Here is a 243793-nt window from a genome sequence, read left to right as displayed (position 1 = left end):
ACTATTCCTATTCTGCCCTTGTACAAGGTAGTATTTCCTGGGACAGGGTTTTAGGTAAAAAATGAAACCAAGACCCTTTACTACTTCTTCTGTTTAAGTTGTTATGAGGGCTCCCTATGTCTTGATTAGAGGCCTGTAACACCTAAGGCCTTACTGTAACAATGCCCATCCATGCTCCAGGCCATTCATGCACGCATCTGGTGGTGTTTAGTTGGGAGCCAACAAGATGAGGCTGGGTCAGTCTCTTGCTCAGCCTTCAAAGAGGCTGTGGCACTTTCCTGCCAGCCTCATTGATAACTTCTGACTCACCCCTTTTGGGGTTGAGACACCAGGCTCAGGAGCACAGAGTTCTGAAAAACCTTGAGAATTTCAGCTACCCTGGTGGTCCTGTGTTTTATGAACCTACTCTAACCCACTCAAGTCTAGTTCCCCCATACATTGCAGGTGTGTGATTGAGGTGGGACTCTCGGTATGGAGCTTGAGAAGTGGTGCTGGGGATGTACCAGCTGAGAGCGTTCAGGCCTCGAGTCTGTGGAGCAGGATGCTGTGCTGCCAACTCTTTCTTTTTTTCTTGAGATGGAACCTCACTGTTGCCCAGGCTGGAGTGCAGTGGCACGATCTCGGCTCACTGCAATCTCTGCCTCCCAGGTTTAAGTGATTCTCCTGCCTCAGCTTAACGAGTAGCTGGGATTACAGGTGCCCGCCACCATGCCCAGTTAATTTTTGTATTTTCAGTAGAGACGGGGTTTCACCATGTTGGCCAGGCTGGTCTCAAACTCCTGATCTTAAGTGATCCGCCTACCTTGGCCTCCCAAAGTGCTGGGATTATAGGCGTGAGCCACCTCGCCCACCCCCGACTCCCTTCTAGGGCATGTTTTAACCAGGTGTTCTGGTCAGTTGGTCGAGAGACAGGCCAAGTCAACCCTCATGATGAATATTCAACAAGTCCTCCATGGGGTGCCCAGCACGGATCGGACACCTGGGAAAGACAGCGGGCATACCATGCACTCACAAATGCCCCAGGCAGCAAGAGACACCCAAGTGCCACTGAATTCCTCAAATACAAATGTGACTTTTAAACTTTTTTTTTGTTTTTAAATCCAGGATCAAGACCACAATTTATTATGTAAGACATGGGGGTGAAGAATGATCAAGAAAAGTTATGGCTGTGAGTGACATGGAATTAGATGAAAAGGCTCAAGTTTGCTGAAGAGTTTAAATTTGGCTTTTGCTCTTGGAAACGTCAAAATAATCATAAGAAGCACTTGTGCCTTACAGAGCAAATAATCCACAGAGTGTCATTTTCATTTTGCAAACAGGGTCACAACAGCAGTCAAATAGAAGCCTAAACACCCAGAGAGTTAACATACAGATTCGATAAGGTATAACAAGGGATTGAGCATGCTGGTGGGTTTTTAAGTCAGATCCACATTGAACCCTGTGACCTACTGGAGGTTATAAGTGGAACCCGGGGAAAGCAGCTTTTCCATACAAAACAACAACAACACAACGACAACAAAGAAAACCAGACTCTGCTGGATGTCTATAATACTCATTTGCAGTAAGGCTTTCAAGATACAGGAATTTTTATAGCATTTGTATTTTAAGGATTTAGGGCAAATACATTTTTTTTCTACTTGATAAAAAGAAAATTAGTACTTAAAAGGTTCAAAAATATATTGATTGAGTTATTTTTTTTTACATAAATAAATTATATTGATTTTTAGGATTTAACAGCTGAAAAAACCCTTTCTGCTTCCACTGGAGGCAAAACTGAACAAAATGTTAGTTAAATAGAGAGAGCAGCATTTCTAAGAAATCTGTGGTCAGCATTATAGACCATCTATGCTACAAGGATGTCATTAAATAGGATTTGTTCAATTACTGGATTCTTCTGTGATTGGTTATAGAATTTCTGGTTTATATCAGATTCATAAAACTGGGACTCCACTTTTTGAAGATACATCTGATTGACATTTTCAATCATGATTTAACAGACTTCTTTGAGATGCTCATTTTAACATTTACATAATTTATAATCCCAAATGTATAAAAGACAATGACAAAAGCATCATAAATAAATAATGCAAAATGAAATAGTTATGTCAAACTTTTGGACCTTCTGATAAATTAGCAAAACTGTAACAGAAAAAGTAAAAAATACAGTAAATTGTGACAACGAAAAGTGAAACTGGTACTAGTAACACTTGCAACATTTCCAAGGGTCCTGCGCAGCCCTGCGCCCCCAGAGTACTGAACCATGAGCTTACTTCAAGTCTTAGAGTGTGAACTACCTGTGAAGAGTGAGACCATTAGAAGGGACGTTAACACGAAGGCGAAAGGACATGGGGAAGTGCTGCTTAGGCAGGTTCTTTCTCAGTTCCTAAACAAGGAGAAGCTGAGGAAGAGAAAATAATGTTGACTTGCAACATAGTTTCGATTAACTGATAATTTGGGATTTGGGTCCAACTGTAAGATATAAACAGAATGGAGAAATTAATGGAGAAGTAACTTTTCACAGCTGTATTATAAAGGATGGCACACATCTGACAGCTTCAGACATTCCTGATCAAAGGACCTACTAGCAAGTGTCAAAGTGTTGGGCAACTGTCTTGCAGGCTCCAGAAAGAGCCTTATTGGTGAAGGAAAGCCTCAAGTGAAAATCCATTCGGTCCTGGTGCTCTTTAAACACAGAGAGGCAAATTAATGGCTAAGAAATCTGTAAGCGAACCAGGTGGGAGCAGAGCGCCAGCTGTGTGTGTGTGAAGCAACGTGGAGCTCTACGGACCGCGGGTCCTGGCCCCACCCCCGTCGCCAGCAATAACTCATGGTGGGTAAAGCTTTTTTGCAGCGAGAGGCATCTTTTCACTGGGGAGAGGGATGTATAGAAAATAATGCCTAGTCAGTCAGTATTTCTTCTCGCTGCAGGTGTCTGAAAAACCATGAAGGGGGAAATTATATTACTACCAGTAAGGTTTTTGTTTTTTATAAAGAAATGAATATATGTATTTTCAACCATTAGTTATATGCTTCTGTCTATACTACTCACTTAAGAATCATGATAAAATAGGGAATTATTTTAACTAAAAAATATGCACCAGCACTTCCTTTTTCTGTGCTTTTTGGTTCCCTGTGACATTCCTCCTGTGCAACCCAGCTCATAGAAAAAGAGCTCCTCTTTGTCTCTGTTCTTCAGCCCTTCAATGGTAAATCCCTAGACAGCTTTCTTTTGCCATTTTTCCTCCTCGAGTGAGTGGGAAACTTGGAAGAGAAGGGGGTGGGCGCGTCACCAAGTACTGTATTAGCTACGATTGCTGGAATGAACGGGATGAACAGAATGCGAATTCTGTGCCTCCTAGACTAGGTAGACAACACTTATCTAATGGAGTGGTGAGACCCTGCAACTATTAACATCTGTTACCATAGTTCTCAGACAGGAAATCAGGTAGGTCATCTTACTTATGGAAACACAGGTTCTTATGGAGGTGAAGTGAGGGAAGTAACAAACCTTTATGGGATAAGAAACTTACAAGTCACAATAATTTCTTAAATGAAAAAAGTTCTAATTGGTGTCGTCGTTGGAGTCTTTGGGTGCCCCCTCCCCAGCCTGTGCCACATGTTCTCTCTCTGCAGGCAAAAGGGCACTGGGTTCGGCACAGTTCTCATCACTGCTGGGCTCCCTTTCGCAGCTGGGAGCAGGCTCTGGGTGGGAGTTGGGGTTGTCCCCCTTTGTCTTCTTCTTCTTCCTCTTTTGGCTCTCCAGGCCTACTATTTCCGAGTGTCTGGCCTGCTGCATGGCTGGCAGAGCCATGCCCATACCAGGGGAGAGGAACATGGACGGGTAAATGAGTCCAGGAGATACTCCGGGGATGAGAAATGGGTTAAAAGCCACAGGACTACTAGTAGTTATTGCAGGTTCAGACTGATCAGAAAATGCACCTGGACCAGGCTTATCCTCAGCTAAAGTGTCTGTTTTCACATCATGGCTACTCGGCTTGTCTCCCGCAGTCTTTTCAGTCACTGCCGTACCACTTTTCGTTGTGCTTGACAGAGACGCTGGAGCAGTGGAAGTGCAGGTGGTTGCCATGGGTGGACTGAGGAGTCCCCCAACACCAAACATCTGGGGCACAGCAGCCATGCCCGGCAGCATCATGGGCAGCATGCTCAGGGTACTTTTGACCTCTTCACCCGTTGGCATCGTGGCAAAGCCAGCTGGAAACCCCACCAGCCCGGTGAGGGGGATGCCTGGCATATTTCTCATGTTCTGAAGTCCTACCAGGTCCATCCCAGCAATCAGTCCATTCATGAACAGCGGCCCCATTCCAGAGGGAGAGTCTGCCACAATGGAAGGAGCCTTCAGGAGCTCGCTCCGAGGCCGCCTCCCCCTCCTGCGGGGGCCCGTATCTCGAAGAACAGGCTCACCCAGGGTGTGATTGAACTTGTTTTCTGGAAGAAACCCCTGGAAAAACAAAGAAACACAAAATGCTGAGGCAACAGGATGGCAGGTGGTCAGCTGAGGGTGACGACCAGGGCTCTGCACTGGCCTGGCCTGTCTCCAGCTGCACGAAGGGTTCCCAGGAAAAGGAGCACCTCTCGCCTACTTGTGCAGCTCTCCGGCCTGACTGTACCTGACAGGCTTCTCCCTCAGCAGCTGACAGCATTTTGTGGCATGGGCACAAGTAGGGCACCTGTCACTGCCCAGTGGTAATTCCAACATGCTGACTGGCAAAAGTGGCATCCAGCCTGTGAGAAGCTGGCAGAAGAGAGTGGGGAGCTGGAGAAAGCACTAAAAGTGCCCTGGTTCTCAGTGAGACTATTGTGGCTGAGACCCCTTCACCAGATCCCAACGCTTGCCTTCCTCCTGACACAGGTTTTCACTGAAGCAACAAAGAATATGTAAGACAGGGTTTTGAAGCCAGACAGACCCGAGTTTAAATCCTGACGGCAACCTCCTAGCTGTGGGACTCAAGACATGTCAGTTAGCCTCTGAGTTTAAGTAAAAAAGGACAATGGCAGCTATCTTTAGAGTTGCTGAAAGTGACGGGTTTAACACATTACCTGATCCATAGGAAGCAGTGCTTGCTAATGGCACATCATTTATTTATTGTGTGTATGCCCCACCCCTCTCTGAATACAATGGGATGTGTATATGCTTGTTGAAGAAATGAAGGACTTCTTGAACATTGTTGGGGAAACTGCCACTAAAATAAGTCATGTTCTCCCTAAGGGAGACCATCTATTTTTTCTCTATTTGGAGGTTCGCTCTCCAATTTTCTTAATTAGCAGAGAGCTCTGCAGTAAAGCACTTCTGCTCCATGTGGACCACACTGTGACAGGACCAGGGCCCTCAACACGGGTAATCTGGCACCTGCACTGGACATTCCCATAACCCATCAGGACGGCTGAGCTGCACAGAATCACAGGGGAGGCAGCACGTGGAGAGGGAGGCGCAGGCTGCGGCCCCACACCCTTCTTCTTGAGAGTGGAGCTCAGGAGCTCTGCAGGGCAGAGAGGATGCAGACAGGAACCTGGTCCCTGGAGCGTAAACAAACCACTGCAATTACAATGGATCTTTCTCTGAATTTATAATCCCTAGAGAGAGAGAGAATTTCTTCCCCACAGATGGGGAGCGATTTCTTTCAGGACTTAGTGCCGCAGGCCCTGCGCCCCTGGAGAACTGCATGCCTTTCTCTCTTTTGATTGCCCTCCACACCTCACTGCTATCAGCTAGTTTATCAAGTAGTACATGCCCATGGTATGAAAAAAGGTGAACTGTACTTGTGCAGTTGAGCAGTCTCAGAGTTTCCTCACACAGAGGAGGTGTACAGTGTGAGGACAAAGCCCTCCCCTGCTGGCACCTCCCTGACTGCCTGGGCATCTTCTTCTTACGGTTCCTGCTACAAAGGCAGTGCTGTTTTACCCCCTTCCCTTTGATTACAGCAATGGTGAAGCAACATGTTCACAGTGGCCTCAATGGATCTTGTCACACTGGATTCCACTGAGGTCAATGATCACCATCAAGGCTGGAATGTGGAGCCTACGGAGCAGCATGAGGCAGGAGAGCTCAACAGTGAGGGGTGAGGCCTCTGGGCTGCTGAGGCAACTCCTTGGGCTGCGCCTGCGGCCTTTCCAGGATTCTCCTTTGGAATACCTTCCCTTCCACTAGAGTCTGCAGAGTCGGGGGTGGTGATGTGACAAGCAGCAGCTGAGGCTCCATCAGCCCACAGCCTCCTTGTCTGTGGGAATCAGAGGCAGGGATCTGGCTGTACCTCTCAATGGGGCACACTCTTGGGGCGAGAAAGGAGGTGCAGGTCTCACCAAGAGACACCAGAATGACCGAAAAAACCCCACAGAACATAGAGAAAGAAGCCAGGGAAGCTGAGGATATCTCTGGGCTGAGACTTGCCACCAGGCCTGAGGGCAGTTAAGAAATCTATTTACAATCTGCCTAAGGGCACCTACTTTTAACTTTAATTCGGCAGCCCTAGCATTTCCCATTTTTTTCACTGCCTCTCTTCTCCATAAACTATGAAAGAAGCAAATCCTTGGAAGACCCACCAGATTTTTATTTAAGGGGCAGCTGTAACCTTAGTTGGTGGCACTGGTTTCAGGTTCTCATGGGCTGTAAGGACACATGTGTGTGGTGGGCCCCAAATGAGCAGCAGCTGGACTGTGTTGGTTCCCACGGCAGTGGGCACTCAGCAGCGAGGGGAACGGCTGTCGGAGGCAGCAGGGAAGGTGGTGGTGATAAGAGGATGAGCAGCAGAAGAGTGCGAGACGCCATGAGGAAGCACTGATCACGTGTCAGGCACTGTACGGAGGGCTCCAGCAGCGTCTCAACCAATCAGTGAATCAGCCCTGTGGAGTCAGTACTATCATCATGCCTGCTTTACAGAGAATTTACAGATTCATAGGTGTGTGAAAACGTGCATATCTGAATGTTTCTGAGTCCCCAGAAATATTTTTTGAACTCCTACACCTGTCCTTCAGTTTCCCAAGAATATATATAAAACCCCAGTTCATCATAGACAAAAAAGCTTTATGATGGCAACTTTAAGAAAGTTCTTCTCAAAAAGCCTTGGTTTGCATCACAGGGCTGGAAGAAATCCCTGAAACTGTTATATTTAGTCCCCTTCGTTTTCACAAGTGGGGGTGGGGGTGGGGGTGGGGGTGGGCAGGGTACAGTGGGTCAGGGACATAGCAGGTGAGAACACAGGCCCTGTGGTTCCCAGCCCAGGCCTCTTTCCACAGCACACCACACCCTCTCTTCTTCCCAGCATGACCTGCCACTTGCAATGTGCTCGGCTGGCAACTGCCCCTCTGGCTCTAGGGAGGATCACTGGGGAAGCAATTCCTGGCTGGTTCCTATTTCTAAAGAGAGACAGTAGGACTTGATGGATCGGGGCCAGGCTAAAAGGATAATTTCTCACCAGTCTGTCTTGAGCTCATCAATGCAAATCGCCTCATTCTGGGCCAGCCACTCTGTCTACACAGCAGTCTCAGGCCCTTGCTGGCATGGCACCACAGCCCAGGGTGCTTCAGCCAGGGTAACCACAACTTGACCACACACCTTTCCGAGCCCTCTTCCTGTAGCCTACCCACAACCGAGAGGCAGAGAAAGATGCTGGGGAGTGTCTTTCCTGTACATCCACAAATGTGCCCTCATAACTCTCCAGCGAGAGGGGCATATTCCATCTCAGAACTCTGTTAGGAAGAAAACAAGCCCAGCACTAGATGAATGGTGCCTCCTTCTTATTTTCAAGGAATCTGCTATAAATCAGGTCTTCTTTAACATGCTTTGAGACCCTCCTCAGGGTATCTAGGACCAGTCTATGCCCCAAAGGACCTTTCGCCACCTTGGCCTTGGCCCAGTAAGTGCAAATAGCACTCTCAGGATATGGGATGTCAAAAGCATCCTTTCCCTGCCCTTGCTGAGAATCATGGTTGTAGACAGAATGGTGGGTCCTTTCAGAAATCAGAACTTGCTTAGAAGGCACAAGCTGATCTTTCTTCCCCTCTAGATGTGGAGAATAGCAGCAGAAAGGCCCCGAGGATAAAGAGAACGCTCTTCATTTGCAGCAGAACAAGAGTGCTGGCAAAGGAAGTCAGCTTTAACCACGACCTGTGGAGGAGTCACCCCAGCCACCAGCTGCTGCCCACCCCAGTCAGGTGCCCCTCCCAGCAGTGCGGCGACCACACACAGCGGCCAGGCGGGCTTTGGCAGCTCTCCCTCCCGGTAATTATACCCTGGGAGCAAACCTGCTTCCCCTTCCAGGAAAGGCCTGCGGAGGGGGCAAAGAGAACAAGGAAAAGGAGCTTCCTTATGTTCAAGCACACTGGAGGCAAATCTGCTTTCTATCTAATTGCATAGGCATCCAGCCCAAGAACATCCTCATCAATGCATGGTAGCATTACTCCAACTCTAAAACTTAACTCTGGGTGGAGTTAAAAGAAGGTGGTGACCGGAGCTTCCTTTCTTCTCCGAAGGTTAGTACATTCATCCAACAAATACGTGCTGGGTGAAAAGAGACCTAACAACGAAATGCGATATATGGCTCTTCATTTAAAAATCCTAAAACCAAACCAGAACACAACAGAAACCAGCTCTAAAGACATTTTTAGGATAACTGGTGGAATGTGAATATAGACTAGATAACAGGTATTATTAATATGTACACGTAATAATAGCAATAATTATGCAGGAAAATGTTCTTTATGAGATGCATGCTAAAGTATTTAGGGGTGATATGTCATGTCTGCAACTGTCAAATGGCCCAGCAAAACCCCAAAACTATACACATACAGGTAAAACCAATATATATATATGTAACTTACACATATAAACTATATTAAGTATATGTGTGTGTATACATATATTTAATGAGTAACCACTAGGTACTGGGCATTAAAAATTGAATCCCACAACCTTCCATGCAGCCTGTGCTATGATAATTCTGTGGACACCACCCATCCAAACCACAGTGCATACGGCAGAAGGGCCATGTGAGCTCGAAGGAAGGGAGGAGGAATTCCTTGTGAGATTTAAATCTATTTCTAAAAAGAGGGGTAGGGTTTCTGCTGTAAATGTTTGTGTCCCTTCAGATTCCTATGTTGAAATCCTGTGCCCCAAGGTGATGGTAATAGGATGCAGGGGGTTTAGGGTGGTGATCAGGTCATAGGGGCTGAGCCTTTATGAATGGAATTAGTGACATTATTATTATTACTATTTTTTTGAGACGGAGTCTTGCTCTGTCACCCAGGCTGGACTGCAGTGGCCAGATCTCAGCTCACTGCAAGCTCTGCCTCCTGGGTTTACGCCATTCTCCTGCCTCAGCCTCCTGAGTAGCTGGGACTACAGGCGCCCACCACCTCGCCCGGCTAGTTTTTTGTATTTTTTAGTAGAGACGGGGTTTCACCATGTTAGCCAGGATGGTCTTGATCTCCTGACCTTGTGATCTGCCCGTCTCGGCCTCCCAAAGTGCTGGGATTACAGGCTTGAGCCACCGCGCCCGGCCAGTAACCTTATGAGAGCTGGCTGTCCCTTCCTCCACGAGAGGGCACAGTGAGAAGACATCTGTCTGGATGATGTGGTATGGGGCCTCACCAGACACCCAATCTGCCAGTGCCTTGACCTGTCAGTACCTTGACCTTGGACATTTGGGTCTCCAGAACTGTGAGAAATAAATTTCTGTTGCTTATAAGCCCCCCAGTATTGTGTTATGGTAGCCTGAATGGACTAAGTATCTATGGCAAAGAAAAAGAGAACAGTGCACCCTAGAAGGCCCTGTTCCAAGAGGAGCTGCAGGAGATACACGGGTGCCCCTGTTGGGAAGGCTGAGCTGCCTGAGGTCTTGTTCTTGCCTTACTGCAGGAAAAGGGCCTCCGAGGCAGGGAGTGTGTTTATTTAACAAAGGAGGCTAACACATCTCTGGGAAGAGGCTGGCTTGCAAGAACAGCTTAGAGATGGGTTTTCTGGCAAAGGGTCAGCATCTGTAGGGAGGGATGAACATTAGTTTCCAAGGAACATGAGGGAAACTGTTAGACATGGAGAAAGAAACAAGCAAGCCAAGGGGGAACTACGTGGCTCTTCCTGACACATCTCTAAAGCAAGAATTCAGAGACTACAACAAAGCAAGAATTGGAGGTCTTCCCTTGACAGTGTATCTGAGACACCGTGCGCCGAGACAAAAGAAGAAGGTGGGAGGCAGTGTGAAGGGTCGAGGGAAGACAGAGGGGACACAAACAAAGGTGAACCAACTCATACTGCTGCAGGTGAAAGAAAGTGGGGGGAGAATCCTAAGAAAAGGGTGGAAGGGACATTTTCTGAGACTAAAGCAAGAGGGGAAAAAAAGAGCAGCTTCTCCAACGTGACAAACTGTCTAGGGTCCAAGTCCCCCCTCAAAGGGGCTGTGGTAGCAGATGGAGATGAGCAATGGCCACTGGTGGGGCTACTAGACCAGCGGTAATCCAGGTGACAAACTCTGGAACAAGTTCCCTGAGAACATTAAATGCCAACCTCTTTCTGCACCAGGAGGAAATGACTAGGGTGGGCGGTCTTTTGGAGCTATAAAAAGAAATCACATTCAAGCAATCCCACCGAGAAGGGAATTCCTACTCCAGGAAAGATGTAGCTGGCAGAGTACTTAAGGGAAGGCATTCAGGAAAGCTTGAGTTTATGGAACAACCTGGGAAAGGCAATAGTCCCCACGAGGATCTTCAGAAGTTCCCTATTCGGGCAGAAAGTGCTTTTAGGAGGTTAAAAGCACATTTATATATAATTTGCCCAAGCTCAACACATTTTCAACTTGAAATGTTGTTACCGCCCCCTAGAGGTTATGACTTTTGCAGTCCAAATTTGTACTAATCTGTAAACTATAATTAACTCGGATTCGTTATACTAGAAGTATTCTGCAGAAGTCTTTGAAGTCCCTTCCAGTCTCATGATGCTATAATAGGAAAAGGGTAGTGCTTAGAGTCAGCTGTTTTTCATTGCCAGTGAGGCCGGACTAGGAAGAAATGTCTTAAACGGTAGCCATAAAAACCTAAATTAGGAAATGAAAACTTCCAATAATGAATTTTGTTCACTAACAAAGGTTAAAATTTCTTTTCCCTTGCAACTCTGCACACAGGAGAAACAAAACACAAACCCAAGCTTTGGCAATGGTTTAACAAACAATTCTGGAGGTAAGGGTTGAAAACAAATGACCACTGGGAGTCACAGAGTGCTCAAAAATGCCACAGCACCATTTCTTGCTGCTAATCAACTTCCTGTGCTGGCTTCTAGTCCTCTTGAAAGACGTCTCCCAGTGAACCCCTTCCCAGCTGGGGCTTTCTCTCAAGTGTATAAGGCATGGCTCAACCAGGATGCTCCTCCTGGCCCCACACTCACATGGCCTTCTTCCTTACCCTCAGTCCTGGCTCCTTGGGGACGGCAGGAACCCTCTCTTCCCCACTCAGAGAGCTGACATCTAATTTTCCAGGTTCTTTACAGCGTGGCCTCCTCTGCTTTGGTTTGTCTGAAAAATTCTAGGATGAAAACGGAGACCAACATTACAAAACTCGCTATCCCAGATTCTTCTGATGAGGCTGATGCCTTTCAACTGGTTTTGCTATTGTTCTCTTCAATGGCTGTCTGCACAGGAGCTGGCCAGGTTAAACTAAAGGAAATAGCTACCTGGCCTCACCTAGGCTTTCTCTCCTGAAGCACCAGTGTTCCTACAGTAAGCTGGAAAACAGGCTGTGTGGGCCCCCAGCCCTCCAGACTAGAACACATGAGCCAATTCACAAGGCTGCCAGGGCCCTGTTAATCCCTGGCCTTTTCCTCTTGATCGTTTCCTTGGATTCTCTCGTCACTGCTACTTGCCTGGCTGGTTTCACCTGTCTCTGGAGGGTGCGCATCTGTGAATGTGTTCTCCTCTTCTTGTGTGCTCTCTACATATGTATCTTAATAGTTAGGTGCATCCAGGACAAAGACGGTGGTGAGGTAGGTGAGCAAGTGAGAAGAGAAAAACCAAAAAAGACATCGTGCTCAAGAGTCCTCTCCCAAAAATGTCTAGTCTGAGGGACTTAGGACAAAGGCAGTAAGGTAATTTGAAGGGAATGTCCCAAAGCAGAGTAACCATAAAACTAAGGACAGTCCCCCAACCACCACAAATGGTAACGTATTAACTTGAAAAGAATACAAAGGAACATTTTCATAGGTGGCCAAGTTTATGCAACCTAAAGATTTCTCTATGAGCTTATGATACCGTGTGGCAATGTTTGTGGGGACGGGGGACAAGTTCTGTCCTCTTAGGATTTTGCATGTCTACTTTTTGGCATAGTATTTGGAGATGGGCTATCATTTCTATTACTGGAGAATTTAATCAAAATTTAAACTTAAAAACAAAAGTCCTTTAACATGATGTTGTCAGCTGACAGATTTCTCCCAAATAGCTCCCAACTTTCTGGTTTCCCTCAGCATGCTTTCATCAAATATAGCAACAAGTCAGCAGGAAGCAAACAGCGATCTCAGGCAGCACCAACAAACACTTACTGCCCCGAAGCCGGGAACTTCTAAGGAGTAGTCAGCCTGCTGCCTCAGCCAATCAAGCAGACTCTTGCTGGGAATGGCTTTCTCGGCTTGGCTGCTGGCTGCCGTGGCTGGCTCGGGAGCCGAGGTGGCAGGCCCTGGCCCCTCAGGGTGTGTGGTGCTCAAGGTGGCCTGCCCTGGGTCTTCATGGACTTCCTGGAAGGAAAAACGAGTATGTATAATCACGACAGAATGAAAATTAGTTTCTAAAAAAAGAAAACACGTAAGGTGTTATTTGAATCACTCCATCTATTTCCACCCTGATATTACTCAGCTGGGGCGCCTGAATTAGAACCCTACACATACCACTGACCCACGCACACATAAGCTCTTGCAAGTGATTTGGTGTTCCCTTCACCTGAGCGCTCCTCTCCCGCTCTTGTCCACTTGGTACACTTTAACTCCATCCTGACTGCCGGATTCAGTTTTCCTCCTCTGTCACCACTGCCCACTGTCCCAGGCAGCACTCACTGCTCCAGCTCCTGTCCCCACAGCACTCTGTCCCTAGCTCTCTCACATAAAGAAAACGCCATACCACAATTTACTCACCCTCTATAGTTTGAATGCCTGTTTTACCTCTGTTTTACTAAAGCCTATAATAGGGTCTGTAACAATGTCAATGCTAAATAAGTGTTTGCATTAATAAATTAAAAAAATACTCTGAAGACAAGAGGGAAAATTTTTATTGGTCATTCCACTGGAATTCTATGATCATTATAGAGAAACTATGGTGTTGCACATCTAAAAAAGGTAACGAACTTCTTAAAAGCTTGCAGGATTGAGCAGGGAAAGGACGTGTCACTTCAGCTTCCCAAATTACTTTGGAAGTCTAAGAGGAAGACATAACCCAAGCAATACGGCTTAGCAGTAAAGTTCTCAGCCCCTAGAGAACAAGGTCCTTGGTTTGGTTTCCTGCTTTGTCACTTACTAGCTGGATAATCTGGGGGAAATTATTTAATGCTTTAAAGCCTTATTTTCCTCATCTATAAAATGGGAATAATAAGCCCATCTTCAGAGTGGTTGTGAGGAACAAACAAGATAATCATGTAAAGCCTTGAACATGGTAAGTAGTAGGCACTCAATAAGTACTAGCTATTACTATTCCTTTTAAAATAAGAAAACATAAAATGGATTCTCAAAATCCAGTAAATGGGAAAACCCAAAATACAACATTAAGCATCAGACAAAGCATAAAAGGGATCTCTCTTGGCCAGGTATACGGTTTCTGACCTTTTCTGTTGTTTGCAAATGATTTCCTTTGAGTTTGGAACAAACTGTCTTAGCATGATCTCCGTGAATCTTCAACCCTCCGTGGTAGATGCTGTTGCCCCACTTTATAGAGGAGCAAAGTGAGGCTCAGTTGTAGCCCAATGTCACCCAGTAAGTCAAGCAGAAGAGCCAGGGTCACATTCAGGTAGCCCTGACTCCTGTTCTTTCTCCCATACCCCAGTCTCGGAGAGCCTCACTACCCCGGAGAAAAGCCGCTGCACACTCAACCCTGCCATCTTGCTCTGCCGTGCCGTCAACAGTGGCTCTTCTGAAACCCTGGAGGAGCGGGGTTGTTCCTATTTGAAATGGCAAGACCTCCTGGCTCATTTCTCCAGGCTGTAAGCAGATTAAGCGCCATTAATGAGTTAGTAACTATCTAGTTCTACAGAGGATGGAGGGCATCTTATAATGAGAGGAAAGAAAGCAGGACAACTGAAATAGAGATAAAAGATCCACAAATTATTTTGTGTCTGAGGAAGAAGGATTTGTTTCTCAGTGTAGAAACGTGAATGTTTTTAATCTAATGACCTCGATACCCACCAAGATTCCTGCCTGAAGTGTTTGCTCCTTCAAAAAGATGAGGTCCATCCCTCCTTCAACATGTTTCCGCCTGCCTCTTCGCCTCCTCGTGGCCGCATCATCTCTTCTGAGGTTTCCATTGACAATCTGTCCGGTCACAGGATGGATCAGGCCAGCTTGCAGAATCCCAGACAAGTCCATGCCAAGGGCTCCCTGAAGTGAACTGATAGCCCCAATCTTAGGGGTGCTGGTGCTCACTGGGAAAGGGGATGTGGCTCCTGGGGACCCCTCTGATGAGCAGGAGAGGTCCATAGCTGACTCCCCATGCCAGCCATTGAGGATGATAGGGGTGTGCCCGTGGGTGGCAGAGAACTGCTCCAGGCCCCGAGCCTTTGCATCCCTCTCCACCTCAAACTCATAGGGGCGCCTGTGCTTTTGTTCATCCTTTGTGAATACTGGAGCTAAGAAGCTCTCCTGTGAACACACAAACAGCAAGAGAGGTCTGAATGCCACACAAGTGGCTGCATGCCAGCTCTTTCTCCAGGCCTGATTTCCCTAGGCCTCATATTATTTCCAATCATCTTTTTAGGAGTTCTTCTAACTCGGGCCTCCTCAAACCTGAACAGCTTGTTAAAATGCAGATTCTACTTCAGTGGGTCTGAGGTAGAGCCTGAGAGTCTGCTTTTTAAACAGATTTCCAGGTGCTGCTAAAGTTGCTAGTCCATGAACTACATTTGGTGTTGCAAGATGATAACTCAGGAATGCTCAACTTCAGCTGTGCATCAGAATCATCTGGGAAGTTTAAAACAACCCAGTACCCAGGACACACTTCGGACTGATTAAATCAGAATCATTAGCTTGTCAAAGTCCCCAGCTGACTGCAATGTGCAGTTGAGCATGAGAACCAGCATGTTAATAATGTATCTCAAAACTCATCACCCCCACCAAAACGCTCACTCCTGCCTTGATTTCCCTAATTTCTATCAACTTCCATTGTTGGCTCAGTTCTCTAAGGGTCAACCACACTGTTCCATTCATGCTTCCCTTTCCTTATATATTTATTGGTCATGGAGTCATATTTGTCAGTTCCCCCCATCTTTGTATCCACTCTGAACCAACTGGGGTCTAGAACTTCTCTATCAGTTTCCTGCTTGGCCCTCCTAGCCAAGCCATATACCACTCTAGGTGAGCTGCAAACCCCTGCTTTCATCATGCCTTCTCCTGCTCCAATACTTTTACTAGCTCTCCACTCCATACAGGATAAAGTCTAAATTCCCCAATCAACACTAATGGCTAGGCAAAACAAACCCCTATCCACTCAGTAAACACTTGCTGAATGAATGAACTCAACTGAGACGTGGAATATGCCCACCACTCTCTGTTTTGTGGTCACTCCATTCTTGCCGGCTCACCTTCTGAATCTGGGCCGCCAATGCTGCGCCGTTGCTGAAGCTGTGTTCTGCTGCTTCCGGCTCTGAGAGGCTGGTTCGAGAACCAACACTGCTGGTTAACACCGGGGTGGGCAGTGTGCCTGAGGGCTCATACTGCTGGCTGGAGGGCCACTTCCCCTTTAACACCACGTGGCAGATATTATCTAGGCGGTTAATTATCACGCGGTCCTAGAAAAAAGGATAAAGCTCTGATGAATAAGGATCGAGTTACCTAAACTCACAAAATCCTTTGAGATCAAGGGTCAAGCTTTTCACCAGAAGGAGTCGGTAAGAAAAGAGCACACTCAAACATACTCACTTTATAAGCCTTAAAATAAAAATCATAGTCTGGACAATACAAATGAAAGCCATGGCACTATAACTATGAGGACAATCTGACACCTTCATCTTACAGTTGAATTAGTTAAGTGCGTGTATCTTTAATGTTCAAATGCTACATAACTAATACCTTTTAAAGGTATTAAACATTTCTGAGTTTGTTGTTCAGAACTATTTCTAAAAGGTTTAAAAACAATTCAAAGCTGAGAATGGTTTTGGGGCGGGGTGGGAAATGCAAGCTCTGGGATACCTTTGGCCACTCAGAGAAGGAATAGAGAGTTTTCTCCTGTAGCAGCTGAGCAATAGTGGGAGCTCGAGCCTCCTGTAGCTCATCCCCAATGTCTCCTGCGATGCCCGATGTTGAGCTCTTGCTCTCCTCTTCAGAGTACTTCCCTGGATAATCTGGGAAGAGGTTAAAAAATTACTCAGACACTTAATTGTCGTAGTGAGATAACAGTGATCTGAGAGATTAGGCTATCCTGATCTTTTCCTTTTTCTTTTTAAATTAGCTTATTCTGTGCTAATTTATTTTAAATGGAATATTAATTATGATATCTTCTATTTCTAGGAGAACCGTATCAGTTAAGCCATAAAAGCAAATCCTGCTCTGGGGCTCCCGAGGCAAGTCCTCTAGTGAGCATTTGCATCCACATCCCAACACAAGAAAAGAGAAAGGAAATTTTTCTTGTGTATCCAAGAGTGAAAGGGGATGACTAACCACAAAGAGGCTTCTCACTCAGTGTAGTGGTCAAGGGAAAGCTGAATATTCTAATACTTTGAGATCTTTGAAGGGACAGTCTATGAAATGGAACAGCAAGAGGGTGATTAATATGAGAAAGAGTGAAAGTCAGGAAGCTTACAACAAATGTCAGACAGACCTGATTCATGTAAAAGATGCCAAGAAACTCAGAACATTTCAATTACCTCACTCATGGAAAGAAATGGACATGCAACTTATTCTTTCAAGCTTTAGTAATGGTGAAAGTTTATCATCAACGTGAATAGATCTTCAAAGATCCACTTACAGGAAATGAACAGACAATGGCAAAACACCTAAGGCAGGAAAAGTTGTTGGCCTCTTTCTTGGTTCAATGACAAGGAGCATCCATCCTTTGAAATGTGGATATTTCACTTTTGAATGTGCAACAAGTCTCCTAGGGAAATGCAGCGACCTGACCATGAAAAACAGGGCCTTGCTAGGCCTGGTGGACTCAGGATAAGTCAGACAGACACGGCCCAGGCCCTCAAGGTTCTTACGGCCCTATGAGGGAATACAGCCAGGAAAGCAGTGACAGTAAAAGAGCAACTACAATTACAAGCTGTGATAAGTGCTATCGAGGGAAAGAAACCAAGTGCCATGATAGGGAACAACAGGGAAGAACCTACTCAAGTAGGTTGTTAGAGAGTCTCTCGGAGGAGGGAAGTCCCATGAAGATGAGGCAGCAACGGGGAAGGGTATTGTGGACGTGCTGAGGAACTAAGTGAGGGCCAGGTGAAAAGTACGAAGATGAGGCTAGAGGGGTGGAAATCATCTAGAACATGCTGAGTCCTGTAGGCCAGGATAGAGAATTTGGTTTATTCTAGATTCAATGGGGGACCACCACTGAAAGGTTTTAAGCAGAGGAGTTGAAAGTTTTTTTTTTTAAAAAGCGAAATCATGTGAGAGAGAAAACCTGGAAAAAGCCAGGAGACCTGGGCCCTGACAGGTGTACCAGTTAATTACTGCTCCTTCAGGACTGTAGATTTCTAGTCTCAAAAGCAGAGCTAACCTTCTCTGCCTTACCTGTCCCACACCTCATATGTGTGAAGGATCCCTTCCAAGGTCTTCAGAAGCACTTTTAAAACCATCAGTGAAAGGGACTCCCACCCACACGTGCACATGATGCTCACCAAAGCTTATTAAGGTCACTGCTTCCTCTACTCTGACTTAGCAAGGCTGACGCTGCCATCAAAGGATACCAGTTCAGGAACACAATTTCTCCTCTAAACCGTACGTTGTACTCACTTGACTGCCTGGGTTTCCAAGGACCGATAATTTGATTTTTACCCACAACAGGGTTCAAAAAGCAATGTGGGTTTTATAGTTCAACACATGGCAGCAATGCTTCGGGGCCTGCCGTGAGGAGAATCAGGCATAGTTGCAGACTGGTTCCTTCTGGGTTGGCTGAGGTTACAGTTCTATCAAGCTACTTTCAATTTGGCGTCTCGGTTTTTATCTCAGCTAGTGTGTAAATTTTAATTTGCGTTCAGAACTCTTCCCAAGAGTTCTGAATAAAACCAAGGAGTTTAAAAAGAAAAAGCTAGATAACTTGAGGCTGGGTGCAGTGGTTCACGTCTATAATCCCAGCACTTTGGGAGGCTGAGGCAAGTGGATTGCTTGAAGCCAGAAGTTCAAAACCAGCCTGGCCAACATGGTGAAACCCTATCTGTATTAAAAATACAAAAATTAGTCAGACGTGGTGGCACACACCTGTAATCCCAGCTTGGGATGTTGAACCCAGGAGGCAGAGGTTGCAGGAGCTGAGATCGTGCCACTGCACTCCAGACTAGGTGACAGAGCAAGACTGTCTCAAAAAAAAAAAAAAAAAAAAAAAAAGGCTAGATAATTTGGGGGACTTAGCTTAGCTCCTTTTTCTTTCCCTCTTTAACATAAAATCAGTGCCCCAGAAAGGGATGATGTGTCTGTCCACACGCCTCAGCATCACAGTGGACCAGGCATGAAGGGAGTTGTTTTTGGTTTTTTGTTCACCCTAATAGGCCTTCTTGGATCTGAAAAAAATTAAAACTACAGCTAATAATCATTTGTTGCTGTTGTTCCTCACGATCCCTAATCACTGTATGTCTATTCTTGCAAAGCCCATAGAATCTCAGGGTCACCTAGATTCTTAACATTTTGAAATTCCTTCTAGCTTGAACCCTTATCTAAGATCTCCCTATTTAAAAGGATCAAATCTATTTTCTTTATTGCTGTAAACTTTTTATTTCTTTTGAGTTACTGAAAGGAATCTAAACCAAATGCACCGACCTTAAGTCACACAGTTTTGACAATGACATGAACAAATGGCTTTTTTGCCCACCTTAACAAAGATCAAATTTATTTGTATTTTTGTTCAGTTCCTGAAAAATTAACTGCCCCCATATTAAACTGCAAGTTCCTAACATCCCAAGGCTGTTCCACTTTAGCCAGTTTGAAGCACCTTATCTACGGGAAGAACAAACTATTTCCCCTTAACACCATACATAGCATCTATTGAATGAAAACACACAAGCCCCTGCCCAAATTATATGGGTGAGGCAGCCAAAGTGCTATGATTGTCTATGATCTTCTTCAATTTTCTACAACATGACCACAGTTACTAAGCTATTTGAATTTTCAGTCCAAGGCCTATGACCTTTGGTGAGGGCAGGCAGGTCTGTTTCAGAAGCTGTAAAAATATGAAGCACTCTCTCCCCCAAAATCCAACCCCCCGTCATGTGTGAACTAGTTTATCCAAAATACGACAAGATCCTACATACTGTACCTTGACTATGGCAGTTTCCATCTCTATCATACTCATCTTTATTCTCAAAATCCATGTCTTCTGCTTTGAGCTCACTTCCTTCGAGAGGATATGTGGGGAAAACTTTTTGCCCCTCTGCACCTTCTTTCCAAGGTTCTTTTAAAAGCTCATGCTTCACTTTAAACGGCTCTGATGCAACAGCAGTGGGTTCACCCTCCATGGCGATAGTACTGGTTTTGCTTTTGAACAGATCTGGGATATAAGCCTTGGGTTTCTCGATTTCAAATTCATCATTCTCAAGGCCATGCATCCACCTCTCCATGTGTTTGCAGTGGCATTGACAGGCTGCTGGAGGCGGGAAAGCCCTCTGTAGTCCAGGAGTCTGGTTTGCCACCTCTAAGCTTCCTTTCTTGGTTTCATCTGCATGGAAGCCTTGGTTCTTTTCCCTTGAGATGTCAATAGTGGGCTCTGTGAGATGCAATACCTCTGGCCTTTCCCCCATGCCTACTGCCATGGCTAAGTTTTCCTCCTCGTTTTCCTCCTCTTCCTCCTCCTCATCACTGTGGTTCTGACTCAAAATCAATTTACTTTCTAAGCTTTTGTTTTCCAATAAATCAATTAATTGCTGATCTGATGACAGGTTTCTTTTGGAGTCACAGACACTAAAACTGCACATATCTACAAACCCACTTTCATTTCCTGGATTCAAGGAAGAGGAAGCTAAACACTTGGCTTCCAGCTGGCTGATGCTTTCGGGTCTCTGTCCTGCCTCACTGAAGCAGAGGTCCTCTTCCTTTGAAATAGACATCAACAAATGTTTTCCATTTTTGATGTTTGCTTGAGCTACTCCTCCTGCTTCTAAGCTACCCATAAAAGTGGGGCCGGAAGCTATTTCTGCCTCATGGCCACCAGGCTGGCAGTTCCCATCTTTGCTTATTGAGATGGTAATAACATCTTTTCTACATTCTGTATTGGTACTTGGGCTCTCCCGAAAAGAGCCTGGTTCTTGGCTGAGCACCTTCTTACCATACATCATGCTCTCTAAGGACTCAGGCAGCAGGCTTTCATCATGGTTGATGGAAATGACATCCTGAACTTTAGAAATAAAGTTTTCACAAGTCACATCAGGCAGGCTGAGATGATCATCTCTGCTTTCTACTTTCACTAGATTCTCAGGTTCATTTTCAAGGGACTCTGAAGTCCTACTCATTTGAGTATATGTAAGAGATTCATATAATTTTGAGTTGGTCTGGTAAAGACAACAGAGATTTCCTGGTGCCTGGGTGTCAGATCTTTTATGCTGGGCATAGTTTCTATAGGCATCCAGAAAGGACAGCTGGGGGTCGTTCATGATGTAACAGTCAGTGCGGTTCAGCCCATGTTTGGCAGTGCCGATGAGCAGGTCTCGATCATGCTTCCCACACTCCCACCAGACTGGGAGGTAGAGGCTGGGCCTGCACAGCTGGAGGCGTTCATGCAGCTGAGGGCACTTAAGCACTTGCTCTCGAACTTTGCGTAACAGTTCAATGCGGTACAGAGTTCTTGCAGCACGTTCCTCAGTGATGGGTTCAACGTAGATGGTGGTATCTGGGGGACCTGGAGAGAAAGGAAAATAAAGCCTATCACTTAAGGTGGCCTCAGACACTTCCGCCCACCTGAGCCCCTGCATCTCTGGCCGTGGAGTTTAGCTCTCTGGCTCCTCAGCATGGCAGCTGTAGGTGTGTGGGCCCTTGCTAAAACAGGAAACTGAAAAAGAATGGAAGGACAGACCCAAGGGGTGTGAAAGAAGAGCATAAAAACTCCAGTTCTGAAAATAGTATTAGTTTCCTTTAAATAAGCATGTACTAGGCCAGGCATAGTATAGTAGTAGTTCATGCCTATAATCCCAGCACTTTGAGAGGCAGAGGCTAAGAGGATCGCTTGAGGCCAGGAGTTCAAGACCAGCCCGGACAACAAAGTGACACCCTCTGCCAAGTCTACAAAAAATAAAAAAAATTATCTGGGCATGGTACCATGTGCCCATAGTCTGGCTGTTTGGAAGGCTGAGGCAAGAGGATCTGGGAGATCAGGAGTGTGAGGCTACAGGGGGCTGTGATCACACCACTGTATTCTACACTAGGTACTTTATACATGTTACTTAGTTCTCATGAAAATCCCACCATATCATCATCATGCCTGTCCTGTTTCAAGGATAAGGAAATTGGCTCAGATAAACTACCTTGCTCCAGGTGACAGAACCAGGATTTAAATCCAGGTTTTGTCAGTGTGACTCCAAGGTCCACATCTTTCCAATATATTCAGCTCCCTGGCTTGGATGACACCACTTTAGCCCTGCCACATAGGAGGCAAAGGCTGGGACATCTTGTGCGTGCTGCCATAAGCCCTGAACCCACACTGAGTAGGTTCAATGTTTGCTTTAGCTTTCCTAAAATATTGTCCCATGGTCCAGAGGAACTCCATCTACAACTACAAGGCTAAAGGCAGGCGTTGCAAGTGTCAACCAGGAAGACATTTTTCAAAAGGGTTCTCTATTGGATCAGGGGATATTTAAATGACAGCCACTTACTTTCTATAGTTACAAGTCGACATGTGAGGAAATACTTAAAGTTATTAAGATTTAATCTAAGGAAGGTGCAAAATTCAGAGTAGGATAAATCTGAACATGACTTAAAAAAAAAACCCGTATACTTTGGAGAACGCGGTTAATAGTCTCTCAATATTTGTGACATTTTAAGCTGAATTTCAACTTTCACTGAAGTTACATCATTTTGGGAGAGAGATTTTATTTTATGAGGTGGATCCAATTAGAAGTTTATGAATTTCTAAAAGCCCACTCATCTTTACCTAAATTCCTCATGTAGACTCTAGTTGTAATAGGTATACCTAAAGTAATTCTGCAATTTGAAAATCAGAATGTTCTTTCCTTGTATCATCTGACAATATACTGAGAGTTTTCTCACCGCCATCTTTCCATGTGGGTAGACGACAGACATTCCGGCACATGGCCACGAAACTATAAAAATACTGTTCCAGGCTCTCATCCGACTTCTTGTCCAAACGGGAAATGATGCGGAACTGTGTCCAGTCAAAGGTTTTCTTTTCTTGATCGTAAACAACACCAAAGGAAGACACTGTTCTATAGAAGTCTGCTTGTTCTCTCCTAGTCCACCTTGAGATTTAATCAGAAAGGAAGAGTGAGCTGTTTCTTCTTTTTGAAAGCCAATAACTGCTTATTGAGAGCCTACTATGAAAGCCCATAAAGTCAAGAAAGGAGGCAGAGCTGGTTTGTCTCTTTTGTTATTTTTATTTAAGTTAAACTGGGCTGAGAGGCTTATAATGAAAACAGCCTATTATCCTACTCCCAAAGAGGTAATCACTTCCAAATCTTTCAGCTCTTTCTTCTGGTATTTACCTCCCTATGTCTAAACCAGGTATACACTTGCTATCTCTTGATTCATCAATTTTAGGAATCACCTAGTTAACTTCTGCCTGTAGAAGATGAATATTTTAAAAATACTATATATACTTAAATATCTAGCCTTTTTTTTTTTTAACCTGTATGGCAATATAGAAGCAGAGAATCCTGGAGGGATCTTCCAGACCATTAAATTCAACCTCCTCATCTTACTGGTGTCCTGAAGGGAAGTGACTACTTCAGTGACACAACCCCTGCCTCCCCACCTCATACTGCTTTTCTTTGTGGTTTTATGTAGGTAGGTTGTCCATGACAATTATTTTCTCTGGGACACAAAAGTCCTCTAGTCTTTATATCCTATACGAGGAAGTCAATGACTTAAGGGAGGTGGATAATTATATACCACCATAGCCTTTATGTGGGGCTCCTGGGCAGGGTGCTCTCCAATCCAGAGGGAGTCTAGCTAGGCATGGGGGTAACAGGGTGAGGGGTTAGAGAAAGAATGAGAAGCAGAGAAGAAGTGGCTTTGGTTCTTCTCTTTAGAGATGTGTAAGAAGGAAGAAATATATTCCCTGAAGTATCAAATTTCATAAGTCAGGAGTACAGAGAAGAAATTGAATTTGTTATGCAGTCTTCTTTTAATTCACGGGATGTTTCATCAGAAGGATAGAGAGATATGACTCAAGGAATTGCAGCTTCGTTGATACCTTCTGGTGGCACGATTCCTAGCCTATGCTGGCCTTCTGTAAGCCTTTTAGAGCTTAATTCTCAGATGGGCAAGTAACTGCTGGTAATTTATTCCTTCCTTTTGGGCTTGCATTTTATGGTATTTATTGCCCTGGAAGGCTTGATAAGGATTTAGCTATAAGACAGCTTCAATGTTCCCTTTGTTACTAAAAGAATTAGGGGGTCTGAAAGGGTCTGACACATTCCACTGTGGTGTTTCTTAACCATATCCCCAGACACTGGGGTTTAATTTAGGGAAGAGTGTCAAGTTAGAAAATCACAAAAATCTGGAAACTGTAAAGACAAGGTAGGGTGTTCCTAGACCTCATCAGACTCCTGTCACCATGACACCATCACAACTGAAGGCTGAAGGTAATGAATTCTGGAGATAACCTAACTTCACAAGACAACAGAAATATACTCGCCCTCCAAGCTACCAGCTTCACCTTTTGAAAACGTTACCCAGTGGGTGGCTGAGCATGCCCCTTTGGCCACTGGCTTTTACCTCTTTTGGGCTTCCTTGTTGATGAGGTCCATTTCTGAGGTTCTCCTGAACATCTCTTCCTGAACCCAGTATCCTTGGCTACCTGGTCCCAGAATTTCAGGCCGGCACAGTTCTTTGCGGTTGCAGCGCTGGTAAACAGTGACCAGACGTCTGAGACGAGCTGTGAGGGCGGATGAAACTGGCCAGGGCGATTTGTCTGGGTCGGAGCCATCCTGGGCTTCAAACATCAGTGAGGATATTAGTATTTACAAACAGAACTAAAACAGGAATGACTGTCTTTTGGTTTTGTTTAAATAAAAACAAAGCTGACTCAATAACTTACTCAAAGTAGTTACTGATTTAATAATTGGCCCAGGAACTAGGCATGGCTGGAAGGGCTGCAATTTTGCCTTAGATACAGCTTATGTTGTGGTCAATTCTGTTATCTCTCAAACACAGAAGTATCTTTTGTGGTGGCAGAAGTGATCTGAGGACTTTGCTCTAAAGCACAGGAAGGAGCAGACCCTTTGTTGCCTGGGCTTTCCAATTACCAAAGCTCCTGTCATGTCTGAATTCAGAAAATTCAAAAACCAAACCAAACTAAACCAACCCCCCCATCTTTCTTTAAAAAAAGAAAATCAATGTCATCACAATTGCTTTTTACCTCTCAGACCCTATTCTAACTTAAGATACTAACATTTACTTCACTTTCAAATTTTAATGCCAGGTAGAGGAAGCTAGAGCCATGTTAAAGCTCCATGTGTGACTCCAGGGGAGTTTGATGAAGGTCAACTTATTTTGCTTTTTAAAAGAGCCTCCTTAAAAAACTACATGTTAATTATATATAAACTCCATGATAACTAACAAACTAGGACCTTACTTTCCTATGCCTTCAGAAGGACATAGTCTCACCTGCCCGGCTGTCATCCTTCTTTTCGCCAAAAATGCCATCACCTCCATCACTGGAACTCTCCTAGGGATAAATAAAGCCATCCGATCAGCAAAACTGCAGCTTAGAAGAAACCAGCTCAGAAAGTCTTGATACGGAAAAAGTAAGCATCACGCATAAGAGATGTCCCCTGCCCACGAACAACTCAGACCAAGGTAGGACCTGAGAAAGCTTACTTCTGTACAATCTTAAAAGAGCCAGAAAGCAGTTTATTTAAAATAAGTTTTTTCTTTTTTTTCCCTTTTCCTGGAACCATGTGGAATGCTTCTGCCTGTAAAAAAATCAGCCTGAGCAATGATGAACTGGCACACTCTCTGGCAATTACATTTTACAAGTACTATTTTAGTTGCGAATTTAAATATTTGCCTTACCATCATCACTTGCAATTTAATACTGTCATTTCATTTCATAAAGGTTGTGCCTGCATTTCTGTTCTTTTGCTGTGAAAAAGTGTCATGTTCGTGTTCATTATGGTTAACTTACTTCACAGCAACAGACACTATTTTCATAAAACACTACTGCTCCAGACATGAAACCTGATGGCGCAAAACCCCAGGAATTTAAAATTAAAATCATGACTTGAGCTCTAAGTGAATCTGGAGTAATATCACAAGCACTGAGCTTGCCCAGTCGGTGTATGTGTCAAACTGCTTTAATGGATTCCTTCACAAACCCTTCTTGGTCTCAGGAATGGAACCTTAAAAACTCCTTATATATATAATGCAGGTGGGAATTGGAGGGGTAAGACAAGTGATTGTGCTATTTTTCAACTGGACTCTAATTTCAACACTAAAACATTATATTTTGACTAGCATCTTTTGACCTGAATGACAGTACAGAACAACCTCAGGATTCAAGACTTTCCTAGAGCACAGGGTCAGAGAGAAGGGTCAGCAAACTGCGGCCTGCAGACTTTCTGTGTGGCCCTCAAGCTAAGAATGGTTCTTACATTTTTAAAGAGTGAAAAAAAGGGAAGGATATGCAACAGAAGCCACATATGGCCTTCTAGCCCAAGGTATTTACTCTCTGGTCCTTTACTTGCTACATCCTGGAATACACAACACGGGAGACCAGTAACCTAGCATGGTAGGAATGCAGACACCCACGACTGCCAACAGTGAAAATTCAAAATGCTCTCTTTGGGCGCCTGATACCACGCAAAGAACAGGAGCCCATTTTCTGAATGAATTTCTCTCTTACGCAGAACAGTGATAATAGCTAATATTACTGAGAACTATGTGTTAAGCATTGCATAAAACCTTTTACATGGCTCATCTCATTTAGTTATCAGCACTGTCTCATGAGATAGAAACCATTACTATGCTCATTTTACTGATGCAGAAAACAAGTCCTAGAAAAGTTCAGTAACTTGCCCAAGGTCACACATCTGGAAAGTGGCAGAGCTGGGATTCAAATACAGGTAATCTGATTTGAGAACCAACACCTACAACTGTCAAGCTGTCTAAAAAAGGACAAGAGAGTCTTAGATGAAAATTTTTTTGGAGAGTGAAAACGTATTTATAACAGAAGTGGGAAACACTAGCTAATCTCCTTTGCCTGGGCCAGAATTGTCTCCTGTTATCTAACGTTAATGAAAAGTGAAAACCCAGGGCTGATCTACTGTACCATTTTGACGTGGCAGTTAAATATACCATCTTATCTTACACTACTCTTTAGGCAGTTAAAAAACAACCTACTATGCCTTATATAATTTCCTGCCAGAGAGAACCTTTTAAATATCCCCATGGTATCTGTGAAGATTCTTTGAATGCTGAAATGTGTAAGTGTAGTACTTCCAGCTGAGAAATGTTCTACAGTCTGCACAACATGGGTGGCAGGCCCCAGAGCTGCCATGTTCCTTCTTGCCATGTAGTGGTGGCTGACATGGGCATCATCATACCCCAAGTCCATGAGAGCAGGCTCCCAGCTTGGTGTGAGGCAGGCACACAGCAAATGCTAGCTTTCCTTCCAGTCCACCTAGTAGTTTCTGTTGGTACAGTTAGTTTTTTTTTTTTTTTTTTTTTGAGACGGAGTCTCGCTCTGTTACCCAGGCTGGAGTGCAGTGGCGTGATCTTGGCTCACTGCAAGCTCCGCCTCCCAGGTTCACGCCATTCTCCTGCCTCGGCGTCCCGAGTAGCTGGGACTACAGGCGCCCGCCACAGTGCCTGGCTAATTTTTTGCATTTTTAGTAGAGACGGGGTTTCACCGTGGTCTCGATCTCCTGACCTTGTGATCCACCCGCCTCGGCCTCCCGAAGTGCTGGGATTACAGGCGTGAGCCACCGTGCCCAGCTGTTGGTACAGTTAGTAAACAGGAACAGTTTTAGGCAAAACTCTCAAGTAAGGAAAGCTTTTAGTATTCATAGTGTTTCTCTGTTCCTGTATTCTCTTGAAGGTACTTCCTCTGTCTAGAAATGACAGAATGAAGAGGACCTAGTTTGTTAGTAGCTCAAGTAAAAAATATGTCAGACTTTTAGTTAATAACCAGTTTAATGTGAGTGTGTGAGGTGCTGTAGCAGGGACAGTCCTGAGCATGCAGAGGCCCTGCATCTGAACTATGTAGTCTAATATTTGCTACCTCAATTTCTGCTTACATGAATCAACTTGAAAGAAATGTTCATCTTCAAAGAGGTATAAATCAATCATCTCAGAGTGAAGGGCCCCAGAGTGCTGACAAGAATGTCAACAACAAAGCACACTGATTGGTTACAATGTGCAATTTCTCCATCTTGAGGACACACGTGGTTTGGAGTCCCATGATCCACGGCTTTCTGGCCTCGGGCAAGTTGTTTTGAGCTCTCTCAAGCTCATTTCTTCTTTTGCAAAACGGAGAATGGCATAATCTTCAGGTGGAAAGTAGATAAACCTCAAATGCCATTAACACAATATTCGAGGATTTTATTATGGAAAGATTGCAGAATATAGAAAAAGAAGAGGGTAGGGGAGATACCGCTCTTATGTCCCCTGGCTGTATGACTTTTTTGCAGCTGATTAAAACTTAGCTCCCTCGGCTGGGCGCAGTGGCTCATGCCTGTAATCCCAGCGCTTTTGGAGGCCGAGGTGGGTCGATCACATGAGGTCAGGAACTCGAGACCAGCCTGACCAACATGGTGAAACCCTGTCTCTATTAAAAATACCAAATTAGCTGGGTGTGGCAGCGCACGCCTGTAATCCCAGCTACTCGGGAGGCTGAGGCAGGAGAATCGCTTGAATCCAGGAGGCAGAGGTTGCAGTGAGCCTAGATTGCGCCGTTGCACTGCAGCCTGGGCAACAGGAGCGAAACTCCATCTCAAACAACAACAACAACAACAACAACAACAACAACAACAACAACAACAAAAACCTGAGCTCCCTCATCTCCACAATGGGCGTAAGAATAGTGCCTAACAGACTGGGAAGTGTGCTTTGTAAGTGTGAAAGTATGCACAAATACTAATATTTGAGTTCACAGAACCCTCAAACTCCTAACTCACAAGAAGAGGGTGCTTGTTCAGTTCCTCATTAAAGTTTTCGTACAATGGAATTTGGCCATTTTAGGCATTAATTTTCCTGCAAGCTCTTGGCCACGACCTCATCCTTTTACGCACTGACCTCATGGTTCAGAGAGCACCTGAGATGTCACAGCCACCTATGGTAGGAACTGTGGCACAGCACGGACATGCATGCTTTTGACAGCATAATTACAATAATGAAAATTGTGCTGTTACTTATTGCTATTTCTGTTAAAAGACGTGTTATGCTCCTCACATACTGGCTGTGATAGAGAAAGACTTTGTTTACAATTCCAGGCTCCAGACCATTCCAACCCAAATATACTTTTAGACAAACTGCTTTAGAAGGTTTCTGTAGGTTCATTGAATCTGGCTGCACGTTGACATCTGTAATGATTTGCCAATCAAAAGTGCTATTGGTATTAAAACAGAGGGTGGGGGAAGCTGTAACTTAGATCATTTCAAATCTCCCTTCAAATTCTAACATTCTATGACTCTCTGAATGCCACATTTTAAGAGGACAACAACCACTGTGGGCTCTGGAAGGTGCTGGAATAGCAAGGGCTCTGGAGATGATATGATATAGAGGAACTAGAGCTATTTCACCTGAAAAGAAATTTAAAGATATTAAGGTCATGAGCTGGTCTCAGGCAATTTAAAATTCTATCAGAGAGGGGAAAAACAACAGTGCCATAAAGAAAGCTAGATGGAACCCATGGAACCAGATGGGAGGCAGATTTCTGGTGTGGTAAAAAGAAGTATCATCCAACAATAAAACAGACTCCTTTAGAAGGTGGCATGTTCCTCTTGTTTTCCCCATGAACTCCCGGGAGTCCCTCGTCGACCTGAACGGCCCCCTGACAGCCCTGCTGAAGAGGGAACGCCACACTGAGACCACTCAGGCATGTGCCAGGGCTCCTTGTAATGCTAAGACTCTACCAATCTGCTAAATGGCTCCCTTTCTATGCCGAGGTCTGTTTAATTCAGAGGAATTGCTCTGATGAACAGGCTCTTTTTACACAATGCTTTGGGGTTCTTTAAACTCTGTCTGAGGACAGAACTGGGAGAAAGAAACACCCAAACAGTGTCTTCAGTGTAGGAGGTAGGGAGCAAGAGTGAAGCAGGGTGGGCAGCAGGCCTGGCTCAGATGCTGGCCATCCCTCTATGTGTGTGGTTTTAGCATGCGGACTAGAAGTCAAGGTGAATCCGTTTATAGTCTGTCCGCCTCAGAGTCTGGGGAAACCCACTCCCCATTTCATCTGCTTTTGATGATATTCTATACCCCAGGTTTTAAGGATGTGAAGAGCAAAAGAAATCATAAACGTGTTAATTCTGTAAATGAATACAAAAGTATTTCCAGAGTTTAACCCTAATATATAAGAGAACTTAAGTTAATTTTATGGATTCTGCCATGGCCCTCCAGTGTCCTCCTAAGCATGTCCAGTTTAACGTCAGTGGCTTTCAGAGGCTGGCCTCTTCACATGAGCTGCTGCTGGGAGGAAGGGGCATAAACGCACACCTGAAATACTCTCTACTGTCTGGACTATGAAAAGAATACTTGACTACAACAAAGTATGCCGGCATATCTAGAGAATTACAAGTCTTAGCTCTGTCATCTAGTGGTTGTGAGAATTTGGTCAAGTCCTATAACTTTCAGGGAGGGCCTAAAGTTTTCTCAGCCCTCAAATGAAGACAGGGTGAGGTGAGGATCAACTTAAACAAATGGAGTAACTGGTTTGAAAAGAGTCAAGTTCCATATGAGAATAAGGTATTACGTTCATTTCTTTGGTACTTGAGTTGTTTCTACAGGGAAAACACACCCCAAATTACACATAAAAGAAATAATATAAACTAGGGACTGAAATGGCAGAACATGATTTTTTTTTTTTTTTTTTTTTGAGACGGGGTCTAGCTCTGTCACTCAGGCTGGAGTGCGGTGGCTCGATCTTGGCTCACTGCAACCTCTGCCTCAGCCTCCTGAGTAGCTGGGAATATAGGTGCATGCCACCACGCCTGGCTAATTTTTTATATTTTTAGTAGAGACAGGGTTTCACCGTGTTGGTCAGGCTGGTCTCGAACTTCTGATCTCGTGATCGGCCCGCCTCAGCCTCCCAAAGGCTGGCATTACAGGCGTGAGCCACTGTACCTGGCCCAGAACATGGATTTGAATTGTCAAGACAAGAACCTAACTTCCTTCATGTTACCGGGGTCTGAAGCTTCATGCTGATTTGCTTCAATCCACTGTTTCTCAAAGCTTGAGGACACAGAGAAACACATCTTTGAAAAATTACTATTATCTATTTTAAGAAAGGGATGCCACTGTTACTGTTACAGGGGTCAGAGCTGATGGAGGCCAAAGTAAGTAAATACAATACATTCTGCAAGCTAGAATCAACAGAAGAGAATGGAAAAGAATGGATAATTTTTGGGTAGTAATCAGGAGAAGAAGAGGGAGGACCCTCGCAGGGGAGTCACTTGGGGACAATGCTACAGTAACTTCTGGGATCCAGAATCCATAACATTCTAACATTTGCTCTATTACTCAATGCTAGAGAAAATTTGGTCACATGGTGCTGGGGCCCAGGTAAGGTTTCAGTCTGCTTTCGCAAAATCTCAGAAACTCATTTTAAAAATGCAATACAGACTGCCGCTTCTGGGATGCATTTCCCTATTCTTTAAGTACAATTAAACCCTCTAGATATTAAATTTGAAACAAGCGTAAGAAAACTCTGAAAGGTGAAAAAAAGGACAAACTAGAGACCTCAGGACCCAAGGAATGACATGATGAAAAAAACCCTGTTTTTTTTTTTTTGGCTTCTTATATCCTAGATTTGGAGGTAAAGAAGCAGGCTACCTGGAAATGGTAAAGGAGGCAGACAAAAAAGGCCCTCAGAAAAAAATTCCGGGTGCAGTGGCTCACACCTGTAATCCTAGCACTTTGGGAGGTTGAGGCGGGTGGATCACCTGAGGTCAGGAATTTGAGACCAGCCTGGTCAACATGGTGAAACCCCGTCTCTACTGAAAATACAAAAAAATTAGCTGGGCATGGTGGCACATGCCTGTAGTCCCAGCTACTTGGGAGGCTGAGGCAGGAGAATTACTTGAAGCTGGGAGGCAGAAACTGTAGGGAGCCAAGATCATGCCATTGCACTCCAGCCTGGGCAACAAGAGTAAAACTCCATCTCAAAAGAAAAAAAAAGAAGCAAGCCTGCTTCCTGCTTTCTCTAGTTAAGGACTAGGAAGAGGCAGGTTAGCAGGTTAGGAACACAGAAAATATTAAGACAATAACTGTTATACCCCAGCCTAACAAGGCAGAAGAAACTGTGTCTCAACTCTACCCAATGGCAGCAACAGCTGAGTGGGAGCTTAGACTTCTACTTTTTCCAGGTGGTTGGTAATAGGGTACCCCATTCCCTTGCTGGGGTGGTATCAGAAAAAGCTAAGCAGGAAGTCAGGACTTTCAACCTTGACAGGTAGTAATGAGGTTCCCCACCCCTACCCATGGTGGAGCTAAACTTCCATCCCTGCTCAAAGAAATGAGAAACATCCCCTTTAGGGGTTAATGGGAACAGACTGGGAACATGAATTTTTGCTTCCACCTCCCAGAAACAAGGTGCCCCCCATCTCCACACCTCTGTTCCCCTGCCAAGACAGATGCTGAAAAAGAATGTTTAAATAAGATCCAGAGTCTCACAATATAATGTCCAAAATATCCAGGTTCCAATAAAAAAATCACATACCAAGAACCAAGAAGAAATCAAACTGAATGAAAAAAAGACAAAAGAGGCCAATGCTGAGAGGAAATGATCTGATGTAAGAATTTAACACAGTCATCAGTGAGCCATTCTGAACACGCTTGCCACAAATGAAAAAAACAGAAAGTTTCAGCAAAGAAACAAAGATCCAAATAATCTTTGGATTCAAAGGGAAATTTTAGGTTTGAAAAGTACAATAAACTGGAACAAAAACCAAAACAAAAAATGAAAACTCAAAACCCTCAACAGAAGGCTCAACAGCAGAATGGAGGAGGAAAAGAATCAGTGACCCCAAAGACAGAAAAATGGAAAGTACCCAATGTGAATAACAGAAAAAAAAAATGAACAGAGCCTTAGAGACCCACGGGTCTATAACAAAATATCTAATCTTCATTTTATTGGTATCCCAGAAGGCAAGGAGAAAGAGGACAGGGCAGAAGAAATACTTGAAGAAATCATGACTGAAAACGCTTCACATTTAGCAAAAGACAGAAATCAGATTTAAGAAGATGAGTGAATTCCAAATAGGGTAAACTCACAGAAATCCATAAACACATAAAATCATAAACTTCTGAAAACTAAAGTCCAAGAAAAAATCCTGAAGGCATCAAGAGAGAAAAGACACATTACCAATAGGGGAAAAGAGCTTGAATGACAAATTTCTCATCAGAAACCATGGAGGCCAGAAGGAAGCAGCAGAACATTAAGAGCTGAAAGAAAAGAACTATCAACCCAGAATCCTCCATTTGGTGAAAATATCCTTGGGGAATAAAGGGGACATTAAGACATTCTCAGATGAGAAAAACGAAGGATATTAAGACATTCTCAGATGAAGAAAAACTAAGAGAACTGATAGTTCTCTAGTCTACCTTAAAAGAACAGTTAAAGAGATTTCTCTAAACAGAAAGAAAACAATAAAAGAAGGAACCTTGGAACACTAGGAAGAAAAAGAACACAGTAAAAAAAAATATGGGTAAATATAGCATACTTTCCTTCTCCTCTTGAGTTTTCTAAGCGATGTTTGACAGTTGAGGCAAAAATTTTACCATTATCTGATAAGAAATGGTTAAGACAACTATATCACAAATGGGAGAGGATAAAGGAACAAAAATGGAAGGTTTCTACACTTCACTTAAGCTGATAAAATGATAGTATTAGTAGACTGTGATACATTACATATAAATATACGAAACACCTAGAAGCATTAAAAGGCTAAAAAATATAGATAAATCAAATAAAATCATACAAAATGCTCATGTAAACCAGAGGAAGGCAGGAAAAATAAAAAATCAGGGAAAACAAAGACAATAAAATGACAGGCTTAAGCTTTAATGTATCAATAATTACATTAAGTGTAAATGGTCTGAATAATACTGACTAGAAGACAGAGACTGGCAGAGCATATTAAAGATTATGATCTACTCGTATGCTATCTATAGGAAACTTACTTCAAATACAATAAAGTCAGGTTGAAAGTAAAAGAATAAAAAAATTATATTTATGCACACATTAATCAAGGGAAAGTAGCCATATTAATTTATCAGATAAAGTACACTTCAGAGCAAAGAAAATTACCAGAGACAAAAGAGAGACATTATATATAATGATAACAGGGTCAATTTGCCAAGAACATGTAATTCTCTCTATACATTTTTTTGAGACAGAATCTCGCTCTGTTGCCCAGGCTGGAGTGCAGTGGCACGATCATGGCTCGCTGCAACCTCTGCCTTCTGGGTTCAAGTGGTTCTCATGCCTCAGCCTCCTAAGTAGCTAGGATTACAGGCATGCGCCACCATGCCTGGCTAATTTTGTATTTTTTGTAGAGATGGGGTTTCACCATGTTGGTCAGGCTGGTCTCAAACACCTGGCCTTAAGCGATCTGCCTTCTTTGGCCTCCCAAAGTGCGGGGACTACAGGCATGAGTCACCGTGCCCGGCAAGAACATATAATTCTCAGTGTGTATGCACCAACCAGAGCTGCAAAATATATGAAGCAAAAACTGATAGAACTGAAAGGAGAAATAAATAAATCCACAATTATAGTTGGAGGCTTCAATATTCCTCTCTCAACAACTGATGAAACGACTAGACAGATAATCAGTAAGGATACAGAAAAACTCAACATCATCATGGACCAATAGGACCTAGTCAACATTTATGAAATGCTGCATCCAACGACACCAAAATGCATATTCTTTTCAAGTGCCCATGGAATGTATACCAAGATATACCATAACCTGGGCCATAAAACAAACTTAATAAATTTAAAACAACTGGAATCATATAGAATGATTATAATAGAATCAAACTAGAGATCAGTAACAGCAAGTTAATGGGGAAATCTCCAAACACTTGGACACTAAATAACAAACACCTAAATAATTCATGGAACAAGGGAAATTTAAAAAAATACATTAAACTGAATGCAAGTGAAAACACAATGCAAAATTAATGAAACATAACTAAACCAAGGCTGAGGGAAATTTATAGCACTAAATGCATGTATTAGATAAGCAGAAAAGTTTCAAATCAATAATATAGAAACTCCCACCTCAAAAACTTAGAAAAGGGCTGGGCACAATGGCTCATGCCTGTAATTCCAGCACTTTGGGAGGCCGGAGAGGGAGGAATGCTTGAACCCAGGGGTTCCATACTAGCCTGGGCAACTTAGCAAGACCCTGTCTCTACAAAAAATAGAAAAATAGAAAAAATTAGCTAGGTGTGGTGGTAGGACCTGTGGTCCCTACTACTTGGGAGGCTGAGCTGCGGGCATCACTTGAGCCTGGGAGGTCGAGGCTTTAGTGAGCTATGACTGCATCACCACACTCCAGTCTAGGTGAAAGAGTGAGACCCTAAGTCAAAAAAAAAAAAAAAAAAAAAGTAAATGAAGAGGTATATAGTAAGATTCAGTACTGTAAAAACTCAATGAAGATGCCAATTCTCCCCAAAGTGATATAAAGGTTTAAAGCAATGCCTATCAAAATCCCAGCAACAGTTTCTGTGGATAAGATTATCCTAAAATTTATATGGAAAGTCAAAGGAACAAGAAAAGCAAAAACAATTTTGAAAAAGAAGAAAAATGTGGGAGGTATCAATCTATCAAATTTTAAACCTTATGGTATTACGGAACTCAAGATTATGTGCTACTGGCAGAGGAAAAGACAAATAGATAAATGGAAAACAGCGGAGAACTCAGAAATAGAACCCACAAATACACCAAACTGATTTTTCATTTTTTTAAAAACATTTTTCGTAGAGACAAGGTCTCACCATGTTGTCCAGGCTAGTCTTGAACTCCTGGGCTCAAGGGATCCTCCCTAAAAACACACACCTACAGGGTGGGAGAAAATACTTGCAAAGTACTTATCTGACAAAAGACTAGTATCTAGAATATATAAAGAACTCTAGAAAATCAACACTAAAACAATGAAATTAGAATACAGGCAAGGGACATAAACATTTCACTGAAAAGGATATACAGATGGCGATTAAACACATAAAAGGTGTTCAACATCATTTAGCCATCAGAGAAATGCAAATTAAAATCACAACAAGATATTATACGCACCTACCAGAATGGCTCAAGTAAATAATAGTGACCACACCAAATGCCGGTGAGGGTGGAGAATACAGAGAAAGTGGATCTCTCATGCATTGTTAGTGGCAGTGTAAAATGGTACAGCCACTCTGGAAAACAATTTGGCAATTTCTTAAAAAACAAAACATGTAACTATCATATGACCCAGCAATTACACTCCTGGGCATTTATCCCAGAGAAATGAAAATGTATGTTCACACAAAAATCTATATGCAAATGTTTACAGTGGACTTAATAGTCAAAAACTGGAAACAACCCAGATGTCCTTCAATGGATGAATGGTTGAACAAACTGTGGTTCCTCCAAACCACTGAATACTACTCAGCAGTGAAAAGGAACTGTTGATACAGAAAACCACCTTGATGAATCCCAGGGAATTATTCTGTGTGAAAAAGCCAATCCCCAAAGTTTACATACTGTATGATTCCATTTATAGAACATTCTTAAAATGACAAAATCATAAAAAATAGAGAACGGATGAGTGGTTGCCAGGAATTTAAAGAGGGGTGAAGGCAGAAGGAAGAGGATATGGTTATAAGACAGCAACAGGATGAGTCTTTGTGGTCATGGAAATGTCCTGTATCTTGACTCTATCTATATCGGTATCCTGATTGTGATACTGTACTACAATATTGCAAGACGCCACTATGAGGGGAAACTGGATAAAAGGTATATGTAATTTCTGTATTATATTTTGTGACTGCTTCTGAAATATATAGTTATCTCAAAATAAAAAGTTTAATTAGAATAAAAATGCAATTGCAGTCTGTATATTTTAAGTTTTTATAATAAAATGTTGAGGAAAATGCAATGTAACTATAGCAATGCAATCAAGTTCCCCCAGATCACTACCAAGATAGGAATTTCTTTCTTAATATGAAAGACAGTGTAGACAACCAATACTGCACATTTGACTCACCGTTTGTTTCTGGAGGCCATCTACTTTGTCCTCAGCATTGTCTTCTTTGTCTGTGTTGCCTCTAAATAAAAGTAAAAAAAACACATCACATACTACCTAGGTCCCCCTTATCCACAGTTTCAGTTACCCTGGTCAACCACAGTCCAAAAACACTAAGATATTTTTGGGGAGAGACAGGGCGAGAGAGAGATCACATTTACATAACTTTTATTACGGTATATTGTTATAATTGTTCTATTATTGTTGTTGTTAATCCCTTACTGTCCCTAATTTATAAATTAATCTTTATCATAGGTATGTTTATATAGGAGAAAACACAGTTTATACAGGGTTTGGTACTATCTGAAATTTCGGGTATCCTCCATGAATAAAGGAGGACTTCCGAGTCAGCCCTCTGTATCCACGGAGGATTGGTTCTCGGATCCTCAGGGATACCAATATCGGCAGATGATCAAGTCCCTTGGTTGGCCCTCTGTGTCTGAGAGTTCTGCATCCACAGACAAGGAGGGCTGACAATAGATCCCTTCTACCACAGGCATTCCAAGTCTTAGTTTTTCCCTCTCTTGTGGGAGAACTCAAGAGACACTGAGAATGAAAGAAACTATCACCAAACAGTCACCACTTCCACAGGCAAGGACCTTTATTCAACTAAGACTGCAGCATGAGGCTCATGTCTACTCAGGCAAGTTCAGAAAAAGTTAATTCCTGCCCATCAAGACTCATCTGAACAAGTGACTCTGATAAAAGAACACACTCTAGAAACTGAAGGCTGTGCACATCAAATGAGGCCTAATGTTGCAACTCCCTGGTCACAGTAGGACGAATCTTCCCACAGAATCACATTTGGCAAAAATCACTCCTTGGCTTGGAAGGAAGCTCTGTAGTCACTGGTTAACAAGGACATTTTCCCCTTGTTACCATCAGACCCTTGACGCTAGCTCAGCTGCCTAATGTCTTCTCTTTTGTAAGCTTAACTACTGCTGATGCCTACCTTTTTCATGATTCTTTTAAAAACTGACTTTGAGGGTGGGTGCAGTGGCTCACGCCTGTAATCTCAGCCCTTTGGGAGGCTGAGGTGGGCGGATCACCTGAGGTCAGGAGTTCGAGACCAGCCTGGCCAACATGGTGAAACTCCGTCTCTACTAAAAATATAACAACTCGCCAGGCGTGGTGGTGGGTGCCTGTAATCCCAGCTACTCGGGAGGCTGAGGCAGGAGAATTGCTTGAAACCGTGAGGCGGAGGCTGCAATGAACCGAGATCATGCCACTGCACTTCAGCCTGGGTGAAAGAGTGAGACCTTGTCTCAAAAAACACAAACAAACAAACAAAAACCACACAAACCAAGAAAACCCCCCAAAAAACTGACTTTGATATATTCTTGTCCCAAATATTCTTGTCCTTGCTGCTCAAGTCCTAGAGGCAAGATAAGCTCCTGGCTTTACTGCTTAACCGTAGAAAGAAAAGCCAATCCACAAAAAATAGCCTTTATGCCACATTCAGGCACCCATCCAGGGAGTGTTTTCCCTGAATCACTGAATGTAACATGAGAATCACCAGTCATATGGGTCTTTGTTAACATCTCCCAGAATGCATCTCTGTTATCTGTCCTCAAGAAACATGCTGGGGCAGCTGAAGTGATCATGAGGGGTTAAGGACAGATGGAAAATGCCCTGCACACTTCTCTTGGCCTGAGCAAATAGTTAGGGGCTCCTGGCAGTGCCACACTCTCAGGTCTGTCCACAGTCCTGGGCAACGCACAGCAGTATCTGCTACTTTTGGGAAGAAACTAAGAGATAAATGCTAAGAGATAAATGCTATGTTTTGGCCGGGCATGACGTCTCATGCCTGTAATCCCAGCACTTTGGGAGGCCAAGGTGGGCAGATCACGAGGTCAGGAGTTTAAAACCAGCCTGGCCAACGTGGTGAAACCCCGTCTCTACTAAAAATACAAAAATCACCTGCGCATGGTGGTGCGTCCCTGTAGTTCCAGCTACTCAGGAGGCTGAGGCAGGAGGATTGCTTGAACGCAGAAGGCGGAGGTTGCAGTGAGCCAGGATTGTGTCACTGCACTCTCACCTAGGCAACAAAGCAAGACTCCATCTCAAAAAAAAAAAAAAAAAAAAAACTATGTTTTCAAAAATATAGATATAATTTGAAGAACTACAATTTTTAGCTGTTTATTTAGTTTTCCTATGTATTCATGTCAAGAGTAAATAAAAATCAGTCAAAGGAGATGCTTTCCATACTTTTTTGCACAGAATCCATGGACAAGCTGAAATGCCATGGCCATCAAGGAGCGGCCCCTAAATCCATCTTGCTCAGGGACTACGCAATCCTTATACAATACTGGAATTTCAGCTGAGGAACTAGTTCAAAGTCAGGAAGGCTGTGCTTGTGTCTGTTCTTAGCTTTCTGCCAGGCATGGGAGGTCTGAATTCTTCCACAGGAATCCTCTGACCAGACAAGGGATGGGCATGGTTAAAAAGCTGGGCAGGCTTTTAGAAAGGTGGGCAGCCTGGGGAACTCATGAGGAACAGGAACCGGTATTTGGTTCAAATTATGAAAAACAGCGGCGGTGTGGCAAGGTGTAGGGAGATGCCAGACACTGAGGAGGAGATACAAAGTGTGCCGGGTGTATGAGGAAGGGGTCACAGATCAGTGGCATGGCACGTCACATCAGGGCTGGCCCACGTGGCTTCTCACCTTTCAGGAATGTCTGAAGTCCCATCCGTAACACCCTGTTCTGCAGAAAGGGACTTCTCATCGGGCATCCCAACTTTCTCCAGGAAGCAAAGTGCTGGGTCTGCTCGCATGGCATTGTACCTTTCATAACCTGATCAAGAGTGGCGAGAAATGCCCGAAGTCACGTTAGAAACTCACAATATTTGCTTTGGGCACTAGTCTTTTTGTTTTCCTTATTTAGTAAAGAACAAAAGAAACACACAAAAAAAACTTATTTAAGATTAATGAGATCCTATAAGACTATCAGGGAAAGATCCTGGTGCTAAAGTGGACACCTTTGAGTAGTGTTTGACCAATAAACAATGGCTTACAGAAATACTCAGTGTCCACGAAAAGATGCAACTGTACAGATACAATTCTGTTTGCTGCTTCCTGTGAGTTGGTTTTGCAACTTCTTCCCCCATCCTCAACACTGGATACCTTGTTATGTCCTTAGTGGGCCTTGTTTTCTTATAGCTCACTTTTATCCCATGTGTTGGAAAGGGAAGCTGAACAACATGATGGATGGCAGGACTGAAATATAAAGAGAACTACGATGATTGTTTATTGCATTAAGACAGACCTGTGGCCTCTGTATCACAAACTCAGTACGAATCTTAATCCACACTGGCCAGGGCTTTGGAATTGCTCCTCATCACACCCCAAAGTTAACAACAGACAGTGTTTTGACCCCGAAGAGGGGCCTCAAAAAGGAAGCAAAACAATTTTAATAACCCTCATCTTCAGTTTGATAAAGTCTATGAGTGAGGATTTATTTTATTGAACCTAATGTACTCTTAGAATGAGACAGCATTTGGCCACATAAAAGGCAGAGTCCCCATGACAGGGGACGGAAGAGCTGAGTGTAAGTAAGAACCAGCCTGGCTCTTAGGAACAAACCTGATTTTACTGTGTTTGGTATTTCATCTCTATCTTGGTTTTTGTTCTCATATTACTGTTGATGCAGTTGTATCCTTCACGCTGTAGGTAGCACCTGGTTCTTTTCCCTGAGGAGCTGTGGGTAGCTGATCTTTTAAATTCACAGTGGCTCTCCTGCCATCTCCATGACAGGTGCTGCCCACATGAATTACCTGGCATGAGAAGCTCTGCAGTGCCTTATGTTCTTTACTCACTTATTCCTTACGGCAATTACTTGACTGCTCTAAGTCTTTCATGAGGTCGTGTGCTTCCTAGGAGCAGAACCTGTATCTATTTTTGCTCATCATTATATAGTCAGTATCTAGCAAAGTGCCTGACACGGTACAGACTGAACAAATAACTGACCAGATGAGTCGATTTTGCCTAGATTATTTCTCTTCAAATCATTGTCGTAGGAAGAAGAATTGCTCTCACCCTTTCCCCATGTTCCTGTCTCAGCTCACATCAAAACAGAAACTTCCCCAATACTCCTTTTAAGGAGGTTCCAGTCAGTTTCTCCACCTGCTCCTCATGAAGAGAGGGGTAATTTAAATGACAGGTGAGATGGTGAAATCCTTCCCTTACTGTCCCCTTACTACTGAGGGAGGCCAACTGTCCAGGAGTATACCACCTTCACACTCTGTGCTCAGGCATGGAACATGCTGGGACCCTCTCTGACCTGGGCAAGCTTCTATTCTGTAGACTTTCTCTTGTCATGTGTGGATCTGAAGCCTAGAGACAGAGTCAGTAATTTTATTTCTCAATTAGGTGTGAAGCTGGAGGCGAGGAAGAATGACTATTTTAGTCCCCTAGAAAACCCTAACAACCGTACTGAAAAGAGGCCAGTAGGAGCTGCAACAGCAATACAAAGACAAACAGCAATGTGACAGGCCTGTGAGGGGGTGTCCGCTGCCTGCCTCTTTTCACTTAGTCTATAAGCTGCTCTCTAAGAATATCAACAGAAATACTAAAGTCTGTATGTCATGGAAAATTTCACAGATCCAGGCTACCTTGGAGGGGCAGTAGTCACTCAACCCAACTGAGCTGTCAAGGGCATCATTTAGAATAGGTTTGCCACAGAAGCCTTCTTGCTGCAGGCTAAAGCTCCAACCAATAACTAAGCCAGTGCTAATGGGGTCAGCTTGGAGATGGATCCATGGCTATATTCATCTCATTTAACAGGGTTACAGCAGGCTATGTCTGGAGTGGACTAAAAGATCCACAAGGCCAGGCATGGTGGCTCACGCCTATAATCCCAGCACTTTAGGAGGTGGAGGCAAGAGGATTGTTTTGAGTCTAGGAGTTTGAGACCAGTCTGGGCAACATACGAGCTCCCCTCTTTACAAAAAATTAAAAAAAAAAAAAATTAGCCAGGCATGGTAGTGTGCACCCGTAGCCCCAGCTACTTGGGAGGCTGAGGTGGACGGATCACTTGAACCTGGGAGTTCAAGGCTACAGTAGCTGTGATCATGCCACTGTGCTCCAGCCTGAGTGACAAGAGTGAGACCCTGTCTCTTAAAAAAAAAAAAAAAAAAAAAAAAAGGCCGGGCGCGGTGGCTCAAGCCTGTAATCCCAGCACTTTGGGAGGCCGAGACGGGCGGATCACGAGGTCAGGAGATCGAGACCATCCTGGCTAACACGGTGAAACCCTGTCTCTACTAAAAAACACACAAAAAAAGAACTAGCCGGGCGAGGTGGCGGGCGCCTGTAGTCCCAGCTACTCCGGAGGCTGAGGCAGGAGAATGGCGAGAACCCGGGAGGCAGAGCTTGCACTGAGCTGAGATCCAGCCACTGCACTCCAGCCTGGGTGACAGAGTGAGACTCCGTCTCAAAAAAAAAAAAAAAAAAAAAGATTCACAAAACCTCAGTCAACGAACAGTCATGTGTTTCTTAACAAAGAAAATGGTTGCAGCCCTACAGCTCATACTTAACCAAGGCATGCAGGTGAAGTGAAGAGGGCTTCCTGACACAATATCCCTGAAAAGTGAACACTAGACAGACTGGCTTTCTGAAAATGGCTGAGTGTCACGTCTCCAGAGCTGCTGAGTATCTGAGAAGCTGTCACCTGGTAAGACACGTTGTGTGTGCTTGGTTATACTGTGATGAGGGCTAAGATTAGAAAGGGGTGGTCAGATGTGCTACCTAGATGAGGACAGGTCTAAGACTAAGCTCATGGAATAGGTAGCAGCCAGGCAGGGGCAGGATCTGATGACTCTGGAGGGTGCCAAGGAGGATGGGCCCATGAGGCATCTGTCCAACCTCATCTAAGTTGACTCCAACGTAACCATCCAACTAAACTGATCTGGCCCTATGCAGAGCCTGCATTTATGGCTTAGGATTAGTCTCTTAGCACTGAGAACAGAGGCTGTTTCTTCTCTTGTCTTTATAGCATTATCTGCTAAACTCATCCTGTACAATGAGATGAAGTGTCATCTTTTTTTTTTTTTGAGACAGAGTCTCGCTCTGTCGCCCAGGCTGGAGTGCAGTGGCCAGATCTCAGCTCACTGCAAGCTCCGCCTCCTGGGTTTACACCATTCTCCTGCCTCAGCCTCCCGAGTAGCTGGGACTACAGGCGCCCACCACCACGCCCGGCTAGTTTTTTGTATTTTTTAGTAGAGACGGGGTTTCACCATGTTAGCCAGGATGGTGTCGATCTCCTGACCTCATGATCCACCCGTCTCGGCCTCCCAAAGTGCTGGGATTACAGGCTTGAGCCACCGCGCCCGGCCCTGAAGTGTCATCTTAACATCTCACAGGTACGATCAGGAAGAACAATTTATACTCCGCAAACCTGCTTCAATGAGCAGAAGAGTTTGGGAGCGACTTTATGTATCATCTGGGCTGACTCTATCTCCAATATGAGACTAAGAGATCAACTGATTAATCCCAATACCCTGAATGGTGATTAGGGATTAGGAAACTAGAAGGTGGAGCACCAAAAATAACTTGTCTTTTCCAGGTGAGAAAGCGTCTTGGACCTCCTTAGATTCCTGTCCACTTTTACACATTCTGAGGCTGTGTCCTTCGCATGAGAATTATTAATTCTATCTTCCTGGTGAGTTGTATCTATCATCATTGTGTAATGACCCCCTTTCTTCCAAATTATGCTTTTTGCCTCACAGACTGTGTGTGATATTGATTTGCCTTACCAGGTTGTTGTTAGTATTTTCTGGGCATGTCTTGTTTCACCTCTTGGATGTCAACCTCACTCTGTCCTCTACGTCTCATCTTCTCTTTCATGTCTTCATCTCTTTATCTCTCAGGGATCTGTTTCTTTAGCTCTGCTTTCTTGGACCAGAGAGCTTTTTCTTGCTTCCCTTTCCTGGAGGGGCAACCCTTTCAAGGCCATGTTTTCCATTTCTGTGGGTATTAAAAACCCAGTCCCTCTGGTCCACTGTCATATTGGCCCCTAAGCTTTCAGTTCTGCTTTAAATGACCTCTGCATTTGGGGACTTGCCTTTATTTCTTCCAAGTCCTGATCTGCTTTGATTTTCTGTATGTCTATGGTGGGCGTGTTGGGGTGAGGGAGGAAGAAGTAGCAGCATGTAAATTCTATCTGCCATACTTCTGGGACTTCAGATGTGTTCTCTTTTCACAGCATGTTGTTGCCATGCAGGGATTTGACAATGTGCCCTAAAACCACCACTGAAATGAGACCCAGGGTCACTGGACCTTCCCCCACACACCAAATTCAGATGCTCTGGAATCTGGCTGTCTTTAGCAGCCTGTCGTCTTCTCGGGTCCTTCCAAAACTAGGTTAAACCAAGTCTGGGTTGCACTGTGGTCCCCTGTGACTAACAGGGAGGTCACACACTTCTTTCTACTTTGGAGCTGAGTTCTATCCCTGCACTGTCCAACAGAGGAGCCACTAACAGATGCTAGTAACAGATGCTAAAATAACAACAAACAACAGATACAAATACACTTGCTCAGTTACATTAGTCACATTGTAAGTGCTCAACAGCCACACAGGGCTAGTGGCTTCCACAGCAGACAGTGCAGAATTAGGGCATTTCGATCATCGCATGTAGTTCTACTGGACAGCACCGCTTTAGCCTAACCCCAGTGGTTTGACAAAGAGTTCTCAGCAGCACTGCACCACTGAAGCCTGCATTCTCAATACCAGCATCCAAGTTTTGAGTGGATTCCAAATTAAAATATGTATAGGCATGGTTGTTACTTAAATATAGCTGGTTAGCCTGTAAAAGTTGAAGAATTCCCTTTAAAGAACATGCATTAGAAAGTTAACAACCTTCCAAAGGCAGAGTAATATGGTAGAGTGGAATAGCACCTAGCACCTATTATGTACCAAGCACTGTTCTAGGTGGTCTACATTTACTGTAATATTTAATCTTTAAACAATCCCTAGGTAGGCTGTTTTGATACTATATCTCCTCCATTGTATAGGTGAGAAAATAAGTCAGAGAAGCTTATGACTTGCCCAATGTCACACATTTAGTAAGCAGTGGAGTTGATAGCTAAAGCCAGGTATACCTAATTCTTTTCACTTTAAACCTTGCTCCTCATTTTAAAATTTCTGTTGATTCACCTGGCAGAGAAAGTGTCTATCAGGCATACTATGGGTGACTATCACTTGACCCTTTCATCATTCATTTTAATGGTTGGCAGCTGGCTGAAAGCAAGGGCAGCTGTTTAAAACACTGCCAGAGATGAAGAAAGGGAGCACACACTTCAGTTTTTCTAAGTGTTTAGAAAACCTCTCAGTCCCCTTTAGTGGCTCAATTACCAAAGTTTTAAAAAAGATAGTCTATGCTATCTTCTGTGCTTAGTTTTTTAAATGCCAATGGAGTAAAAGATACATACTAGGAATACATAGGTTATCTAGAATGACCTTATAATTCTGCACATATATGAAATACTGAAACTTAGCATTTCCCACCATTTATTTACTCCTTCATTCAAGGTACCTACTATGTGCCAGGCATTGGGACTATTAGAGGCAGTCCCATATCTGACAGCATGGACAAGCAAGGGAGGAAGATATACACCAAACAGGTTCTTTGTGGCCTGAATATTCCTCAATAATATAATATTTGCAGTATTATTGTGAGCCATATATTCATCTGGTGGAAATTCCAATGGGGCAGTGGTTAAGCTCTACTTTTTGAGATGAATGTGTAACAGAATGATGGAGTTTTGCAGGAACACGCCGAGGTTACAGCGGCTGAACTCATCCTTCCTGGGGGAAACTGATCCAGAAGGGAACGCCTTTAGAGAAATACACACCATGCTTGAACACGCCAATGAGAAGGGACTTATCGGCTTCAGCATCCCACCAATCCACTGGGATCTCCATGTAGTCGATGTCGGGCAGAGGCACATCCAGCTCCCTAGGGAAGGAAGGGCGTAGACTCAAAACAACACAAAAGCTACTGGCCCAACCCTGGTATTGGGCCACAGTCCTAGTGGCATGCTGAGATGCTAAGGTAACAATAAACAATAAAGAGTTAGGAAGGCTGTGGGTCATCGTTTCTCAACCAGAGCTTTGCATGAGAATCACTTAAGGAGTGATTTAAGCATAAGTACTTGATTTCCAGGCTCCACCTTTGACAGCCTGACACAGTCTTGAAGCACCTCTTGGAGAACCCAATGTCAGTTGGTCCAGGGTGGCATTTTGGGATCCACATGTATGGAGTTCTAATGTGCACCTTATGTAAACCACAGCAAAGGCCATTGATATATTGGACATCTGAAGGTAGAGCTTCCCCAACAGTTGAATTCATACATGATTGAATGTTTAAAATAGTACCCAAATCATCGTGGCTCAGTATGTTGCCGCAACAAGTAGAGATCTTACGTACCATTTAAGAATAAGAGTCCACTCTGGAACAAGTGGGTATATCAGGAGGCCTTTCAGAGGGTAAGTGCCATAACAGGTGGCACCTCCTGGCAGTGGTCTATTAGATTAAAAATGATCAAAAACTGCATTGCTCCTGGCCAAAGGGATGCACATAACTCACCCTAGGCCAGACATGCAGGTGTTAGCCCCTCTCTGAGTTTCTGTCTGTGTTTTGAGAGCTCATATAAACCCTAAGTTCACTGTCCTCATTCATCTGAGTACAGTCCTCGCTCTTTAAGGCTTTGGGGTTTAGGGAATAGCATGCACCTGGATGGCTTCTCCCTCCCCCTCCAGCTGCCTCCGAAGTTTCTTCTTCCATCAGGCTCTTACTGTGACACAGGACTGAATGCTCCCTACCAGGCCCAGCTTCCTCTTGTGGGGGTAGTGTTTCCTGATCCCCACCTTTCCAGGGATCCATGGCTCTGCCTGCACAGTGCCATGGCTGAATGACTTCTCTGGGATGAACTGCTGTTCATGTCTCATGGCAACTTCTCCACAAGAAGGTATTCAACCTTAACAGGAGCAGTAAGAGACAGAGGAATGCAGAGGAAGGAAGAGGGTGGGCAGCGGATTTACTCTCTCTGTGTTCTACCTAGCTACCACCTATGACTTCCTACACATGACAGCGGTAAGTTCAGACTACTTCTGCCAGGTAACACCTGATGGAAATTATCAGGCGGAATTCTGCTGCATTTATATGACTCAAATTGAACCTGTCTATCAAACACACAACCTCCCCATCCCTGCTGGAAATTACAACAGTGACTCTGAAAGGCATAAAAAGTGACAACAGTTGCTGAGAAGCCTGGCTCTGATTACAAGCTGCCCCATGGGTAGGGTTGTCTATGTCCCTCCGTCTTACTTTAGAGCTCCTATGAACTCTAGAGACACTAGCATTGCTCAAAGGAAAGCAAGAGAAAGAAGAAAACATGGCCCCAGGTAATCTCAACACAAAATCCGAATATCAGCACTCCTGGTATTCTCTAGGAATGACAGGTGTGCACAGGGCTAGCAAACTACACCTGGTGGCCCCATTTACAAACTGGGTCTTTCTGACAGCTTTATTAAGGGCCAGCTGAGAACCTGGTAGCCTCACTCTTGGAAATCTTGGGATACTCCCACAGGATTCTATAGCTTTCAAAACACTAATTTGCAAAACTAACATGCAACAAATCAAATAGGCCGCACATATTCATATGATCAGCAAATAAAAGAAATACGTATATGAGTACTATCGCTAAGAATGGGATGGTGGGTAAAACTTCCAGTCTATACATGTCAGATCAGTAACTGACACTCATTCTACAGTAAATGACTGTTTTAAAAGAAAATTTACAACACTTTCGAGGGAAATAAAATGAACTAACTCACCAAAAGCTAGGTTTCTAAGAAATGGTTTTCTCCTTTATTTTATTTGTAGATGACCTGATGAATTGTCCTTATTCTACTTGCCTGTTCTCCCATCCGGGTCACTGGTCCTGGGCAGGGGGTAGGAGGAACATGGGCCTCTTTAAGCACAGGCAAGTTTGGCCAGCTCCATGAATAGGCATTTTATGTCAATTCTTTAACGTTGACATATTAAGTTTGATTTGCTTTACCTGGCAGGAGTTCCTTCAAATGCTTTCTCAGCTGCTTCTCCCAGTATTTCAGCTTTTAGGTAGTACAGCATCCGGACTCGCAAAAGTACTCTATGAAAGTTGAACACATTAATGCAAACAAATTAGAACCCATAACTATCTGTGAACCACATGCCCAAGTTAACACTGGGAAATTCTGGACATTCCCATGTAGTTCATATTATGAAGTAATAGAAGAGAAGGCACTAGAGAAACAAAACATTATGGCAGACATTATTATGCTCATTCCCATTTTACAAAAAAAAATGACTACATCAGTTATCTGTTAGATCATCCTGTGAGCCACAGGGGGCAGCAGGAACAGACAGCGCTTCTCATCTTTAAGAGTACTCACCCCTTCCATGTGGCCACAGTGACCTGTTAGGCAGAGGTGGCTTCTGAAAGGCCAGCTACTGAAGAGTGAGTAGGGTGAACAGTGGTGCTTTCAAACAGTTTCACTTGTACACAGTTAAATGAACAAATGAATAAAGGCAAGTGTCTATTTTTCATGGCAATATGTCTTCTATTCTGAGGTGCTCAATTCATTTTTATTCTGTATGGACCACAATCAGGCTCCACAGGAATGCATCAAACATGTCTCAGACAAAGCAATTAAGCAAGTATTTGTCGGGCAACTACTATATGCTCTGCATCTTGCCGGATGCTATAGGTATGTAACAAAAGTAATGCCTTTCGCCATCGGAGGACCCTTGCCCACAAGCTGGCATCATGCTCTTGGGCATCCCAGCCTGCAGAGTCATGAGCCAATGCCCAGTCTGTGATATTCTGTTATAGCAGCAGAAAATGGACTATGACAAAGGCCTCTAAGAAAGTACAATTTCTATCTATTAGATCTGGGTAGAAAGTGCCCCTGTGGGCTCAAGTTGTAAGTGGAAACACACAAAGTCAGAACTTATAGATTGCAAAGAACCCTTATTATCTCTGGTATACCATTTCTCATCTCAGCTGTCAATCAACTCAAATAATTCTGAGAGTATTTATTATTATTATTATTATTATTTTTTGAGATGGAGTTTTGCTCTTGTTGCCTAGGCTGGAGTGCAATGGTGCAATCTTGGTTCACTGCAACCTCCCGCTCCCGGCTTCAAGCTGTTCTCCTGCCTTAGCCTCCCGAGTAGCTGGGATTACAAGTGCCCGCCACCACATCTGGCTAATTTTTTACATTTTTAGTAGAGATGTGGTTTCACCATGTTGGCCAGGCTGGTCCTGAACTCCTGACCTCAGATGATTCACCTGTCCCGGCCTCCCAAAGTGCTGGGATTATAGGCGTGAGCCACCGCACCCAACCTGTTTGTTTGTTTGTTTATTTTTAAAGCCTAGAGAATAAGAACTCTTAGGAATTTACAACCACTGCCAATCCTTAATTTGTAGATGGTCATAGCTGACAGCCTCCTTAGTAAAAACTGGAACAGAATGTCAGAGTCCTGCCTGCTGAGACTTAGCTCAATTAAAGTAGGGCTTTCCTGAAAATGTCTGTCTCCTTAAGACAGGGAGAGCTGTTTCCATTTCCATAAAGAAAAACAAATGTGTTGATGTCTGACAATATCTGCAGCATGAGAGAACAGAATTTAAAGCCAATAGTATTCAATTCTCCTTCAAATAGAAGGGAAATCAATTCAGAGGATGGATGGACAATTCCTTCTAGCCAGCCCCTCCTCCCAGCTGGCATCTGAACTCAAAGGGACACACAGCTGCAGCAGTTTTGTAACGCCCTTGGTTTAGCCAAAGAAAACAATCCATTAATATTTTGGGTGGCGACATATCCTTTTTTTCTTTCTAAAAGTATTTTACTGATGTGAAATATACTTCCATAACGTGCACAATGCAAAAACGTATAGCTTAAAGAATTCCTACAAACAAAACATACATGTGTATTCAGCATCCAGATCAGGAAGCAGACTATTTTCCCTTAAGTCCCCTTGGTATTCCCTTCCAGTTACTATCCCACCCCCAGTGGATAACCATTATCCTGTCTGCTTTTAGCTTGGATTTGAAACAGTGCTTTTTCACTTTTTTTTTTTTTTTTTTTTTTTTGAGACGGAGTCTCGCTCTGTCGCCCAGACTGGAGTGCAGTGGCGCGATCTCCACTCACTGCAAGCTCCGCCTTCCCGGGTTCCCGCCATTCTCCTGCCTCAGCCTCCCGAGTAGCTGGGACTACAGGCGCCCGCCCCCGCGCCCGGCTAATTTTTGTATTTTTAGTAGAGACGGGGTTTCACCGTGTTAGTCAGGATGGTCTCGATCTCCTGACCTCGTGATCCGCCCGTCTCGGCCTCCCAAAGTGCTGGGATTACAGGCGTGAGCCACCGCGCCCAGTCAACTTTTTCACTTTTTAAAAGTTCTTTAGATGATAATTTCATGGCTAAAATAATAATCATGCTAATAATAACAACACATTGAGTGCTTACTGCTGTCTCTGAAGAGCTTGTACTTTTGTGTACAATAGTTTTTATTACAGTATTGGGCATGAGACTTATCTTCAAGTATTTGAGGTGATCAAGGGAAAGGATTAAACTTTATCTGTAAAAGGAAAAAAAAAAACACCACACAACCCAACAACTACAGAATCATTAAGAAGATGTTACAGGGAGATGGGAAAACCCAAGCAAAAGCTCTTAACCTATAAGGTAATAAATTCTTGATTACCAGAGGTGTGCAACCGGAGGCCCTCACACTGCCTACCAGGAATTCTGGGAAGATAACTCTTGCATGACTTTGACACGAATTAGATAATTTCCAAGGGTCAGATATATTGCACAGTGGTGCAAATATCCATATGCAAACTTGCCACTGTTTTGTTGCTGAATGCCCTAAGTCCCCAAGACTAAACTACATGTGAACAAAGTTTCATTTTCAATACTGTTTTCTTTTTGCTGCCCCCAGCTGTTAGCCTACAGACACAAAGCATACTACCTCAAATGCATGCCTATCAAATAACTGAAGGCCATGAATGGCAACAGCAAACTGGAAGAGGAGGCTGAGAGTGGCAGCGACTAAGGCCACAATGTTCTGCCCTTGTTAATGTGACCTCAGGGGCAGAGGATGAACTGACTGGTTTTTGAGAGTCAAAACAGAAAAATCCTCAGGGGTATATACAATGCGATGGCAGAGGGGCCAGGTTCTGTGGGAGAGCAGAGGTACTGTTAAAGGAGTTACAGGACCTGTAACATGAATTCTGACCCAGCTGAGACCACAGATAACGCATCCTGTCTTTCTAGACCTTGCATGGAAGCAGCACAAGAGCATGAAGCGGTCTCCCTGTGACGTTCCCAGGAATCGAAGCAGTCTGAGCCGGGCTGCCAACAGGGTATGGGAGGAGGGACACTCACTTGTTGCAGTGCTGTTTGAGATGTTTCTTATAGCCGTCATCATGCAAGACCACCTCGGGGTTGCAGGTGGCCAGCCAATCTGCATCCTTTAGCTCTGGGATTAGCAGCTGGTTCTTCGTTTTCTTCCCCTTCCTCCCTCTAGGGACTGGGGCAGACAAGCCTGAAACAGAAAGAGAGCATAGGGCAAGTGGATAGCCAAGGGGGGTTAAACACGAGTTTTAGAACAGAGCTGGACTGGGGTTTGTTAGAACAGAGTTGGGCTGTGGTCTGGATAGCAGACTCTACTCCTTAGCCCATAGGTGGTGGTGGTGGGAAGGCCATGCACTTGGTCTCCTCCTTAGTAAACAAACTCCAGGACCACTTAGTCTGTCAGTAAGAATCCAAGTACCCTGTGAGGATTAAGAAAGGTGTAACACAACCTGTGCCCTTTGGGAACTACAACCTGGCTGGGAGAAAAGGAGTAATTGACTTGAAACTTCAAGGGGAGCCTTAACCAAGGACAGGGAAGAAGGAGTGTGGCACAAGAAAAGGCACAGACAGAGGTGGGACAGGGACAGGATGGTGAAATGCAGAAGGCAAGTCAGAGAGCACTGGGTGTGCATCCCTAATTCAGAGGGGGATCCCATGTGAGATTCAGGTTAGTGGGCAGGACCAGATGTGGGAAACTTTAAGAGGGCCCAGTTGTACTTAAACAAAATATCACAGGTAACACTGGGAGATTCTGAGGCAGAACTGAAAGCAACATCTTTTCCCACTGGTAACATTCTGAAAAACACCTGAGAAAGAGAAGTCTACCAAAGCACAGCAACATGGCCCCGCAGAGGAAGAGGGAACGAAGTGCATGGGAATCTGTGCTTCTTAGGTGTGGCCCTGCCACCTCTCACCTGAGTGGTTCTGGAGGGTCTGGGCTTGCCCGTCTTTGGTAGGTGTGATCAGTTCCCAAATGAAACTCTTGATCTTCTCGTCCCCCTTATAATGCTTGACACAGTACACCAGGAGGGCACGGCAAATCATCTCCATGTCCTTCTCGTTCAGATGCCATTTGAATCGGCCATGAGTCAGGATGTCCTTCCACCGGCCCCAGCTGACAGTGGACATACAGACAGGTGTTGGAGGGAGGATGGGCCAGGCCATGCATGCAGCTTCCCCACAGGAGAAGAAACAAGAGCCATACATGCTTTTGTTCTCTGTAGGTCTGTTAATCATCCCAACGGCTTTGTCCTGAAAGGCCTTTGAGGACCACCTGACTGTAGCACACTAAATATCACTAAGGTGGATGTTGGACACTGAGAACTTCATATGGCCACTACAATGTTAAACACGGAGGGACCAAAATACTGGGAGCAGGGAATAAATTTGGAATTAAAGAGTCCAGCAGCATTATTCAAAAGCAATGATGAGCTCACAGAAGCTGAACCTTTGATTTCTACCAGAGTCAAAGCCCCGCACGAATCATGCCTTGACTATAACATGTGTTGTGTGGACTCCTCATATATCCTTGGGGGATGGGGGGAAGCAGGAAATCAGTACCAGACAGCAAATTAGTACCAGAGATTTGCTGTGACAGGCATATGAGAAAACCATGGCATGTCTGCATTGTGGTTGCAGAGCATATGGTGACTGAGGGATTCTGGGCAGAAGGCATGGTTCTCTCTTGCTCCAACAGATCCCTCTCTGCCCTATAATCCCAAAGGTGACTGGAGAGACATCCTAGACAAACCTTGGGGACTGAAAAACAGAGGGGAACAAACAACAACAACAACAACAACAAAACCAAGCAGAGCCAATACCCACCCAAAGATGAGCAGGTTCTTCTCTACCCGGAAGCACTCCGCTCGGAGGTAGCGCCTGGCTTTGTCATTGAGGCGCCTGGATCTCGTAGGCCTTTCATCTGAGTCGCTGTCTAACTCTGAAAACTCCATGAGCTCGTCTTCCTCAAACGAGTTGTAGTGTTTGGTCTGCTTTCTCACGCGAGGTCGGTCAATCACTAAGCTTTCCTAGAAATGGAGAGGACTACTGGGAAGAAAGTCCTCTTTTCTCTACTCCTATCACAATGCATAAGTGTATCCCCAGGACACATTTGGGATAGAACCATGCCCGTCTCATCCTCCAGCACGAAGTGCTCTTCCCAGCACACCTGCTGTCTCCATGACCACAGGACAAGCAGACAGGATTCTCTGGGACTTGCTCAAGTTGGCGTGCTCCCTGACCCCCAGTGCTACTTGTCACCATCTGTTCTTTCTGTAGTCATTCTACCCGGGGTGTGGGCAGGCAAGGCCCCCCCAGTGACCAAAGTGGTGGTCAGCTCTTGCTAAGAAAGCCTGGAGTGGTGAAGACCCAGCTGTTCTGCCCAGCATGCAGAGAGCAGTCTGCACTCTGGAGACAAGACAAGCCAGAGAATTCCATCTGCTCAGCAACTTTCTGAAGACAAACGCATATTTATCTGCCTTCGACTGGTTCTATCCACTAACCCTTTGCCTTTCACCGAAAATACCATCTCCAGCTCAGGAGCCTCGGTCATTCTGATGGCTCCCCTGGCCATGTGTCTTCTATAGTCTCCATTGCTTCCTGCTCCTCACTCCTTCCCCCTATACCTCTTTCCTAAGCCAGGCTAACTTCCTGAGTACTCCACACAGCCCAGATAACAAATGTCCAGTGTTATCCCTGCTTTGATCACTGTGCTTCCCAACAAAGAAGGCTCCAATTGCTTCTGCCTGGCTACAGAGCCACCGTGCTTTCTTCCCCGGCTTGGACCCAATGTCCTGCACACACAGTAGTTTCTTGATTGTGACACTGTGAAACACTTAGAACAGGTTACTAAAGGGGACTGTAGGATCTTCTTAAACGAAGAAAATCAGCATTTCTATTTATAGGAGAAAAGAGGGTGGATTAAGCAACCTGTGGTGGTTCTGGTTGGGTGCTGGTTACTGAATTAGCTAGCTACAAGGAGGGACTGTCTCCTGGGTCTGTGGAACCATGAGAGTTCAATACTTACCTGAGAAGACACTCATCCTGAAGTGAGGTGACAGGGTCAGAGATGAAGGAAGGGAAACCAACATTTAACAGGTGCCTCACAGTGGGCTGGGCACTGGTGCCAGTTATATCCACAAATGCTACCTTGTAACCCCACAGTGTGGGCCTCACCAACTCCTCTTCTACTAATCTCAGTGGGGGTCAAGTACTTCATCCAAAGGCATACTCTGGTTTCACTCCAAAGTCCATTCTCTTTCTCATGTTTAGAATTAAGAAAACACGAGACACTGAAAGAATGGAGGTAAAGCCAACAAACTTTTGTCATGCTTTTTCCTTCTTCCTATTATGTGTGAAGTTTCTCTCACAGGAAGTGTTGAAATAGAAATAAAATAGTCACATGCAAGGGACAGAATGTTGGCTTGAGACAGAGGCCTGAACTTGACCCTGTGTCCGGTTCCAGTTCTAATTGCCTTCATCTAATTTCCCAGGTGCCCAACAGACTGAATGGCCATTTAAAAATGACAACAGTTAAGATTTACTGAGTGTTGTCTATGCGCCAGGCATATTTTAAGTATGGTACAAATATCATTTAAGAACCAAGACTCAAGAGTAAATAATGACTTGAGCTGTGTAGGAATTTACTATCATGTATGACATAAGTGAATGTTCCATGGAATAAAATATTATTATGCTGTACCTTTTCATTCTTTGCTTCAGTGTCCAGTTCAGCTATTTTAGCCCATTTCTGCCAAAAGTTAGGATCATCTAAGGAAATATCTGTTCTGTTTCCTGAAGCCACAAAGCTAGCCTGTGAAGAAGACAAGAATTAATAAACTGTGCTTGAACACAGTACAAACTAATAAAACACCAGCGTTACTTCAAATACAGGAGAAACCTAAGTCTATTATCTATTTGCATTCAAAATCAAACCCTTAACAGGGCTTCCAAAATGAATGTGAAAATCTCAAGGTTATTCTTTTTTTTTTTCCTTTTATTTTAAAGATTGGGTGAGCAAATTACAATTTCAACTGAAAGGATCATTTTTTTTGGAGCTTAAGCTTGGTAGCAGGAAGGCAAACCCTGGAAGACAATGGCAATGTGCCACTTGGTGTCTAGTTCCCTATGAAAGAGTTAACTCTTAAAACTTTTCTAGATTTTTTTTCAGTGCAACAGTTACCAAATGTCTGCTATGGAAAAGGTACTGGGCTGGGCAGTATGAGGTGTAGAGACAAGGGATCGTTCACCCATATTCTCCTTATAAAACACAGAACATCCCACTAAAAAACTTCCAGGTGTCACCAAACAGGAGATTTTATCAAACAGGTCACAAAGCTCTCACAGGACTCAGCAGTGGCTGTGGCTACGGAAACCTGAGAGTGATCTAAGTTTTAAATCCAGTGGCCTCAACAGCGGAGAAAAGAGGCACCCAGACTAGAAGCTGGGAATTTTAAGTAAAATCTCTTTCCCATTAAATAAACAAACTAATTGCTTGAGTTTGGGGAATGGAGTGTTCACTGGAGCTTCCACTCTCTATCGGTGATCAAGAAGTGGTCTATAAGGAAATCAAGATGTCCACTGGAAGGTTTCAGAGCAGTCCTTGCAAATAGAGCCAACTGGGAATAGGAGTGTTTATTCTGTCTGTTAAAGATCAGCTCTCAAAGATGAGGAGTGGTATTTTCTTTGTATAGCCCCTGACTCCCTATTCAGACTTCCTTCCTCCTCTAAGGATCTATATCTTTAGATAGGCACACAGACTAAATCTGCAGCCAATTTCTAGGATTTGCATTCAGAGAAAGGGAAGCCCTGCTAATGGGTTTCAGAGAATAAACATTTTTTTTTCTCTCCCACCCCCAACAGCTCTGGGGAGAAGGCCCTGTACCTTGGCAAAAGTGGACCCTTTCCCCTCAGACTGGATGGTGATGGTGTGCGTTCTCCTCTGCAGAATCTGGTCTATGTCTTCTTCACAGAACTTGGAACCTTCATCTTCTTCGTCCATTAAGGCTCCATAAGCACCTTTCCGGAGTAGGTCCTCCACCTCCATTTTTGAGAGCTGCTGTACCTGGACAGGTCACCAAAGGCTACTCACAAAGTGGAAAATGTATAGAAGAAAAACAGCCTCAAATCTGGTTTTTGTGGTTCAGTGCATAGTTCCTCCACGAACTGCATGTCAGAAGAACAAAGGACGTGGGCAACAAACTTCAGCTAGTGAAAACCCAGATGCGATACTCTGGGGAGGGCAGGCAGACAGTCCTCTATAGGCAGCTCTGAAATAAAGCCAAGCACATGATCCAAGGTCCCTAACATTCTTCAGGACGTTGGTTATTATCAAATGTCACAAGCCACTACAACTATGCACCATTGAAGATGGTATTTTTGACATCTTTATATTTTAGTTAAAGCCTGTATCTTTAAAAACTTCCAGATGTACCAAACAAGCAGAACAATGATTTATTCATTATTAAATAAATACATATATTAGTATTGTAAATGATGTCATTTCTCAACTAAAAAAAAAAAAAGATCCCATGACAAATGTGATCTTCTCAACTCTTGAGGAAAACAGGAAATGGGATTCCAAACACCCTTTTCTGGTTCTAATTAAGAATCTGGTTCTCTTTATATCAATCACAAGAGAGAATTCCATGACTCTCTGCATGACTAACTTGAAGTATTATACTTAGTAACATATGCATAGCTAAGAGGATATGGAACATCTGGACTAAAGACAACTCATTTAGAAGGTTTAAGCATCCAATCTTTGATGCCCTGAGCCCAGAGATTAAGGAGATATTCTGCTTTGTCTGCCTATACTTTAAGACAATTTAAGAATCTTAGCTGTAATTCTTATGCCCTCAGAGGGGGAAAAATACTTTAACTGCCTTATTTTAAGCTGCTAATTTATTCATTTGTTTACTGACCATCCCGCACTTTATGTTTCTAATACGCCGAGCACTGTTAGGGGCCGAGTACACTCTCAAAGCTCAAAGTCTGAGGTATGAGATAAGGCACAGTAACAAATTCAAGGTTTTTTTTTTTTTAAACTTTTTTTTTTTTTTTTTTAAATTATACAAATACAATGTTAAGATCTACTAGCTTCTAATGGGCACAGTTAAAAACTGTTTACTGAAATGTTACACCAAGCTGGGCAATCCTACCTCATAACTGCTTCTACAGATTTTCTTTAACCACCTAGAAAACACAGAGACCTGATTCTGAATCATGCCTGGTTGTAGGGAATTACCCAATAATGATGTGAGGGCTGGCTCAATGCAGTGAAAGTGAACCCTGAAACAGCCGTAAGAGAAGCCCGCCTGGGCTGTGCGACCAATGCTCCTTAAGACTCCAGAGTAGGCCCATCACACTCACCCCATTGGTGCCGCCCTTTCGGTTGATGTCCTGAAGAACAGCCTTGTCCAGACCCAGCTTTAGGCTGGCCTTGTCAAACATCTCGCGTTCGTAGGAATTTCGAGTGATGAGGCGATACACCTTCACGGCTTTGCTCTGGCCTATGCGGTGACATCGGGCCTGAGCCTGGGAAGAAGGAGGGTCATATACATCACGTCACCATATATATAAAACGGCAGCAGCCCTGGAAATAGGGGAGTGCTTACATGTCATGTGGTGTGAGTGGCCAGCTCTCGGTCACAAGTAACGGGACTGATTTCAGAACACAGTTCATACCCAAAGGTTGACTGCCACCTCCGTGGCCATTCATTTCTTTTCCCATTGTGTACTGACTACTGTGTGCCAGGGATAAAGCAACGAGAAGGACATGGTGTCCCATCCTGTGCCCCCGCCCCGCTGTGGTCTGTGCAAGGCACCTTGTGAGTGGCACACATTCCCAGGATGCTGTCCTGTCCTCTTGGAAGATATGCTTCGGAGCTGGTAGCACTGAAAGTTTATTTTTAAAATTTTGCTACTGAAATTTTCAAACATAGACAAAAATACAGGACAGTGTAATGACCTCTTATGGACAATCTTGTTTATTTTTACCACACTCCACCCTCCCAGATTGTTACAAAGTAAATCCTAAGCATGATACTGTTTCATCCTTACATATTTCAATACACATTTCTAAAGATACAAACTCTTATAAAATATATATTATCATTTGCCACACTTAAAAACAACTGCATTTCTGCTGTGTCACTGAACAGGTACCTTTATTCCCTGTATTTTCTCTGAACTAGGAGTTCTACCTTGGAACTTGATCAGCTTAGGATTTGAGCATCTGAATATCCATCAAGAGGCACATGGTATCTGGTCATCTTTCTTTTGAATTGATGATCATTGCCTAGATCTGTTAATTCATCAGGGGCTACCCTAATGTACAGTTCATATAGGCGGGGCAAGCTATCTCTTTATGTAATCAGTTTCCAAAATAACATCCCAAAAAGTGAGCAATGAAATTTTTTTTAAAATTACTTCTTTATGTGATACAATGAAGGCATGCATTTAAATATATCTGCCATGTTTTACTGAACTGCAGTTATTATTCTTATTGCTGTTTACATTTGGCCCATAGGAGCCTCACTAAGTTGGCTCCTGAGTTCCTTCAACATGACCTACTCAAATGTGGAAAAAACGAAGATGAGAATCAACTCTGTGGTATTTGAATGGACTGAAGGTATCATTATGAACTCATGGTTAGGTGTATATGTATATATACACACATATACATACACATACACAGATAAAGAAATAGGTATGGATATGTGTACATTCATGTTTGTATGTTATATCAAAGACTAGTAGTCTTTTGATAGTTCCCTTGCTTTCAACATATTCTACATTCCTCTTATACATTTCCTGTCCAGACCTGGCTTCAGCCATTTTGTTTCCAGGAGTCCTAGTTTCTTTTAGTGGAAATGTTTTTCCCCTGAGTAAGCAAGCAGAGGGGTGATTACTGACACCGAGAGGAAGAGGTGGCCATGCCATGTGAGTGAGCCCTGCGGGTATCACTGGACACCCAGGGCCCTTCCTTATCTTGGCCCAGAGCAGTAAGAAATGTGGCCCTTGCTCCTCTGTGAGTTAGTGGCAGAGCAAGACTGGAGCCTTGTACTTCTGCTCCTGCCGTATGATCTTGATCCTGGAGTCCAGAATTGCAAGCAATGGGTGTCCCCCATGTCTGAGGCCAGGCTGTTTGAGTTGGATTTGAAGTTACTGGACCCAGAGAAAGGGGTAAGTCTAAGCAGGAATTCTATGTTTGCGCATAAGGGGCTCACCCAGTGCCAGAATCCCTGGATATGGAAGCCTCCATCCATACCCTGCCCACATTCTTCCCCTAACCTCATGGCTGAAAATGACACCAGAATTCCTTTAATTCAGTACTAAAGTGACCCAAAGACTAAGAAGCCCAGTAAGTACTGGGACAGAAAAGAGGCCACTGGGGCGTACAGGAAAATACCATTAGAGCAGGGTGGATCCCAGGCACCTCCTACCACTTGGTCCACTGTGTTACAGAGGTCCTCCTTGCAATAAGAAAGCCTGAAGTTCATCTTGGTGCCCAAAATTTGCATATCCTGTGATATGGTTTGGCTGTGTCACCATCCAAATCTCAACTTGAATTTATCTCCCAGAATTCCCATGTGTTGTGGAAGGGAGCCAGTGGGGAGGTAACTGAATCACAGGGGCCAGTCTTTCTAGTGCTATTCTCGTGATAGTTAATAAGATCTGATGTCTTTATCAGGGATTCCCACTTGTGCTTCTTCCTCATTTTTCTCTTGCCCCACCGCCACATAAGAAGAGCCTTTCGCCTCTTGCCATGATTCTCAGGCCTCCCCAGTCATGTGAAACTGTAAGTCCAATTAAACCTTTTTTTGTTTCCAGTTTTGGATATACCTTTATCAGCAGCATGAAAATGAACAAATACAGAAAATTGGTACCAGTAGAGCGGGGCATTGCTGAAAAGATACCCAAAAATGTGGAAGTGACTTTGAAACTGGGTAACAGGCAGAGGTTGGAAGAGTAGTTTGGAAGGTTCAGAAGAAGATAAGAAAATGTGGGGAAGCTTGGAACCTCCTACAGACTTGTTGAATGGCTTTGCCCAAAATGCTGACAGAGATATGGAATGGTTTCAGAGGGTGAAAGCGCCAAACCTTGGCAGCTTCCACATGATGTTGAGCCTGAGGGTCACAGAAGTCAGGAACTGAGGTTTGGGTACCTCCACCTAGATTTCAGATGTATGCAAATGCCTGGATGTCCAGGCAAAAGTCTGCTGCAGGGGTGGGGCCCTCATAGAGAACCTTTGCTAGACCAGTGCAGAAGGGAAACGTGGGGTCAGAGCCACCACACAGAGTCCAGGCTGAGGTGGTCTCAGATGGAGATGAGGAACTTGTTGGGAACTGGAGCAAATGTGACTTTTGTTACGTTTAAGAAATGAGACCGGTGGCATTTAGCCCCTGCCCTAGAGATTTGCAGAACTTTGAACTTAAGAAAGATGATTTAGGGTATCTGGTGGGAGAAATTTCTAAGCAGTAAAGTGTTCAAGGGGTGACCTGGGATCTGTCAAAAATATTCAGTTTTATAAGGGAAGGAAAGAATAAAAGTTTGGAAAATTTGCAGCCTACGCGATAGAAAAGAAATGTCAATTTTCTGGGAAGAAATTCAAGCTGGCTACAGAAATTTGCACAAGTAACAAGAAGCCTAATGTTAATCCCCAAGAGCATGGGGAAAATGTCTTCAGGCCATATCAGAGACCTTCATGGCAGTCCCTCCCATCACAGGCTTGGAGGCCGAAGAGGAAAAAGTGGTTTTGTGGGCTGGGCCCAGGGTCCCTGTGCTGTGTGCAGCCTAAGGACTTGTTGCCCTGTCCCAGCTGTTCCAGCCGTGGCTGAAAGGGGCCAACGCACAGCTCAGGCTGTGGTTTCAGAGGGTGAAAGCGCCAAACCTTGGCAGCTTCCACATGGTGTTGAGCCTGAGAGTCACAGAAGTCAATAATTGAGGTTTGGGAACTTCCACCTAGATTTCAGATGTATGCAAACGCCTGGATGTCCAGGCAAAAGTTTGCTGCAGGGGCGGGGCTGTCATGGAGAACCTCTGCTAGAGCAGTGCAGAAGGGAAATGTGGGGTTGGAGCCCCCACAGAGAGTCCCTACTGGGTCACTGGCTAGTGGGCTGTGAGAAGAGGGCTACCATCCTCCAGGCCCCAGAACTGCAGATCCACTGACAGTTTGCACTGTGTGCCTGGAAAAGCTACAGACACTCAATGCCAGCCCATGAAAGCTGCTGGGAGGGAGGCTGTACCCTGCAAAGGCACAGAGGTGGAGCTGCACAAGACAACGAGAACCCACCTCTTGCATCAGCATGACCTGAATGAGAGACCTGAAGTCAAAGGAGATCATTTTGGAGCCTTAAAATTTGACTGCTCTGGTGGATATCAGACTTGCATGGGCCCCCTTTGTTTTGGCCAATTAATCCCATTTGGAATGGCTGTATTTACCCAATAACTGTATCCAAATCATATCTAGGAAGTAACTAGCTTGCTTTTGATTTTACAGGCTCATAGGCAGAAGGGACTTGCTTTGTCTCAGATGAGACTTTGGACAGCAGACTTCTGGGTTAATGCTGAATGAGTTAAGACTTTGGGGGACTGTTGGGAAGGCATGATTGGTTTTGAAATGTGAAGACATGAGATTTGGAGGGGCCAGGGGCAGAGCGATATGGTTTGGCTGTGTCCCCATCCAAATATCAACTTGAATTGTATCTCCCAGAATTCCCACATTGTGGGAGGGACCCGGGGGGGAGGTAATTGAATCATGGGGGCTGGTCTTTTCCATGCTATTCTCACGATAGTTAATGAGTCTCATGAGATCTGATGGGCTCATCAGGGGTTTCTGCTTTTGCTTCTTCCTCATTTTCTCTTGCTGCTTCCACGTAAGAAGAGCCTTTTGCCTCCCACCATGATTCTGAGTCCTCCCCATCCGTGTGGAACTGTATGTCCAATTAAACTTCTTTTTCTTCCCAGTCTCTGGTATTTCTTTATCAGCAGTGTGAAAATGAACCAATACATCCTGGTTTACCAAGCTGTTCTTGGGGCATGAGGGAGGGCTGAACTTGTTCTCCACTGTAACTTTCTTAGACTCAACAATGCTGGTCACTTCCTGGGAGATCCAGACCCCACTGAGGAAGGATCACATAGCTGGCAGGCAAGGGTTTATGTGTGAGGCCACCAAGCATGGGCAGCAGAACAGACCCTGGGCTCTCTGTGCACAGCAGAGTCACCAGGAAGACCAGAGCAAAGGTCTTCATAGCATGGGAATAGCTAATTTTTCCTCTCTCTTGCCAGGCTGCAGGGCAAGTGGCTGAGAAACAGTCTAGTCATAGATAGGAGTAGAAAACTTACAGAAAACAATCTGGATGTCCTAGGGGTGGTCCCTGCTACTAGGGATGGTCATGGTTTCCAGGGCCTACTCAGTGGGCAAATATAGGAAGTGTTTGTGTGTGCACAGTGTATATAAACATATGCATATATAAAACAAAATACATCATGAGGTCATACTGATATGTTTAGTTCAAATTATGATTGAGGGATTTTAGTTTCATCAACCTCACATTTGTATTTCTTTAACCATGTTGAAAAACTCAATTTTCAACCACACCAATATCAGTACTCATTTGATTTGTCCCATAATATAACATTTTTAGAAAACCAATACCATTACAACTCATTTAAAACATTATTACCAAAAACATGCAAGATTTTCTCTCCCCCAGCCACTTAGGGTTACATCCTGCTAAGTATGTACAGTGTTTTAAATACACACTTCAAAGTAGGTTTCTTTTCTATAGTTGCAAGGTTAGCAATCCTCAAACTACTTTCTGTTTAATCTAGGATTCAGCAAATGAGTAAAGATACTGGCGGTAGCAAAAGTAAGGGCTTTCACTGTTGGAGAAGGAAATTATAAATATGGAAAGGAGGAAAACTAAAATAAAATCTGTGGTGCTAGAATGAACTGGAGGTATCAGTGTTAACTCATGGTTAGGTGTACATGTGTATTTATACACACACATACATACACATAAAGGTATAGAAATAGATATGGATATGCATGTTTATGTATGCACTTGTGTGTATACACACATATACAAATGAATGCATATATTTACACATATGCATATTTATAGTCTCTCTTTCTGTGTGTATTTCAGCTACGTCCACTGGGAGGGCCTAGAAGAAACATCATTGCAGTAGCAATGAACACACCTAACTCCTGAATCTTGATTACTAAAAACCATTCTCTATACAACAGAGGCACAGTGTGCTAGAGAAATGGCTAACTGTAGCTAGGGCTGCGGTAGAGAAAGTATAGGATAAGTCTGAAACATATTACTGTGTCAGAGGTAAGAAAGTACTCAATGAATGAGAGAGACATATGAGAATAACACTTAAAGCTCGAAGAGACTCCACTGGCTAAGTCTAGAACTATACGAACAGAACTTCGAAATAAAGATAGTAACAGATTATAACTCACTACATAAAAAAAGAACCCATGTATTCATATTGACATAAATAAATGGGAGAAAAAGGGAACACTCTTCCTTATAGTAGAATGCTAACTAACCAGTTCAGAGCAACAGAAAATCACCACTTTGTAACCATCAAAGTGATGATCGATTCAGCCAAAAATAATCAATGGATGCTAAAACCAATGGATGATACTTTGATGAGGAATAGGTACAATTCCAATTTATTTCTCCAAAATTACTTATTATTTTCAAAGGGAAAAACAGAAACTTTATAAGTGGAGAAATCTGATAGACATCACTGTACTAAGTGATCAAAGTTACCATCATCAGACAAATGGACACCATGTTATTCCTGATATGATATATTGAGATGGCTGTGTCAGTTCTGTGGTAGTACTAAACCTAGATCCAACCCTGAGGAAATACAGACAAATTCAAACTGAGGGACAACCTACAAAAAAAGTGGCCAGTACTCTTCAAAAGCTTGAAGGTCATAAAATAAAAAGAAAAACCGAGGAACTGATCCAGATTAATGGAGACTAAAGAGACACGACAGCTAAAGGTAATGGGTGATCCTGGATTGGATCCTGGACTGGGGAAATGACAGCTATAAAATATGTTGAAACAAATGATAAGACTTGAATATGAACTGTGGATTGGAGAACAGTATTTTTATTTCTTGATTCTGAGAACTGAACTGTGAATAAACAAGAGAAAGTCCTTGTACTGAGTGAAATACACAATGAAAGTATTTAGGGGACAAGGGGGTACAGTGCCTGCAACTTACTCTCAAATATCTCAGTCAAAAAGTGATGTCGGTATCTATACATGTACTCAGACAAAGAAAGGGACAGAGACACAAAGGAGAGAGTGAGAAAGGGCAAAAATGATAGAGTCAATGAGGCAAACTGTAAACACAGCTGGTGAATCTGGATAAAGGGTACGCTGGAGTTGCAAAATGAAATTATATAGAAATAAAAATGTATAAACATCAAATATAGACCCTTGAAATAATCCTTTTCTGTGAGTTATATGCTATTCACTTGATACACAGCTAGATTCAATTGTTTCATTTTGCTTTTGAGTTTTAGGAATTGATGTTTCCCCCTATTAATTTAACCACACTGAAGCAGGTAGTGAAGAAAACAACTAAACTAAGCAACTTTGGCAAATAGTATTCTGATTATATACTGTAATACTAAAGCCCAAAATCCATTATAGACCAACATTATATTCTGGTAAATGTATTTTTCACAAAATATGGGTTAGCAATTCTAAAACTACTTGATGTGTATACTAGGATGAAATAAATGAGTAAATATACCGTGTTACGATAACAAGGTCCAGGCTTCATCCTGCCAGAGAAAGAAGTTACAAATAAGGAAGAGGAGGAGACTATAATGAACGCTGTGATGCCGCACTGTAATCAGAAAATTCACTATGGATGAATATATACAGAATAAATATAGCTGTGTGGTGTAAGTGCTTGTGTAAGTATGCATACATCTGCTTCCTAGCTCCATGTGCACAGAGGTTCTAGAAGCAATAACACTCCAGTAGCAGTGGGCATACCTAGTAGCCAGAGCTTAGTTTCTAAATGCTATTCTCAAGTAAAAGCAAGCAAGGATCGTTGGAGAATGGTCAATTCCAAGGCGGGGGCAGGAAAAATGTAACATGAACTTGAACATCTCATGGTGCCAGAAAGTAAGGAAGCACTCAAAAAACGATGGGAGTATGTCAAAAAAATATAGAAGCCAATGTGAAGGAGCTACCAATGGCCAAATCTGAACAACTTGAAAACAAAATAGAGTAATGGATTATAAAATAAAAGAAATATCCACAAGTCAATACTGATATAAATAAATGGGAGACAAAGGACAACTTTGTTATAATAGAATTCTTATTAATAAATGTAGAAGGAATGATGAGAATAGAAAATTACCATCAGCTAAACACCATGGTAATAATTTACTGAAAGCAAGAACCATTGATGGAAGCTAAAATTAATGGACAGAAGTAGGATGAAAACCAGGATAAGAGTCTCAAAATATTCACTCAGAAGATACTAATTTTTAGAGATAAATAGTTATTTTATGGTGGAAAAACTTGGCAGATGGCACGTTAACCAAGTAATCAAAGTTACATCACAAGTAATAAGATGTAGGTCATATCATGCATTCCCTGATAAAATGCACTGAGGAGGATGTAATATGATTTCTATGATACTCTTGCCTAAAATGCGTAACCTCAAATCTCACCATAAGAAAACATAAGGCAAATGCAAACTGAGAACTGTCCACAAAACAGCTGGTCAGTACCCTTCAAAAGTGTCAAGGTCATGAAAGATAAAGAAAGACAAAGGAATTGTTACAGACTGGAGAAGGTTAGGGAGTCCTAACTTCTAAATGGAATGTGGATACTGAGCCAAAAAAAAATATTTCTAGGAAACTGAAGGAATGAATATGAATAAGGTCTGTAGATTAGTTAAAGAGCATCATATCAATGTTGCTTTCTTGGTTTCAATCATTATACTATGGTTATATAAAATGTCAACATTAAGGGATGCTGGGTAAAGTGTACATTGGAATTCTACATAATTTTTGCAACTTTTTAAAAAGGTTAAAAAATTAATTTTGTTTTAATAATGAGGTAAAATACTTAAAAGAGTTCCAAAGTCAAATACACAAAACGGCATATTTGGAAAAACTAGTTTATTTCCCTGTCACTTCCATCCTGTTCTCTAAGGGTAACCATTTAAAAACGAAGTTTGTAGGCCGGGTGCGGTAGCTCATGCCTGTAATCCCAGCACTTTGGGAGGCCAAGGTGGGCGGATCACAAGGTCAGGAGTTTGAGACCAGTCTGGCCAACTGGTGAAACCCCGTCTCTACTAAAAATACAAAATTAGCCAGGCGTGGTGGCACGTGCCTGTAATCCCAGCTACTCGGAAGGCTGAGGCAGGAAAACTGCTTGAACCCAGGAGGTGGAGGTTGCAGTGAGCCGAGGTCACATCACTGCACTCTAGCCTGGGTGACAGGGCAGGACTCCGTCTCAAAAAAACAAAAACAAAAACACACACGAAGTTTGTTTTAGTTTTATCTTCGGTAGGGAAGGGACAGATACAAAGACACACAGCCTTTTAAGATAAACGCTAGCATACAGTACAAACTTCTTCTACCTTATTTTTTTCCCCACTTAACAATATACCCAGGGTACAATTCCATAGCAGGATACAGTGATATTGTTCATTCTTTTTTCAAAGCTGAATATACTATAGTTTGTTCAATTAGTCATCTATCGCTGAATAGAGTTGTGTAGTCTTTGGCTATTATAATTCGTTGCTGGACCTTCTTTCTGTATCTTTAGCGGCAGCAAATCTCTGCTACTGGGAGAAGGTTTGATGAATGATTCTGCAAATTAAGGAAGTGATCAAGCTAAACAATATGGTTTATGAGACCTGATTTCTTTTTCTGGCTCATATGGTGTTGAGGGTAAATTACAAGAGGGAGTTGAAAAGTTCTGAGCAAAAGTATCACGGAGGAGCCCTGCAGACACTGCTAATGGCCTTCGTAGCATCCATCTCTTTCTTGCTCACTACCAGAACCCTGATTCTTGTACAGGGCAGCAACATGTTCAACCAAAACTCTCCCAACCTCCCAGGGATGGCCAGGTAACACAGTCCTAGACAATGAGGTGTAACAGAGCCTCCTGAAGATATATGCCAAAGTTCTGCTTGCCAGTAAAATCCAATATGCCTTCTTTCCTTATTTTTCCTTTCTGGGATGGAACCAAGAGGCTGTAAACCACACATACTGAGGCCAGTAGAGCAGAAAGACAGGAAGAACCCGGGACTCCGACGACACTATGAGGTCGCCTCACTAGTCCTCAACTGCCTACCTCTGGACTTGTTTTTTTTTTTTTTTTTTTGAGACGGAGTCTCGCTCTGTCGCCCAGGCTGGAGTGCAGTGGCCGGATCTCAGCTCACTGCAAGCTCCGCCTCCCGGGTTCACGCCATTCTCCTGCCTCAGCCTCCCGAGTAGCTGGGACTACAGGCGCCCGCCACCTCGCCCGGCTAGTTTTTTGTATTTTTTAGTAGAGACGGGGTTTCACCATGTTAGCCAGGATAGTCTCGATCTCCTGACCTCGTGATCCACCCGTCTCGGCCTCCCAAAGTGCTGGGATTACAGGCTTGAGCCACCGCGCCCGGCCAGGACTTGTTAACCGAGAAAAATAAACCCCTGTTTGGAAGAGCTGAGGCCACAAGCAGCTAAATTACATAGAAATAAACATGTTCTGCCCCAAGATGACTTACCTGAAGGACAACAGGGTGAGTCCCATCACATTTAAGAGACTCATCATTTTACAGTCAAATCTCAAACCATTCTTTATTTTCCTAAGAGAACTTGACCAAACAAACATGAGGTAGAAAAAGAAACATTCAGAACCAGGGCCAGGAACTCAGATGAAGTTCAAAGGAAATGCATCAGCAAAGGTATAAATATAAAAACCTTTGGAGTAAAACACAATTAGGGGGCGGTGGTGCTACAATACCTGGAGAAAATTATAGAGCTCTAATGATTTGTGGGCTCACAATTTGTTATTTTTAAATACATTTGTGGTGGGCAAAGGCCAAACAGAACTGAGTAACGATGTTCTGACAATGAAAACAAACAAACAAAAAAACAAAAAAACAGGCTGGGTGTTGTGGTTCTTGCCCATCTTCCCAGCACCTTGGGAGTCTGAGGCAGGACTGCTTGAGGCCAGGGGTTTGAGACCAATCTGGGCTGTCAACATAGCAAGATCCTCTCTGAGGTTAAATCTGTCAGGTAAATAAGTCAAGAACTAGCTGAGAACAGGAAGCACAGATGAATTCACAGAATGGGAAAGGGGTGCTTTTGGGCAGCAGAAAGGAGTTAAAAAAAAAAAAAAAAAAGAGGACACTGACAAGGAGAGGCAGCAGCATACTCAAAAGGAACCTGATTCATTCTGTTTAGGACTGGTGCTGTGTAATAAGTGCCTGTCCCATCCTGAGCTTCAGGGGTGCCACCTATTGACATCCCACTCTACATGGTCATACTCTTTGTTCTGTCTGGAACATTCTTCCTTCTTATCTTGTAATTTAAGATCCTTTTCATTATTTCTGCTCAAATGTCATCTTCTTAAAGAAGTCTTCCTAGACCACTCTTATCTAAATCAGAGCAAAGAACTCCCATCATTCTTCTTCTTTTTTTTTTTTGAGATGGAGTTTTGCTCTTGTCGCCCAGGCTGGAGTGCAATGGCACGATCTTGGTTCACTGCAACCTCCACCTCCCAGGTTCAGGCAATTCTCCTGCCTCAGCCTCCTGAGTAGCTGGGGTTACGGGTGCCCACTCCCATGCTGGGCTAATTTTTATATTTTTAGTAGAGACGGGGTTTCACCATATTGGCCAGGCTGCTCTTCAACTCCTGACCTCAGGTGATCTGTCCGCCTCAGCCTCCCAAAGAGCTGGGATTAGAGGCGTGAGCCACTGCGCCCAGCCTCAACTCCCATCATTCTTATCCCCTTATTTTATTTTCTTTGCAGTAAATATTGCTTATCTGTAATTATCTTATTTTTCCTCATTTATTGTCTGCCTATCCTACTGAAATAAAAGTGTCAGTCTGGCTCACTGGTGTCTCTCCAATACTTTAAGTAACACCTGGCATGTTCCAGTGATCAAGAGATAGTCACTGAATAAATGACTACATAGTATACTATTTGTGTATACATTTACAAATTATTACTTTCTCATAGCAAAGAAAACTCAACAGGTGCAATCCTCCAAACTCCAGACACACACACTGTCAAGAAATAGGGGATGTAGGCGGGGCATAGTGGCTCAGGCCTGTAATCTCAGCACTTGGGAGGCTGAGGTGGGTGGGTCACTTGAGCTCAGGAGTTCAAGACCAGCCTAGGTAACATGCGAAACCTCTTCTCTTCAAAAATTACAAAAATTAGCCAGGCATGGGGCTTGTACCTGTAACCCCAGCTGTTCGGGAGGCTGAGGTAGGTGCAGGTTGCAGTGAACTGACATCGAGCCACTGCAGTCTAGCCTGGACATCATAGTGAGATTTTGTCTTCTGAAAAAATAAAATTAAATTAAAAAGATAAGAAATAGGGGGTGCAAGCAACATGGTGGCAGCAGAGTAAGAGGCACAGGGGTCCTGACCTCTCCCCCTCGGAGCAGTGTGGGTTTCCTGAGACCTCCCTCTGGCGACTGTGGAAAGGGCCTGGCTCCTCACTCTGGACTCCCAACTCACTTCCAAAATCCTGCAGACATGCAGCAGCTGCATTATCCTGTGGCTGTGCTGTTGGCCGGGACATCTGCTCCCACACTTTCTGAATTCCGCCTTCAGGGACCTTAGCAGCAGGAAGGGCACAGAACTGTGCAGCCCACCACTGTTATCTTGAACCCTCTTCAACCCTAAGGAACTCTTGCCTCCAGGTGCAAAAGGTCCCCCAGAGAATAAGAAAGAAGCAGAAGTATCATGGAACAATGGAAGAGGAAGGTGCTTATTGTCTCTGAGGGGGGCATGATACCATGTTATTCCCAAGAGGTCTGCCTTTGCCGTCAGGGGTAGCAGCAACAGTGGCCTACTTCTAAGAAGAAAGAAGATAAAAACCCAGTTTTTCATTTGTCTTTCCTTCTCAGGCTACTGTTATCGTCTTGTGTCACTTCTTAACCTTAGGTGTTATCGGAAACCTAGACAATACCTGCTGCTGCAGCTGCTGCTGCTGTGCCAGGACTAAATTAGAGCCTATGTCTTCTAAATGATGGTGAGAAAAGGCGAACTGATACCCTTCAATTCTGTACACACATTGATGCTAATACAGACATATTCAAGGTTTGGGAGAGGGTGTGGCACTTACCTGACTCTAGATAAGATCTCCCCATTAAGGGGACATAAAAATTGGTTTTCCTTTAATAGTCCAGATAAAACAATAATATTGTTAAGATCGCTCAGTGCTAACTTTAATCTCTTTTGTTATTTCTAAGTAGTATGCAGTTTCTATCCTGGATCCTAATGAACCTGTGCCTTCATTTTCTGGAAAGCAAGAGGAGGAGAGGAGGATTTGGGAAGAGGAACACGATGATCTCAGCGTCCCAGTCTCCACACTCTCTCTGGATTAAATATTCTATATTTATAGCACGTGGGTGCAAGGGCAAATGCCAAGGGGCATGGGAATGTGTGTGTTTGTGTGGGGAGTGTGCATCGCTCCATGGACAGTCTCCAGCCCTCTTGCTTTTGGAAAAACCCTTTTGCTCTCTTCCTCATCACACCAAGCAAGCAAGAACCTTGCTCCATCTCTGTGGGAGACACAGAATTTGGAACTTCCTCTATCACATCTTTTTTATAGCCCACCAGTCCCACTCACTAACAGCCATTCTTCTAGTCCCCTGTCCTAAAACTGCTCTACATTTCTCAATTCTTTCATCTCTACCTAGACATTAAAAAAAAAAAAAAAGGATGATTCCTTCTGAGTTGTACAAATGTTCTCTCTCACGCGGTAACCTTTTGCTGCATTCTCCATACGAATTCCCACCCTGCATCTTCCACCTTGGATCTTCCGCAGTGCTGGTCTTCTTCATTTCTTCATTCAGGCTGAGCATTAGAGGAAGTTCAGAAACTGACTCAACACACTAATAAAGTTCACACTATCCAATTTCAGTTTGGACTTCACTGCTATTCCTTAATTCATCTCTTGCCAGCTCCCCAGCAGTGGACATTGAGAACAGCTACTCCAAAGCTTCTCCCTTCATCCAAGACCCTCATTCTGGACAGCCTCACCCAACCTCTCTGGATGCTACACATATAAATCAGTCACCTCAGATGACTTCGCCTTCTCCACTAGGTTTGAATATTCACTCCACTAGGTTCTTGCTTTTCCCATTGGCACTGCACCTATTCAATTGGTAATATTTAGACTTCACCTCGGTGAAGCATGGTCATTCCAAAATCTTTGCCTCTGGCCATGAGCCGTTGCCAGCCCCATGCTTCCACTGATCCTCCTGGATATCCCTTTAGGAATGTCCAGCCAGGTGTTCTCAAACTGGCCATTCAACTTTGGTTTCCTGTGCCATTATTCTCTCAGCTGCCATGCCTCACAGTCAGGTGAGCATCACAAAGAAGCCGAGAACTTTATAACTGTCAAGGACTTAAGAAATCATGTTTTGGGGTTGGCAAAAATCTGAAAAGGGCCTGATAGTAAATATTTTAGGTTTTGTTGGCTATGAGGTCTCTGTTGCAACTACTCAACTCTGCCACCATAACATGAAAGCAGCCATAGATTATATACTTACAAATGGGTTAGATTATATTCCATTAAAAGTATTTTTAAAAACAGGCAGCAGGCCAAAAGGCAATCATTTTCCACCCCTTAATCTGTATCATTATTGTAAGTAAGTTCTTGATAATGAGCTGATCAAATATTAGTTTTTGCTTATTATTATTTTAGTGTTCAATGTGTTACTCCTTTAAAAATGGGTTATTCATTATATTTAGCAACTCATTTTCAGCCACCTTTTCACCAGTAGAAAGATGGTAAGCTAGTTATAATCACTGGTTTTCTTTGAGGTTGCATGTTGAACACAGTTTACTTTATGATGTATAACATGAAATATTTTCAGAGTTTTGTTTTTGTTTTTTTTTTGAGACAGAGTCTTTCTCTGTTGGCCAGGCTGGAGTGCACTGGCGCAATCTCAGCTCACTGCAAGCTCCGCATCCCAGGTTCACGCCATTCTCCTGCCTCAGCCTCCTGAATAGCTGGGATTACAGGTGTCCGCCACCACGCCCAGCTAATTTTTTTTTTGTATTTTTAGTAGAGATGGGGTTTCACCGTGTTAGTCAGGATGGTCTCAATCTCCTGACCTTGTGATCCTCCTGCCTCGGCCTCTCAAAGTGCTGGGATTACAGGCATGAGCCACCATGCCCGACCATTATTTTCAGAGTTTTAACCATCACTAACTTAATAATTTAAAGCACTAGTTTTCAACTAATAGCCTGCTTTCTTCAAACACAAGTTTATGTGGAAACTCATTAAATGAAAAAGACAAAGGGCCGGGCGCAGTGGCCGACACCTCTAATTCCACCACTTAGGGAGGCCAAGGCGGGCGGATCACCTGAGGTCAGGAGTTCAAGACCGACATGCCCAACATGGCAAAACCCCATCTCTACTAAAAATACAAAAATTAGCCAGGCATGGTAGCAGGCCCTTGTAATCCCAGCTACTCAGGAGGCTGAGGCAAGAGAATCGCTTGAACCTGGGAGGCAGAGGCTGCAGTGAGCTGAGATCGTGGCACTGCATTCTACTCTGGGGGAATAGAGCGAGACTCTGTCTCAAAAAAAAAAAAAAAAAAAAAAGAGAGAGAGAGAGAAAGACAAAGACAAAGTAGCAACTCTGTAGGAGTGGGTGGGTAGAGAAGAAGCCCAGATACCCATTGGCTTAGTGCCCTCTTCCCTGCATCTCTTCTCTTGCAGTATCCCCTAGAGTACCTCTTGAATCCTGTCAAACAGCAGGCTCCAAACTTCTTTTGATCAATCACCTGTATTATGAAAAAGGTTTTGAGCCACCCACCCACCGTCTTCACCACATACCCATAATCATCCTAGTATTAGTAAATATCTCAAGATATATAAAATATACACTTTAGATGAAGTTCATCATCAATGATATTGACTGTAAATCTATATTCCAAATAGTCTTACTGACAAGTTAGAATCCTTTTTGGCTGACTTCACATCCCATATAGTTAAAATGCCATTGTTTTTACTTTGATACAGGGTTGATGAAGAACTCCAAACAGGACCCTGCCATTTTCTTGCTTGTTTATGTTAGCTTTTAAAAAATGTATCAACTCTAATCTTTGCAGTAATCTTTTAAAGCCACAGGTTATTTAGTTTGGCTAAAACCAGAAAATAGAATCCATAAAGCCACTTAACTGGACACATATACACTCTAACGTGTTGCACTGTGTGGAGAGCAAAGGAACTAGTAAGGCTGTCCCTGTTGCCCCTGCCACGCCATGGAACTTCCCCACCCCTCTGGGTTAACTCGTTTACTGTACATGAAACATGACCGTCTTAACGAACAAACTGAGTGAAAATGCCCGAATCATCTACATATCAAGAATTAGAGAATTAGTCAAGCTTAATATCTTTATTTCTGATAATAATAATAATTAGTAGTTCTAGTCTGTATCTGGAGGCTACCACTGTCAAACATCATTTGATTTAATGGAAAGAACCACACTCTCTAATTAGTCAGAAGGGTTGACATTTACTTTTCATTCAGTTTCACCCCCTGACCAAGGCCCTAAGCCTGTCATCCAGCTGACACTACAGCATTAAGCATCATGGATGCTCTGTAGCCAAGCCAGGCCCTATCATGATGTTCTGGGATCCAGGGCAGCTAAGGTAAAGAGCAATCATCCTAGTGGTTACCTGCAAGTCATTTTGTGGGTTCCAGTCAGAATCAAATATGATGCAGGTATCAGCAGCTGTGAGATTGATCCCCAGGCCTCCCGCTCTGGTGCACAGAAGAAAGACAAAGCGGTCTGAATCTGGCTTACAGAACCGGTCGATGGCTGCCTGGCGCAGGTTTCCCCGTACTCGCCCATCAATTCGCTCATAGGTGTATCTGAGGGGACCCAAATGAACGAAAGCCCAGGCGTTAATCATGACTTCAATGGAGAACAGCACAAAATGCAGGAAGCTGTTGACTGATGGCCTTAAATCCCTCACGTCTAAATTTGGACTAAATGACAGCAGTCTAGAAGGAATCCCACCCCCTACATATGCAGCAGGGCACTTAAAACTGTATTGCAAAATGTCCCCCTCTCAAAACAAAACAAAAAACCAAAACAAAGCAAAAAACCCAGCTGTAAACTAAGGACTAGAAGAATTAAATCATAAAATACTGATCCCCATAGCCCAAGCAACTTACTCTCTCAAGTATTTCCCAGTTTATACTTGTACTAAATCTAATCATAAGACCAGGAAAAACAAACAAAAGCCTTTCCCATCTACTTTGAGTAGTGCTCATAAAAAGGACTGAGTTCTCATCAGTTTCCAGCTACTTTAGGGTAAACCAGAAATGGTAAGATTACACTGTGAGGCAGTCCTTTTATGCCATTTCTAGCCTACCATGCTCCTCAAAGCTTTGGAGGTACACAGCAAAACCTCCAAGTTTATAGCTGAAACCAAGGTCTTCCGGGCAGTATATTGCCAAGTATAAATCACAGGAAAGGAAAGGTTTTTGAGGTGTGTGTGCGGGGTAGGGGTGAAGGAACTGATGAATAGTAAGAGGAAAATAAAGTAAGAAAGTAAAGCTGAATATCATTGAGAAGGTATACACCTGTGTGGAAAATCAAGAAACAGGGGTGGAGTGCATGGTAGAGGTAAGGGTAAAAGGAAAGAGAATAAGAAATGAAACTGCTAAGGGAACATATTACTCATGTCCATCTAGAGGGAAAACAGAAGGGACCTTTTTTATGTTGGAGATCATGGGATTAACATAGAATATAGCAGCAATCTGGACAGCTGCTGGGCGTCTTATTCTTTTCTTATTTACCCCTGACAACATATGAATTAACAAGGGGAATGTTACTTTGGGCCCAATTTTGACCTATAAACCTGAACTGGTTAGTGAAGTAGAAGTAATAGGAAACTTGTGAGAAAAGAACCAAATCATCCCAAACCGACAACAGCCAAGATCATGAATCCTGGCAAAATCCTATCAGCAGACAAGAATTTGGGAAATCAGATCTCTAAAACTTACATAAATAAGCGTAAGAAAATAAGGATAGATACCCTAGGGGTAGATAATTCTGTGTGAGGATGGCTTTGGAAAACTAAATCTGGCAATATGATCTTGACTTCCTTGAAGAAAAGAAAAAACCATGTAAAGAAACCACCCAAGGAAATGCACATGAAGAAACCTGACCAACTCAGACTTATAAGGGACATGTATAAAGTAAAGAAACAAGTCTGAAAATGCTGTCTCCCTTTTACAAAGCCACAATACAACCATACCTAAAATTAAGGGTACAATTTTTGTTTCGTCTTTATTTAAAATTATAATACACTCAAGAATAATAAATGAGAACTTCAGCAGGAAATGAAATGGGTGGTGGTGATAGGATTTCATGAAGGCAGACTAAAAGGATTTTGTGTCATAGACAAAGGCTAAGGATTAGATGTCTGAATTCTATAGATTAAATTATCACCATTATTCATAACGACCACAATAATAATATTAGCAGCAAGTTCTTAAGTGTCAGTTCTGTGCCAAACCCTGTGGTACATGCTTGGTATACATCATTACATTTAATTCTCACAATAATCCTATGAGGTAGTTCTATTATCATCCTCATTTTACACTGACAAAAACCTAAAAACAGAACAAAACAAAAATTTATACAAGTAAAATATCTTGCTCAGTCCTCCAGCTGGTTGAGCTAAACTCACATCCATTTGACTTATAGCTTTCACACTGTACCTTACATTTCAATGCATTAGGACAGAAAGGTTTTCCTAAACAATAAAGAGGAGAAATGGAGAATACATAAGGGACACTAGTAAACTTTGGAAGCTTGTAACTCTAACAGGAGGTGGAAACACAAACTATAACTGGTATCAAAACGTTTTTGATAAATCAATGCTCAGAGGATCTGTAACAGTTACAGAAGTTTAGCCATGTATGTGATGCAATAGAGGAAGCACAATACTTGGAGTCAAAAACCGGGTTGAGATTCAATTAAAGAACAGCCATTTACCCTCCTCCACCCTCCACCACCATCACACATATGAACGATTAATGCTGCAGGGACAGACTCCATGCTCTTTGAAAAGACACCCCTAGTCATCAGATAAGAGTTAGATACCACATGGATCAGAGTGAGGCTGGGAATTAGCACAGCCTTAAGGGGGAGGGGAAATCAATAGACAGTGATGATACAGCTCAGCCATTACCTAGGGAAAACGTTCCCATAAAATTAGATAAGTGTTTTTCTGTATTAATAATGTAACAACACTTTCAGAACTTTTAGAACAAGATGAACAGAATAATTCTCTATCACTTGTTTAGTTTTCAGGGAGTGCTCTCAAAGAACGCAAAACTTAAAAAAAAAATTGAATTACTTGAGCTCCTCCCTCACTTCTGAGCCAGATCCTCTGGCCATGCCCTCATTCCTATATCAGAGTCTGGCATGAAATCATACGGGAACAAAACCAAACTGACAGCTGGAGAGGCAAAGAGGCTCAAGAACAAAGAAAACCTTGAGGGCAAATAAGTCTGAATGAAGAAATCAGACATCATAAAATTTTCCACACTGAACTTCAGCACAGCAATTAAGTCTCTGCGACAACTGTATTTTTAAGAAGATCCCTAGGAGCTGATATGGTTCAAACTGTAATTCTGAGTCACTATCAAATACTATCAAATATCAACAAGCAGCAGGTGGCACTCTGGAAAAAACCTCTATGTGACTGGCCTGGAGCAGACTGGTAGGGAGTGGAGTGACATGTTTTTGGCACAAGAAATGTTGACTTTAGAAAGGCCTGAAGGGAAATGAACAACTTTCTGGTCTCCCAGCAATAATCAACTGGAAAACATGAAGAATTAATTTTAAAAAAGGAAAAAAAAAAAAACAAACCCAACACAAAAAACCACTCACAACAGTTACAAGCATATAAAATGCTTAGGATTTAATTCAGTAAGAAATATGAAGGAATGGTAACATAACACTAAGGGGCTATGCTTTGTTCACCATTATGACTGTAAGTTCTAGCACAATGCAGACACTTTATAAATATTTACTGAGACAACAGTGTATATGAAGGACCCAAGTTAAGTGTAGTGAAAAGCATGTTCTTTGATTTTGCAAAGATGTCTAAAAAAAAAAAAAAAGCTAAAAAAATCCCAACACACGAATATATGTATATATAAACATGTAAATGTGTATGTATGTATACATACATCTATACATACACATTTTTCTGGAGTTAGGGGCTGGAGCAGACAGAGACAGATAAATAAGTCAGGTATGGTGGCTCACTCTTGTAACCCCAGCAGTTTGGGAGGTCAAGGCGGGAGGATCACTTGAGGCCAGGAGTTCAAGAGCAGCCTGGCCAACATAGTGGAACTTCGCCTCTACAAAAAAGAAAGAAAAATTAGACAGGCATGGTGGCCAATGTGTCTATCGTCCTAGCTACTCAGGAGGAGCAGGTCGGAGAATTACTTGAACCCATGAGTTCAAGGTTGCAGTGAGCTTTGATCATGCCACTGCACTCCAGCTTGTGAGACACAGCAAGACCCTATCTCTAAATATAAATAAATAAATAAATAATTCTCAAGTTAATCTGGAATACTAAATGTGCAAAGGAATAAAACTACTGATCAAAAGAATAGAAAGGCTAGACATATATCCAGTATATATAATATCTCCCTATATTTCATAGAATTTTATGAGTGAGGGAAATAGACTATTTTAATAAAGAGAAAATTAGAAGATTCAATATATTTGGAAATAAACGAAAATCAGACTTCGAGTATATGCCATTTACCAAAATTACAGAAGGGCTAAAGACTTAAATGAAAAAAGAAAATATCAAATAATCCAGTTAAAGATTATGAATTAACATACACATTTAATTCTTTGATCTCTCCAAACCTCTAGTAAAATGACAGTAAAGGATTTTTAAAAAAAGGTATAATCCCTTCCCCAAATAAATACACCAAAAGAACAGAAGTGATAAAATTCTGGAATCTGGAAAGTCGTATTTGATTTGAAGAAGGCAGAATCCCAGGCAAGACACAACCTAATTTAATAGTGCAGAACATCTGACGGGATCAAACATTGGTGGCACTAGGTTCCCCTGAAAGCAGCAACACAAAGAGTCTAAAAACAGGGAAACTGGTGGAATATTTGCTGAAGTATTTACTTAGCCTCTAGATCACCTACCCCCGCCTTGAAGAGGGTAAAATAAAAGATCTTGATCCTCTCTACTCTAGAAGATACTAACCACAGTTAAAAGTGAATGTGCCGCGCTGAAAAGGGGAAGAGAGACAGAAATAGTGAGAGTCCTTACTCTTTCTCACCCCTCCCCCACAATTAGCTCTAAATACAGTCAAGTTTCCACCTATAGGCAGGGGAGAGTAAGAGGCACAGGACCTCAAAATGCTGATACAGTAGGGTCCCCAATGAAAATGGTCCAGCCAGATGCACAGTGCTCACATATGGAAAGTGAAGTGCATAGTCAACAAGCCTTGCTCACATACTCAGAGCTTCTGGTTGGCTCCACAGTGCCCCCCATCTTGCTGGCCTAAGATATCAGACATGAGGCTGATACGAAACACACAGCCCCTGCTTCTGAAAGGAGGGGCAATGTCCTAACACACCAACCCTCTAGCAAATGACAAATTCTGGACAAACTATAAAAACCAAAATGAATGAACAGAAAAACCTGAGGGCACTGGCGAGTTAACAAAAGCAGACAGATCTTGGAGAAGAATAGAAATTTGTGGTTTCAGCTAGAGGAGCGGCCACAATTATGGTGGCAAGATGTTGATCAGCTGTAATTGATAAAAGTTGTTGTCTTTCTGACACACATGAGGGGAAGATGCCTGGGGCAGCTAAGACTGCCAGAGAGTGAGAGGGGATCCCCAGAAAGCAGAGAAATAGAGATGGGAGCTCCAAACTCTGGGTATAAACTCTGCCCAAGTTTGTGGCTGACTTCTGACTCACACTTGCTCGGGGCTGACTGTGGTAGTCTGAAATGGGAACTACTGTCTACCGGAGACATTGACAGAGTTTGCACTTTGAGGATAACCTAGTTAGCTGCTTCCAAATAAAACCCATCAACATCTTCAGAGCACTGTAACAGAATCCTCAAGCTCTAGAACATACTATTCACTAGGTCTAGGGAAAAACTCAGTTATTCTCATTCTCAAGGGAACAGACAACAGATGTCAACGTCAAACCTACAATGTTATAATTCAGACAAGAACTTTAAAGCTGCTATTATGCTTATGCTTGATGAAGTCAAGGAATGTTAAGTCATGAATAAAAAGATAAGAAAACTCAACAGAGAAACAAAGCGTTAATAAACATAGAACTAAATGGAAATTTTAGAACTAATAAATAAATAAAGCATAGAGTGTGCTTAATAAGCATGATGGAGATGATAAAGAAAAGAGTCAGTGAACTTGAAGACAGCTAAAAGAGAGAGAAAAATGATTTTTAAAAAAACAGAGCCCATGGACTTGTGGGGAATATCTCAAGGTCAAATAAACAGGTAATTAGTTTCACAAATAACCAAGAGAATGGGGCAAAAACAAAAAGAAATTGAAGAAATAGTGATCAAAAGCTTCTCAAATTTGATGAAAGACATACATTTACAAATTCAAGAAGCTCAGTAAGCAGGATGAATCCCAATGATCACAGTTAAACTGCTGAAAACCAAAAATTAAAAGAAAATCTTAGAAGCAGCCAGAATAAGTCAATGTATTGCACACAGGGAGCAGCAACGTGAACGACTGCAGAACTTCTCATAAGAAATCACAGGGGCCAGGGCACAGTGGACTAACACTGTAAAGAGCTGGAGGGGGAAGAAAAGGAAAAAAAAAGTGAACCTAAAATTCTAACATGAAAGACAGATATAAACAAATGGGAAAAAATATGACTTGGAGAAAACAGATGAAGATAAAAAAATTCTATCATGATTAGCCTTAGAAAGACAGGAGAAGAGGCCGGGAGCGGTGGCTCAAGCCTGTAATCCCAGCACTTTGGGAGGCCGAGACAGGTGGATCACGAGGTCAGAAGATCGAGACCATCCTGGCGAACACGGTGAAACCCCGTCTCTACTAAAAAATACAAAAACTAGCCGGGCGAGATGGCGGGCGCCTGTAGTCCCAGTTACTTGGGAGGCTGAGGCAGGAGAATGGCGTAAACCCGGGAGGCGGAGCTTGCAGTGAGCTGAGATCCGGCCACTGCACTCCAGCCCGGGCGACAGAGCGAGACTCCGTCTCAAAAAAAAAAAAAAAAAAAAAAAAAAAAGAAAGACAGGAGAAGACACTGTCCTTGTGAAATAATGGTGCTATTAAAAATAGAAAAATTACAAAAAATGTTCTGTGAAATTAAAAAATATAATTATAGTGAAAGATAAAGTCAAGAAAATTCCCCAGCATGTGAACTTAGATTTCAGATGGGAAAGATCTTTTTAGTATCCAGCACCAATGAAGCAATTCATTATAAAATTTCACAGGACTGGGGACAAAGAGAATACACAAAAACTTCTAAAAAGAACAAACATAACACATAGACAGACTAATAATTCTAAGGGCTTTGAACTTCTCAATGGTAACCCTGGAGGCTAGAAGACAGTGGATTAACACCTTCAAAATTCTGCAGGGAAATGATTTACAACCTAGAATCTCAAATCCTGTGAAAAGATTCCTTAAGAATGAGAGCAGAGTAAAACAGTTTCAGACCATGTCTCAAAATTTACTTATCATTCACCCTTTCTCAGGAGCTCCTGGAAGAGGTGCTCCAACATGGAATCCACCAACAAGAAGATCTGATTTAAGAGGAAAAAAAAGAAAGCTGTCAGCATGAGAAAGAAGGCAGATCACAGCTGACAACTGTGTACTCTGTGGGGAACAGCAACAGGCCAGGCAGGAGCAGGTCAGGAGGCCCCAGAAGATATGGCCTAGAGAAGAGGAAACTGATGTGTTGGAACATAACCAGAGGGGATTTAGACAACCAGGGTAAAGTTTGCTGCTGAATTATAATAGGTGTATAGAAAAATAAGCAATCAAAAAGATAATTTTTAGTTTCAAAGAAAATAAAAACTGTACAAGAATGAAAATTAAACAGCACATGACATAGCTCAGCTGTAATTTCACATTTTCATAAGTCATAATAAACAACAAATATTAACCTAACTCCAAGTATTATGTGGCATACTGGGAAGATGAGAGGACAGGGAGTTGTATACATGATGGTATGAGGAGCAGTGAAAGAAGCCTAAACATTCATCTTCCACAGTGAGAACAGATAATACCTACAACTGAAAAAACCAAGATATTACAACTAATAGCATTATTTAGATACAGCTATAAATACCAAAAGAAATAGCATAAAGAGTTGAAAGTAAATGCTTCTGGGATATGAGAAACTGGCGGAAGGTGCAGGGTGAATCAGCACATAATTTTTCATAAGTGTAATAGAATGACATGGCTTTTCAAATCATGTGCATGTACAACTTTAATGAAAATAAAAACTAAACTAAAAAGAGAAAGACAATGATAATATTAAGGCCAGAAGAACCCTGTTGAATGCAACTTGGGTGAAGAAGCCATAAACATGAAAAGAAGGGCTGGGTATGGTGGTGTATGCCTATAATTCAGCTACTCAGCAGGCTGAGATGGGAGGACCACTTGAGCCCAGGAGTTTGAGGCCGCAGTGATTGACCCACTGTACTTCATCATCTTAGGTGACAGAGCGAGACATTGTCTCAGAAAAAGAAAAAGTATATATATATACAAACATACTTCAGAATATTTATATGGGTCTCACGATTAAGATGAGAGAGAAGTCTTTTAAAGCACATTAATTTAAGCTTAGGTTTAGGCCTAAAAAAGGATTTAAAGTTGTTTTAAGACAAAGATTTGACTACTATAAAATTTAGGACATCAAAAAATAAAATAAATGAAAACCCATACTCATAAATAAAATTAAAGAACAAAAACAACACTGGGGAAAGTTTTTGCAACATGTTCTCAAGTAAACAAATAATTCTTATAAATTAATAAACAAAAAGTCAAAGACTAAGAGAAAAATGCAGGAAAAACATCAATCCACAAAAATGAAATACGAATAACTAATAAATATGAAAAAATACTCATTCTCATTAGTAATCACAATTACAAATTAAAGAGATCATAATTTTGAAATACTGAATTAGCAAAGATTAAGAAGTAAAAACAATATTGATCAGAATATGAAAAAAAGCATTCTCATACGATATTTCAGAAATGAATATAAATAAAACACTCTTAACTAGAGGGCATTTTGTAAACACTGAGTGTATCAAATGTTTTAAAAAATGTGCACTGACATTTATCCTAAAGAAATAACTGGAAACATTCATAACTACTTAAAAGGGATATTGATTTATAGAGTCCCTTAAAATGCTGAAAAATTGGAAATGTTTAAAATAGAATATCATGTAGATCATTAAAATTTTGTTGTAGAAAAACAAAAAAATTTCATAATATATTAAATAAAAAATGACTTACAAAGTACAATGTAGAACAGCACTGCAATTCAAACAATAAAGCTAAACATATTTATGCAGAAAGAACAGACTGAAAAGACAACCCTCAAGATGAATGGGGAATTGTGCAGGTGGTAGTGTTACATGTTTCCACATTTTCAAGAGAAGCTATAATCTTAAGTAATTTGAACACAAAATGAGCAATAAATAATAAAGAGAAAATAGCATAAAAGAGAGCTAAAGACTTCTGTACTTACCAAAAGTCTGTTATATACACCATTACTCATTTTGGGGGGTTCTTTTTAAAAAATCTGCAAACTAATAGTTGTACATATTTTAAAGACTAAGATAATATAAGAAGCAAGTGCTCTGGCAATGGGCTCCTAATCTACAGTGAATTCAAAGCTACAAAACTGCTTTACAAGTTTTGATTTATTCATGTAATACAAGTTTCAAGAATCCTTTACATATAAATCTCTCCTATACAGCTCTGATGAATTATTTTATTGTCTAATCAGACTTTGAAGAATTATTTATGTTATATTCAATGTCAGCATAGCCATAGTTTAATTTGTCATTTCTTTTAATCCTCTTGCTATAAAGTACATGTACAAGGGCAAACAGAATGTTAAAGAATAAGAACATCTGTTAAGACACCCGAGATTTGCTATGAAAACAAGATTTTCTTTAGACTTAGCAATGCCTAGGCTATCAGTTTCTATAACCTTGGAAGTCTTTTATCATTAAGAATGCATTTTTAAAAACTCATTTATCATCTTCAGATCATTGATGTGTCACAATGACTGAAAATCTAAGGTAATACATGTGAGGTAATAAATGTAGTTCCCATACAGAATCCAAATAACCCACACAGCACCACAGACTTTTTATTTGCATGAGGAATGGAACTTAGATTCAAGGAATTATAAGAGTATGAACAAGAAAATAAATTGGGATGCCATAGCCAGTGCATCATAAAACCTTAGAGGGTTTGCTGAGAAAGGACATAAAATATCCCCAAATTCCTTCTCTGTGAGTTGCCAGTTTATGCTCTTTTAGAAATTTGATATAGTGATGATTTCCAGGATATATTTCTTTCACCATTATTAAGCAACAAAAATGTAAATACATGATTTTCCTAGACTTTTCTAATGTTATTTGGATTGTTTCCTCCAACTAAAGTGAATATAAATAAATATGTGGAATTTTTTTTTTAAGCAAAGCAAGGACTCTACATCATAGGTCATGAAATTTACTCTTGACAGTTAAACTTGGGTCCATTTGGTCATAAAATTTAACTCTGAATTTCAGTCAGTCTTTAAAAGGAGATTCCTTTTCTCCATTTTTGAATGTCTTCTTGTGTTTAAACAACATTTTTGAATGGATCAAAAAAAAATATCAAAGAAAAGGAACTGTCCCAGTGTTGAATGCAGGGCTTTGACACAAGTCTCACCTTCTCTGGATGAGGTAATCTTCCAGGATGTCGAGGCAACGCACCATCTGGGAGAAGATGAGTACCTTGTGGCCACCCGCAATCAGCTTAGGGAGTAGTTTATCAATCAGCACAAGCTTCCCTGCTGCCTGAATCATGGCCTGCAGCTGAAAGTCAGGGGCATCAGGGCTGTGGGTTTTTCGGAAATCTTCTAGAATTTTCTCCTCTGCTCCTGAAAAGGAATGGAACAAAACTATTCCCTGGACAGAATGTAAGGATAAAGGTTGTACTCTGCTTTACAGATCCTGGGAAAAATGAAGTGAATTCTTAGGTCCTAGACCAGCAGTTCAGTGAGGAGATGCTGGGTACACGTTGGTCTGTCCCTTCAGCAGAGGGCTCTGCAGTGGCAGCAGGAGAGAACGCGGGTGCTCCACTCTCCTGGGAAGTCTCACCAAGTAGAGTGAGGATCTGAGATACCAAGTCCTAAGCTGACTCACCCAAGAAACCTTCCCAGACAAGAAGGACTTTCACACCTCTTGACATCACAAAGACTATAAGATAATCCAAGCCACACTGTGATTTTAAAATTTCTCAAAAAGTTTCATTGTAAAAAAAAAAAAAATCCTCCCAACATTTTCTCTAACTAGTTTGGTTAACTGTTAATTTGTCTGCAGAGAGTTTTAATGTCATTGCAGCATTTTCACTGATTCAGCTAAGTAACACATTTTCCTGTCCCCAAGTAGAAAGTGTGTGCCAGACTTTGAACAAATAAAGGGCAGCAAACTGGTGAGTGATATCCCTTTCCTGCCCAGCAGAGTACATGCTGTGCGGCAGCGTGTTGGCAGAAGTTAAGTTCAAACCTTGGCTCTTGGTCCTTAGTAGCTATACTGCTTAGGCAAATCCATCAAGCTCTCTGAATCTCAGTTTTATACTCTGTAAAAAGGTGAGAATGCATACATGCTAGCAGATAATGAAAATTCAATACACGAGTTATTTGATTATCATTAGCTTCTGGCAGAGGCCATGGCAGTCCTGAGTAACTTCACAGTGCCCCTGACTCACCATTGATCAGGTAGGGATGGTTACAGCACTTCCTCAGCTCCATCATGGTGTTGATGAGATTGGGCATGTTGTGCTGATTTGCCCCCTTGGTCAGGAAGGAAAAGTTCTTCTCGAGGATGGCACGGTAGTACTTTTTCTGGATATTGGTTAGTTCCACCTCAATGATCGTCTCTTGTTTGGGAGCAAGGTTCTTTTCCACATCATCTTTCAGCCGTCGAAGCATCATTGGTTTTAGGATAGACTGCAGTTTCTTTACCTGTCCAGGGAAATGAGACCTATTTACCTACCTCAATCCTGATTTAACGATTACTGGGGTATTTCAACCTTCACTCTTATTTCTTGAACATTTACGCATAGTACTGTGGTAGTAGACTAATAGAAAGATCACGATTGACCCCTGAAAATGGGGCTTATAATAGTACTGAAAGGGAATTATGGATATGATTTTAATTTACAAGCAATTACTGAGAATCTAGTGGCAATCTCAGAAGATAAAAAGGGAGAAAGGTATAAAAGAGTACTTATTCTCTAGGATGGAGAAAACACGTCTCTCTGTCATTCTTTCTCTAATACACACACCACACGCACAGTAATTACCTGAATAATATTTTAAATTATGTTAGAAGGTATGAGTGATATATTACAAAAGAAACTTAGACGCTGAGAGAACGGAGTAAGTAGAGATGATCTGGAAAAGAATTCCTCCTATACCTTTTAAGTAACAAAAGCAGCATACATGTTTGGGTGTAGCAGTATGTAAAGAATTAATGTTATAGGTGACATCTGTTCTATCATGGAATCTGTCACATCAGGGGCACTTTAAGTCTGATGGTGTTCTTTGCTACAACTTGTCTGTTCTTCCCCTAAAAGCACAGGCCTGGACAGCAGATCTTTATGCAACTGACTGCACCAGCAAGGTAACTTGTTCCCCCTCCCAGTGAGACAATGACAGACTAAGGGATTCAAAGTCCAAGAACCTGAGTTAACCTGGAGCTAAAACATGATACCGGTAAGATTAACTCTGGTGGAAAAACAAAATAAGGGAAGATGAAAGTGCAAAAGAAATCAAGTTTCCAGTCAGAAACGGCTGTTCAAAAATTTTAAAAGGGGTACACGCTGCATAAATAAGTTGTGTGCTGCAGGACTGCTTCCTGAAGAAATACAAAGTGATTTACAGAGAGTGATTCAGAAGAGTTACTTACAAAAGCAGATTTTAGACAATGATGAACATGCTTTATTTTGGAAACAGATGCTTTCCAGAACTTTTATTTACTGTGTTTTAAAATACAGACATCTCATAGAAGCAGAGATTAGAGTGGTGGTTACCAGGGACTGGGGGGTGGGGCGGGGTAGGGAGGTATTGTTCAAAAGATAGAAAATTTTAGTTAGATAGGTGGAGTAAGTTCAAGAGATCTACTGAACAACATGGTGACTACAGTTGATAACAATGTACAGTATTTTTGAAGATTGCTGAGAGTGGATTTTGAACGTTCTCACAAAAAGCATGTGCTAATTAGCTCTGTTTAGCCATTCCACTATGTATACATATTTCAAAACATATTGTACATGATCAATACATATTTTTGTCAATTAAAAATACAGAAAGCCAAAAAATTTAAAAATAATTAATTATATAAAAATAAATATTAAAGATAAAATATCAAATAAAATATTTGATGTAATTTGTATGGTTTTCTCCTACCTGACTCCAATCTTAAACTTAATCTTTTTATGAGACTTTCATTTTACCAACGAAGGGTGCTTAGAAATCTAATCCCCCATGTGGGTAAGGAATTACTATATAAGAACCTAAAGGGAAAAGACTCAGCTAGCTGATTGTTAAAGATAGGGTCAAATGTCAATCTGCCACATGCTGGGTTCAGCTTTTGCCCTTCACTTGGCTCATACCTTGAATCATTTAGAGTTTACTATATGCCAGACATTGTGCTGGTCAATACAACAAACACAACTTGGGAGAAGATGTGGGCCTTGTCCTCAAGGAGATCTTTGTCTAGGAAGAAGAAAAAATGCATACCACAAATTAAGTGCAATGGGAGAAGAGGATGCATTTCTAATGGTCCAAAAACGAAGAGAAGATTGGAGCTGGCTTTTGAAAGTCAATAGATACTGCAAATGTAGGAATTAAGTTTGATTATTCACTGCTCTGATGCAAGTCTGACTTGCATCAGAAGTAGGAAGAGATTGGAACCCCACAATTTTGACATGTGGGCAAAATTCCCAAATGTTTTCATTCCCCTCATTCTTTGCCCCAACCCACTTACACACCATTGCTGAATTAATTTGGCAGAGCTAATTATGTCATTCCTGTAATAAGGCCTTGTATGGCTTCTCCATTACCTACTAAATTCTTCAAACTACCTTTCAAGATCTTCCCACAATATAACCCTAAAGACTTCTGGCCTTATATTTCCAATTCATTCACTGTTTTCAGCTTAATCAGATGTTTCCCCACTAGTGAATAACTACCATGACTCTGATTTTGCTGGTTTTTTTTTTTTTCTATGCAAAGTGGTTACCACCTCTTCTTTCTATACCTGTGAAAACCTGCCCATCCCTCAAGATGCATTTTCAAATTGTACTCTCTCCCTGGAGTCTTTTCTAATTCTCAAATAGATGTGACCTGTCTCTCCTCTGAAGGACCAACTCTATTATTTGTTCTTCTTATGGCACGTAAATTTGTCTGGGTTATTTCTATAATTCCTAGTAGAGATTTCTACTCATATGAAATAAGTATTTATTACTATCAGCTGTTTTTTATTAGCTTTGAGTCCAACAAGGTAGACTTGGAACTGGACCTTGAAAACTGCAGAAACGCAGCTGATCTGGACAAAAGAGGACTTATCAACTACTCTAGGTATGTGACTGCCTTCTTTTCCTCACTACCTGTGTATTGTGTTGTACTCAAGAAGATGGGCCTGGGAACGAGCTGCAGATTTTGAAGGGGAAAGGATGAAGGATGAGGGAAGCAGAAGAAAGCACCATACTCCTAAGGCCAGAGCTATAAGCAAAATCAGTGAACACACAATATGTGAAATTAGTGAAGCAAGGAGGCCCGATAGACCAACATAAGATATTTTGGGTATGGACCCATCTAACCTTTGGGGCAGTAAGAACCGCTAATAATCAGCTTACCCTCCCCAACATAAACAAACACATAAAATAAAGGAGGTAATGCTCATTTTGCCAGGAATGTGACAACTTGCTAAATCCTGGCCCCACAGCATCCTGCTCTTTTCTTGATGAAGATAATGATCACATTGTCTCCTCAATTCTTTGGGTCCCTAATTACCTGTTCCTCTGTTTTCAAATCTCCAAATTCCTCCAAGAAAGCGGTCTCTGAAGGAAACTGTGATGGCTCCAAAAAATTTAGCAAACTGAAGAGCTCCTCCACGGAGTTCTGCAAGGGTGTTCCAGTGAGAAGCACTTTATGTTCCTGCACAAATTAAACACACATGATGAATAGTGCTTACGCCATCAAAATAGTGCATTTTCGTGGGGAAAATTAAGCCAGGGCATTGAGTGCTCAATTTGGGGCAATTCTGATCTGCTTTAATGAAAAGATAATACACCCTCATAGGCGTACAGTCAATAAACGAATCAACCTTCCTTTCACATCATTGATTCCAGCAGCACTTTCATGTTAATTAAAGCAACTATTCACTCATTCACTAAATATTATTGAGGGCCTCCCCACCAGATACTGGGCACCATGCCAAGGCAGTGATGTTAAAAGGGCATCATCTTTGGTACCAGTTCATTTAGGGGCCTGGAAACAAGCCAAAACACCTTACATTTCCAAGTCACATATTTCATGGTATTTAAGAGTCCTCCTAAGTCTATGGAAATCAATCTGTGGCAAAGGCCATTGTTGACCCAGTTTGTAACAAAAAAAATCTTGATTCCTATACTCTTGCAGTTATAGAGACCAAAAAAGAACATCTAATGTAAAAGGACCAGGCAGAAATAAGCTACATGCAGAATGGCTAAGGAGTGTTTCCTCCAAGCTGAACAGAATGAACTTGTGTTTATGTAAAGAGCTGCTCTCACCAGGGCCATAAGCTTTAGACCCTCCAGAAGTTTACAGTTCCTGTTCTTCAATCTGTGGGCTTCATCAATTATCACACAGCTCCAGTGAATCTTCTTCAACTCTGGGCAGTCTGCCAGGATCATCTCAAACGTTGTGATGACGACGTGGAACTTGAAGACTCCTGAAAGGGGGTTTCCCTGAGGATGACACAACCAAAGGCAAAGCTTTACACCACGGCTACAGAATTCTGCTAATACCTGCTGGATGAGAGGAGGTAGCACTACAAATGCTGGGGCCTAGGTGAGAAGACAAGCACTGCTTTTCCTCATGTGAGAAAAGAGAACGAGCTAGTTAGCCAAAAGGCCTCACACACCATCAATGAAACAGAAGCGAGACAACATCTGCCCTCACAAAGGTGAGAAGGATGGGCAGTATGGAAGGCACAGCAAGGGAGCATTTTTACTTATTAGCTGCTATGATAAGGAAATCAGATGGGTGTTGGTTCACAAGTTCCCAGACAGGAGTCAGTCTAAACCATAGTTTGAATGCCCAAAGGAAACTCTCTGCTATTTTTCAGACTTAATTTCACCTTATAATTTGAGTTCTAGCACAGATTTAAGGTAATGATCCTGATTCACCTAAGACAAGTGCTACTAGGCAGGACATAGCTTTGTTGTTCAGCCTGTCTTGGTGTTGCCATCACGTTTCAAGAGCAGAGTCGCATCATGTTAGAGCAATTCTTAAATTTCTTCCAAGTGTCTCTGCTGTCTCTGAAACCTCTGGGGAGACCACTGGCTTTCCTCTGATAGAAATTGTTTAATTTTTACCTTAATTATAAAAACCAGTGTGCAGGACAAACACACAACTATATTCAGCTAAGTGATAGCACTTAAAAAATTAAAAAAAGAGAAAATGTTGCTGTTGTGTATTTAATTATTTGAAACCTATTTTCTCTTTATCCTCTCTGTCAAATCTGTTAACCTCCTCTCCAAACTCCCTGGCTGGGAATCCATTCTCTGTAGAGTAATTCTTTTGCTCACTTTCTTCACTGAACACATAACAATTCAGATAAAATCTTCTGCATATAAAAGTAACTTCATAAACCAACAGGTAAGTCAAATTTTCAGTGTCCTAAAAAAGGTACATCTCAGAGTTCAGACAGCATGCCCTACAATCCTGTGTTGTATCATAAATTAAAATGAACTACCAGGGAGAGCAGGAGTCAGCCTTGACAAACATATTACAAAGTCATTCCACATTAACACAAGATGCAGGGCACTGGAACTTCTGAAGTTAAGTGACGGAAAGGCTGCTCCGAGCTTAGGCAGTCCCTGGGTCTCTGATTCACGTGAGGCTCACCTGGGCGTCTCTGTACACCATTTCATATTGCTGGATCATCTGCCTGCTGATCTGGCTGCCGTGGTACACAATGGCATTCATCTCTGTCCATGTCCGGAACTCTCGCTCCCAGTTAGTGATGGTGGAGAGAGGGGCAATAATGAGAAAAGGGCCGTGGATTCCTCGCAGAAATATTTCTGAAAGGAATGTGATGGACTGGATGGTTTTCCCTAGGCCCATCTCATCAGCCAAAATACAGTTTTTTCTGCAGAGAGTGAGAAATACAGGTAATTCATTATCAATACAGGAAACTTATAGAGGCTGGTTATAACTTGAAAAGATGCTTCACAAATAGATGTTTACCTATAAGATTATCATTGAAGGCTTTATCATCATTTTACATATTAAACTGAGGTTAGTTGTTATTATTATTCATACCTTGCCTACTTCCAAAACAGAACTGTGCTAATTTGGGAGAAAATACAGTCGTGTGTCACTTAAGGATGGGGTCACATTCCGAGAAATGCATCACTGGGTGACTGTGTCATTGTGGGAACATCAGAGAGTGTACCTACTAAACCTAGATGGTATAGCCTACTACACACCTAGGCTATGTGGTATATAGCCTACGGCTTCTAGGCTATAAGCCTATATAGCATGTCACTGCAGTTAATACTATAGGCAACTGTAACACAATAGTATTTGTGTATCTAAACACAGAAAAGACAAAGTAAAAATAGAGCAAAATATAGATTTAAAATGGTATACCTGGCCAGGCACGGTGGCTCACACCTGTAATCCCAACATTTTGGGAGGCCAAGGCAGGCAGATCACCTGAGGTCAGAAGTTCGAGACCAGCCTGGCCAACACAGTGAAACCCCATCTCTATTAAAAATACAAAAACTAGCAGGGCGAGGTGGCAGGTGCCTGTAATCCCAGCTACTAGGGAGGCAGAGGCAGAAGAATCGTTTGAACCCAGGAGGCAGAGGCTGCAGTGAGCTGAGATCGCACTATTGCACTCCAGCCTGGGTGACAGAGCTAGGCTCTGTTTCGACAAAAATAAAAATAAAAAAATAAAATGGTATACCTAGGTGATAGGTTGATAGCTGTAGCAAACCACCATGGCACACATTTACCTACATAACAAACCTGCCTATCCACCACATGTACCCTAGAACTAAAGATAAAACATTAAAAAACAAAAACAAAAAAGGTATACCTATATAGGGCACTTACCATGAATGGAGCTTACAGGACTGAAAGTTGCTCTGGGTGAATCAGTGAGTGAGTGGTGGGTGATGTGAAGGCCGAGGACATTACTGCACACCACTGTAGACATTATAAATACTGTACACTAAAGCTACACTCAATTTATTTAAAAATATTTTTTCTTCAATAAATTAACCCTAGCTTACTGTAACTTTTTTACTGTATGAACTTTCAATTTTTTTTAAAACTTTTTGACTCTTAAGTGTTATTACAAAGAATCAAGAAGTTTTAAAACATTTAAACGTTTTTGTATAGCTGTATATTCCCATATATATATATATATATATATATATAAAAATATATATATATATTTTTTTTTTGGTTAAGGATTTAGAAATAGAAAACAGCTTTAAAGGATCTTCTGGATTTTCTTTCATCTAGATTGAGCCCAACCTTTTGGTATGGCTGGCCAAAAAAAGGGGCACAAAGTCAATGATGTCATTCCTTTTGGTTGGAGAAACAACTGACAAAAATAAAATTAGTCTTGGATGATTAATGTGCAAAGATTACCACCCTAAATTGATGGCCATGCTGCTCCCTCTCACCAGTCTGCAACTGCGACTCTAGGTTTTCCAGGCTAAGGCAATAATATGCCTCCGGGTACAAACATCTGGGCTGGTTTTGGTTCCGTACCTGTTATACCAGTTAAAAAGAAGCCAGTTCATCCCCTCCAGCTGGTATTCCCGGAGCTGGTTACTGTTCTTATACTCGCGAGACTTCTCGAGTTTCTGCCAAGAGTCTGAAGCAGGCCGCTCCTAGGGAGGAAAGCAAACAGCATAATAGATAGAGAACGATGTTTTAGGAGCATAACATGGATACTAATGAGGACAGTGGTAAATCTCATTGTCCCAAGGCTGGTTTCAAACTATAGTTATTACCTTCTGAGTAATGTACAGGTTGGGGGAACTAAGTAGGAGTCAGGCTGAGAGAATGGGTAGGAATCCTGATTGCTTCTAGATAATAACTTACAATTAGCTTCAGAATGAAACTCTCCCTGTTCTCTATCTGGTCCGTCACTGCATTATGCCACATACCACAATTAGCCTGGTGCTGTATTTATTTATCCATGTACACACATGCTTCTTCCATTAGACTGTGAGCTCCTGAGGGCAGGGCCTGTACCTTGTTTCTTAACATATCTCACACAAGCATCAACCTATAGCAAATGCTTAACTGATGACTGACAAGTTGAATTAAAAGCAGAAAACAGTATATACGGGAGAGGGTTGAAAGAAAAATAATCAAGCATGTAATCAAAACACTATGAACTATGTAAGTTTCTACACAGTTCTGCATCTCAAGACACCTCTATCTACCTTTCATATGCCAAAAAAACAAAAACGAAACACTGCTCTTGAATGGACTCCTATAGGGACCTAAGTTTAATGTTCTAAGTATCAATCTTCCAGTGATGTAAAAGCAACAAATAATATTAATAAGGAACTAGATAAGAGTTTTTCATATAAAAATGGCAATTTTTCTTTTTTAAACAGAAACTATCATTCCAGCCTACAGCCATATTCTTTAACAACTGATTCTCTTTTCAAGTTAGTTACACCTTAATAAAAGCTCTGGCCCGGGTGTGGTGGCTCACGCCTGTAATCCCAGCAATTTGGGAGGCCAAGACAGGTGGATCACCTGAAGCCAGGAGTTCAAGACAAGCCTAACATGGTGAAACACCATCTCTGCTAAAAACATACAAAAATTAGCCAGGCGTGGCGGCAAGCGCTTATATTCCTAGCTACTTAGGAGGCCAAGGCAAGAGAATTGCTTGAACTCGGGAGACGGAGGTTGCAGTGAGCTAAGATTGTGCCACTGCACTCCAGCAACAGACCAAGACTCCATCTCAAAATAAAAAAATAAATAAAAGCTCTGATCCCAACTCTCCCTCAATTGTTGGATAATTTATATACTTCTCAGGCGCCCTGGGAGATCTTGGCAGTTGAGTGGCAATAATTTAGAATCAGAAAAACAAATAGATTCAATAATGTTTATCAAAAACCTATGTTCTCTCTGTGGGCATTACAGGGATCTGCAGATAAAGGTAGTTCTTCCGCTTAATAATATTCCAGTTGAGTGAAGAAGGGAAAATCAAAGAAAAGAGGTAGCTGATGAAGAGGTAAGAAACAGGAAAGATACTACTGAGCTTCTCTTGCATACCAGCCATTTCTTACAAATTTTATTTTACTGACTCCATATAACAGCCACACACCAAGAATTCTAAGCCAATATCAAAGCTTCTTAAATGTTACATACATCAAAATAGACCTGAGACCTAAAGGTGACCAGGGTGCTGGCAAAGTTCGATCTGGGGAGGAAAACACTGAATTGCGGGTTCAATGACAAGTAACAAAGGTAAAATACCACAGAAACCACTTAGGAACACAGCCAGGTGAACTTCCATGATTGCAAAGTTCATAAAATTGCATGTTCTGAGAAGTGTCAGAGAGAGACAAGATTGCTTTACCACATGCTTAATTTCAGGGAGAACTTGAAGAGATTCAAATTCTTTAACTTTTGCAGGATCCACATCTTCCTCTAGCTCCCATGTGCTTTCCTCATATGGTAGTGAGCACCACTTCACCAGGTAATGTGTTACCTCCTGGTAGGAAAACAGGAAAGAAACTTAATGTTCTATTAGATTAAAGGAGTCAGTCATATCTGCCAACCTCTGAAAAACCACCCTAAATGAATAGACAGGAATACCATTAAGACAAAGGCCACAAGTTAAAACAAGTGAAATATGTGGAAAGAAGGGAAGATGCTTTAGGAGAGGTGAATACCCACCTCCCCTGTTTCTGCATCCTTGGTGTGGGCCACCTCCAAGATGCGATCAACTTCTACATAGTCTGGATTGAACAAGTCTTCATCAGGCTAACACAAACAGAGGAGAACAGTTAGGAAGTGTGTCCCCTTCTCTCAAATCCAACACCTAGGGTGTTATCTCTAAGTGACCCCTACTCTGGGCCCTATCAACAAACACAAAAAGAAAGGGTTTGCTTAATAATAAAAGTCGCAGACATTTATTCAATGTCTCCAAATCCTGCTCTCCATGACTAAATTTAAAGGATCCAACCATCTTAGAGGCTACACCCTAGCCAGGTAATAATTCCCTATTGGTCATTATAGCAATGTACAAAAATCAGCAGAAGAGCTCCCTTTTCCTTACTGGTCCTTATTTCAAACATAGTCCTTGGCAACTAGGAATTACGGTTTCTTTTTCTTCTTCTTTTTTTTTGAGACGGAGTCTCGGTCTTGTCGCCCAGGCTAGAGTGCAGTGGCCGGATCTCAGCTCACTGCAAGCTCTGCCTCCCGGGTTTACGCCATTCTCCTGCCTCAGCCTCCCGAGTAGCTGGGACTGCAGGCGCCCGCCACCTCGCCTGGCTAGTTTTTTTTTGTATTTTTTAGTAAAGACGGGGTTTCACTGTGTTAGCCAGGATGGTCTCGATCTCCTGACCTCGTGATCTGCCCGTCTTGGCCTCCCAAAGTGCTGGGATTACAGGCTTGAGCCACCGCGCCCAGCCTCTTTTTCTTCTTAATAACAACAATAGCTAACATTGGAAGGGGGCATGAGGGAAGCTTCCTGGGTGCTGACAATGTTCTATTTGCTGATCTAGGTAGTAGTTACATAAATGTGTTTACATTGTAAAAATTCATGGAGATGTACACTTTATCTTTATGCACATTATGCTTCAAAAAATGCTTACCTACAAAACAACAAGAAGTAACATACAGAAATATTTAATGTATGTCCAGAGTAATGCTAAGTACTTTCATTTAAGCTCCAAAACTACCTCACGGAGTAGGTACTATAATTACCTTACAGATTAGGAAACCGACTCAGAGATATTAAGTAATGCGACCAAGTTCATGGAGCTATGTTAACTGGACCGTTCACCCAGGTCTTTCTTACCCAGAAGCCGAAGTCCTCCTCCAGGAGTGCTGGAGAGCTCTTACTGACACTTAGGCTGCAAGGCACTTTTAGGGCTATCTAGTTTCATCTTCTAATCAATGCAGGATACTTTTTACAACATCCCTGGCAAACCTCTCAGATTCAATTATTCCCAATTAAGAAATTTACTACCCTCCAAGACCTGATTCACGGTCGAAACAGCTTTATCTCTACCTCTTTAGTAGTAGTATCATGATCTTTATCATTAGTAAATTATAACTTAACTTCCTTCCTTATAACTGTTGCTCATTGGTGTGAACTGCTTCCTCTAGAGCAGCAATAAGTAATTTGATTCTTTCCTCTCTGTTTAGGCTCTTCAGCAATCTCCTCCCTATTTGGGTTAAAAAAAAAACCCCGTTTGTTCAACAGTTCTTCATATACCATTTCCATCTTAACGATACGAAAAGCTAATATTTATGGAATAGTGCCTATGAGCTAAACACTGCTATAAACATTGTGTCCTTTATTATTCATAACAGTCAAGATACAGAAACAACCTAAGTGTCCATCAAGGGATGAATGGATAAAGAAAGTGGGATGTATATATCCACACAACAGAATATCATTCAGCTTTAAAAAAGAAGGAAATTCCGGCCGGGCACGGTGGCTCACGCCTGTAATCCCAGTACTTTGAGAGGCTGAGGTGGGCAGATCATGAGGCCAGAAGATCGAGACCATCCTGGCTAACGCGGTGAAACCCTGTCTCTGCTAAAAATACAAAAATTAGCCGGGTGTGGTGGCGGGCGCCTGTAGTCCCAGCTACTCGGGAGGCTGAGACAGGAGAATGGCATGAACCCGGGAGGCGGAGCTTGCAGTGAGCCGAGATCGTGCCACTGCACTCCAGCCTGGGCGATGAGCAAGACTCCATCTCAAAAAAAAAAAAAAAAAAAAAAAGGAAATCCCATCATTTGCAACAACATGGATGAACCTGGAGGATGTTATACAAAGTAAAATAAACCTGACACACAAAAACAAAGATAAGTGTATGATCTCACTTATATGTGGAACATAAAATAATCAAACTTGTAGAAGCAGAGAGTAAAATGGCGGTTGCCAGGGATGAAAGGGAGGGGTAAATGGGGAGGAAGACACCAGTCAAAGGGTAAAAAATTGCAGTTATTCAGGATGAATAAATTCTGGAGACCTAATGTATAGAATGGTGATGACAGTTAAAAATACTGTATTATACATTTGAAATTTTCTAAAAGGATAAATCTCAAGTGTTCTCACCCTAAGGTGGGAAAAAAGAAAGAAAAAAATCCCCTAACTATGTGAGGTGATGGATATGCTCACTAGCTGGACTATAGTGATTATTTTACAATGTACACATATATTAAAACATCAAGTTGTATACCTTAAATATACATGTTTGTCAATTATACTCCAATAAAGCTGAAAATGGCAAGAAAATTATCACCTAATCCTTGCAGGTACTCTGTGAGGCTGATTCTATCAGGAGTCCTGCTTTTTCCTATGATACTGAGTTTGAAGGAGCTTATGCCACGGCCTGAGGCCACCCAGATGTGTGTGAGGGTGGGCTGGGAGGGGCAGTTTGACTGCAGAGCCCAGGCTCTTAGCATTGTGCAGTCCGCTCTCCACCTATGCCCCATTCCCACCATGACAGTCCTCTTGCAGCTGCCCTCAGGTTTTGCAAAGTCCCTCGCTGAATCCTGGTACCCAAATGAACCTAACATTTAGGAATGAAAAGAGCCTGGTACAGCAGGACTGTTCTATTGGTGCAGTCCAGGATTAGTAGGATTAGTTTACTTTTTAAGCAGCCACTTCCTACTCTTGACACACAATAAATGTGTAGTTACTTAAACTGGCAATGTCTTTTCTCCCTAGAACTGCTACCCAGTCATTTTCCTCACTTCAGAACTAGAAAGATTCCAAGAACAATGTAGGATATTACATTTATTCCTACATTTATTCATCCTAGCCTGTCCAGGCAAACCCAGGCTGATTCTGTCATTTATCCTCCCAGTATTGGGTCTGGTTAGGACGTCTCCTGGGTCTTCAGGAGTTAGGATTTAGTCAGGAGTCTACGTCTGTGCATGTGGGAAGTTGCAGGCTCTTGGAGCCTGAGTTTCCCCGACGTGTGCTTTAGCTACCTCATAAAGCAGCTGGAAATAATGGATATAAAGCTCTACTCAAAACTAAGTTATTATTTATATCACAAAAATATTTACCCAAGTTACTAATAAATATGTTGAATAGGTCAAGACCAAAGGCAGTGTTATAGGAACTACTCTTCAGTATTATTCCTCCTTAATTTCATGTGTTCCAATATTCTCAAGAGCCTTTCCTTTCCACAAAAATATGAACTCTTGTTGCATTATTTCTATATACCCCAGCACAGTTTTCTCTATTCTCAGCCAAGGAAAAACCACTGCTTTAGGAATAGATCAGAAAACAGACACAAAGGGCTATGTAGGCTATATTACAGGGTTTAGACTTTATTCCAAGAATAACACATTAAGGTTAAGGTTTGTGGCATTTTCTGATATATAGCACTTACAGATTTGTTTAATATTAAAATCCATCAGTCCTTCCTCTTGCTGTAGGTACAATATTTAGAAATTCCCAAGTTTACATAAATAAAATTATTTGTTTACTTTCTCACACTTTTAGATTTGTTTTTTTTTTTTCATTCAAATTTTAGGACCTTCTGAAATGTCCTTTTTGGGTTGTGGGGGGTTGAGGGAGCAGGGATGAAAGAATTGTGTGCATATTCCTCTCACTCTAGCTATTTATTAGTATTCACACCAAGATGCATGCTCTTATGAGTTGTCAGTTTATAAGGTTTGATCCTGAACTTTGGTGGATACTTCTCTTTGACTTGAATCTAGACTAGTTTTGTTGCAAATCAGCACACATTTATCAATTTGACTTGAGCAACAGATCTGTATAGGACTTTAACTTGGACTCAGAAACATAAACACAGTATTTACTGCTGCAAGAAAAGCAGCAGTCAAATGAGTCAGTAAATATTGCTTCACCTCCGTAAAAATGTGCTTCATCTGGGCTTGTTTATTCCTAAATCGCTTGATCTTCTGTGCGATGCGAGGATCCTTTTCGAGCTCTTCCATTGTGGCCCATTTACAATGTAAGTAGGAACTATCCAAAGACATACAAATTGTCAGGCAAGCACATAACTAGCAAATGATTGAGCTTTAAGGTGTTCAATAAACAGGGTGACCATCTAACACAGAAATAGTAAAATGGTTTATTGTGCAACTGCTGCAGATTGGGCTTAGAAAGACCTTCCTCTTAAGGGCAACAACAGAAAACAAAACAAAATGGAGTAATTCCAAGCAACTGATCTCTCTGCAGCTTCTAGAGAAACTGGCCAAGAACAGAGGCAGTGCAGGTGTGGGCAGGTTATCATTAACACACGTTAGTGAAAGTGGGCTGTAGCAGAAATGAAAAAATGTAAGAGGGGAAAAGAGCATATGCTACAGGAGAGTGGTTCTCCACCCTGGTTGCATATGAGAATTCCCCAAGGAGTTTTAAAAAAACAACAATCCTTGGGCCCCACTGAGTATGAGTCGATGGTCTTGGGTGGAGCAAGGGCTTCAGTGGTTTAAAAAAGCTCTCCAGGTAATTCTGTGTGCAGCTATAATTGAGTGTTACTGCCTAAGGTAAACTTTGGTCAGCCAAGACCTGTGGGTCATGCCTTAGAGGCAAGACTCTGAAGATGCAGTAGGTAATAAAGTCACAAGAGAAAGAAAGTTTTATTCATATAAAACCCAAATACAGAGAATACTTTAAATAGACGTACAAATTTCTATACTTAACGTAGAACAGCTCCAAGTCAAATGGAGGTTCTCCTGGGTGAACCTGTAACAAATAGCAAGCAGTTATCAGCCCAGATCCCAGGCAGATCACCCTTATTGAGCCAAAAGAAAACAGGTAATCAACATCTCTGCCTGATTTCCATAAAGATTTCTTGAGCATATTTTCATTTTCCCACGCCTTTTCCTGATACCTATTGGTCAGGTTTTCCAAAGGTGGAATACAGAGCTGCAAGGTAAAAAATTGATCTTCGTGCTGTCCTTCCAAGGTCTAGGCTGGGACGGCACTCAGCTGATAAACCCAAACTGGCCCAGGTCTCTTGAGAAATGTCAGGACCAGAGCCTGGTATGGAAGTGACTACATTCGACTCTGGTGTCCCCCTAACGCCTCACTTCTGAAACGCCAATGGTATTCACTCTCCAAGTAAGGAAGTTTACTTTCATAAATACTTGAAGAGGAAGCCATGCTCTCACCAGCACCAACATACTCTACCACTCCAGGAATTTCCTCTAGGTGATTCCTACAATGGCCCTGAGATGTCTGAAGAAAAGAACCCCCACAACATTTCCATTAGGACTCATATAGGGGTGTGTGTGTGTGTGTATATATATATATATTTTAAATAGAGACAAGGTCTCACTATGTTGCCCAGGCTGGTCTTGAACTACTGGGCTCAAGCAATCCTCCGATGTTGGCCTCCCAAAATGTTGGGATTATAGGCATGAGCCACTGAACCTAGCCTCCATTACAACTTTTTTTCCATCTCTTCTTCTTGGCTCTCCGCTAAATTCTGGTGGGCTACAGCAGCTAAGGGATATATGCCTTTTGCTAGGATCAGAATGGAGGAAATCATTAGCTTGAGCCATTCTAGATATTTTAAGAGTTTTATGTCCTAAAATGCTCTATAGGGGTAAAAATAAGTGTTGGCTAGCCAGACAATATTCTTGCCTAGCTCTCACTCCAGCCAATAACGGTCATTCTAGGTTCTCTAGCCAAAAATCTCTTCATAGAAGATGTAATCTGTGCTAATGATATAAAAGCGAGAAACACGAGCCACCAACCTCCTGGACAGTCTTAGATGCCAGGATCTTCTCAATGATGTTTGCATCATCTTCTGGAGGCTCCTGGGGACAAAGATGAAAAAAAAAAAGAAAATTGCTGGAACCACAGAATCCAAGAAAACAATACTATAAGAAATACTACAATAGGTACTACTTCATTCAAAAGTTCACCTTTGAGTACCAAGGCCTCCTGTCAGGCCACAGAGTGGTCAAAAGGTCACAAACATTTTACAAACCTAGAATTCAAAGTGGTGGTGGCTTCTAAGCTCTGGACACAACTATATTACAAGAGCAGAGATGTTTTTCAGATTCAATTTCAGATCTGCATTTAACATGCTTAAAATTGGTCTCGGACTTACCTTCTTTGCAAAACTACCTACGTGTTGATGGATAAAATTTTCAGAAAGTTCTGAGTCTGGGGTCTTAAAATTAGTTCTAATAGCTACCAGCTATTGACTTTAGGCAAGTCAATACCTCCTAGTCTTCAAATCTATTAAAATAGGAGTTAAAAATACATATCTCACTGGATCAGTGGCAAGATAAAATAGTATTACTGTGGGAAAAATGTTTTCACATACTACTCAAAATCAAGGTATAATTATTCTCTATTAAAATTGTACCATCTTTCCCCTTTTGTAGCTGGAAAAGGCTATTTCACAGATCATCCTTTGAATGTAAATCCCAACTGAAAACATATTCCTTTTTACCCTAGATAAACATCAACACTTCTGTGCTCCACGTCTCCACGAAATCTCTTTCTACAGAATATTTATAGTTAAAAAACACTGAATGTTTAACACTCTTTCTAGAACCTCGAGCAGCATTATTTCTTAGTGGTTTCGTATGCACAGTGACCTTTTCAGATCTATTACAATATGAAACTTAAAACACCATATGAAAAGAACACTCATCACAACAACGTAATTGCCAAATTCGGTATTCTGGGTTCCTGGCTGGAACGTCCCAGAAAGGTGATTTGTATACCTTCAGTCTACCCATTCTAGGGCGTAAAGCCATAAAATTATAGAAAACATCTCTTAAGATCTTAAATCAAGCTTTTCCCAGGAAAGTGATGATGGGTTAAAAGAAATGAGGAAGGCACATGGCGGAAAAGAATTATGGAAATCAGTAAGCAAAGCACAGACAGATGCTCCCAAAGGTTACAAATATTTACTAAGCTCTCTCAGACACATGGCATTGTGCCAGATGCCATGCAGAAGTTAATCCAAAACCACACACATCCCTTCTCACCACTCAACAGGAAGGCAAATAAACTATAATTACCATACAATAGAAGAAAGCGGTGCGAATACAGACTATGGTTTTGTTTCTCTGTTTAAGTATTTGTTCTGCTTGGTTCCTAAACATAGATAGGTGGCAGGGAGGAGGTGGCAGTTCACTGTTTATTGCTGTCTTCTCCCTTTACTACATAAACCTTCAGAGGGCAGGGATCCTTGTTTTATATACCGACATAGCTAGACCACGAAATGCATAATCAATAGGTATTTGTTGAATGCTGAATAACAAGGAAGAGGAAAAGAAAGAAGGAAATACTATGAGGAAATAAAGTGTCAAACTCTCTGAGGCCACAGAGTGGAGACAGCTATTTTTCTTGATTTACATCACTTAATTTAAGAAGTCTCCCCCTGCTCCATAAACTCAGACTTATACACTGTCAGGATGGTAACAGCAAAGGGCCAAAGCCAGGTGTACTTTAACGAACAGCAAGGACCATGACCACTGATCTTGCAGCCAACTAACTAAAGTCTGACTATGGCAAGTGGGCAGTGAACAGGTGCTAGATTAAGAGAAACTAGACTAATGAACCAGCTTCCTACCTCATTTCCTTCCTAAATTTTTATCCCACATTATTTATGGAGTGCTTTTAGTTTATGCACTGGTCTTACAGAAGTAAATGAGATATGTCTAGTCTTAGCCATCAAGGAACTATCAGGCATGCTAACATAATGCTTAGTTATTGAGGTATGGCATACTTATAGTATGCAGAAATCTCAAGTGTACATCTTGAATTTTTACATACACATATGCACTTATATAACTACCACTCAAGATCAAGTTATATAATTTTTCCAACACTCTGAAAAATCCTGTCCCCCCGTAAGTAACTAATATTCAGACTTCTACCACCATAGACTGGTTTTGTGTATTATTAAACCTCATGTAAACTGAATCGTACAGTAAATAGTTCATTCTTTTTTAACACTGTGTAGTATTTTGCAATATAAATACACTATCCACTCTACTGTTGAGGAATATTTGGTGTGCTTCCAATTTTTGTATTACACAAGAAATTCATGTAAATTATGTCTTTTGGTGGAAAAATATGCTAATTTATCTTGGATATATAACTAGCAGTAGAAATACTGGGTCATGGGGTAGGTAGATGACTAATTTTAATAAATATTATCAATAAATACATAATATTGTCAAAAATTTTCTCAGTGATTGTAAAAATTTTGATACCTACCAGCAAGGTATGGGAGTTCTGGGTGACCTGATATTGTCAGTCTTTAGCATGTTAGCCATTCTGGTGGATGTGTAGTGTTGTCTCTTTAATTCACATTTTCCTGATAACAGAGGATGCTGTGCCTCTTTTCATACGCTTACTGGTCATTTGGATATCCTCTTTTGTGAACCTCCTATTCAGGTCATTTGCCTATTTTATAAATTATTCTTTTTAATTTATTTTCAAGAATTATTTTAAATAAGAGTCCTCTCTCAGATACACAGATTACAAACATTGATACACAGATTACAAACATTTTCTACCAGTCTATGGTTTGCCTTTTCAATCCCTTAATGTGTCTTCTGATGAACAGAAATTCTATATAATCCATTTTATCAATCTTTTCTCTTATGAATAGTGTTTTTGTGTGCTGTTTAAGAAATTTGTGTTGTCACCAATGTCATTAAGCTACAAATGTAAATTGTAATTTTTATTTTAATCAAACTTTAAATTTAAATGTAATGTCATTTAATTTTAAATGTAATTTAAAATTTTCTAGTAGCCACACTAAAAAAGTAAAAAGAAACAGGTGCAAATAATTTTAATAATATATTTCACTTAAACCAATATATCTAAAATATTATCAATGTGTAATCAACTAAAAAATTAAAAAAAATTTTAATAGTCATTTGATACCAAGTCTTCAAAATATGGTATTTTATATTTATAGCACATCTTAATTCAAACTAGCTACATTTCAAGCACTCAATAGGCACATGTGGCTGATAGGGTCCATACTGGACAAGGTAGCTCTATTTTGTTCAGCTGATCTATTTGACTATCCTTACGGCAATACTGCCCCGTCTTCATTCCTATAGCCTGATTACAAAGTCTTACAGTTAAACTTTCCAATTTAGTTCTTTTTCATGACTGTCTCAGGTTATGCTAGATAGGTCTTCAGCATTTTCACATACATTTCCACCAATTAAAAAACGCCCTGCTTAGTTTTTGACTGGATTTGAATTATAAACATCTTAGCAGTATTAAATACCCGTATGTAGCTGGGCGTGGTGGCTCATGGCTGTAATCCCAGCACTTTGGGAGGTCGAGGCAGGTGGATCACTTGAGGTCAGGAGCTCGGGACCAGCCTGGCCAACACGGCGAAACCCTGTCTCTACTAAAAATACAAAAATTAGCTGGGTGTGGTGACGCATGCCTATAGTCCCAGGTACTCGGGACGCTGGAGTATTGCTTGAACCCGGGAGGTAGAGGTTGCAGTGAGCAAGATCACGCCACTGCACTCTAGCCTGAGTGACAGAGTGAGACTCCATCTCAAAAACAAAACAAAACAAAGCAAAGCAAAACCCCGTATGTGCTACATCTATTTGTTTAGGTCTTCTTTTTTCACGGCAATGTTTTTAGAATAGACAGCTTGTGTATTTTTTTGAGTTATTCCAGGGTATCTGATACCCTGATGCTATTACAAATGGGATTTAATAATTATCCTTTCCTGATGTTATGTTGCTAGTTTACAGAAATAAAAAACTCATGTATTTGCATATTGTCTTTGTATCCAGCAACTTAACTAAATCTACATTTATTATTTATAATGATTTGTTAGTACATTCTGTTCAATTTTCTACATATGCACTCATGTCATCTACAAATAATAAAAAAGTTTTACTACTCCCTTTCTAATCTTTTAACTTTTTATTTATTCTTTCTCTTTATTGTAGTGGCCAGGTCCTACATTGTATTTCTGAGTATAAATTATGACAGTGAAGTATTTTTCTTACTCCCAAATTCAGGAAAGAATGCATTCAATATTGTACTACTTAATACAATATTATCCATCAGATTTTCTCTTGCAGCTTTTAAATGTTCTCTCAGTCTCTGGTTTTTACAGTTTAAGATATGCCTAAGTATGGTTTTCTTTTTCTGTATTTTTCCTGCTTCAGAGTTATCTCATTTTGAATCTACTGGTTGATATCTTCCATCAGTTTAGGAATTCTTGGTCATTAGTTATATCTTCAAATGCTACTCTGCTCCAATCTCCTCTATCCCTAGGACTCCAATCAGAAATACTTAGAACTTTCGGCTGGGTGCAGTGGCTCACACGTGTAATCCCAACACTTTGGGAGGCCGAAGTGGGTGGATCACCTGATGTCAGGAGTTTGAGACCAGCCTTGCCAACACAGTGAAGCCCCATCTCTACTAAAAATACAAAAATTAGCTGGGCATGGTGGTGCACACCTGTAATCCCATCTACTTAGGAGGCTGAGGAAAGAGAATTGCTTGAACCCAGGAGGCAGAGGTTGCAGTGAGCTGAGATAGTACCACTGCACTCCAGCTTGGGTGATAGAGTGAGACTCTGTCTCAAAAAAAAAAAAAAAGAAAGAAATACATTAGAACTTTTAACTGCACCCCACTTGTCTCTCTCTCTCATGCTTTTACCTTTTGCTCTGTTTGATTCATTCTTTTTCCTCTATGTGCTTTAGAAATTTTCCATTGATCTGTCTTCATATTCACTCATCTTCTCTTCTGCTGCATCTAATCTACTTATAAACCTATCCACTTGGTCTTGAATTTTATAAACTGGATTTTTCGTTCTACACTGTTACCTGATTCTCTTTATAGATTTAATTCTCTGTTGGAAGTTTTCACTTTAAAATTCACCTTATCCATCTTTTCCTCTATTTTTTTTTTTTAAAACAGGATCTCACTCTGTCACCCAGGCTGAAGAGTGCAATGGAGCGATCTCACCTCACTAAAACCTCCACTTCCCGGGCTCCAATGATTCTCCAGCCTCAGACTTGCAAGTAGCTGAGACTAGAGGTGCAAGCCACCACACCCAGCTAATTTTTGTATTTTTTGTAGAGAAGGGTTTTGCCATGTTGCCCAGGTTGGCTTCGAAATTCTAAGCTCAAAGTGATACTCCAGCCTTGGCCTCCAAAAGTGCTGGGGTTATAGGCATGAGCCACTGTGCTGGCCCCCTCTATTTTCTTTAACATTTTAATCATAGTTATTTTAAAGTTCTTTCCCCCTGCCAACTCTAATATCTGGGTCACCTGGGGTCTGCTTCTATTATATAATTATTCTCTTAATTTTTAGCCACCTTTTCCAGCCTCTTTGAATGCCTAATATTTTTTACTTTATGTTGGACACTGTGGATAAACGAATTGTGGCAGCTCCAAACAGTATTTTGTACTACAAGTATTTCCCATTTTCTCTTAGACAACCAGGGCGAGGGGATGGTCCCTTTGATCCAGTCAGAGACTGAGTTGGGTTAGGACTGAGTTACTGTTTTAAGATTCAATCCACCTCTTATTTTACTGTTTTTGGAACATGAGTATCCAGGGTCACTGAGTGAGAGTGGCAGGTCTTTTTTCTCTTGAGCCCTGAAACATGCTCTATGGAGGTTTTGAGCTTAGTGTTTTAGTCTTCTGCCCCACGCAGGTTAAAAGTCCGACAAACACCTTAAGCGAGAGTCAGTATTCTGTGGTAGGTCCATTCCTTTAGTGATTTATTTGTCTCCTAAGTACCAGGCGACTGTGAAATTTCAATCTGCCTTCTGGCTGAACTCCTAGCTTCCTGGGATACCCCAGAATTCAGCAGAAGTCTCTTGAGGAAATCCCCTTGCTTTGGGGATTTCTTTAGTTTCCAAACATTCCACCAGCCCTGTATATTCAATCCCCAGTAGCATCAGATGGTTTCTCTTCTACCCAGAACAGTCTCTTTTGTTTAGGCCAAACCTGACCCTTAGCCCACTCCCAGAATTGGGAAATGTCTCCAGAGAAGAAAACAGCCAGTCATCATCAGCCCACCTAGGGATGAGCCTTACTGTCTGATATTTTAGTTCATCTCATTCTCGTTGCTTCCACAGCTATATGATGCCTTTAAAAAGAGCTTTTTGCAATTTATATATTTTTTCCAATGTTAACTCTCATTACTGGAGCAGTCTAGGGCCTAGTTTTTGGGTTTCTTCTCTTTTCTATCTGTATTCATTGTCTTGGTGATCTCACTCAGTCTCAGGGTTTTAAATACAGGCATCATCCAGCTCAGAACCTCTCCCCTGGCAATAGCCTCATATATGTAATTCCTATATGCCATCTCCACTTGAGTATCTCAGAGGTATTTCAAATTTAAAATATCCATACACTAAACTCCTATCCAACCCCTCTTTCCTACCCCTCCTACCTACAGTCTTCTCCCACCTGAGTTAGAGTAAGTTGGTACTCAAACAAAAAATCTTGGTGTAATCCTTGACTCTTCTCTTTCCTTTCCATACACCATATCTGATTGGCCTAGAAATCTTGTTGGCTCTATCTTCAAAGTATGTCCAAAACCCAGCCTATTTTTCACCATCTCCATTGCTTCTAACCTGGTCTGAACCACCTTCATTTCTCACCCAGATTATTCTCAAGAGTATCCTAACTTGTCTCCCTGCTTCTGTTCTTGCCCCACTAGTCTATTCTCAACATAACATCCAGAATGACCTTTTTTATTAAGCTATTCCTCTGCTTACACTGCTTAAAAGGTTTCTCTTTTAACTCAAAGTAAAACTAAACATCTTCCAATGTCTACAAATCCTACAGGGTCCATACCCACCCTCCTACCTCATCTGTTATGGTTCAGTTATCCTTGTCTATTCTTCATGCATACCATGCATGCCTCTACCTCAGGACTTTGTATAGACTATTCCCTCTGTCTAAGATGTTCTTCTGCCCTGCACAACTCCCTCTCTCCTTTACCTCCTTCTATTACTCGCTCAAATATTATACTTTTAGTGAAGGCAACTCTGACCACCCTATTTAAAATTGCAATCCTCACCCTGAATTCTGCATCACCCTTATTCTAATATATTTTTAGAATGGCATTTACTGCCATTGATGTACTGGTAATTTTCTTATTTAAGGTTTATTAATAGCCTCTCCCTATTTACTTCTACTCTTTGGAAGTTCTGACCTAGGTCCTTTGGCCTCCCATGCCATGTAGGTTCAAAATGTGGCAAATGTTGGAGGGAGAGACCAGTTGTGAATTTGTTGCAGGCTTTTCCACGAGGGCAGGAATTTCTGTCTCTTTTGTTCCCTGGTGTTATTTCCAGAAATTAGACAGTCCTTGGCATACAGTAGGTGCTCAATAAATATTTCTGAATAAATAATGTTAGGAGATTTTGCAATAGAACATGGTAACAGTAGTAAAAAGCAAGTACTATGAGAATACAGAAGCCAGAGCACTTGGGCGAATTAGAAGAGGCTCTGGAAATGATGTGACATATGAGTTATATCTGTGGGCAAGCAGTAAACTTTCACGACTGCTGACTACTTTCCCCACCTGCTCCTAAGTCTGTATACCCCAGACTAGCAAGCAAGCATCCACACATGTACACACACACTGAAAGGAACAAAGTTCTCTTCCTTACTACTAGATTGCTTCAAATATTTTCTTATTCTACCTACCATGAAGAATAAAAATGGTTTCTGATGATAGGAATTTGATTACAATTCAGAATATTTAACTAGGACCAAATCTAAAGAAACTTTAATACATGGATGAAGAAAGCACAGGACTTTGAATATTAAAAGAAGTCAGGGTTTAAACACTTTTCATTATAGGAAATTTTCAAGTGAAAATTAAGGAGTTTGAAATAAAATTTCAATTTGTTTTTTTGGCACTGTTAAAAAAGAGAGGGTAAGCACTCATGTTAAAGAATCAATAGTGATCATCCAAATATGGAAAACAGGTTTTTATTTTATCCTAATGAAATGAAAAGGGAGCAGCATTTCTGAAATACACATCGAAGTAGGAAGGAAACTGGAAAATCAGAATCTTTTTTTTTTTTTTTTCTGAACAGAGATTGTGCATAAGTACGATCATGTGTGTATAAACACTCAGTGTATACAGATACACACAGATATAAACTAAATCTGCTTGCCAGACACACTTCCATAACAACCATCTGTTCTCAACTGCTTGGAATTTCCTTAAATTATCCTTCAAAGAAGACCATTTTAATTCATACACTTTTTATGTCAGAGATTTATATAATCTTAATATTTTATCCTTAGGGAAAATTTTCAAAAACTTTTAACCCTATTTACCTTCAACCTCAACCAACTACCTCTCTTACCTCTATTTAGCAAACCATAAGGAGGGAGCATAACAAGAAGCAAATCAGGTTTGAAACCACAGTATTTATCAAGTGCCATGGAATATACAAAACCAGTATCAAGCTTTATGCCCAATTTCAAGGGGATTACACTCATTCAGGGAAGACAAAATAAACATGTCTGTCTTAGAAATATCCCAGGGTAAATGCTAATTGGTCAAACAGTAACTACAGTCCAATGAGAGTTCAGAAAGTGAAAACAGCATGGATTTCACAGCATAGGTGAGGTTTCAGTTGGGCCCTAAAGAACACTGGCTCATAAAAGAGGACAGCAAAGAGAAAGGTAAGATGAAATGAGAGATGAAAGAACAATCTTACAGGATGTATGATGCATATCTAGAATGCATGCTAAGTAACCTGCCTTATTAGACTGAAAGCATTACACAAAATGAGGAGTAGGAATGAGAGTAAACAGGTAGTGTGTGGCCACATCTTAAAAAAAAAAAGGAAAAGAAAAGAAAACACAGGAGTTTTGATCTAATAAGGGAGTTAAAAAGTAACCACCTTGGATTTCGTGAGCAGGAGACTGAGAAATACCAGCAATTCCCTGATATTTTGGGAAAGTTAGTCTGGTATCCGACTGGGGAGAGCAGAGAATTGTGGCAGGCAAACTACAGAAGTGTGTGCTGCAGTAAACTGTACACTGGGCTCAGCACAGGGGGTGGCAGCAGAAACCAAGAGGAAACAAATACAGGAAACAACCTAAAGACAGTGTGGGAATTGGTGGTTGTACCTAGTGAAGAAATGGGAAGACTCAAGAAATTACCCACCCAGGCAGAGCTGATAGGAGCCTTATGATGAAGGGCCCTAACGGACACTTCTGCACCGAGTCACACACGCTGGCACGAAGCTACGGCAATGCCAAATAGCAGCAAGGAGCCTCAGAAAAGAGGCCTGTCTGAGGGTTTAAGTGAGACAGAGATGAATACCAGTGAGGAAAAAGTGCCAGTATACGGAAATGGAGGAAACAAGAGCCTGGAAGAAGAGAAAAATCTCTTTCCTCTCTAATACAGAGGTTTAAACAAATCATACCAGTTTGAGTTTTAAAGCAGTTGAGGTTTAAACAAATCATTACCAGTTTCATACCATAATGAGTTTTAAACATATTTATTCACTCACTGAATAAGTATTTGATAAGTTCAACTAATAGGTCTTTATATTAGCTACCAACCAGCAGAAATATAAAGTTCTACCTATGCTAAGAAAAATTACAATAAATTAAAAAGTGATGCCTGTTTTTGCAAAACTCTGCAATCTGACTGGGGAACAATCAGGAGTGATCATCAAAGCAGTATGGCAGAGGCACTGAAAATCAGGACCATCACAGGCTATGAATAAGTGGTACAAGGGTCCCAGCTGAATTTAGACTTAGGGAATAATAATTACAATAATGAAAAACCTTATCGAGCAGAGGATGGAAAGTGCCACTTCATCTGAATAGTTCCTGGGAGTAAACGTAAATTTTATTTTATTGAAACTCTCCTACCTGAGAGGCACATAGGACAAAAAAAGATACAAATCCTACACTAACATAACTCATGGTTTAGAAGAAGGAAACAAAAAATTTGGCAGGTGTCCAAAGGACAAGGACAGTTAAACATATTAGAGTGCACTGAGAGTAAAGGGGAGGGGCACTTACCCCAGCTCGGAGGAGCAAGGCACTTTCGGGAGGAGGAAACAACTGAGCTCAGCCTGCCAGGTATAGAAAAAGGCCTATCAAAGAAGAGTGCGCTGTACGCAGACACAGAGCACAGCACAAGAGAAAACCACGAGCCAAAGCCTTATTCAAATTCAAGTCCTTCTGTTCCAAAAGGCAAAATCACACAAACCACCCAAATTGCAGGAGGCAAAAACTGAGACAGCCTTGCCAACAGTCTATACATTGTAAATAAAATACACCACAGAACTCTAAAAGTTTGTGTTCCAGACACCAAAATGAGTTTGACAAAGAATAAGAAAATAAAGAGTCACATTTAGGATGGAAACTTTTCTACCCCTGAATCCCAAGCTCGGGACTGTGCTACAGAGTCCAAAGCACAGCTGTGATAATATGCCATTCCTGAGCTAAAGTGAGTCGTGTGTAAAGATGTTTTAGCAACTCACCACTTGGTAACCAATGCTGAGGTTGTGATCTGGGGCTGGGACAAGGGCCAGCAGTCACAGAAGTGGGTTGAGCATGCTGAGAAGATACTGCACAGATCTGCAGAGAGATGGCAGTGGGGCCATTCTGGTGCTGACTCCAGCCCCTTCTCTGCCCCGAGCTAAAGCTAGCAGGCAGGCAGACACCCACCCAGAGAGCCCCAGGAGAAGGATATAGGAAAAAGCTTCCTCTTCTTCAGTGATTTTCTGTGCCACTGGATGTGCCTTGAGATTGCCTGGAATCCTAGATGAGATTCAAGGCTTTCAGGCTTTTCGTTAGTGTGGGAAATCTTTGTTCAAACTTCCTCAGGAAGCCCAGTATGTAAAAACAGTTTTAAGTGGAGCTGTTTTGGTTCTGCAGCAACTAGGACTCTACAGAGCACCAATTTTGAAAATCACTCGGTAAGCCGATATCTCCAGTACCCTCACTGGCTGTGTGGCCTGCCCTGCATGCTAGGCCAGGCCTTGGCTCAGAGGCCAGCCCCACACGGTCGCACTTCTCTGAATGCCAAAGCCAAAACCATCAATCAGGCCTCTCTCTTCCTTAAATTTGGTAAATTTTTTTGAGATATAATTCAGATTCTAATTTATGTTTCTCCATATATAAACCCTCTCTTTGCTATATCCTTAGAAGAAAAAAAAGAGTCTTAATAAGATACCCAACATTTCCTGAATTATTTCTGTTAGTTAGATCAGCTACTGCTGCCCTTCAGGTGCCAGGGGAGAAGTCATAACAACATCTGAAATATGGTTAATGGCTTAGGCTAAATGGCTACTAGGAGAAAATCAAATTCCGTATAGTGTTTTAACTACCAAACCAACCATAACATCCCCAAGGAATGAAAACCCCATTACAAAGCAATACAATTCTATCACCTCATGGCAGTCTTGCAAGGGCTATTTTTAAATATTAATATTTGCTTGAAAAGTATTATAGTGACAATACATCAAATTATTATTCCTACTGTTACATTCATTAGTTGGATAACCCTTAGCAGAGACATGAAATCAACTCTTACATGCTAGTCACTGATTAATTGCTGCTATGTAACTCTGACCTGGATCGTTCTGGGCTTCAGTTTCTTCATTGTTAAAATAGGGACAATAGTCCCTGCTCCCTGCTACTTTCTATGCAAACATAGAGTGAAAGAATATGTGGAATTATATGAAAATGGTTTAAGTTGGAGGCAAGGTAGTCAAGGAAGATAAAGTATTATCAGCTTCCATAAGATACACTAGCATCCAGGAGGAATGACAGGTATTTGTGATGCTACCACTCCATACAGAGTGTGAATTCTGCCAAGTCAGCAACAGTTGACTCCATAACAACAGACAGCCATGTCCCAGAATGTGCTCTTGGCAATAACGCCCCTCCTACATGCACAGCCTGCTTCTTGTCTTGCTTTTCACTTCTTCTCTATAAGCTCCTTGGCACAGACCTCCTTCTTTTCAACATTTAACCCTTCTCTCCTTTCTAGTGCCTCTGTATCAAGTGCTAATACTATCATCTTCTTTCTTGACACTGCTGCCAACAGAAACTGCTAAAATGCAAATACAGTGGTCCTACTCCTCTGCTTCAACACATCAGTGCCTCCTATCCCTTGTCCAATCTGCATGATAAAAACAAAATTCCTTAGGTGATATTCAAGGCCCTTCACACTGTGACTGCTCCTACCTCTCAGTCCTCCTCTCTCACCACCCCTCAAATTACACCCCAGCATCCAGCCAAGATTATCCATTTGTCATATCACAGCTTGTGGTGCCATTCAGTTTCTGGGGCTTTATGAAGTTCATGCTGGAAAAGTTCCTCCTAAGTCCTTGTCTTCCTATACATCTGACCAGTCTTGCTTCTGTGCAGCCTCTGTACCCAGCACATCTAGACTCGCAATACAAGCCTGTTGAATCAGAGTTCCGAGTTCCAACTGTAATTACTAGTTCATTTGATCTCATCCACTTAACAGCTATTTATTACACAAAAGACTTTTACATTCTTTTTTTTTTTTTTTTTTTTGAGACAGTGTCTTGCTCTGTCACCCAGGCTGGAGTGTAATGATGCGATCTTAGCTCACTGCAACCTCTGCTTCCCAGGTTCAAGTGATTCTTGTGCCTCAATCTCCCAAGTAGCTGGGATTACAGGCCTGCACCACCATGACCAGCTAATTTTTGTATTTTTTTTTTTGTAGAGACGGGGTTTTGCCATGTTGCCCATGTTGATCTCGAACTTCCGGCCTCAAGTGATCCACCTGCCTCAGACCCCCCAAAGTGCTGGGATTACAGGTGTAAGCCACCACGCCCGGCCAAGACTTTCACATTTTTAATGAGAGACAAATAAAACAACATCAGAGATCAGATACATTCAAATGCAATTTGTGTTGTGGTAAGTGCTTTAAGGAAGCATACAAGGGGCTGAAATAGAACATCACTGGGATGAGGGGCAGGAATCTACTTTAGATAAAAGAGTCAAGAAGGATCTCTCTAAGGAGATAACATTTTAGGCAAAACTGATAAACCAGTCATGTAAAGCATTCCAAGCAGAAGGAAGAACAGAGGCAAAGGTCTACAGGTGGAAAAGGACTGTTAGTTCAATGCATTAAAAGACAGTCAGTCTTTTGGCTGGAGAGTAATGGGACAGGGAAAAATTGTTTATCTAAAAAAATGAAGAATTTGGTGAAACAAGGCGAGAGTGTGATGTAGAGGGTCCTGCTGAGCACAGTAAGGAGTCTGAATGTTATTCCCAGTGCAACAAGAAGTTATTTGAAGGCTACATGAAGGCTACAAGCAGCAGTTAAAATGATCTGACTTATGCTTTAGCAAAGGGCCAAGAAACAACTCTGTCATCTAGGTCAAAATGACTGTCCAGCCAAAGTCAGTACCCTCATGCAAAGGCCATACCTCCGCCTGCCAGGCCAGTGTAGAAGCTGAGAGTGCAGACGTTCGACCAGCTCCAAGAACAGCAATTGTTTCCCCATCATCATCCACCACTTTGAAGTCCAGGTCCTCATTGTATTTTCTGCGCTTTACTTGCCTTCCCGAGCGTCGTTTCTGCAGGGCAAACACACCCGTCAGAGAAACTCTCTGAGTGAAAGACAACAGCCTACATAAGAAGACCCGCATCTACATTTACTAATAAGCCAAGGAGAGCTTTCTTGCCTTACAAAAGAAATCTTTCTTAAAGACAACTCTTTTAAGGACTAAATTCAGTCAAAATGGGATCTAGCGGAGTAGGGGACAGAACAAAAGCTCAATCTCCAAATTGCCATGATCCACTAAAAAGAAGGGGTAATGTCTCACTGTCCAGTAAGACGTGTTCTGTTGATCAACGGTAGTGACTTTCCCCCTTTCAGAATCCACTTTTCCTCCAATAAAACAAGGATGGGAGCTGAACTCTATCATCTTTTGGGTCCCTTCCAGCACTTGCTGGAAGCACAGATTTTATGACATGATGACAGTTTTTTATTGTTTTTGCTTAAATTCACCATCCTTACTGTGTACTTCTAAAAATGTAGTTAGAAAACTAGTTAGTATCAATTTTTTGGATTTACTCTGAGAATCTCGTAATGCTTCCTGAAATGCAGGGAGACATCTTAAGTGTGACAAAACAAGGTTCCTAAGTCACCTTGACTGTGATGATCTAAGGATTCATCTCTAATTAAGAAGCCTGTACCTTTTAATATTCAACAACAAAACAGCCCAGTGGCTTTCCACAAACAGAACAGCATACAGTTCATCTCTACATACTCATCATATCTCAACAGTAGAATCACTTCAGGGAACCATTTACCAGCCAGTTCACTCTCAAATATTTAAATCTTAAAAAACAAAAGCAAAAGCAAAATCCCACCTCTCTTTTCTTCTACAAGATACCTCCTGAGCATCTCTCTTGTGTTCCTATCACTTCTTCACTAAGTTGCCTCTAGGATGTTTTACTTTATACGAGGGATTCCACATAAAAACCTCTCCCCAACACCACATACGGATCACCATTCTACAAACACCTAATACCCTGCCAAATTCCATCAACTCAGTGTGCCTGGCTCCTCTGCCAATCTAGACACTTAACAGCCACCAGCCCCAGTTTATAGGCAGTGAGGAGTCTGCTCTGACACCAGACACTGCTGCTTATTAATACTATGACATTACTAGCTGTCATTTTCCTACAGGGAAGAGCAGTGAGAAACCCATGAAGGTCCAGATGATCCTGGAAGGTATAGTACGTCAGTCTTATTCTAAATGAGCCTTGCAGCAGCATGGCTCAGATAAATTGCTATGAATATCAGAGGAAACAGAGCACTTTCAAATATTAGCCTTCATGCTCAAGAGCGGTTATTAACTCAGAAAATCCCTAACACTGTCATGGGCACACTTTGGCATATTTTTAGGAATCTGGTTTAGACGGGCAACTCCATGTTTCCATGTTTGGCCAAACTTTCCTTACTTGTTGGCATAATGGATACATTTCTGACTTTCCCAGCATCTGGGATTATGAAAATGTCCTTGTACAGGCTGGCCTGGCACTCTGAGCACTAAATGCATTACCTGCATGGCAAAAGAGGCCTTACAAGCTTGGCTCACAACTTTGTTTTCCACATCAACTCCTTCTGCAGCCTAATATCCTGCTACTTTTCAGGAATGAGGCAAACACCACTAGAAAACTGGGATATCATTAGTATACTGATCGGGCTAGGGAGCGTGCTAGAGATAGGCATAGAGGAGCAACAGGATCAGTGTGAGCCAGATCCCATCCAGCAGCTGTAATCTCCACCAGGCCTCCCGGTCACAGCTGTACCTGGCTGTCTGTAGACTCAGTGGACTCCTCAGGACTCCGCAGAGATGGGTTCGTCAGGCCCTGATCCAGCTCTAAACTCTCCACTGTAGTTTCACTTTTCCTTTTTCCTTTCTTCTTTTTCTCCACTGGGGTTGGTCCTTGCTCCTTGCTACAAGGAGAAATTCAGAATTAAAACTGTTGGGCAGTTTTTAAAACTAAGATTTCTCATGTGATCAACATCATGAAATCACATCCTGGAATTCTAGGGCCAGGGCAGGCTTTAATGGGGAATCTACAAGAGTTTCTTCCCAGAAATGAACAGAAACATGGGAAGAAATATCTACATGGATCAACGCAGAATTCACTTTATTACACCCCATCGTGACTATTATAGCTACAATTAATATGTAAGAAATAATATGAACATCTCCAAAAACTTCACTTTTAGTTTATACAAATGTCTTCTCTAGGAAGTTCAACTGCTTCACAGATACCAAGAATCTTCAAATTACAATCTCCCTTTAAGTTTCTTAGGAAGAGACATCTCCCTAATCTGTCACCATCCTCTACTGAGTACATGCTGGACCTGGAGTGAACACTAGGCACTCAAAAATGAAGAGAACACTGCCTCTGCCCTTGACGAGCTTATGATTATGAAAATCCTACAGTTCACCTACAACCACAGCCCAAGGCAGTACATGAATGCTTCCTCAGAGAGGCAGAGATGGGCCAAGTCCATCCGCCCTGCAAGGCCCTGCTAAGATGGCAACATTTTCTCCAAAAAGCCTTCCTTGGCCTTCCTAGGTGGTAAAATCTCTTTCCCACACTCCCAAAGCACTTCAACTATACTTTGCTTAAATGATCTTTCACCAGAATTAGTTGTTAACTACAATATCAGGCTCAGAATTCACATAACTACATACAGTGCCTGGATCCTCTACAGTTGCTCAATAAGTATTTGCTGGATAGGTGAGTACTTTATACTTCTCTGATCTCTCTTACCAGACTCGAAGTTCCTAGAGGGCAGTATGTGCTTGACTATGCTTGTATTCCTCAGAGTGAGTGGTCTTATGCCTTATACATAGTAAGTATTCAATTAATATTTAAGCAAGTTTTAAAATGGTTGTTTAAGCAACGGATAGATGGATGCCTTAATGAATGGCTGTGATTAACTGTGGTTGGGGAGATTTGAGAACATACATTTGATCAGAGATACATATATATATGTACATATAAAAACACAATTCTGACAGTAGTAGGAATAACAATAACTAATGATTGCAGCTAATACTTTATATAATAATTACTACATGCCGGCACATTCGTTTACATTGCCTTTGCTCTTCACAACAGCCCTGTAAGGCAGATGGTATTCTTTTTTTTTTTTTCAAAAGACGGAGTCTCGCACTGTCATCCAGGATGCGGTTCAGTGGTGCGATCTCTGCTCACTGCAACCTCTACCTCCCATGTTTAATTCTCTTGCCTCAGCTTCACCAGTAGCTGGGATTACAGGCATCCATCACCACACTTGGCTTTTTTTGGGGGGGTATTTTTTTTTTTTTTTTGAGACGGAGTCTTGCTCTGTCACCCATGCTGGAGTGCAGTGGCGCAATCTCCACTCACTACAAGCTCCGCCTGCTGGGTTCACGCCTTTCTCCTGCCTCAGCCTCCCGTGTAGCTGGGACTACAGACGCCAGCCACTGCGCCCGGCTAATTTTTGTATTTTTAGTAGAGACGGGGTTTCACCATGTTAGTCAGGATGGTCTCGATCTCCTGACCTCGTGATCCGCCGGTCTCGGCCTCCCAAAGTGCTGGGATTACAGGTGTGAGCCACCGCACCTGGCCAGCAGATGGTATTCTTATTCTCATTTTATTCCTCCTCAGAAGAATCTGAGGCATGGTGAGGTTAAGTTAGATTTCCAGGGCAACAGGGTTAGTAAATGGCAGAGACAAGATCTGAGCCCAAGTGGAATCTGTGCTCATCTGTGATTATCATAGCATTCTTGGGGGAATAGAACAGTGTTTTGGATACATTTAGTAAAAGATAGTTAGTTGTGTGTCTGGATAACAGGGCAAGTGAACAGAAGCACCATGTGATGCAGCTCAAAGGAAAAATCAAGGGTGCACCAGGCCAGAAAGTTTAGACTTCATTCTGCGTGAAAAGGGCCATGAAAGCAGGTCCAGGAAAGAGGGAATGAAGCCTTTCAAGGGTGGAAATGCTTTGAAAGGCCCAGCAGGAGTAGAACCAGGAAGTCTTGGCAATGACAGAATGTGGGTGACAAAGAAAGAGCCAACACTGGTACTTCCCATCAGGAGATTTAGTAGAAAGTATGGGGAAGAGAAGGAAACTGGATGACCTTGTTCAGAGGGGTGATCAAGGATACAAACCAGCCAGTGCTGATAGCTAAATCTGTCTGCTTCCCTCTTGAATACCCTTCACCCTTCACATGCCCCCAACCAGGTCAGCACAAACTCTGCCCAGCTTTTATTCCCCAGGCTGGAGACTGGCTTGCCTACCTACCAGGAAAGTTCACGATGAAAGCTATTTGCAAACAAACACAGGAACAGAAAAACAAATACTGCATGTTCTCACTTACAAGTAGGAGCTAAATGATGAGAACACATGGACACACAGAGGGGAATGACACACACTAGGGCCTTTTGGAGGGTGGAGGATGGGAGGAGGTAGAGGATTAGGAAAAATAATTAATGGATACTAGGCTTAATACCTGGGGGATGAAATAATCTATACAACCAACCACCATGACATAAGTTTACTTATGTAACAAACTACACTTGTACCCCTGAACTTAAAAGTTAAAAAAAACAAACAAACAAACGAAAAAACTATTTTGATCCAACCTAAAGAACTGAAACTCAAGGGGTCGTGCCATTTTCAAGGATTACAGATTTTTAACAAGGCACTTGTACCCTTAAGCAGGGGAAAAAGCACAAGTTCTTCTATTTCTTACCAGTTCAGAAGAGGAGACTCAGGTAAAACAGTTTTAAAAGATGCTAAATTTTCATGAGTCTTTATCTCGTGAAGTAATTTTGTGGCTTCTCATTAAGAAAACTGCATAGTAAATTACATTCTACAAAGTACTTGTGAATTCCATGTCTCATCCCAATCCCAAGAGGGAGCCAGGACAAACAATCCCTATATTCCAGATGAGGAAAACTGAGATTTTTTTTTTTTTGAGACAGAGTCTCGCTCTGTCGCCCAGGCTGGAGTGCAGTGGCCGGATCTCGGCTCACTGCAAGCTCTGCCTCCTGGGTTCACGCCATCCTCCTGCCTCAGCCTCCCGAGTAGCTGGGACTAGAGATACCCGCCACCTCGCCCAGCTAGTTTTTTGTATTTTTTAGTAGAGACGGGGTTTCACCGGGTTAGCCAGGATGGTCTCGATCTCCTGACCTCGTGATCCGCCCAACTTGGCCTCCCAAAGTGCTGGGATTACAGGCTTGAGCCACCACACCCGGCTGAAAACTGAGATTTAAAAGCAGCAAATGTCCCAAAGTCAGCAGCAGGGCAGAGGCTTATGCTCAGGTCAGCTGAGTCACAGGGTATTACTTTTTCACACCAAATCATGTATTTTGCCTCTTTTTTTCTAAAATCCCAGTCTCCCTTTTAGTAAATGTAAAAACTTCAAATATCCTTTAATGTTATTTGAATCTCAAAATAATGGTTTAAAAAATCAGCAACATTCCAATGACCCAAATATAGAAAATTCACAAATCCATAGATGTTGATAGTTTTTTACAGCTCTCTTAGAAAAAGGTTTAATTCTTTGACACAAATGTAGAGAAAGCTTACAATATGCCAAGTCACCCTAATAGTCACATGCTCAGTGGCCTTTGAATCTTCTGTAAAATCTTAAATCTTTCTTCCCAGCATTTGAAATCAATTTCATCTACTTACTAAATGTAACTTCATTATATTAGAACACTTTGTCTGTATATGTTTAATCTTCATTCTAAATATTTATTATGTGTGTGTGCGCGCATGTGCCCAACATGCTAGAATCATGTGCTTCACTGTGGAACATCATACTCGAAGCTAAACCAAGTCCAAATCATAACTAACGAATAGAACTTCCTCAAAATACGACACTTCTACTAGGAGACTTGTGTGCATTTTGAGCAACACATTAACTGTTGAAAGGAGGGAGGAGTCATGGTGAGGCACTTTCCAAGACAAGCCTGAGGCGCTACTAGATTTTCCCAGCCGTAAGCTGGGGTTCAGGTAGCCTGGGAATATACTTTCTCAAATATTTGTCAGTAAAATAGGAAAATACTGGCTGAAACCTGCCCCCTTATTTGCAGGTAAATAAGAAGATACTCTACTCGGGAAAGCTTCAAAGTGATTTTTTGGAGGTTACCTTTGGCAAGAGAAGCCATTTTAAGTTCCAAAAATTCTTCCTGGAGCTCTTCTGATAAAGGCAAGTATCAAGAAGAAAAGATTCCTTGTAAGCTTACAAATGGGATCTTCAAATACGATATTAAGAAAAATATCATCTGAATTCATCCTCTAGGAAGACTAGATAAGGTGTATCTTTCTGCTCTTTGGAAAAAGTTTTAAAAACCTTACGCTTGAGAGTTTTATCAGTTGAAGACATTTTAATCTCTAAACTGCTATACCTACAGATGATTTGGCCCATGAATGTTTGTTTGCTCCTTGAAGTTCCAGGTTCTTCAAAAATAATGGATAGGCCAGGTGTGGTGGCTCATGACTGTAATCTCAGCACTTTGGGAGGCCCAGGCAGGCAGATCGCTTGAGCTCAGGAGTTCGAGACCAGCCTGGGCAATATGGTGAAACCCTGTCTCTACAAAAAAATACAAAAATTAGCTGGGCATCGTGGCATTGGCCTGTGGTCCCAGCTACTTGAGAGGCTGAGGTGGGAGAATCGCTTGAGCCTGGAAGGCAGAGGTTGCAGTGAACAGACATCATGCCACTGCACTCCAGCCTGGGTGTCAGAGTGAGACCTTGTCTCAAAAAAAAAAAAAAAAAAAGAGGATAAATAGGATCTAACAAAACTGCATATGCAAATAATCTTTGACTCAGCAATCTACTTACAGGAATGTAATCTAAAGATATATCACACGATATAAAAACACATATTCATGAGGTTATTTATTACAACATTTTTTGGTAATTATAAAATAATGAGAACTACCTATCTAAACATAAATGACTGAATAAATTAGGATATATACAATGTAATACTAGACAGCTATAAAAACAAGAAATAATTCTACAAACTGATAGGGAATGATTTCTAAAGATATATCAAGTGAACAAAGCAGTGCTAAAAGAGTATAATATGCTACCTTTTGTGTAAGAATAAAGGGAAATTTAAAAAACCTGTACACATCTATCTACTAATACAAAAAGAAACACAGGAAGGATAAACAAAAAAACCCACAATGCCTATCTATCTACAAGGGGTAGCAGGGATACAGGAGGGAGTGACACTTCTCTGAGTATACCTTTGTATACAGATCTGACTTTAGGAAATCTGTTAAAGTTCTACATACTAAAACACAAAAAACTAAAAGATGAAAACAAGCTGAAACAAGTGAATCCATGTATGTTTAAAACAAGTAATATAACTGCACCTCATAAAGAATAAAACCGCTTCCATTAACTGATGAACACAGCATTTGACTACATACTCTCAATTTCTAGGAGAAGGGGAAAGAAGAGCAAACCAATTCTGAACTTTTTTTTCTTGGTAGTTAAGAAAAAAACTACCATGGTGAAGTGACTCTGAACTATTTCAGATGTGGTATAGGACTAAGCAAATGAGTAAATGTGTTGATGTTGGGAACTGGCAAATACGAAATGCTATAAGGCAAGGGAGATACTGTGAGATGAATCTCAACTGCAGGCATCATCAGTTGAACTCATGAGTTCCATAACATGTATGAACACAAGCACGTATATGCGCACGTGTGTATGTATATATACATGTATGTGTGTAGATATAAGTATGTATATACGTGTGTACATATATTCATATGTGCATGTTTGTATGTATTTTCCCCCTAGTTTTGACAACAGAAAGGGCCTAAGAGCAAAGATGCCTCATCAGCAATGTGTACACCTAACACTCAGATCTTGGTGTTTAATACTGAAGCTCCTCACAGAAATGGCTGATTCCAAGGCTAAAGCAGGGAAGAGAGAGGATGAGCCCGAAACACCCTGCTATGTCAGAAAGCAAGAGAGTGTTTAGAAAAAACAAACATGGCAAGTCAAAATGAGAAATAAGTCAGCTTGAAGAGCTTTTGTTGCCCAAAACTGAGACCATCTGAACACCAAAGTAACTGAGGACAGTAAAGAATTATAAGTCATTGAAAATAATAGGAATCTATACCAATGAGACATACATAAATAATGAATAAGGGATAAAGGGGAGCTCTTGTTCACTACAAAACACAAATGGTAACTGTAAAGGAAGTGGTAGAGTTAGAAAATCATTTTGAGGCTGGGTGCAGCGGCTCATGCCTGAAATATCAGCACTTTGGTAGGCTGGGGCGGGAGGATGGCTTGAGGCCAGGAGTTCAAGACCAGACTGGCAACATATTGAAACCTCATCTCGGCCGGGCGCCGTGGCTCAAGTCTGTAATCCCAGCACTTTGGGAGGCCGAGACGGGCAGATCACGAGGTCAGGAGATCGAGACCATCCTGGTTAACATGGTGAAGCCCCATCTCTACTACAAAAATATAAAAAACTAGCCGGGCGAGGTGGCGGGCACCTGTAGCCCCAGCTACTTGGGAGGCTGAGGCAGGAGAATGGCATAAACCTGGGAGGCGGAGCTTGCAGTGAGCTGAGATCCGGCCACTGCACTCCAGCCTGGGCGACAGAGCGAGACTCTGTCTCAAAAAAAAAAAAAAAAACACCCCATCTCTACAAAAAAATTGGGGAAAAAAAAAAATCAGCCAGGCATGATGATGCATGCCAGGTACCTGGGAGGCTAAGATGGGAGGACTGATCGAGCCCAGAAGGTCGAAGCTGTAGTGAGTCATGATGGTGCCACTGCACACCAGCCTGGGTGACAGAGCAAGACCCTGTCTCAAAAAAACCCAAAATGACAAACAAAAAAAACCACTTTGTAACCAATGTAGAAAAGATGGGCATGGTGCAGAATCATCAAGGGATGCTAAATCTAGGGAGAATGATGTGAAGAGAAGCAGGATATTTGCATGATCTTAAAGTGTCTCCCTGCAGATTACTTAGTAGTTATAAGGGAATGAAAAGAATAACTAACTAGACAATGGTTATAGAAGAATGACTTACTCTTAGGAAAGACACACTGATGTATTAGGGACAAAAAGGCCAGACATATGTAACTTGTTTGCAACTGGTTCAGTAAACGTGTGCGCACACGCACGCACGTGCACACACACACTTAAATATATATATACACACACACACGCATACACACACACACACACACACACATACTTTAAAAAATAATTTATCTTGACATACATCTATTCCACTGCAGAAGCGGATACTGTGTTTGGCATCTTTTTTCCTGACAACCAATACTGATTCCTAGACCATAAAAGAGCTCTGGCAGAAGGTCAGAGTGGGCTATGGTACCCCATTCCTTTTACCATGGTGATTGGTTCAGGATGGACACATGACCTAGCCAGACTAATCTGGGAGTCCTTCCTTTAAAAAAAAAAAAAAAAAAAAAAAAAAAAATATATATATATATATATATATATATAGGCAGGAGTGGGTAGGAAAATGAATCTTTCTTCCTACGTCATGAAGTTGTTAAGCTGTAAACCCACAGCTACGGGCAGCCATGATTCCAGACTTGAGAGGAATGCATTTGCAAAGGATGGAGTGGCACCCAGACAGGCTCAGGGGGTCACTGGAGACAAACAGCTTTGGTCTCAACTAAACTTCCTGGTTCTGATTCCTTAAGCTACTGAACCTCATTATCATTTTTTCCAACTTAAGCTAATTTGACTGGGTTTATGTTACTTGTAACCAAGAGAGTTCTGAATAATACAAACGCCTAATACTCCCACCAATTAATGGCACAGGGGCTTGAATCAAAGCAATCTTATTTCTATAATCCTCTTTTTAATTAATAGCTTTCAGCGTTAGACTAACTTGGAAGGAAAAAAAAGGAAGAAATAACATTTTTGAGAGTCAAAGTAACTATTTTTTTATTCCAACTTGATTTTACAATCAAACATATCTCCACTTCAAAGAAAGTACCTACTATGCATTTATGACATGCAAGAAACTCCCAATCAATTATTTCATACATGCAGGACAACTATTAGTCATAACCATCAAAGCTTTTATTCTGTCTTCCACATGGCTTCATCAGCCAAGAAGACTGTGTGCATCTTTACTTTCTGTAGTTTGTCCTAGAATTTTTTTTTTTTTTTTTGCTTTCCAAATAGGAAATTTCATTATAATATGAAAGCACTAGGTAGATGGGATTTCTCAAACTTTCTCTGCAACCATATCTCTAGTTTCTAACCTCCAGGTTTCTTTGCTAGAACTAAGAGTTAGGAAGTGAGTGCCGAATCTGAGTACAAGGAAAAGACCTGGGTACATGTCATGACACTGTACTCCTATGAATCTTTTATGGCTCTGTCCCTGTGGATTCCAGGTATTGAAAGCTCTTATCTACTAAGATGCATTAATTCAAAATGATTCATCTTCTCATTTTAAAATTAAAACCTTATTAAATATCCATCAGAGCCTTACAGCAAGAATGAGTTACTACTACAGCCACTGAAAATAGCTCATGATCCCAATAACTACCTCCAAAGACAAGCGGAGTCTCAGGAGTCCAGTCCAGGAACCACTACTCCACTCCAGCAACAACGCTTCAGAGAAGCTTCCAGCACTGACCTTCCTATACGCTTTGATCCTCTTCCCAGGAGTACAATATTGAAAACATGGATATTACCTTGAAAAAGCTCATTTGTACACTTGATTCAGCTTTTCCATAATGCCTGTATTAATTGAGCCTATATAGAGAACTGAGTTGGTATCTATTTTTAAAAGATACTAGTTAAAAGAAAAAATACTAAAAAACCCTAATTATTTTGGTACAGATATAATCTGCTGTAGATAAACTGTGAACTAAATCTGCCCTGTCAGTCCCTTTAACCGTATCAACACCTTCAAAACAGAGATTACAGAGGACAATATCCTAGTAAAATGGAAACAAAAAGATTACTTCCTCTTAAGATGAAAAAGCAGAGTTTTACCAAGTAATTCTATTAAAAGTAATAAAAGCAATTGAAAATAAAAATTCAGAAAGTATAGAAGAGTTTCAAATAAAAAGTATAACCCATCCTTAGTGCACCAAATCCCCAGAAAGGATCGCTTTTGACTGACGCCTCTCTGATGCGTTCATGCTTCTAGTTCATTATTTATCAACATTAAGCAATGGCTACTGACATCCTGATAGGAAAGTTGATGAATTCAGATCTTATATACCTCCCCTATTCTGTCCCTACTCAGTATTTTCTTTGAACTCTTTTAGTGGAGGCAACCACATTTTAAATTTTCATTCTTTGTTTTTCTGATTGCTCCCGTCATGACCCACTCTTGTGTTGCAGACAAAATATCCTCAATTTGAGGAGCTAATTTAAAATATGTTCATTCTTTTCCTTGAATTGTTTCTTCTTATGACAGTTGTTCTTTCATTCTTCCTTTTCCTGCTTTATGCTGCTCGTTTTCGTCTGTGGTCTTGTGCTCTTCAGTAGACTGTTCCTATTGAAAATCAACTAGGCTGGTAATACAGGTGCCTGGTGAGGCTCTCCTCTGCTTCTGAGTAAACCGCTTTCTCTACAAGCCTCGCCCCTGAATATGAAGCCTGGCCTAGGACTCTGCACACATGTCAAGTGGCTGTCCCTCCCTCCACTTTTTAGGGTATGGGCAGGGAAGGGCAGAGAAGTTAGTGCTCTGTGCCCCTTTCTTGTGGATGTCATTCCTTATATGGAGCCCTAGCCCCTTCCTCAGGGCAAACTGCCTAATATCTGTAGAGTAATTGCCTGAGTTCATCCTAGAGCTGACAAACCACACAGCTGCTCTGCAGACAGTCCCTTAATCAGCCACCTCCACTTCTGGCCTGCCTCCAATCGCTCCTCCAGAGCTGCCTGCTCCATTGCAAGGAGAAAGCACTTCTATCTCTGCTGCAAACATAGTGCCTGCATGAGCTCTAAGCTGGGACTCCCTCCATACCATTTATCCACCAGTATGATACCAGTGGACTTCTTTGTCCAGAAATTCAGTAATAGCTCTCATCTTTGAAAAATTTCGTCCCCTCTGTTCTTCCTATCATTTCAGTAAGATTTGGAGAAGTGAAAATGAAAGCAGGCTGCATGTACCATCTTAAAATCTGGAAGCCCCTAAAAAGAACATTTGTTTAAATGTCTTTTGGTCTTTTTGTTTTAAGTCTTTTCTCATCTACAAATTTCTTTAATAACTGGCTCAATACTCATCTCTTCCAAGGGACTCCTCAGACCAGAAATGACATACTCCTTATCTTCTAAATCCTTTCAGCTACTCTGTAAGCAGTTATACCAGGTTTTTCATTTGTTTATATTTTTGCTTGTTTCTTGAACACTTGTCAAGGCTGCTTCTTGTGAAAAGCACCTCAAACTCATAAAAGTACCTCAATGACTGGGCTCACAGATACTTCTGACACCTTGCTTCCTTCACTATTGCATTCCCTATAAAAAAAAAAAAACTCATAAACAAAGCAAGACACAGAAGAGGCACTAAAAATATACTGGATAAATGAGTAGGCATGTATCAAGCATTATTATTTAGCAACTGTTCCCTTACAGATTTGGTAAAGGTCTACTATGCACCAGGCCACAAAGTAGCACTTCTGATGCTCCAAAAAAAAAAAAAAAAAACAAAAACAAAAACAAACAAACAAACAAAAAACAGAAATAAAGACTTAGTACAAAGCTTCCAAGGTGGGTCTCTGACATTACCGTTTAGATTTCTTCCCTGGTTAACACAAAGTCCAACGGGTTCCAAGCTTAGGGTCTCTACTGAGGGCTCATACACACCTTTATGTCTTCTTTGGTCTAATAAATGGTCACAATGTAAAAACAGGTCTCCCAACAGAAAGAACCCCACTAATGTAATCTCTTGAACCTGAAATTAGCCTCAATAAAGATCTCTCTGAACAGATATAGGTGATTGACCTTCAAATAAATGAGAAAGAGCCACCAGCCCCGTGAGGAGGAAAGCTAGCTGTTTTACTACTCTTCCTGCACCACACCACACAGTTATCGGCTGACTCAGCGGCAACCACGCAGCTCAGATGGTTATATAACCAGAAGGCCTGGGGTTGAACACTTCCCAGAAGCAGTCATCACAGATGAAAGCAAAAAAAGGTAAAATGCTGGATTTGGGAGAAAAATCTGCTCTGGGTTGACAAACCAAACAAATGGGGATGAAAAACTGAAACTGGGGCTGATCACACAACCACTTCTTTTCCTCTTTTTGCTTTTTCATTCCTAGCAGATGTTACATATAAAAACTTACACAGGCTCCTTTTTCCTGTGATCTTTCACCTGGGAAACATGTTTCTCAAAGGATAATCTAAGACTCAGCCACACTCTAATTACCTGGGAGAATTCTGAACTGCAGATTCCTGGGTTCCACCCCAGACCTAATAAATCATTCTCTCTGGGGAATCCACTTTTCTAACAAGCTCTCCAGGTAGTTCCCTAGGCACAGCAAAGTCTGAGGACCAGAGATCCAGGTAGATAGACCTCCACTTGGGCCAGCACACTAATTTCTTGACTTGCAAGAAAGAATATGAACCATTCTGATATGTGTGGAAATTCCAAAGCTTATACGCTGCCCTCACCGACAACATGAACACCAAAACTCAAGACCTTAGCTTTTAAAAGCAACACTCAGGCTGGGTACCATGGCTCATGCCTGTAATCCCAGCACTTTAAAAGGCCAGGCAAGCGAATCACTTGAGGACAGGAGTTCGAGATCAGCCTGGCCAACACAGCAAACTCCCATCTCTACTAAAAATACAAAAAATAAGCTGGGTGTGGTGGTACACACCTGCAATCCCAGCTACTCGGGAGGCTGAAGCAGGAGAATCGCTTGAACCTGGGAGGCAGAGATGGCAGTGAGCCGAGATGGCGCCACTGCACTCCAGCCTGGGCGAGAGAGCGAGACTCCGTCCCCCCAAAACATGATATTCACAGGCATTTAGAAGCATTAGATGCAAAAACTGTTGTTGAGCACAGAATCCACTGCATAACAGTTCTTGCTATAATCTGAATTTGTCCCCCAAAATTCCTGTGTTGGAAACCTCATCTCCAATGCAGTGGTGTTGGGAGTTGGGGTCTAATAAGAGGAGATCAGGTCAGGTGGCTCTGGCCTCATGAATGGATGAATACTCTTATCACAGGAGTGGATTATCTCAACAGTAGCCCTCTCTCGTTCTCTTTAGAGTAACATTTCATCCTTTTTTGCTCCTCTGCCTTTGGCCACAGGATAAGGAGCAGCACACAGGTCCTCCCCAGATTCCAGCGCCATACTGTTGGACTTCCCAGTCTCCAGAATGGTGAGCCAAATAAATTTCTGCTCACTATACATTATCCAGTCTGTGTATTCTATTATAGGAACATAAAATGAACTATAACAGTTCCCTAATATGAAATTTCTTTCTCAAATGGTAAAAACTTAGCTTCTCTGAGAAACTGTCACGTTGCTTTTCTAAGGCCGAAACATTATATTCAATGTAATGAACAATTTTGGGAACAATATATTCCCAAAGCCCTTACTAACATTTCATGACCCTACATGATCTGACCCCTGCCTCTCTGATCCCCTCCTCCAGCTATACTGGCCATGTACAGGTATGTATGCATAGGTATGTGTATATGTTTGTATATATACACACACACATGTACATCTGTGTATGTCTTCTTAGGCAAGTGGCTCCAATCCTCTGTGGAATAAGGCACTATAATTTTAAAAATAGTATAAGCATATAAACTATACCAAATGAAATTTTAATTTCAGAGTCAGGAAAATGACAGAGCCTAACTTGGCTTCCTGAAGGAGCTTTCTTTCTTGCTTAAGTTTTACACAATAAAGGAATGAACTAAACTCATACTCAAAAACACTTTAGAGAAGCCAGGTTTAGTAATATATATCTGTAATCCCAGCTATTTGGGAGACCTCATCTCTAAAAATAATAATAATAATAATAATAATTTGGAGGGAAGAGACACTAGTTTCAATTGAAACTTCTCCTATTTAAGAATTTTAGGCTTTTATCTCTCAAGCAATAAATGAATACTGATCACTATTAATATCATCCTTGAAAAGGAAAATTTGCTAGACTACCTATCACCTGTTTAGAACAGACATGTTCAATAATCTGTTGCCTCTCAAATGCAAACATAAACAGCAAAGGAAAAAGTTGAAGACATTTAGTCCTTGAAAGGATACCATGAAGTATGCAAACTGAAATTCTATAGAAGAGCAACCATTTCCTACAAATAAAAACAAATTTATCTGACACTGAAATCTCCCCACGTCCATTTCTGATCTTCCTTAGCAAAACATAAAGACACACAGCTGAGGGGAGAAAAGTCGGTTTTACAATCAGGTGAACGTGGAGCCAAATCCCAAGGATGGTGCTCACTAGTTTTGTGCCTTGGACAAGTTACTTAACTTTTTAAACTTTCATTCAATTATAAAATGGATATATTACCTACTGTTATATAACAATGGGAGTTATAAGATATAAGATACCTTATACAGGTATAAGTTATAAGATACCTTATACAGGTCTTATTTTCAAGGAGAAGAGCTCTAACCATTCATTCTTGGAATACATTTATATCTATACATATAGATATATATCTCTATATCTCTCTCTCTCTATATATATATCTATATATATAGAGATATGTATCATATGTGAACCTGACAAACCTCTCTGGTGACCAGCCCCAGGAACATAAAAAGGCACAAGGCAAGTTGATCCTGACCTCAGACACTTAACTTTTGCTGAGGAAAACAAGTCATACATACCTGAAAACCATAATTAATGATGGGGAAAGTAGCCTGTTTTAGAGGCAAACATACAAGACTGGGAATCGGGCCTGAGTTTATAACACACATCTGTGAATGACCTTAGACAAGTCACTTCTCTGTGGGTCTCCGTTTCCCTGGCTGCAGCCCTACAACAGGGCTGAACTAAGTAAGTATCTTTTAGCCTTCCCAGGTCTACGGTTATGATTTATAATGAAAAGTGAGGCTCCAAATGCTATGGAAGTTCAGAGGGGACACACGGGTACGCTGTTTTGGGGAAACTCTGATATATATATCTGTACTGATATACAGCTGAACTCTGATATATATCTGAACTTAGACTTGCACTCAGACCCGAAGAATGGAAAGGACTTGGGATACCGAGAGGATAAGAGCTGGGGAAATACCCAGAGCAATCCAAAGGAGAAGTGGGTCAAGGACCTTTAAGAGCTAATGAGATTAATTGAGTTGGTGAGGTACAGTGCCAGAGATGGAAAGGGAGGGAGACATCAGACCCCAGAGGGTCTAAATAACAGAGGAAGGAGTCTGGATTTTGTCCTGGAGGCAACAGGAGCAATCAGGGGGCAACAGGAACAATCAGAGGATTCTAAGCGGTTATAAATTGTTGAGGGAATCCCATTTCCCTGTCTCCATGTTTTCATGAGGAAAAGCATATTTTATTCCCAAGGACTTAAAAATACTGGAAATATATTTTCCACCCTTCTTCAAATTTATCTCACTTCCCCGACTGGGGAAATACTCCAATAGCAAGACTGAAGAAGGAATGGAGCACACATGGCCCAGCACCGCCACCTCTGCTTTCGAGTGCCTGCAGTGCTGGCAGATAAACTTAACTGAGGGAGGAACAACAAGTCTGATGGTGGCCACAAGCTAACCAATGTTCTTCAATCCAATTTACCAATAACAGAGCTGATAAATGAATGCCCATTTCTATTGACTATTTATCAACTGATTTAGAATTGAAAAGGGAGAAAAGGCGATTTGATTTATCACCACCACCACCACCACTGTTGCCAACATAAATAAAGGGGCCAACAGCAGTGCTTCAGAAAGACTAGCCAGGTGGCAGCTGGCAAGATGGACTGAAGGAGGAAAAGGCCAGAAGCCCGTAAATCAGTTGTGGAGCTCCTACAGTAATCCAAGCATTAAGTGAATCATTTATAACCATCAAGTATTATCCAGGGTCTAATCGATATCTGCTTAAATCAAAACATGTACTTGAGCCAATCTGCAAGAGTAAATCAAAGAGAACAAAAAACTAAGGCTTAATTACTAACATATGCATATATATATGTATGTGTGTATATATATATGTATTTTTAAATCAATTAACATGCTTCATATCTAAAACTGCTTCTGCCTACCTGTAGGATCACTAATTAAAGAAACCAAAACAATTTTATAAAGATATAAAAGAGAAGCAATCAAAGGCTAACCAGTCCAGAACCCTGGAGTGCACAAAAGACTTCTATTATGTTACAGATCGATATAATATAGCTCCAAAAGAAAGAGAGAGAAAGCTCATGTAACTTGTCCACATTTTTAAAGAGATGATCATTTCTGTCAACCTCCTCTAACAGGATGTCTCTTGGACTTCTAAACCTGAAAAGGTTCTGCTGTCTTCTAAGTTAGCAGCCTTTGAAAACACTACCAAGCACTTCTCCAAGTCACTTATATTTCATACAGCCTAATTAGATCAAATCAAGTTGTGTTAGTATTGCTACATTTATATGAGAAAGCCTGTACATTTTCACTAGTCAGAATCCTGATTTTGCCTATACATTTGGCATCCAACACTTAGTTAAATGCCCCCTTATTCCCCCAAAATGGAATTTATGACAATGTTTGCATACTCATCACTTTGTTTCAGACCTCATAAAATGTAAACATGAATTCCTTAAAAAATGAAGAGTTGATAAAATTGTAAACATCAGAAACCAGTGGCTAAGTGGGCTCAGACACCTATGGCTTTCTAATGTCTTCTAGATACAAACCAAGACTCCTTATTAGGGCTATAAAACCCTCCTCTAATTACCCTAAATTCTCACACACAATCTTTATTCCTTATTATTCTCTGTAATAATAATAATAAAAAGTCGCCACACTAGCTCATGTCCGATCCTCCTTCCTTATATACGCTATTACCCCAAAGTACCACTTCAGCTCCTCCAAAGTAATCTGGAGATGGAGATGAAAATTATTTGCAGAGGACGAACAGTCACTCTGCTACTCCATCCACACACTGGAGATTAGAGTATGCTCACTAGGTTCACTAAGAAACAAGTCCTGTAGGGTTTTAGTTAGGCAGAATCCTGAGTTTTGTCTACCTCTCTCTTGACCTTCTGTAAGGTATTTTACAGGCATTTTCTGTAATCTACATTCCTGGGATCCCACCCAAGTTTCTTTGGTAGAAGAACGATGAAATCCTCTGCCAGACAGAAGGTAGTGAATATTATGAGGCAAATTTTTAATTTGGATTAAGAAACCATCCATCTGGTCCCAACAAACTGTCCTTCTGAAAAAGAAGTGAACCATCTAGTAAACTCCAGGTTGCAACACACACCACTTAAAATGCATTCTTCAAATTACCTCCTTCATGCCTGACCAACACAGGTGTGATAGCCCCATTACTTTATGTTTTGTTAGTATCCACATCAGTCTCTGTGTTTTTTATGAGTGCTCTTGGTCTAGAATAATAGATACATAGATAAATGTAATTAACTTTCCTCTGTACTTAGATTTTAGACATGTAAATTCCTTAAGATAGGAGTCATATATTTGGTTTCCTCAAAATTCTAAATATAAACTTCTGCACAAGGAATTTAGAAACAAAATGAGAAATATATTTGTATATGATGACAGATATTGAGCTCCCTGCACAAGGAATGCATTTGCTATCTTGATAGGATCTATACAGTGATTCTGTACCTATGCACTCTGGTCTCACCGTTAGTCGTTACAGTCGGCTCTGGTCTCATTTACTCAGCATTTCCTAAGCACTTGTCAATGTGTCAGGCACTGTGCTAGACAATGAACTAGATAAATAGATCAGGAATGGTCCTGCACTCAGGGTTTGGAACCTAGGGGAAGCTAGTCAGTCCTCAACTATCTGGAACTCTGTGGATACCGATGGCTCTCTTAGGCTTCCTGCACGACTGATTCCCGTCACTGTGCATCCTCCTTACAGCAGCTCCTCTGCCACTCTACACCACTACTGTTCCAAAAATCACTGCCCTCTGTATCACACCTGGGATGTCACTTCCCTTACACCCTGTGCATGTTAACATTTTAATTCTTTTTTGTCCAAAAGGAATGGCAAGAAACTGCATGGCCAGTATTAATTAAGTTTATCTTTCTCTCATTAGGAGGTAAGAAAGGTGGTTCATTTTTGGCTGAAAGCTAATATGGACACAAAGAACACATAAACATGGGATATAGAGGGCACATCTACACATCTGGCAGGATACCAGCTAGCAACTAAAGAATGCTAAGTACTAAGACCAAAAAGAATGGTTGGGGTCTGAAGCGGGTGGGGAATTCTTGGGAGTATCCTAAAAACACAAATGTCTTTTTTGAAATGCCGCGACTTCAGAAATGCAATGAGAAAACAGCAACCTTCAAGGACAGTCCCTTGCATTAGCACCAAGGGGTTATCCCTGCTCCCTATCCTATATAGGTGGGATATGAAGCTTAGGCCCACAGGAGTGCAGCAAGGTTGTGTCCAGGGGCTTGGGCCAATGCCAAAGGCAAATCATTCTGCACTGGCACAGGCAAATGCTCAGAGAAGGAAGAAAGGAAAGTACCTGGCCTTCCTGGACTTCGTCCTGGCTGCAGAGTCAGTGCAGCTCCTCTTCTCTTTGGCCTCCTTGGTGCCTGAGGCCTCCCGGGGCTTCCGCGCCTTCTTTACCCCATCTTTTTGCTTCGGCTCCTTGTGCTCCTTGGCCTTCTTCGGCTCCTTGGCCTTCCTGGGTTCCTTTGGCTCTTTCGGTTCGCGTTTCCTCTTTGGCTTGGGCTCTCTGTCCTTGCTTCCCTTTGCTGCACCCTCTTGGTCTCCTGGCTCCTTTTTCTTCCGTTTCTTCTTCACTCCAGTACCTCCTCCTCCACTGTCCTCCATCCCATTATGGGATGTCATTTTCCTAGGAAAAAGGGTAGCAGCTTCCTCTTCAGCAGTGTATAGGTCCTTCTGGGGCAGACAGTGACTAGCAACATCTTCAATTTTCTCTTCTTGATCAGTGCTGCAGTCAAATGGGGATGGAGATTTGTAGTCAAAATTGACAGAGGCATCAGACATTGGGGAGTGATTCAAAACTTTTAAATTTGACAACTGTAAAAGAAAGAGAAACAAGCATATTACCCTTCCAATGCATGCTTCCTACAAAGAGACTTACCCAGTTTGAATACATGGATTTGCTCAACAAATAGTATATTTACTGAGTTCCCACTCTCTGTTAGTTCCTATTGTGCTAGGCCTTTGAGACAGAGTGGCAAACAGGACATATACGGCCTTTAAACTTGGGGAGCTGTGCCAACGTGTTGTTAGCATACTAAATCAGGATCAAAGATACACCTTTGATTTTAACTAAAAATTGTGCTGTTCTGTATGATCATCTAATCTAGCCACCAGACTGAGCACCAAATAACCTTTGGCCACTTGCAGAAACCAAACTACCTGTATAGGAGGAAGTTTTATTGTGATGGATGCCATTAGAAAGGATGTGTCACAGGTGCTGAAGGCATCCCCAAAATGGAAGTTGCAAAGCTGTTTTTGAGCACCAACAAACAAAAGTACAGCCCCCCAAAGTGACCACTTTTTAAGAAAACATCCCTTTGGGTATAGAAGTTATATCTCATTCTTTCAGGTCTAGTGTTGCAAAAAAATACTTACAATTTCATAACAAAGCTAAGGTTGGTGATAATCGGTAACAATGTGGGTGTTAGTTTCAAGGAACAGCACCTCCCTTGGTCTGGAACAAAGAAATAACTTAAGGAGAGCCTGGGAGGGACAAGCAGGCTTTCTAGGAAGAGAGTTACAATCATCTTTGCATGATGGCTTAGAAATAGCACCATTTGTGAGGAACCTTTTCTCTTAACAAGAGGCCCAGCATGTGCTAAAGGGCACAGACAGTTGCCCAGGTGGCATGGTTTCCCTTCAGTATGCCGGTTATCCATTCTGTGCTCAGACTTCCTGGCCCAGCCTGGTAGTTACAGAGACCGTAACATTCAGCTGCGTATTTCCCCTTCTGTTTTTTCCAGTGTCTTTCCCTAGTCCAATGCTCCCAAACATAACACTGAGAATCCCAGGATAAAAAGATGAAAGAAAAGAAAGATTTGGGGTGGGGAGGGGAAGAGATCTTTATCATATCAATACGGTCCAGCCTCATAAGCCTAAATACAAAGGGAACTGGTCATTCCGGCAGGACTCACTACTCAAAAAAAAAAAAAAAAAAAAAAAAGGAGAACAATTCAGTTTATGATCTCATTACTGATTTGAGTACTTGAGATGGCTTGGGAAAGGAGCTAAGTGGACAAAAGGAATTTAAAATCAAATGCAAAAAAAAAATGGTTAAGATGGTAAATTTTCTATCATATGCTTTTTACTACAATTTTAAAAACTGTTTTAATGGGATAAAAGGCAAGAAGAAATCTAGCAGTGAGGTGACAGGTATCCAGGTGAAGCTCAGCTCCTGTGAAGTGCAGAGCCGTCCTCGGGAGATTCCTGAATTCTGTGCCAAGGACAGCTGGCCCTCAAGGAACAAGTTTTTGCTGAGCATGCAAGGGTGTACAGACTGGAAAAGGATGAGTCACAGGTTTCTTAGGCTTTCAAAGATAACATAAAAGATCTACTCCCACCGAGGCAGCTCTCTGAAGGTCAGAGTGAGACTCTGTCTTTTCAGCTCATATCTCATGTCCAGGTCTCTTTTCTGAAGGACAGGGGTCCCCAAATAAGCTAGAAGTAGGTGGCAGTAAGGGGGTATTCAATCCTTAGGCAATAGCAAGAGTAGCAGCTAACGTTTATTGAAAACATGCCATATGGGTACACTAGAGCTTGTGCAAGGCATGTTTCATGACCTCTAAATCTTTATAACAATCCCACAGGGTCAATAAAAAGATGCCGGTTTTGTATACAGAGAAATGGAAGGTTAGTGATGTTAACTGGTGTGCCCAAGGCCAACGGCTACTGAGTGCGGGAGTTTAGATTTGAACTATCCATCTGGCCAAAGCTAACACTCATTTCATTGAGCATTGTATGACCTCCCAGGGAACTACAATGATTGCTAGGCCATGAGACCAGCATGATGAAACTTGGTTAGAAATGTTAAATGCAGCCAGGCATGGTGGTTCGCACCTGTAATACTAGCACTACGTGAGGCTGAGGTGGGAGAACCGCTTGAGGTCAGGAGTTAGAGACCAGCCTGGGCAACAGAGCAAGACCCTATCTCTACAAAAAAAAAAAAAAAAAATTTAAAACATTTGCCAGCAGTGGTGGTGCACACCTGTAGTCCTAGCTACATATGAGGCTGAGGCAGGAGGATCACTTGAGACCAGGAGTTTGAAGTTACAATGAGCTATGATTGTGCCACTGCACTCCAGCCTGGGCAATAGAGCAAGACTCTACCTTTTAAAAATAAAAATAAAAGTTAAATGTGATGGCATATGCAATCACTTTGGGAAAGGTCATGCAGTTGTTGATGAAAAAGCAGGTATTAGTAATAAAATATATAAAATTATGATTGAAAAGTCTACCAGAAATGTTTGTATTTTTAAAGCACCTTGTTGGGAGCTATGAAAATATATTTGCTGAAGATTAAAAAATATTAGACAAAAAATAATTTCTTTCATGTGTCTCAAGGTCAGTGGGGGGAAAGGCAAAGAGCCTAAATAAAAGCTTTGTTTCAGCTTCTACCAAGGGCATTAAATCACCACTTTGAAACTGGCCCTAAAACGAACAGGTTGGAGATGATGGGCCACAAGGTGCCAAAAATATTTTACAAATTATAACAACAATTTAAATAGAGACAAGAAGCTAGGAAAACAAGAATGAAATGGAGAGGGTCCACAGGTAACACATGCAACAATGCTAGCTCAAAAACTGCACTGTTAGTAAAAAACCTGTTTCTGTGATTCAAAATTATCAATCCACAATATTCCTGGAAAAGACACTTAAAGACATGAATCTAGATAAACCAGATCAGGTCAGTTGAAAAGGAGTTAGGAACTAATGAAAAAATTATGGCCCTGGGCAGTGGTTCCCAGAGGTCCACAGACAAACCTTTAACAATTATTCAAGAACTTGAAAGTCAAAACAGATTCTAATTAAGAAAATCATCCAGAAAAACGAGTGTATCTGTTACATAATCTTCTTCATCAGTTATAACGATTTCCACACCTTTTCAACAGAAGGCCTTGAAATAATATGCTAAAACTCGGGCAGCAAAAACCAGTAAATTTCAGTACATCAGGTTTAAAAAAAATTAAACAAGCATATTTCACTGTATTTTTTTGTTTTGGGTCAGGAAACATAGATTTCTATCTGTAACGAATCCATACATGGGTACCTGACGATCATTGCCTGTAAGCTGCTTCCAAGCTAGTCCTTTTCTCTATCCAAGTTCCCAAGGAATAGAGAGAGACAGCTTTTCATTTTTATTCATATAAACAGTATTTACTGGCCATTTAAACGTTTCTTCACATGCTGGCATGGCAAACAGGTATATATAGAGATGGAAGGTTGAAAGGGAAGATACTCTCCAAGTTGTGATGACATTTCCCTCTCCCAAATTTAAGATGATTCTTTCTTTGAAAGAAAAATTAAATAAAGTGATAATATAATACTATTAGACTTCCCTCAATTTTTCCTAAAAATTATGCATATTTTATGTGAAATACAGTAATTAAGGAATTTAAATATTTTTTGTTTAAAACTTTAATACACTTATCAAAATAAATAACTTTTGCACTTTAAAGAACATTATCAAGAATGTACGATCAGCCCTTTAAATCCATGGGTTCTGCATCTATGGAGTCAACCAACTGAGGATTGAAAATATTTGAAAACAAACAATTAAAAATGACAATACAACAATAAAAATACATATTAAAAACAATATACTACAACAACAATTTATGTAGCATTTGTGTTATGTTAGGTATTATAAGTAACCTAGAGATGATTTAAAGTGTAGGAGAAGATGTGTATGGGTTATATACAAATACTACACCATTTTAAATAAGGGACTTGAGCATCCTCAGATTTTGGTATTCACGGAAGGCATTAGAACAATCCCCCATGGACGCTGAGGAACAACTGTATAAAGAAAATCCCCAGAATGGGTGAAAGTATTTGCAAATCATTTATTGGATAAGGGTCTAGTGTCTAGAATATATAAAGAATTCTTACAATTCAATAATAAAAAAGAACCAAATTCAAGGCCACAATGAGATACTATTTTATACCCACCTAAGATGGCTATAATAAAAAAGACAGACAACAATAATTTTGGCAAGGATACAGAGAAACTGAAACCTTCATACATTGTTGGTGGGAATAAAAAATGGTGAAGCCACTTAACAGTGTGACAGTCCTTCAAAAAGTTACACAGTTAGCAAATGATCTGGCAATTCCATCATAGACAGACACACAAACACACACACACACACACACACAGAGACAGAATTGAAAACAGGTGTTTAAACAAAAACTTATACACAAATGTTCACAGCAGCACTATTCACAATAGCCAAAATGTGGAAGAAACCCAGTCCATCAACAGATGAACGGGCAAACAAAATGTGGTATGTCCATACAATGGCATATTATTCAGCCATAAAAAGGAGTGAAGTGGGGCTGGGCACAGTGGCCCACACCTACAACCCCAGCGCTTTGGGAGGCCAAGATGGGCAGATCACACGAGGTCAGGAGTTCAAGACCAGCCCGGCCATACATGGTGAAACCCCATCTCTACTAAAAACACAAAAATTAGCCAGGTGGGGTGGCACGCACCGGTAATCCCAGCTACTTGGGAGGCTGAGGCAGGAGAATCGCTTGAGTTTGGGAGGCGGAGGCTGCAGTGAGCTGAGATCATGCCACTGCATTCTAGCCTAGGCGACAAAGTGACTCTGTCTCCAAAAAAAAAAAAGAGTGAAGAGTGAAGTACTGAAACATGCTATATCACGGATAGACCTTGAAAACATGCCAAATGAAATAAGCCAGACACAAAAGGCCACATATTGTATAATACAATTTATATGAAATACTCAGAAAAAAACAAACTCAAAGAGACAAATTGGAGGTTATGAAAACATTCTGAAATTAAATAGTGGTGATGTTTACACAATCTTGTCAATATTCTAAAAACCACGAAATTGCACATTTTAAAAGGGTGGATTTTATAGTATGTAAATTACATTTTCATTTTGAAAAATCCAATACAAGGACATACCGAAATTGGTGCGCTCATATATTGCTGGCAAGAGTATCAACTATTAAAAGCCTTTTTTTTTTTCTTCGCAGGACAGAGAAGCAACATGCAGTGAATTCTTGCAATTTTATGTTGCCTCAACATCCATTTTGGATGTACACTGGACTTTCTCATACCAGAAGTGGAGCTTGATCACCCTTGATACAGTTTCCACCCTTGACACTGCCTTCTCCCAGTTCCTTAAGGTGGTCAATCCCGATATCTGCCTTTTACAACTAACTGCCTCCTGGTGACCACCCACCTATGGGACAGCCAGAGAGCCTACCTATGTGTCTTGTCCCACTGACTCCCATACCCTGCATGGACTGCCCAGATACGCCGCAGTGACTCCACTGAATTCTAACTGCTTGCTCTAAACCCAGCAATTAGAACTCCCTGCAGGAAACCTGCTAGGGTAATGGGTAATGGCCTGGACCCCAATGAAGGCTTTGATCCATTGGTTCATCTTTCTATATCTTGCTCCCCACACACTGACTGAACATGCGAGCCCTGGACAGCTCTTCACTTCTCATTGGGCCTGTGACGTGTGCTGCTCTCTTCTCTCTAGGATCTGCAAGTAATAAAACTGCCTCTGTTATTTCATATGTTTTGTTATGCTGTCTTCTCTGTATCTCACCTGACTGACACACATTAACCTAACTCTCCTCCTGGTCAGGGCTCTCCTAGAGAGTGGTTATCTTGGTGGGAATAAACTGGACAAAGGACACAGGTTGGACAAGAGCCACAAGGAGTCTACCAGTATAAATAAGTCTTCTGTGAGAGGGACACCTGGTCACTGGTCACTTGCATTAGGCTGCCTCCAGGATAGAGAAGTAGCTGGTGAAAGGCACACTGTAAACACACATGACCACCTCCCTGGGGCCCCATCAGGGCAGGGCTAGAAATTATAGCCACTGTCCAGGGAGTAACCTTAAGACCAAATTAGAGAAAAATACAACACAACAATATAAAATTTTAATTGTGGATATCCTTTTAAACGGGGCAACTTCTCTTCTAGGGCATAAATAAAGGAAACACGTAAGTACTCCAAAGGATTATGTATAAGAATATCTGATACACAATTGTGTTTAATAGAGAAAAAAGCTATAAATAACCTGCTTGCCAATCTTTAGAAAAATATTTAAATTAATAGTACACCCACCATCTGGAATAATACTATGCAGCCATTATTATACAGAGGTTTAAAAGACATGAAACATGTCTACATTTGGGAAGCAAAAAAAGAAAACCTATGGTCTAATCACATTTTGTTTTTAAAAACAAAAAGCTAGCTATATGAACGCCAGCTTTTTAAAACAATTTTTTAAAGTCTGCAAGGGCACAGACCAAATGTTAACCATCATTATGTGTGGGTGATACGACTATGGGCAGCTTTCACTTCTTTTTTGTTCTTTGTTTTTACCTGTCTCCCATTAGTAGAATGTAAGCTTCAAGAGGCAGTGATTCTGTGGTAGTATCTAGAAAAGTACCTGGCTTATGGTATAATTCAATCCTGTGGTTACTGAATGAAACAGTTATCTACAATTTGGAAAAGAGAAAAAGGAAGTCTATAGAATTGTACATGTAAACAGAAATGGCAATAAATATCTGTGCATAGAACAAATAATAGAAGAAAAACAAAACGTTAATAGTAATCATTTGAGGCTATGCAAATTTGGTTGTTTAATTTTTAACAGACATCTACAATTTCAATAATGAGAATGTATTACTTTCATGGTATTTTTAACAGAAAAACTTTCACATACATGTAATAGAAAATTTTTACAGACTTCTATAACAAATGAGAAAAACTGTTTTACCAGACAATTCATGTTTCTCCCAATCATAAGGATTCAAGAATCAAAGGCAGAATGAGAGGTGCCAGCACTGAGAGATTACATTTGACTGAGGTGCAGGACAAAGTGCGCACTTTGCACCTAGGCTGGAAAGGCCACCACACCCCCTTCATCCAGCTGTACTTCCTTGCACCTCAAACCCAAGTAGTGAGCAAGGCCTGGCCAACTCCTGCTGCTGGCTGGCTTTGGAGTCTTCTATCTTTCCCAGCAGGGAGAAGATGGTGTTCTGTGTCAGAAATTAGCTGAACATAAAAATGAGTAGAAAAAAATCATAAAAATTTGCAACCTTCTATCTCTTTTTAAAGTTCAAATAATAAAAATGAGCATTCAAAGTAAGAGGTAATTGTTCCTATTAATAAATCAGTTCATGGACAACATTTCAGGTAGCCAAAGTTATTTCCTAATTAAAATTAGGATTGTCTTATTTTTTCACCATCACTTTCTTCAGAAAGTTTTTTTTTAAACAGGTATTTGACTACGGAACATACTAAATGCAGAAAAAAACAAAAACAAAAACAAAACCCACATGTCCTCGGCTTTTATTTTGCTGCAATTGTACTGGAACTTACCCATTCGGCAAAGACATCTGTATGGAATTAGCAAGACTGACCAGAGTGGGGGCAGGAAAAACGTCTGTCCAATTGTTTGTGCATTTGTATATCTCCTTCTCTCTCTGTTTCTTTTTCTGCATTTAGTATACAGACAGTCCCTGACTCATAATGGTTTGACTTAGGAATTTTCAACTTGATGACAGGTTTGTCAGGACATCTAACTTCATTGTGAAGTCCAGGAACATTTCTATTTCAATGTATCTCTACTGAGGAGACCTGTGCTTTAGGTGACAAAGCAGGTACTTTGATCCTGATGTTCTTCACACAGTCACAGCTGGTTAGAACCAGGAGGAAGAGAGTTCAGTTGCAGGTATTTAAGGATAATTCAGGTGGAGAAATCCAGTAGGTTCTTGGATAATTTTCCAAGAAAAATTTCTACAAGAATGAATTAGATTGCCCAGCAAGAATAAAGGGAGAAGGAAAACAGGACCAAAACCTGACACATGCTAATGTTTCAGGATCACCAGAGGAAGAAAAACCTACAGAGTGAGAAGAAACAGTGAGATAAGCAAAGTGGCCAGGAAAAAAATGTAAGACTGAAAGCATGGTATCCCAGAAGCCTGAAGAAGACAGCATTTCAGACAGAATCATCACAGGTGTCAAACACTACTGAGAGGCAGGTAAGTGAAGCACTAAAGAGTGGTCAAAGGATTTGGTAATGTCATTTTTTCAAAACCTTTCCACCCCCAAATACTTGACTCATTTTTAGTCCCCACCTCTACTTCCACATTTTTGCAATTAAAATGGAGAGATGGGGATAGGAGATACTTTTCTCTTACGATGTTTCAAGAGTCTTAGAAATTTGAAATCTCTAAATCTGCAGTCAACCTAATTCTTGTTAACTCTAGGCAGTAACAAAAACTGCGGGCTAGTAAATGACTAAATGTGGATGCTGAGAGGGAAGAATTAGGAGGAGAGAGGGAAAATAATAATTAATAAGTGCCTGTGTTGTTTTTGGAAACTACTTTTATTTCCAACTATGGTTGGGTAGACCAAAACCTCACAGTAACTCAATTTCCTAATCTGCCTAAGTGGAATGATGTTTGCTCCACCAACCAAGGCCAGGAGATACGTCTTTCAGAATTATTTGCTGATATATTCTAGGACAAGTAGATGCTGAACAGAAACTAGCGGTGTGAATAAGACTATTTTCCTACCTCTTCATTCCTGGCCCACATGTAGTTTTACTGTAGCTTTAGGCTACCGGAGGCCCAAGGCCCAAAACTTAGGCCAATTCTGCTCCTATCACTGCCACATAATAAACCAGCACCCGGGCCTAGAGTTTGAAAGACTGTATTCATGGATAAGGAATTGTTCTTTTATATATCTAAACCTTGTAGTCACAATGACTTTGAGCACCCAGAATTGTTCTGATATTTTAAATATAAAATGGATGCCAAGGCCAGGTGCGATGGCTCATGCCTGTAACCCCTGCACTTTGGGAGGCTGAGGCTGGCGGATCACGAGGTCAGGAAATTGAGACCATCCTGGCCAACATGGTGAAACCCCATTTCTACTAAAAATTTAAAAAACTAGCTGGGTGTGGTGATGTGTGCCTGTAATCCCAGCTACTTGGGAGGCTGAGACAGGAGAATCGCTTGAATTCGGGAGGCGGAGATTGCAGTGAGCCAAGATCATGCCACTGCACTCCAGCCTGGCGACACAGACCATCTCAAAAAAAAAAAAAAAAAAAAAGGATGTCAATAATAGTAATAGTTAATTTTACTAAGAATTGGGTATTAGGAACATACTAAGCTTATTGAGTGTATCACCAAAACAACCTTAAGATAGAGGCATATTATAACTCCATTTTAGAGTAGAAGCCTAGAAAGACTAAATAACTCACATTGGTCCCATGGCTAGTAAGTGGTAAAGCTAAGATTTGGGATTTGACTCCTATTTCAAGGGCCACTGCTCTTAATCACTTCACATTGTCTCGTGTACTGGATACAACAAACTTAGAAATAAGAATCAGCAAGAACCTCTAACCAACCTCTATTTCGTTTCCATCACCCATTCCCCAACACAGCTGTATCTCCTCAACCTTTCCCCAGACGACTTTCAATTCACTAACTTTCCTCTTCTATCCATTTCTTCATAAATCCACTTGTTCTCCAGATCAGATGAAAAACACATCAAGAATAAACAATTTATTAAATGGACGTATATTAAATAAATGTAGTAGGACATATATTAAATAAATAAGACTTTTCAACTTCACCCAGAAGGGTCCCAAGATGAGGGTCATTTTAAACAGGGACTTGGCAGCTACCAAAGATCTACCACCAACATCGTAAGAACGTAGTTAGCAGTAGACATATTTCTTTTATCCTTACAAAATGAGAACGTTTTATTCTCAGTATCTAAATATTACATAGTTCCTGGACAGTAAGTTCATGATAAAGTTACAAACCATATCAAAATGAAAAAGACGCTCCTATTGCACTTCTGTTTTTTTCATAATACTTCAATCCTTTGGGACAGTTTTCCCAAGGATGAATCAAAGTTATGCAGAGCGGCCAGGCACGGTGGCTCATTCCTGTAATCCTAGCACTTTGGGAGGCCGAGACGGGCGGACTGCCTGAGCTGAGAAGTTTGAGACCAGCCTGGGCAAAATAGGGAAACCTCATCTATACTAAAATACAAAAAAATCAGCCAGGCGTGGTGGCGGGTGCCTGTAATCCCAGCTACTCAGAAGGCTGAGGCACGAGAATTGCTTGAATCCAGGAGGTAGAGGTTGCAGTGAGCTGAGATTGTACTACTACTCTACAGCCTGGGCAACAAAACAAAACTCTGTCTAAAAAAAAAACAAAGTTAGGCAGAGGAAGACAACTCTTCACAGTCACATCAATACTCATGTGCGAGCTAAAAATGTCACAGATCCAAATCCTTCATCATCACTTTGAAGCTGCGCCAAAAACTTGGTCACCAGAGGTTCCCAGACTCCTCTGGTCAAGACAGGAGGCGAGGCAATTCCATTAGCTGTTTTTAAGTAGCCTTTTTTATGGTAGTGTTTTCTACATGTAAACTTACAAGACTTACAGCTTCTTTATGCATAGGATTTTAAAATTAGCAGCTTATTTCCATTAAAATTTTGTGTCTGTCTCATAAATGCTAGTGACATATTTGATAACATTAGTAACATGAATTAAATGAACCACAGTGCAATTTAAATGTTAATATAATTAATCCTACTATATATTTTAATGTTAATATTTTATACTAAAATTAAAATATTAGCATTTTAATACTAAAATATTACATAGTAATATGATTACTACATAATCATATGTACTACGTTACATAATCATGATACTATATCATAGTAATCATATTACTGTGTATGTAGAGTAATATTATTATATTATAGTAATATAGAATTACTATGTAATATTTTAGTTAAAACTGTGTCAACTTATATACAATTTACTTTGGTCTTATAAATACCATAAATAAATGTACTGGCAAACTCTATGATTCTAGTCAGGATGGGCCTCTGAGGTTGAGTTCAAACTCCCATCTCATTCTTTCTAAAATACAAAGAATTAGGAGAGAGAGAAAATAATAACTAATAAGTTCTGGAGACAGGGAGCTTTACTGCTTACAAGGCATATGGCACAGCTGTGCAGCTCAACTTCTCCGGATGTCCTTTTCTTTGAGACGGAGTCTCGCTCTGTCCCCCAGGCTGGAGTGCAGTGGCGCGATATTGGCTCACTGCAAGCTCCATCTCCCAGGTTCACGCCATTCTCCTGCCTCAGCCTCCTGAGTAGCTGGGACTACAGGTGCCCGCCACCGCGACCGGCTAATTTTTTGTGTGTGTTTTTAGTAGAGACGGGGTTTCACCATGGTCTCGATCTCCTGACCTTGTGATCTGCCCGCCTCGGCCTCCCAAAATGCTGGGATTATACACAGTATATCTGAAGAAAACTCTTCCCATCTTTATCCGCGCCCGGCCCGGATGTCCTTGTTTGTATGAAGCTAAAGCCTATCCTCCTCTAACTGTCCCCACATGTCCCATTCTCTTCCACAGGTCCAGCAATAGACACATTTAACCTCTTTTCCACATGATGCCCTTAAGTCTTCACTTCTTCAGGTTACACAGTCCTAGCTTCATCCACAGTTCACATTATATAAGTCAGTGTTATTTTGCCATCCCAGTGACTTATTCTGGCCTTGAGTGTATGTCTCAGAACATAAAGTGAGTAAGAATAACGAAAAAAAAAATCTATTAAGATATGTTCAAAGAGGGGAAAGCATTTAATGCTCAGACTTCTTTTCCTTTTTGGAGGAGGGAGGAGAAAGGAGGTGGATAGGTACCTTTTAAGTCCTTTTGAAACATGATTCTAGGGTGAGGCTGTTTAGTCATCTAGGCTAGTATTAGCCCAGACGATCTTCAGACCCTCTGCAGATGAGGCTAAAAAGTCTTAAAAGTAAATTATTCACTCAACCATATTACCAACTTTGCTATTCTTCCTCTTTCACTATTCTGAATTATGGATCATGATTTAGTGATCCATACTACTAGTAAACTTGAGTCCTCATCTCTCCCTAGAGGACTTCTGGGACCAAATCTTTTGGGAACTATTCTTTGTCCTAGTTCACCCTCGGTCACCACCCAAAACTTAGCACCACACTTCACACCTTTCCTTTCTCCCTTCCCACCATGTCTTTCAACTTCCCAAATCCACCCTCTTCCCTTCTAAGCTTTCCTCCTGAGGCCCCTGAAGCAAAAAACCTGAAACCCAGCTCCCCACAGAAGACACTGCCTCTTTTTAGAACTCTCTCAATTTCTTTGGTGGGGCTGACCTTCCCTCGGCCCCCATACTCTCCAATTCCAGGGCATGATCTTCCACCACACGGTAAAACTCTGGCGCTTCCGAGGCATATTTCATTCCCTGGTTATATTAATAGTTTGTAATCAGGCCAGAAATTTCTTGAGAAATTGTTTTAGTTACTACTGGACCTGACCCCAAGTAGAACGCAAATATTTCTGAATTAATATTAATGAATTAATGCTGAAAAACTCAACAAATATTTGTTGAGTGAATAAATTATACCCATATTCACTCCAGGGAAGAAAATAAGGTCTAATAATCTGAAAGTCTTTGAGATTCTCACAGTATATCTGAAGAAAACTCTTCCCATCTTTATGTTTTCTAGAGGACCTAATAATGAAAGGCTCTGCTTACCCAACTCTTGGCATGGGGTCAGGAAGCAAGATTCTCCTGTAGTTACTCAGGTCTGGGTTACCTCCTGGGCACAGCTCCAAACTGTCATCCTACTTATAATATTATGTATTTCTATTGCATTCACTGTTTATTAACTGTCTTCTACACTGCATATGTGGTCCCAAAGCCCTCTTACCCCTTAAGATTACACCTGCCTGCAGACCATATTATACATTACATAGTATTTATCACTTATGTTTTTTCCCAGTGCCAAGCAAGGAGCTGAGATGAATAAAAATCAATATTCCTGTATCACAGTTTTGTTGTTGCTAACATTAGGATGTGCCCTCTCGCAAAGAAGTATTTACAACTATATTATACATCAATAGTGCCACATAGGTTTTCAATGATTAGAGTTCACATTTTATTTTTATAATTTTTTTTGCCTAATAATGCTTAGTCATCTTAAGAATTAAACATATTTCTTAGAAGCAGTTTAGTTCTCTATAATGTAGATAAAAGTCTATAGCTCTCCTGAGTGATTCACTTTCAAACGTTTTATTAAAGTCTGTTTCTCACAACGCTTCTTTAGGCAAAACAAATTCAATCTCTAAACCCTTTGTTCTGGGCACATTACACCTATTATGCCTTTTCCGGTTAATAAGAAGCACTATTGTTTATTACTGAGTTTTGATTTAATTTGTAAAAATCTACCATTTCAATTTACCTTGATAAGATTTTGAACAAAGAAATGAGGAATATCAAGATCAGAGTGTATTTATATGCTATTTTTCTCCAAGGAAGAGGAAAGTGAATTAATAGGAATGAGGGTTTTTAAAAGGTAGATATTTCATTTGCTGCTACTTCTAACACCTCAGAATCATGGTAAGAGAAAAGACAAAGTTTGATGGCTACTTTTGTTAAACTGAAAGATTTCCTTGCCACTGACAAACTGAATACCAAGTACTTGACAAATTACCCCACTTAATCCTAGTCTCATGATGTGAGGCATGTTATGATTACTCCCATTTAAGTGACAGAAAAACAAGGCTGGCTTTTGTCTTCCAGCTCAAAGGAGGCTAAGGTGCAACTTCCTTTGGTCGTCCTGAATCGGATTCATCTGACACCAGCTGCCTCCACCATGCTTCTGAAGTTTGACCCCAATGAGATCGGAGTCTGTACGTGAGGTGCACCAGGGGGGAAGTCAGTGCCATGTCTGCACCGGCTCCCAAGATCAGCCCCCTGGGTCTGTCTCCCAGAAAGGCTGGTGATGACATTGCCAAGGCAACTGGTGACTGGAAGGGTCTAAGGATTACAGTGAAACTGACCATTCAGAACAGACAGGCCCAGTTTGAGGTGGTACCTTCTTCTTCTGCCCTGATCATCAAAACCCTCAAGGAACCACCAAGAGACAGAAAGAAACAGAAAAACATTAAATATAGTGGAAATATCACTTTTAATGAGATTGTTAACACTGCTCGACAGATGCAGCACCAATCTTTAGCCAGAGAACTCTCTGGAACTATTAAAGAGCTCCTGGGGACTGCCTAGTCTGTGGTCTGCAATGTTGATGGCCACCCCCTCATGACATCATGGATGACATCAACAGTGGTGTGGTGGAATGCCCAACTAGTTAAGAAGCACAAAGGAAAAATTTCCATAAAGGATCATTTGACAAGACTGAACTTATCCAAAGTTATACAACTAAATCGTAGGGTCAGAGTTTCAATCCTGTTCTATGGAAATCAAAGCTGAAGTTCACTCCAGAACATGAGCCTCTTCTCTGTTAGGCACTGAATTCTCCATCCTGGAGTTTATATATTGCTTTAATTTGAACACAATTTTCTATTTTCATTCTCTGCAATTTCTTGCAGTTCAGTTACCAGTATGGTCTACCATCAGTATTTATAAGAGGAGCAGGATCAAGTCTTTCTGAAAGTTGCTCACTTCTTTAACCTGCTTCTCTATCCTATCTAATATTAATTTTTAAATGAAAAATCCTGTTCTGTTCATCATCAACATTACCATGAGGTCTAAAACAAAAACCCATCCAACTGAAGCTACATAACAGCTGGCTAATATACCAAAGGTCTTAACACGAACCAGTAAAATCTCACAGAAAGGAACCAGAATTCATTTTGGTGTAATCACTATAGAATGTTTTGATTTAAATAAATGCTTATCTTAAAGGATGCCTAAAAATAAATAAATGTGAAGACTGCTTTAAGAAATATAAACCTGCTCACATATCACAAATGACAATAGTTTTGAGGGTTTGGGGTTCTCTTCAGTAATGTGTTCTTTGAGACGGAGTCTTGCTCTTGTCCAGGCTGGAGTCCAATGGCGCAATCTCGGCTCACTGCAACCTCCACCTCCCAGGTTCAAGTGATTCTCCTGCCTCAGCCTCCTGAGTAGCTGGGATTACAGTCACTCGCCACCATGCCCAGCTAATTTTTTTGTATTTTTAGTAGAGACAGGGTTTCGCCGTGTTGGCCAGGCTGGTCTGAAACTCCTGACCTCAGGTGATCGGCCTACCTTGGCCTCCAAAAGTGCTGGCATTACAGGTGTGAGCCACTGCGTCCAGCCAGTAATGTGTTCTTTTTAAGAGCAGCATAATATTCCACTAGGTGGGTGAGCTATGATTTAAACAGTCCCCTTTTTGATGGATGTGTACGTTCTTTTCCATTTTTGCTATCATACATGAAACAGCAATTTAAGCCTTTATACACACAGTTTTGCACACCTGAGTATATCCACAGGATAAGTTCCTGGTAGATGGAACTGCATTCCATGTAGCGTTTGCCTATCAGTTGACAACTTTCTGAGGAGGACAGATATAAATCCAGTAAGTAGACAGTATTTAGTCACTGCTCTTCTTGTTATCTGGCAGCAGATGAGTTAACTAATTCCCCAAACCAACCTATCCATTGAGGACAGACCAGGGGGTAGTCTTTGTAACCATAACCCTGAGCCATAACCCTACGTCACCCTATTATTAGACTAGGGTTTCCTAGAAGCAAACTGGAAAAGTAAGAGAGGCTAGTCTCACCCAACCTCTTTGTTAGAGTCCCAGTGAAAAGCAGGGATTTAGATACCCCACTTCCCAGGTTGTCATTCAATTCTGTAAAAGAAAAACCAGCCTATCAGAAATAGCCCATTTCCAAGAGACAGAGACAGGTCTCCCATCTGACCTCCCTGAGTGAGGTCTCAGAGTTCCTTTGAATATATTACACTCAGGGCACAGCAGTACCAACCAAGGAAAGAGATCCTGGCAAGATAAATCACACTCTCCATCCCACACCCCCTTCAAAAAACCAAATGCCAAAGAGTTGATGCTCCTGTTCTTCTAATTATTTCACTATTTTTCTCTCTAGGAGGAACCCATCCACTGATCATTACTTACAAAATCATAAGTAAGGATTTTGTAAGTAAGAATGCTTTTAGTTTAACCAAAAATCCAGATGGATAGAAGGATAAATATATAAACTATAAAGAATTGGTCACATCTCTCTTTCAGAAAAGACTCAGAAAGCTATTCAAAGGGAGGAAATGTTTCTCTTCTACTTGGCTAATTTGAATAATATTCTGATATACAGTTTTCATTACATTTACTCCTACGTGAAGATGAACTGAGCATCAAGAAAAATCCGCATTATTAAGTCATTCAGAACAGAGCTCTCAGTTACTATAATACAGGCAACAGGGAAAGTACCAAAGATTAAAGGATGAGCCAACGCTGCCAGTGTCTCCCCTTGTTGAAAAAGCACCAAGATACCCCAGATGCATTCACTTAAAAGAAATGTGATCTCTTACCTGCTTCTCTTTCTTCTGTATTTTCATTTTCATCTATTGAAGGAAGATATTTATTTCTGTAAAACATTTTTAAAAAGGCAAAGATTATGACAAAATCCAAAATAAAACATTTTCAACATCTCCAGATTAACTGTAACACACAAGAAAAACAAACAGGGGGTTACTTCTGCAGAACATTTATGTCCAACAACCCCCAGAGCCCTAAGTGTAGACCTAATTAGATCTAACTCTATTAGACCCTAATTTATTGCACCCAATAAAATGAAGTCAAAAGGATATTGTCTTTGTAGATTAAATCAGTTATAAAAGATGCTGGCATGTATGAAAGTTAGCGGTAACTAATAAAGGAACAAAAACAATAACATGCCTTCATTGAGGGGTATTAGGAGATGGGGAGGAAATAAGGTAAGCCCTCATCCCTTTTGGAAGAAAACAATCAATGATATCTATAATTGATAAATCAAGAAATAGAAATATAGACAATAAAAAAGAGCTAAGCGTTCAATGCAATTCTCTCTAAGGAGACAGGATTTGGTATATTATTTGACGTTTTAAACCATGTGTATTTATTACTTGAAAAAATAATTTCATTGCAATACTTCATACGATTTTTTTTAAAGGACTGATTTTATTCTACCCAGGACTTAAGCCCCCATCCCCACTGCAACCATAATGTCCTTGATGACACTGCACTTCTCATAAATGACTTGTGAACACCATAAAAGCCCAGTAATTGTCTTTAGAGGTACAAAGGCATGTTGGGGCATCTCAGGGAAAAGAACAAACCCTAGTCTAGGAAACTCAGAATTTGGGGCTGCCAGCATCACTAACTAGTACTACTGCTTCAGATCTGAAGCTCTTAACCTTCCTCATATACAAACAATACAAGGATCATAGTATCTCAGGCTTCTGGTTCTAGCCGGGATATAAACACTGCTTCCTATTTTTTGTTGACTTTGATTTCCTGGTCATCCCACACAGCTACAAAACACCACTCACTCAGAAAACCAAATTACCCTTAAGTTTCCTAATTATTTCTCATATCCAAATGAATGGGATATGTAGGCATTAAGTATTAATACAGCTTTAAGATTAAAGTGAGATAAGTATTTGAGGTGGTAGATATGTTAGTTTGACTTAATTATTCCACATTGTATTCAAAAATGACATCACTCTGTACCCCATAAATATATACAACCATAGTTTGTCAATTTGCAATTTAAAAAAGATTAAAGTGAGTTCCAATTCTAAGTGAGTTCATGGCATGCTGGATGCACACAGAAAAATGAAAGACATGATTCCAATCATCCTTGGGACTGCAATTACGGTTTATCATTTTAATGTCTGTCAATTTAGATTTTTTTTCTCTAAGAGTTAGAGGCATTTTCTATTAAAAAGAACCACAAAATGCCATGGAATCTGTCCTAGAGAGACATGTCTACCAAGGTACTGCTGTTTGCAAAGAGTGCAGCGGCCAAGGAGGTAAGTAGCTCGAAAGCAGGCATGGTCGGGTGCTAAGGGGAAGGGGACGAGGGCAGAGACTAACTGGCTAAATCAGGGAAAGGCAAGTCCATTTAGTAAATGGTGCTTCTAAGAATCAATGCAAGGGTTAGTGTTCGATAGGACAATTATTTACCTGAAGAAGCCATAAATTCCAGATAAATGGTAAGTGCTCTGAACCAAGGCAGTTAAAATTTAAAAAAAAAAAAAAAAAAAAAAAATTATCTCCTAAGCTTCATTACAGTGGAGTCAGTTCTAGGTAAATGATGTTACTACAAGTTTATCTCCTTTATCTCTATTCTTTAAATTATCAGATCCCAGAAAACTGACATTCTCAACCATCACAAACTGCCACAAAGTCAAAAATAAAGAAGTTTGGGGGAAAATTCCAGCTAATAAAAAAGGCTATTATCAATAATAAGACATATGTGTAGAAAGTAAAAAGTTTCGTCTTCAAAGTTCCCCTTCTTGTTAAAGAATAAATCATAAGTGTTAGAAATAACAGTTTCTTTTAAAGACTAACTTTCTTCAAAGCCTCTTTGCTTTGGGCTAATAACTCTTTGTTAGGCCCTATCCTAAGTAACTGTTGGACATGCTCATAGGCACGTTCTAGCTCACAGCCTATGCCCATTCCTTATTTGGAAATGTTACTGCTTCCTTAAACCTTTCGTAAGCAACCTCCTCTCCTTTGTTCTTCCCTGCACTTACCTATTTAGGAAAGTTTTAGGCTATTAGCAAATCGGGTGTCAGTTTAAGAGTGTGAGGTCCAGCTCCAGCCAATGGATGCAGGACACAGCTGTAAGGATGATCCAAATGCACAAGGGATAAATATATCTGCTTTCCTTTGTTCAGGTGTGCTCTGGCCATTGTTTCATCTGCAACTGAGTACCCTTTCTGCAGAGACTAAAGATCGCCTTGCTGAGAGATCTTCTGTCTATGTGCTAACTTTTCTTCGTGGCACCGATTATTTCTAACCATTTTGGTATGTCTAACAATATGTCTCAAATAAAATTCTGCCCAACAAAATGAAATCATTAAAAATTACAGAAAGGTCAGGTACAATGGCTCACACCTGTAATCTCAGCACTTTGGGAGGCCAAGGCAGGTGGATCACTTGAACCCAGGAGTTTGTGACCAGCCTGGGCAACATGGCAAAAACTTGTCACCACAGAAAATACAAAAATTAGCCGGGTGTGGTGGCTTCCACCTGTGGTCCCAGCTACTTGGGAGGCTGAGGTAGGAGGATCATCCGAGTCTGGAAGGTCCAATCTGCAGTGAGATCACACTACTGTACTCCAGCCTAGGTGACAGAGTGAGGCCCTGTCTCAAAAAACAAACAACACAAAACACTACAGGAAAACTCTACCAATGTTAATAAAAAATTACCTTTGTAGCGTATAAAGAACCGATACAAGTACGATGCAGCAGGGACATCAGAAAGCACAATTTCTGATTCACTACCACAAACAAGCACTGCAATAAAAATAAGCAGCGTGCATAACACTGCCAGGAATGTGGGAAAACAGGTCCTACTTATCATTGCTAATGGCACTTTTAACTGTTTCAAGCTTTCTGAAGAGCACTCAGGCAATATGCCACTAGATCTATGAACGTTTTCAATCCTTTTATAGGCCAGTTCCACTTTAAGGAATATCTCCCAAGGCCACGAGCAGGTAGGAAATGAACCTGACCCCAAGGGGAAGGTCAGAGATGAGGTGAGTGAACTGTGAAAATATCACATCAGACTTGGCTAGCCTCTGAGACGGAGAGAATGTGCATGTGAAATCTGTATGATGGCGATGTTACTGCAGAATAACTGTCTAGTTCACTGAAAGCAAATGCTGGCAAATCTCATGTTACTGTCAAATCATTTCTGGCATCCCAACAGTTCACAAAACACACCAGCATGCTGCCACCCAACAAGATAACAAACGTCATCAATAGGTGTTCAATAAGCATTTATTGGCTTGTCCTTCTCCGGACAGCACCCCATAATTTATAAACACTCTTAAATTATCTCTACTTTTAAATCTTTTTAAAGGCACACATTAAAAAAAATGTATAAAACAATGTCATCTTTTTGTAAGGCTAAATTTTATGTGCTAGGAATAGATGACTAGTTACACCCTCAAGCTTGTACTTCTGTACAATGCTGGAAATGGCTCTACAGTCTCTGCTGCCATCACTCAGAAGTTCTGACTAGATCCTTCTGGCTCAATAAAGAACAAATCAAAAAGTAATTTCAGGGTCTCGATACTTAATTAGAAACATAATGCAGATAATTCTACAGACAATTCTGAATGGGCAAAACAGAAAACCTGTCAACAGCGGAAAATATCAAGTGTATAACTTCTGAATTGGGGAAACTGGTGGGAAGCTAGTGGGACTCCCACTCTCCTTGCTGCAGTATGTATGAGTGCTTCCGTAGGAGTGCAGCATTTAATTACCTTCACAGGAAGGTAAGCTGCTAATGATGTAAAAATAAACAACATAAAAGCTCCCATTCCTTCTTATACTCACCCATCTAAGGATGCTCCTATTAAGAAAAATGGGTGCCAGGTTTCAATAAGAACATTTTGAAAGTTTTCTTTTTTTTTTAATTACTATCTCTCTCTCTGGTCCAAAAATTCTGCAACAGTGCCTGTGCCATTTCCAAGTTCCTCAGTGCTGTGTAATGTAAGTTTTTAAAAATAACAAAATATCAGGTTCACCCCATTCAACCATTTATTCACAGAAATGATTTAAATTCACTATACCTTGAGAACTCTGCCATCCTAACAATCCCTGCTCAGTCCAAGGGTCTATTTCATTATGAGAATGTGTGTTTTTGCAAACACAAACAAGTGCATACCCAGCAGACCCCTACCAAGGTCCTTCATATTCACAGAAGACGAGAGTAGACACAACTGAACACAGTAACGATGGAGAATTTTGCTGTTAACAGGCCCCTACCCTCACCACTCTATCAGGCACTTTGAGACAGAGTATGTGGGAAGCAACTCTAAACCTCAAATTTTCCACAATGAACATGTATTTTTATAATCTACTCATGCCCATCCTCAACCTTGAGATTGTTTCCTATGAAACACTCTAACAATAGCAGGCATAAATAGGGTAATCCCACATGGTTATACTGTGGGGATTTTAGGAATAGGAATAAGGACACAGAGAGTCCTTATTCCCAGATGAGTTATCTGGGAAGAGTGAGATAACCAAGAAAGCAGAGATGTCTTGAGGAATGCCACCTGCCTTAAATCCTGGCCCAAACACCTCTTATCAAGACTCCTGACCCCGGAGGCAGTCCAACGGATAAGAAATCCCCCAACTTCCCATTTCCCCGCCTTACTACCCTCCACGCCTACAAACTGGACACAGGTACCTATCTCTACTGCAGAGTGTGAGCAGTCTACAGGAGGTACTTTAATAGCAAGGGTTTGAAGTACCAGAAAGCAGTTTGGATCTGGGCTGTGATGATGACGAGACATGTGAAACCTCTTCCAGACTTTGTTTCCTCCCTGTAAAATGCTGACAATGTATGCCTCAGAGGGCCTTAGGAGAATTCAAAGGGATAACAATCTATGGCATCTGTCACATGGTGAAGACTAGTTATAGGCAGCCATTTGTGCTACTTGTCCTTAAGGTCATCCCTCCAGCGTCACGGGAAGAAGACATAAATGAAGAAGATGTTTTAATGATGGAAAAACAAACAATATAAAAGCTCCCATTCCTTCTTACACTCACCCATCTAAGGATGCTCCTATTAAGAAAAATGGGAGCCAGGTTTCAATTAGAACATTTTGAAAGTTTTCTTTTTTTAAATTACTCTCTCTCTCTCCAGTTCAAAAATTCTGCAACAGTGCCTCATCTCCTGGGGACAACTAACCTTTCCATCCGTATTTGAGATCCACCTCAGTCTCTTGATTACCTCCCAGTTACTCTTTCCTCATTTCATTCAGGACTCTCCTCAAATATCACCTTAGCAGCAACGCCTTCCCTAACCACCTTACAGAAAACAGCACCCCACCTCCCACCCACCACCACTCTGTTATCCTCTTATTCTAATTTCATTTTCCTCCAGGTCCTTATTACTCCCTGATATTATATTATAGTAAGACCTTACTTAATGTCCAGACTCTTGGAAAAAGCTATGACTTTCAGTGAAACAAGGACTTTAAGTGAAACAACTTAAGCCAGCTCCTCTAATCAACACCATTTCATTACAACGCTGATGAGAAAAAAATTAGTTTCCTTGTATGCTCTTTTGCTTAAAGTGAGGACTTCCTATGTATCTATTTGGTTTTAAGCTTATTGCCTGTTCCTGACACACACACACACATACACACACACACACAGAGTAACCTTTGTCTTGTTCATGCTATATCCCCCGAGTCTGGAATAGGATTGAGCTCCTAGCATGTGCGCAATAAGCATTCTTTGAATGGAAGAATCATTTCTTCTCCCTAAGTTATCACTAAATGTCTCCCTTTGTATAGCTCTCCTCCTCTCAACAAAGAAACATGTTTAACTCTATCTCAAAACATTAACAACACGAACAAATCCTCTACACATCTGAAAGTTCACTTCCTCCCGTATTACTTCCCTAAAGCTGTTCTTGACAATCACTCCCTAGCTACCAAATCTAACGGCCATTTTTAGGCTTTGAGTGCTCTGCAGCATTTTAAACTATGGATCATTTCCTCTTAAAATTCTCATCTCACTGGTTTCTTGATCCCTCTGATTGCAGGCTTCTAGGCTAAGCTTCCTCGCTAGAATCCTCCTCTTATAAAACCCAATCCTTAAATATCACTGTTCCCAGGGTTCAATGCTGGCAATACCAGAAAGGCTCCCTGAGTTTTCTACTCAACTCCCAAACTTCATCTCTTCGCACAATGACCTGCACATTTGCAAATCCAAGCCCTCCTCTTGACCTCTATGTGGCTATATCCAACCACGTCCTGGCCAGTTCCTGAGACACTGCACAGGTACCACCAAAAAACCCCACAACTCTTCCAAAACGAAACTCACACACATCTTTACACACACACACCCACACACACAAACTCTCTCTCTCACCTGCTCCTGTGTTCCCCATCAGAGGTTAATGTCCTGCGACCTGCCATGCCACCCAGCCCAGAATTGAGTCGTCCTTGATTCCTTCCCTTTCCCATAACTCTTTTACTTCCAGAATCCCTTGGTTCCTCTCCAGTCGACTCTGGTTTATTCCCATATTTTTTTTGTTGTCATTTTTGCTTGAAACAGTTTCTTAAGTGCTTCTCTGTTTTCAATGTCTCCTACCCTCACCCCCATTACCCTCATTGCTACCAACAGTATGTTTTCCTAAAGTGCAAACAAAATCAGATGCTATCTCTTCAGTGGGTATTGTGTCTTAAAACAAAATAAAAACATATTCCCCATAGCAAAGAGCCCTGCATAAGCGATCTGGCCTCTGGTTCTTGTCTACTGCTCTGACATTATTTTCCAACATGCATCCAACTATACTGAACACCTGTGGGTTCCGACGTCTGCCCTGCTCATTCAGGTCTTGTTCAGGCCCTGCCTCACATGGTCTCATCCTTCAAAATTCAGATCTGGTGTCATGTTCTCTGGGATGCCTTCCCTGACCTGCCTAAATCGCATAAGCATCGTGTGATAGGCACTAAACTACAGCAGCTGTATCACCAGGTTATTATAATCTTTTACCTGTCTGTGCGTGCCAGCAGCTGCAGGGTGCCCAAGCCCCTTCCGGGGAGGAACCGTGTTCTGCAGTGTAGCGCTCAGTGCCTGACATTTGAACTCTTCAGTGATTAGCTGTGGAATGAGTAAGTGAATTAATGGGAAAGCTGTGTTTATTGAAAATGCTTTCAACTCCTCCTTTCAATGTAACTAGTGCCCTCTTTTTTTTTCTCCTAATCCAATCAAAGTTCTCAGTATTCTTCCTTCACACCTTTCAAATACATGTACTTAGCTTAAGAATTCAATAAAAATATAAAGCCTAAAACAAAAAAACCAGTCCCTGATTCCACTCCCCAGTCCTGATTCACTATTCTCAGAGGCAATCATTTGAACCTCAGCTGTTTCTTCTGCTCCTTCCCAATCTACTTTAAATAACATGGTTATTACTATTACTTTTTTTTTTTTTTTTCCAATTTTAGGCATTATTTTATTGGCTTCTTCCTATGGAACAGGAGTCAGCAAGTATTTTTATAAAAAGGCCAGATAATAAATATTTTAGGTTTTGTAGGCCATATGGTCTCAGTTGCAGCTACTCAATTCTGCTGTGATGCGAAAAGAGCCACAGACAAATATGCAAACAAATGGGTATGGCTGTGTTCCAATAAAACTTTTTTTCAAAAACAGGAAGTCCCCCTACTATGGAAGATGAAGTGTTATCTTCCCAATATAGTTACTATCACCCTTATTTATTAAATCAACATTTAATTCACAGCTAAGCCATGAACTATACTTTGCTAAAACTTTAATTTTTTCCCTGAAGATAGTAACTACCTCATTTTAAAATTTGCATGGTTTTCTATGAGTCACTAACTTCTCACGAAAAGGTCCTCTAAACTTCTCCTAAAATGCTCCTCTAAAACCTTGAAACTCCTTTCAATCTAAGCTCAAAGTTCTTCTCTTGGGTCATTTATAGGTAGAGTCCTCCATCATGGTCTCTTATCTGCCTCCTGGGACTTCTCATCACTATCCTCCCAGAGATTCATTCCCTCAGTTTCTCTCCATGGTGGACTCCGAGGTTTCTCCGCTCCAGGTTTACACTCTCATTTTAGTGAAGCACAACATCTAGTAATGCTCTAGAAAATCCTAAAAATGAGATGTAAGTTTTTGAGACCTTCGTGTCTGAAAATGTTTCTATCCTACCTGGACGGACTGGTGGCTTGCAAATCACAGGCTGGAGGTCGATTTCTCCTTGGAATTTTGAGAGCACTACTCCATTGTTCTGTTCCTTCCACCACTTAAGTTGAAGAATCTGAACAATTCTGATTTCTGCCCATTTGTATGTGACAATCTCTTCCTTTCTGGAAAGTTTTTAGAATCATCTTTTCAAAATATGTGCCTTGGGGCTATTTTCACCCATGAGGTTAGGTACCTGTGGATTCTTTCACAATCTGGAAACTGTCAGATTTTTCAGTTCCGACAATTCCTCTGGTATTATTTCTTCATAATTCCCTCCCTATTCTTTTCTTTTAATGGAACTCATTTTACTGTTTGAATGATGGACCATCTGAGCTGTACCTCTTAATTTGCTGTCTCATTTAAAAGAGAAAAAAAACTCTTCATGTTCTACTTTCTGAGAAGTTTCCTCAACTTTCTCTTTCAACCCTTCTTTTTTCTTTATAGCTAATATGTTTTTAACATTCAACAATTCTTTTTTGAGTGTGCTCTGATATTTTATTTTTATAGTCTCCTAAACTCATGTCAACTAACCAACAATGGAAGAGTATTCAAATGACAAATGGTTACTCTTTTCTTTCAAAGATTAGCATGAAGAAAGGCTTCTGTAACAGTTTTAAAGATTTCTCATATATTCAAGCTCTGGCTGAGAAAGTATTTTTGCCTTAAAGGTGACAGAGCAGCAAAATATACTGAGGGTTTGATTTTCTTTTTTGTATCTATGAATTCTTTTAGATGCCCAAAAGTTTTCTTTGAAACATATGGCAATTTGTAAAGTAGATCAACTTCTGTGAAAATTTATCTTTTGCATATAAGTCAGGCCAAATAAAGTCTGTATAGGTGAATTCCTGACATTCCCTACTACAGGCTAGTGAAAACCTATCACCTTAAACTCAAGACTGCATATCAAAAAGTATCCGTATCTGTAAGATGAAAAGAGGGCCATGAGGAGAGGGACCATATCTATTATGACTATTGTCTAACTAATATTAGCATAGTATTTGATAAATTAGTAAATATACTAATAGTATATATGGATTTATCGATAGTGGGTCAAAAGAGAAGGATCATACACACAGCTATAAAGCTTGGACGAAAAATCCATCTCTCCAAAAATGTGAACACTTAACTTAAAATATCTGCCAAATATTACTTGTGAGAAGGCACTAGTACTGTCATCACTTCCAAAGTGAGGAAGCTCTGTGCTTGGCTAGTTTGAAAGGATGCATTACCATCATTAACATTAAGACATTACTCCTCAAAAAAAGTGTTTTAAACATTCAATGAATTATTTTGAAGTAAAAGCTCTGTTACCTTGCATGTGGGTAATACAAGCCAAAAGGCAAATCAACAGTAGTGATTTCAATCCTTGTCTGTGAGGAGATGGCAAAAATCAGTAGTAAGAGTGACAACAACCTCCTAAGAAACTCTCACTACTGAACCAAGAGTATTAGGAAAGTCCATTCTGAGAAACTTTCTGTGGGCCAACTGCCGAATAACAAGACTTTTACTCACTGAATGAATCTCCTCTGGCTAGTCAAACTAATTACTATTAACTTGAAGCAGTATCTTATGTTGCTATAATTCCTATAATCTGTTTTACCTGAGATGATATAAAGGTATAAACTAAGGAAGCTTTCTATAGTCCACAAATACTTCAATGCCACATTCACACAATCAGAACTGAATGGGATCTCTGAGGTCACATGGCCAAACTCTTTGATCTTCATGATGAGTGAGGCACATTCACACAATTCAAGAAGAGAAATACCAACTCCAGTTCATCTTCTTTGGTCAGAAAAAAATCATTTCTAAATCCTAATCTGCTGATAAAAATCAGTTAGCTTGATAAGAATTACTGTTAAGAAGAGCAGTAGAAGCAAGTGGCCAGGCCCTTCTAGAGCTATCATATACCACATTGTAAGGTAAAATCTGACTGCACTTTTTTGTTGTTGTTGGACCCTATGCCATAATGTCAATTGACCCAGATCAGGAATGAACACAGCTGTGAACACAGGACTGAATAAACCAATTTCTTGACAGCCAAGCCCATTCAAGCTTCAGAACCCTGAAAATTCAAGTTATAATCTTATGGGGGAAGACAAAGGACTTTACAAACAAGACTCTACATATTCAGTCTCAAGAGGCCTCACCAGCAACACAAGACCTTTTCACTTATTACATTTTAATGCCTTTTGGGGTAGAACAACACTGCCTGTAGACTTGGGAGTGAAGATATCTACGTTCTGAACACAAGGGATGTGTGATTTGGGCAATTTATTTGATCTCCCTGGGTCTCCGTTTCTTCATTTACAGACCTGGTACAAAAGCCAATCATATAAGACTGACACATGGGCTAAAAACAAAGAGTTATTCTGTCAACACTGAAATGAGACACCATCTACAAAATAGCTTAAACATGTTTTGGGGCACTAAAAATGATCTAGATGACATTTTCTCTCCAAAATAGCATATAAGACACAAAAAACTCACAACTCCCAATGTAAACTCCCTCTTGGGGGTATTTTAAAAACAGAGTTATAAAAAAGAACAAACCACTTATATACACAACATGGATGAATCTCCAATGCATTATGCTGAGTGAAAGAAGACAAACTGAAAAGTCTATATACTGTATGATTTCATTTATATGACATTCAAGAAAAGGTAAAATTGTAGGAACAAAAACCATAACAGTGGTTGGGGTTGGGGACAGGAGAGGGTCAACTATAAAGAGAATTTTAGGGATGATGGAACTGTTCTATATCTTTACTGTGATGTTCATTACACAACGGTATGCATTTGCTGGAACTGGAAGAATTCCTCACCAGAAAGAGGACATTTTTCTGTGTGAAAAAAGTTAATGTTTTAAAATCTTATTTAAAGGATATGTTAATCCAAAGTTAATGAGTAATTCAATTAAAAAATTGTTTTCTAAACACCTAACATGTACCATGGGTGACCAACAGGTGAAGAGGAATCAGCAAAGGCAGGTGAAGTTTGGGGCTAGAGATAAGTGATGGAGAGAGACTCTCAAAATGCCTGGCTAGGCAGTCTGAATTGAATCTTTCATGTAATGGAGAGCCATTAATTGAAGATTTCTGAGAAAAGGACAAAAATTATCAAAGTTTGTTTGATGTAAAGATTCATCAGGTAGGACTAGGTAGGGCAGGCTTGGGGTCCAAGAAGACCAGCGAGTCATACCCAGGTAGAAGTAACAGTAAACAGCAGGCTAGCAAATAAAACAGAGGAGAAGTCACGGAGTCCAAGAAAATGAAGATAACGGATTTTTTTTTTGAGACGGAGTCTCACTCTTGTCACCCAGGCTGGAGTGCAGTGGCACGATCTCAGTTCACTGCAACCTCTACCTCCCAGATTCAAGCAATTCTCTGCCTCAGCCTCCCGAGTAGCTGGGATAACAGGTGCCCACCACCATACCCAGCTAATTTTTGTATTTTTAGTAGAGACGGGTTTTCACCATGTTGGCCAGGCTGGTCTTGAACTCCTGACCTCATGATCTACCCACCTCGGCCTCCCAAAGTGCTGGGATTACAGGCATGAGGCACCGTGCCCAGCTGGATTCTTTTTAAGTGGTCTAAAATGGTAGAATGCTGGTATTGGCAAGAGACATCAGGGCACGAGAAAGAGGTAACTTTTGGGAAAGTAGATGGATGAGTTCTATTACAGACAGGCTAAGTTTGAAGGAACAGTGAAGACTGAGTCACAGTGAGGAGAAAGAATCCAAGGCTCAGGTAATGTAATCCTTTCGTCTTAAGATAATGAAACTGATTGCCTGCCGCGCACCCGGACTAGCGATTCCCCTCGGCCTCCTCGCCATGGAGGCGGACGACTCCCGGGACCCCAAGGGCTCCTTGCGGAAGTTCCCGGAGCACCTCTCCGGGGCCGGCAAGGCCATCGGCGTGTTGACCGGCGGCGGGGATGCTCAAGACGGAGTCTTGCTCTGCCACCCAGGCTGGAGTGCAGTGGTGTGACCTCAGTGCACTTCAACATCTGCCTCCTGAGTTCAAGTGATTCTCCTGCCTCAGCCTCCCTAGTATCTGGGACTACAGGTGTCCGTCACCATGCCTGGCTAATTTTTGTGTTTTAGTAGAGATGGGATTTCACCATGTTGGCCAGGCCGGTCTCGAACTCCTGACCTCAAGTGATGCACCTGCCTCTGCCTCCCAAAGTGCTGAGATTATAGGCACAAAGCACCACTCCTGGCCTCATGAGAAACCTTTTTTGTGATCTTTAATAAAGTGCAAAGTGTTCCTGAGACCCAAATTTTGAAAACCACTGGCTTAAACTGACAAAAAAAAAAAAAAAAAAAAATAATGAAACTTAGGGTTAGAGTTGTCAAATGATCTGCCCAAAGCTTCACACTGACTCAGAATTACAAGAATTAGATTTCTTGAATTCCAATTCACCTATCTTAATATTACATCAAGCTGCTTTGTAGACAAATGAAAATAATAAAGTGAGAGATCAGGACTGGAAATGTTCTATTTGGGGCACTCAGAGAGTGGGCAGAGGTTGGAAAGGTATTCTATGAATAAATTACAACAGTCTGGAAGTGCAGCAGTAAAGACGAAATGAAATTAACAAAGGCGGACCAATGATAAATATCATTCCATGGAAAGGGGGAGAACAAGTACAAAGAGAATACTAACTTTTCTAGCCTGGAAGATTGGGAAGATGATATTAGTACCATTAAAAGGGAGAAACAGTCAATGGGAAGAGCTGGTTCCATGGACTAAGACAACGCATTTGGTTTTAGACACGGTGACTTTGCTGACATCCATGAGAAGCAGTTCTCAATATGGCTGAACCACACTAAAACAAAAATTCACTCCCATCTCCAAAAGATTCCAATTTAATTGGTCTGAGGTGAGACCCCACATAATTTTTTAAACTCTCGCAGATGATTCTAATAGACAGCCAGGTTGGAGGACCTCTACTCTGGAAAAAGACCTGAGCTGAAACTCAACCGTGAAATCACTATGCCATGCACTTTCCCTGACAGACTGCATTTTCTAGTACTTATTAGACAGTAGGTAGTGGGAGAAATGAAGGGGCAGTGAGATAGTAAGGAAGGCATAACTACTAGCTTTGGGGGGAAAGGAAAAAAGTCTTCAAAGTCCAACACAATGGTTTGTGTGGTGTAAAGCCTAAAATTCAGGCCCAATATCATGTGCTGCCTTGGTATCTGAAATTGGAAAGACCTCCAATGGTCTATCCACTAGTCCCTTCCCCACTCTGCTCCTATGGATAAGGTCCCCTAACCAAACCACCATCCTTACTGAGGGGACCATGTGCAGTTCCTTCTTATGCCCAAGTAGAAGATTTCCATTTCTTGCCAGCCTGTAGAATTACTCATGCAAGCCAATCACATCCTTCCATGGGAACCAGGGGTCACCCCGTCCTCTTGGTACTACAAAGTCTGCCTCCCACAGACCCTGGATGTTCACCCTTTTCCCAAGTACAATCCCTGTGTAGCCCTGTGTGGTGTGTGGTGTGTGGTGTCTCCTCTTGCAGGCTATGAGTGTATGTGAACAATAAACTGCTGTTGATCGCATCTGCCCAGTGTTAGGTGCACTGTGCTTGGTCATCCCTATAATCCTGTGTCAGGAATCTCACACAAATGGAGTGAATAGTAAGTAACTAAAGCAATTGGCATCACGAACAAGAGGGCCCAACCGTGACCAAGGACACCTGGTTAGTTTCAACTTATTTATCTTAGCTAACTAACTAGTTCCATTATATGGTGAAGGTCACATGGGACAGAACCACCAATTGCTGGTGGGCATGAACTATGGCCTACACAGCTCTTAATTGTCTTTGCTAGATGTTATCATCTCTTCCCACCCTAAAAGGCACTTGTCCCCGAGATGAGACTCTGTTGTTAACTGTATCCTGGTGTGATGCACCATCAGGCTTGGCCTATGTGTGGCGGGTGTTCTCTGAGGTTCCTGCCTGTAAAGTGGCAACAACACAGTGCCTTAACCAGCCAGCACTTGGGTCCCCCTTATCAAGAGTCAAGCTATAGCTCTTGGGTCACTGTGTCTAGCCTGATGACCATCACTGGCCACTTGGGACAGGCATACACACACTGCTTATGATTGTATACCCCAGGAACAGGCTCAGGGACAGCTGTTAAGTTTTTGGAAATGGAGAAGACCACCACCCTGAGGGAGACTTAAGCATGGCACCTTGGTTGTGTAACAAGAGTCACTGTAGTTCTGGCAAAGGTAGTGGTGGCCTTGCCTGTCTCCTGTGCTGCTGCTTCCCTTGCTGTTGTCATGTACACTTTCCTGATCCCCAAGTAGATATCAGGGTGCACATCAATGGTGGCTTGTGGTGCAGGTACTGATGAAAAAAAAGAGAGTGAGCATTTGTTATCAGCCCTCCCAAAACACAGGAGGAGAGAAGTCAAATGCTCTTCCCATGTGAAACTCCTAATGTGCCTGGGCTCTGCTCAGTTCTGCTGCTTACCAGCATGCCAAGGAGCTAATTTTGTGATCACAGGGCTCAACAAGGTCACAGACAAAATGACCTTGCTGGATGTGGACTCCAACCCAGGAAGACTGACTGACACTCCCTGAAGGAACACAAGGCTGCTATGAGGCAGGCTCACAGGCTCCTAAACCTCTCCCAGTAACTATGCAGATATCTACAGCATGAGTGATTGGATGGAGACAAACACTGAAAATCATACTCTACATGGCTAAAAATCCAAAATATTCTGAGGAAATATGTAAAGAGAAAAAAGAATAAAAGTAAAAAAGCAAGGCTGTAGCAGAGGATGGTTCCAATCCATGGGTGAAGTACACAGAAAGCAATTAAAACAGCTTGATAAAACTGTCATTTAAAACGACCATATAAGCACATTTTAGACAAGATGGATGGATACTTCAGATAATATTACATACAAGGAAACAAAAAATTCATATAATAATTAAACATAGATAAAATATTGAGGGATATAACTGTACATAATTCTGTTTAAATTCTTTATCTACATTCATATAGCCCTCCATTTGAATTCTGAATTGTTAAACAAAACTGTTTTGGATCAATTTATGGTAAGGAACAAAGTTTAACTGATAGCTATCCAAGATGGCAGGGAAACAAAGTAAACACATTAACAAAATCATAACAGACAATACTTAGCAAAGAAAAGTTTTCACTTTGAGATAATTAATAAAAGAAAAATCACATATTTATGGTTGCCCAGGCTCAGCACTCTTCAATCTACAGAAAATAGAAGAGTCAGCCCAAGTGGCAAGTCAATCTATAATTGGAAAATAGCTCCTCAACTAAATCTGTGGAATTCCTAGCAATAAAAAGATGGGCTTTCCCCTATTTCTATAAATCTGCTGTATTAAAGTAAAAATTTTAAAAACCCAATATTTTTCCAAAGTGTTTTTTTTCCCTTTGTTTAAAGAGAAAACAAATAATGGATTCTGAATCTGACACACATTCCTTCCATTCAGGTTTTACGAATGAAATGCTAAAACCTACTTCCACATCCTACATCAAATTGCCTCTGCAAACCAAGAAGGATACTGCACCCTGATGGCTTCCAGTCATTTCTGCCTCCTAAAAGCTGTTCAACTCTGGTACCTCCTGCACTTTCCTTAGGGTCTGAGAATTTTTGTTTAACATAAATTGAGAATGGTTTTAAACTCCGATTTTTCAAAGACAAGAAGCAGTTCTTAATCCTCTCTCACTTCTAATTCGTCCTTCCTAGAAGCCCAAGAGGAAGGGAGTACTGAGGTAAACATAAAACTAGTCTGTTGGGGAAAATATATAAAGCAGGATACAGCACATGGTGACCAAGAGGTATGGAAAAAGTTCTCCTTGCAAAAGCAAACAGAAAGCTCTGGGTGAATGATGAGGCAGGTGGCTGGCAATAGGATCTTCCTGCCAAACAGACAACAAATGTCTTGGTTCTCTCAATCTGGCTATAGTACACTAAAAGCAGAAACTGCAAGCTATAAGCAGAATACTTAGGAGGCCACTTTAGGCCATCTTAAGCCAATCGACAAAAATCTGTTAACACCATCTACACCATATGCCATTCATTTAATTTGCCTACAAACTGGTACAGACTTGGTCACCTACTTTAAATTTATACTACATTAGCAAACCATGTATTGTTAAAACTACTAACTTCTAATATCTAAATAAAACTAGTTGTTTGCCTAAAAGTGAAGTTTTCAGATTGGCATGGGGCACTATTTTAGGGGGACTGGTCTGAGAGATGACAGAACTCATGCCCAGAATGAGCACAAGAATCACAGAGTAAAGTCTGTTTGTTTCTTGGTAAATAGTACCAATATCCAGATCAAAAAATAACCATTTTATAATACAAACTTAACTTCTTATCATGTATCACTTCCTGCTTATACAGTCAGCCCTCCACATCCTCAGAATTAACAGATCAAAAATATTTAATGACAATAAGGCAAAAAATTTTTAATACAAAAATACAACTTTTTAAAATATAGTACAACAACTATTTACATAGCATTTATACTGTATCAGAGATGATTTAAAGTTTACGGGAGGATGTCAGTAGGTTACAGGCAATTACTATGCCATTTTAAATAAGGAACTGGAGCATCCTCAAATTCTGGCATGGGGTGGGTGTCCTGGAACCAATCCCCCACGGACACTGAGGGACTACTGTACTTATGTTACCTGTTCCAATGTACCCTTCCATCATCAGTCCAAGCACTAAGAACCAGCTGCAATGGCAGATGACCAGTTTGGAGTACAGCAAATTTCCAAACTGCCACTCTAGAATACATATGCAGAATGAGACTTGTATCTTCAATCATAGGCACCTTTCCTCAAGATGTTAAATTTGAAAACGACAGTCTTTACTGGTCGCAGTACAAGCCCAGACAAGTAATAAAATGAAATAAATTAAAAGTCAGGAAACTCTCATTAGGTTGAATACGAAATCCAAGTATCACTTCTTAAAGGTTCATCAAAATCCTTAAGGAGTTGCTGCAAAGCTGGGTATCACAGACAAGTGATGCAGGCGGCCCTCAAAGAGAGGAATATAAAATAATAACACTCAGAGGGCCAAGGGACTGCACCGGATTCCAGTATCTAGGACAGACCAATAATGTAAGTACAGTACACATATACTGGTTGGGCAAGTAGGTGGAATGAATTTATATGTGAAGGGCCCACTGGCTAATTTCACCACTTAAACACTGTTTTCTTCCTTCACCTCCAAATGACTTAAGGGTTAAAGATGATAAGGAAACAATTTTTGCAAGGGAATCATTCTAGATTCTCAGCTTTCTGTGATATGTTTGCAGTAACTCTTGCCCTGGCCAAATCCTCTCTATGTACAAGAATACCACCAGCTATTCAAAGCACAAAAACAACCTCATACGCTATATACTGGGAGATATCAAGCTTTGTCCACAAAAGTGGAATTAGACTAATGTGACTCACTTTAACAACTGAGCTTTAAGCAGCCAGCTCCACTTTCAAATTCACCCTAAATTCTGTCCACAGTGTAATGCCAGAGTTTCTTAACAACCTCTGCTTTCTGTGAACATGAACTCTTTCTAGATTCCATAGCCATCCCTCAGATCCAGGTTTAACCACTAACTTGGTAGATTCCTTAACTTCTGCTCCCAGAGTTACCTACTCCTGAACAAATAACAGTACTGAACTGTTTCTGCTTAAAGCTTTTAAAAGCCACAAACTGAGTCTCTCCTATCACCACCAGTTAGTTCCCAAACCAAAGTCTACAGTTGTCGTTATCATTAACGCCTATATGGGAGTTACAGTGGGTTTCCAAATCTCTTAGTGAAGAAAAACGAGGTCTGGTGATTTGTCAGCTGCGAGAAGGATATATCATGACAAAGATAAAAGCAAAGACAACACTTACAGAAGACAACAGTGATATTTTATTTAGACCAAGAACAAAGAGGTATCTGGGAAGCCATAAAAAAGCTTGGAAGTTGCTGCTTAAAGACTTGATAAGAAGAACGACAGCAAAATGAAGAAGTATAACTTGCTCTACTGAAGGCCTCAGAGTTACCAAATTTGATACCCAAACGTAAGGAAGTCCGGAATTTTTTTTTTTTTGAGACAGAGTCTCGCTCTGTCACCCAGGCTGGAATGCAATGGCGCGATCTTGGCTCACTGCAACCTCCACCTCCCGGCTTCAAGAGATCCTCCTGCCTTAGCCTCCCAAGTAGCTGGGAATACAGGTGCCCGCCAACATACCTGGCCAATTTTTGTATTTTTAGTAGAAATGGGTTTCATCATGTTGGCCAGGCTGTTCTCAAACTCCTTGGCCATTAATATTTTTGTTGAATGAATTAGGTATCTATTTTTAGACATTAAGTTAGACAATCTTCAAATGGTTTTCAAACATTAAAAAAAAAAAAAAGAATGAGACACCCTGGATTATATTTCCTCTATTCTAGACTGGATCTTGAAGCTTTTACTTTTTGAATCAGGTTATGTCATAATCTTAATGAAATATAATAGATGTTTATAATAGAAAGCACAGCTCTTCACAAACTGCACACAGCTGTGTAACCAGCATCCCCATCCAGAAACAGTACATTAGCACTGCAAATCCATACTCCTTTCAATACTGCTTTTCCCCAAAAGTAACCAATAGCCTGACTTCTCACAGTGTGGATTAGATTAGTTTTACCTGTGCCTTATAAAAGTGGACTTATGTAATCTGTATTCTTGTACTTGGCTATTATTTAATCAGTACTCTTACATTTGGCTTCTGTGCCAGTTATCAATTTATTGCCTTTTAACTCCAAACTCACCCTTCAGTACCAGTTCTGTAATAATGGACTGGACTCTCCAGAATTTCACCTTTACAGAGCACATGATGCTAAACCTGGTCAGCAGAGGGAGCTGGAGGGACAAGGCAGGAAGGGAGCTTGTCTTTTGGGTTCAAAAGTGCTGTGCTTTTGCTGTTCTTGCTCCTGCTCCAAGGTCTAGTGTGAGTATGTGGGGACATACGGTAGTGTTCTGCCTACCACATGCACAAAGCACAAAGCACATGGACCCTCAGCGACCACACCAGGCCTGGTGACCACCTTTCTGTGCTCCTGTAGACACGGACAGCAGGGACTCCAGGCCTTAAACACACAATAGCCTCCTGATGGCCTCTGCTGGCTTTTATCCCAGAGTTGTTTCCTGCAGCCCTCCTAAAAGGAGGCCATCTACCACTTCCCTCTACATGACCACCTACCAGGCCTGGCTCATCTGGACCCTGAAGGGTTATTTAATACGGCCTTCCCAATGCGGACTCTGCAGGCCTCTGCACCTTGTACCCACAGTGGCACCCAACTCCCTTCTGCATGCCTGCCTACCCACCAGGTTTGGTTTCATGCTTGCCTGGCAACTGTGTATTAACTCTGGCCCAGGCAACCAGGGAACTCCTCTGCCACCCAATGGGCTACAACCACACCTTTACCAATTAAATCTGAACCCTAACCCTGGGGAAAAGGCCCTCTTATCCCATTCAGAGTATAAATAATTACCTTAAATTATTCAACTTTAGTAACTAGGAGAGCTTAGATCTGCACCCAGGACAGTATAATAATAATCAAGACCCTTTTTTTTTTTTGAGACAGAGTCTCGCTCTGTCGCCCAGGCTGGAGTACAGTGGCATGAGCTCGGCTCACTGCAAGCTCTGCCTCCCAGGTTCACGCCATTCTCCTGCCTCAGGCTCCTGAGTTGTTGGGACTACAGGCGCCCGCCACTACGCCTGGCTAATTTTTTGTGTTTTTAGTAGAGACGGGGTTTCACTGTGTTAACCAGGACAGTCTCGATCTCCTGACCTTGTGATCCACCCGCCTCAGCCTCCCAAAGTGCTGGGATTACAGACGTGAGCCACCGCGCCAGGCCAAGAACCTTCTACTACCACCAATCTAGAAGAGATTAAGGACCTTTCACTAAACTCTTCTAAATTCTATGAAGTTTGAGGCAGTGTCATACTTTTCATTACCACTACATTTCATTACCTAGTGCCACTATATTTCATTACCTAGTATACTGCCTTGCACACAGAAGGTGCTCTATAACTATCTGATGAATGAATGAAGATCTTGACATTTTATGCAACCTAAAGTCTCATATTCCATGATTTTTAGCCTTAATGTATTATGCTACACGACAACCCTAACTGGGAAAACAGTATTGCAGATTACTGTAATTAAACCATTTAAACATCCAGACCAAGTGACAAGGAAAAGCTAAATTCTGGAAGTTTCAAATTAGGAGTAAGTGATATAAATATCTGTGACCCAAGAAAGAGGGTTAAGACCTATGATCTAGTAAGGAAGATATGACTAGCACACAAGTAACTGGAGAACAATGCAAAAAGAAAAAGCAAAAACAAACATCAAGACCTAAGCTTTAAAAACCTAAGAGCCATGCGAGTTAAGAGACTATAATATCAATGAAAGTTTGACAATCTATGAAGTAAGCAAGGGACGGGAAGTGAAGACAAAGAAAACATGGGTAGTTCACTCTACGTTTCACCACGGGAGGGGTCTCTGACCATAAGGCAGCTCTAGAGAAATCAGCTCAGGTAAGGGCTACTGCAGCCCCCAGATCCAGCAAACTAACTCCAGCTGTGGGCCTTTATAGACCACATGGAAAAGGGCAAGAGTGGATTCCTGATCCTTATAAGCACATGGGTAAAAGCAAGGGCCCATCACTCAATGTTCAGATAAATAGTGGATCTAACTTTCTCCTAAATGCAGGTCGGCAATGCCCTCAGGCAAGCAAATGTTATTTTAGCTATCACTATACTGGAAAGGGAGAGAGGAAGAGGGAAGGGAAGCCGGGGTGGGGGAGGAAGGAAGAGAGGGACAGGGGATGGGGCGAGGGAGTGGCAAACCATCTAAAGTTTAAATTTTATGTATTTCTTTGTATGTTATTATACAATAAAAAGTTTACCAAAGGGAAAAAACTGAACTGTTTTTTTCATTCTCAAAGATGATCTGGGAGCTCCAAAATGCCAGCGTGGGTTCTACCTATACTTAGAGATAATGAAATCATCCTCTAGTTTCTTCTCTTAGATAAATATACCAGGTTCCTAGCTTCTCTACTTGGGTATTATTTAGTCATTCATACATTTTCTGCTCTCTCCTGAACCTTCCATGTTCCGTATACTCCTTAATTTACAAAGTCAAAGCTGAACTAAGGTACTTTATCAGGTTAAAGTAGTATGAACCCTCACAAATACTCATCAAAATCAAGTCGAACCTTATGATGAAACGCTAAAGGCACTTCCGTTAACAAGTTGGGACCAAGACAAAAATGTCAGCGATCAGTGTTACTCTGGACAGTCTAAAGAATATGGGGAACGATTATGAGATAACACATACTGGAAAGGAAAACACAAAATTATTATTTATATATGATGTGGCTGTTTTATCTTGTAAGCCCTTAAGAAACGACTTGAAAACAATGAGAACCAAGCAAAAGAGTTTATAATGAGGTAGGAAAATCGGGTCTGAAGGCAGGGAATCTGAGGCAGAGAACCTAAGGACGATTCACACCTAGAGCTAAAGCCAAAGGAAAACCCCAACTTTCCATACAAACAAAAGGATCGGAGGCTACACCCTTTGCAAAGTTCCTTTCCCATGTGGCAGAGGGAAAACTGATCAGATATCTGAATAGGAGTGTAACTTTTAACTTCACTTTAGCCTGACTGGTTACTTTCCCCAACCAATCAGGTGTTTGCACAGGAATGGGACCTTTGTAACTGCACTTCACTGAAGTGACTGCAGGCCACTACTTCATTTACACAGGGTGTACATCAAGTAATCAATGGGAAACCTCTGGAGGATATTCAAACCCCAGAAAGGTCTGTAACAGGTCCCTTGAGCCCCTATGCTCAGCCTGCTCCCACCCTGTGGAGTGTACTTTCGTTCTCAATAAATCTCTGCTTTTGTTTCATTCTTTTCTTGCTTCATTTGTACATTTTGTTCAATTCTTTGTTAAAACACCAAGAACCTGGACACCCTCCACCAGTCACAATAAGATGGCCAGTAAAAATATATATTTATACAAACACCAATAACTTTGTGAAAAGAAACCTCAAGCTTTCTTTGTATGCACTTGCTATGGTTCATGTCATGAATACCAAGTGAATACCAACTGGCTGCAACTGCATACTCAAGGAACTGGTGCCAAGGGAGGGCCCGTCCACTCACACAGACCAGACATGAGAAGTCAACCTTCCGGAGGACAGTTCGGCACCACACTGGAACCGATCCCAACAAAAAACAAACAAGCAAACAAACAAAAAACAAACAAACAAAAAACGCCACAGAAGTAGACCTCATATTTATCCTGTCTCCATTAATGCACCTAGAATTGTGCTAATATGTCCAACATAATATTCATCTTGAATTTCTACTACACCAAATCCAATCATTTCTCACATTTCTCCCTTTCATTGTATGGTTTGTCTCTCTGAGGAGCTGGTCACCTCACTCAACAACCAACATGAGAAGCTATACAAGACAGTCATTAATGAAACTAAAGAATCAACTTTTTTTTTTTCAACGATTAAGTGAAGCCAAAAAAAAAAAAAAAAAATTCTCTTTCTAAAGACTCTATGCCATAAAATCCCATAATTCTGACTCATTACCTAAAACTACATACCATGAAAAAAAACTCTGCGAAATGAATTCTTTTGAAGAAACAGTAATATGATCTATATTCACTGAGTTGTCTATTCTCTAGGTGAAAAAGAAAGCTTCTTTTAATATATAAGAAAAATTAATTCATTTTTTTTCTTCCAGCAAAATTTACTAAACAGGAAAAGCTGCAGAGAAGTCAGGAAAATGATTCAGGAAATGTTTCTGTGAGAAGACACAAACATCTTTACCAAAACATGTTAGGTACTTGAAGAAATTCTCTATACGCGAAGAAAATTAATCCTGTAATAATCATTACCAAAACAATATACAGCATCAATATTCGAATCTGTAAACAGAATAAGTAAAAGTAAGAAACATGTTGTCTTTAAGCCCATCCCCACTATATACGTAGAGAATCAATCCCTGGAGGCCTTTACTGTTAAGTTTTACCACTGGCACAGGCCACTTGAAACTTCAAACACAGTCCTGGCGCGGTGGCTCACGCGTGTAATCCCAGTACTTTGGGAGGCCAAGGTGGGCAGATCACCTGACGTCAGGAGTTGGAGACCAGTCTGGCCAACATGGTGAAACCCTGTCTCTACTGAAATACAAAAATTAGCCAGGCGTGGTGGCATGCACCTGTAGTCCCAGCTACTCATGAGGCTGAGGCACAAGAATCACTTGAACCCAGGAGGCAGAGGTTGCAGAGAGCTGAGATCGCACCACTGTACTCCAGCCTAGGCAACAGAGCGAGACTCTGTCTCCCCCCCACAGAAAAGGAAACTTCAAATACAGACTCAAACTCACAAGATGAGTACATCTCAGTAAGAACCAGACCTGAGGATGCTCCCTCATGTTTTTCCATCTTATCCCTATCAATAACATCAAACTAATCAAACCATCAGATTGTTATTATAATGTCCAGATTCTTGAGGATCTAGTCATGTTCTTATCCACACAGATTAACTTCTTATCAGACTAACACAAAAGAAGCACAATCCAAACATAAAAACAGAGAAAGAGAAAGGTGGTTAACTTTTTTGTGAAAAACATGCCTGCTCAAATTATCTACAACTCCCATCTGAACTAACATTTGGTAGAATAAATACACATGCTAAAGTAAAAACAGAATGAGGGACAGAAAAGGAAGGAAAGAGAATTATTTAAGAATTTGTTAAAATATAAGACACATTACTTCAACTAAAAAAAAGAAAAATCACTAAGCAAAGAGACGGCAGAAATAAACTTAGAACAAGACGGTCTCTACAGTACCTCCTGGCTTGGTTCTATAATCAGAGACTTGTGGCCACTATTTATCATGATTTAGAGAACGTGAAAAATTGTTTCTTTGGTATTGGATACCAGCTATTTGGCTTTCTGCTCCAAAAATAGCCTGAAAATATATAGCTAAGATTTATCTGGGTGGCTGCTTTGTAACAAGCAGCTTTAACTTCAGTGCAAATAGAGTCCAAGGGTCAGAGTGGTATCCTGTGTGAATCTGTGACCTCAAGCTGTCTGCTAGGTTTCTCTTGATTTTTCCATCTACTCTGACCTCAAAGATTCTCCTACAGAATTTGGGGGCTATTTCTGCTCTAAAGTCAAGTAAAGAGATTCAAAAAAAGTTATACATTAAGAAGGACTTTCCAAAGGGAAAACCCTAAATATTTGCTCCTTTAGGTGGACATGTAGTGTGTGTGTGTGTGTGTGTGTGTGTGTGTGTGTGTACACACACTACGCATATGTGTAAACAAAATAAATATATGTGTAGCAAACATAATAAAGCAAATATATGTGTAGATTACTGGATGTTGAATAAACAGATTATCTTCCAAGGCTAGTGGGACAGTACACTTGAGTTATTTTTCCAGTAATAGAGACACAAGACAATTGATTCTCTCCCTCTCTTGTAGTACAAATCCTATAATCAGCTGTCTGGGTCCATATCTTAGCCCTTGCTAATTGTTAGCCACATGGCCAGAGTAAATCACTTAACCTCCTTGCCTCAGTTTTCTCATCTACAAAACATGACAATCATATGAGGATTAAATAAATTAGTAGATGCAAATTACAAAGTACAGTGTCCGGCACATAGAAAATACTATATAAGGTTAAATACTGATATTTAAACAATAGCCATCCTAGGTTATAGACAAAATACGTGATAACAGCAGTGAGAATAAATGACCTATATGGATTTCAGTCTTTACCATGATTCATACTCCTCAACCAAATAAACTTTAGCATTTTATTTTCCCTGGTTGAGGAGCAAGTCCCCCACACCCCCAATGTAGACAAAAAGCACAAATGCATAATGCAGAAACACGACTCCAGATCAAAATCTGTTACCATAAAACTGTTTAAAAACAACACATTCAAAAACAAATAGGGGGCACTTAATTTAGCAAAATACAACTTTTAAACATTCTTATCTATCACAATGACACTTCTTTTACAAGGCATAACCACAGAAAAAGGTATAGTGCATAGTGAATAAATGGATTTTTCAGACACCTCAGAATTTCCTCACATTTTAAAAAAAGTTTTTTAATAAAAAATTTGTGTCACTTATTAACAAAATGAAACTTTGCTCTTCTTAAAATGTAGCAATAGTGAAATAATTATTTAGGCAACAATCACCAATGAATGTTCAGTTCAAACCAATTAGCTGAGCATAGTGGCAGGCGCCTGTAATTCCAGCTACTCGGGAGACTGAGGTAGGAGAATCACTTGAACCCGGGAGGTGGAGGTTGCAGTGAGCTGAGATCACGCCACCGCACTCCACTCCAGCCCAGGCAACAGAGTGACAGTGAGACTCTACCTCAAAAACAAAAAAAAAGGAAAGAAATTTTCTATAATAAAAAAATTTATCGCTGGGTACAGTGATGCACACCTGTAATCCCAGCTACATGGAGGCTGAGGTAGGAGGATCACTTGAGCCCAGGAGCTGGATACCAACCTAGACAACATAGCAAGGCCCCCATTAAAAAGAAAAAAAAAATCTACTTTGGGAGGCCACGGTGGGTGGATCACCTGAGGTCAGGAGCTTGAGACCAGCCTGGCTAACATGGTAAAACCCCGTCTCTACTAAAAATATAAAAATTAGCTGGGCGTGATGGCGTGTGCCTGTGATCCCAGCTACTCGGGAGGCTGAAGCAGGGGAATCGCCTGAACCCGGTGGTGGAGGTTGCAGTGAGCCAAGATCGCACTACTGCACTCCAGCCTGGGCAAGAGAGCAAGACTCCATTTCAAAAAGAAAAGAAAAGAAAAGAAAAGGCCAGGTGCGGTGGCTCACGCCTGTAATCCCAGCACTTTGGGAGGCCGAGGCGGGCAGATCACGAGGTCAGGAGTTCGAGATCAGCCTGACCAACATGGGGGAAAACCCCATATCTACTAAAAATACAAATATTAACCGGGCATGGTGGCTTACGCCTGTAATCCCAGCTACTGAGGAGGCTGAGGCAAGAGAGTTGCTTGAACCCGGGAGGTGGAAGGATGCAGTAAGCCGAGATCACACCACTGCACTACAGCCTGGGTGACAGAGTGAGACTCTGTCTCAAAAAAAAAAAAAAAAACCAGAACTTAAAGGCTAAGAGAAACAAGACACGAGAACTCATAACCAATCCTAAGTTTGGCCACCATCCATGAGGAATGAAGAACTGCAGAAGGCCTGTATTTGTAAAACACAAAAACATGAGATACTAGTGGTCTCTGAAGACTGTATGTGAGATGCTTTAAGCATACCTCCTTGTCAGCAGAAATTTTCTGCACATTCCTATGGAGGTGTGCTTTCCACTAAGCAATGGAAATCTATTACCGAAGTATAAACAAGATGTCTTGATACCAAACTGAACTCTTCCAACCTCCTCACCCTTAGGAAAATTATTCGAAGAAACTGACTACTAAAACATGCTTGTAAATAGGATATATATATCTCTAAGAGCTCAGCAGCTTGCCTCTTACTACTTTTCAAGCTTTTCCAACACTCATATATTTTTATACAATCAAAGAAATAATCTTTAGTACAATAAAAGAAAAAAAAACGGGTTTTTGTTTTATTTTGCTTTCTGAAGTACATTTACAGCAATCTCTTCTCCATTTCCACTATTCCCAACTTAGGTCAGGCTATTATCACCTTATACTTGGTATCAGTGTAGTTAAAACATTAACTGAATATATCACAGATTCATAGGTCAAGTGCATCACCAATTTCCTTTCAAAACTTAAGAAAACAGTCTACTGCATGTATAGACAAGGACACTGTTATAATGTTACAAACTACTATTTTTATAAGGGGGTTCAGCAGGCAATACAGGCACCAAAGCTATACAAAGAGTGTTTACTTTTTGCTCTATAACTGTCCTTTGTATCCCTTCTTGTTATGTAAAGAAAATAGTGAATCCAGCCTGGCGCGGTGGCTCACGCTTGTAATCCCAGCACTTTGGGAGGCCGAGGCAGGTGGATCACCTGAGGTCGGGAGTTCAAGACCAGCCTGACCAACATGGAGAAACCCCGTCTCTACTAAAAATACAAAATTAGCCGGGGTGGTGGCACATGCCTGTAATCCCAGCTACTCGGGAGGCCGAGGCAGGAGAATCGCTTGAACCCGGGAGGCGGAGGTTGCGGTGAGCTGAGATCGCGCCATTGCACTCCAGCCTGGGCAACAGAGCCAGACTCCATCTCAAAAAAAAAAAAAAAAAAAAAAAAAGAAAATAGTGAATCCAAAATATTGTACCTTAACAGTATTTTCCCAACAGCTGTCCGCCAAATATATCTTACCAGGCTAAACTCACCTTTCTGTGACTCCCTTCTCTGCTTCACACATCTCTTGATAGGCTCACCCCTGTAATCCTAGCACTTAGGAGGCTGAGGATGGCTTGAGCCCAGAAGATCAAGAACACACTGGGCAACTTAACGACACTCCATCTATACAAAACATAAAAATTAGCCAGGTATGGTGGTGCATGCCTGTGGTCCCAGCTACTTGGAAGGCTGAGGCAGGAGGATTACTTAAGCCTGGGAGGTCAAGGTTGCAATGAGGTGTGATTATGCCTGGGCAACACAGTGAGACCCAGTCTCAAAAAAAAAAAAAAAAAAAAGAAGAAAAAAACAACAAAAAATACATCTATTGAACATGTTTTGTCCAATAATGGTGGTAAAAGGAGACACTATAAAAACAACAATGATGCCATACCTTTAGGTAAGAATGAATACAGTTTTAACATACGATTCAAAATAAGCTATAAGATGAAGTATATTTGGTTGTAGTGAAAGCTAATCTGGGAAATTTATTTCTCTATTGCTCTTATTCCCCCAGGAACAGGGCAGATTGCTCCTAAGGTAAGACAGAAGAGACAACATTATTGCTAGCAAAGTTGAAATTAATTAGCTCTGCCCCCTTTCTGCTGTTAATATGCCAAGCAAAGGTGGTTACTTCCTTGATTAATACAGTAGTAGTAGTTATATTTATCCACACTGATAGATGGCTTTCCAATATTAAAGTCCTTCTAACTCAAAGAACTTATCTTCTAAGAACTTAAAATTGGATTTGTCTAATATTCACTGTTAATAATAATTAAGGTAGAATGCAGCAGCTAACATTTACTGCATTTTGTCTTAATCATCATAATCATCCCATGAGATAGGTACAGTACTATTATTGTTCCCATTGTATAGACGAGGACATTGAAGCACAAGAAGGTCAAGTAACTTGCCAAAGATAACAGATCTAATAAGTAGCTAAGCCAGGATTCAAATCCAGGCAGTCTAGTTGCAGAGTCTATATTCTTAGCTACACATGATATGCCTGCCATAATGAAATAATATCATTATCAGCTGACCACGGTGGCTCAGGCCTGTAATCCCAGCGCTTCGGGAGGCCAAGGCGGGCGGTTCACGAGGTCAAGAGATCGAGACCATTCTGGCCAACATGGTGAAACCCCGTCTCTACTAAAAATACAAAAATTAGCCGGGCGTGGTGGCGCGTGCCTGTAGTCCCAATGACTCAGGAGGCTGAGGCAGGAGAATCACTTGAACCCGGGAGGCAGAGGTTGCAGTAAGCCGAGATCATGCCACTGCACTCCACCCTGGCAACAGAGCGAGACACTCTCTCAAAAATCACCATTATCACCACTTGAAATCTTTAAGGGGCAAACTGAAAAAGTAAATCTATTAGTACCTTCTTCTAAAATCCATCAGTCTCATTAAATCCTGTGAAGAAATATTTAACGAGCATCTGCCGTGTAGCCAGCATTGTGCTAGTAGTAAAGGGAATGCTAGAGAAGAAGAAGACAGCTATTCCCTCAAAACCTTACTGTCGAGGTAGGGACACAAAACATACATGGATAACTAGGAGAGAAAATGTATGTCTTCTCTGTATAAAAGCAACTTCCTCATAAATTCATCCATAGCCAGTCCTCACTTCTTACTCCAGTGCATTTTTTAAGGTACATCACAGTTGACTGTGGAAACACAGAGACAATCTTCCCAAAACCTGTTGGTGGGCAGGGTAGTGTGGGTTTCTAAGGAATAAAAATAATTAAATAATCTCAACTCAATTCAATTATTTAAAAAAAAAAAAACCCTACACCTAAAATGTAGTTAAGGAATCTACATATCCAAACACTAACAAAACCCTGCACCGGCTTTTAAGAAATCAGTCTCGGCCGGGCGCGGTGGCTCAAGTCTGTAATCCCAGCACTTTGGGAGGCCGAGACGGGCGGATCACGAGGTCAGGAGTTCGAGACCATCCTGGATAACACGGTGAAACCCCGTCTCTACTAAAAAATACAAAAAACTAGCCGGGCGAGGTGGTGGGCGCCTGTAGTCCCGGCTACTCGGGAGGCTGAGGCAGGAGAATGGCGTAAAAACCCGGGAGGCGGAGCTTGCAGTGAGCTGAGATCCGGCCACTGCACTCCACCCTGGGCGACATAGCGAGACTCTGTCTCAAAAAAAAAAAAAAAAAAAAAAAAGAAATCAGTCTCATGAAAAAGACAAACATGCTACCAAATGTGATTTGATGCAAGCGCTGATATAACTAAGGAAGAGTTCCAGACACGGTGAGTAGAATTTAAGGAGTAGGCAACTCCAAGGGGAAATCCTTGATAAGATGAATTTTTGGGGTATTGTAAAAGGAAACAATACAGAAATGTGAAACTTTATAATAATTGAAAATAGTAAATCCTGTAACAGGTGCTGAATATTCTATATGCACAAATATGACTCCCTGCCAAACCCCAATACCAATGTAACAGTAGTAGTCTCAACATCAATATTTAATATCCATCTCAGTCTCTATTGTTCTACAATAATGTCCACCAGTAGATCAAAAATTATAAGGCATATGAAAAAGCAAAAGGGGGGAAGAACCCATATGGAAAGACAAAGCAAACAAGAGAGCCAGACTAAGAAAGATGACCAAGATGTTGTAACTGTTGGAGAGGAAATTTAAAATAACAACAATTGATATGCTAAACAATTTAGTAGACAATATGTATGAAGAGATGGAAAACTTCAACAGAAAGATGAAATAGGTGAGAAAGAATCAAATAGAAATGGTATAATTTTTTTAAGTCATCAGAGATTTAAAATTTCCTTTGATGGGCTCATAAGAACACTCTACACAGTCAAGGAAGCAATCGATGAAGACAGGTCACTAGAAATCACCCAAACTGCAACAAAAAAGGGGAAAAAGCAGCGGTGGAAAACACAGAAAGAAGGCGGAGAGCTCTGGGATATGATCAATGGCATCATATACATGAAACTGGAGTCCTAGATGGCAGAAGGGGATAGAGAGGGGAATGAGGCAGAAACAGTATTTGGTAGCAGGTAAAAAAAGGCTAAGAATTCTCCAAAAATAAAGTCATCAAACCACAGCTCTAAGAAGCTCAGAGAACCCTACAGAATAAATACAAACAAGTAAGCACACAAATAAATATAATAAATACAATAAAGAACACATATCTAGACATTTTACAGTTAAACGGCTAAAAATCAAAGTTAAACAGAAAATCTTAAAAGCAGCCAGGGGGGGAAAAAGACATAACCTCGGAAGAAAAAAATTAAAATAAAAAATTCACCAGACTACTCATCAGAATTCTTGCAATCCAGAGGACAATGTAGTAGTAATGAACGAAAAAATAAACACACCTCACAACCCAGAAATATCTCCCCAAAATGAAAGCAAAATAATGAGTTTTCAGACAATTAAAAGCTAAGATAATTCAATGTCAGCATACCTGCACTACAAGAAATGGTAAAGGAAGTTCTTTAAGTAGAAGGCATATGACACTGAACAAAAATGAGGACCTACATAAGAAGTGGATACCTCCAGAAATGGCAAAAACGGAGGTCAATGCAAGATCTTTTTTTCACATTTTTAATCATTCTAAAAGATAACTGCCTAAAGCAAAAACAGTAGCAATGTATTGTAGAGATTATAAAAAATATAAAAGTAAAATGTATAACAATATCATATATGATGAAGGGGAAAAACTGGACATATACTGTATTGTTAGGATCTCATACTATATGAGAAGTAGTATAATATGGGAAGGTAGGTTGTGATGATGTATTTTGTAAATCCAAGAACAATCACTAAATTTTTATAAAAAGGCATAACTAATACATCAATTATAGAGGTTAAATTGAATTTTAAAAAAACCCTCAACCTAAAAGCAGGAATAAAGAGGAAAGGGGGAACAGGTCAGAGACAAATAGATATCAATTGGCAAGATAACAGACTTAAATTAAACCATATTAATAATTATGTTAAATGTAAACAGTCTATACATACAGGTTAAAAGGCTGGGATTATCACAATACCCAGTTATATGTTTCTATGAGAAATCCATTTTAAAGACATAGATAGATTACAAGTAAAATGATGGAAAAAGATACACCATGCACACACCAATCAAAAGAAAGCTAAAGAGGTTATATAAATATCACACAAAATAGATTTGAAATAAACAGTGAAAGCAATAGAGACATTCCATAATGATAAGTGAGCTAATTTATCAAGAAGATATAACAATCCTTAATATGGATGCACCTGACATTAGAGCTTAACAGCATACAATCCAAGAACTGCGAGAACTGTAAGGAGAAATATACGTATCCATAATTAACAGTGGACTCAACACACTACTTCTGGTAATCCATAATGTGTAGAAAAAAATTTCTATCTAGAAGATGAGAATAACACTACAACCAACTTTACCTGATTAATATTTACAGAACACCCCACCCTACAAGACCAGAATATACATTCTTTTCAAGCGAATATGGAATGCTCACCAATATGGCCTATATTCTTAGCCATAAAACAAACCTCAACAAATTTGAAAGAATTAAAATTCTATTATCCAACTACAAAAGAATTAAATTTGAAATTTACAGAAAAATATCAGGAAAATCCATAAATAAAAATAAAACACACTTCTAAACAATATATGGATCAAAAAGGAAGTTAACAAGGGAAACTAGAAAATACTTTGAATTGAACCAAAATCAAAGCAACATACGAAAATTTATGGAATGCAACTTAAACAGTGCTTAGAGAAAAGTTTATAGCACTAAAGCTTATATTAGGGAAGAAGAAAGACCTCAAATCAATTAAACTTCCACCTAAGAAACTAAAAACGGAGACCAAATTAAACCCAAAGGAAGCAGAAGAAATCATAATGAACAAAAATCAATGAAATTAAGAACAGAAATATAGTAGAGAAAAGGAAAGAAACCAAAGCAAGTTTTTAATAAACCTCTAAGCAGAATGATCAAGTAAAAAAAGGGAAAAGACACAATTTACCAGTATTAGGACTCAAAGAGGAGACATCACAAGGTATATATTAAAGGATAATAATGGAATATTATTAGCAACTTCCTGTATATACATTTGAACTTAGATAAGTTGAATAATTCCACAAAAGTACAAGCTACCAAAGCTCACTCAAGAAGATATAGAGTAGCTGGGCGCGGTGGCTCACACCTGTAATCCCAGCACTTTGGGAGGCAGAGGCGGGCGGATCACCTGAGGTTGGGAGTTCAAGACCAGCCTCACCAACATGGAGAATCCCTGTCTTTACTAAAAATACAAAATTAGCCAGGCATGGGGGGCATTCCTGTAATCCCAGCTACTCAGGAGGCTGAGGTAGGAGAATCGCTTGAACCCGGGGGGCAGAGGTTGTGGTGAGCCAAGATCACACCATTGTACTCCAGCCTGGGAAACAAGAGTGAAACTCCGTCTCAAAAAAACAAAACAAAACAAAACAAAACGAAACAAGAGAACTCGAACAGTCCTTTATCTATGAAAGATGGTAAATTTACAGTTAAACGTCTTCCAACAAAAACTCCAGACGCAGATGACTTCACTGGTGAATTTTACCATATTTAAGGAAGAAATAATATCAATTTTACATATACTCTTCCAGAAAATAGAAAAGGAGGGGACACTTCCCACCTCACTTTATGAGGCCAGCATTACCTTGACATCAAACGCAGCAAATACAAGAGACCATCAACCAAAGACAAAGATCAAAACAAGCGACATTAAACTCCTTAACAAAATACTAGCAAATTGAATCCTGCAATATATAAAAAAGATAATGAGAGACAGGACTAGCTGGATTTCCTAGGCTGACTAAGAATTCCTAAGCCTAGCTGGGGAAGGTGACTGTACCCACCTTTAAATATGGGGCTTGTAACTCAGCTCACACTTGACCAATCAGGTAGTAAAGAGGGCTCACTAAAATACAAATTAGGCTAAAAGCAGGAGGTAAAGAAATAGTCAAATCATATACTGCCTGAGAGCACAGGAAGAGGGACAATGATCGGGATATAAACCCAGGCATTTGAGCAGGTAGTGGTAACCCTCTTTGGGTCCCCTCCCATCGTATGGGAGCTGTGTTCACTCTTATTAAATCTTGCAACTGCACACTCTTCTGGTCTGTGTTTGTTCTGGCTCGAGCTGAGCTTTTGCTCCCCATCAACCACTGCTGAATGCTGTTGCAAGACCCACTGTTGACTTCCACCCCTCCGGATGCGGCAGGGTGTCCGCTGTGCTTCTGATCCAGCAAGGCGCCCACTGCCTCTCCCAACTGGGCTAGAGGCTCGCCATTGTTCCTGCACAGCTAAGTGCCTGGGTTCGTCCTAATCGAGCTGAACACTAGTCGCTGGGTTCCACGGTTCTCTTCTGTGACCCACAGCTTTTAATAGAGCTATAGCACTCACCGCATGGCCCAAGGTTCCATTCCTTAGAATATGTGAGGCCAAGAACCCCAGGTCACAGAACAAAAGGCTTGCTGCCATCTTGGGAGTGGCCCACTACCATCTTGGGACCTCTAAGAACAAAGATCCGCTGGTAACAATAATACATCAAGGTCAAGTGAGATTTATCCTAAGAACGCAAGAGTAAGTCAATCCTCAAAACATCAATCAATATAATTCACTGTATGAACAGACCAAAGGAAAAAACCCCATGGTCATCGCGATACACAAAAAGCATGTAACAAAATTCAAAATCCATTTCTGATAAAAAAAGCTCAACAAATTAGGAACAAAAGGTAACTTCCTCAACTTGATAAAAAGCATTGACAAAAAACGTATAGTTAATGTGACTGAATTATTTTCCCTTAAATTCAGGAACAAGACAAAGACATTTAATCTCATCACACTGATTCAATATCATGTGAGGAGGAGGGATCCTAGCCAGTGCAATAAGGCAAGAAAAAGAAACAGAAGGCATAAAGAATAAACAGGAAGAAATAAAATGGCTATTTGCACTTGACGTAACTATCATAACACAGAAATCCCAAAGAATCTATAAAAAGAGCTTCTAGAACTATAATTTAATAAGGTCATAGGCTGTAAGATTGACATATAAAAATCAATTACATTTCAACATACTAGCAAGAAACAACTGCAAATTAACATGTTTTAGTACCATTTAAAATAGTATCCAAAAAACATACTTAGAAAAATACTTAGAGATAACTCTAATTAAGCAGAGCCTTGTAATTGTTATAAACTAACTTTAAATGGGCCAATCTCTTCTGTTACAGAAATACTATGGGATAGCCTAAGTAGCCTAAACCTTCCAAATGAGCTGATTTATTTTCTTCTTATCTTTGAGGTGAGAAGAAAATAAGTCAGCTTATTCAGGATTTTGGAATAATAAGCAAGCCTTTCAGATGAGTAGAGGGTCTCTTCTCTCATGCTTTTCATTGACAAAGGTTCATCCCAAGAGTTTACACTGTAAGGTTAGTATCTTGGAACTAGGAAACAAACAAACAAAAAAAATGAATGCAGCCTCAGAATATTAAAAGCTTGCAAAAGTAAAGTTCCCTCTGGCAAGTGGGGAACTGCTCAGCCTGAAAACTGACAAGCTTTAATACTCACTCCCCAAAGCATGTCATAATGACATTAATGCTGTACAAAGGACAGCCTCCTGTTAATAATGCAGTGCCACATCTAACTGACCAGAGGTGGACTCCCTAACCCAAGAGCAGTCAATGCCTGAATGGGCCAGCAACTGATGACATTTCTGTGGTGAAAAACAAACAAACAAAAAAATCCTGCTGGGCAAAATAGATTCTCTCAAATTTGAAATGGAATGTACCAAAAGAATAAAGCATTAGGCAACAGGAGTAAACGCTGAGAAGTCATGAAATTCAGAGAGCCTGAAGGGGCCATGAGGGAGGGACCTTGGGCATGGAAAAAGTAAGAGGGAGCACAGTGTGTAAGCAAGCAGAAGCTATAAAGTAGAGGCAGGTAGCAGCAAGTAGGATGAGGAAGCCAGTAGGTGGGAAAAGAAGGGTGAGGTTGACCCACAGGGAGTGAGGTAAATGGCAAAATCCTATAGAGACTATCCAAGAAAACCTGCTTACGAAAGCCCCTGGAGTTGTCCTGGATCCAGCAGGATAAATGTGTTAGTCATCATCTATTGCCACAATAACGCTGAACAACAGACCACAAAATCTCAGTGTCATACAACAATAAGAATTTTATTTTCACTCAGGCATCTGAGTTGCGCTGGCACTGCTTTAAGCACAGGTCGTCTCGGGTGGCTCTGCGGTATGGTCTCACAATGAGAAACAAGCTGAAGAGGCTGCAGCGATTCAGGGTTTTTTTTCTCACAGTCATGGCAGAGGCACTAGAGAGTTAAGCCCATCAGCCCAAGCATCCTACTAACCTCTGCTTTTATCTTGTCCACTAACATCCCACTGGGCCAAAGTAAGTCATATGCCCAAGCCCAAAATGAAGAGGCAGGGACAAAAACCCATCTCCCATGAGGTTATGGCAAGGTAAAGATGTAGAAAACTACTACAGGAGAGTGAAGAATTGAGACCAATGATTCAGTCTCCCACACCACTCCACACCACTTCTCTAAGCTAGTCAGGCCTCAATCTCTGTACCCTGCAAACTGAAAGAGTCTAACTAAACACAGGGATCAAGAAAATTTTCTAGGACCAAAGACATGCTACCCTAGCTCCCACTCTCTAATGCAATGTCATCTAAGGACCCTGATCTCCTCTTTCTCCCCTTACAGGATATGGTCTAAAATTATTTTGTTGAAATATTTCTAATCAAAAGGTGATGGGGGGACTCTTAAGAAAGCCAGGAGATTGAGAAGCCAAGGTGGGCGGATCACTTGAGGTCGAGAGTTCAAGACCAGCCTGACCAAATTGGAGAAACTCCGTCTCTACTAAAAACTAAAAAAATTAGCCAGGCATGGTAGCGCATTCCTGTAATCCCAGCTACTCAGGAGGCTGAGGCAGGAGAATTGCTTGAACCCGGGAGGCAGAGGTTGTGGTAAGCCAAGATTGTGCCATTGCACTCCAGCCTGGGCAACAAGAATGAAACTTCATCTCAAAAAACAAAAAAAGTCAAGAGACACGTCTAGAAAATACGGCAGCAACCATTCAAGGATTTTCACAGATGGAAGGTGCCGATAAAACATACAGACTACCCTACAAGGTATAAAGAATTTCAAATCAGACTCCTGTGAATCCAAGGGTCACAGGTTCCCAATATCCAAAGCTTTTGAATACTATCAGCACTTTTCATGGTTAAAAAAAAAAAAAAATTTCTAAGTGGTATTCTCTACCTAATTTCTTTTTTTTTTTTAAAAAGGAGATGAACCCCACACACAAGAAAAGTGGGTAAAGTCAAATCTAAGTATAGAATAGAATGAAATGGTAGAAAACAAAATAGAAAAATTTGGAAAGTTAACACATTTAATTTGCTAGAGTAATAGGTAATATTTACTGTCTTAAACAGAGAGTCTTTTGAGAAAAATAGTTTTCCTCAAAAATAAGTAAAATCTGGATACACTTTTGAACTATGATCCGTTTCAAACAATGAATTTACTCCTTTTTAAAAGAATTAACAATGACACAATAGTAGTACTTCATTCAAAGACAACGAGTACACATATTCACACAAATAGAAACTGGAGCTACAATGCACACTACATTTGCTGCTGTTCAAAGATTTAAAAATGCCTGTTTCTGACCTAGACTATCCTGGCAAAATCTAATTAGTGGTCAACAAATCCATGACTAAGGGAAGAAACAAAAAGGCAATGGACGGCACTGGCATTAGCAGGGATGCAACATGAGAACACCCGGGAATGCTGTGAATTCCCAAGATTCCCTGTTTTACAACAGGCTGGGTCTAATACCAGTGGGTGTGAGTTAACATACCTTAGTAAACTCTGTGACACACACCATTATGATAAATACTATTACACTGAATATCAAAGATTTCCAGTTCTCAGGTACCTAAAACATGCCTCATCTGCTACCACAGAATTCCTATTCATGTAAAAACAAAAGCAGTCCCTCCAAAATTCAATATAGGAAACAATTTAAGAAGTGACTATGTAAAAGCACTTCCTTAAAAGACTTCCTTAAACAAGAAAGAAAAACACCTATCCCTCCACCCTCTTTGTGGCCATCACAACAGAAAAATCAAAATACAATCCTTCTACAGAAAACAATTTCTTGCCTCCAAGGAGAAGATTCAGGCATTTTAAAACAGTTCTTTGGTATCCAAATGTTTTGATAAGGAGAATGCCAAGGCTGTTTAGTAGCTCAATCAAAAAGCGAGGGGTGGGGGTGGTTTAAATACTAAAAGAGGGATATGGTTTGTTCAGCACTAGAATAAACTTAGAGTTATAAAAGTTATGAAATTATCTCCCTTGTGATGCTCACTGGCCTTTACAGTTTGGTTTCTTTACTTCTTAGTCTCTATTTTCAGCATTAATTTATGAGAACACACAAGGAATTAAGCTGTACTGCCCAAAGGGTATGTGTATGCACAGACCCAAGCCACTAAGAACTCAGAGATGGCACTTTAAAAGAAAGCCCAGCACCCACATAGGTCCCACACGACTTCAGCCTACAACACTGCTATCTGCTGATATTGCAGCTCTTCTAGCCTGTTCTTCTCTGGTGACAACCCCCGAAAAGCCCAACTCTTATTATAATAAGTTTTGAAACATGGGTGTTATGAGCTGCAGTGTCTGACTCCCAAATTCATATGCTGAAGCCCTAACCTCTCTTTTCTCAGCATGTGACCATATTTGGAGATAGGGTCTTTAAAGAGGTAAGTTAAAAGGAGGCCATTAGGGTGAGTTCTAATCCAATATGACTGGTGTCCTTACAAAAAGATGAGATGTGGACACAGACAAGTACAGAGAAAAAGGCCATGTGAGGATATGGTAAGAGGCAGCTATCTACAAGCCAAGAGAAGAAAGAAGAGACCAAACCTGCTGACATCTTGATCTTGGACTTCCAGGCACCAGAATTGTGAGAAAGTAATTTCTATTGTTTAAGCCACCCAGTCCATGGTATTTTGTTATGGCCCTAGCAAACTAATGCAATGGAGAACAAATTTTGCTAAAAAAAAAAAAAAAAAAAATTCCCATGATCAAGATGAGATGCTACTTCTAAATCTACCCTTACAGGATTTTTGATGGCTTAATGTAACACCTCAATTCATCTCAATTATTAAAAAAAAACACCACATTCATAACAAGCATTCTTACGGTTTTTATCTAACCTCATAAAGGTCTTCCACAATATCAATAGTAAAGCACTGTTGGAACCTTTTTCCCTAGCTGAAGCAATCACCAAAATTCACTTCCACTCTTTGCCTTCTCCACTATGGTATTTTCAAGACCATATGCTAAAGTGGTCACATCCCATGGCTCCATCCTAAGATGGAAGTCAAACTTATTTGCCAATGTTTTCCTCAAAATTTCTTCCCAAAGTGATGTTTTTGGCATTCTTACACCAATCTAAAATCAAAGTACTGATACTGCAGGTCTCTGAAGACACTGCTCTGCTTCACACCTCCACATCTGTGCATGAGCCCTCTGACCATCTGGAAAACTCTCCTAATAATCCCTTAAGAATCAGAAGAAACTCACCACCTCTATAAAGTCTTTTGAAAACCATTTTCACCACCTAAAAGATGACCTACCACCCACTGTGATTATTTGTGCCAGAAACAGTAAGTTCCTCTGCAAAGCTTCCTTGGTCTGTCTTGCTCTCTACACAGCCCTTCCTACTTAATCTGTAAGGAACACTTGTTTCTCTGCTTAATCTATAACTAGCAAACCTCTCACTCTGTAAACAACCCTTCCCACCTAGTTGGTAACGGACAGCCTCTCCCTTCCCGCCTAATTGGCCTTATTCAATTTCAAACACTAGCCAATTGGGTCAGCTTAGACTGTGCGGTAGACTCCAGCCAATGGGGGAAAGGACACAGAAACAGGAACTGTTAGGGATAAAAACCCCTGCCCAACCCCGCTGGGTGTGCTCTTGCGATCTGACAGGTGCAGGCAGCACTCTTCCATACAAGTAAATGTGCCTTGCTGAAAATTTTTCTAAGTGCTGGTGTGTGTGTGTCTGTGTGTAGCACTGATGAGCACATGTCTCTAACAATTTGGGGGATCGTCCGGGATCCCATTCTCCTCCAGGGGAGGAGTCTCTGATCATCTCTTGGGAGGAGATGCATCCCTTGTTGCAGCGGCCTCAGGGGTGAGGGATTGAGACCCACCTGGTGTGATGAATAAACCCAGACTCTCAGCAACGCGGGAGGAAAGAGCCTACAGATACTGCAGTGACCTGGTAACTCTGTAAACATACCAAGGTAAGAAAATCCATGGGGGCAGTGAAGTACTTCCTGGGTGGTCAGGACACCCTGGAAGTTGACAGTGTGTGAATGAGACGCACAATTAAGTGTGAAGCAAGTGTGTAGTCCGGATTTGCAGTTCTGTGGTCACCTCATACAGCTTAAGGCGGCTTTCCTATTGGGGGTTTATACCGACCCACCAATGCTAAGAGGTACCTAAATTGCCGCGAGGGAAGTGGCCAAAGAAGGACGAAGAGAAAGCAAAGGAGTGCAGGAAACCTCCAGTGTGGGGGGTAGAGCCTCCAAAGAAATGGTGCAAGAAATCGCTAGTAAGAGAGCTTTAGCCCCACACATGCAGGAAACTCAGGGAAACGCCTAAAACTTCCAGGATGGGAAATAACCCCAAGCAGGACAGGGAATATAAAGGACAAGACAGACAGTAAAATTCCCTCTAATAGCCCTCTAGGTCTCATGTTAAAATACTGTAAGGATAATGAAAGGACCAAACATAAGAAAAAGCAACAAATGATAAAATATTGTTGTTTTATTTGGACAAAAGAACCCATCCTCTAGGCCGGGCGCGGTGGCTCAAGCCTGTAATCCCAGCACTCTGGGAGGCCGAGGCGGGCAGATCACGAGGTCAGGAGATCGAGACCATCCTGGCTAACACGGTGAAACCCCGTCTCTACTAAAAAAAATACAAAAAACTAGCCGGGCGAGGTGGCGGGCGCCTGTAGTCCCAGCTATTCGGGAGGCTGAGGCAGGAGAATGGCGTGAACCCGGGAGGCGGAGCTTGCAGTGAGCTGAGATCCGGCCACTGCACTCCAGCCCGGGCGACAGAGCGAGACTCCGTCTCAAAAAAAAAAAAAAAAAAAAAAAAAAAAAAAGAACCCATCCTCGAATGCTTTTTTTCTTTTTTTTTGGCCAAAGTTTGGGTCAAATGAGGAATGGATTTGTCAACTTTTAATAGAATATGTCAATGACAAAAGTCCTGTCTCCCAGGAGGAAACAGATAGCCCTGTGCTGGTGGCAGGGGCCTGTCCTCCTCTACCCCCTAAAAGCTACAGGAAATAAGCCAAAAGCTACCTCCCCTGAAAACAGAATCCCTACCCTCAAGCAGTCTAATACCACATGGGACCCTCAGACAACCCTCCCCCACCGACCACTCTGCCCCAAGCTGAACACTCAGTCCCTCCCCCACATAACACTGCCCCGCGGGCCCCGTCACCCCACATTCCCACTGGGCAGTTGCCCAAACATGCCCCTCCCTCGGGGAAGCTCCAATGAGAAATAGAACAATGCCAGAACAATGCCACAGGGACACTCACAACTTCCCTTTCCCCTCCTCCTCAAAGGACTCTACCCCAACCCTTTTTCCCTTAAGAGAAGTACCATGTGGAGGAGGGGGAATTGGCTTTTGTAAATGCCCCCCTTAACTAGTTCAGAGGTCGAAAACCTGAAGACGGAACTTAAACCACTATTAGATGATCCTTCTGGGGTCACGGATCAAATTGACCAATTTTTAGGACCACAGGTATACACATGGGCTGACCTAATGTCCATCTTAAGTACTCTCTTTTCTGGGAAGGAAAGAACCATGATCCGCAGGGCTGCTATGATAGTCTGGAAGCGCGAACATCTGGTCAAAATATCCCTGCAGCAGAACAAAAATTTCTGGCCCAAGACCCACAATGGGATAATAACAATGCAGCCCACTGAGAAAACATAAAAGACCTTAAGGAAACGATAGTTAAAGGGATGCAGGAATCAGTGCCTCGAATCCAGAGTATTTCCCGAGCATTTAATATACAGCAGGGAAAAGATGAAGGGCCCGTGGAGTTTTTAAACAGACTCAAGGAACAGATGAGAAAATATGCAGGCTTAGACACAGAGGATCCCCTTGGGCAGGGGATGTTAAAGCTCCATTTTGTTACTAATAGTTGGCCAGATATCATAAAGAAATTACAAAAAATAGAGAACTGGAAATGGAAAGATCGGCCTATAGAGGAACTTTTGAGGGAGGCCCAAAAAGCATATGTAAGAAGAGATAAAGAAAAGCAAAAACAAAAGGCAAAAAATCATGCTGTCCGCTTTACAACAATGTACCAAAGGGTCCAAAACCTGTAAAGAACTTAAGCCCCTACTCACTAGGCCATATAAAGGGTATGAAAAAGCAAAGCGAGGAAACTTAAAAATAGGGAGAGAAAAAGGGCAAAACAAATGTTTCAAATGTGGAAGAATAGGTCACTTCAAAAGAGAATGTCCTGAATGGGAAAAGGAAAAAGAAAGAAGTCATCCCACTTATGGCCTTCAAGGAAAAATAGGGAGGTCAGGGGCTCTGTTTCTTTTATCTCAAGTTCCACTAAGAGCCCCTGATAAATTTAGAGGTGAGACCTAAACCTGAACTGCTCCCCGGAAAGACATCAGCTTATCCCTTATGAAATGCTTTATGGGTTGCCTTACTTAAATTCCACTAATGACTTCCCGACATTTGAGACAAAGGATCAGTTTCTTAAAAACTACGTATTTGGTCTGTCTGTCACCCTTTCCTTTCTCAGGACTCAAGGCCTCCTAGCACAAACCCCATCCCTCGAATTCGCAGTTCACCAACACCAACCTGGAGATCACATCCTTATCAGAAGTTGGAAAGAGGGAAAGCTCGAACCCACCTGGGAAGGACCTTATTTAGCGCTCCTAACGACTGAAACAGCAGTCTGAACTGCTGAGAAGGGGTGGACCCACTGAACCCGAGTCAAAAGGCATCGCCCTCTCCAAAGTCATGGACCGTCATCCCAGGACCAACCCCCACAAGAGTAACGTTAAAGAAAAAAGCCTAATCTATGTATCCTTTTTTTTCTCTTCCCTTTCCCTTAGCTGCCCTACATCTCATTATTGATGTAACCACATAACAGTCACCGCAAATCACTACTTTTGATGCTTGTCTTGTCATACCTTGTAGAGACTTGCAAAGGCAAAGGCAGCTCTCTACTTTGCCCTTCTTGGAAATTCTCAGACTGGGCAGATTCTATTAACTGGGCAGCTCCCTTAGACTTGGGATATTATTTTAAAAATTCTGTTAACTGGGAATCTCGTTCTCCGAAAACAACTTCTCTGCTGTAGCTGGTCCAATGTTCCTATGGACTACCAAAAATCAGGGTTGGACCTCCCCAACGAGTCTCTGTGTATCCCTAAAACTATACACTCGTTTAACTAAAGGAAGCCCCCCTGCCAAATGCCAGCAAAACCAATGTAATCCAGTACAAATTTCCATTACTATCTCAATTTCCCAAAATTCCTCCCCTTCATTAAGTCGTTTCTTTGGTATGGGAACAGAGGTCGCAGGGGCAGACTCTATAGGATTTCTCAAAATGAGTTTCATCGCCTCATCATTCCTTCCTCCCTCTCCTTCTAAACCTTCTAATCAAACTACTAGTCTCTCCCTACAATGCAATGGCTCCCAAAGTAGCCACTGTAGAAGTTAAAGATTTAAAACCAACCCTAGCTATTGAAACAGGGTACCAAGATGCAAATGCCTGGCTGGAATGGATTAAATATTCTGTCCACACACTAAACAAAAGCGACTGTTAATGCTTATGCAACAGGCAGGCCAGACACCCAAATCGTCCCCTTTCCACTTGGATGGTCCTCTGACCAACAGGGTATGAGCTGTATGGTAGCTCTCTTCCAAAACCGCACAGCTTGGGGCAATAAGGCATGCCGAACTTTCTTGCTGTTATTCCCGGAAGTTAAAAGCCCTGCAGGTAAGCCCCCAAGAGCCATCTGTCCTCCACGTACCAATGTCAGTTTCACCTCATGTCTCTCACAGCAAGGGGAAAACTTGGCATTCCTTGGAAATCTAGCAGGATGCAGTAAGCCTAAGCCTTTTTGGGAGCTAACCAATCAGTCTGCCCTTGTTCATCCCCAAGCAGATGTATGGTGGTATTGTGGTGGACCACTATTGGGGACTCTGCCAAGTAACTGGAGCGGAAATTGAGCCCTAATTCAGTTGGCCATTCAGTTGGTTGGCATTTCATCAACCAAGCAAAAAGGACAATCGCAAAAAAAAGGAATACCCCCAACGGGTCCTTAAACCCTCACATTTATATAGATGCCATTGGAGTTCCACGAGGAGTGTTAAATGAATTTAAAGCCTGAAATCAAATAGTTGCAGGATTTCAATCTATATTGTTCTTGTGGGTAACTATAAACAAAAATGTAGACTGGATAAATTACATTTGCTATAATCAACAGTGGTTTGTCAATTTTACTAGGGATGCCATTAAAGGAATAGCTGAACAATTAGGCCCTACCAGCCAAATGGTTTAGGAAAATAGGATAGCCCTGGACATGATATTACCTGAGAAAGGTGGGGGTCTGTGTCATGATTGGGGTCCAATGCTGTACTTTTATCCCTAACAACACAGCACCCGATGGAACAATTACAAAAGCCTTACAGGGCCTTACCACCCTAGCAAACGAATTAGCCGAAAATTCTGGAATAGATGACCCCTTCTCCGGTCTCATGGAAAAACGGTTTGGAAAATGAAGGAACTCAACCTCAATCTTTACCCCCCTTGCAATTGTTATAGGTATACTCATTCTTGTAGGTTGCTGCACCATACCTTGTGTATTCGTGGATTAGGGCAAAGGCTTATAAAAAAAGCCCTCACCAAAACCCTTCTTGATTCTCCCCCACCCTATTCAGATAAGTTCCTACTCCCAGACAACCAAGAGGAGCAACAAAGCCAAGATATGTTACAAAAATTTGAAGAGGAAGAACTATAAACTCAAGAGGGGGAAATCTGCCAGACACAGTAAGTTCCTCTTCAAAGCTTCCTTGGTCTTTCTTGCTCTGTACACAGCCTTCCTGCTAAATCTGTAACGAACACCGTTTCTCTGCTTCATCTATAACTAGCAAACCTCTTACTCCGTAAACAACCCTTCCTGCCTAGTTGGTAATGGACAGCCTCTCCCTTCCTGCCTAATTGGCCTTATTCAATTTCAAACACTAGCCAATTGGGTCAGCTTACACTGTGCGGTCCAACTCCAGCCAATGGGAACGAACACAGAAACAGGAACTACGTAGGGATTAAAAACCCTGCTCTACCCTGCTCGGTGTGCTTTTGTGATCGGACAGGCACAGGCAGCACCCTTCTGCAGAAGTAAATGTGCCTTGCTGAGAAATTTTCTAAGTGCTGGCTTTTCTTTGCGGCACTGAGTACTTGTCTGTAACACTTGTGTCTGTCTCCTTCAATACACTGAAAAGTCCTTGACGGCAGGAACTGTATTCATCTTTAATCTATAAACCCCTGTAGAGCTCCTGTAAATGTGTATTGAATAAATGAATGCCACCAACAAATTCAGACCCAACCCTCAATGGCACAAATCATATGTTATAATCAATGCCTCCCAACAATTTGAATCTCAAAGATATACTTTGCACTGAAGAAGCCAGATACAAAGCAGGACATTTTGTATTACTCCATTTGAAGTTCAATAACAGGCAAAACTAATCTTTTACAGAAGCCAGAACTAAGCGGACTGGGGTAGAGTGAGGGGGATATTATCTGGGAAGGGTCACAAGAGAACCTTATGGAGTGCTGGAACAGTCTCTATGTTGATCTCAGGGTGGCTGTTACACAGGTATATACATACCTAAAAGTCCACTGAGCAGTATACTTGAGATTAGTAACATTTACTGAAATGTATGTTGTATTTCAAAAACCCAAGTTCTATATATGGTCCTCATCTGCCCCAACCCCTATCCAAACATCAATGCTCAATAAACATTTGTGACTAAATGCCTAAATACTTTCTAAATAACAACAATCAACTACAGTATTTTCATATAAGGAAAGAAAAATCTAGTCAAGCAATTGCAGTTAGTTTGGGTTGGAGCTAGGCTAACCACCACCATCAGCTCACTCAAACAAGAAACTTGCTTCTGTCCAGAGTTGCAGTATGCCTACAGGTGCTGCATGGGTAGCATTTGCCCCTCCCTATGACTGGCTGGAAACATAATTCCTACTTATCCAGCCCCACTGCTGAGGCATAGGATCCCAATGGCATTTCAAGTCACTAGGGGAAAAAAGTGGAATTTTACAACTGAAGGTTCTTTCTATCACATCGAAAATCTAGACACACTGGCAATAAAATCAGAAGAAAACCTCTGCCCATCTTTCCAGGAATTTTCACTTAATCTTTCTGTGACTGTTACCGGCCTGACAAACTCGTATTCATCCTTCAAACCCCAACTCAGATGTTAACTCTTCTGGAAAGTTCTTCCTAACCTCCTCACCCTCCTTTGTTTCTTTTACTGTTCTATTACTTTGGTTCACTTCAATTTAAATATGGGTCATGTTTATTTCCCCTGTGATCATATTTGCCATTCTAGCATGAAGTACATGGCAGGGCTCTTTCGAACATGCAAACGTCTGTTGAAGTGACTTGAAACATGACTACTACTGGACATGCCTTACCATTTATACGCCCAACTCTAGAGTCCCAAAATAAGTGGTATTTCCCAGATAAGGCACAGTCTGTACTTATGAAGAGGGAGTGAAAAAACTATAAATATTCTCTAGGACAGGGTTATTTTTAGTATTATGGTCACCAGCCTCTAAGAGTGAATTTCAGAGTAGCAACCTGGAGACTAAATGACTCAAAGATTATGGGATCTGCCAGGAAAGGTATGCTCCTGAAGCTATGGTATAGCGCATATGGTCCCAGAGGCGGTGGGTTCACTCACTTCAAGGCAGGATCTTCAATGCCCTGCATTTATATAAATGTCAGAACAAGTAACTGTGCAACCCTGAATGAGTTACTTTACCTGTCTGTGCCTCAGTTTCCTCATTGGTAAAATGGGGTTAATAACAGAACCCAAAATTTCATGTGGTATTAAAGGATTAAATGAATGATACAGTGCCCGGCATATCATGAGCACTCAATAAATGTTTGCTCTAATTATTTCACTGCTCTGGGATGGGACAGGGATCCCTCAGTTTTATTTGGTCCTATCTTATTCCTGCCCTACCTGGCACTGGCACCAAATCTCTTCTCTGAGCCTCTCCACTACTGGTTTCCTTGCTTACACAGCTGATTACCCTCACCACGCAGGGCCTCCCTCTGGCCATGAACACAACCCAACAAGTTACATTGCATTCTTTAGTCCCTCTCCTCTTCTACTCTCCTAATGAAAACTTAGTTGTTTCCTATTTCATTTCCTTGGTGCTCTATCTCCTTTTAGTCAGCAGATTAATGACAGCAAACTGATCAAATACCCATGTCCCTAAAGTCACTCTCTCAAAGATTCTCATGAATAAACTCAGTTAAATAGAATAACATGAATTACAAGAATTTCAGGCTCTACTGTTTAATGAGACAAAGCTTCCTTTCCTCTACCCCCTCATCTCCCTCTCTCTTTCTTCCTTGCAAAGAGGAGAGGTGATGCTGGCACCACAAAAAGAAGGTGCCCATTTCACCTTCCTATGAGGCAAGCCCTTTGGTTGACCACCAGAGCAGTTTTACCTGTGGGCTTACCCCAGCCTTCATCTCACACCAAGGAGTAAAAATGCCAGTTTGCTCAAGTTTAAGTGTGTTTAATGAAACACAATCCAGTGACTGCAGTGAGCACAGTGGTTCAAGGCTGGGTGCTGGCCTGCCTTTCTTGCCTCCCTGGTGGACAGTCTCTAGACCAGCTGTGCCTCTGCACTGCTCCTCACACTGTAATGCTTTTACAAGTCAGTGGGGTTACCATCAGCATTTCTTTTTACATTAAAAAAAATAGAGAAGGCTGGGCGCAGTGGCTCAAGCCTGTAATCCCAGCACTTTGGGAGGCTGAGACGGGCGGATCACGAGGTCAGGAGATCGAGACCATCCTGGCTAACACGGTGAAACCCCGTCTCTACTAAAAAAAATACAAAAAACTAGCCGGGCGAGGTGGCGGGCGCCTGTAGTCCCAGCTACTCCGGAGGCTGAGGCAGGAGAATGGTGTAAACCCGGGAGGCGGAGCTTGCAGTGAGCTGAGATCCGGCCACTGCACTCCAGCCTGGGCGACAGAGTGAGACTCCGTCTCAAAAAAAAAAAAAAACAAAAAAAAAAATAGAGAAGTTTAAAAGGACAATTTTATAGCATGTAAATTACATTTCAATAAAACATTTTTTTGGAGGCAGGGTCTCATTCTGTTGCCCAAGCTGAAATGCAGTGGCATGATCATGGGTGATCCTCTGACCTTTGCCTCCCAAGTAGCAGGATCTATCTACAGGTGCACGCCACCACACCTGGCTAATTTTTTAAATATTTTGTAGAGATAGGGTCTCAACATGTTGACCAGGCTGGTCTTGAACTCCTGGGCTCACATGATCTGCCTGTCTCAGCCCCTCAAAGTGCTAGGATTACAGGCATGCACCACTGTGCCTGGCCAAAACTATTTTTAAAAGATTAGAGAACGGAAAATCGAGTGCATCACAAGTGGTGAGAGTAAATACTGAATATTAAAATACCTGAATTACGCCAGGCGTGGTGGCTCATGCCTGTAATCTCAGCACTTTGAGAGGCCAAGGTGGGTGGATCACTTGAGGTCAGGAGTTCAAGACCAGCCTAGTCAACATGGTGAAACCCTGTCTCTACTAAAAATATAAAAATTAACCGGGTGGGTGGTGGGTGCCGGAGGCTGAGGCTTTAAACCTGGGAGGCGGACGTTGCAGTGACCCAAGATCATGCCACTGCACTCCAGCCTGGGCAACAGAGTGATACCCCATCTCAGGAAAGAAAAAGAAAAACTTTGAATTAGCAATGCATACATATACACATGTGTGTGTACTAGGCACAATATAGTGTCTTTATCACTGTGAGTTATGGTCACAAGATTACAAAACTCTAGTTTCAACAGTCAGGAGCTGGCCTAAGGTAAACTCCTTGTGCAACGAGAGCTAGCAAACCCTTTGGAATGCTTCCTTTCAAGGCATTAAGGTTGAGAAACACTGAATTAAAAAAATTCATTTTGGGCCCGGCGCTGTGGCTCACGCCTGTAATTCCAGCACTTTGGGAGGCCAAGGCAGGTAGATTGCCTGAGTTCAGGAGTTTGAGATCAGCCTGGACAACACGGTGAAACCCTCTCTCTAGTAAAATACAAAAAAAGTTAGCTAGGCTTGGTGGTGTGTGCCTGTAATCCCAGCTACTTAGGAGGCTGAGGCAGGAGAATCACTTGAACCCAGGGGAAGTAGAGACTGCAGTGAGCCAAAATCGTGCCACTGCACTCCAGCCTGGGCGAAAGAGTGAGACTCAGTCTCAAAACAAAACAAAACAAAATAATACAAAAGAATTCATTTCATGAAGCCTAACTCCCAAGATTCTATATCCAGCTGGAAATGACATAGTTAGCAAGGCCTTGCCCTGGGTTCACCTCTTCCCGTGTGTGTGTGTGTGTGTGTGTGTGTGTGTGTGCACGCGCGCGCGCGCGCTTGTATAGGCCGGGTGGGGGTGGGTAGGTAGGGGGTGTCAGGGAGAACAGGGGCTGCTAAAGAACGTGATCCTCATGTTCCTAGGCCCCTGGTTAAATATCATCTCATTCTCCATCCCATGCTTAACAATCCAACCAGTGCCCAGGTTTACACAAAAAGACGCTGAGTTCAGTTTTGCACTTGGACAGGCAGGTAGAGCTGCTGAGTGTGTGGCTGGAAATAAAGGTTTGGATCACAAGAGAGGGTAGGGATGGAAAAATAGATTCTAGAGTCATCAAAAGTTGAAACAACAACAAAGAATAGCCTGCCCAGGAAGAAGTATAAAACTAGAAGGGCACAAGACCAATAAGGTATGACTGAGGAATATTTAAAGATTAGAGGAGTCCTTAATAGTTTTTTAAAAATTAAAACACCAGGAACTATATAATGACTGGTCATGAAAATCGGTGGTCCTCAAGAAATAGCAGAAGGCTCCTAACTCTTTGTGTTGCAGATGTCTTAGAGTTGGCTATGAAAATCATTTCCTAAAGTCTCATTAACACTATCACATTTTCTTAACTAAGCATGTGGGTGACTCAAATGGCCTTAATCCTAAAACAGAAAATAACTGTCCAGATAAAGCCTCTCTGAGTCTCAGGAAGATGTGAACAAACAGGTCTGCACTGGATGTGAGGTTCCACTTTAGAACTCTGCCACCCATCTTCTCTGAGGCCAATTCCCTACCTGTGGCGGGGAGCACAGAAAGAGGTAAGCAGGGAAGAAGACTCCAGAAGCTGGGTCACACCATTTTCCAGGTGTTTTCATTTCCATTTCTGGAATCCTTGGACTACCAGGTCAAACTAATTGATACTGAAAGGTAGGGGCACATGACAACGTAATACAATGCAGGATCCTTGACTGGATCCTAATGGGGGACAGGGAGTTGGGGGTGGTGAGGCTACAAGTAACATTTTCATGGGAAAATTTTAAAAAGGACTGCATATTGGGTTTTACTTCAAGTTTCCTGAGAGATATAATTACACTCTGATCATTCTATGTAGGAGAATGCCTTTTTCCTTAGGATAAATATGTAAAGTATTTAGGGGTGAAGCATTACAGTGTCTGCAAGTAACTCTCAAATGGTATTGTCAAAAAAAAGTGCATATATAGAGAGACAGAAAGTTATAAAGCAAATTTGTCCAAATGTTAATAACAGGTAGTTCTAGGTGAAGGGGAGATGGGTGCTCATGGTACTGTTCTCACACCTGTCTGTAGGTTTGATACTTTTCTAAGATACAAAGGAGTATAAATCCTTTAAGAATAAAAAAAGTTTTTAATTTCTACAGGTTCCAACTCCCTTCCATTAGAATGGAGAACAAAGAGTTGACTCAAAAACGCCTTAAAACATTCAATACTATCCCCATTCACAAATAAATGAAGTTATTTGCCAAAGAGAAACTGAATTTCAAGTGCACAAACCAAGTCAGCCTCTATACCACACTGAGTTCCTGAGTTATATAAATTAACAGAAGTTAGGTGTTATTTTTAACGTAAACCTCCCATATGTTGTTGGATACTTCATCTGAATTCTTTATTTTAAAGGATGTATTAGTACTAAGGAGTTTTTACACAAATGCCAAGGATTAATGGCAAATTTACTTATTTGTGCTAATATAGAGAGACAGCACGGATAAACCATATGTAAGACTTATTGTTTTAACTAGTGAATTTTAATTTTCATCAGAACTATGAGTAAAATTGACAAAAAAAAATTTCATTTCTATCCACTCTCATTCCTAAAGAAGATTCTATTTAACAACAAAAAGGAAAGAAGTGAAATGAAAATATCCAAAGTACTCAACAAGTATGAATACTTGACCAAAGGAAAACTGACTTTAATGCAGGCAAATAGTTTTTGAGAACCTACTATGTACAAATCTCTATGAGGAATTCAAGGTACAAAGAATGGGCCTTGCGCCCATGAGGACCACAATTTTGTAGGAAAAGACAAACATTTAGAACACTGAAGGAAAAGAATAATGGTTGACTCTGTCTCACCTTGTCCCAGCTCCTTAATGCCTCAATTCAAAGACTTCTCTTGGTCGGGTCACGGTGGCTCACGCCTGTAATCCCAGCACTTTGGGAGGCCGAGGCAGGCAAATCACGAGGTCATGAGTTCAAGACCAGCCTGGGCCAACATGGTGAAACTCCGTCTCTACTAAAAATACAAAAAATTGGCCGGGCGCGGTGGCTCACATCTGTAATCCCATCACTTTGAGAGGCTGAGGCGGGCGGATCACAAGGTCAGGAGATGGAGGCCACCCTGGCTGACACAGTGAAACCCCATCTCTACTAAAAATACAAAAACAAAATTAGCCAGGCGTGGTGGCGGGCGCCTGTCGTCCCAGCTATTCAGGAGGCTGAGGCGGAAGAACGGCGTGAACCCAGGAGGTGGAGCTTGCAGTGAGCCGAGATCGTGCCACTGCACTCCAGCCTGGGCCACAGAGCGAGACTCCATCTCAAAGAAAAAAAAAAAGAAAAAAATTAGCTGGATGTGGTGGCGGGCACCTATAACCTCAGCTACTCAGGAGGCTGAGGCAGGAGAATCACTTGAATCCACGAGGTGGAGGTCGCTGTGAACAGAGATTATGCCACTGCACTCTAGCCTGGGCAAAAGTGCGAGACTCTGTCACCAAAAAAAAAAAAAAAAAAAAAAGACTTACCTCCTAGTCAGTCCATGCAATAGTATCTGAATTCCTTACTCCATCAGGCCCCTCTAAAAGAGTAGTTCTAAAACTCAGATACACATTGGACTCACCTGGGAAATTATCAAAAATCCAATATCTGAGTCTCTCCTTCAGAAAAATCTGATTTTACTGTTTGTAGCCTGGGTACTGGTATTTTTATAAGCTCTTCAGGTGATTCTAATACACTACAAAGTTTGAGCACCACTCAACCAACCTCTGGTGCTTGAGTGCAAAGTACGAGACACCCTCCTGCATTAAAACCTCTGATGACTCCTCACTGCCAACACAAACCCAAACAACTGACCATGATCTTCAAAGCCTTTCTCAACATCTCCAACCTATCCCTCTTCCAGCCCCTCACCTACCAGTACTCCATGGCTCTCCACCATACTCCAGCCAGAATGAACTTACCATTTGCCTCTGAACCCCCAGCAAGATGTTTCTTATGCATAAAAGGCTCTCCAAGCTCACAAACACTAATCTGTCTCTGATTATCAAACTCCGAATCAATTTTCAAGTACCCGTTTAAAAGGTCTTCCTTTCAAAAGCCTTAACCTACTCCCCTGGCTTAATGGTTGATCCTTCTTCTTGAGTCTTAACAAAATTTGGACATAGCTGTAATCTGACATTGATCATGATGCTTGTAGTGGCAGTTTACCTTTCTGTGTCTTCTAATACAAAGTGCATTCCATAAAGGGAGAGACCATGTGCATTTATCAAGTTCCCAGGACACCTGAATGGCTGAAACACAATGAATTTTCAATAACTGTTTACTAAATAAATGGGCATCACACACTTGTGGAATAAATGAATAACAATGTAAGAAAAGACAAAGGCAATTCAATATGAAATGCCAAATTAGTTACAAAGGGAAAATCTAACTCAAGAAGTGCTGTGGGGAGAGAGATTGCTTCAGGCTGATATGGGAAGAGAAGGCTCCATGAAGACACCGGTCTTGCTCTCAAGTCTCATGGAAGGAAAATATCTGGATGGGCCAAGAGGGAGGAGCAGAAAACAATGAGCATGGGAAACAGTACAAACGCAGACCATCCCACAGGGGCAAAAAAAACCAAAAAACAAAAAACTCATTAAAAAAGCTCAGTGCTTTAAAGCAAAGGTTTACTTGCTTACACTATGTAACCATTACATATTTCTTTTTTTTTTTTTTTTTTTTTGAGACGGAGTCTGGCTCTGTCACCCAGGCTGGAGTGCAGTGGCGCAATCTCGGCTCACTGCAAGCTCCGCCTCCCGGGTTTACGCCATTCTCCTGCCTCAGCCTCCCGAGTAGCTGGGACTACAGGCGCCCGCCACCTCGCCCGGCTAGTTTTTTGTATTTTTTAGTAGAGACGGGGTTTCACCGTGTTAGCCAGGATGGTCTCGATCTCCTGACCTCGTGATCCGCCCGTCTCGGCCTCCCAAAGTGCTGGGATTACAGGCTTGAGCCACCGCGCCCGGCCCATTACATATTTCTTTAAAAAGAAAAGGTACCTGCCTCGAAGGGACACACATCACTTCCACTGAAATGTCAATATCCAAAGCAAGTTACACAGTCATGCCCAATTTCAAGGTGTAAGAGAGAATGTAACCCTACCACGTGTGCTTAAGGAAGAGAACCAGAATACTGAAGAGTCCTAATGACCACACCATGAAAGAGTCTAGCACCATACCTGGCACACAGTAAGCACTCAGTGATTGACAGCTACTGTGATCATGATTATTGAGAGATCTGGGGAAAAAATCTATCCTAATAACCCTAAGTCATATAAAGCACGTGTGAAAAAAATCTTATGCACATCATTTACAAATAAAGCAAAGGTTAATTTACAAGCATTTTACCGTGATAAAAGGGAGGGATATGCTGAAAAGTTTCCATTAAGCAAAAAAATAGTAACAAGATTTACCAAGATAGAACAAGCACTGTACCACGATGAGAGAGGGACATGCCAAAACGTTTCTAGTAAAGAAGAGCTATTAAAATACCCATTCTTACTAATTTAAGACATGTAATACTTCATTGATAGTATCTTTATTATTTTAGAGAACATTAAAAAAATTACGGAGACTTTCACACATTCACTCCTAATCTCAGAGCACGCCTGTCCCATATTTCCCCCATGAAATTCTAAGGGAAATTCTCCTATGTGGGTTTTCAGGACCCTAATCCTTGGAGGTTAAGGGAAAAGTCCTATACAGCAAAATGAGAACTGAATTCTAATCAAGGCTTGACCACAGATTAGCTCTGTGACCTCACAAACATCTACATGACTAGGACCCCATTCCATTACGCGTAATGAAAATGGATAGATGTCTTCAGAGGTACCTTCTAACTCTACTCTTCTGCAATACTGACAAGCTAGAAAGAAGCTTTGCTTTCTTTTCAGAGAATCTAGTAATGATGGTGACCTGTGTAAGACCCGGTAACGGTTAAATCTGCCACAACCACACTCATAAGGGCAAAAACAAAGCTTAGTTCAAGAGTAAATACGCAACACAGTCAAGAACATGCAGGGAGAGCTCTGCTACATGAAAAGGTACAGACACAAAGTGCAGATAAAAATGGACAGAGTATGGTTATTTTGTGTGTAGCTTATGAAATCACAATATTTTAGTAACATCTCACACAGCATTCCAAGGACAAGTGGCAGTGATGGGAACAAACCTGAAGCAAGGAACCTCCAAACCTTTTAGGCTTAGGATCTGTCCAACTATCAGATCTAAATTCCAACACACTGGGCTTTCCAATTCTTTAAAACCCTATGGCAAGAATTCAAATACATGCCCAGAGAGCTGGGCACAGTGGCAAGACTGTAGTCCCAGCTACTCAGGAGGCTGAGGCAGGAGGATCACTTGAGCCCATGAGTCTAGCCTGGGCAACATAAGAGACCCAGTTTCTATAAAACAAAAACAAAAACAAAATACATGCCCAGAGATCTAGAACTTGACATCCTTACAAGAAAGTCAGACAAAAAAGCTCAAAGCAGCAAGTTACAAAATGTTAAGCCCCCTAATCAGTGACACTTGTGTCAAACAGAAGCACCTGCCCAGACAACCTACCACCAGTCCCTGCTCTGTGAGTATACAACCACCCTTACAACAGAAATTAATGAGAAAACAGTGCTGATCTGCAATGAACACCAACGAGAGACTACACAGCATTAACTCACGCCATAAACAAAACAGACACTGCTGCATTATAAATTTTGCTATGCTGGCAGTCTTATCCCTGATTTTTAAGGAACCTTCCAATTCTAATGTTCTATGAGTCTATAAATCACATGGGACATCCGTTACTGTCTCTCTTGCTTCAAGAGTCACTGCCTAAATGACTAACAATTTCCTGCTTGAAAATCTAAAACCTAGTAAATATATCTAATAAAACTGCTGTATGATTAGACTCACTTTGTTATGACTGGACAGCATTTTTTAAGCTACAAGTCTACATGTGGATCTGTGTTTACTTTTTTTTTTTTTTTTGAGATGGAGTCTCACTCTGTTGCCAAGGCTGGAGGGCAGTGGCACGACCTTGGCTCACTGCAACCTCCGCCTCCTGGGTTCAAGCGATTCTCCTGCCTCAGCCTCGCAAGTAGCTGGGATTACAGGCATCTGCCACCATGCTTGGCTAATTTTTGTATTTTTAGTAGAGTCAGGATTTCACCATGTTGGCCAGGCTGGTCTCGAACTCCTGACATCAAATAATCTGCCCACCTCACCTACCAAAGTGTTGGGATTACAGGCATGAGCCACTGGTGCCCAGCCTGTGCTTACTTCTACAGTAATTTCCTTCTTCTTGTCAATCACAACATAATTTTCAATTTTGCAATAGATTTCGATCAATATACTAGAATCAATCTTATCACTGATTTTTAGGAGTTTAAAACTTGTATTCCCCCTTTACAAGTAGATGGGGAGAGGAGACGGAGAAGAATGTGCAACCCCAAATGAACCAAAGAAACTGCTCCTATTAACAAATCAATTTTTAAAATACATTGGAAAGGGAACAGAGAATAAGACTCAGTCTTTCAAGGCAGGCTTGGTAAATGTTATTTTGAAAAAACAAGATTCCCTTTATAAAGTTAATTGATAAACCTGATATACTTTGTATAGTAAAAATATCCATTACTGGTCTAAAGTAATGGGAACCCCCATAGCCAGTAGTTTGTATAGAGAACAGGAGAACTACAGTGTTACACTTAAAAGCTGCCTATCTTCAATCTTAGTATGAAAGAAAAAAGCTTCAAAAGCCATGTTGAAAGACATCATGCATGTTAGTCATAGACAGGAAGGGTCATAAGGCCCTGCTGAAACAGCTACCTTGATTTTTGTAAAGCCTTACAAGACACATCTAAATTTATTCTCTCATCTTACTATTTTCTGAACATTCAAATCAACTTTCAGATAAAAATAAAGAGACAAATATAAATAGGTAAATAACTGTCAAATTTTATTATACGGTTTGCTTAGACTTGTTTTAGGTTAAAGGACAATCTTGTTTCCTATTATATTTTCCTTCACAGACACAGAAAAAAAACCACCTTTGCTCCAAAGAGTCTACGTAGAGATGCTAAAGGGTCTAGAGCTGTGCTGTTCAATAGTGGTACCACTGGCCATGTGTGGCTATTTAAATTTAAGCTAATATTAAATAAAACTTAAAATTCTCATCCTCAGTCATACTAGCCACATCTTAAGGACTTGAAAACCATCAGTGGCTAGTAGTTCCCATGCAGATACTGGACACCTCCATCATAACAGGAAGTTCTACTGAACAGTGCTGATCTAGAACAATGTTTCTCAAATTTCAATGTGCACAAAATCATCAGCATGTTAAAACACAGACTCCTGGGAACCCCAGGTGGTCTATTTCAGTAGGTCTGGAATGGGGCCCCAAAACTTGCATTTCTTTTTTTTTTTTTTTTTTTTTTTGAGACAGAGCCTCACTCTGTCACCCGGGCTGGAGTGCAATGGCGTGATCTCAGTTCACTGCATCTCAGTTCACTGCAACCTCTGCCTCCAGAGTTCAAGCGATTCTCCTGCCTCAGCCTCTGGTGTAGCTGGGATTACAAGTGTGCACCACCATGCCTGGCTAAGTTTTGTATTTTTAGTAGAGACAGGGTTTCACAATGTTGGCCAGGCTGGTGTAGAATTCCTGACCTCAGGTGATCCACCTGCCTGGACCTCCCAAAGTGCTGGGATTACAGGCATGAGCCACCACACCCGGCAAAACTTGCATTTCTAACATGCTCCAAGGTAATGCTGAAGTTTCCCAACACTATGATTAGTGAAGAACTAGTTTTTGTTTTTGCTCGTTCCCAATCTACGGCCAAGACTTTCATAAAACACCAGAAAAAATGAATTTCCAGGAAAAAATAAATTAAAAAGGACTACAATTATAAACTAATTGCTTTTATTATTAGATTCAACAAACCATTTTTCTAACCATCTGCTATAAAAGCATCTACATGCTTCTTTTCAAGTTCTGTACTCACTTTGTCAGACAGGTAAGCAGTCCACAGACCTGCAGGAATCTGTAGACTACTTTTAGTAGCCTGATCCACAAGAGCTTATTTTTTTTACATTTTTACACTTATCTTTCTGGAGCTGGTCATTAATGACCTCTTTCATATCCTCTATCATTTCCTCGGTACATTTTTACAACTCAAGGCAAAACTGTTAATTCCATTAAGCAAAATACCCCTAAATCCCTTAAGTGATATTATACCAGGTTTACTTAAAGTAGCAATCTAATGGTGTCATCACTTATAATGTGATCTGATTCTATCACGGGATCAACAATAATGATGGCTTAACTTTTTCATCCAAACCCATAGTTTAATTTAGACTGCCAACAGTGCAAGAATTGCTAAGCCAAAATACACAATGAGCAATAATAAAGTCTCTGTGTTAAATTATGCAAAATTCTTTCCGTAAATAAAATCTATGATCTAGACTTAGCTTACCAGACATAATCCTTCAAAGTATTTCTTAGAATACTGATGGTTTTTCTTGGATCCAAAGTAGAGTCCAGATATATTTCTTTACTCATATACACTTAAGGAAGGAACAAACCAAATAATCAAGTCAATGCCCTTCACCATCTGCCGAAAGCTTAGGTATTTTCCCTAATCTAATTATTATTATCTATTATTAAACAAAATAAACTGATTTTTCTTCTATTCAACTTCTGGTCTGGCCCAACAAAAAAATCTCCAGAATAACTTTAAGTTTACCACCTCCTAGAGTTATTCTTAGAATTTTTTTGTTACTCTAATATTGTTTTAGCAATTTGCTTGACTTATTAAGTAAACAATAAGGCTCTGAGAACTTTAATATAAAATCCTTTTTATATAGTAACACCTGGTTTTGTATGTATGTTCTCTGTAAAATTTTTGGCAGTCTAAAAATAAGCTTGTATGTTCAACCACACATTATTTTAACGCAGAACTCCACTAAAAATCAGCACTAATGGAAGTTGCAAAGCATTTCATAAAAGTCTGGGGAATATAAAAAATGGAGGGCTTCTTTTAATTATTCTTCAGTGTAAGAAAGAAAATCCCTTTTCCTCCTAACATATTGAATGAAGCAATAGCAGAATTAGTAAGAAGTAGTATTCAAAGAAAGAAAATGTCAGGCGCATTTGCCATAGCCACCCTTCTAGTCCCATCTGCAGAGGCAGATGTGTGAAAACGAGAAGCCGAGGACCCTCAAGAGCCCCCATGTCTCCCATTCCAACCTTTAACTCTATCAGGCTGCAAGGGCAAGGGCAAGGGCAAGGAACACTTCCATGTGATCGCAGGGAGGGAAGAATTTGGGGGATAATCCCAGGGAATGCCTGAATGCTGCCAGAGGGATGCAGCTCTTCCCCAAGAGGGATGCAGTTCTTCCCCAAGCCCAGGCCAACTGATCAAGGCTGAGATCGCAGAACTTGCTAAAGGACAAAAAAGGTCCAAAGAAGTCAGCATCCAGGCAGAAGATTTTGTTCATGCAAAGCAGTTGTTCTAGAATGACCTAAATTAATGACCCTTAGTATTTTTTTGTATGCTGGTGGAAAGGTATGGGGGTAGGGGTATGAGAGTCACGGATCCGTTTGAGAATCACAAAAAGCAATGGACTGTCCGCTTATAAAATACGCAGACACAAACAAAAATTTGCATACTATTTTGGGGCTTTCACAGACCAGCCAAAGACTCCCTAGGGGTCCACGAACTACAGGATAAAAAGCCTAAACCTTTAGGTAGGAACTAAAGATCTCTGTTACCACAGTAGCTGGAACTTTTAACCTGAAGCCAGGCTTTTACATAAAGACAATCTTAGAATTAAAAAAAAAAATTCCAAAACCAAAATACCTTGGTCACATAGTATATAAGAAAATCCAAAATATATTAAAAATTTAACTACTTGATAAAGAATAACATATTTGATCCATAAAGTGCGATCAGCGACTATCCCTTACAAGTATCCTTAATAAAGGGGTAAAAAAAATGGAAATCTTCCTTTACTTATTTAGAAAATTCAAATATGTATCCATCGCTTTCTACTTATGTTTGGATTCTTGTCCTGGTTATCTTACAATTTGACTTCCTAGCATCCTGAAATTTTCAAATGCTGTCTTAGTATATTATTGAAATAGATAACAAAAGCACCACAGGAGTCCGTTGAAAACTTAGGTTTGTTCCTTGCTAAAATTTCTAAGTCCTTCATTATGACTATAAAGAAAAAACGTTCAATTTAAAAAAAAAATCCTGACTCTTCAAAATAGGAGCGATTTAAGTTATATCATATACACTCCATTACAAATTCTAAAGATTGCAAAATAGAACAGTGATGGCAAACAACATAATGAATAAATGTAAGAGGATGCACAGAATCACTATTTACTGACTGTAAAAACCAACAAATACAGGTACTACAGGCAAAAATAAACATTTTTCTTTGGATTTTATGCAGATGATTTAGTTCAGAAACAGGGACAAGCATGGATATTTTAAAATAACTCCATTTTACTACCTTCAGGACTTTTATGGAAGTAACAGAATTTCTCATGAGGGTATCAACGCCTCCACAACATGAACCGAAGAAAAGAACATTTTGGCAAAGGAAAAAGTGACTGCATTCTCCCTATACTTCATGGTTATTACTGTACCAGGGTACACCTGAACTCCTAAGTGCCCCAGGAAGACCACCCCTACACCATGGAGACAAAGCGGGGGAAAGGGTGTCCTCACTGTATTTCAACACTCCTCTTCAGTGACAAATTCCTGAAACGGAAAAGTAAAAATTGATGCACGTGTAGAACTTAGGGAAGGTGTGTTAGTTAACTAACCTAACACCATACCACTAAAATACAACAGTACGCTTGAGCTTTTAAACAGATCTTTAGAGAGAACTATTGGTGAAAAGGACATGTCTTGGATACAGATAATCTGGGTTCAAATTTTGGCTCTATCATTGATTACCTTTATGGCCTTTAATAAGTTACTTCATTTCTCTGAGCTGCAGCCCAGCCTCATGAAGTGGCTATGAAAGCAAACGTATTTTTCCCAACTCTGTAGCCCCAGTATCTGGGTGAGTACTGGACAAACACTAGGTATTCAATCAATGCTAGTTCTTTTTGCTCCACTCACAAGTATGTCACATTCCATTGCAAAAAAAAAAAAAAGTTCTCTAGGGAAGAGATATCTCAGCCCTAGCTATCATTTTATGTATTTCAAAGAGTTTTCAATATAATAACCTGGTATAGGAGAAGGCAGGCAATCCTATGGAATTCACTCCACCTCTCACTAGAATTAAACTAAAGCTCTGCATGAGCAATGAAGTATAAGAGAATCATTAAATATGTATTAAAAACAAAACTATTTCAAGCCGCCTTATACCAGGCAGGGAAAGGGGAAGGACGGAGGGAGAGTACAGCCTCCTCAGTTGATATGGATATACTGTCACTGTCCTATACCAAAGACATTTTTGCAGGTAGAATCTCTGAATCCTTAAACTTGTTCAAAGAGATTCAGAACATGGGTGGTCCGTGAGTGATCTCATTTAGTAATTACCAATTAAAGTCTTTCCATGAAAGGTGAAAAACATAGGCACCTACAGGGAGAATCAAGCCTGATGTTGTGGAACCTCATGGTATAACACAGGAAGACATAACCACAAACTCTGCTTGGGGCAAAGCCATACTTCCAAGAAAACCAAAACATTTCTTTGAAACTTACATAAACCAAGGAGCTCTCCAAGACATAGTAGCCCAAGGGCCGCCTGTTGTTTCTAACAGGTTTTCTGCAATGTTAGAGCAAAATCATAAATAAGATGTGGTTTCTAATGAGATATGATTCTGCTTCAGGTTTTCTTTGGTATTTGAAATATACAAAAAGTAAATCAATAAATACAAAAACAAAACTGCCAAAGGTTCTTCCAGAAATGCAGCAGTTAGTCGTATTTCTCCCACTTCACTTCTAACTTGTCTTTCAATTTCTTGTGTGGTTTGCCTCAACTAATACATTGATGAGTTCAGAGAACTTCCAACTACACGAATAATAAATTATAAAAATTATAAAGACATAGAATATTTAAAAGTTATAAAAATGATCATATTGAAAGAGTCTGCAGTGCTACTAAATGTAACAGAAGAGCTAAATGTGAAAAGCAAAGAAATAACTGCAGAATAAAAAACGTGACTCCAGGGAAACTGTGATACCACACTGAAACACAACTCAATTTCGCAACAGATCCAGATTTACTTCGCCCATGGCCAGACTACACCAAGAACAGTACTGTAGTTTGGTTATTAGTAGAGAGACTCCAAAGCTAACAGAAAGGTGGGGAAAGATGTGTGCAGGCTAGCTTTTAGTCGCACACTAATCGAGAAAAAAAGTTTAAATTCAAAAGAACTTATAATTCACCTATGAAATCTGCCCTGGAACAAAAAGAACTCCAAAATGAATAATCTTACCACTCCGCATTTTCCCAAGGCCTTTGGTTATAATGATGCATTGCTTATAAGAAACCACCTGCTCTGTTTGGCATAAATCATGTTACTTGAGGATTCATGCCTAATCATTTTATCACACACAGATCTCAAATCTTCTTTCTGTTGCCAGAGAGCCATAAAGTTCACAAAAACTCTCTCTCTGAGGTTGCCAACCTGATTTTCCAATTGGGCTTATAGTCAAACTCGACTGTGCCATGAAATCAATGGGACAGACCCCCAGTAAGTCACACAGCTCACATCAGCCTAGGGAGCAAAACCAAGTGGTCTGCCCCGCTTTTTTTCCCCAAACGCCACAAACACATTTCCACAAAGTACATCGAAATTGGGGTCTCACTGGGATGGTACTCTTACATACCATCTGGGAAACCATAATCAAATCTCGGGCAATATTTCAGACATCCTGGAAACTGTAAATATTTAAAATGTGTATTTTCTGTGTTCGTGGATCTGCCACCAGAAACGAGGAGTTTTCAGGGGGTGGGAAATAAGGCACACACAGTCCCAGAGAGATGCTCAGAGATGCCAAGGATTCACCAGAAACCTTGGCCAGATTACTAATGCTCCATAAACCCTAATTTGGAGAACAGGGGCCTACAAGATCAAAATTGAATTATACTGCCTTATTAGATCCCACACAACTGAAACCATAGTCACATTAGTCATAACTGGAACTAGGAATACTTTATGTACACAAATATAAAGTGCCTGCTATGCATTTTTAATTGTATCAAATAAAACTGAAGCTGCAAACTAACTCAAATTTCAATTATCTCACTAGTGAGGGGATTTCCTAATAACGCCTTTTAAAAAAACCCAAGTAGCTGCCAACCCTCTGCACATCCGACAGGCATGTCCCTGGAAATCTGGGCGCAACGGACTCCGTTACTTCTCAACAGCGAAGAAAATAAATACCTTGAAGAGGACAGATAGATCTTTTTTTAAAGCTCAAACATGCAATCTAATAATGCACAAAACTTGGCAGCGGGGTTGCAGGACCCCTCCAGGGCTCCAATTTTCGGGGCGAGTGCGCGCTAGTGCGTAAGAAGGGGGCGGAGGGGGTGCGCGATCCGAGGCCGCGCCGGGGCCCCCGCCCCCTCCCGGAGCAGCAACCTGGCACCAGCCCACCCTCCTCCACCCCTGCAAACAGACGCAGGACGCGAATAGAGCAACTTCTCCGCGGGGGCGGCGGCGGGAATAGCGGTCACCCCCGCCCCGCCCCAGCGCGGCCCGGCCCGGGGGTCCCACCGCGCCCGCCCCGGGGGGGCCTCTGCACGCCCCGCCCCCGGCCGCCAGGCCCGCGGCCGGGGTCTGCCCGGACCCCTGCCCCTGCGCGCGGCCCGCAGCGGCGCACTCCCAAGGACGGCCGCCCGACCCAAGCGAAAGCGGGAGCGGGAGCCGGAGCAGGAGCCTGGCGCGGCAGAGGCCGCCCCTCTCCCCAGGCCGCAGGCCGCCGCCTGCCCTCCGCCAGGCCGCCCGCCCGCCGGCCGCGCTCGGACCCCAACCCGGCCGGGCCTGGACGCCGCCGCAGCCCCTCATCCCGGCTCCATTCATAGGGGCACCCTAGCCCGGCCGGCGGGGCGGGGCCGGGGACCCGCGGACAAGGCTGGTCCGCCGAGGCCAGGAAGGAAAATAAAAAGTTAAGAGAAGAACTTACCTAAAATGGCTCCTGCAGCAGCCAAAATACAAACAGCTATTATTTGGTGAAGTTTAGCTCAGACACCCTGCAAGGACACCCTAACCCATCTCGGGCCCGCCTTCCCTGTCGCGCCATTGGGCTTCGCCGGTCCAAAACACAGAACCATTGGTCTTGCCGGCTGCCGCTCAGGCAGAAGCCCATTTCAAGCTTGCTTGCAGGGGCGAGTGATGGGCTCGCTCCATTGTGCTCGTATTTGCATGGATGTGATCGCGGCCTTGATTGGTCGGCGCTGAGACTGCCCCGCCCCCTGCCTCGTGCCCCCCCGCCTTGGAGACGCCGCTGCGCGCGGCCCCGCCCCCCCGGGACTAGCGGCGGAGCCACGGGGGCGGGGCGGGGCCGGGGTCCCGGGGGCCGAGGGGGCGGGGCGGGGTCTTGCACGCGACGGATCGCAGGCAGGGGGCGGGGACCTGGGGCGCGCGCGGGGCCCGGCGGGCGTTCAGTCCGCAGGTGGAGGTCTCTCAGGTAGCTGGCTAGCTCTCTGGAAGACCCGGGGCTGGCGTCTCCGCGGGTGGAAGAGGATGTGGCTGGGGTCCCGCGACACAGGGGTTCCGCAGGGGCCCCGCAGGGGCCGAGGTCATGCCAGCAAATGCAAGGAGAGGCGAGGGACCCGCAGGTCAGGAAAAGAAGATGCTGAGTGGCCAAGGAAACACAGGAGCAGCCTCCAGCCGCGTCTCCTGCCGTTCAGCCCGGCTCACTGGCACTCCTGGCTCCTGACGGGCTTCTTCCCAAGGCCCCGCGCACCCGGGAGTTTTCCAGCCCCGCGGACCCTGCAGCGCCTTGGCTAGATCTCCGTGAAATCAGGTGTCGAGATATGGTACATTTATTTTCGGGCCTGTCGCCCCTACCATCCTTGTAGCATCCTCAAGGACAGGGCCTAGTGTTTGGCAGAGATTCAACTAATTGTTACACTCTCGAATTCATTCGTTAGCAGCTAATCTTTGAGTGCCCGCAAATTCCAGACATCGATATAAAACGGGATATTGCAGTCAACAAGACAAAGCCCTTGCTTTCATGGAGTAGGCGAAAGACTAAATACAAGGGGCAGGTAGTGATAAATGCTGTGAAGAAAATAGATAGAAGAAAGGAGGGAAATTAGACCAAGGTTTAGGAATTAGGAAATTGCTAAATTAAGAAAGGAGGGATGGAGAGTTTGCGCTGCCTGGCTGAATACTCTGTATGGCATCTCATTACTGCCCCCTCCCACCCTGACCTTGGCAGCCACCTGCCCTCCTCGCGCCCTGCTTGCCCATCGTGTTTCCTAAGCACCGACTAAAAAACTGATTGGATTCTGACTGTAGAGGCTTATTCTACCTCAGTTAAAGGAGGAATGATCTGAGTCTGATGATTCTGAGAGCAGTTTGTGGGATACATTTAGGATAAGCACATTTTGACTGTGTCAGGGGCCATGATAATGATTTAGCGGAGCCTTACTGTACCCCCAGAGAGAGAGTATTTTTAGCTTCTTTGAAATCCCAGTTTTCCGATGGCTTTCAGCCTGTGGCCCTAACTCTCTTGTGAGTAACACTCTTCACTTCTTGGCAGACACAAGAGATTTCTCCAGCTTGAAAACAGAGGCAGCAGCCCCCTGCTGCCTATCTCTCTCATTTGTGTGCATTTCTGTCATTTGACTCAAGGCTGGCCAAGATGTCTCATGGTCTTTCTTTCCTCGTCTTTCTTCCTCCCTTAAACAGATATTTATTAGGCACCAACTATGTTCCAGGTATTGTTCTAGACACAAGGGATGCAGCATTAAACAAGACAAATAAAATCTTTGCCCTCAAGGAGCTTACAATCTAGTTGAGGATGAGATAGAGAGTTATGCATAGATCCTGAGGATCTCCAATTTTGCCAAGCTGCTGGTGAGTGAGTATACTGAGGGTGACCCGCCTGCTGCTGCCTCCTGGGGACAGCATGCTTGACCTTCTGAACCAGCTGCTTCAGGAGCTGAAGTTGAAGCTGAGGCAGGACCAGGCAGCTGGTAGCCACAGCCTCTCCAGCTCAAACACCAGAATTACAGGTTCCAAAGCTCTCAACAGTGCCCATGGTACTCTTGGCTCTCATGTCTTGAAAGAGGCTGGGAGCAGAGTTGGTTTTTTGTTTGTTTGTTTGTTTTTGTTTTTGTTTTTTTGAGATGGAGTCTCACTCTGTTGCCCAGGCTGGAGTGCAGTAGTGTGATCTCAGCTCACGGCAAGCTCTGCCTCTGGGGTTCACGCCATTCTCCCACTTCAGTCTCCTGAATAGCTGGGACTACAGGCACCCGCCACCATGCCTGGCTAATTTTGTTTTTGTATTTTTAGTAGAGACGGGGTTTCACCGTGTTAACCAGGATCGTCTCAATCTCCTGACCTCATGATCCGCCTGCCTTGGCCTCCCAAAGTGCTGGGATTACAGGTGTGAGCCACTGAGCCTAGCCAGGGAGCAGAGTTTTATCAGAGACAGATTTGGTGGGTCCTATGTGGGAGTCAAATGACCCTTCCTTTGCATAATAAAGTCTCTTGCCTACAAAAATTGAAATAACATAAATGAGGTGGTACTCTAGACAGAAAGAGGAGCATGTATGTACCAATGCAAGAGGCAGCCTGGGGAGGTGTGAGAGCCAAGAGGGAGATGGAAGGTAGACTTGTCAGTAATTGCTGTTCTTAAACATTGAGAAAAGTCAGCAGCACATAAGAAGTTAGGTATACACAGAGACACAATATTAAGTCACCAAAAAAGAAATCAATAGAAGTATATGACTGATTCACAAATGAGTGGGACAGGTACAACCAAAGGAACAGTCTGGGGACTGCATTTAGGAGAGGTGGCAGGCTTGACCTTATCCAGTGAGAGTCAGGTCTGCAGAACTGAGAGGAGTTAGTGGAGTCTGACCCAAGGTACTTCATCAGGAACCAGTGGGGAGGAACTGGAGGGGAAAGGGAAACAGAGACAGCTAAGTTGCTTTTAGCTGTACCCATTCATGGCAGTGTCTTGGCCTGCGTCTCCAGAAACAGAGCCTGATTCTATAGCGTAGGAGTAAAGCAAAAGGAGTAAAGTAGGGAGGAAGGAAGAGCCAATACCAGGATGGTTATTAATCTGGCCTCCACTAAGTATGGCTGATTGCTTCTGCTCAAGGGATTATCCTCTGAGAAGCCATATAAAATGAGTCTCAGAATAGCCTATGGGAGGGGGAAGGGAAGGAAATCTATCCATCAGCTCATCTCATTGGATAAAGACTCACACCAGTTGTTCATGCATAGGTGCCAAGTGGGCTTCTGCAGTGTCCCAAAACTCAGTGTCAACAGGGAACCTAGCAAGAGGCACGTGGCAGGGCCACGAGGCAAAGTACTGTCAGGGTGCAGCTGTGTGAAGTCAGATGGTGCCCACGCAGAGCTTGATGCCACAGCAGCTGCTGGAACGAAAGATGATTGATGCTACAAGGGTGATGCCAGTGATGCACAAATTTTTGTACCATATAGTGTGCCCCATTTCTAAAGGGCCCCAGAAAAGCAATCCTTAGGAGCTCTGAAGGGAGCCACAGAAGGGCTTCCAGCAATTCTAGAACTTTCTTATAGTAACACCACAAAGAAAGAGTTGCATCCCACCTGACTCTGTTCTCTCTTGCCTTCATGTCTCTGTTCACTTGTCTGTTTCCTCTGTTAGACCATGAGCTTCTTTATTGTTCTTGTTGATATACCTGTGGCAGGAAAAACAACTCTTTTCACCAGCCCATTTCATTTTCCTCCTAGGTTCATAATAAAACTACATTTCTCAGTAATCAGGTAGGCCCATGTAACTGAGCTCTGGGTAATGGAATCTGGACAGAAGTGGTAAATATATCCCATTTCTGGACATCCCCTAAAAACTCCCATGAGATCTTCCAAACTTCTCCTTTCCTCATGCCTGGCCAGGTGCAAAAATATTGAGTGGAGGACTCAGAGGCCCCAGAAAATGGCAATGGTGGCTCACTGCATAGAGTAGAACCTCTGTGCTCACTTGCACTGGATCATGTTGTAAGCAAGAAATAAAATGTCATGGTGTCAAGTCACTGAAATGTGAAGGTTGTCTGTTACAGCTATTAGTATACCCTGTCTGATACAGTACTTGTCTAACTTCATTTGATTCCATGTCACTCCAGGGCAGGGACTGTGTTTGTAACTCAAGCACAAGTGCAATGCGTGGCACATAGTAAGCGTTTCTTGAAGTATGGACAAGAGTGAATGAGCTGATACCTGAGCCTGGTCTCAAAGATCAGAGGTAGAATGCCAAGCAAGGTGGCAAGTAGAAAGTGTTCCTTGAAGGGGGCATAGCATGTGTAGAGGTAGAGAAACTAGGGAAAATAGAGTCAGTTCTCAGCACTGCAGAAGGGTCATGGATATGGTTAGGGTGAGGCTAGAAAGAAGGCAAGGGCCAGATCACGAAAAGTCTTGTATGTTACATGAAGGAGTTTGAAATTTACCCTACAGGAATCATTCAAGGATTTAAAACAAGAATGTGATGTCATCAAGTTTATCTTTAACAAACATCTCTCTAGCTACCTGGAAAAGGATGGATTAGAAAGGGAGAGTCAAAAATACAAAAAATTTTTACAGCAACATTTCATCTTCTCAAGTCATTTGTCCCATAAGATTTTCCACTAAAAAGAGGTTTTGGGGACAAGTTAGTTTGGGAAGTTGAGTATACTGTAGCCCCTCCTGGAGGTTCTTGGAGATTCCTGTTCACATATTAAAAACCCTGAGAGGTCCTGCACTAATGAAATCTGTTAAAGTTTAATGTAATAGTTCTCAAAATTATTTGACCACAGAACCCTTTCTTCATTGAACACCTATTAAAACTGGTATCACAGCTGGGCGTGGTGGCTCATGTCTGTAATCCCAGCACTTTGGGAGGCCTAGACGGGTGGATCACGAGGTCAGGAGATTGAGACCATCCTGGCTAACACGGTGAAACCCCGTCTCTACTAAAAATACAAAAAATTAGCTGGGCGTGGTGGTGGGCACCCGTAGTCCCAGCTACTCAGGAGGCTGAGGTGGGAGAATGGCGTGAACCCAGGAGGCAGAGCTTGCCGTGAACCGAGTTTGTGCCACTGCACTCCAGCCTGGGCAACAGAGCAAGACTCCGTCTCAAAAAACAAACAAAAAAACTGGTATCACTTAGGACTCAATTTGCCTGCATAAATATGAGAAAACGATATAAAAAGATTAAAGTTGATTTCTGTCTTACATAAAAGAAATTTGGGAAGCAGGCCATCCAGGGGTGGCATGGCAGCTCTCCGGTACCTTCGGGAATCCAGGCTTCAATGTTTTTGCTCCATTATCCTTAGCTTTCATTCCCAAGGTCACTTCATGGTCCAAAATGGCTGCTGGAGCACCAGTCCACATGTCCTTGGAAGGAAAAAGGAAAGGCAAAGTAGAAAAAGTGGAGTTGAGTCCCTTAAACAACCTTCCTGGAAATACTACACATTTTTGCTTATGTCTCATTGTCCAGAACCTGGTCATGTGACCATGCCAAGCTGCAAAGGAGGCTAGGAAATCTGGTCTTTTATTTTGCTTTTCTATGTGCCAAGTTACAAATTGGGTCTGTCACTAAAGAGTTGAGAGACTCAACTAGCAGTTTCTGGCACAATGCCCTACAGAAATAATGTTCCACAGAACCTAAATTGGGATAAAATGACTAAGTAAGGAGATTGATTTTTTAAACATTTTTAGCAGCTTTATTGTGGTATAATTCACATACCATACAATTTGCTTACTGCAAGTATATAGTTTGACGATGTTTAGTAAGTTTATACAGTTGTGCAACCATCACCACAATCCAGTTTTAGAACATTTCTGTCACCCTCAGAAGTTCCTTGTTCCCACTTGCAGTCAATCTCCACTCCCACCCCCAGGCCTGAGAAACCATTGATTTGCTTTCTTCTTTAGAGTTCTGCCTTTTTAAGAAATGTCATATAAACAGAATAGTACAATATGTAGTCGTCCGTGTCTGGCTTATTTCACTTAATGTAATAATGGTGTAGTTCATTGTGTTGTAGAGAGTTTTGTCAGTTTGTACTTTTTAAAATTGCTTGAATGGCATTCCATTGTCTGCATATGCCACCTTTTATTTATCACTTACCAAATGATGGACATTCAGATTGTTTCCACATTGGGACTATTATGAATAATGCTGCTATAAACCTTCAAGTGGAAGTCTGTGTGTGGACATATGTTTTCATTTCTCTTGGGTAGATGCCGAAGGAGATTGGTGTTTAAAATTGAATTCGTTCATTGAAAAGATATTTATTGAGTGTCTATTACTGACAAGTACTGTGCTAGATGCCAGGGATACAGTAGTGAATAAAATTTGACACAAACTCAGCCCTCATGGAGCTTGCAGTCTATAGAAGAGAAAGGCATTAGTCCAGTAGTCATGCGAATAAATGTAACATCACAGCAGTGGTAAGTGTATGCCATAAAGGAGGGGTATAAGATACTGTGAGAGATTATGCTAGAAGGATCTGCCTTTGTCAAGGAGGTCAGGAAAGCTGCCCTTGAGCTGAGATCTGGAGTGTGTGAGAATGTAGTCACGCTGATTTCTGTGTTTCAAAGTAATATATCTTAGGAAGCCATATACTTATTTCCAGTAATGCTGCCCTTGCAGACATGTCTGAGCCAGTTTATAGATATTCTGGTCTTGGGCCTATTTGTGCTTAAAGTCTCTGTGTTTCAATCTCTCAGAGTTTTTGAAAACTGTGAAGCAAACACAACTCTCTGTCAGTAAAGGTACATTTTCAGTCATTTCTCTCTCTCTCTCTTTTTTTTTTTTTTTTTCAGAGACAGGATCTTGCTATGTTGCCCAGGCCAGTCTCAAACTCCTGGCCTCAAGCAATCCTTCTGCCTTGGCCTCACAAAACACTGGGATTACAGGTATGAGTCACTGTGCCTGGCCCATCTCTTATATTATTTTCTGTATGTTTGAAATATTTCGTGATTAAACATCTTAAAAATGTACTTTTTAGTTCCCTTGAGAATTGTACCTGCCAAGCAGCCCGGCCTTTCTTGTCAGACCCTGACCTTGTTCTCTCTCTGTGGGAAGAGGAGTCATGATCAGAAAGTGACTTCTGGAACCTGGAACTGAGAGGATGATGCTAATAGCCAGTGTTCTGGAACTATACTGGTCCAATCCCTGTATCTCCACTGTAGGGGTGAATCTGCCACGAGGCATTCTCCTTCCAGAAGCTCCATTCTCCAGAACAAAGCTGGATAGACTAGTTAAGCCCACAGGCTTTGAAGCCCTACAGATGTGGTTCAAATCTCAGCTCTACCACTAGTGTCCTTAAGAAAGTCACTTAACAGGCCAGGCATGGTGGCTCATGCCTGTAATCACAGCACTTTAGGAGGCTGAGGTGGGTGGATTACCTGAGGTCGGGAGTTTGAGACCAGCCTGGCCAACATGGTGAAACCCTGTCTCTATGAAAAATACAAAAATTAGCTGGGCATGGTGGCACACACCTCTGTAATCCCAGCTACTCAGGAAACTGAGGCAGGAGAATTGCTTGAACCTGCGAAATGGAGGTTGCAGTGAGCCAAGATTGTGCCACTGCATGCTAGCCTGGGTGATAGAGTGAGACGCCATCTCAAAAAAAAAAAGAAAGTCGCTTAACTTACAGTTTCTTGATTCCAATAATAGGGTTGTTGTGTGGATTAAATGATTCATGCCAGGTGCTTAGCACATGGCAACTGCTCAACAAACTGGTTATTAGTATATAATTATTACAGCCTTTCTTCTGCCTCCCATTTCCCCGTGTTCTGTATAGACTTTCCCCCTTTGTTGACTTGTTGTTTTTGAAACATTAATTCCATTGATTGAACTGAAGTCAATCTCTGTTCTTGTGTTTGGCTTGGGGAACCTTCTGTCTTTTGGAGTGCCTTCTGCTGATATATGGCCTCCATCCCTCATGTATTAATCTCACTGATTTAACTCTTACAGTGCCACAGAGCTCTCATTCTCACCCATGTATAGCACTACCGCTATTTTGATTTTTAAAATCCAAGGTTATATATAAAAATGACTGCAGTCCCTTTCAGTTACTATGATTTATGGAAAATCACACCTCAAATGTTCTTGGGCAGGATTTTTCAAAAACACTGGTCACACTACCCTGAAACAGCTTCGTAAATCCTTCATTCTTGCTCAACAGTGTACTTTCCTGCAATGACCATTAGACAGTTTCAGCGATAAAAACTTGCTTAAGGCCGGGCGCAGTGGCTCACGCCTGTAATCCCAGCACTTTGGGAGGCTGAGGCGGGTGGATCACTTGAGGTCAAGAGTTCGAGACCAGCCTGGCCAATGTGGTGAAACCCCGTCTCTACTAAAACTACAAAAATTAGCTGGGCATGATGGTGTGCATCTGTAACCCCAGCTGCATGGGAGGCTGAGGCAGGAGAATCACCTAAACCTGGGAGGCGGAGATTGCAGTGAGCTGAGATAGCACCATTGCACTCCAACCTGGGCAACAGAACAATACTGTCTCAAAACAAACAAACAAACACAACAACAACAACAAAAAACTTTCTTAAGCTTTTTACTAAGCCTCAAGTTGCTGTGGAATCCTTTTCTTTATGTGTGCAATTCTGCCATCACCTTTACTGACCAATTTGGAGAGGCTACCATCTGAAAACTGGTAATAAAAACAAGCAACACTGTTGTACATACTAGAAACAAAAAACTATAGTTTTTTTTTTTTTTTTTTTGAGACGGAGTCTCGCTCTGTCGCCCAGGCTGGAGTGCAGTGGCCGGATCTCAGCTCACTGCAAGCTCCGCCTCCCGGGTTCCCGCCATTCTCCTGCCTCAGCCTCCCAAGTAGCTGGGACTACAGGCACCCACCACCTCGCCCGGCTAGTTTTTTTTGTAGTTTTAGTAGAGACGGGGTTTCACTGTGTTCGCCAGGATGGTCTCGATCTCCTGACCTCGTGATCCACCCGTCTCGGCCTCCCAAAGTGCTGGGATTACAGGCTTGAGCCACCGCGCCCGGCCAAAACTATAGTTTTAAAAAATGAATTAGTTTCCATGTTTTTGCTGAGGTGAAGCATGGTAGCTGTCCTTCCAGTTGGCCCCCAGTGATACTCATCTGCTGGGATTCAAACCCTTATACTGCCCTCTCCCGTACTGAATAGAGCTGATTTATATATGTAACCAGTAGGATATTGCAGAAGTGACAGAGTGTAACTTCCAATGCTAGTCATAAATGGCATTGCAGCATCTGTCTTGCTCTTTTGGGTAATTTGCAATGGGTAGAGTCCGTTTTCATGACATGAGGACATTCAGACAGCCTTATGGAAAAAGTCTTTGTGGCAAGGACTCAAGACCTCTCGTCAGGAACCATATGAATTGGCCATCTTGGAAGTAGATCCTCCATGCCTAGTCAAGCCTTCAGATCAGACTGCATCCATCCCCAGCCAACATTTTGACTACAACCTCATGAAAACTTAAGTCACTCTCAAATTTCTGACCTACGAAAACTATGTAAGATAATAAATGTTTGTTGTTGTTTTTAAGCCACCAAGCTTTGGGGATAATTTGTTATGCAGCAATAGATAACAGTATTTCCTTGGGTGATACAAGTGACAGCCATCATTAAGGGACTGTATGTATAAAATGTGCTTGGTTATTGTATGAAATTTGCCCCACATTTTAAGTGTTTTCTTAACATATGACCTGCATCCAGATATTTTAGGTTATTCTATGACTCATTTCAGTCCCATTCAGCAAACATGCTATATTGGTCTGTTCTCACACTGCTATAAAGAACTACCTGAGACTGGGTAATTTAGCGAGAAAAGAGGTTTAATGGACTCACATTTCTGCAGGCTGGACAGGAAGCACGATTGGGGAGGCCTCAGGAAACTCACAGTCATGGTGAATGGGCAAAGGAAAAGCAAGCACGTGTTCACATGGAGGCAGGAGAGAGAGAGAGAGAGACAGAGAGAGAGAGAGAGAGAGAGAGAGAGAAAGAGGAAGTGCTACACACTTTTAAACAACCAGATTTCATGGGAACTCATTCACTATCATGAGAACGAAAAGGAGGAAATCTGCCCCCATGAGCCAATCACCTCCCACCAGGTCCTTCCCCCAACATTGGGAATTACAATTCAATATGAGAGTTAGTTGGGGACACAGAGCCAAACCATATCACATGCATTGCCTACATGTTTCAAAACCTGTTCGTGACAGAAAACTCCAGATCAACCTACAGCAATTTGAACCAAACTGATGGCAGTAAGTTGTTTTTCTCCATCCAATTCCGTTTCTTGTGAATGATGCTTATGCTTTCATGATTGTAGTTAAAACTCTGGATGCCAGCAAGTCCAGCTCCTACCACTTATTTTGCTTCTTTTTGGAATATATGCCAGAAGGGAATAAAGTTGGAGAGAATGACGCCCCCATGTTACTAAAACATGCACTGTTACATTGACAGTTTGTAATAGCTAATTTTATTGCATAATTAATATGAACTAAGCACTGTTTTTTAAATTTTTTAAATAATTTCAATTTTTATTTTAGATTCAGTGGGTACATGTGCAGGTTTGTTACATGTGAATATTGTGTGACGCTGAGGTTTGGCGTATGAATGATCCCGTCACCTAGGTGGTAAGTATAGCACTCAATAGGAGTTTTTTCAGTCCTTCCCTCTTTCCTCCCTCCTGCCACTAGTAGTCCCCAGTGTCTATTGTTCCCATCTTTATGTCCATTTGTACCCAATGCTTAGCTCCCACTTATAAGTGAGAACATGTGGTATTTGGTTTTCTGTTCTTACATTAATTAGCTTAGGATAATGGCCTCCAGTTACATCCATGTTGCTGCAAAGGACATGATTTTATTCTTTTTTATAGCTACATACTATTCTATGGTGTATATGTACCACATTCTCATTATCCAGTCTACCATGGATGGCCACCTAGGTTAATTCTGTGTCTTTGCTCTTGTGAATAGTGCAGTGACGAACATATGAGTGCATGTGTCTTTTTGGTAGGATGACTTATTTTTGGGAGTGGTATATACCCAGTAGTAGAATTGCTGGATTGAATGGTAGTTTTGAGTTATTTGAGAAATCTCCAAACTGCTTCCCACAGTGGCAGACTAATTTACATTCCCACAGCAGTGTATAGGTGTTCCCTTTTCTCTGAAGCCTTGCCAGCATCTATTATTTTCTGACTTTCTAATAATAGCCATTCTAACTTGGGTAAGATGGTATTTCATTGTGGTTTTGATTTGCGTCTTGATGATTAGTGATGTCGAGCTTTTTTTTAATATATGTTTTTTGGCCACTCATATTTCTTCTTTCTTCTTTTGAGAAATCTTTGTTCATGTCCTTTGCCTACTTTCTTTATTTTTTGGAGACAGGATTTCATTCTTTTGCCGAGACTGGAGTGCAGTGGTGCGATCATGGCTCACTGCAGCCTTAACCTCCTGGGCTGAAGCAATCCTTCTACATTAGCCTCCTGAGTAGGTAGGACTACAGGCACATGCCACCACATATTTTTTTTTTTTTTGTAGAGATGGGGTTTCACAGATGGGGTTGCCTAGGTTGGTGTCAAACTTCTGGGCTTAAGTGATCTGCCTGCCTTGGTCTCCCAAAGTGCTGGCATTGTAGGCCTGAGCCACTGTGCTTGGCCCTTTGCCTACTTTTTAATGGAGTTGTTTGTTTTTGCTTCCTTGATTTGTCAAAGTTCCTTACAGATTCTGGATATTAGACCTTTTTTAGGTGCATAGTTTGCAAATATTTTCTCTCATTCTGTAGGTTGTCTGTTTACTTTGTTGATAGTTTGTTTTGCTATGCAAAAGCTCTTTAGTTTAATTAGGTCCCACTTATCAATTTTTGTTTTTGTTGCATTTGATTTTGAGGACCTAGTCATAAATTGTTTCCCAAGACCAATGTCCAGAATGGTATTTCCTAGGTATTCTTCTAGGATTTTCTTATAGTTTGAGGTCTTACACTTAAATATTTAATCTATCTTGAGTTGATTTTTGTATATGGTTAAAAAGTGTGGGTCCAGTTTCATTCTTCTGCTTATGGTTAGCCAGCTATCCCAGCACCATTTATTGAATAGGGAGTCTTTTCCTCATTGCTTATTTTTTTCAACTTTGCCAAAGATCAGATGGCTACAGCTGTGTGGCTTTAATTCTGGGTTCTCTATTCTGTTTGTTGGGCTGTGTGTCTGTTTTTGTACCAGTACCATGCTAACTTAAAATTGAGTAATGTGATGCCTCTGGCTTTGTTCCAAGCACTGTTTTAAATGCTTTACATGTATAAAATATTTAAGTCTTACAAAGAAAAAGTTGTTATTACCCTCATTTTACAAATAGTAAAACTGAGCCACAGGCCCAGGTGCCAAAGTGCAGCAGTAACTACCACACCAATAGCAGTTCAGTCCAGTGTCTTAGCTTCCCAGGCTCCTGCTGTAGGTATCACAAGCAAAAACAAGGCTGAGATTTTACAGAAGGAAAAGTGAAAAGAAAGCACCAACAAAGCATACAAAGAAAAATATTTACAGAACACAGATGCTGTGATGGTTAATGTTATGTGTCAACTTGATTGGGCTAAGGGATGCACAGATAGCTGGAGAAACATTTCTGGGTGTGGCTCTGAGGATGTTCCCAGGATAAATTAGCATTTGAATCAGTAGACTTAATAAAGAAGATCGCCCTCACCAATGTTAGTGGGCATCGTCCATTGAGGGCCCAAAGAGAATAAAAATATGGAAGAAGAGTGAATTCCCCCTCTCCTTGAACCAGGACATTGGAGCTCCTGGTTCTCAGGCCTTTGGATTCTGGAGCCTATACCTGCACTCCCCTCACCTCTATTCTCTGTTCTCAGGCCTTCAGGCTTGAACTAGGGATTATATCATAAGATATCCTGGTTCTCAGGCCTTTGGACTCATACTGAATTAAACCACTGGATTTCCTGGTTCTACAGCTTGCAGATGGCAGATTGTGGAAATATTCAGCCTCCATAATCATATGAGCCAATTCCCATAATAAATCTCCTCATATATGTGTGTGTGTGTGCATGTGTGCATGCTTGTGTGTGTCCTATTGGTTCTATTCTCTGGAGAACCCTAATTCAGATGTCTTATAGTAATTTTAAAAGATGAGGCTGGGTGCGGTGGCTCATGCCTATTATTCCAGCACTTTGGGAGGCTGAGGTGGGCGGATCACCTGAGGTCAGGAGTTTGAGACCAGCCTGGCCAACATGCCAAAACCCCATCTCTACTAAAAATAGAAAAATTAGCCTGGCGTGGTGGCAGGCACCTGTAATCCCAGCTACTCATGAGGCTGAGGCAGGAGAATTTCTTGAACCTGGGAGGCAGAGGTTGCAGTGAGCTGAGATTGTGCCAGTGCACTCCAGCGTGGGCGACAAGAATGAAAATCCATCTCAAAAAAAAAAAAAAAAAAAGAACAGGGCCAGGTGCAGTGGCTCACGCCTATAATCCCAGCATTTTGGGAGGTGGAGATGGGCGGATCACCTGAGGTCAGGAGTTCAAGACCAACCTGGCCAACATGGTGAAACCTCGTGTCTACTAAAAATACAAAAAAATTAGCCAGGCGTGGTGGCAGGCACCTGTAATCCCAGCTACTCAGGAGGCTGAGGCAGGAGAATCGTTTGAACCTGAGAGGTGGAGGTTGCAGTGAGCCAAGATTGCGTCAATGCACTTCAACCTGGGCGACAGAGTGAGACTGTCTCAAAAAAAAAAAAAAAAAAAAGATGAACAGCAACAGCTTAGCTTTACTGACTTAATGGTTCTCAAAGTGTGGTTCCTGGACCAGCAGCAGCATCTAGGAACTTGGTAAAAATCCAGACTCTTGGACTCCAACCCAAACCAACTGGATCAGAAAGTTTGGGGGTGGGGCTAGAAGCCTGTGCTTAAATGTATGCTGAAGTCTGAGCTCTACCGACGTAGGGGACCCAGCTGTGGCTAAATCTGGGCTGTGTGACTCAGAGCCCATGACAACTCTGGGGAGTCATTACAGCACCAATTTTGGAGTCCAACAGCAACAATGAAAGATATTCTAGCCAAAAAGAAACATGACTGTCATTCCTTCGTAGGAATGGAATAAAGCAGGGACCTTCAACGTGCCTTTGATGCCCCCTGTCAAATACAGATTCCTGGGCTAGGATGGAGGATATCCACCTAACTTAACTTGAAAATATGGATTAAGTGCCAACTATAGTGGATGAAAGCATGTTGAGAGGAGGCTGAAAGAAGCCAGGTCACTTTAGAGCAAATTAGGTAGCATAATATTCACTAGCTGCTATAATAAATATATACACAAAAGAATAATGGCTCCAAGAAAAAGAAGTTTATTGCTTGCTTATACAGTACTTCAAGGTAAGTATTTTTTTCTTTCTTTCTCTCTTTCTTTCTTTCTTTCTTTCTTTCTTTCTTTCTTTCTTTCTTTCTTTCTTTCTTTCTTTCTTTCTTTCTTTCTTTCCTTTCTTTTTGAGACAGAATCTCACTCTGTTGCCCAGGCTAGAGTGCAGTGGCACGATCTTGGCTCACTGCAACCTCTGCCTCCCCAGCTCAAGCAATTCTCCTGCCTCAGCCTCCTGAGTAGCTGCAATTACAGGCACATACCACCATGCCGAACTAATTTTTGTACTTTTAGTAGAGATGGGTTTTCGCCATGTTGGCCAGGTTGGTCTCAAACTCCTGACCTCAGATGATCTGCCTGCCTTGGCCTCCTGAAGTGCTGGGATTACAGGGGTGAGCTACCACGCCCAGTCTAAAGGAAAATATTTTTGGTTGACAAGTCACAATCCTCTACCTGTTGATTCAGGGGGATTCCTTCTATGCCATAACTACATCACCCCTAGGGTTTTGTCTTCATCTGCATCCAACTAGCAAGAAGAGATTGTGGTTAGGACACACCCCCTTTTAAAAAGCCTAGAAATCACACATATCACTTCTGCTCACGTGTCATTGGCTAGAACTCAGTTACATGGCCACACCAAACCACAAGAGAAGCTGAATAATGTAGTTTGTATGTACCCAGGAAGAAGAGGAAATGAATTTTTGATGAAGAGATAGCAAGATCTTTTACCAGGAACAGAATGGGATGATAAAAATAACTGGATTGTGGGCTCCAGTTATTTAGATAGATTTTAAAAACTTTTTTTTTTTTGTTCTTCTTCAGTATTCTTAGCACCTGACAGGTACCTTGCAGAGCTCAGCAAATATTGGTTGAATGATGGAAAATACTGGAAAAATGATGGGAAATGGTGTCATACCTGTTTCTACTTCTCCCTCCCATATCCATGGAGAAATTCTGGCTAATTTACCACCTTCTTTCTTGCTAATCCTGTATTTAACCCCAGAATCCCTATCAACTCAGAGCTCCAGGCAGACATTATTATTATGATGATGATATATTGTTTTGAGATGGAATCTTGCTCTGTCACCCAGGCTGGAGTGCAGTGGCACGATTTCAGCTCACTGCAACCTTTGTCTCCTGTCTTCAGGCGATTCTCCTGCCTCAGCCTTCTGAGTAGCTGGGACTGTAGGCACCTGCCACCACGACTGGCTAATTTTTGTATTTTTAGTAGAGCCAGGGATTTCACCATATTGGCCAGGCTGGTCTCGAACTCCTGACTTCAAGTGATCTGCTCGCGTTGGCCTCCCAAAGTGCTGGGATTATAGGTGTGAGACACCACACCTGGCCAGGCAGATATTATTAGTCAACTAGGAATGGCTCGCAGTATGAAACCTAATTGCTATCTCGGGACATTGACTTTTTGCTATAGTCATTTCATCTATAAAATTGGTATAAGCCCTGTCTAGGCAGTTTCTCAGAGGTGCCTTTTTAAAAATTACTATTTTTTGTTTTTATATACAGGGTCTTCCTGTCACCCAGGCTGAAGTGTAGCAACATGATCACAGCTCACTGCAGCCTTAAACTTCTGGGCTCAAGTGATCCTACAGGTAGGTGGGACTACAGGTACGCACCACTGTGTTGTCTAATTTTTTGTTTTTTATTTTTATTTTTGTAGAGATAGGGTCTCACTATGTTTCCCAGGCTCAAAGTATAAACCTTTTATGTATAATTCACTGATGTCTTAGTGCTGGCCAGAGCTTATGTTTATAAACCAGTGATCCTACATTGTTGAAAAGTTAGTGCCTTCAAAATCTTTTGACTCAGGGCTCTAGAATCATCCAACTGTTGAGGAGTGACATCTTCCCAGACCAGACTGCTGATCACAAGGAATTGTACTTCCTCATTCATTTCTGAAATATTATTTTGGCCAAGACTCTGATAACATCACATTTTCCATTACATTTTTCTTGAAAGGTTTTGAAGTAGTATGAACTATGGCCTCATGGACCAGTGTTGAGCTCCATGAAGGAGTCTCAACACTTCTGCATAGCCAACAAATGAATGGTATCTCCAGGAGAGGAGCTGGGCCACTCTGACTCACCCAAACAACTTCACTCCAGTTTTAACTTATGTGCATGATGGCTTATTGACCTTAAACATGTTCAGAAATCTAGCAGTCGTTTAGCCACGCTTCTCAGGGGTCACATCTTGACATGATCAGTCATGAGGTCTATGGCCAGTAATTTGTTACCAATAAGGCACCACAGTCTGAATGATTTGCCTTCTTTTAAAAAAGATAAATAGAAGGCCAGGGGCAGTGGCTCACCCCCGTAATCCCAGCACTTTGGGAGGCTGAGGCAGGCGGATTACCTGAGGTTGGGAGTTCAAGACCAGCCTGACCAACATGGAGAAATCCTGTCTCTACTAAAAATACAAAATTAGCTGGGCATGGTGGTGCATGCCTGTAATCCTGGCTACTTGAGAGGCTGAGGCAGGAGAATTGCTTGAATCCGGGAGGCAGAGGTTGCCGTGAGCTGAGATCACACCATTGCACTCCAGCCTAGGCAACAAGAGTGAAACACCATCTCAAATAAATAAATAGGAACAGTTATTCTTATAATAATGTCATTCCTATTCATTTGCATTCTGATGTGCTTTCCTGAGCAACAGGGCAGAGGGAGGCATTTTAGCTCAGCACTGGGAATTTCACACTACCCTCAGTCTAACTTATCTGTGTCTCAGCCTGTGATGAGAGACCATTAACAGTTTTGACAACTATAAACTATGGTCATGTTTGTGAGTGGTGATGTTCATGGTTACTGCCACTGCTTATCCTTTTGCTTCAGTAGTATATGCCTTCTCACCTTATTACTCGTACCTGTGAGGGGAAAGTCTGGGGCAAAAACCAAAACTTGTTGTTAAAAATAAAACTAGCCGGCCAGGCGCAGTGGCTCACACCTGTAATCCCAGCACTTTGGGAGGCCGAGGCGGGTGGATCACGAGGTCAGGAGATCGAGACCATCCTGGCTAACACAGTGAAACCCCATCTCTACTCAAAATACAAAAAAAAAAAAAAAAAAAAAAAAAATAGCCGGGTGTTGTGGCAGGTGCCTGTAGTCCCAGCTACTCGGGAGGCTGAGGCAGGAGAATTGCTTGAACCCAGGAGGCGGAGCTTGCAGTGAGCCAAGGATTGCGCCACTGCACTCCAACCTGGGTGACAGAGCAAGACTCCGTTTAAAACAAAACAAAACAAAATAAGCTGGGTGCGGTGGTTCATACCTGTAATCCCAGCACTTTGGAAAGCCGAGGCAGGCGGATCACCTGAGGTCAGGAGTTCAGAGACCAGCCTGGCCAACATTGTGAAACCCATTTCTACTAAAAATATAAAAATTAGCTGGGCGTGGTGGCTGGCACCTGTAATACCAGCTACTTGGGAGGCTGAGGCAGGAGAATTACTTGAACCTGGGAGGCAGAGGTTGCAGTGAGCCGAGATTGTGCCATTGCACTCCAGCCTGGGCAATAAGAGAGAAACTCTGTCTCAGAATAAATAAATAAATAAATAAATAAATAAATAAATAAATAAATAAAATAAAGGAAAAAAAAGTATCTCATGCTTAGAGACAAACACTATCTTTGACATGAAATGTGGATTTGTTGGAGATTAGGGGAGTTTCCAGTTAGAAAAGGAGACATCCGGATAGTCTGTAAATTGTGTGTAAAGCTCTGAACGTGACTAAGCCTCCGTCCTCCAGGATGAACCAGTTAAAACAAGGGACCTTTGCACTTGATGGTTTCTCTATCTGGAATATAATACTCTTCCTTTAAGTAATTAACTTCTGATTCCCTGCATCACAGCACAAGCATTGCTTTCTCAAGGAAGCCTTATTAAATATACTCTTACAGTATTGTGTACCTTTGCTTTGGAGAGCTTATTAAATTAGTAGTTTTGCCTTTATTTGTATGATCATGTGATTAGTAACCATCTCTTCCATTAGACTGTGAGCTGCATAAGGACAGAAATCAAAGTATTTTTGCCTACCATTTTCTCCCCATCTATTAGGTCATACCTGGCAAATGGAAAAGTACCCAGTAGGCACTTTTTTGAATGAATGGAAACCTTCCTGTGGCATTCCTACTCAGGAAAGTTCTTGATGGGTTGCTAGGGCATTATTAATACTATGACAATGAAGTTTGGCTTTCCTGATGGAAGACTTTGACAGGGAGAGTATTTCTCCTAAATGGAAGAGCCAACCATCAGGTTCAGGGCTCCCTCTTCCTAGAGTCCCCTCTGCCTCCAGAGAGGCCAGAGCCCCGGTCTCTGGGCCAGGTCAACCATCTCTTTGCCTTCACTCAGATCCTCTTCACTTGGCTGTCCTTGAACAAGCATCCTCTCTGACTTGACGAGGTTCTAGCCATATCCCATTCCGAAATCCGTCAGTTCCAGCTCCAGCCACCTGCCCCTGCCTTGTTCTAGGCTGGTAGATTCGGAAACCCTACCTCTTACCAAAGGCTAGCACATCCTCTTCTGTCACTCTGATCATCCTTCTCTTTTCTCATCTCCAGTTAGTTTCCCTTTGATCTTTTCAGTTATCTGCTAGACTTCAGTTTGAGTTTTGTGATCTGTTCTTCCGTTCTATACCCAGCACACTGAGGATCTAAGAGAACTGCATTCAAATCCCAACTCTGCAAGAACTAGCTGTGTGCCCTTAAGTGAGTTACTTAACCTTTCTGACTCTCAATTTCCTAATTCAAGAAATGGATGCAATAAATCTATGTCCCTCGGTGGTTAGAGTGGATTAAACAAGATGATGCACATGAAGCATCTCGCACAGTGACTGGCAACAGTAGGTGATAATCAATTATTAATTCCCCTTCTTTCTTCCTAGGTTTCTCTCTCCCTTGTTTCTTCCTGCAGCACAATAGCAATCTCTCTTTCTATTTTTCCCTTTTCTGTCTACAGAACTTTTTCTAGCCTTCATAAAAATAGCAGCACATAAAATGAAATTGCACAGTATTTTTATATCCTCCAAATAACTCAATTCAATTACAGACTGGTCAATTTTAGTTATTTGAGCATTACTAAAGCATCTGAAACTGGTAAATAAAGTTCTATATTCACATTCAGAAAATAAAGAGCTAAATGGATATTTTGGAAAAGCATAAAGGAAAGATACTTTCCTTGAGGCTTAAGACCTTATATGGAATGTGTCAGCCTAAAGCTAATCCTTCTGGCTAGAAGACAATGCACAGGAAACCCTTTATAGTTTAAATTCGACACAGCCGCAGTGAAACTAGTGGAAGAATGAAGGCTCACATTTTCTGGGAAGAGGGATTTGGCAGGAGGTCCCTGTGTGTTATCCACGGAGTCCTCACGTGCATGATTTAGTGCAGGAGATCTGAAAATTCAGAGAGAGAGGGAGAAGTTAGTGGGAAAGAGGTTATCAACTTATTACTGGGATGGTTACTAGAATAATTGGATAACAGTTTGAAGCTCCCTAAACTAAAGGGAGGTTTCAAGACAGGGTCATAATCAAATATTACAAATGCAAGCACATAAAAAGGCAGACAGTCCAGGGTTCAAATACGGGCAGCACCAGGTTCTTGACTTCGTAATTTTGGTAAAGTTACTCCATCTCTCTGGGCCTCTATTTCTTCATGTGTAAATTAGGAACTAAGATTGTATATGTCAGCCAGGCACGGTGGCTCACGCCTATAATCCCAGCACTTTGGGAGGCTGAGGTGGGCAGATCACCTGAGGTCAGGAGTTTGAGACCAGCCTGGCCAACATGGAGAAACCCCCGTCTCTATTAAAAATACAAAAATTAGCTAGGCGTGGTGGTGTGCACCTGTAATCTCAGCTACTTAGGAGGCTGAGGCAGGAGAATCACTTGAACCTGAGAGGCAGAGGTTGCAGTGAGCTGAGATTGCCCCACTGCACTCCAGCCCTGGGTGGTAGAGAAAGACTCCATCTCAAAAAATAATAATAAATAAAAAGATTGTATACATCACAGAAGTGTGTAGCTGTTAAACAGTTCATTAAATGCACCAAGAACAGTGTTAGGCACCTAGCAAGTACTTAATTAGGGGGTAGGGTTGATTCTGAATTATTATTAGTTACGGAGTTTCTGGCACATTTACCTTCATGGCTTATTATTGAGAAAGGTATTTGCATAGTAATAGAAATGTTGGGGAATTATCTCTAAGAAAAGGTGGTAAGACTAACATTTTTCAGCAAAGTCTGGGTGAATTACAGCCTAGAGTCTGGCTGTCAGACTTATAGCTCAAAAACCTGATTTTTTTCAGTACTGAGAAGAGATCTATCTCTAGGGCAGATTCATACTTATCAAATTCATTAGACCAATGTATTAACCAGATCATAGTCCATTAATTTCCAATGAGAAATACAGCTTTTGGAAAGGACCAGAATACTCAGGTCAGTGTGATCAGTTTCTCCCTGGGCTCATACCTATTGGGAAGCCAAATCTTCAAAGACAGACTACATCATATAAAACTTAGAGTCAGGGAAGTGAGACTTAGGAGATCTAAATGTAAAGTGGGTTCAGTCTAAGCTAGCCCAAGCCAGACATCTCATATTAGGGATAGCCTTTCCCACACTGTATATTGTGAAACTTTAGCCTCTTTGCCAAGCCAGAAATGGAAAATATTCATTGATGATTTTGACTGCATAAAAAAGTTTTAACTTCTGTACAACCAAAATACCATAAACAAAGTCAAAAGACAAATGACAAACTAGAAAAATATTTATTACACTTAGGTCAATCAAAAGGTTAAAATCAAATACATAAAGAGCTTTTTTAAATTGGTGCAAATTTTTTATGCACCAATTAAAAAAAGACTAACACTGTGTCAGAAAAATGGACAAAAGGTAGGTATGGGTAATTTACAGAAAAATAATACAAATGATTTATCAATTGTGCAAGGAAGCACACTGCACTTATGGTGAAATGCTTGATAAACTTTGTCAAGCTGATAAGTGGAAATGATATTTTATTATTGTCACGATTCACCAATTTGGCTAATGAAATTTGTATGTATATGGCTGTGTATTTTTATGTATAAAATTCATAATATGATTAATAACTATTAATATCTATTTTTATTAATTATGTCTATCATTTGTCTATTGTTCTGTTGGGCTATTCTTCCTCTTATTGATTAAAAGAGCTCTTTATATATTCAGGTATTAACCCATTATGCATGTTAAATAAAGGCTCCTCCCCTTCTCTTGGCTTCTTGAGGCAGGTTCATGGGAGAGAAGCAGAAGATAATTCCCTTTAAATGAACATCCAATATGTACCAGATTCTTTCACATGGATTATCTCATTTGTCCTTACAACATTCCTAGGAAGCAGGTGCTGTGATTCCTACTTTATAGCTGAGGACCCAGTGTCTCAGAGAAACTGAGTAACTTGCTTAAGGACACATAGCTAGTAAGCTGTGTTTGAACTCTGAACCTAAAAATGTGCTCTTTCCTCTTGGTCATGCAAGTGCCTTCCCAGAAGGCTCCCAGCTCTTTTGACTATCACCTAATCTCTATTATAACATCTGGAGACCCAGCTGAGGTTGCCCCAGATCATACCTGAACCAATACCAACTGGGCAGGGGCTCCATCAAAAGCAAGGGTAGGTTAAAGTTAGTCATACTGCTCCTGTTCCAGCATCCTGTGTGTTTGGGGTTGAGTCCTGGACATCTGAGTACCCACTGAAATGCAATTCCCTCTTATTTTTGCTTTAGTCTTCCTCTCTGCCTGAGGTCAGACCAAGTTATCCTCTTACACTTAAAAAAAAAAAAGGAACTCAAACTAAACAGCAGCAAACCATCTCCCGTTCTTAAGAGGAGAAATTGTAATTTGATTGGTTTAAATGCTGGGTGGGATCTCTAAAACCATATGCAGGAATAAGGCCTTTTCTTCTGCCTGCTGTCAACATCTGCAGCATTTGCTGCCGCGTGCTCATATCCACGTGCTCATATCCACTCAAAGTATTAGTCCCACCCATTTTCCTACAGTGCCCCAAACAGGCTTTGCTCTAACACGCCTCCATGCCTATGCATGGACTACTGTTTCCCACCTAGCAAATGCTTTTACCTCCTTTAAGTTCCATCTCACCTCTGCTATGGAGAACCGTCAGACCCTCCCTTCCACTGTGAAGGACCCTCAAGCCCTGCTTTGAAAAAGGCAGAGTTAAGTCCTCCTCATCTGTGCTCCACAGCTTCTGTGCTCACCTCTGCCACTGCCTTGACCATGTTTTTGTTGTTGTTGTTTGTTTTTTAGAGACAAGGTATTGCCCTGTCACCCAGCTGGGGTCGACTCCATCATACCTGACTGTAGCCTCAAATTCCTAGTCTCAAGCAATCCTCCTGCCTCAGCCTCCTGAGTAGCTGGTACTACATTGGCACACTACCACACCTGGCTAATTTTTTTTTTTGTAAAGACGGAGTCTCCATGTTTCTCAGGCTGGTCTCGAACTCCTGGGCACAAATAAATGATCCTCCCACCTCGGCCTTCCAAAGCACTGGGATTACAGGCATGAACCACCATGCCCAGCCCCTTGACCATGTTTTATGGTAGTTTCTGTTTATGTATCTGGGGGATTCCCCACTGAACTCAAGCAGGGATTTCCTTCAGGGCAGGAGCATAATCAACCATCTCTTCATCTCTGGAGCCCAGCACAGGGTGATGAATGGATGAGGATGCCTCTAAGTCTGAGGTCTCTCCTTCCCACCTAGCCTATGCCCATACTCACAGAGCTGGTTTCTGCTTTGTATCTCACTCTGATTTGCTTGTTTGACTAATTTGCTTCCTTCCCCAGCTCTATAGAAAGATTGCTTCCATCTCAATCTTGCCGTGAAGGCCCAAATACTTCTTGATTTGTATCACCTGCCCCTGGTCTTCTTATCACTATTTCTGGCTGCCTGTTGGGAGAATCTTGAAGCCTGGGCTTCAGTGACAACACTGCAACCTCTTAAACACTTTCTGAGCTGGCAGAGTTCTCACAGCCCCTGTCCTGTTCCTGGCGTAAGTACAGGACCAGGCCTTAACCCTCCCATCCCTCTCTATGGTCTTATGGGCATGAGGCCAGGCCTCCTCATGACCATAAGACTCAAACCTTTGTTCCGGCTTCACTCCTATCAGTCTGCCCCTCCTACACCAATCCAGGCATGCAGAAGGCAAATCAGCTGAGTCACTCTCGGGCCGGGAGTCCTGCAGCTTCACAACAGAAATCAACAGAGCAGGAGGAAATTGGCTTATTTCACAGAGAGGCACTTGGAGCAGCCAGGCAGCCCAAAGCCCCTGGGAAGCCAGGCAAAGGACCACCTAGGTCATAACTGCATCCTCTCAGCTGTTGTCACTCTTTAGAGAAATGTGTTTTCACGACCCAGTCCTCAGACCCATTCACACCTGAGCCAACTCCATGAAAAGAGAGGGCGGGTGGGACCCTACCAGGCTATGGGGTCTCAAAGGTGAGCTGCTGGACCAAGGGATGGAGGACAAGTAAGACTGTGTGTCCTAAACTCTAGGGGAAGGATGTTTGAAGGTTGTTGCTGAGTTAGTCTTTAGAAACTCACTGACACTCACCTTGGCCAGCTCCAAAGATTACTGAGACATAATTCCTGCCCCAGATGGTTCATAGTCTAGCAAAAGAGGATGTTAAAACTTTCTAGGTTGGGATCTTGTAGAGGAAAGAAAATACAAGTAGAGACAGAGAAGTACAAACAAAGCCCCCTGGTGTGGAGTGTAGTTGAAGAAAGAATGCATTGGCCAGAAAGTTGGAAGAGCTGATTTCATTTTTTGAAATATGTATTGAGAAGTTCAGATAGTTGTGGCATGATGGGAGTGGAAGGAGATGAGGCTGGAGAGGTAGGTTACAAGAGGGGACTTTGTTTGGAAGACCAGGTGTCTACAGTGGAACATTCACTGAGTTAAGGAACACAGAGTGAACAAGAAGACATGTGAGTGAAGATGACATGCTTAGGTTTGCACAAGTTGAGTCTGAAATGCTGGACTAGAGTGGGCTCCATTCACTCTGTGTGTTTGCCACATCCTTAGCCTTTCTGAGGAAAGTGTCTCTAGACCTATAGTCCTCGTACAGGACTCTCTATGAATAGTAATCAACAGATCTAATCACATCCTTGTTTGGGAAGTTTGGATCTAAGAGATAAACTTAAACAGCAGAATGGCCTGGAAGTTGAGAGAAATGCAGAAAAAGGGATCACACCTGTAATCCCAGCACTTTGGGTGGCTGAGGTGGGAGGATTGCTTGAGTTCAAGATTATCCTTAGCAACACAGTGAGACCCTGTCTCTACAAAAAATTATTTTAAAAAAAGAGCTGGATGTGGTGGTGTATACCTGTAGTTCTAGCTACTTGGGAGGCTGAGGCAGGAAGATTGCTTGAGCCCAGGAGTTTGAGGCTGCAGTGAGTTATAATCATGCCACTGAACTCCAGCCTGGGTGACAGACTGAGACCCTGTCTCCAAAAAAAAAAAAAAGCAGCAGCAACAGCAGTAGCTATGGAGTTTTTCTTGTGCTGTTCTCGTGATAGTGAATAAGTCTCATGAGATCTGATGGTTTTATAAAGGGCACCTCCCCTGCACATACTCTCTTGCCTGCTGCCTCCTAAGACATTCCTTTGTTCTTCCTTTGCTCTCTGCCATGATCATGAGGCCTCCCCAGTCATGTGGAACTGAGTCCATTAAACCTCTTTCCTTTATAAATTACCCAGTCTTGGGGATGTCCTTATAGCAGCATGACAACAGAATAATACAGATACTTAGAAGCCCAAAATAGTAAATATCCTATTCTGAGATCAGTTAGGTCTCCCTCTAGCCTAGGTCAGTAAAATCCTTCACATTATTCAATCCAGCACAACCAGAGGCCAGAACCTCAGAGAAAGAAAGAGTGTGCATTTGTTTGGGCTTATTCTCTGGGCTCATATTTCTTTCGAAGGCTTGGGGAGAAGGGATGGGCAGTAGTGGCTGTGGCAGGACAGGTTTCAGGTCTCAGGAATTTTGGGCATCCTCCAAATTCCATTATCCCCAACAAGACTCAACTCATCATAGTTGGCAACCAACCCTGGCCAAGAGAGCTCCAAGTTGAGAACTGAAGGGTGAGTAGCTGATAGGCAAGTTGGGGGAGGTGGTTAGAATATTCTAGGATATGCGAAGGCTTGGTGCATTTGGGTAACTGAAATTGATTCCATATGGCTGGGAAGGTGAGCACAGGAAATACTGGGATGCCATGAGCTAGAGAGGAAGGTGTCTTAGGGAGTTTGGATTTTGTGCTGAGGACAGAGGGATGCCATTGATGTGTTTTAATCTGGGGACAGACATGAGAATATCTGTGCTTTAGGAGCCATAACTGGCTTCTGTAAGAATATTAGTTCCATGAGGATGAGGGCTTTGTTTTGCTCACTACTGTATCCCTAGCACCTAACACTCCATAGGTACTCAGCAAACAACTGAGAAGTGAATGAATGGATAACTGCTGTGTAGAAAATGTGTCCAGAATAATCAGTGAGGAGGTGACTATGTAGTCCAAATATTAAATCACAGGTGACCTGGCTGTGGGGATGAAGAGAAGTGCACAGATTCATGGCATGTTTGGGAGGTAGAATAAATTAGATGCTGGTAGGGGCATAGTGATGCTGATGGTGGGGAGTGTGGTATCAAGGATGAGATCCTGGTTTCTAACATAACAACTGAATAGCTGGAGGTACCATTACCTGAGATACAGATGACTGGAGGGGTAGGTCAACAGTAGAGAGTAACAAATTCATGTGCCAACACATTTAGCTTTACGTGTCCATGGAACATCCAAGTGGAGGCTTCAGCTGTTGCCAGTCTTTACCCTGGAGAAACACACCTAGACCCAGATGGATCACAGGTGGAGCTTTAGCCTCCCCTCTGGAGAGCAATGCCAGGGTCTGTGCCAGCAGGGGCATCTGAGCCCAGTGTGCTGGGACCCAACCCAGTCTCTGTTCTTGACTCTGCCATTCAATATCTGTGCAGTAAGCATTATCGAGGGCCTACTCTGTGCCCTCTCCTGACATCGTCCACTCCCCATCCCATTCCTAGACTTACCATTTTATTACTACCGTAGGGAGGACAGCCAGCACTGCTTTGATGGGGACTGAGCCTAAACACTGCACCAGAACTGCTTTCTCAGAATTACATAAGCTAGGACAGAATGCAGGAGCCTCGATTTCAGACAGCACAGGCTGACAAAATGGAGTGCTCAGATCATGCTTGTCTTGCTTGTGTAGTTAAAATAGCAAAACTAAACTAAAACAAATCGCCTAACAAAAGTGTTTATTTATACACATTCTAACACCTTAAATAAGAAAAAGAATCCTGTTTTATCATTGCACTATTGTCACATCACTGTGTCACTCCCCCTTCTCTGGGCTCTGATGTGAGGCCAGTCTGTCTTACAGTAATCAGCAGCAAGGAAATTACAGAAGAGAAGGCAGCAGGCTTGGGGAAGAACTCGGTGATTTGAGTTCGTAAGTCACCAAGTGGTAACTGCCATGTTTCTTCTCTCATGTCTCTGGGGCCTGGAGGTTTGGGGACACTGGGCATTGCTTCTGCCCTTGCAACTGCAGTTTGGGGGTTACTGTATCCCTTCTCCCTACAAATATCTGTACAATATATGAGTACAAGACAGTGTCATCAACACAAACAGTAAAGAAACAGGCCTGTTGATTACATTGAGAACACGATCAAGATACAAAGCATTTTCTAGCCGAGAAGACTTTCCTATTGTGTTTTGTGTGATAATATCTAATTTAATAAGGAATTAAAATTGTGCATACCCTTGGAACCTTGATATACACATATTGCATGCTATTTATTTAAATGCTAAAGTCGTTTTATTCTAAACATTAAATAATACTTTAGCAAATATAATTTAAATAATGAAGCAGGTGCTGTCTGTATTCTGTGTCCTCTCAGATCCATTCCTTGTCCTTCTGCTTTGCTCTGTGCCACAGTGAAACTGACCTCCCAGGCTCCTTTCTCAGACTCCTCTGCTGGCTGGGTTACAGCTAGCTTGAACATGGGAGGTAAGAGATGAGAGGACAGGAAGAAAGGAGAACCCAGGTGTTTCTCCCCTTCCCTCTGCCACAGGTGGCATCTTCAGCAGTCGCTGCATCTTCTCCTTGACTCCAGCTCTCATCAGATGGGCTTACCATGGTCCCAGTTTGCTCCAGTGACCCTAAACCCTGAGCACCAGTAACATCACCTCCTTTTGTCCTTACAGCCTAGGGCTGGTAGCAGTTTCTGCTACAGCTAAACTCTGAGTTGCTTCACCATCTTCGATTATCAGCTCTTCTGTCACTTGCAAACCCAAATCTCAGCATTAAATTGCCTGTTTTCAATACTTAGAATGGTTCTGTTTTCCATTCTGTTGAATCCTGCCTGATAAATGCAATGTTATTTAAAAGGGATCATGGATGGAAGATTTTTGTTGTTTAAACTGAGGATGGCCGCTTTCTGAAAGAAGATACAAGGAATCAGAGGCCAAAGTTTGCCTGGATCTTGCAGGAATGTGGCGGTGGGGAGGATCTTGAGCTTCCTGGCTCTAAAATTAACAGCTTTGGGGAAAGGATACCCAGGCGACAGAGAACGATGGTGAGAGGGCCATCCCTATCAGGTAGTACTTTTTGATGGCAAGCAACAGAAACAGACTTAGGCTAACTTAAGCAAAAAGGGATTTATTGGAA

General features: G+C 41.6%; 1 protein-coding gene and 1 long non-coding RNA gene across 9 annotated transcripts; both read right to left on the bottom strand.

The window, feature by feature from the left end:
• Positions 1 to 1284: 1284 nt before the first annotated feature.
• LOC105496364 (chromodomain helicase DNA binding protein 6) lies at positions 1285 to 215800 on the bottom strand. Of its 8 annotated transcripts, none has more exons than XM_071079296.1 (37): positions 215681 to 215800; positions 151656 to 151711; positions 134553 to 135073; positions 116678 to 116825; positions 114784 to 114933; positions 101117 to 101179; positions 100042 to 100100; positions 99260 to 99377; positions 95096 to 95182; positions 94776 to 94910; positions 92942 to 93063; positions 91061 to 91304; positions 89722 to 89898; positions 88964 to 89107; positions 85654 to 85909; positions 84613 to 84823; positions 74325 to 74520; positions 57766 to 57930; positions 56279 to 56458; positions 55097 to 55207; positions 53221 to 53423; positions 52311 to 52510; positions 51427 to 51586; positions 48062 to 48151; positions 45851 to 45954; positions 39668 to 39797; positions 36964 to 37024; positions 25166 to 25226; positions 24275 to 24491; positions 22589 to 22797; positions 19650 to 21224; positions 16379 to 16530; positions 15772 to 15978; positions 14381 to 14833; positions 12536 to 12727; positions 11407 to 11526; positions 1285 to 4459 (listed from the first exon to the last, which is right to left on the bottom strand). In XM_071079296.1, the coding sequence occupies exons 2-37, from the start codon at positions 151686 to 151688 to the stop codon at positions 3563 to 3565; spliced, it is 8151 nt and encodes a 2716-aa protein (XP_070935397.1). In that variant the 5' UTR covers positions 151689 to 151711; positions 215681 to 215800; the 3' UTR covers positions 1285 to 3562. The 8 variants fall into 8 exon arrangements, 7 of the variants coding, with proteins under 7 accessions (XP_070935397.1, XP_070935398.1, XP_070935401.1 ...); XM_071079297.1 differs by lacking the exon at positions 215681 to 215800 and adding an exon at positions 179512 to 179775; XM_071079300.1 differs by lacking the exon at positions 215681 to 215800 and adding an exon at positions 160029 to 163853.
• Positions 215801 to 216645: 845 nt separating this feature from the next.
• On the bottom strand, positions 216646 to 222782 carry LOC105496366 (uncharacterized). Its single transcript, XR_011613334.1, has 4 exons — positions 222717 to 222782; positions 220922 to 221082; positions 219304 to 219395; positions 216646 to 216780 (listed from the first exon to the last, which is right to left on the bottom strand). It is a non-coding gene; the product is annotated as an uncharacterized lncRNA (long non-coding RNA).
• Between the last annotated feature and the right edge of the window lie 21011 nt (positions 222783 to 243793).

The sequence above is a fragment of the Macaca nemestrina genome, chromosome 15 (assembly GCF_043159975.1).
Source record: "Macaca nemestrina isolate mMacNem1 chromosome 15, mMacNem.hap1, whole genome shotgun sequence".
Taxonomy (NCBI): Eukaryota; Metazoa; Chordata; class Mammalia; order Primates; family Cercopithecidae; genus Macaca; species Macaca nemestrina.
Note: the sequence above shows the minus strand (reverse complement) of the source record. Positions and strands in the feature narration are given on the sequence as shown.

Coding starts and splice junctions, on each gene's coding strand:
- LOC105496364 (XM_071079296.1), bottom strand. CDS start 151,688: ATGAAAATGAAAATACAGAAGAAAGAGAAGCAG. Junction 84,824..85,653: donor CCATCCCTACCTGATCAATG/GTGAGTCAGGGG, acceptor ATTCCTTTTCAG/GAGCAGAGGAGAAAATTCTA. Junction 55,208..56,278: donor AAGGGTCCACTTTTGCCAAG/GTACAGGGCCTT, acceptor TCTTCTTCACAG/GCTAGCTTTGTGGCTTCAGG.